General features: G+C 43.5%; 2 protein-coding genes, 1 long non-coding RNA gene and 2 pseudogenes across 9 annotated transcripts in view; all 5 read left to right on the top strand.

The window, feature by feature from the left end:
* The window catches only part of LOC131499362 (uncharacterized), a 2,960-nt gene extending 2,301 nt beyond the window's left edge, over positions 1 to 659 (top strand). Inside the window, exon 2 of the long non-coding RNA XR_009255825.1 lies at positions 439 to 659. This is a non-coding gene — a long non-coding RNA (uncharacterized LOC131499362). The remainder of the gene's footprint in view (positions 1 to 438) is intronic.
* Positions 660 to 75,718: 75,059 nt separating this feature from the next.
* Positions 75,719 to 122,647, top strand: ZNF507 (zinc finger protein 507). 3 transcript variants are annotated; one of them, XM_058707306.1, is made up of 9 exons: positions 75,748 to 75,885; positions 77,316 to 77,409; positions 78,453 to 78,658; positions 78,784 to 78,906; positions 83,324 to 85,455; positions 86,810 to 86,927; positions 90,776 to 90,890; positions 118,559 to 118,693; positions 118,809 to 122,647. In XM_058707306.1, exons 5-9 carry the CDS (start codon positions 83,326 to 83,328, stop codon positions 119,182 to 119,184), a joined length of 2,874 nt encoding a protein of 957 aa, XP_058563289.1. In that variant the 5' UTR covers positions 75,748 to 75,885; positions 77,316 to 77,409; positions 78,453 to 78,658; positions 78,784 to 78,906; positions 83,324 to 83,325; the 3' UTR covers positions 119,185 to 122,647. The 3 variants fall into 3 exon arrangements, with proteins under 3 accessions (XP_058563287.1, XP_058563289.1, XP_058563288.1); XM_058707305.1 differs by lacking the exon at positions 78,453 to 78,658; XM_058707304.1 differs by lacking the exons at positions 77,316 to 77,409; positions 78,453 to 78,658; positions 78,784 to 78,906 and having other exon boundaries at positions 75,719 to 75,885.
* A 3,432-nt stretch (positions 122,648 to 126,079) lies between these two features.
* On the top strand, positions 126,080 to 136,544 carry LOC131499188 (large ribosomal subunit protein uL14-like; annotated as a pseudogene).
* A 394-nt stretch (positions 136,545 to 136,938) lies between these two features.
* On the top strand, positions 136,939 to 216,906 carry DPY19L3 (dpy-19 like C-mannosyltransferase 3). 5 transcript variants are annotated; one of them, XM_058707307.1, is made up of 19 exons: positions 136,939 to 137,075; positions 138,791 to 138,932; positions 141,531 to 141,664; positions 164,099 to 164,189; positions 170,151 to 170,272; positions 171,487 to 171,632; positions 173,103 to 173,226; positions 176,358 to 176,492; positions 187,821 to 187,952; positions 189,349 to 189,450; positions 191,196 to 191,269; positions 191,438 to 191,596; positions 194,450 to 194,572; positions 194,953 to 195,064; positions 196,075 to 196,131; positions 199,997 to 200,079; positions 208,472 to 208,604; positions 211,312 to 211,470; positions 213,099 to 216,906. In XM_058707307.1, the coding sequence occupies exons 2-19, from the start codon at positions 138,830 to 138,832 to the stop codon at positions 213,258 to 213,260; spliced, it is 2,151 nt and encodes a 716-aa protein (XP_058563290.1). In that variant the 5' UTR covers positions 136,939 to 137,075; positions 138,791 to 138,829; the 3' UTR covers positions 213,261 to 216,906. The 5 variants fall into 5 exon arrangements, with proteins under 5 accessions (XP_058563290.1, XP_058563291.1, XP_058563292.1 ...); XM_058707309.1 differs by having other exon boundaries at positions 136,958 to 137,075; positions 138,844 to 138,932; XM_058707308.1 differs by lacking the exon at positions 187,821 to 187,952.
* A 48,188-nt stretch (positions 216,907 to 265,094) lies between these two features.
* LOC131499187 (holocytochrome c-type synthase-like) lies at positions 265,095 to 266,929 on the top strand (annotated as a pseudogene).
* Positions 266,930 to 288,358: the final 21,429 nt, after the last annotated feature.

Raw genomic sequence — 288,358 nt, 5'->3', positions numbered from 1 at the left:
TTAAAGTTCTTGTTTCCATATTTCACTTTCAAAATATTTAGAACTTTGACAGATATGACATTATGTTTTCATTAAAACAGCTGATTTCAAAATGCTGCACTGTGCAGAAACGCCATAAACAGTTTATGATGAACTGCCACACTCTTAATTAAAACAATAAATCCAGCACACAATATTTGCGCAGCCTTCGGTCTGACCTTTGCCTCTTGCTATCCACCACCAAGCCGCGGCTGCGTTCCCAACGCCAGACGTGGAAGGTTTTAAAACATGATCTGAAAGGCACTAAAGATAAAATAAGAGAAAACGTACCATTAGTCTTTGCAGTTATGATTAATTCAGTTCATATTTTACAATCTGGTTATGGAGTAAAACTGCAGACTTTACATCAAGTATTTGCCATTCACTATACCTAATGTATAAAAATGCTTGATATTTTAGAAAATGGCACCGAGCTAATTCACCACAACCCCGTTGAAGGACAGGAATTGAAATCATAAACACGGAGAGCGATGAGCTATCCGTCTGAAGTGACGAACGGAACTCACTCGTTGGACGGTCAGCCTCGGACGATAAATATGCCGGTTGCAGCCCAGTCTACCATGCCACTCTTATCTCCGTGCTGCTAGATTTCAGATTAAAATATTCCCTTAAATCTCTCACATCTGCTGCTGGAGCAGGCAGCAAGGGCGTTAATTACCGAGCAGGAATAAACGGGAAATTTGCTGCACTGGCCCCGGGGGGGGGCCGCAAGTTAACTTCGGGCCCCACCCGCTCCCAGGGTGGAAACCGTTCTGAACTGGGTCTCAGAGCATCCCATACCGAGAGGGCAGCAGGATGACTGGGGGAGCCCATTCTGCAGCTCCGATTCCGCGGGACAGACACCGGGTCTGCAACTTGGCTGCATGAGAAAATAGCGCCACCCACAGGAGGAGCGGGGACTTCCGGCAGGAAGGGGAGGGCGTGTCCAGCTCCTCGGGCGGGGGTGGGGGGGGGGGAGGTTGCGGGGACAAAACCACACTGATGCCTGCAGCGGGCTGGTGCCCAAACACTTCCTCGCCACACCTGACCTGAGCTTACGCGTGCAGCCCTTCCCCCCAGGCCTTCGTCCCCGGACCCCCACCCCACCCTGTGCATATTGATGAGACAAGCACAAGCCCCTGGCACTGGACACGTTCAGAGCTGAACCCTGCAAAGCCTCGGAGGCTGGGGAACCAGAGGGTGACAAAGAACTGGACCCCCACCCCCCTGCAGGTCCTTGTTGGAGCTGCAGGTAGAACCCACCAGAGTTCTAAAAAGACGGAGAGGGAAGCCACGCTGGCCAGAGGAGACCACGCAAGGTCTCAGTCCAGGACCTACATCTATTCCGTCCACGTTGAGACGAGTGGAGTACCAGGTGAGCCACCTCCTGTTGTGAGGGCAAGACCCCACCTTAGCCTAGCGGGCTCTGGCTTGCACCCACCTCCACAGCCTCATCTCGCCTGCCCCCTCCCTTCTCCAGATGCCTGACTTCCCACCAAAGGCCCCTCCCGGCCCATGCTGGAGTGTGGACTCACAGCTCTGGCCTGTGCCCCAGCGCCGGAGGGGACCTAAGCTGTTAGCCCTGCTCATGGAGTCTCCAAAGGTCACCGCCAGGGAGACATGCCTAGCTACTCCCTGGGCCTTCTTCAGCCCTTGTTTGGTTGGGGAATTCTGTCCCAGGTGTCCTAGCAGGTGAAAGGCCCTACAGAAAGGCTGGGCTCTGTTGGGGGAAGGTGGGCGGGGGGGGGGGGGGGGGGGGGGAGTGTCTCTGAGTACCAGGCAGGATTCCTGTGCCCTGTCCCCCAGCCCTGACTCAGGACTAGCCTGGCCCTCTATAGGAGCCATCACTCAGTGCCCTTGTCCTTTGAGTCAAACATCATAGTAGGGGTGGTTCCCATTTACCCCTCCCTTTTTACCAAAGAGGGTTCCCCAACAGGAGTCAACCCCCTGCACACCCCAACCACCCCCCACACCTAGACCCTGGGACTAGGAAGATCCGCCCCAAACACTGGGCACCTATAGGCCCCTCCACCATCCAGGTATGCAGCCCACCCTGGCTGACGAAGGTCACACTACAGGTGTCCTTATGGTCAACTTTGACCCCCCCCCCACCATCTTATAAATACCACCATTTTTCAGAAGACTGAGGTCCAGAGGAATGAAGTCTCTATCTTAAAGTCACCCAGCTAGTGAATAGCACCACAGAATTAAAATCCACCTTCTCTGACTTTGGGGCTAGTGCTCCTTCAGGGAGCACCTCCGTCCTCCTTTGGACAGACTCTGACTCTCAAAACTGAGGCCCATGTATATATCCTCAGGGGGTCCACTGCTTTTGGCAGTTTTTAATTTTTTTTTTTTTTTTTTTTTTTTTTTTTTAGTATTTTTACATTGGTGAAAATCCATCTAAAAGACACAATGAGTATAAACATTCTGGACCGCATAGGTAACCATTCCCATGCTAGGTTTTGTGTTTTCCGTCCTGTAGATGTCAAAGCACACTTTTGTCATCATCAAAGACTAAAGGGGTGGGGACTGAGTGTGCACTGGGGCTGATGGAAGGAGCAATAAAATTCTAGGTGCCTGGAGGCACCTGGGTGGCTCAGTAGGTTGAGCGTCCAACTTTGGCTGAGGTCATGATCTCACAGTTCATGAGTTCGGGCCCCATGTCGGGCTCTGTGCTGACAGCTTGGAGCCTGGAGCCTGCTTCAATTTCTGTGTCTCCCTCTCTCTCTGCCCCTACCCTGCTTGTACGCTCTCTCACTCTCTCTCTCTCTCTCAAAAATAAATACATTTTTTTCTTAATTCCAGAATTCTGTTCATGGCAGTGTGAGCCCTGAGTTACTCCAACCTCGGTGTGGAAAAAGGGGGCATGTACTGTGACAGACTGACCCAGGATCCATCAGGATAATGCAGAGGATAGCATATAACACGCCCCTGCTTTTCTCCTCTGAGTCATCTCTCAGTCCACACAGAGTCCCCCAGGTGGACACCTGGTATCTTCACTCTCTGGTCGCTCTTGTCTCCTCCAGCTCTCTTGGTTTCTTTGCATCCTACGCCTTGCCTCTGGATCCACATCCCACACTGGAGACGCAGGGTCAGATTTTCCAGATGCCGTATTACTTTGAGATTTTAGATAGCTCGGATTCTTCAGACTGTCTCAATGAACCTTTCTTCCTAATCTTGACAGGTCTTAGAGTGTAACTTTCATGTGTTGTTATGCCATTCACGTACCTTCTCTCCATTGGCTCTTTGGCAAGGAATGAGGAAGGTAAGAGAAGAAGGGGTCAAGAAAAGAAGGAATGCCTGTCCTGTCACCAGTGATAGTTCAAACAGAAGAAAAATGGTAGAAAAGTTGAGTCCGCCCTCCTCCCACCCCACCCCACCCCCAACACATGCAATCTTACCAATCTGGAAAGAACCTGGCTTGTCTTTGCCAGTTCCAGATTCATCCTGTGAGTTGTGATTTAGGGTCAGCAAAACAACATCATCCTTTCCGTTAAATGAAAGTTGCTATTTTAAATTTCATTGGTTTTATCATTTTGTCTGTATTTAATTTGTACATGAGGCCTGGTTTTACAGTTGTCTACAAGTTATAAGCATAAGGAGTTTAACCTACTTTTGTAATATTGCAGTCAAGAACATTATTATATTCATTCATTGAGTGGTTATAAGAATTAAAGGAAATCATGGGGCACCTGGATAGCTCAGTCAGTTAAGAATCTGACTCTTGATTTCAGCTCAGGTCATGATCTCGCAGTTCATGGGTTCGAGCCCCCCATCAGGCTCCATGCTGTCAGTGTGGAGCCTGCTTGGGATTCTCTCTCCCTCTCTCTGTGCTCCTCCCCCACTCATGCTGCCTCTGTCTCTCTCAAGATAAATAAATAAACTTAACAAAAAAGAATTAAGTGAAATCATGCAGGGATAGTGGTTAGCACCATGTCTGGCACATGGGAAGTACTCAATAAATGTTACTGAATCTTATATATTTTATAATAATAAATATTGTAGCAAAAAATAATCCAAGTTACTAGTGAGGATCTGCAGTGATTTATTTTTTTCTCAATAAGCTACACCAATCAAACTTGAGGAAATCTGGGCTGAATTAAATGCCCCCAAAATTCAGATGTTGGTGTCCTAGCCCCCAGGACCTCACAGTGTGACCATATTTGGAGATGGGGTCTTTAAAGAGGTAATTAAGTTATAATGAGCTCTTTATGGTGGGTCCTGATCCAATATGACTGTTGTCCTTATAAGAAAAGATTAGGGTGCACCTGGGTGGCTCAGTTGGTTAAGCATCCGCCCCTTGATTTTGACGGTTCGTGAGTTCAAGCCCCGCATTGGGCTCTGAGCTAACAGCTCAGAGCCTACTTGGGATTCTCTCTCTCTCTCCCTCTCTTTCTGCCCCTCCCACGCATGCACACTCACTCACTCTCATAAATACATAAATGAATGTTTTAAAAGAGAAAAGACTACGACACAAAGGGAAGACCATGCGAGGACACAGTGAGAAGGTGTCCACGTACACGCCAGAGAGGGAGAGAGGCCTTGGAAGAAGCCATCCTGCCGACCCCTCGGTCCCGGACTTATGCCTCCAGGACTGCAAAAAAAACAGACTTCTGATGGTGAACCCCCCAGTCTGTGATATTTTGTTATGGCAGCCTGGGTGAACCGGCACACCTCTGAACCCCAAGAGTGGGGAAGCGACTTGCAGTTTCCTGTGTTCTGCCACTCCGTCCCTCCCACAAGGTGCACCCTGCCCACGCGGTCATCATGGAAGAGAAGGTAGAAGAGAAGACCGGCACGAGGGCTTCAGCCCACATCCCAGCCACCATCCCATCCACTGGGCTTGCTCACTGGGCCACGACCCCTGAGCTGAGCCTTGTCTTTTCCACCCGGTCTGCCCCCTGGTGCCCAGTGAACAGCCCCCACACATCTGCACCTCTTGGCAGTTGTGCCTCCTGGGTGAGAGGCGGAGGACACAGAGCGATGCGAGGGGCTGGCCCCTAGGTGGGTGCTCAGCCCGGGCTCTGGAGCCCCAGAGCAGCCTGCGTGCTCCCGACGGCTACACATCCATCCTGGGGACACCGGTGCCCAGGCCAGGTGCCCACTACGGTGCCCGGCCCTCTTCTGGGCGCTAGGGCCAGAGGCAGAAGCAGGCTGACAGGGGATCCCAGGGCTCGGCTCGGCTTTACAAGGGGACAAATGGACCGTTTCATTTCCCAAAACAGCCTTCCAGGAACACTCCCATACGGGGCCATAAAAGAAGGTTTAGAACCAAGAACTTTTACAGGGGTTTTTATCTCTGTGAGTGTCTATTGAATTTTATACCCCTTCAGGGTATCCGTCGGCTGTGGGCAGAGGAAGAAAAGGCCTTTCATTAAATGCAGGAGACAGGAACAGCCAGAAATGAGTCGGACTCTTCACCCTCTGGTTTAAGGTAATGCTTTTAGAACCCCTGAGTTCCCACCTGGGAGTGGCCAGCAGATGGAAGGGTGAGGCTGTCTGGCAGCTGATGGCCGTCTAAGCTCTAGCCTGAGACGCAGCAGAAGTGTTAAGCCCCCTAGCTGGGTGTGCAGGCCTCGAGGGCCAGAGAGGCAGGGACGGTGAGGGACAGCTGATGGCCCATGTCCCATGGGACCTATGTCTCATGTCCAATGGGCTTTGGAGCAGAGGGACCACAAGCTGCACGCTGTGCTGGGGAGGCCCCAGGGCTCCCTGCTTCTCACCGCGTGCCTCAGGACACCTCGCCCTGCCCTTGGACTCTCACACACTATGGGCTCTGGGTTAGGAAGTGAGACAAGGCTTACAGGGGCAAGGGCAGGCCAAGGAGTCACCGGGTCTTCGGGCCATGCACGGGCCCCTGTCAGAGCAAGGCACAGTGGGTAGCGTGTTACCAGCAACATGGGCCTGGGACATCTTACTCCCGCTCTGGCACTGCTGGCTTACTGGATCGAAGCCTGCACAATTGAGATAATCGCAGAACTTGCTGGAAGAGCGAATGACACCCTGCATAAAAGTGCAGAGCACCATGCCTGTCCCTGGCGTGAAATGTAAACCATCTTTCCCACCATCACGGCCATTCCTTTCTTCCTGACGCTGCATCTATCCTACCCAATATAAACAACGGCCCAGAGACCCACAAAGGGCCCAAACTTTCCCCAGAGCCACATTTTGCACCAACAGGCAAAAACACTGGCCCAGGATTGCCTACATTGCCCCCACCCCCAGGACTCAAGCAGCATCTGACGCTGGCCCCGGCTGGCCCCCATCTGCCCGTGAGTCATACCCAGTTCTTTTCCTCACCCTGAAGCCCCTGCTATGCAGCTTCACCGTCAGAGGATTGTGGAGGCCAACAGCCAGAGCTGAGCTCGAGGAATCATTCAGTGGTGACTAGGAAGGACATTGGCATCCCCAAGTCTATTTCCATCTCGAGACTCAAACATTCTGCAGACACCCTTCCCTCTGCTGTGAAGGCGGGTCCCTGCCAGTACTGCACCCACACCTACTGCTCCCCAAACCCTGCATCCAGAGCGCTCAGCAAACACGGGTTGTATCTTGAAAGCAAGAAAAGCAGGAAGCGGAACATTGCTAATTCTCACGGCAGCATTAACTCATTCGCTTGCACATATGGGGTATTTGGACCCCAGTGGGTCTTCTATATATATAACTTATCGTACAGCAGGTGCAACTTGGGAGAATTAATGTTGCTATAGGAACATTCAGATCAAGGCTGGCTTCCAGAGTGAAGAGAGAAAAAATAAGTTTTCCTCCTCAGTGTACTTCTCTGTTTTGAGTCTCAAAGAAGAAGCAATGTAATCGAGTCAAATGAGGCAAGGAGGGGCTTCCCCTAGTGGTTTGGGGAAGGTGAGAATTCCTGGAAGCAGCTTCCTGGGGAGAGAGGAGGGAAGCTCAGAGTCTGAGCCTCATGTCCATGTGGCCAAGAGGGCTGGAGAGAGGGGCCAGGGGTGGCAAACCCCTGTCCGGGCCAGGAGTAGGTCTTGGGTGCCAACGCTGGAGGGTTGCCTTGGGTGTTTCCAGGATGTTCCCTGAGGTCAGCTTGAAGATCCCATGAACTCCAGAATATGCGCTCACCTCCCGCAGCCCCGGAGTGCTGGCCCCCAGCCCCGCATTGCTGTGTCTTATTCTTACAACTTTTCATCCTTCCCAGGAATGGCATCAAGGAAAAGGGGAGATCAAGAGTGAGTTTAGAGGGCTGCCTTGGTCCCTGATAGACCCATGGATCCCTGGGGACCCATCTCTGGCTGAGGGACTAGAGCAGGAGGCATGTTGGAAGTTTGCTTCAACCTCTGGTATTATAACTAACTCAGCTCTCATTGGGAGCAATCGCTGTGCCCATCTGTGAATACCCTATCTAGACTAAACTCTTCTGTCAAAGATCTGAGCATTTGGCTCACCCATCAGAGGTTTTCCTGACTAGTAAACCAGGATACACATTGGATCCCCCATGTGTTTGGAAATGCAGAAGGCTACTGCCTCCTTTCAGGAGAGGCAGGAACCCTAAGTCTCCCTTCCCACCAACCTTCCTACCATATCTGGGGGTCTTAACAGGCCACATCTGCTGAGTGGTCACAGACAGCCAGACATCCTACCCATGGTGAGGATACCCCAAGACACACACCGGGTCCACCACATGACTTAGCCCTAGCATCTGGCAATGTGCTCAGAATGGGTTGGCCAAAGAAGCAGATGTTGAGTCCAAGATGATAGCAGAGCAAAGAGGGAAAGAAGAAAGGTCAGCATTCCTAACACCATTTCCAACTCAGGGTTCTCCAGGCACTCACGTGGTGCTAGGTGCTCTATTTTGCCCAAGGGATACATAGGTAAATAAGACATTTCCTCTGCCCTCAAGATGTTCACAGCCCACCTCGGGGAGGGGAAAGGAGAGGCACGGAAATAAATAAAGGAGAACCGTGTCTTACTTCTGGTCTCCCCAGGAACCCACGCTAGGCAGGTGCAGAAGAGGTACCTACAAATGCCCGTGGAATGAACGTGGATGATAGAGGTGCGGGGACCTGCCCAAGGAGAAACATCAAGCATCCGAAGGAGCACAGAATAGGAAGAAATTTACTACGGACAAGGAGTCATGGCCCCATAGGCCGTGGCCCATGTTCCAGCTCAGCTAATGAAAGGAAACTCTCCAAGTCCACCTGGTGACTCACACCTCCCGTCCCATCGGGTATTTCAGACACGTCACAGATACCATGACAGGGAAAGGGGCTGCCGCTAGCTACCCAGAGCTGCTGTTTTGCATTTCACTTGAGGCTGTGTCTACTTGCAAAAGATATACATAATAGTAAAGTGGCCTAGCTAAATGCTTCCCAGTTCACTCTGCTTGGAGCTGCATGCTGAACATCTAACCACAGGCAGGGGACCAAATCCTAGAGACACTGAGGGAAGAGAAGCACGTCCCTCCTAGGGGAGGGCAGGCAGACAGGGCATCAGCATGCTTCTCTTTCCCACCCTCTCAGATCTTACAGTTGAAATAAAGGTGGATCTGTAGCATCCTTGGGACAACAAGTCACCACATTTCACATGACAGACGAGCAAGGGGAAAGCTGAGTCAGAGAACCCACGGTCACCGGTCATTCTGAGATGGCGGTGGGCAGGTGGCAAAGGGTTACCTGTTTTGTCTGATAGGCTTCCTGAGCATCGCCGAGATAGACCCTCTTCTAGGGCTCCCGGGTCCCTCCTACACATGGCCACTCCGCTCTGTGTCAAAAATTCCTCTCTTTCTTCCTTTGGCTTTACTTTAACTCAAGTGCGGTGTTTTCAATTCTGTCTGTGACGTGGCTTTGAAATTAAGCAGTGTGTGTGCTGACAGCTGGTGTTACAACCGGCCTACTCCCTTCCGCCCCCACAGAGAAGCCAACTTAGTGGGTGGATGGCGTCAGCGGGGCTCGCACATGTTCCAGTAGCCACCTTCTCCTCGGGGAGGGGGCGGGGGCTGCAGAAGCGGGTGAGGATGCTGTGGGGGCCTCGCCCAGCCCTGGAGATGTCCTGGAGCAGCACAGGAACCACCCCTAAAATATTTATCCCCTACTTTCCAGCACACGCCTTTGGGGACACTGTCAGGGTCCAAAACACACTCTATGCCATGAGAATGCCTTCGTCACCTCATAGGTCAGGCCACAGGCCCCAAGGGAAGGGCCAGTGCCACTAAGGAGTAGTCACACAAGACATGTGTGTCCCACTGGCATGACAAATGAGAATTCTGGACACACCGTATGCCTTGAGGGCACTTTTTGTTTTTTAAGATTTTATTTTTAAGTAATCTCTACACCCAACACGGGGCTCAAACGTACAACCCCAAGATCAAGAGTCATTCACTCCACCAACTGAGCCAGCCAGGTGCCCCTTGAGAGCCCTGTATATTCTTTAATCTTGTCCTTTGTCTCCACACAGTCTTAAGACTGTGGGTTAGCCTGGCAACCCCTACATGCGTGAGGGCGATCCATCTCCCAGGGAGTGAGCGTCCCCAGAATTTTGCTGAGTCCACGGTGCTAAGAAATGGTCCCTAAACACAGAAGCAAATGTGAGAAGGTGACCCCACAAAGACCCAACAACATGTGCACTTCCAAGCCTCATCCGTGCCAATCAGTCAGCCACAGCCAGGCCCCACCCCACCTGGTGAGTAGCGAACAGAAGCGGCCCAATCCCCAGGTCGTGCGCCCACCAAACCTCAGGTCTCTGGCAATCCTTAATGTCTTCTAACTTGCCTGAGCATTCCGGAGCTGTTTTCATTCTGCTTTGGGCATGTGTATCTCCCTCATAATTTACAGGCTATTTTCATATCCTAGACGTAACGTGGAAGTTCCTAAGATGATTTTTTTTAACTGCATTGGATTCCAGACCTCAGGATCTGTAAATAGGTTAACAACTAATCTCAGCATCTAACTGCCTATTCACACGAATGCAGCTTTGAGATTTCCGTAGAACAAAGAGTATGACACTGCTCCCCCAAAGTTCAGTAAATGGCTCACAAGGGCCTGCAACCCATGCAACCTCTCCCTGCTCTCATTAGTCTCGGGATCAAGTCCCGACTCCCGCCAGGGCCTATGGGGTGCACCTGCTTGGTCTGCCTCCCAATGGGCATGTCTGCCAGGTCCCCCGCCCCAGGTCTTCCCATGCTCAAACATGCCAATCTCCCTCTGGTTCAAGGCCAGGCCCTGGGTCTGCTCCTCTGTCTCCATTTGGCCAACTTTTCCTCATTCTCTTCGTTCCACACACATGATGCTTCTTCAGGCAAGGGTCTCTGCCATCTATTTCACCCTCTTGGAACACCTCCCCCTTCCCCTGGAGACATTTTTCGCCAGTAAAGTTACATAGTTACTGTATATTAAATAATATATGCTAAAAATATATATTGTATATAATAGTATTGTATTAATACTATAGTATAATTATAATACTATATTATTAATATATAGTATAATAATATACTATATATTAAGTTAGATATACTACTATATATTAAAATTTATATTTTTACTACCTGTCTAGCTCTATATGGGCAAGAATAGTACATTTTTCTCAGCATGGTATCTCCCACCCCAGACAAGTACTTGGGGCTTAGTAGGTCCTTGGGAAATACATAGTTTTAATGGAGCATTGATTCTTATTAGCAAGTCATGCATACAGTTAGGCTTAAAAGAAAAGTACGTGAACTTACAAATTGGCCTCATCAAAATTAAAATGTTGGCCCTGCAAAAGCCATGTGAAGAGCAGAAAATAGTTGCAAACCACACATCCAACAAAGAGCTAGTACCTAGAATATATAAAGGACCTTCAAACTCAACAGCTAACAGAACACAAACAGTCCAATTACAAAGTGGGCAAAAAACATTAAAAGACACTTGACTGACAAGGATGTACAGATGGCAAATAATCACACGAAAAGGAAAAATGGACGTGTCAACACTCTGAAAGGCCCATATTTTTATGTCCAGAGATTCTACTTGTAGGGATTTCTCTGAAGGAAACAGAAATGTGCAAAAAATATGTCAGGATCTAGCATGTTGATTGAAGCATTATTTACTTACAACAACAACAACAACAACAACAACAACAACAACAAAAGGAAGCTTCTATGTCTCCAACCACAAGGGATTGGTTAAGCGATTGCATTCCATCCAAATGTACCTAGAATGTCACTTCCAGGCTGGGGTCTTTGTCTGGGCATCAGTGTATCCCCAAGGCCTAGAAAGAGCTTCAATTAATAGTATCAGATTAATTTGAACTCAGCGATAAAACACTAAGCACCACAGAAAAATTGTGATGCAGGAAAACATTCACAATACCGTAAGTGAAAAGAGAGAAACAGATTGCAAGACTATGTGCATCGTAACCACAGTTCTGTTTAAAGAAGGAAAAATGTATGTATGTTTGCATATTAAGAGACTGAAGGAAAACAAGGCAAGACATTAGCAATGGCTGTCTCTGGTGAATGGGATCTTAGGGGATTATTCCTTTCCTTCTTTTCCCTTCTTTTGTGTCCTCTGTATGTGTGTGGGTTTTCTAGATATTCCAAATTCTCTACAAAGAACATCTATTCCTTTTTAAACAGACAGTAAGACCGTGGTATTTTTAAAGCACTTTGGAATCTGTGCTGAGTTACTGTGATTTCTGGAACAATGATGGAGTCCAGGAGGAGCAGCCTTGCCCTCTTGCTTCCAGGGCCTCACAGCAAAGGGGAGGTCACCTAGACTGCAGCCCTCTCTTCTCAGGGCACCCTCAGAATTTCCCCCCCAAACTGGAACCACTTATACTCTTGTTTACTTAATGTTATCCTTTTTTTAAATGTTTTTAATTTTTTTAATGTTTATTTACTTTTGAAGGAGTGAGAGAGAGAGACAAAGCATGAGCGGGGGAGGGGCAGAGAGAGAGGGAGACACAGAATCCAAAGCGGGGCTCCAGGCTCTGAGCCGTCAGTACAGAGCCTGATGCAGGGGTCTAACCCATGAGCCGTGAGATCATGACCTGAACTGAAGTCAGATGCTCAACCAACTGAACCACTCAGGTGCCCCTTCTTTTTAAATTTTTTTTTTAAAGTTTATTTATTTATTTTGAAATAGAGAGAAAGCATGAGGGGCAGAGAGAGAGGGAGAGAGAGAGAATCCCAAGCAGGCTCCACACTGGCAGCACAGAGCCTGATGCGGGGCTTGAACTCACGACCTAGAGATGAAGACCTAAGCTGAGATCAGGAGTCGGATGCTTGACCAACTTAGCCACCCATACTTCCCTACTTAATATTATTCTTAAATTGACTCTTTTTATTTAAAAAAAAAATGTGTTTAGAGGGAATTGTTATCACTACCATAAAGGAAATCAGTATCATTTGTCACTAATAAAATGTAACTATAAAATAAACACCATGTTTTTAAAGTGGCATTTTTTTTGGTTCTACCTAGACACTGTCTCCTAAAGAAGGTTGTGAGTCCAAGGCCATCTCTCCTGTTTTTAACAAAGGGAGATTTACCAGATGTTAGAGAGGCAAGTGTTAAAGATATATTTGCACCAAATAAGCCCTTCTCTTAGATGTAATGAGAAGGCTTAAAAGTGGATTCAAGGAAGACTGACGTTTGATTCAATGGCGTTCATTGCCATGTCCCTGCAGCACCCACAAGCATTTACAGGCCACGAGCGCTACACGTCCCATGCTCCTGAGGTCACCGGGCTTTGGGGACGAGCCCAAGGGAAACCCCGGATTAGACCGACGCCTGCTGCTCCTTTGAGCTCCAAGCCAGCCCTCCCCGGTGGGGGACAGCACAGAGGGGGGCAGTAGGAGGCCCAGCGAGTGAGGACGGACCCTGACCTTTGTTAGGCCATGGGGGACTCAGCAGGTCACCCTTAGACCTTTGGGGGTTGTCTTCTCCCAGGTACAGAGTCGTGGGGCAGGGAAGGGGAACAGCTGGCCCCTCTCTCTAGCTCAGTAAAGGTGTGGGATGCACTCTTTGGGATGCTGGACAGGAAGAACTGGAGTGAGTGATTTGCAGTCATGTCTGCTAGTTACAGAACGGGGAAAAATGATCCTCTCCTGCCTAGAGCATCATCAAGTGAGCTGCACCAGCTACATTAACGTTGGAAGCACCTATACGAGATTATGGGATGTATGATGGCTTTGTCTCGGAAACTGTTCGTTTCTGATCGGAAGTTCTATTACACATGAATTTAATTCTAAACAGTGTTACCAACAGATCCAAATGATTTACATTTTAAGCAATCTTCTTTCATTATCTCGTACCTTGTCGGGTAGCAAAAGATGGATTTTTATGGCTTCTGTGATGAGAAATGATTAATGCCCCTCAATGGGAGGCTCTCCCTACTCCAGCTGTTCGGGCGTGGGGGTCCCATCCCTCAGTCTTGCTTCAGTGGGCACATCTGAGAGCTGAGATCAGAGAAAGGGCACATGGAAAGAGCATTTCAAACTTTTTTTAAGTTGGATCTAAACAGAGGAAATGTTTCCAGGTAGGACACTGAACACCATTTGGTACCAAACATTCTCATCCATCCAGAGAGACAGAGAAAGAGGGAAAGAGGGTTCCCCACTTATGAAGCCAAAAGCTGTACAAAAGCTTCAAAAACATATAAGAGAAATGACTTGGTTTTCCCCTGCCAAGACACAGCTATGCAAGTGGGGAAACTGGACATTGGTCCCCAAACAGAAATAAATCTGGAATCTTGAACCCCCTTGGTGCTTTAAAGGGTCATCTCAAAGCTAGGAGCAGGGACACCTGGGTGGCTCAGTGAGTTGAACATCCGACTTTGGCTCAGGTCATGATCTCACAGTTTGGGAGTTCGAGCCCCTCATCCGGCTTGCTGATGTCCGCTTTGGATCCTCTGGCCCCCTCTCTGTGCCCCTCCCCCGCTTGCACTCTCTCAAAAATAAATAAAAATAGTTTTTAAAAGCTAGGGGTAAATGAGGCAGGCTGGGTCTCTCACTTGCTTTGCATTTGCCTTCGGTTCATTCTTTCCAAGGGAGGCCAGACAACCAATCCACAGACACCATGAAGACAAGGTGGTTGGTTCCACCGGTAAGAGGATACTTTTCTGGAAATCTCTGCCCACACTCCAGGTTCAGGTGAGACATTCCTTGAAGGGCAGATTCTCCTGCCCAACTTCCTGCAGTTAAGACCTTCCCCTCCTTTGCTCAAAGGAAGGGCGGGGGGGGGGGGGTTGTGCAGGGAGGGTTCTCGGGTTCAGAATGGCTTGAGCCAGCCCTTTGGGTTGAACGGCTGAGTGAGAGGCCGAGGCACCAGAGGCGTGTCCAGGGGCTGTCCCCACAGACACGTGGCAAACTTCACATCTTCCCTAAATCGTAGCACACGTTCCCAACTCAGAAGCTAAGAGAGTAAACAAAATGAAAGGCGAGCAACTCAAGTGTTCTGATATCCAACTTTTTCGAAATATGCAGGTACAGCCTCAGAGAAACCATGTTCACAGCACCGGGACTGCCATGATCTGGACAGCCCTGGAGGCACCCCCCCACCCCCCGAAGAATCAGCCGCAAGCAGAGGAACAGGAAAGTAAATTGTGCCAGAGTATACCAACCGCCCTCCACTCGGGGAAGGGAGGTCATGTCCTTGAAGCAGGGCCCACGGTTACCCTGAGCCCCCTAGAAAGCCTCTCCCTCCCCCTACCGTTCATGGTATCTTTAGAATCAAGGCTACAAACTGCATGAATAGCGAGTAATTCAATTAACTCTATAGTCTGAGATGAAAAAAGGGCCATTTTGCTAGCTCGAGTGGAGCACTAGTTTAACCCTGGTGCTCAGGAAATTCCCAGGCCAGACAGCATATTAAACCAGCTCTTCAACTTAAGAACAATTACTGTCATTTATCAGCCTGAATAGCAATAATGCACAAATCGACAGCTTTCAGGAGGCAAAAAGCTAGCTAGGTGTAATGATATGCAAAGCCCCAGCACTCTACATTCGGAACTGTCTCAATCCCATCAATACATCTCCTACCACCTACAATTTATCAATACAAATGTGGTGCCCAATGAAGGCAAGACCGAGAAGATAAATATGAACGGGGTGAGGGGAAAAAAGGCTCAGGAATGTTTGAATTTTAAAATGATGAAGTGCAGATCACATTCTTAAAGCATTTTACATGCAATGACCCGATCACATCAAGTCCTATTCTGAAAGAGGAAACAGAATAAGGGATTTTTCTACTCCAAGGTTGCAGGTAGATGCAGCTTTCATTTCTTTTTCTGTTCCCAGATCATGTCTTTCACAGAAGTATGTGATCATTCTGAGCCTGAATAAAAGTAATAACCATAATGCTAATCACAGTGATGGATTTGCATAGACCCTTTCTCCTGATTACTTTCACATCCATGATCTCATTTCAACTTCATAAGGTCTGCAAGAGATAAAAAGGTAAAATATTATTGTGCCCATTTTGAAAGAAGGGGAAACTGAGGCATAGTGTGAGTTTGAGATTACTCTCCTTATCAGTCAGGGCTGGAACCCAGGTCTGGATTCTCTCACCGCCCTATCAAAGTCACAGCACACCCAGGACAAGACTGAGCCGCCCAGAAGTGCTGGGGAGGGTTCGAGAACTCCAGTATACAAAAGGAAGAAGTACCAGTGGAAGTAGGAGTTGGGGCAGGATGGAGACAAACAGAACTTCAAATTTCAGAATCAGACAAATGGAATTCTGGGGCTGCAGCGCAGGGTGACTGAGCCCCTCCTGAGCGCCAGGCGCTGGAAGAGGTGAGACAATGCCCCTTGCTGACCCGAGCCCTGCTTGTGGTCCCCGATGCCCACACACCCACCACGCTAAGCAGCATCGCTTAACCGATCAAATGCATTTACTTGCTGTCGAGAGAAGCCTGGGAGGGTGGTATCCAAGGTGGAAAATACTCCTGCAAGGGCAATGGGGACCGTATCCTGGGGAGCTCCTGGTGCAAGTCAGGCACACAAAACCCCCCAGCCCAGTGCCCGGGATTTCGGGGAGCTGTTGCCACAGTAGCCATGTTGGTTCTTCACCCCCCAACTCCTTCTACAGACCCATCCCAGCCCCCGAGAACTGCCATCTCAGGTGCTTGCCCCCTCAGCCCACATTTAGCAATAGCCTCAAGCTCTGGCATGCAAACTCTTGGCCTTCAGGTACCAGTTTTAACCAATTTAAAAGAGAAAATAATGGTTGGCGAGAAGATTTAGGGGATTTGTTTGCTTGGCTGCTTGTTTCTAAGGTTGGGTTGGGTTGTTTTTTTTTTTTTTTATTCTGCTTATCTTTATTTCGTAATACAATGTCTACCTAATTTAAAATCACATATGCACAATAAAAGGATCAGATCTTATAAAACACTGAGATAACCATTTGGTGAAACGACACCCAATGTCTTAATTTTTAAATGGGTAGGGAAAAGGCTTGCACAGTGTCTTATTTTCTGACATCACATAAGAAGGCGGTGTATTTCCCTCCCTTCATAAGAAATTACACCTTGCTCTTACTATTAAATTAGAATATCCTCTCTTCTCTCTGAAATTTGGCTGCTTTACAGTAAATACATAAATCGAAGAGGCATGGGATCCAGACGCCAATTGGCAGACGACACTATGAAATAAGCACCAGGACACTGGCGTGCGGAAGTGTTACAACCTGTTCCCATCTGCTCCCTGTTCTCCCTCATAACAAAAGAGGAAGAGAGTCCAAACCCTCCTACACACACACACACGCGCGCGCGCGCGCGCGCGCGCGCACACACGCCCACACACGCACACGCCCACACATGCACGAGCCCACACACGCATACACACGCCCACACATGCACGTGCCCACGCATGCATGCACCTACACACACACGTGCGTGCGCGCGCGCGCACACACACACACACACACACACACACAGCAAAGTTTGAGAGGCTTCAGCACAGCTAAATCTGCTAAGAAAAGCCACCCAACTGCTCAGGACCTGGGTGTCTCACTGTTACCGCTGAGCTGCAATTATTTGCCACATCTTGCCAACAGAAGATGGTGTGAACTCGCCACACAATGGCTGAGAAGTTTGGAAAAGCCTGGGGTTTTGCCAGTATTGTTATCCTCGTCATCACTGTCATCAGGCCAAAGAAATTTTCCAGGCACGTGTGCTTATGATTTTTCTCAAGAGCCATGAGAGAGTGGTCATTAGAATTACTTCCATCAGAAGAAAGAAAAAAAGAAAGAGAGAGAAAGAGAAAGGATAGAAGGAAGGAAGGAAGGAAGGAAGGAAGGAAGGAAGGAAGGAAAGGAAGGAAGGGAGGGAGGGGAAAAAAGAACTATCTCCATCACTCATGTGGAAAAACAGATCTAGAGACACAAGTGAGGCAGAGAATAAGTAAGTGTAACAATTAGGACACTTTTGGTTGCCAGTGACAGAAAACCCAAGCAAAAAAGCTCAAGGTGAAAGAGTATACGTATTGGCTCACATAAATGAAGGTTCCAAAGGGTGAGCTGGCTTAGGGAAGAAATGAATCAGAGACCTACCGCTGTCAACCACAGCCTCTGCTTCCTGGGGTAACCCTCTTCCACAGCTTGGTGGGGAGACCTGGTAGCCTGGGGTTCGTGTCTATAAATAAACACTTAGGCCAGAGGAAGATGAGTCCAAACTAGAGCTCAGAACTGAAACCGATTGGCCCAAACTGCATTTGACTTGGGTCACGTGCACATGCCTGTGCCAATCGCTGCAGCCAGAGAGATAGAGTGCACTGCTTGGCTGAGACTAGATCTCGTGCATCTCCCTGGGCAAAAGCTTGGCCGAAACATGCAGGCTCAGAGAAGTGAAGTGTAAGCCCCACCCAGTAAAATGAGGAGGAATGGATGGTGGAAGTAAAAATGCAACAAATGCCCACTTCAATGCATCGCAAGACCCAACCTTCGGTTGGACCAAAAATCTCCAATTTCCATTGGCCAAGGTAGCTTGCCCAGAGTTTACTCACAGTCTGAGTAGTGAATATAGCCACTTACTTGTGTGGAATGCCCCGTAGCTGTCAGCATCCAGATTGCACGGGGCCCCTGCCATCTCCAGAATCTGATGGGTTCACAGAAATGATTCCTGGAAGTGAACTTTGCCATCACTAGTGTTCAGAATTTGAATAGCTGCCACTCTCAAGTTATAAAGCTTTACACCAAATGATTAAAAAGTCCCTATTCAATAAGTAGAGCAATAAGGTGAACTGTAGGCCCGAGTCACTTGTGCTTTATATAGTTTCTAAAATTTTAATTAAGATTACAAGTCAGATTAAGTAATTGCTTTCTAGAAGATAGATAAACCTGGAAAGACAGCTACACCAAGATTTTTTTTTAAAGAAACCACTTAGTTTCAACTTTGATAGCTTCTTTTTTTGCACTCATTGAACTTTGCTTGTTGAAATACAACACATGGATGAACAAATGCACAAGTCATATCCCGATTCATTATATTTCGTATAATATTCATAATATCTCAATCCATTATCCCAAAGTAAACACGTTCGAGTGAAAGCCCCAGGAGCCTTTTTTGGATCCCCTACCAATCATTGCCCTAATTCTTCCACACAAAGTTAACAACTATCTGACTCCTAACAACATAGATGAAGCTTGCTTATCTTTTGAACTTCATAAAATGGAATCATACAGTGTATACTCTTTTGTGTGGGGATTCTTTTTTCAAAAGAGATTCACTCAGCTGTCCCATGTAGTGGTAGTTCATTTGTTTTCGTTGCTGCTTAATATTCATATCCTGTACTCTGATGGTGCCTGGGTGGGTGACTCAGTCAGTTAAGTGTCCAACTCTTGGTTTTGGCTCAGGTCATAATCTCGCAGTTTCATGAGATCAGCCCCTGTGCTGGCAGCGTGGAGCCTGCTTGGGATTCTCTCTCTCTCCTTCTCTCTGCTCCTCCCCCACTTGTGCTGTCTCTGTCTCTCTCAAAATAAACTTTTTAAAAATAATTTTAATGTTTTACTTTTATTTTCGAGAGAGAGAAAGACAGAGAGTGAGTTGGGGAGGGGCAGAGAGAGAGGGAGGCACAGAATCTGAAGCAGGCTCCAGGCTCTGAGCTGTCAGCACAGAGCCTGTCACGGGGCTCAAACCCACAAACTATGAGATCATGACCTGAGCCAAAATCAGACACTTAACCAACTGAGTCACCCAGGTGCCCCAAATAAACTTTAAAAAAAAAAGATAGAGGGCGCCTGGGTGGCGCAGTCGGTTAAGCGTCCGACTTCAGCCAGGTCACGATCTCGCGGTCCGTGAGTTCGAGCCCCGCGTCAGGCTCTGGGCTGATGGCTCGGAGCCTGGAGCCTGTTTCCGATTCTGTGTCTCCCTCTCTCTCTGCCCCTCCCCCGTTCATGCTCTGTCTCTCTCTGTCCCAAAAATAAATAAAAAACGTTGGGAAAAAAAAAAGATAGATAGATAGATAGATAGATAGATAGATAGATCCTGTAATCTGTATGCAATGGACTGGATGTTTATGTACCCTCAAAATTCACATGTTGAAATCTTAAACCCCAGTGAGATGGCATTAGGAGGTGAGGCCTCTGGGAGATAATTAGGTCATGGGGATGAAGCCCTCATGCATGAAATTAGTGACCTTATATAAGGACCACAGAGCACTCTCTCATCCTCCTGCATCACTTAAGGATACAGGAAGTCGGCAGTCTGCAACCCAGAAGAGGGCCCACCAGAACCTGCCCATGCTGGCACCCTAATCTCAGACGTCCAGCCTCCACAACCATGAGAGAGAAATTTCTGTTGTTTATAAGCTACCCAATCTATAGCTTGTTATAGTAGCCTCAAAGGACTAAGACACAATGTAAGCAATCTATTGGTGATCATTATTTTTGGTTACCATCATGAATATTTTTATACATATGCAGATATGAGAAACCATTGGGTTTTGGGCTTATCTCTAGTAGATCAAGGCAAACAGTCTTCTCAAGGGGATGTACCAATTTATGCTCCCAGCAGCAGTAATACTACCCTGAACCCCTTCAACCACTAGCTGTCACCTCCTTGAACAGCTCAGCTCTGCTCCTAACCATGACCCAACTAAAGTGACCACGTGTAGAGCCTGCAAGGCAGCCAGAGCTCAGTAGAAAACCTGGCTTCACCACCTGCCTAAGCCGTGAGTGTTTCTTTGGAGAATTTCATGTAACCTCAGACTCTTGATCTGTGAAGAGACCATAATCATAATGTTCTTGTAAGAATCAAATTGGATTTTATACACAAAAGTGCTTTGCAAACTGTAAAACTATATACGTATATTAGGGATTAGAAAGAAACTGTGGGTCTTATTGGCTAATATTACAGTCGCCTGGTATTAAGATAGAAATCTCCCCATATATTAGGAATGCAGCGAATAGCACGTTAGAAAAGCCTGGGTTAAAGTCCTGTCCACAGTACTTACTACGTGGCCTTTGAGGAGTTGCCAAATCTCCTTGATCCTCAAGTTTTTTCATCTTTGAAATAAGAATAGTAAGACTCCTCTGATAGTTGTTGTAAGAAAAAAATGGCATAATGTATCAAAAAAGAGTAAGAGTGACAGCAGAGTTGGGAGAAAGAGAGAATCTCAGTACCTGGAACACACCAGGTACTCAAAAAATGACTACCTTCGTTAGTAAAGGTCTAGAAAAGATGGGACACACCTGGTTCCATGAATCCTTTTCACTGATACTCTTATCTTTCATAATTAAGGCTAGAATATGCAAAATTGCCAATTGATAAAATTTAGTTTTTGTGCCTCAAGATGCCCCTTTTTTGTTTTCTGCCTCTTTCAACCATTCAGGGGCCCAACCTACCCAGCATCTCTGCCAACCACCTGTCTAAGAAAAGTTTGCTGCCAGCAAAGAGTGAAATGTCAAATTCAATATGACAATTCCAGAATGTCAAAGCTAGAAGGGACCTGAGGGCATACAACTCATTCAATTCATTTTACATATAGTGAAGCTGAGGCCAGAAATCTAAGGTAACACCACTGGTTAGTGGCAGACCCAGGGCTAAGGCTCAGTTGTCCTAACAACCAGCCCAAGGTTCATTTTTTAGCAGCTTAGTGTAAATGTTAATCTGTATCTCCAACTGTAAATAAAAGAGTTGGTTCTTTCAAATAGCAGAGAAAAAATTAAATCACATCTAATCCATCCATACATTAAATGGGTCCTGCTAAAATTTAAAGCACTGACATAGACAAAAACCAGCAGCATGTATATTTTAATAACATACTCTCTTTTAAAAAATCGGAGAACTCTGCTTCTAGCCATGACAAAATAACTGATAAGAGGCATGCCCTCCTGCCAGAAACAACTATAAAACTGGATGACTATATGAGGCAACTGTTTCCAGACAGTGAAAAACACGATGCAGGACTGTAATTTTGAAAGAAGGCATACATGTGGTGTGGACCCCATTATTTCTATCCAAATCCAGTAGTTGTACTAAGCTAAAGAGGTAGAGATCAGAGTTTTAGGCTGTTGAAGCGGCTGAATTTGGTGGAGCAGATTAACAACAACAAAAAAAGAACTTCACAAAGAGAGGCCCTGTACATCTAGTTAGGGTTTCACCATGGTACCTTGACCAAGGGCTGGGATGTGCATGCACAGAGTCAGATTCCAGGAAGCCCAGTAGACACCTCCCATGGAGCTGAGAGTGGTATGGTGATACCAGAGGTTATGGCACTGTTAGAAGACCTCAAAGTTTCAGCCAAGTCAAAGTAGAGAAGCTTCACTGAAAGCTCAGTGTCCAGTTGAGATCTCAGAAGGCCATGTCTTCAGATTAAGAACCATAGTCCAAAGTGAAGACAAACTCAAAATTAAAATAGATCTTAACAAATTAAACCAACCCTAACAGGACAGAAAGTCTCCACTAGTAATATCACTGTCTGACAGAACAAAAGTTAAACTCTTTGGAGAAAAATAACATAATCTGGAATCCCCACAGAGCATCATCATTGACAATGTCTATTAGCCACTCAAAAATTACTAGACATGAAAAGAAACATGAAAATCTGATCCATAATGATAATAATAATAATTCAATAAAAACTGACCCTAACATGACCCACATGTTGAAATTATCAGGGAAAGGTCTTTCAAGCAGCTTTATAAATATGTATGCAATCAAGGACTTAAAAGAAAAGGCAATCATGAGTGACAGCAGGGATATCCAAAAAAATGATACACACACACACACACACACACACACATATGCAAAAAGAACCAAATGGAAATTCTGGAAATTAAAAATGCAATGCCTGAAATGAAAGCTCTGTATACATAGCTTTAACAGAAAATTGGGGGCTGAACACAAAAGTTAATGAATTTGAAGACACATCAACAGAAATTATTCAATCTGAAAAACAGAGAGAAAAATATTAGACAAAAAATTAACAGGGCTTCAGAGACTTGTGAGGCAAAAAAATAAGTTGAACATACATGTGATTAGAGTCCAGGATGGAAAGGAAAGAGAGAAAATAGAGAGAAAATTATGTGACAGAATAACAAGCAGCTTTTTTAGAAATTTTGTGGAACACATGAACTTATAGATCCAAGAAGCTCAGTGAATCCCAAAGAACATAAATCTCCTTGTGGAGAACCACACCTAGATCACATCATAGCCAAACTGATGACAGCTAAATGTAAAGAAACAATATTAAAAGGAGCCACTCAATAAAGGCTCACAACATATAGGGGCACCTAGGTGGTTCAGTCAGTTAGCGTCCAACTTCGACTCAGGTCAAGATCTCACGGTTCATGAGTTCAAGCCCCACATCAGGGTCTGTGCTGACAGCTCAGGGCCAGAAGCCTGCTTTGGATTCTGGGTCTCCCTCTTCTTCTGATCCTCCCCCACTCGCTCGCTCTCCCTCTCTCTCTCTCTCTCTCTCTAAAAAAATAAACATTTAAAAAAATTTTTTTAAGACTCACAACATACAGAGGAGCAATAATATGAATGACAGCTGATTTCTCATCAGATTGGAATTCAGATCTACAAAAAAAAATGAAAAACATCAGAACAGAAAATGTGGGTAAAAATGAAAAAATTTTGTTCCTCCCTTAATTTATTTTTAAGACAATTGTGTAAGCAAAAAATAGCAACACAGTGTTGTAGGGCTTATTAAGTACTATTAAAAATATGACACCAATAGCTCAAAGGATGGTAAAGTAAAAGGACGTTACTATTGTAATGCTCTTACTCTTTATGTGAAGTACAATATTAACTAAAATAGATGGTGATGAGTTTAAAATGAACATTGGAATGCCTAGCATGATCAACTTTAAAAAAATACTGATCAGTAGAATTCTTTGTATTAAAAAGAATTAAAATGGAATGCTAAAAAATAGTACAATAATGCAAAAGTCTTCAGGAAAGGAAGGACAAATAAAAATCAAATGGAACAACTAGAAAACATACTGCAGCTGGTAGACTTGTAGACACCAATTATTAAATATATTGGACATTACAAATATAATGCACGAAACTCTCCAATCGAAAAGCATAGATAGTCAGATGGGATTCAACTATATGCTGCCTACAAGAAACATTTTAAATGAAAATAAATAGCTAGTTTAAATTTAAAAGAGTGGAAAAAATACAATAAGTAAATAGGAAAGCTAGCTTGAGTTTATTAATATCAGCCAAACAGACTTTACAACCAAGAGTATGAATATATATAAAGAAGGACATTTCATAGTGATAAATAGGCAATTTATCAGGAAGACATAAAAATCCAAACTATGTGCACAGAGCTTCAAAATACATGAAGCAAAACTCAACCAAACCCAAAAGAGAGTAGGTAAATCAACAACTGTTGAAGATTTTAACATCCATGCCTTGTTAATTGATAAAACAACTAGACAAGAAAATCAATAAATACATAGAATATTTTAAGAACACTTTTCAGTGAACTTAACCTAATTGATATTTTTAGAACACTGCACCCAACAGTAAAAGGCACATTGTTTCCAAGTGCACCTAGAATGTTCACCAAGTTAAGTCTTATACTGGGCCAAATTCAAGTGTCAATAAATTTCAAAATATTGGAAGTTTAAACAATGTGTTTTCTGACCACAATGGAAAAACTGCAAATATTTGGAAATTCACAACACACATGTAAATAACCCATGGGTCAAAGAAGAAAGCCCTGAGGTGCCTTGGTGGCTCGGTCAGTTGAGCATGTGACTCTTGATTTTGGCTCAGGTCATGATCCCAGGGTCATGGGATCGAGCCCCATGTTGGGCTTTGTGCTGAGTGTGGAGCCTGCTTCCGATTCTGTGTCTCCCTCTCTCTCTGCCCCTCCCCCGTTCATGCTCTGTCTCTCTCTGTCTCAAAAATAAATAAAAACGTTAAAAAAAAATTTTTTTTTTTTAAAAAGTCAATGATTCAAGTGTCCATCTTAGCAAACTGGAAAAAAAATCAGATTTAACCTAATGTAAGTATAAGGAAGGCAGTAATAAAGAAGAGAAATTGATAAAATAAAAAGCAAACACATAATCAAGAAAATCAACAAAACCAAAATTTGAATTTATAATATTAACAAAATTGATGTAGAAAGGCTAAGAAAAAAAAAAAAGGAGTAAACCCAAACTATTCATATCAGAAATGAAAAAAGAAACATCATTACAGATTCTATAGACACGAAAAGGGAAAAAAGGCAATACTATGAACAACTTTATTGCCAGTGAATTTAACAGCTTATGTGAAATGGACAAATTCCTTGAAGATTTCAACTTACCAAAACTGGTATTAGAGGAAATAGAAAATCTGAAAAGTCTTAATTCCATTAAAGGAATTGAATTCATAAACAAAAACAAACTTGAGGCCTAAATGGTTCCACTGGTGGATTCTATCAAATATTTAAGAACAATACCAGCATTACATAAACTCTCAAAGAAAACAGAGGATGAGGAAACACTCCTCAGCCAGTTGTATAAAGCCAAGAGAACACTGTTTCCAAACCTGACAAAGAAATTACAACGAAGGATAATTACCAATAAATATACTTCTGTATTAACATAGGCACAAAATGGCTCATAAAATATTAGCAAATAAATCTAACATATAAAAAGAATAATACATCATGATCAAGTAGAGCTTATCACAGAATGCAATTGGTTTAACAATCATAAATTAGTGTAATGAACTATATTAACAGAAAAAGGGAATGAAAATATCATCTGACTACATACCAAAAAAACTTTATTGAGATGTCACACCCATTCATAGAAGAAAAAATGCAAACTAAGAGTAAAAAGAAACTGCACCAATCTGATAAAAGCCTTCTATGATAAATCTACAGATAGCATCACACTTACTGATAAAATGTTAACTTCTTTCCCCTGAGATTGGAAATAAGGCAAAAGAAAGTTCTCTCTCACCATCTCTATTCAACATTGTCCTGAGATCTTAGCCAATGCAATAAGAAAAAATAAAAGACCAGGATTAAAAAAGAAGAAATAAAATTGAATTCATTTACAGAGAATATGATGATTTATCCAGAAAATCCTAAGGTATCTACAGAGAACTTGCAAAAACATAAGTAAATTTAGCATGGTTGCAAATAAGTCAGTATGCAAAAATGAACGGTACTCCTGTACAATGGCAGCAGAAAGAAAGAAAGAAAGAAAGAGGAAAGGAAAGGAAAGGAAAGGAAAGGAAAGGAAAGGAAAGGAAAGGAAAGGAAAGGAAAGGAAATTTTTAAACAATGCCATTTACAACAGCCTCAAAAATATAAAATATTTAGAGGGGTGTCTGGGTGGCTCAATCAGTTGAGTGTCCGACTCTTGACTTGATCAGGTCATGATCTCGCAGTTCGTGAGTTTGAGCCCCAAATTGGGCTCATGCTGGCAGTGCAGAGCCTTCTTGGGATTCTGTCTCTCTCTCCCTCCCTCCCTCTCTCTCTCTCCCTCTCTCTCTTTCTCTGTCCTTCCCTGTTTGCTTTCTCTCTCTCTCAAATAAATAAACTTTAAACAAAAAAATTAATATATATGTATAAAATATTTAGAAATACATTAACAAAGAAAGATCATTCTCTGAAAATATCAGTAGGAGAAATTAAAGAAGACCTAAGTATATGGAAAAAATATATCGTGTTCGTGGTTTGGAAGACATAACATTGGGGCATTTGGTTCAGTAGGTTAAGCATTTGGAAGACACAACATTGATTGATATTCTAATTAGCCTTCTGATACTAGAAGACTTGATATTGAAGAGTCAATAATGATCAAAGCAATCCCAATGGAGTTTGTAAGAATTTATAAATAAGCTCTAAAATTTTTATGGGAATGAAAAGAACTTATAAAAAGACAAAACCATAATGAAAAAGAATAGTAATTTGGGGCTCCTGAGTGGCTCAGTCAGTTAAGCATCCAACTCTTGTTCTCAGCTCAGGTCTTGATCTCAGGTCGTGAGTTCAGGCCCCACGAGGGGCTCCACACTAGGCATGAAGAAAGAAAGAAAGAAAGAAAGAAAGAAAGAAAGAAAGAAAGAAAGAAAGAAAGAAAGAAAGAAAGAAAGAAAGAAAGAAAGAAAGAAAGAAAAGAAAGAGAAAGAAAGAGAAAGAAAGAGAAAGAAAAAGAAAGAAGAAAGAGAGAAAAGAGGGAGGGAGGGACAGAGGGAGGAAGAAAGGAAGGAAGGAAAGAAAGAAAGAGAGGGAGGAAGAACAATTTGATAGACTTATGTTACCTAATTAATCACTAATAGTCATTGAGACAATATGGTATTAGGATTAGAACAGATGAATACATCAATAAAACCAAATAGAGAATCCAGAAACAGACCCACATGTCCTGACTTTCAGCAAAGGTACCAAGGTACCTCCCAATGGGGGAAATAAAAGCCTTTTCAGCAAATGGCATTGGAAGAACTGAATAAACATATGGGGGAAAATGAACCTCAACTCCTACCTCAGGAATACACAAAAAATTAACTTGATAGTTAGATCATAGACTAACTAGAAAATTCAATACTATAAAGTTTCTAGAAGAAAACACAAGAAAATATCTTAATGACCCTTGGTAGGAAAAGTTCTCTTAGAGAAGATACAAAAAGCACCCACTTTAAAAGCAAAATGATTGATAAATTGGACTTCATCAAGGCTAACATTTTCCACTCATCAAAAGTCACTTTAAGAAGACAAAAAAGCAAGCCACAAACGGGGAGAAAATACTCACAATTCAAATACCTGGCAATATAAAGAACGTACACTGATCAATAACAAAAAGCTAAACAATTCAATTTTTGTAATGAACTAAAGACTTGAACAAACTTTTCACAAAAGATACACAAATGGCTGGGGCACCTGGGTGGCATCTGACTCTTGATCATGGTCTTGATCTCTGGTCATGATCTCACAGTTCGTGGGATGGAGCCCTCATCAGGTTCTGCACTAAGAGCACATAGCCTGCTTGGGATTCTCTCTCTCCTCTCTCTCTGCCCGCATGCTCTCTCTCTCTTTCTCTCTCTCTCAAAATAAATAAATAAACATTAAAATATCTATCTATTGTTAGGAAAGAAAGAAAGGTATAGATATATATATATGAATGGCCAATGAGCACATGAGAGGTGTTCAACATCATTAATCCTCTAGGAACTACAATTTTTTTTAATGTTTATTTACTTTTTTTTTTTCCAACGTTTTTTAATTTATTTTTGGGACAGAGAGAGACATAGCATGAACGAGGGAGGGGCAGAGAGAGAGGGAGACACAGAATCGGAAACAGGCTCCAGGCTCCGAGCCACCAGCCCAGAGCCTGACGCAGGGCTCGAACTCACGGACTGCGAGATCGTGACCTGGCTGAAGTCGGACACTTAACCGACTGCGCCACCCAGGCGCCCCAATGTTTATTTACTTTTGAGAGAGAGAGAGAGAGAGAGAGAGAGCACAAGCAGGGGAGGGGCAGAGAGAGAGAGGGAGTCACAGAATCCGAAGCAGGTTCCAGGCTCTGAGCTGTCAGCACAGAGCCCAACATGGGGCTCGAACCCAGGAACCGTGAAATCGTGACCTAAGACGAAGTCGGACACTTAACCAACTGAGCCACCCAGACACCCCTAGGAACTATAAATTAAAATCACAATGAAACACCACTTTGCAACAACTAGAATGGCTAAGATTGAAAAGACTAACACCACCAAATGTGGACAAGGTTAAAAAAACAACTGGAACTCTTATACATTGCTAGTGAGTGTTAAAAAGGTACAATCACTTCTGAAAAGCAGCAGTTTCTTAGAAATTTAAACCTACATGTATTATATGACCCAGCAACTGTACGTTTAGGTATGCACCGGAGAGAAATGAAAATGTATGCACACATAGGACTTGTCCACAGATGTTTATAAGACCTTTTTTTAAACATTTTTGATGTTTATTTTTGAGAGACAGAGACAGAGCATGAGCGGGAGAGGTGCAGACACACACACACACACACACACACACACACACACACACAGAATCTGAAGCAGGCTCCAAGGCTCTGAGCTGTCAGCGCAGAGCCCGACGCGGGGCCCGAACTTGTGAACCACGAGATCATGACCCGAGCCGAAGTCAGACGTCCAACCAACTGAGCCACCCAGGTGCCCCTTAAGAGCTTGCCCCTTAGGCAAAAACTAAGAACCATCCCAAATGTCCACGAAGAGAAGAAGGGACCAAGAAACGGGTATGTGTTCATACAGTGGAGCACAGCTCAGCTGATCCATGCAATAACATGGACGAATCTCTAAAACATGTTGAATGAAAGTGGCCAGACACAGAACAGTACATGCTATGTAATCTTATTTTATTGAAGTTCAGCACAGATCAAACTATCTATAGGGATAGAAATCAGAGCAGCAGTTGCCTATGGGTGGTAAGCATTCACTGGAATGGGAATTTTCTGGGATGATGGACGTTTTCTATATCTGGATCGTGGTGTTGGTTTTAGTTGTATACTGTTGTCAAAACTTATGGAATTGTGGGGCGCCTGGGTGGCTCAGTCGGTTGGGCGACCGACTTCGGCTCAGGTCATGATCTCACAGCTTGTGAGTTTGAGCCCCACGTCAGGCTCCATGCTGACAGCTCGGAGCCTGGAGCTTGCTTCGGATTCTGTGTCTCCCTCTCTCTGTCCTTCCCCTGCTCACATACTGTCTCTCTCTGTCTCTCTCAAAAATAAACATTAAAAAAAAATTTTTTTTTTAATGGAATGGTATGAGGCACCTGGGTGGCTCAGTTGGTTAAGTGTCTGACTGTTGATTTCAGCTCAGGTCACGATCTCACAGTTGGTGAGATTGAGCCCCGTGTCAGGTTCTGTGCCGACAGTGTGGAACCTGCTTAGGATTCTCTCTCTCCTCTCTCTGCCCCTCCCCTGAGCTCTCACGCTCTCTCTCTCTCTCTCTCAAAATAAATAAATAAACTTAAAATAAAAACTAATGAAATCGTACTTTTAAGATGAGAATTTTGCTGTACACAAATGTTACCCGATTTTCAAAAATATAAAGGCATATACTATTTTCACCGAGTCTTGCTAAATGTGGGACGTCTGCCCACCAATATCTGGAGTTCCCACGAAACACTGCTTCATCGCAGCTGCTGACTGTCATTGGGATTCCCGCAGGCTCCAGGGCACCCCCTCCCCCACCGCAAGCATCCCTGCCTTTCCTAGCTTGGCTCTCCTCCCCACCTCTGCAGTCTCCCTCTGTGCTGGGTGCCCACACACTGCCCTGGCCCCTCGAGCTGGGAAGCTGCGTAGTTATCCTACGCAGTAAGGCCTCACTAGAAGGCTCCTAAGCCAGCCCTGCCAGGGACAGCTGCCACAATGTCCTATCGGCCTTCTTTGTTGTTGGGTCCAGACATTTTGCTGTTATGAGTGTTGTTTTTCCGAAAAATCATTCTTTCAGGTTTGGCTTAGATCCACCTTCTTCCCTAGGAAATGTGGGAGCTAGACCAGAATCAGATCTGTGCTGGAGACAAGCTGCTGTCCCTAAGGGGATCGCATTCCCCTCTGGGACGGGGACTACACAGCTTTGTTCTCCCCCTTCCAAGGCCTTTCCTGCACGACGCTCTCCGAGCCCTGTCTCCTCTCAGGAGAAGACGGGCAATCCCAGATCTCCCCCTTCTCCCACATAGGTGCGTGGATACGCGGGGAGAGCCGGTGTGTTCTTCCCTGGTGCTTGCTGCCTTACCCACGGACCACTGCCATCAGTTTCTCTGTTCTTGCCTTAAAAAATCTTATATTCCCTCCCATTAGCCCCAGTTTTGAGTAAAAGTTTCTTAAGTTCAGGTTCATAGGGCTTTGGGAAATGAGGGAGGGCTGGAGCCCTCCCCTTCCGGTCCACCTTGCCCTGTGTGTGAACTTTTAAAAGGAAAAGGAACATTTTACCACTGGATGCCACCAGACCTCTTGATTCCACCACCATGCCCTCCTCCAGGGGTTCCTGGCTCCCAGGCTGATGATGCACTGGACTGCCAGGACTCTCTGGAATCCTCTCTCTCCCTGGACCCATGTAGATCTGCCCGGAGGCATCAGAAAGTGTCAGAACAAAACAGAAGCCAGTTAATGCCGCAATGTCAATCCACCTAACATGACTGCAGCCCCAGAGCCAAAGCAGATTATTGGAGCTAGACTCTCAGTTAGAAACGTGGGGTTTGGTTTCCAGAACTGGGATGGATCCTTGGGTTTCTGCTTACCAGCTGGGTGACCTGGAACAGGTGACCTCTCTATGCCTTGTTTTCCTCATCTGAAAAATAGAGACAATAACAGGACATACCTCTTGGGGTGATGTGAGGATTAAATGAGTTACTACGTGGAAAGGGCTTAAGAGAGTGCCTGGAACAGAGTAAGTGCCGTTTAAACGTTTGTTACATCAATTATAAACATTACATAAAATTGTCCTCATCGACTTCGAAAGGAGGACCTTACCTAGAGGGTGAAAATTAGCTGAAGAAGCCCAAACCTGGGCACTTCCTTGTAATACACCAGTGTGTGAACATTTTTAATACAGTGGAGGGAGAAACTATATACATACATACACAAGGCTGCTTTTAGCTTAGTCAACATGAGCAGGAACTCCAACATGCCAACATAAAATAACATCAGAGGCAATGATGGAGGAAAGGTGAATGGGGAAATTGGGGTCTACTTTCCCATAGAGTAAGAAATACAGCGGAAGGAACACATGGAAGGACATGGGCCCGGGAGCTGCCTGAGTGGTCCGAGCAAAGAGTCACCAAGGCTGGCTTGGGGGCAGCTGCTCTACGCTCTGAACTGGGAAGGGCAGGGGAAGGACCTTCCTGAGCGGCATCCTATGAGGCAGAGGAGACCAGACTATCCATCAGAGCATCATAATGCTTAAGCAGCATGAAGTCGTAAAGCCAGCTGCTGCTGCCAGCATCCTTCTCTCCACTTCCCCCAACCCCTCCCCAGCCTGAGGGCAGAGGCAGGAGGCCCTGACTCTCCCCAGCCTGAGGGCAGAGGCAGGAGGCCCTGACTCTCCCCAGCCTGATGGCGGGGGCAGGAGGCCCTGACTCATCAGCTGTGTCACTGGCAGGAGAAAGCTTCTGAGGATGAACCCTCTGTCCTGCCTGCCTGCCAGGCAAGGTTACAAGGGCCTAGGGAAAGCAGTATTCTCTCCTCTTCTATTCATTCATTTGGTAAATATTTATTGAGTGCCTACCGTGTGCCAGGCCCTACCCTAGGCACTGCAGACATAGAGAATCAAACCAGGAAATTTCTCTGCCTCAGGGATGCTTCTTTTCCAGTGAAGGGAGTCAGACAACAGCAATAGCATAATAAATAATTACACGCGATGGTAGGCTAGCAGAGGCCGAGTGCTTTGGAAAACATAGAGGAGAGGAAGGCGAAGGGGCTTATTGGGTAGGGGAGAGAGTGGGCTGCAGAAATAAAAAGGGTGATGGGAAAGCAGGGCAGGGACCAGGGTGAGGAAAGTGAGCAGGTGCTCAGGGTGCCACGGGTAAGGAGGCCCTCCCTGTCAGGGTCGTGCAAGCACAGGGCCCGCCCTGAATGAGCCCCTCCTGATGTTTCATGCCCCAGGCACCTCTAGAACCTCCCCCTAGCTCAGGCCCTGAGTGCAGGCCTATTCGAGAGAGTGAGATTTGGGCCAACCTGGAAAAAGAAGAACAAAGCTGGAGGTCTCATATTTCCTGATTTCAAAACTTAGTACAAAATCTATAGTAAACAAAAGAGAGTGATAAAGACATCATGACAGTACCATATAGACTGATGGACCTACACACCAACGGAATAGAGAGCCCAGAAATAACATCCCACATAGAGAGTCAAATGATTTTCAACAAAGATGCCAAGACCACTCCACGGGGAAAGGGCAGTCTTTTCCACAAATGGTGCTGGGAAAACTGGAAGACCACATGCAAAAGAATGAAGTTGGACCCTTACCTCACAGCATATACAAAAATTAACTCAAATAGGTCAAATGCTTAAACATAAGACCTAAAACTATAAAAAAAAAAAATCTTAGAAGAAAATAAAGTTTTGTGACATTAGATTTGGCAATGACTTATTGGATATTGAGAAAAAATAGATCAATTAGTGTCAGAATTTAAAACTTCAATTAATCAAGGGACACAATCAATAGAGTGAAAAGGCAACCAACAGAATGGGAGAAAAAATTCGCAAATCATATACCCGATACAGGGTCAATATCTAGAATAAACCAAAAACTCCTGCAACTCAACAACAAAAAAACAATCCAATTTTAAGAGGGGCAAAGGCGCCTGGGTGCCTCAGTCGGTTAGGTTTCTGACTGACTCAGGTCATGATCTCACAGTTCGTGAGTTCGAGCCCAGCATCAGACTTTGCGCTGACAGCTCAGAGCCTGGAGTCTGTATCAGATTCTATGTCTCTCTCTCTCTCCCAAAAATAAATAAGCATTAAAACAAATTTAAAGGGACAGAGGACTTGAACAGGGCATTTTTCCAAAGAAGATATACAAGGAAAACGTACAAATGGCCAATAAGCACGTGAAAAGATGTTCAACAACACTGACCATTAGGGAAATACAAGTCAAAACCACAGTGAGACGCCACCTCATACCCCTTAGGATGACTACGATAAAAAACAAAATAAAATAAATACAGAAAACAACAAGTGTCGGCAAGCATATGGAGAAATGGAAGCCGTGTGTGCTGTCCGTGAGAACGTACAATGGTACAACCATTATAGAAAACAATATGGAGGTTCCTCCAAACGTTAAAAATAAAATTATCGTAGGATCCAGCAATTCCACATGTGTGATTCCCACTTGCGTGAAATACCTAGAGTAGTCAAATGCTTGGTGTGGCTGAATCATAGCCTCTGCCCAGACCTCAAGCCCACGGGCAATGGTGCACGTGGGCGGAGGTCTTAGACCCTCAGTTCCTCACACACAAGCCTCAATCTGCTACCTACTTGCGTAAGCCCCCACCGGTCGGGTTTTGAGGAATAAGCATCTTGTAAAGCACATTCTTCTGGGCAGCACACGTGTCTGCAGATGACATCGTAGATTAACAGGCCCCACTCGAGGTGCCCCAGGAGTGCCGTGCGGGCCCCGGACGGAGGCACCCACAGCTGCTCACTGGTAGCACTGTGCTAGAGACAAGAGCACAAGGAGAGGGAGAGAGAACACACTTCATGCTCCACAAAGGAATAAGGTCCTTGAGATATAAGGCCCTGGAGGCTTAATGGGCTATGTTGACTCACCAGCTTTGGTGATAAATAAATTTCATCATTCCCCAGTCTGCTGATAATGAGCTCTCAGACAAATCAGTGATCAAACTTAAAAAGATGGTCTGTGAACCACTAATCTCACAGAACAATTGCACAAAAGTTTACTGTAGCCATATGAAGGGAATTTTTATGAACCTTTTAAATCTGCTGATATACTTGGGGAGCGAGCGCATCAGTGGTGCATTTAAAAGTCTATGTGGAAGTAAACATTTTACTGCATGTTTGGGAAGCAGGGAAAAGTTAGCCAAGATTCATATTTTTCTAGGGCAAACGAGGTCATGCACTGGTTTGCGGCTGGTTTTCCCTTCCACGGGGTCCTGTAAAGATTCGGGAGGGCCCCCCAAACACTGCTGTTTTGTTATTCCTGGAGATTTATGGGGTTTCAGTGAAAGGCAACAGTAAGCGTTCTCCCCAAGACAGACCAGGAGGCAACAGCTGCAAGATGGCAGCATTGCTCTGCAAGTGGGAACAGCAGCGCCTGCCCACAGCCTCCCACAGCCTGCGGCCCGGGGACCTAGGAAACGCTACAGGCATGTCCAGGCCTCGCAGGAGGGCACTCTTCCTGCTCCCCAGACCTATCTGGAGCTCAGAGCAGGGGCACAGCGGGGTACCAGGGGGACTGTGCTCCCATGACGTCTCAGCGGGGATGGGGCCCTCGTCTGAGGGCAGGTTGGCCACTTGCGGCCACTCGACATCTAGTGCCTCTTTTTCCCAGGTCCCAGTGCTCTTTGAAGGACTTCTCCCCACCCCCCACCCCCCCCTCCAAGCCAAGAGGCGGCCTGCTGTCCTGTTGGCCAATCAGGCTGCTTAACTCGGGCCCTGAATCTTAAGGAAGGAAGCCCTTCACTCTAGCCTTGGTGCCTGGTCTTGCAGAAGCCATCACACCACCTGAGGGTCTTGGGCCACCTCGCTTCCGCCCCTTTTTCTGAGCCCAGTTCTGGAGCCATCTGGGGCCTTCCAGTAAATTCCCAATGTACTGATATTTGCAAGAGTTCATTTCAGCCGCTGATGAGTACAGATGGGCATCGTCCCTGGATGTGCTACCAGAACAACCAAGGAAGTGCTCACATGTCATATCTTGAAGCAAACACTGTGTCACCAGAGACTGTATCTTAGCAGGACAAATGCACCTCTCTGGGGCTCAAATAAAGGCCCAAGGCACTGCTTGCAATTGATAGGCAGTCTTCATGGAGGCAGGCAGAGACTCACCCTCTCAAGGACCCCTTCCTAAACAGGATTCTCAGGTTGGAAGAGTCAGGAGTCATCACAAACCAAGATGCCACAGTGAAGAATCCTGAGTTTACTTGGGTTTATCGCGGTAAAATATACGTAACATGAAATACACCACTTTTGCCATTTTTAAGAGCTCAGTTCTGTGGCATTAAGTACATTCACACCTTTGTGCATCTGCCTCCAGAACCTTTGGGTCCTCTCCATCTCACACTCTGTACCCATTAAATCAGAACTTCCCATTCCCTCCTCCCCCCGCACCCCCGCCCCCAGCCCTTGGAAACCACCCTGCTACGCTAGGCACCTTATGTAAGCGGAATCATACAGCACTTATCTTTTTGTGACTGGCTCTTTCACTTAGCATAAGCATAATGTCCTCGAGGTTTACCCATGTTGTAGCACCTGTCAGAATTTCTGTCCTTCTTAAGGCTGAATAATATTCCACGGTGAGTATATACCACGTTTTGTTTATCCGTGCCTCCATTGACGGACACTTGGGCTGCCTCCACTTTTTGGCTGTTGTGAACAATGCTGCTATGAACACAGGTGTACAAATATCTGTTCAAGTCCCTGCTTTCCACTTTTTTGGCTGAATTTACTTTTGAAGGCTGCCAAATACGGGTTGGTTGCATGGCCTTGTCTTTTTATACAGGTGATTTACATGAATAATGTCTTTCTGAGCACTTGCTACATGCAAGATGTTCTACCAGATTCGAGGGATACAAAGATGGATAAGTTAGGGCCCTCCTCCGGCGCCCACCAGGAGGGGAAGAGGCTCCGGCACAGACATAGCAGGAATAATGGCTGCATCACTCCCACGAGGCCCAGACAGGAGTGCCATCGACTCCTCTAGCGCGCGCTGGTGGGGCACCGGGGGATGGGCGGGTGCCAGGACGTGCAACAGCAGCAGGGATCACTGTTGCCGGGACCACCCATCTTCGGGCCCCATTAGACAAGGTCCAAGACAGGCCTTTCAGGCCCCTCCTCACCTAGGGTGGCAAGACGCCCACCCCACCCCCACACGGCAGGGACTTCCCATGCATTCCCAAAGGACGGCAGTGAGCCTCCCAGTGCATGCGATCTCGTGTGAGTTTTCTATCGCGGCCTAAGTTACCCGAGCCTGTATTACCTCATCTGGAAACGCATCAAGCTCTTGGGAGAGCTAAATGCAATCAGCCAAGTCAACACGCAGCCCAGTCCCTGGCCATGGGAACGCACTCACGGTCTCGGCGACTTCTCCCTGACCCGTCAGCTCCCTCTGAGCGGGAAGTGGGCTTCGCTCATCACTGCGGCTCCAGGGCCCAGCAGAGTGCCTGACACTGACCAGGCGCACAGTGCATATTTGTTGAATTTTCTAATCTTCACATTTTCGGCCACAAAGAGAAAACGAGTCAGGCCTAGGTGAACACAGAGCATAGTAGGTACCGCCTCTCGGCGAAAGTCACCCCCCTAGCACCGGGGCTGGACCCCAGCAAGCCATCGTGTGCACGTTCCTGGGCTAGCTGGCTGGCTCGGGTGAGGTTCCAGGAAGCACTGGAAGAAAAGTGGGAGGCGAGAGGAAGCGAGAAGCCATTTTCCCAGCTTCTGCGTCTCTTCCAACAGAGGTACCAGCAATAGTGGAAGAAGGCCAGCAGGGACGGGGACGGTGGCCTGGCCGGCAGCAGTGGTGGCAGCAGAGGGCCAGAAGGCGCAGGCCCGGCTTCCTGCTCAATCGCTTGTTCCCAGCCCCAGCAGTGGCACCAAACTCTGGGTGCTGGCTGACACCGTTTTCCCGATCGTTCCTCAAGTCCGGAGGTGGTAGCAACTTCCTGCAGCTGTCGATCATGCGCCAACTTTACCTCAGCCCTTTCTCTGCCTCCACTCTTCCTATACCTCTGTGAGCAATTCCCTGTGCTCAATTCCCTGTCTTGAGATCCCCAGGAGTGTTTGAGTGATTGGATACCAACTAACACAGTTAACGTCTTGGAAGCAATGTCTAGGAGGCTTAAGGTGGCCCTTCCACAAGGGCCACTCAAGATGTGGGGCCACCTCTTCATCTCTGCCTAGCAAAAGCTGTTAGGAGGAAGCTCCACGGTCTTCCCAGTACCACCTGGGGCACAGGCCACTTTGTACAGTTGTGCTGGTTGTTCACTGCACAAAAGTGCCCTACTTTTTCTAAATTAAATGTGGGCTGGCAATAGTCCCGCTGAAATACTTCCAGGCCCAAACCCGGGTGGGGGCAAACTCCTTCCCAAAAAGCTCAAAGCCCCCACCTTCCTCCCAAGAAGTCCCCGACACTGTTTTCTAGGCTGACTGGGGCATTTCAGAGGAAAAGCATTTTGGTCAGAATTGATTGTCATTTCTAGTCAGGTAGAGGCGAGGCAAGGCCAGAACAGAACAGATTCAGGACTCAGCAGAAGTTCCCCTGAAGCGGGTCTTCCATTGCTCAACACATCCCCAGGCCTCCATCCCATTTTATGTGGCCCTGAGCGAGGCGCAGAGAGAAAACACGAAGCTGACCCCTCCCCGCCTCCATGGAGCTCCTGGACGCGGAGAGCCTCACAAGCCACAAACCTTTCTCCGTGCCTCCTCTCCCTGCAGGAAGAACCCAGAAGGCTGCTGGGAGTCCTCCCCGAATCACATGTTCCTCGGGCCAGGCCTTGGTGCCACCAATGCTTTCCGGGCATCTGTAACAACACTGCATTTGTGAAGGGTTTCAGGTACTCGGATGAATGCAATTAAATGAGGCGAGCCAGCCTCACTGGGCTCCCTAATGTGTGCAGAGTTCACCACTCCCTTCTCTGTTGTTCAGGAGAAGCAGGGGAGTCCGAGAGACCACACCGCCCACCGAGTTCACAGCAACCGAGGCATCCCTATTCCTGCGTGAGTGTGCGCGTCTACGCTTGAAACCCTTAAACAACCCCTCGCCATATGTGTCGTTTTTAAATGGAAACCAAACGGGACAGGATTCTGACGACAGTCTGTCACTGAAAGCAGTACTTCCCCCGGTTAATTTATGTCTTCCGTAATCAAGCTGATGCTTTTTAAAAGGCTCCACCTGGGATGGCACTTTTTTGCCCATACGCTCACATTCAAAGGTTCCCCAGCCTGTGAGCTAATAGTCATTTTAAGACACTGCACCCTGGTAGCACTTTATCTTCCTCGCTCTTTACCTGTATTAATTAATTAGTGCTATAAATACAACCAGCACATGACTATTCTAGAGCTAATCAGTCACTGACTCAGCTCTGTACCTGGAGGGAAATTAGGAAAATTGAATCTTTCAAGAGTTGGGCCCATACGAGGTAACTTAGTCGATTTTATCCTGAGGGTCAGTGAGGACTAGTTGATTTGGGCTCCAACTGGGTAGAAAAGTAATTTCCTTAACAGCAAGCCAGCAACCCTGGGTAAGGGGATACTGACCTCTTCCAAGTAAACCACAGACGATGTTTTCTTGCAGATTGAGTGTACTGGCATTTACTGAAGGCATGGACTGGATGCCTCATCCTGGGCTATGTGATAAATGTCAGGCCCTTTCTACTAAATCGTTTTGGTGGGGATAAACAAACCCAGCATACAGTCCAGGGTCAGAAACATCAACCCCTAACATCAAGCAAAGGAAATCAGGGGTCTGGGAGTTGATATAAAATATTATGAACTCAGAGTCATTCAAAAAAAAAAAAAATACTAATGGACCTACTACTGTGTTGCATGCCAGAAAAAGACCTGGTCTCCGCCAGGAATACCAGGAGTAAGATTTGGTCTCCACTCTTGAAGGGCTTACTGCCACCGAGGAAGACAGACATGAAAACTACAATTTCATACAGAGGATTCCATGGTGCCCACAATCCAAGTGGGGAAATTACCACAGGGCATTCTAAATCCACTGGGTCCCAGACATGTCCAGAAAGAAGGCTGAGAAAGGAGAGTTCTGCTCATTCAGGCATGGGCCTCAAGGATTGTCCTCACTGCTGATGCAAAGCTACTTCTGTTTCGTTTGGACCTTATCTCTGAGTTTCTAGGTCCAAATTTGCTTCCGATTCCAGGTTTGGCAGCACTGGTCCTGGACCCTGCGCCTCAGCCTCGTCCTGGCCTGCAGGCCTCTGCCCTAGGATTGGCCTCCGTCTGGGTCACAGGTAAATAAGGGCCCCACGGGGTGAGGTGAGGGAGAGGCACACTGAATCCCGATGGCCGGCCCAGATCATCACTCCTCCAGCAGCTCAGTTTTCTTCCATTAACTGCAGACTGAAGACCTTGTCCCCTCCAGGTCTTTCCCTGAGTCAGGAGCTGCCGGCTGGTATCTTTATTTGTGGGTGGAAGCGTTTGTTTCTGTCTCTTGTCCCCATTGCCGATTAATCCTGGTAGTGCCCTTACACAGGGGTTCTGGGCGGGGCGCTGAGGGATTCAGGATGCAAGAAGCCTGACGTAGGGGACTTCGCTGGGAGCTCAGGGCGGGGTGGGGAGGATGTGTGGACAAGCAGCAGTGCTGAGCTCACAAGAAGCCCTGAAGGTGCAGGGCGGAAGCGCTGGACTCTGCGGGTTCCTGCTGGGTGGGGAGTGGAGGAGGTGGGTTGGAGGCCTGCTGGAACAGGGCTCCTCCCTACAGGGAGAGTTAAGCAGCGAGGGGCGTGGCTGGGATGGGGGCGGAGCATTGCAGGGCAGAGAAGATGGTGGGCAAGGCAGGGCGTGCGGGGGAGTGAAGCTTGGGAGCCCTCCTTGAACATTCATGCTGAAAATGCTCTGGGACCGCCACACCTTGTAGATTTCATTTCCTCTTTCAGTGACCCAATCCCTCACTCCCCCACAGCAGGCATCTTCTGACAGCAGCGAAAGCAGGCCTGTGGGGAAATGATCTCCTGTATCTCCCGTGCTCCCCCCACCCCCTTCCACAACACTATAGTCCAGCTCTTTGTTGAGGCAGCCCCTCTACAGGGAAAGAGGTGGTTTTTCTTCTTGCTTCCTTGAAGCAACAAACCACCCCCAGATGTTTTGTTTCTGCTCCTCTTTGCAGAGCCCAAAAGGTCCAAACACAGATGCTTCACCTGCCCACATAGAATGGGAAAGTCCTGTGACTGGACAGGCATTCTGGGCAGCTACAGGTTGAAGACTGTGAAACTGATGGAGAAAAGCACCGATCCCCACTTTCTTAAGGTTTTCACTCAATGGCCACAATGAACTCCAGGGCTGAAGGGGGCTCTGGACACCATCTGGAGCCCATGAGAGACTCATACTGATGCTGTCCAGGAATAGACGCCACTACCTGCCAATGGACACTTCCCCAAATTTTTACCTGCATGCTGGGAGCCATAGTTTTGTGGGCGCTTGGCCAGGGCCACCTCTGCTTTCAGGAAGGTGACTCTCTGTGTCAGGGATCTTCAGGAGCACTAAGCCACTGCCCTACACCAGGCAAGGAACTCCACATCTTCCAACAGACGGAAGTCCTACCACCTCCTAGCCACTTTCCTTTCCTCTCCAGTGGCCTCCAGGGGTGCATCTCAAGGCCACCCACTCATGCCGTCAGTGCCCTTCTCTGAACTCCCCACAACGGAGGGGCTTCCCCAAGATTACCCATGCAGTAGTGTTGGAACCCATCTCTTGAAATGAACAAATGGGTGAATGAATGAATGTACGAGTGAATGAATGAATGAATGAATGAATCATTACACTATACTTCACCCTGTGCTCTCAGAATAGAAAACCTAGAAGAATAATAGAAACACAAGATTTAAGCTCAGGATCCTGTACCACTTCGGTAGCATTCAGATCTTCCAACTTAGGAAAGCTAATTATCTGCACCCACTCTTGCATGAAACAGCAACATTCGAAAAGAACAGAGCAGCTCATCTCCAAAGATGTGTAAGCAGAGGTGCAAGGATTATCTGTTCTGAACCAGAGATATTCTGGCCTTGTGCTACTACAGTGTGGCCCAGGAACCAGCTGCATCAGTCCTGAGACCTGTTGGAAATGCAGTACCTTTTTAGAAACACCCACCCCAGATCTACTAGCTCTGATCCTGTCATTTATTGAGATTTGCAAGTGATTCATGCCCACATTAAAGTTTGGGAAGTGTTGGTCCCCAGCCCCAGCTGCATATTAGAAGCAACAGGGCAAGTTTAGTTTTTAAATACCAACGCCCAGACCCCTCTGTACACAACTGAATCAGAACCTCTGGGGGTGGGGCCCAGACATTTGTTATGTTTTAAAGTTCTGCAAGGGAGTCTCATGTGGCATGAGTGGGAACTGCGGCCCCCAGGGATTCCTGCACTTCATATCCGGCTGAACTTGAGATATTTGCTTTCTCTTCCCTGTTGTTATTTTTGAAATACATTGCTTTTTAAAAGTCCAAGAATACAAGCTAGTATACAGTGAAAAGCAAGTATCTCTCCATCCCTAACCTTCCAGGTTCCAATTTTCCTCTCCAAATGCAATCACTACTACCAGAATTTTAGGTCTTTCCGGAGTTATTCTGTGTATGGCCAAACACATCCGCATCCATACAGCCTTCTTTACATGCAGTGGTTTAAACTACACATGCTGTCCTCTAGCTTGCTCTTTCCACGTAACAATATATCTTAGAGAGTGTTCCATAGCAGTAAACATGATCCTGTCTCTTTCCTTTTGTCAACTACATAGTATTCTATTGCACGAATGTAACATAATTTCTTAACCGGTCTCCAGTTGATGGACACTCAGGTTGTTTCCAATTTTCTGCAACTACAAACTATCTGTAATGAATAACACATACAACCACACCCACTTCTGCTACTCTTGCCTCTTTTTCTCCTTTTTTTTTTTTCCCCCCCCCCCCGGTAGCACTTACCAGCACCACATCAGAATGACCATATAATTTGTTGTGCAGACTGGGACAGTTCTGAGAACAGAAGGGGGCGCTATTAACAGTTCTAACTAGAACATAAATGTGACTGTCCCAGGCAACCGGGCTGCATGGCCACCCTACCTGAACTTGCTATGTATGTATTCATTGTCTGTATTTGTTTCTCGCCTACTTGCCCTCTAGAATACAAGCTCCTGGAAGGGTAAGAACCAGTCTGGTTTGTTCACTACTCTTCCTCCAGTACCTAGAACAGTGCTGGAGTGCATCAGCAGCTCATTAAATATTTGATAAATGAATTAACAACAAATGTCTTTGAATATCCATCATTGGCACATGTATGAGTATAGCTGTAGGATATAAATTCCTAAAAGTTGAATGGCTGCATCAAAGAGTATGTGTATCTTATAACTTCATAGATGTGACTCCATGGAGTACGTACTCCCACTGACAATAAGAGTGGAATTTCTGCCCTCTCTTAGTCCTCTGAATCCTCATGGTTGCACGTGTGTGTGGGCACATAAATATGTCCATGTGCACACATCCAAACTCAATGTGCCCCCCACACAAAGACCCACTGGCACAGCCCTGCCGTGACCAAGTATCGAACCTTCTGACCTCCCAGGGGCACATGTTTCGGTGCAGGCATAGGTGAGGAAAAGACCTTCCTCACATGGCTGACTGGGGAGTTTAGTGTATCCCCTCTTCTCCCCAGTCCCCTTCCCGGGCAGGATCAACACTTGCCTTCCAGGCCCCTGACTGTCAGACACAGCATGCCAGCACCTAGTGTGGGCCTGGCTCAATAAGTGCTTAATTAATTAATCAATCAAGCCAAATCAAAGATTAGGTTGATTATCCAGATCGTTTCATCTATACAACACTAGGCAACTGGTTAATTGCTTTTTCTTTTTTTAAGTTTTGTACCGAAATGACAATGTGTTTTAGAGTTACATAGATACACCCTCAGAGGTCAAAAACCTGATAAGTAGGAACTATTCCCAGGGTGTCCTTAAGAGCAGATTGCTGCAGAAGTAATTGTCATTATCCTAGAAGTCAATGCCTTAATGTTACCATAATGCTGAGGTATATAATACCCTGGCTTATGATAGGATAACTAAAATCCCCAAATATGAGCTACAAAAATAAAAAACCAAACTCAGAGAACCTACATCAGCACTATTTTCCCCACTGTGGATGTCCATACATATGCTGATCATAAGGACAAAGGAATGTGTTATTGTATAAGAGTCTTAATTGTGCCTCTCCCTGTGGGATTCTGTCAGAATCTCAGCATGGCGTAGCTCTGTAAGAAAATATTATGTTAGGTAAAATGTAGAAAAGTGAAAACCTGGTAATCAAATAACCACAGTGAAGAGAAATGCTGTGTGGTTCCTGTGTTTAATAAACTTCCTATGGATAGTGGAGATTTCCAGGAAACCCCATCCAATAGGCTCATGGAGCCCTGTGTTGGGTTCATACATTCACTTAACATTCATCAACTACCTGCCTTATTCTCACTCAAGGATCACAAGATGCTGAGATTTTTGCACTATTTATTTTTAGCCATAAATATTAGACTAGGCCTTTCTGGATATCAGTCTGATAGGAACTGTGGTATGTTTGGGGCAGAATAAGGTCATGGCATCCCGAGGGCCTTCTCTGTGCATGCTACAATCGTGCACCCAGGGCAGACACATCCAGAACCTGCCACTTGTTTGTCACTGGCAGCAGCTTGGCCCAAACAGGCCTAGGACCTCAGCAAGGTGCAGTACACAGACCAAGCCATCTTAGCAGGTTGAATCCAAGTGGAAATTTCGGGTAACTTCCAGGAGCTGAAAACAATGATTCACAAAAGCATCTTCTCCTTCCTTTCTAAAGATTTGCCTTTGATTTTTAAAAAGCTCTTTTGGGTTGAGTTAGAGCACTCACTCACACATCCGTCTGGGAGCCGTGATCTGGCAGCAGCCCATGCCTCAGAGACTGCCAGGAGGACTTCGGGGGCTCGTTGGGGCCTCTGATTCCCAGCAGCCCGAGCCCGAGCTCAGAGACGCGTGATCCCGACCAGAAGCGCTGCCTTCACAGGCTGTCGGAGAGTGTGAACCTGGGACAGCAGAGCTGGCTGTCGGCCCCACAGTAGCCACTTCCTTCTCCACCCGCAGTGATGCAAACACTCAGAAAGATCAATGGCTGTTGCTTCAGAACTTTCCCCTTTGCAACGTTTTTAACACATGTTCAGCCACACACTGCAATTATGTAATTCCATAAACACACACACACACCAACACACACATTTGTCACATGTCGATCTTCATGGTCAACACAGCACCTTTAAATGGCACAAGACACTCCCCAGGAGTGGCAAACTCGGGTCTGGCTGAAGACTGATGCCAACTGGCCCCCAAGGGATCCAAGGTCCAATCGAAGTCTGCCAAGGATTTGGGCACTATGGTCTGGGGACCTTGCAACCACGCACGGACATTTGTGCCTTCCTCAAGCCTGGGTTTCCCGTGAGGGGACCTATGTCCAGGGTCTGAGTAATGGATCAGGTATCAGAAAGCACAAGGGTGCCTGGGTGGCTCAGTCAGTTAACCGTCTGACTCTTGATTCAGTTCAGGCCATGACCTCACCATCGTAGACCGAGCCCCACACAGGGCATTGCGCTGGGCTTGGAGCCTGCTTGAGATTCTCTCTCTTCCTCTCCCTCTGCCCCTCCCCCACTCACGTGTGTGTGTGTGTGTGTGTGTGTGTGCGCGCGCGCTTGCTCTCTCTCTCTGTCTAAAAAAAGAAAGAGGAGGAGCCAAGATGGCGGAACAGCATGGAAGTTTTTTGTGTGTCTCACGTCCATGAAATACAGCCAGACCAACACTAAACCATCCTCCACACCTAGAAAACTGATTGGAGGATTAGCACAACGATCTGCACAACCTGAAACACAGAACTCAGCAGCTACGCAGCGCAGAGAGGTGAACTTGGGGAGAGAGAAGCCGGTGGCAGGCAGGGAGCCCCCTTTGCCGGCGGAGAAAGGATGGAGACTGGGGTGGGGGAGAATACGGGAAAAGCACCCCTCCCCAAAAGCAGCAGGAGAGAAAGTGGAAAATTGGTAACAGCCACTAAAAAAGGGAGAAAGGAGAAAGGAGAGGGTTTAAATTCCATTAAGACTGTAAACAGGGGGAGTGCAGAGTCTGAAACTCCACAGCTCCATACCTGGCGGTGCTCTGGTGAGAAGGCTCTCCCAGGAGCAGAGTGGAGTCCGGGGGTCTTCAGGCCACACGGGGAGAGGCGGTTCCCCTGCTGGGAGGACACCTGGTAGAGGCTGTGTGGGTCCCCCAAAGGCAAGGCCCCAGTGGACCCCAGAGAACGGCCACATTCGCTGGTACTGGAACAAGGTCGTTAAAGGGGAAGCCTGGTGCCAGAGGCATGTTGTGATTTTCCATAATCCCTGAAACGCTGCTGCCCCACTATCTCGCGAACTTTTTCTGGGGCAGGCTGGCACCCGGCTGCAGTCTCTGGGCGTCAGCAGCAGCATGACCCACGATCGTCCCTGGGTGCGGCCGGCACCCGGCCATTGCTCAGCGAGACCCTCTGCAGAGGGGAGGAGCAGGTCAGAGCCGCAGTCCCTCAGAAGTAAGGGGTCGGGGAAAAAAGCCGCATCTGAGACAAAACTCAGGAGGGAGGTGCTGCCTGGGGCTTGGTCACAAACTGTGTAAAAGCAGTGAGCAGATGGAAGCCGAAGACGACGGGTGCACAATTGCTGATCCGGGAGAACAGAGTTCGGATGTTAGAGACTGGGTAGCTGGGTGACGCCATTTTCACCGCTCCCGCGCATGCGCATACGCACCTATAAGCGCCACAGCAATCCACCACAGTAAGCTAAGCAGCACCATCTAGTGGAAACCAGAGCCATTACACTAAGCCCCGCCCAACTGGGCCAACCTCGCTCTTCAGAAACACAAGCAGTCTCTCCGCCTGCTTAGTTTATGGGCTATAAACTTCGTAGTTTGACTTTTAGGGGAAAACGAAGTAATTTCAGTCATATTTCAGTCTGTTCACTGGTCCATCTATTCAATTTTCTTTCTTTTTTTTCTTTTTTTGTTTTTCTCTTTTTTGTTTCTTTTCTTTTTCTTGAATACAGAAAGAGAAAAAAATCATTTTTATTTTCAATTTTTATTAAAAATATTTTCTTTAATTTTTTTCTACTATATTGTTTTACTTTTGTGTAAATTTTTTCAAATTCTATTTACTTCCATCATTTCATTTTAGTCTAGTGTATTCATTTTTTCAAATTTTCAAATGATTTCCTTTTTTTTTCTTTTCCTTCCCCTTTTTTCTCTAATCTATCAAGGCCCTTTCAACACCCAGACCAAAACACACCTAACATCCAGCATCATTTATTCAATTTTGTGTGTGTGTCTGTGTGTGTGTTTGTTTTTTATTTTTTAATTTTAATTTTTAATTTTTTTACCCCATTAATTCCTTTTCTCCCTTCAAAATGACGAAATGAAGGAATTCACCCCAAAAGAAAGAGCACGAAGAAATGACAGCCAGAGACTTAACCAACACAGATACAAGCAATATGTCTGAACCAGAATTTAAAATCACGATAATAAGAATACTCGCTACAGTCGAAAATAGATTAGAATTCCTCTCTGCATAGATAAAAGAAGTAAAAGCTAGTCAGGATGAAATAAAAAATGCTATAACTGAGCTGCAATCTAGAATGGATGCCATGGCAGCAAGAATGCATGAGGCAGAACAGAGAATCAGCGATATAGAGGACAAACTTGTGGAGAATAATGAAACAGAAAAAAAGAGGGAGATTAAGGCCAAAGAGTGCGATTTGAGAATTAGAGAAGTCAATGACTCATTAAAACGAATAACATCAGAATCATAGGGGTCCCAGAAAAGGCAGTGAGAGAAATAGGGGTAGAAGGGTTATATGAGCAAATCATAACGGAAAACTTTCCTAACCTGGGGAAAGACACAGACATCAAAATTCAGGAAGCACAGAGGACTCCCATTAGATTCAACAAAAAACAACCATCAACAAGGAAGATCATAGTCAAATTCACAAAATACTCGGGCAAGGAGAGAATCATGAAAGCAGCAAGGGAAAAACAGTCCTTAGCCTACAAGGGAAGACAGATCAGGTTTGCAGAAGACCTATCCACAGAAACTTGGCAGGCCAGAAAGGAGAGGCAGGATATATTCAATGTGCTGAATCAGATAAATATGCAGCCAAGAATTCTTTATCCAGCAAGGATGTCATTCAAAATAGAAGGAGAGGTAAAAAGTTTCCCAGACAAACAAAAATTAAAGGAGTTTGTGACCACTAAACCATCCCTGCAAGAAATTTTAAGGGGGACTCTCTGAGGGGAGAAAAGATGAAAATAAATAAATAAATAAATAAATAAATAAATACCAAAAGCAACAAAGACTAGAAAGGACCAGAGAACACCACCAGAAACTCCAACTCTACAAGCAACATAATGGCAATAAATTCATATCTTTCAGTGCTCACTCTCAATGTCAATGGACTAAATGCTCCAATCAAAATAGGGTAACAGAATGGATGAGAAAACAAGATCCATCTATATGCTGTTTACAAATATCCACTTTAGACCTAAGGACACCTTCAGATTGAAAGTAAGGAGACGGAGAACTATCTATCATGCTAATGGTCAACAAAAGAAAGCTGGAGTAGCCATAGTTATATTAGACAATCTAGACTTTCAGATAAAGACTGTATCAAATGATGAAGACGGGCATTATACCATAATTAAGGGGTCTATCCACCAAGAAGACCTAACAATTGTAAACACTGATGTGCCAAATGTGGTAGCACCCAAAAATATAAACCAATTAATCACAAAGATAAAGAAACTGATTGATAGTAATACCATAATAGTAGGGGACTTCAACACTCCACTCATAGCAATGAACAGAGCATCTAATCAAAAAATCAATAAAGAAACAATGGCTTTGAGTGACACACTGGACCAGATGGACTTAACAGATATATTCAGAACATTTCATCCTAAAGCAGCAGAATATACATTCTTCTACAGTGCGCATGGAACATTCTCCAGAATAGACCACATACTGGGACACAAATCAGCACTCAACAAGTACAAAAAGATCGAGATCATACCGTACATATTTTCAGACCACAACACTATGAAACTCAAAATCAACCACAAGAAAAAATTTGGAAAGATAACAAATACTTGGAGAATAAAGAACATCCTACTAAAGAATGAATGGGCTAACAAAGAAGTTAAAGATGAAATAAAAAGTTCATGGAAGCCAGTGAAAATGATAACACCACAACCCAAAACCTCTGGGATGCAGGAAAGGCGGTCATACTAAGAAAGTATATAGCAATCCAGGCCTTCCTAAAGAAGGAAGAAAGATCTCAGATACACAACCTAACCTTACACCTTAAAGAACTTGAAAAAGAACAGCAAATAAAACCCAAAACCAGCAGAAGACAGAAAATAATAAAGATTAGAGCAGAAATTAATGCTATCAAAACCAAACAAACAGTAGAACAGATCAATGAAACCAGAAGCTGGTTCTCTGAAAGAATTAACAAAATTGATAAACCACTAGCCAGTTTGATCAAAAAGGAAAAGAAAAGAACCCAAACAAATAAAATCAAGAATGAAAGAAGAGAGATCACAACCAACACAGCAGAAATAAAAACAATAATAAGAGAATATTATGAGCAATTATATGCCAATAAAATGGGCAATCTGGAAGAAATGGACAAATTCCTAGAGACATATACACTACTAAAACTGAAACAGGAAGAAATAGAAAATTTGAACAGACCCATAACCAGTAAAGAAATTGAATTAGTAATCAAAAATATCCCAAAATACAAGAGTCCAGGGCCAGATGGCTTACCAGGGGAATTCTACCAAACATTTAAGGAAGAGTTAACACCTATTCTCTTGAAGCTGTTCCAAAAAATAGAAATGGAAGGAAAACTTCCAAACTCTTTCTATGAGGCCAGCATTACCTTGATTCCAAAACCAGACTGAGACCCCACTAAAAAGGAGAACAACAGACCAATTTCCCTGATGAACATGGATGCAAAAATCCTCAACAAGATATTAGCCAACCGGATCCAACAATACATTAAAAAAATTATTCACCACGACCAACTGGGATTTATACGTGGGATGCAGGGCTGGTTCAGTATCTGCAAAAACAATTAATGTGATTCATCACATCAATAAAAGAAAGGACAAGAACCATATGATCCTCTCAATAGACGCAGAGAAAGCATTTGACAAAATACAACATCCTGGGGCGCCTGGATGGCGCAGTCGGTTAAGCATCCAACTTCAGCCAGGTCACGATCTTGCGGTCTGTGGGTTCGAGCCCCGCGTCAGGCTCTGGGCTGATGGCTCGGAGCCTGGAGCCTGTTTCCGATTCTGTGTCTCCCTCTCTCTCTGCCCCTCCCCCGTTCATGCTCTGTCTCTCTCTATCCCAAAAACAAATAAAAAAAAAAAAACGTTGAAAAAAACCAAAATACAACATCCTTTCTTGATAAAAACCCTCAAGAAAGCAGGGATAGAAGGATCATACCTTGAGATCATAAAAGCCACATATGAATGACCCAAAGCTAATATCATCCTCAATGGGGAAAAACTGAGAACTTTCCCCCTAAGGTCAGGAACAAGACAGGGATGTCCACTCTTGCCACTGTTATTCAACATAGTATGGGAAGTCTTAGCCCCCACAATCAGACAACACAAAGAAATAAAAAGCATCCAAATCAACCAGGACGAGGTCAAACTTTCACTCTTTGCAGATGACATGATACTCTATATGGAAAACCCAAAAGATTCCACCAAAAAACTTCTAGAACTAATTCATGAATTCAGCAAAGTTTCAGGATATAAAAATCAATGCACAGAAATTGGTTGCATTCCTATTCACCAACAGTGAAGCAACAGAAAGAGAAATCAAGGAATCTATCCCATTTACAATTGCACCAAAAACATAAAATACCTAGGAATAAATGTAACCAAAGAGGTGAAAAATCTATATACTGAAAACTATAGAAAGCTTATGAAAGAAACTGAAAAAGACACACAAAAAAGGAAAAATATTCCATACTCCTGGATAGGAAGAACAAATATTGTTAAAATGTTGGTACTACCCAAAGCAATCTACATATTCAATGCAATCCCTATCAAAATAACACCAGCATTCTTCACAGAGCTAGAACAAATAATCCTAAAATTTGTATGGAAGCAGAAAAGACCCTGAATGGCCAAAGCAATCTTGAAAAAGAAAACCAAAGCAGGAGGCATCACAATCCTGGACTTCAAGCTACACTACAAAGCTGTAATCATCAAGACAGTATGGTACTGGCACAAGAACAGACACTCGGATCAATGGAACAGAATAGAGAACCCTGCAATTGACCCACAAACCTATGGCTAACTAATCTTTGACAAAGGAGGAAAGAACATCCAATGGAATAAAAAGACACCCTCTTCAGCAAGTGGTGTTGGGAAAACTGGACAGCGACGTGCAGAAGAATGAACCTGGACCACTTTCTTACACCATACACAAAAATAAACTCAAAATGGATGAAAGACCTCAATGTAAGACAGGAAGCCATCAATATCCTCAAGGAGAAAGCAGGCAAAAACCTCTTTGACCTTGGCCGCAGCAACTTCTTACTCAACATGTCTCCAGAAGTAAGGAAAACAAAAGCAAAAATGAACTACTGGGACCTCATCAAAATAAAAAGCTTCTGCACAGTGAAGGAAACCATCAGCAAACTAAAAGGCAACTGACAGAATGGGAGAAGATATTTGCAAACGACATATCAGATAAAGGGTTAGTATCCAAAATCTACAAAGAACTTATCAAACTCAACACCCAAAAAACAAATAATCCAGTGAAGAAATGGGCAAAAGACATGAACAGACACTTCTCCAAAGAAGACATCCAGATGGCCAACCGACACATGAAGAAATACTCAACATCACTCATCATCAGGGAAATACAAATCAAAACCACAATGAGATACCACCTCACACCTGTCAGAATGGCTAACATTAACAACTCAGGCATTGGTAAGGATGTGGAGAAAGAGCATCTCTTTTGCATTGCTGGTGGGAATGCAAACTGGTGCAGCCACTCTGGAAAACAGTATGGAGGTTCCTCAAAAATTTAAAAATAGAAGTACCCTACGACCCAGCAATTGCACTACTAGGTATTTATCCAAGGGATACAGGTATGCTGTTTCAAAGGGACACATGCACCCCCATGTTTATAGCAGCACTATCAACAATAGCCAAAGTATGGAAAGAGCCCAAATGTCCACTGGTGGATGAATGGATAAAGAAGATGTGGTATAGATATACAATGGAGTATTACTCGGCAATCAAAAAGAATGAAATCTTGCCATTTGCAACTACGTGGATGGAACTATAGAGTATTATGCTAAGCAAAATGAGTCAGTCAGAGAAAGACAAATATCATATGACTTCACTCGTATGAAGACTTCAAGATACAAAACAGATGAACGTAAGGGAAGGGAAGCAAAAATAATATAAAAACAGGGAGGGGGACAAAACATAAGAGATTCTTAAATATGGAGAACAAACTGAGGGTTGCTGGAGGGATTGTGGGAGGGGAGTTGGGCTAAATGTGTAAGAGGCGTTAAGGAATTTACTCCTGAAATCACTGTTGCACTGTATGCTAATTCGGATGTAAATTAAAAAAATAAAATTAAAAAATATATATAAAAAAGAAAGGAAGGAAGGAAGGAAGGAAAAAGAGAAAAAGAAAAAGAAAAAAGAAAAGAAAACACAGACCTGGTCTCTAGAGGGACAGCGCCTTGAGGTGTGAATCCCAGAGCCGACACTGCTTCTCCAGGGGGACCCACATTTTCACCCATTTCATCTTCCATCAAGCGCCACAGCAGGACCTCTACCAGATGGCAGCTCTGGAACTGTTTCAGGTCACCTGTGTCTGTCTGTTTTTAAAAGGAGAGGAAGAGGAGCAGCTGAGTGGCTCAGTCAGTTAACGACTGACTTTGGCTCCAGTCATGATCTCTCAGTTAGTGAGTTCAAGCCCCGCATCAGGCTCTGTGCTGACAGCTCAGAGCCTGGAGCATGCTTCAGATTCCGTGACTCCCTCTCTCTCTGCCCCCTGCCCCGCTCATGCGCTCGCTCTCTCTCTCTCTCTCTCTCATAAATAAACATTAAAAAAAATTTTAATTAAAAAAAAGGAGAAGAAGAGCTGTCTTTCCTGGGGACTCTTACTGAGACCAGGGCAAGGTGTTGTAGAAAAAAATGTAACTTTGGCAACGCACAGGGGTTGGGTTCAACCTCTTCCTCCACCACCTCACTGGGTGACCTCAAGCAGGTTTCAGAACCTCTCAGATTTTGATTTCTTTTTTTTTAAGTTTATTTATTTATTTTTGAAAGAAAGAGCAAAAGTGGGAGAGGGGCAGAGAGAGAGAGAGACAGGGAGAGAGAGGGAGACAGAATCCGAAGCAGACTCCAAGCTCTGAGCTGTCAGCACAGAACCCAACGTGCGGCTCGAACTCACGAACCATGAGGTCATGACCTGAGCCAATGTTGGGTGTCTAACCAACTGAGCTACCCAGATGCCCCGTGATTTCCTAATCTTTACATTGGGGATGATAGCATCTGCTTCGTCCAGTGTGTTGTGAGGATTAAAGACAATGTATATAAAACACTTAGTATCCAATAGGAGTGTAGCACATGGAAGGGGAGGAGAAAACTAATGGTCACCCATTGAGTAAGAAAACAATCTACTTGTGGTCTTTCCTCTGCTGCAGGGTAACCTTCACCAGGACCCTCCAGGAAGCGGAGATCAGACCAGTGTGCTTCTCTAAAGGATCATAGCCTTGGGATTGACTATGGAAAGGAAGAGTCAGGGTCATATGAAGTGGGACCAGGTGATAAAGTTGTGTGGGGCAAGAATCAGAGGCTTGGGTTGAGGGAAAAAGGAGGAAAGCCCTATGCTAAGCATGCCCATCACAAACCCCCAGCTAGAAAAGAGAGAAATTGATGGTGACCACCACGACAGATGGTATTGAGGCACCCAGGAGACTCAGAGGACAGAGTCCTCACTGGCAGGTCTCCACCCCTCAATCTTCACATGGTGGGCCTTCAGCAGCAGAAGTCACCAAGAGGGTGGGGACCAGCCCACACATATGCCCAGTCACCAAGAGGGTGGGAACCAGCCCTTTGCAAGTCTCCAGCAAGCTCCCCCTAAAGAACAAGTTCTTTAGACTTCTATAAGTATCTGTAGTATCTTCTATAAGTATCTTCTAAGACTACTATAAAACCAAAGGGGACCCCTGGACACCTAAATATGGTCATAGGGAGGAGTCCCAACCCTGAGTGGGGACAAGCTTAGAGGACATTGGTGTCCCAAGGTGGAACATTCACATAGGCAGTTGGAAATGTTGACTATCATTATCAATCGTTCTGGTTCAGGAGGTCGGATTGAACACACAATGGGGAAGTTGCCAGTAAGATTTCAGAGCAGAAAAGAGAATTGAAAGTGACCTCTGGAAGCCACTTCAAGAATCTACATGATGTGATGGGAATATAGGACAAGAGGGAAATTTTTCACTTCAGATTTCCTCCTGGAGAAAAATTGTATCTATGTAAAGGAAATACTTGATAAGCTGCCTGTGGTTTGAGGGTAAAACTCCAGGAGCATTCTCAAGTAATAAAAATGGCAAGCAAACTGCCTACTAAAGAGTATCTTGTTAACTGGAGGATGCTTTGTGTCATTGGATTTGGGTTAGGGAGTTTGAGGGTAGGACTGAGAAAAGACCTGAGCAGTTTGGCACAGAGAGGAGGGAGATTTTGCATCCTGGCACTATGAAGAGCCAGGTGGCTGCGCACTGCATAAAGGGAAGTTGCAAATGACCAGTAGTGGTCATTGGTAAGCAGAAATTCCTACTGAGGATGCTAGAAGGTCTTTGTGTTACGATCCTCTCTGCCATCCCAATGCTTATGAGTGCCTTCATGGGTGAAGATTTTGGAGTGTAAAGGCAATGCCTAAGTTGACTTGTAAGCAAAACACATACAGCATGCCTAGACACAGGAGCCAGTGGATGAAGGCAGAGCTGATATCTGGGCTGGAGAAAGAGCACAGAGCAGGAGACAGAATTTTGGGTGCAGGACAAGCTCTGCAACCAATGATTTTTGAGACCATGGAAAAACTCCCCACAGTGCGCTTTATTTACTCAACCTTAAAATGGGCTCATAGCCTTCCAACCCTAACATTCTACGACTCTGATTTTAGTTCCACACTTTCTACAACAAAACGTGGGATAGTGGTGGTTATTAGCAGAGCATTTGTGCATTCATATGGAATGTGTTTGCTGCCACAACAGGATAATGAATTTTCTCACAAATTACATGTGCAAAGAACTGCTTAGATTGAACTGTAAGATCACTGCAGACGCACTATTGATTTTCATTATTTTCGTTTTCTCCATCCCTGAGTTCCTTGCAACCATCCCCCAACTTGATTTTACTCAGCAGAACAATGTGCCTCTTCTTCCTAGCACTCAGTTCATAAAATCTCAGAACTTTGGAGTCAGAAGTAGACTGGTTTGGATAGAATTTTTTTTTCCTTCCAGAGAGATGATGGTTTCTGACCTCCAGGAGCCAACAGAAATTTCTCCAGCTAGAGCATTAGGTGTCCAATGGCAATGTAAAGAACCAATCATGCATGAATACTCACTGCTCTTACATACTAAGGAAAGTAACTTCTTTATGAAAAATTATCTTGCTAAAGCACGAATGTTTTTTGCCTCTACCATGGCTGCCCACTGGGGAGTGCTGAGCAGCCCTTCTCCATGGAGACTCTTCCAGTACCCACTATCTCACCAATTTTGCCCTTTTGACCATGTTTCTTTGCAGTAACTGGGATATGCAGTTTCTAGGCGGTACCAGTTCTCCAGAAGGACAGACAAGGTGGTTTTCCAACAGAGGAGGCTTCTCTTGACTTTGCCAGGGCTGTCCAGGTGACCGAGATCCCTTTTCAGCATTTTGCTTCTGATTCATTATCATCCCTGGGCACATTAGCTCGAAATACAAACACTAGGAAATTAACATTGGACACCACTCTGACTCTGACATTGGGGAACTGTTGCTGTGGCTTTGCATGGAATGACTTCCATGACAGAGCAAACAGGTATACAACTCCAAGGCTATTTTTTTATAGGAACGAAAAGTAAAACTGGAAGGACAGGCTCATCTAAAAACTTTCAAGAGAGCAAGAAATAAGTCCAGGAACCATAGTGGGGGTTCCTTGTGGGGGGGGACACAAAGAAGATTCAACAGCTTGATATATTGGCATAGTGGTTTGGGATGACTCATTCATTGGTGGCACAAAGGACTGGGAGCTGTCCTAGGTGCTGAATCCCCACATAACGGAGAAAGACCAACAAGGTCCCTGCTCCTCTGGCACTTTCTGGTAAGGGGAGACCAACAATTAAGGTGTCAACATATCACAGACATGACGACTCAGAAAACTGTAAATACTATGAAGAAAATAAAACCGGATTGAGAGACATCAGTAGGGTTCGAGAGGCCTCTAGAATAGTCTGGGTGGTCAGAGAAGGCCTCAGGAGACTTATAAATGGAGATATGCAGGCTTAGACAAAGCCAGCCATGCAAAGATCAAGGAAAGAGCATTCCAAGTATCCATCACAGCTCGTGCAAAGGCCCATCGGTGACTTCAAGTGCAGAAAAAATGTCCGTGTGGATAAAGCACAGGGGAGAAGGATACCAGATGAGATTAGTAAGAGGTAGGAGACTTGGCAAAAAGTTTGGATTTTATTCTAAGGGCATCAGGAAGCCCTGAGGTGTTTCAAGCACAACAGTGACATGATCTGACTTTATGCTTTTTAAAGATGGTTCTGGCCACTGTCTGAAGAGTGTTTGCAGGGGGCAGGTGTGGCAGCAGAGACACCAGGGAGGAGGTTTTCATGGGTGCTAGGTAACTGATGATGCTGGCCTGGGATGATGGCAGTGAAGGTGGAAAGAAGTAACTGGACTTGGGTTTGTTTGCTTTTTGTTTTTGTTTTTTGTTTTTTGTTTTTTGTTTTTTGTTTTAGATGGGAGCCAACATGTCCTGTTAATGGGTGAAGTGGGATGTCAAGAAAGAAACTCAGGGTGACTCCTGGAGTTTTTTTGCTTGACCAATTCTTTGATGGAATTTGAGTTATTAGTATGTCAGGATTAATGATAAACCCTTTCCCATATCCTTGGGAGGGAGACTGGGGGTTTGTTAGTTTGTTTGTTTTTGTTGTTTTAGGAAGTTAGGCACTAACTCATAAGAAATATAAGTGTGGTTACATTCAACTCTGCAACATGAGAAATGTTTTAGCTTTTGTTTGCATATGATGATTTTTCCCCTACTTCTTCAGAAAAACAAATGCTGAGCAGAGGTTAGGAACAAATCTTGGCATAAATGTAAACATCCACTCTGTGAAGACTCCACCAAAGGCAGGTCCTTTCTCTGCCAGAAAAGTGTTTGTTTCTAATCTGTAAAGTGCAGGAGAGGCCTCAAGTCAAGTCTTTGGGGGAGGGGAGAATTCAGACTTTACCCTTATCCTAGTGGGTCTGGAAGCCAACTTAATGGAGGATTTTAGTGTGTTCGGGGGAGGTAAGTGGGCAAAATCAAACTGAGGATGCAGGGGAGGGATGAGATTTTAGAAGAGGCAGAATATCAAAGAAGAGAAACTGCAAACAGATTCAAGAGGATCGATTGGCTGCCCAGCAGCAAATATCACTTCTGTGGTTCCTGTGACAGAATCACATGACTATTTCCAAGTGCATTTGCTTGCTGCGTGGATGGCCTCTAATGAGACACAGTTTCTAGCTAGTTGGATTTCACATTGCTCAGTGCCAGCGTGGCGATTTGTTTTGCATTAAGCACTGCAGCCTGTTAACCTGGTGAGTTATGGTTCTGGGTGGACAGCCAGAATCCCTTACAGCACTTCAAACACTTTTTGCCTAAAATTAAAAGAAGGTGAAGGTGATGGTGATGATGATGGTAGCGAAGATGATAAAGAAAGTGAGTTCGATCAGGTTACCGTCTTGAAATCTTGAACTCATCGAACTAAAATGACCCAGATAATAGGCCTTTTTTTTAATCTTTTCTGGATCATTCCAGGCAAGAGCTCAATCTATTTTTCAACCTTTCTCTGCTCTCTGTTCTTGTTGGGAGAAGTAGACCTCTTCATTTCTTTCTTTTCGGGCTCAAGATCATTTAGAGCCCGAGAGTGAGGAGGACATGTGGGAGCCTGGCTTGGGGCACACTGAGCCAGAGACGGTGGCGTAGAGAGTAACGAGTAAAAATTCAGGAACAAAGACATCAGACTGCATTAATCCTGATTATAGAAGAAAAGTCATCCTGTGACTAGTGAAAGCACTAGGAAAGTAGGAATTTTCTTGTGTAGGCGACAGAGAAAGCGCCATCCCCAGCAGTAGTCTGCTCACAGACTCTCTCATGTTAGTCCGAACGAACTTAAAACCAAGCCAAGAGTGAGCCTGAGCGTGCTCCCTGAAGCTCCGTCAGAGCATGCCACTTACCTTAAAAGGTCTGTGGTTTTCCTCCCCACATTCCTCCCACCCCTTTCCAAAAAAGGGAAAAGCGCACATTAGCTTTGATATCAACAAGCGCTCAGTAATGGGCGACCCCACTCCTTTTGCAATGGGAAACTTACTGCATAAAATAGCTCACCTTCGAACCTCCTCGCCACAAGGTCAGGGCAAGGAAACGGGTGATCACAGTCTCTCTGAAAGATGAATCTTGGTGTTCTGAGTGTCAGCCGCAATGCTACTTCAGTGAGAACTGCATAGAGCTAATCAGAACCACTGGACTGCTCAGAGGAGATGATAAAAGCAACACTCCATCCATGGGTGAAATTCAGTGCCCATAATAAAAGGTTTGGGTGGCAATAACAAGTGTTTCTGGCTTATAATGCAAACTAAAGGCCTTCTTAGCTTGGAGAAGACAGGAAAAACGTGTGTGCACCCATACACACGTGTTTGAGAGGGTTATATGCGTAGGTGTACATGGGTGTGTGTGTGTGTGTGTGTGTGTGTGTGTGTGTGTGTGTCACCCGCAAAGTATCAGAGGTCAAACCATCCGTTGACTTTCTGACAAGATGCATGGTCCCTTTCAACTACCAAAAACAGAAAGATGACCACGAGCTAGAAGATGTTGGCAGGAAGCTCAGGAAGTGCACACCGGGCCTCCCCAAGTGCCTGATTAAACTCACATTGGCAATTGATCACAGTGAAATTTCTGATCCCGGAACAGCAAGACAATCCTCCCAATCGCTGTGGCCCCTTAGGCTGAGCCCAGAAGTTGCAGAGCTCATTGGTTTTACACCAACATGTGCATATGGAAAAGTTGTGCCCTGGAGAGCCGTGAATTGTTTTTACGTGTTTTGTGATCTAATATCTCTGGTCTAATATTTCAGGCAAACAAAGTCACTTTCCAAAAGACGATATTTCCCTTTTTCCCCTCTCAAAGAACCCAGTATTAGCAAGCCATTTGGGACTTATCTTTTGTTTGGTGATGTGTTTGTGAGATGGTTCCATAACATATAAAATAAACTTTATCAGGTCAATACGTGGCTTTGTGAAAATTGACAGACAAGGGCTGCCCTGGAGTCCAATACAAATAGGACTGGGTTATGGCCAGACTCCCAGCTCCCAGAGCATCAGGGGGCAGGTCAATCCTGAAATTTATAAATACATACCATTGTCACTGCAATTCAAAGAACTTGTCTTGTTAGACCATTTCACACAAATATTTTCCAACATCTTCAATCAGCCCCCTCAAATTGATGCTGTCACCAAAATCAAATCAATACTTCTTGTGAAAGATGAATAAGTATCTTATCTAATAATCAACTTATTTGAGATTCACGATGCTGGTTGCCATTACCAAAAGGCATTTCTCAATTATTTACATTAACTATACATTACTTTGATCTTTGTCTCAGCTGCATTTGGATAAAATTTGAGCTTCTAATTTAATTTTGGTTTGGATTTCCTCTGACATATCTATTTATGCCAACTGCCCAAGAGGAAAAGACCATCAGTAATAACAATAGTTATGGAAAACACTTATTGAGCACTTCTAACATGCCAGACTCTGGGCTTGAGCCATCGCTAGGATTGTCCACTTTAATTTTCAGACAAGTCTACACGGAAGCCCTGATTGGTATCCCCATTGTAGGGATGATGAACTGGGTCCGAGACATTAAGTGACTTATCCCCAGGATCTGACCCAGCCAGTCTGACTTGCGAGCCCTGTTTCTAACCACTACTTGGCTCCACTTGTAAGCGACACGAGTAGTTCCGAGCAGAGAGGTCTCTAAGCTTCCATTCTGCTCTGAGTTAGCCAATAACCAGAGGGTCATGCTAGAATGGACCTAACAGATGACCCAGTCCCCAGATAAGGCCAAAGTGACTCCTGTTTACTGTTCTCAGTGCTTCAGTTTCCCTCTGTCTAGGATGTTTGCCCCTTCTCTAGGAGTGCTGTATAATACATGAGGCAGCCGTCCATCATATTCTTTAGACAAAGGGCATTTTCTGAGCGAGAATATAAGGGAAGGAACGTGCGCGTGTGTATGGCACGTGGATGAGGAGTGCCTGTGTATAACCCCCAGCTCATCATTTATGCACTTTGTGTCCCTGATAAGGTTCAATCCTCTGTACCTCAGTTTTTTTCACCTGTAATGAGGATGGTCATAATTCCTCTGCAACATGGGTAAGGGAGGGGGTTCTAAGAAATAACACATGTAAAGCACTCACCAAGCACCTGATATAGAGTACGTGCTCAGTTCTGTTATATGAGCCATGATCACCCACTGAGACCCCCATCACCACACCCTGCATGACACCTGCTATGAGGCTTTGTTTATACACTTTGCTCCTCTACCGTCACAGCCTGGGTTGTGTCTCATTCATCTCACGATCCACATCCCCCAACAATTCCCAACCCACCACTGGCACTCATGAATGTCTGTTGAGCGCATGAATAGTTGCATATACGCACTTATTCCAATGCCTGCTCACGATACAAACGAAGTAACTGAAGTTCAGAGAGGCCAAGCTACTAACTAAGGCTATGAAACAGGATGGTGCAGAGCTGGAAGGGGGAATCCAAGCCTCTGGACTTCCAGCCCAGGGTCTGCCCACTGCAGCAGAGGACCTCAACTTTGCCTTTGCTTAAAAAAGGTTTAATCAAAGACCAAGACCAGCATCATTAATGTTATCAACTAGGAACACATTCAGATGTTTCCAACTTCCTATAACTTATATGTCAGTAACCCATGGCATAAAATGCAAAACAAAAAGGTGGGGGGGGGGGGAGAGAAAGAAAGAAAGAAAAAGAAGAAGTTGCAAAAACATAGGCCTAAACATTCTTAGTGCCTTGCATCTTCAGTAATTACACAGTAATACTATGATAATCTAATTGCAATTGACAAGACAAAAATGCATAGCAATCATGTATTGTACCTGATATAAGCAATAGTACATCACCTAATATCCTGCCTTTTACACAACTATTTCATTACTGGGAAGCTCCCTGGTAATGAATATGCTATTAAGCAGCTTTTTTTAATTTGCATGTTTCTCTTATAGTGATTCTTCAATAATTTTTTCTGACTTCCTTCATAAATAAGTTTCATTATTCCTCATTATTTAAAAAAACAACCACATTCTCCTCTCCTGAAAGGATACCATATATTAGATGACCTTCCTATATAAAATCATAAATGAAAAAGGGCCAGACAACCTGCAGGAAAATAAGTAATCAGACAATAGGGCACTAAATACAGCTGGGCAGACATAAGGCATCACGGTATAGTAAAAGCCTGAAAAAGAATATTTTACAATTCAAGGAATCAAGAGAGAATTTAGTTTTACCAGAACAGGAGACAAATTCCAGCTTTTGCAGAATTTATCACCGGTTTCTTCATTTTGTTGTTTTAAACACGCTTTTAAGACATACTGGATGACTAGTAAAAATTGTATACAATGCAAATGACATTTCAGATAAGTTTTATTGACTTAATGCTCCGATAATAAAATTATAACAATCAGTATTATTCTGATTTATTGCCATTTTTACTTTCACTTTGTAATGGACTTGGTGCATCACAGAATGGAATGGAATGTTGCTGCCACCTCAAGGTCACTCACTGAAAACGAGGTGGCTCACTTCGTCTAATGCACTAATGCAAGTAAGTAACTGAGGGCTTTATGGAGGAAAATATCACATTGTGGTCACGTCACAGTAAATCTAAACTTTTATTTGCAATGAAACAATGGGTTTTATATGCAATTTGCAACGGAAACATCCTCCAGCCATGGGAGGATGGCATTGTGAGTATCAGGTCTGCGAGAGGGAAGGCTCTTCTATCACAGTCCAGGGGAAGAAATGTCAATTCATCAAACTGAAGAGCCATCTGTGCATAACTGGCATATTGACAGGGCATAATCTAGACACAGTGGTTTCTTTAGAAAAAAAGTCCTTGAGTTTATTTTTCTTCCAAAAGCTCACGTGGCTCTTTTCCGCTCCTTCTTAAATCTTTCCCAGTTGGTGACCTCTGTGAACCTGAGTCTCTTCCAAGTGGATTTATCAAAACTACCCTTAACATGAACAAACAGTTTACAGAGAAGGAAATGCCAATGAGCCGACTCACTCAGAGAGATACATGTTTTGCCTAACAGATTGTCAAAGATCAACTTTTGATCACACTGGTTTGGCAAGGTGGTATGTAAATTAGAAGAGAGGGAAATGTGGTGACATTTCCCAAATTTTAAAATGCATATACCCTCTGACCAGCAATCCCCTTTCTACAAATTTATTTTTCGTATATATACATACACGGACACAAAGATGTCTGTACGAGGGAATTTATTACAGCAGAAGATTGGAAACAAACTAAATGTCCATCAACAGAAGACTTGTAAAGTAAATTATAGTAAATCCATAAAATAGAATGCTGTGCAGTCTTTGAGATCAACAAGGCGCTCTATACATACCAATATGGCATGATTTCCAACATCATATGGTTGAGTAGGGGAAAAAAACCATGTGCAAAATTGTATGTACCGTATGCTTTGTGTGTGTGTGTGTATTTGCCTAGAATCTCTTTGTAAAAAATACAATAAACCATTAACAATGGCTCCCTCGTGGGAGAATTGGGGGGGGGGGGCTAATAACAGGAGCAGGGGAGACAATTCTCACTTTGTACCCATTTTTGTCTTGAATTTTATACTGTATCTATGTATTAACTACTTGAAATGTGTAAATAGAAATAAAATGTTTTAAAAACTGCTTTAGACTGCACTTCAAAAGGAAAGCCAAAACTAGGAGGAAAAGACAAAGGAGGCCCCCAGGGCGAGGAGAGAGGGAGAAAGGGAACCAGCAGGAAAGGGTGGTTAAGGGAAGGTGTACTGGGGCCAGGGGCTTCCTGGAGGCACTCCTTCCACCTTATTGATCCCTGCTCTGATCCAGCCCAAACCTGCCATCTTCCCTGGTCTCCTCATTCCTTTCATTCTCCTCTGACTCTTCTAGACAATTCTCATTTCAATTGCTCTGTGATTCCTGTCTCTTTCTAGGGATCCTCTCCCCCCCCTTGGTCCCCCATGGTCCCCGACATGAGGAGGATGAGAGCCAGCCCTCTCCTTCCCGGTGCCAGTACATGACTGGGTTTGCCAGGTCCACGCTGTGTGCACTCAAGGTACACAGGGTGAAGAAGCAGCATTGCGGTGAACGGCCCCAGAGGCCATCTGCCTTCTACTGGAACTCAAAGTTCAGCAGAGAATTGTGGGCATTTAGCTCCTTCCCTACGCCCAGGTACCGCAACAATGAACACTCTATCGGCCCATTAAACAGCCCTGGCCAGGATGCAGAGGAAACACATTTGGGACAGAGTCTGGAAACCTGGAGCTATTTCACAGCTTGGAAGAAGGCAATGGGGTGGGGCATCCACCTGCTATCTCGAGGATACGGACTGGGGTTGCCCTGTGCTAACTGGCTGGCCGTGTCAATACCTCGGCTGATTGAGTGTGGAGCCCTCAGCTTAGAGAAAAGAGAGGCAAAGAAAGGAAGTGGGTGCCTCCAACGTTGAGCTTCATGGGTTTATTGGATTTAATTTGCCTTCCCTTTTCCTTCTTTTATGAAAACAAACCTCTTGCTATTTTTACAACTCCTTTCAATGACACATCATTAACAGGGAAGCCAGAATTCTATTTGACATTGTTTAATCACTCAAATTTCATCAAACATCCATCAAAACACTAAGCCACGGAGTGGCAGCATTTTAAAAGCATGCACATTTCCCATCCAGAGCCACTTGTGGGCGGGTTAGCTTTCTTTTGGTAATAATTCGAAATGTTCAGGAGATTAGGGGTGTTCCTGCACGAACGCAGCAAGTCTTGCAAACATCACCCATTTTTAAAAGACACCATCATTTTTATTATATTCGGAGGTTATGGAAAAGCTATAGGCCAAATGATAAGCAGGGGGTATATAAAAAGGGATGCCATATGGAAATCCCTCTCCCTTGTCCTCACAGAGACACACGGAGAGAGTGTGAACACGCTGAGCCTGCCGTGTGAGAGGGAGCCCCCCAGGAAGGAAGGCAGGGCAGGACCTGTGCAGAGCCTCACATCTGCTCTGTGAGCCCCCACGGTGGCCCCACCTCCCTGCCCTTCAGGTCTCTGAGGCCCTTCAGCTCTAAAAGTCTCTAGCATTCACTCTGAGTGAAGGCAGGGGAGGAAGCAAACGTGGAAAGAAATGGAAACAAGAGTTTGGAAAGCTTAAGTCAAGCCTTGGGCCCAGCCAGAGTCAGGAAAGAAGGTTCCATTGTTTTCTCCCCCCTTCCCCCAGGGATTTTACACAGATATAAATGAAGCGAGACCCTTTTACGGAGTGTTTCTGTTTCCAGATCCCTTCTTGCATCTTCTATGTAATTACCTGCAATCAACTCAGATATATAAATAGGCACATTTAAAAATACCCCCCCCCCCCGCATCAGGTGCTCCCAACTTGGTTTCGAGATGGCATTCTAGAAAGCCAAGATCTCCTGAGGACATGAGGTGTGTCATGAGTTGAGGAGGAAAAGGAGCAGATCTGGTTTCTGAAGTAACAGCTGGAGTCTCAGGAATCCGAGCCCTTAACCAATGAGCCAGCCTGGTGGCTGCAGAATAACGGCCCATGGGAGAAGTCAAAGGCTCCTGAAGACAGAACTTGGGGTTGGGGGAAGGAATTCTCTAGAAGGGAAGAAGTGAAGTCAAGGACTCCATGGTGAAGCACTGACCTCGTCAGCCAGGGAATCTGAGGTGAGGCCTGCCACAAATAACACTAGTGATCACAGATCTGTCGTGTGGTCCCCCTGCTGACTACATCCCGTCATTGTACAAAAGTGGATTGGACAGGATTAATTACTACAACTGTTGACGGTATGGGGCTTCGAAGACTTTTATTCAGCATTTAAGAGATTTACAGGAAATCTCCAGGCAGTTAAGGCGAGGGGCTGAGCTTGTCTTTCAGCTGGCTCAAAGCCAATCATTTGGAGGGTAACTTTAATTCCTGGGATATGGAGTCATACAGTCAGGAAGCAGGCCTGACCCCAGTAAGGTCAGTGTCGTGGCCAACTACCCTGGGCTCAATTTAGAGACATAACTATGGCAACGACTGTGCCCAATCGGTTATTAGAGGAGATTTATTGACGGATATGCTTGAATAGCAGAACCATTAATTGCAATTACCAGACAAGACACTTTGTTCATCTCGGGGAACTGGATGCCAAAACCCCCTAACAACTTTAAAATCCCATTTGCTCCTGGGCTCTCGGCTGGCGTCACCGCACCTGCTTCAGCCTCCCACTACTGAGAGGGAGAAGAGCAGGGGTTTAGCTTGACATGGCACTGGCTGCAGAAAATGGCAAGTGCCAGGGCATGAGCAGTAGACACCTTATGCAGTCCCCACCACGCCCTTCACGAAAGGGAGGGTGCACTCAATAAGCAGACCTGCTCCACCTGAAGGCCCCTCCTCTGGGTCCCACCCAGAGGGGGGTGAACGCCTTCCTCCTTCGCTCAGCCAATCCATGCCCTTCATTTTCTTCCAGACTTTCTGGGTTGCCTCTCTGCCTTCCTGAGCTGGATGTAGCTCGGCCTGGGCTCTTTCACCTTGTGGTCCCCCAATTCCTGGATTTTATCCTTCTCGCCTTCCGCCAGGCAGCCTCTCCTAAATACCCCATTTCTCTAAAGCAGTGGACTGACTCCCACCCTCCATACCTTCTGCCCACCGCCCCACCCCCCTCACCGCTCTGGTTCCTTCCTAGCACAGCCATGCTACCTATCGGTCTGCCTGATTACCTGTCTGCTTCCGTCTCCCTCACTCAGTTCTAAGGTCCACAGGGCCAGAGACCTGATCTACCCTTCCCACCGCCATATTCCTGGTGCCTAGCAGAGTAGGTGCCCAAGAAGTATTCGCTGAATGAATGAATCAAGTCGGTACATTCTGCAGTTGTGGTTAGAGGGCCCTCCTCTCCTCAACTAGATCATAACATCCCCAAATGCAGGGATGCTTCCCATGGCATCTTATTCAGCACTGAGTACACCTTAGGTGCTTTAGAACTTGCACAAGTGGATGAGAGAGGTTGCAAGCCACAAATCCAATCCCTGCCTTGGAAAAGGCAAAAGCACATCTCCTACCACTTTTCAAGGAATAATCATAGCTAGCATTGAAATAGTGCTTTCTGCAGGGGCACTATTCAAACGACCCTCCAGGGTATTCATCCATAAAACCCACACGATAGGCCTGTGGGTCTGGAACGTTATTCTTTGCCTGTTAGCGACCAAGAATTAGGACACAGAGAGGTGAAGTGATAAGCCCAAGGTCACACAGCTAAGTAAGTGAGGGAGCCAGGAAAGAGACACAGAGAGTCCAGCCCAGAATCTGTGCTCCATGTTCTGCTATTTCTCTTGACTTTGGAATCTAGGATAAGTACAAAAAATAATTAGAAAAATACCTCGAGAGAGGTCTCTGGGCACTAACACTAGGTCTCCTTGAGTTGATTCCTATTTTTCATTCAAACTAGATTACAAATTACAAACCTCTGCTCCAAATCAAGATGTCACTTGATAATCTTTCCCTTATAGATTAAACATCAAGACTATACTTTACCTGAGGATAGTGAGGCAAATGATTCAGAAAATTCCTTCTGTGGGAGAGTGGAATACAGTTCCTGCCTAGAGCTGAGAAGGGCAACCCCATTCTGGGGCTCTGCCTGGGTTTGGATTATAAGAGCATACAGCTAACAGAGACGAACTCCTCCATCAGTGCAAAATGGGTCACACCAGGGGCCCTTTCATTCTACATCATTTCAGTGTTAATGTGCAGGAGAACCTTTGACTAATGAGACTACTCAAAGAACTGGAACTTTCTATACTCAACACTAGGGCCCAGTAATGTAACTGGAAGTATTCGTCTAAATCAAAATCTCCTCAGTAGGTCCTAGAACCCACAGAAATGTAACCCATGTTGTCTGTCATCTACACAGATGACACAATCAGACACAATGCTACAAACCGAACGTCATGTTACCCCCCAAATTCATATGCTGACACTTAGCCTCGAGATGATGGTATTAAGAGGTAGGATTTGGGGGAGGTCATGAGGTCATCAGGGTGGAGCCCTCGTGAATGAGATTAGTGCCCTTACAGAAGAGACGCCAGGGAGCTCCCTCGCCCCTTCTACCATGCAAAGACACAGCAAGAAGACAACTGTCTATGAACCAGGAAGCAGGCCCTCACCAGACACTGAACCCACCAGCGCCTTATCTGGAACGTCCCAGACTCCAGACACGTGAGAAATAAACGTCTGATGCTTATAAGCCTCCTAGTCTATGGTTTCTGTTACAGCAGCCTGAACCACTAAGTCACAGAGTGATTTGATCTCAGTCGCCTAAGACAAACCCCACTATATTCATCACTCACTCACTCACTCACTCATTCATCCATCCACTGTCTGTTTCCTCATCAGCATCTACCAGCACCAGGCACCTCGCTGACCCCACACATCAGCTGACCTCACAGAATGTGCCATTCATGGAAGGGGGTTGGCGTTGATGCAATAACCACGCAGATACCCTGTAGCCATGGTAGGAGCTGTAGCCAGAGGGCACAAGTCAGCAAAGGGAGGGCAAAGGCATTTCACTTGGTCACGGAGGTCAGGGAAGGCTTGCCTGAGAAAATGGCTCTCTGCGGAGACCAAGAGAGGCCTGGGAAGAGGGAGGAGGACACCAGGCTTGGTGCAACTGGGAAACCGAAAAGTACCCCCAGGAATGGGGGGGGGGGGGAAGGGCTGAGGCTGGGGCTGCGACCAAGAATGCAGGAATGTCAGGCTGGGCCACAGAGGCTGGTGGTCTTTGCTAGAAGACTTTGGACACCACCAGAAAGGGAAAGATCCAAGAACTGTTCAGAAGGTGACACTGACAGCCTGGCGACGCATTACTTCTGTTCAGTCTGCTGGCTAAGGCAGGAAACTGGGCAGACATGCTAAGGAGAGAAAAGGAAAGGACAACAGCAGGGGTGGAAACTAAAAGGATTTCCTGGCTCATCTTAAGATGATCAGAAAGTTAAATGGTGGGGCGTTTGTCCCCAGAGGGGTACCGTTAGGTCTCACTACCCTCAGGCCACTCTGTACAATCCTGCAAACCAGAAATGACCCTTACAGCTTGGTAACATTGAGGGTCACCTGGTACCCATGCAAGGAATAGGTTCTATTTGCATTACTTTCAGTCGAACATAAAAAAAAGAAAAAAAAAACTATAATTCTTGTGCTGACACCAACATTATTATGCATCAGTATAACAGGGTACTAATTTTGATCTGCACAAAAATCACAGAAATTTCATGCTGAAAGGAACTTTAAATATCATCTGAATATTTGTGAATTTTTCCAGTATGTTCATAGATGTTTTCATGTATAATTTATTTCCTATTAACATGTATGTTTGGTGTCCTCTAAATAAATTGCTTTTCATGGGCTTAAACCTATGTATATTGCTTTACAGTTCCCTCTCGTTCCCACCTGAACCCCAGTGGGGCACACACACACACACACACACACACACACAAGACCATACCCAGAAGGTGCTCAATCAACAGCATTAGTTTACTGACTGACTGACTGACTGACTGGCTGACAACAGACAAAAGGCTGCCTCTGAATCTGACAGTCAAAGCCATAGTCAAGAGAATGATGTAGCCCTCATTTAAAAGAATCTGGTAAAAACATAAGGTAGAGATGAGGTGAACTGTCAAAAATTCCTTCCACTGGCTCATCAACGAAAGGAAATGGAAAAAACTGGAAGGAGCTAGAACCTGAGACCCCAGCCCCTCTCCATGCAAGGAAGGCAATTCTGTCATCCACAGAAAGAGTGGAATATGGCATATTTCTGGTGAAAAGGTCGGGGGGGGGGGGAGGGAAATGAATATATAGATGAGTATATTAAGCAAAATGAGAGGTTTTGCAATTTTAGAAGGAAAGTAGCTTTCTTAGATGACAGCAGAAACCACTTCCAGATTTTTCTTTTCTCTGATCCATCAATGTTGCCCTAGCCCTCAACCAAGTTCACACAGTCCAGACATTTTGGATTGAATCAACATGTTAGCACCCTTATTTTTTCAAAATGCAGAGGATAGATATCTAAGATTAAACCTGTAGAAACCAACCCCTAGATGTCATTGTTGCTGCTAAAATATCAAATCTTTGAGTCTTTTGAAATTTTAAATCTGAAGAGATAGCAGTGTTAATCTGAATAAGCCATTTAAATAATGCAAATTCAATTCACTTTCAATTTTTCAAAGCCAAGTCCAAAGTCTTCTGGACTTCTTAACCAAAATGTAACTAAAACTTAGGGTGTTAGCACGCATTCAGTTGCCAAGAAAATCCGCGTTTAGGAAAAATAGGCTTAAAACCCACGTAGTCATATGTGACATGACTAACTGGGCTCACATCAACTTCCACAACTGATGAGCTGATTTTAGAGTAGCTGGATGATTCTGGCCTCATCTTTTCCGTGTGTCCCCTAACTTCTGTGCTTGCCTCTGTCATTGGTATTGGAGCCAAGAGCTGTCTGTGCCTCCCATCGAGGGCACACTGAATGAACAGAGATGCTCGCGGGCCCTCCCCTTCGCACCCTGTTTCCAATTAGCCTCACAAGCTACATGTTCTTAGCTCAGTGTCCCTGTCTACCTCTCTCCCTTCCATTTTGTACCATTCCAATCTGAACCTTTGCGATAATAATATTTCTCACTGGGCGCGTGGATGGCTCAGTCGGTTGAGCATCCAACGTTGGCTCAGGTGATGATCTCACAGTTTGTGAGTTCGAGCCCCACATCAGGCTCTGTGCTGACAGCTCAGAGCCTGCAGCCTGCTTCAGATTCTGTGTGTGTTCTGATTGTGTGTGTATGTGTGTGTGTCTCAAAAGTAAATAAACATAAATAAATAAAAATAAACTTAAAAAATAATAAATAAGCAAATAAATAAACAATATGTATCGTCTGTTAATCATTTACTATGGGTCAAGTGTATCAGTGCTTCATATACATCATGCACCTTAAACTTTTCAACAGCCCTAGGAGATCGGTGTCATTACCCCCATTTTACAGATGAAGTCACAGAGGCACAGAGAGGCTAAGTAACTTGCCTTAACACACACAGCTAGTGAACACTAACGGGTTTTGAAGCTTGGGGTGAAACCCAGGCTACAGCCTGGATTCCTAGGGCTTCTCTGAGGCCAACTCTCAGGTCCTTAACTGGATGCCATCTTTCTTCTATCTCCTAGCCCTCAGTTCTCAATCTGATGTTGGATCTTCCCAAAAGACTGCTTTCAAGCAGCTCCTTAAATAAAGTCCACGCCTAGAAGTGTGTCTGCTGAGTGAAATTGCTTTTTCATCCCATCAATGAATACTTATTCAGTGTACCTATATTCCCAGCCCTATTCTAGGCCGGGGGGAATATCAGTGAACAAGACTAACAAGATCCCTGGGCTCTTGGAACTCATTCTCCACCAACCTAGACAGATGGTAAGGCAGGGATTACATATGTAATTAATGACCAGAGAGCTAAGTCCACAAAGATGTGCGAAATAAGACAAGCAGAGCCCATAACACAGGGCCCTGCACCAAGAGGGCCCTCCAAAGATGCCTGATGCCTGTCTCTGCCTGGGCAAGCCCTAGCCCGGCTCACACTACAGTCCCAGTCCCACCCCCACCACAGTCCCAGTCCCAGCCCCACCCTCACCCCTACCCCAGCCCCACCTCCACCCTAGCCCCAGCCCCACCCCTACTCCAGCCCCAGTCCCAGCCCCACCCCCACCCCAGTCCCACCCTAGCCCCACCCCCACCCCAGCCCCAGCCCCAGTCCCACCCTTACTCCAGCCCCAGTCCCAGCCCCACCCCCACCCCAGCCCCAGCCCAGTCCCACCCCCACCCCAGCCCTAGCCCCAGCCCCAGCCCCAGCCCCAGCCCCAGCCCCAGCCCCAGCCTGCCTTTCTGGCCAAAGCTCTCCCTGCCCCTCAATGGCCAGGCCTCCATGCCAGGCAGGGTTGTCTCCATGACCCAGACAGATGCCTAGTGCCCACTCTCACTCCACACGTCCATCCATGTCGGCCCATCTCCTTCCACATACCAAGCTGATCCATTCATAGACTTAGCTCAAGCTTCCACACCCCCCCCCCCAACCCCATTCAGGCAGCCGTTGGGATCTCCTTCCTTGTGTGGCCCAGACGTGTGAGCTGAGGGAGAGGTGCCTGTGAGAGAGGGATGGAGCTGGCACGTGCACTGAAGCCCCACTCGTGCCTGATTCTGGATGTGTCGCTTCGAACTCACAACAGATTTCCACCGGGCCCTCCCAACCTTATGACTTGCTGGAGGGTCGTGGCCAGAAAGGGCATGAGAACTGCAGTGTAGACCATCCCCGGGTGCCACGTGCACCTTCGGTTTCCCGCTCATGTTTCTTCATCGATGAAAGAAACATCCCAGGAGATCAAAAACTAAACAATGTTTTTTATGCTTGGTTTTCCCCAGCACGTGAGGAGCTCAGAGCTGGAAGGGCCTAGAAGGTAGACTACTCGCTATCTATGGGCGTCCATGTACTGATGACTTAAGGAAGCAAGACGCGGCGCTCCCAGCCAGCTAATGATGATGCCAGTGGCCTCCCCCAGTCTATCACCTCAAGAGGAGCTGTCAAAGTAACAAACGACACATTTTTAGGTCACGGGATTACCCCTTAGCCAGGCCCTCTCGGTTTGATTAGCAGTTGCTTTTCCTCTTAGTGTCTTTCTTCATCTTCTTCCCCTTCTTTTCATTTTCTTCCTCTGCCCCTCTCATCAATAAAGGTCACCGCGTCAAGGAAACCGCTTCTCTGGGAAGAATTTAACAGTATCCTATTATAATCACATCGTCTTGTTCCGAAGCAGGTGGTATTACCTGTCAACAGGGTTTTGGACTTAGCAAATAACTGCCACCCACCTCAGCTGAGGCTCCCGGGCAGATAAAGTGACCAAAGGAGACAGCCCTCTGGAGGCCTCAAAATCTCATTTTCATTCCCCTTGTGGAAAAGAGACTGACTTTATTGACAAAGACGACTGAAAATTGCTTGAGCGTTCCAATACCCAGTCTGCGCTGAAGCAGAAGAGACAGTGTGGCGGAGGCGAGCTCCCTGCTCCGCGGCAGCTCCATCGAGCCCCGCCAGGCCGCCTCACCAGCCTGTGCATATGCGGACCAGACTAGAAGGAGCCTCCCGAAGTCCTCAAACGCAGCCCATCTCCACCTCCACTCCCAGCCGGCTGGGGCCTTTCCTGGATCCCAACCATAAATCACAACATGAATTCAGGCAATCTCTGCCAGAAACCAAACTCACAGACCGATTCAGGGGCCTGGAGGTGGGACCTGGGCTAGCTCGACATTCCCACTGGAGTGCTCTGTGGCTTGACTGCACATCCCAGGTAAGCCACTAGATGTCACCACCGTTGATTCTTGTCCTTCTTCCCAGGTCCTGCATATAAGGCAGTCCCAGGGGCTAAGGGAAGTCTATACAGAATTCCACCACCACCACTGGGACCTCAGGGCTGCCTTAGATGCCGGGGCAGTCTGAAGCTCCTTCAGCGGGCCTCTCCGAAACCAGTTTGCGGCTCAGACCCCAAACAGCCGAGCCGAAAGCGAAGTGTGGACAACGTTAGCCAGAGCCACTCCTCACTCTCATGACAGATGCCCCCCCGCTCTACCTCCAATCCTTCCTAGCCACCATCGGTCACTGGGTACCCATCTGGCTTATTCAGGTCCTCAGGAAGAAATAAATTAATATGTGTGCCTCGTAGCACCAGAGATTTTAGATGTCAATGTGCTGCGGAAATAATGTAGGTCTGTTGGCTTTTAGCAGAGAATGAATGACAGATAGATAATTTATGATGATTCTTGAGATCTGAACTATAATTATGAAGTATTTCTAGGTGTATATTCGGGATGCAAAGTGTAAGGAACCTAGAGCTAATGTTAATTTATTACTGACAGCTGTATATATAATAATCTATCATGTCTTTTAATCTTACATTCCTTCTGACTTACATCAAGCAATCCTTTCATTCATTAATAAAATCAAGCCTTGCCATTATTCTTAATGATGAAGTCCCATTTTGAATCCAGAGGACTCCTATAATTAAACTCCATACTTCCATATACCAGACATCTGAAGCTCAAAAAAAAAAAAAAAAAAAAAAAAAAGATAAATTGAACTTGTTTTACGGGCAGGATGAACACATCAGAAACATGGAGCCCACCTGCCCACGGTCCCAGTGGAGCTAAACAGAAAGTCAGGGGAAATGTTTGTGTTTATCTCAGTTCACGCCACCACTCTGATTTTTCCTCCTCTCAGCCCCCCGCCACACCTCCACAATCTTTCCTTTTTTGAGGCAGTATATTCCAAGAATTTTTTTTAAGGTCATGATAAAAATTACAACTAAAAGAAATACAGGCTAACACGTCTCCTCCAGTTTTCTATGCTGTGCCAAAGACTTACACGATTAATCCTGTCAAAAGGAATCTAATCTAATCTTATTACACCAAAGACGAGGTGTCCTTTGTAAGTATCCTGGCTGGGAACAAGTTGGTCTTCTCAAGATTCTTTTTCTTTTTTTTTTAAGTTTATTTATTTATTGTTGACAGAGACAGAGACAATGCGAGCAGGGGAGGAACGGAAAGAGAAGGGGAGAGAGAGAATCCCAAGCAGGCTCCGCACTGTCAGCACAGAGCCCAACGCGGGGCTCAAACTCACAAAACCGTGAGATCCTGACCTGAGCTGAAACCAAGAGTCAGATGCTTAACCGACTGAGCCACCCAGATGCCCCTGTCTCCTCAAGTTTCAACGGGTTCCGTGTCTCATTCAGTTTACAACCAGTCATCACCTCGGCAACGCACTACTGCGCTGCCCTTAGCTCTCCCAAAGTTTAAATGGTGCTCCAGTGTAAGTTGTCAAGCAGACTCCCTGGTCACTTCCCAAGGCTATTTGTTAGAAGCAAAACCTTTAACCTCATCCATTAATTAACAATCGCAAATAATGAGATATGTAGAGATAAGACCCAGTTATCCGGGTCATCTCTCATCTGGAGACAGAATCCGATTCCAGTGAGTAGGCGCTGGAGAACTGAGTGAGCAAATTTCCTATCTGCAACACCAAATCTTACTAGGACTGGTTAATTAAATCATGATAAATAACATTCCGTGGCAAGTGGAAGGTGCTCAAAAGAGTTGGGTGGGATGACCACAAGTTCAATGCAACCACCTCTGAATGTCTTTGCAGTCCTCTGACTTAAAAACGTCCCCTGTAATTTTCTGGAGAGCTCTCATACAGGAAAGAAAACTACTGAGGTTTTGCTCCACTGGCTTTTTGAAGTTGCCCACGTTTGCCTATTGGATTCTGCGTCCCATACCTTCTCTGTCTTCAGGAATGAAGGTTCTAATTCTTTCATCAGCATTGCCGTCTGACTGTAATGGTGTCTTTCTATCGGTTCTGCCTCTTCCTGCTACTTCGGTGTAGGGAGGAAGAATGCCAGTCAACAGTGTGGCTACATCATGCTGCAGTAACAAACAGCTCCAAACCTCAGTGACCTCCTCGCCCTACATATCCATTGCAGGGCGGAGGGGGGCTCAGCTTGTCATCGCTACTCTAGAATGTACGCTGATAGGGTGGCCACCATTGTGAACATTGCCAGTCATCAAGGCAGCAGGAAAATGGTGCCCTGGATGCGAGTGCACTGGCAACTAAATGCTCCAGGATGGGGGTGACACACCCACACACGCAATTCATTAGCCGGCACCAGTCACTGGCCACACCTCTGAGCCAGGAAGTTCTATTGAACCTTGCCCTGCACGAGGGACATCGGGAAACAGCTGGCGTATACTGGAAAAAAATACCACAGAAACTTCAGACAAACCAATTTATCTTCTTCCCCTTCTTTAGAAGTTCCTCATTTTCCCTAGATTACAATTCCTCCGCTTTGTGTTTAAACTCTTCCCCGATCAAATAATTCCCTGACTTGTGTCCACTTTCAGATCATGGACATTACAGTTATTGCTGAAGAAAACGTCTTCTTCAGATGGTTATAAACTAAGATTATATGTATAGCTCAAGGAAAGGAAAGAAATTTGCACATTAATTGCTTGTTCTTGCTTTCCCCTTTTCATGTATTTCTGGTTTTCCTTGTTTTTTTTTCCTTTCACCCTTCCATGGTAGTCTCCTATTTAATCTCTTTTATTGAAAACAAAAATTGCTCAACACTTTATTTTTTCTTCTCCTTAGCTCTTTGGCCCAACCAGCAAAGGAGTCTGTAGAATAGCAGAATGCTAACTTTGCTGGTTTCCCAACCCCCCAATTCAGGTGAATTTGAATCCTGAGACACAGTAAGGAGAATTACTGACCTGTCTCAACAGTGACTACGTTTTGCTAGATATTTCTCCCACTTGATAAGTGAAAGCCCAGCCTGCTGCAAAAGCCTCTAAATGTACCTGGAAGTCCCCAAGGGCTATCTCAATGAACAATGAAGGGCTATCTCCATTGGGCTTGCTCCCTTCCTACTGCTCCTGGCCCACCTAGTGAGTCCAGACCCAAACTCCCTGCTGTGTAGTTCTTAATGTTCCAAACAGTCCAGTGTTCTCTGTGAAGCTGGACGAAATGCTTCCCTCCCTTTGTATTTTACTCTGTTCACAGTGGAACTCAAACAAGGCTGCTTATAACCCTGGTGTGTATGCCACCCATAAAAACAAGAGCCAAATGACCAACACGATGGTGTCCTCAGAATGACTGAGCTTGTGTCAGGCCACAACCCCTAGGATGCGTTCTTTCCCTGAAAATCTTCTCACTCTCAAGTAAACAGATGACCCAAGGCTAGCCCTGCCCCTCACCAGTCACACCTGAAGTCCAGTCACAAACCTAGCTGGGACCTCTACATTTTAGCCAAGAACACCACAAAACACATGCCCAACAAGCACAGTAACATATTCCTGAGCATAAGGCTGAAAGAATGCCAGTGGTCTAGGTGAAAAGCCAGTTACGGAGGGGATGGGATGAAGAAGCTAGCCCACAGAAGATTTGGGCGACGTGGGGAGAGACACTGACTTCTAGGCCCAGGTGACCATTGAGAGGGCAACGCAGAGGCCTTGGGAGGTCGCCTACCCAGACCCATACCCGCCCAAGACTGGGATAGCCCGGGTCGCTGGGGTACCTTCGCGCCCGCCCAGCCCGAGAGCCCCGGGATGCCCATGGGCGGGGCCTGAGCATCGCCCCGCCCCGCCGCCCGCCACTCGGGTCACCTGACCTGCCCGCGGCTCACGTGATCCGTTCCCAGCGCCGCCATTTTGGAGCTCCGGATGAGGAGGGGAAAAGCGGGGGAAAAGAGGGAAAAGAGCCGGGAGAGAGGTGGGAGAGGACGAGGGCGAGGGCACGGCCGGGCTCCTAGCCGGCCAAAGGAGGCTCGCGGAAGCAGCAGCCGCCGCCCGACCGCAGGTACAGCGCCCCGGGGCCGCCCCTCCGCCCGCAGGTAGCGCCGCCGCCGGCCATGTGCGTCCTCCCCTCAGGCCTCTACCGGCGCCTGCTTCCTCTTCAGCGGGCCGACACCGCCCGGGGCTCGCCACTTGCCCCAAGTTCCGCGTCCCTTTCCAGTGCTCTGCGCAGCCCACGCAGCCCACGGCGAGGCCTGCGGAGACCCCTGGCTTGCCCTGCCGCGGGGGGTGGGGGGAACCTGCCGCTCTCCGCATACTGTCACCAGCCTGGTCTGCAGGCGGGCCTGCCGAGGCGTTGCTTCCTTCTCCTCTGCGGTTGTGAAACCGCTTAGGCCAGCCGCGGTGAAGCTCACGACGGTGTCCTCACCTTATCTGTTGGTTACTTTTCTCAACCCCCGATCGCCCCAGCCCTTTAACCAATTCTTGATGTAGGAAAAGCTAGTACAGAAAATCCTAGCCTTCTGACCCTATTACGAACCTTTTCGATGAACTGGTCTCTCGATCACTGAGATCAGTGGGAAAAACTCCCACTCTTCAGACCTACGGGCATCCGGAGGGAATGGTTTGTGTGGAAGGCTTGGATGATTAATTAGGCGGAGGCCGTCATCCCAACCCGTAGGCGATCTTTTTAGTTACTGTGGTGGGCTGTAATTTACTATCAGTCTGCATCTCTTTTATCAGGCAATTACTGGATTTATCACCTGCTTGAGCTTGTACTTTCTTCAGTACTCCGCTTTGACTCAGTGTTTGGATTGCGTTATTGATTAAAAGAGAGAGAGCCTGGCCCTTCATTCCTTTACCTTACCAACTCGTTTGAAATTAACTCGAAGGGAGGACCAAAGACGTGCTTTCTGCCCTGGCAACGAACTGTTTACTTAACCGTAATCGATAAGATAGCTGCGTTCTAGGTGAAAGGAATAGGCTTTATTTGATCTTTTAGATTCATCCTAGCTAGTATAGGAAACTGCAAAGAAATGTAAGACCAGAGCAGGAAACTGCGTTGGAAGATATATAGGTCAAGCTACTGTGTCCTATCTTTTCATGCCCACTGTGCTTGCAAAATCATCCTTTAGATGGCATTTTGGGTTAAGATTAAAATGGCGATATGCAGTTTATTGTTCCTTATTCATTAGAAAGTGTTATCAGTAAACAGTAGTATTTTGAGTCAATTAAATTCTGAGCTAAAACAAAACACAATTATTGAGAGAAGTTTCCAGAGCAATTTTTTTTTTCTAACTTGTACAAAGTGGTAACGTCTGCTTGCTAGATAAATTATGTAAAATTGCAACACATGATTGGGTTGCATGAACATTCCACTGAATGTCTTTTTGACATAGAATATTGGGGAATTTTTCACTGCCAAAAGAAATCATTACTTTGTTTCACCAAGAAAGAGAAATGTTTGATACTATGTACTTTCATTCTTGGCCACAGCTGAATTCTGAAGATTGGTCCAAGGGACTGTGTTAATTTCAGGAATTGATTTGAAAGACATTGGCTCTGCCTCTTAACAGCCATGTAACCTTGGGTAAGTCACTGAAACCACACTGAGTGTTTCCTTATTTGTAAAATTGTGTAACAACCACCTGGCCTGTTCCAGAGTTATGAAGATCAAACAGGTTAATACGTTTGATACAGCCGGGCTGTAAGGGGCCAATTCTTTTCAGTATTGATTTTATGTATTTGTCCTCATTGAGATATAAGAAAGAAATTGGTGTATTAAGAAAGGGGATTTAGAATCAGATAGTCCTGGATTCTAGTTCTTAAACCAGTTATTGCTTTACATCTGTGATCCTCAGGTTCCTTACCTGCAAAAAAGAGGCTAGTATTACCAGAAATTCATGAATAATACACAAAGTCTACATAGGCACTGCCCTCTGGATGGTGAGCACTCCAAGGACAAGGATTCCTTCTTACTTACTTGTGTAGTCTCCAGCACTGTGCTTGGCACATTATAGGTGCTCAATAAATGTTAAATCTTAATATTGGTTAATGTTAGTTAGACCTTATGTCTTCGTGGTCTGCCAAATTAGCTCCCAAATTAGAATATTCTCCCAGGCTAGATGCCAGCTAAGAAATTTTAGGTTATAAAATTCATGTTCTTGCGATATTTACACTATATTTTTCTTAGTGGCAGTTAATCACATTAAGCTAAGGAGATTTTAATTCAAATGAATCATAGCTGACATTAATAAGATAAACCTATAAATAATGTGTAAGCAATCTCAAGGTGATTTTTTGTAGGCAGTTTACAGTTCAGGGACATAACAGTTCATATCTTTGCCTAGTTGGGAAAGAACAAATTTTTAGTCTGAAAGAAAAGGTTTTTTATAACACTGAACTGCCTTTGCACATGCACAGAAAATTACAGCTTTTCTCCAGCCCTACTCAGGCTCACATGAATTGTTCAACTTGATTTTACTTATGATAACCATACTCTATAACTGAAAGGAACTAATTAGATATACAAAGAAACCTAGTAGTAATTATCAGGAAATAAAGACAACTGAAATAATTTGGTTCTTTTCTTGGGAAAGACATTAATTATAAGCTTTTGCCTTTGGAATACAGGTCTCCCCCACTTTTTACAGTTTGCCTTCTGCCACTTTGTGCTTTTTTGGGGCGGTGGGGGAGAGAGAGCACGAGAGGGGAAGTGGGGAAGAGAGAGAGAATCCATGCTGAACATGGAGCCTGACACAGGACCCAATCTCACAACCCTGGGATCATGACCTGAACCAAAATCAAGAGTCAGACGCTCAACCAACTGAGCCACCCAGGTAGCCCCTGCCACTTTGCTTTTATGAAAGACATACATTAGAACCTGATTTCTCTAACTGAAAGAAATCTAAAGATTTCAGTCTTACACCAAAGGCAAAAATAGTTTCCAATGTTTGTTTTGCAGCGAGCCATTAATAGAGGCAGCACGTATCCCAAGCAGCAAGCGTGGCCCCACCAAGCTCCTTTCCTGCCCAGGAACTGTACTCGGAATCTCTGCACCAAGGCGCCAGAGCTTTGAACTGTGTCTGTGAGCATCTGTGCTTTATCTCATTTTATCGTGTGCGCTCATTAGCAAGATGTGTTCTAAAATATCAGAAAAGCCTAAGAGAGGTCATTTTGGGGGTTTTTTTCTATATAAATAAATGATAATTGCTTTTTCACTTTACATCATTTCAGCTTCTGAAAGATTCCATAGGAAGGATCTACTTTCAGGTGGCCAGAGAAACCTGTCCTGTTGTCTAGGAAAGATTTAAGACTCAGTGGGAAAGATGCTAGAACTTTTCTGTTTTGGGATACAACTTGTATTTATTTATTTGTAATAGTTTGATATATTTTGTGTAATGTGGTTATGTCTAAAGATTCCAAATAGGAAGCTTCCTACTTTGGTAATGCCTCTAGGCTTTACTCTTTCTGTAAACCTTCTTGTTCAGCCATGTTGATCTTTTCACTAACTGCTAGATGGGAGGTTTATTCTCACTTTTGGAAACGTGATAATGTTGTGGCTCTTTTCCTTGTCAGTCTTACCCTTGTGTTGACAGAATTCCAAAAGAGAAAACGGTGCATTCTAATTAAGATAATTCAAGGAGGACGTATTTACAAAAATACTCATAATAAAGACGTTGGACTTGTGTAGACAAACCACAAGGATAATGCAGTTATCTGGAGGTAGCAGCATCAGAAGGAAGAGAGGTATCAGAACCAGGAGAGTTTTGTAGAGCCCCCTGCCTGAAGAGAATGGTCTTCCATTGAGAAACATGGCCAGTCCAAGCTGACCTAGAGGGAGGGAATTAGGGGAATGAATATCCTGATTTCACTATGCTGCCTCCTTCTGATCTCCTCTCATGGCTCCCCATTGGCATAACGCAATCAGAAACCAGAGGGCATAGGAGCCTACTGATGTAATATACCTCCTGGGGCAGAGAGCAGAGTGGAGGAAAGTAGGCAGTGAGCCCAGAGGGACAAATGGTTGACATCTGGCGCGGCCGTCTTTTAGAATACAGTATACGTCTTACCTCTTCAAAAACCTTTTGCTTACTTTCCTAGACCAAAACTAGCTTTTCGGTTTGTTAGGATTTGGTCATTGACTGTTGCCTTCTGACTGTTTTACTTTGTGTACTGTTGTTACAGTATATAAAAGCTGTTACTTCTTTTTAACTTCTAAACATGTTTGTCCTATCCATTCAACTCCGTTTTAAACCATTAGTACTGTGATTTTAAATTTTTTTCCATACTGTTTTTTAAAAAAATGTTTATCTATTTTTGAGAGAGAGACAGAGCACAAGCAGGGGAAGGGCAGAGAGAGAGGGAGACACAGAATCCGAAGCAGACTCCAGGCTCTGAGCTGTCAGCCCAGAGCCCGACTCAGGACTTGAACTCATGAGCTGTGAGATCACATCCTGAACCAAAGTCAGACAGTTAACCGGCTGAGCCACCCAGGCACCCTGACACATAACCATTTTTTCTGTAACTTTTTAGTATGAAAAGTTGTAAATATTTACACAAGTAGAAAGAATAGTGTAAGGAACTCCTAGATACTTATTACTAAACTTTAATTACAAAATTCGCTATTCTTGCTTTATTCCTACCTTCTCCACCCACCCTGACCATGTACTTGTATTGATCACGTGAAGGCCATCGATAGTATGCCGATGATCATAATCTGTGTTGTCGTCATTATTGAGCCACTGGGATTGTGTTTGTACCCTTATTTTCATCTCTCTTTTTTTTTTCCAAATAAATTTTACTTCACTTGACATAGGATCCCGTATATATGCACATTGGTGGCCTAAGAGAAATTTTTGTGAAAATTTAAAGAGTTGGCCTTAAGGTCACAGGCCTTCCTCCCTGTGTATACTTTATTATGAACTGTTCATCTAACCCTTTCTAAGAGAGACTTTTGTTTTAATGAGACTTAACTCATATATCGATTCTGCCATGTGGACCCAAACTGGTTTTTCAGGTGTTTCTTGATGTATTTTATGTTGTCATATCTGTTTTATAGCTGCCATTTCTGTACTTATCCCCAAATGTATGCAGCCTCTAAAATGAGATACTTACATAAATGTTCAGGGAAAATTGGAGCATCTGCTGCAAATTTCCATTAGCTCTTAATGCCTGAGCAGACACAGCTTTTCAAATCTGAATGTTTTGTCAGTTTCTTTTGTATTAGTTTTTTTCTTGAGATAACTTGAACTCCTCCTCCTCTTCATTCCACACTCTTTTTAAGGTGCGCACTGAAATATCCACAGGGAGCAGTTGCACTGCTCTCTTTCCTATTCTGTCATTAGGTAAAAGAGGGACCACGAGTCACCTTTGTAACCCTGTGGGTACGCAAAGTCTGTTGAGCAAATATTCACTCATTAACCTGCAGACTGTCAATCAGCCTGTATGGATGTCATATTTCATGGAGGAGGAGACCTTAGATCTACAGTAGACCACCAAATCTTGGGCAAGAAATTGAATGTTCAAGGATTTCTGTTATTAACAATGATTTAACTAATTCCCATTTAACAATTGAACTGAAAGAAATAAAGCCTTAAGTGAATGGTCCTAAAGTGAAATCATTAGTCACAGAAACAGCCACAGCTCCCCTTGGCCGAAAAATTGTGGAATTCTCAGGCAATAAGGTGACTTAAGACGTCACAAAGGATTTTCCTAAAGAAACAAGTTGTTCCCACACTGGTCCCTCTTTAGTGATTTAAGATTGAGTGTAGAGATTTAAAAATACTGCTTTTTCTGCTTGAGAAAGATGGAGAGGAACTACATAGTCTTTTGAGAGGTAATGACCTCAGGTTGTTTAGAGAAGAGAGCGGCTAAAGGGCCGCAGTCACCCAGACTTCTAGGTCTGTGGGAGCTGGGGTAGTGGTCATCGTTGTAATGGCTATTGGGTGCATTCCCTGCCACGAGCGCAGTTGGACATGGAAAAGAAACGAAAGCTGATCCCATTGGACAGAGTATCAAGAAGGAGGGAAGAAGCAGTACTAAAGCCGAGAGTAACATGTTTGCATTTTTGCCTGATGTGGCCCTAGATATAGAAAGTTTGTGTGCCAGAAAGAGCAGAAAATAAGAGGAAAAGCTCTAACTGCTGCCAAGAGTAGATACGGGAGGGCTGGCACTGCAGCTGGTCAGAGTGCTGGTAGGTCCAGCAGGAGTTCGGTGTGATCTTGGCAGGGGCTCAAGGGCCCTTCCATGTTGCTTCAGCCACCTGGGGGGAGGGAAGCCATGATTCACCTCCTAAAATAAGAATTCAGAGCCTGTGATTGAGGTTTAAGAATAGTATGGTCTTTGGTCTATAGCTGGTGCCACTAGAAATTTTGCTGGCATTTATTGAATGTTGTGAGTAAGACTCCAGAATGCACCTAAAATGTGGAAAAACAAAACTTGTTGCTGGAAAAAAGCCTAAACTGAAAAATGTGATCCAAGTCAACAAATTAATCTCACTTTGAGCCAAAGGAAATGTTTGAAATGAAAGTACTGCCAGGAAATAGAGGATTCAAGATTTAGGGAGAAAGATATTGTGAGTATTTTTTGTTTTGTGACTTCCTTGGCTGTAATGCATTGCTGGAACTTACAGAGAACCCCTTTTAAGGACTCTGAATATTTAGACCTGAAACACAACTAGAATGTCAGGTCTTTTTCCTTCTCTGATGCCCCTTTCCCTTTCAGGAAAATGAAATTACATATATTCGTGCATGAGTAATAGTTGACCACTAATATGGCCTCTAGGAAAAAACCACAGCGTTGTTTGTGGTTTATCTTCAGGGAAATCAATCGAAGGAAGTAAAAGAAGGAACTGGATCATTGCTTTTATGTAGTTTCGTTTGCATCATACTTCTCAAATTTCACTCTGCCATTTACAAGAGGTTACCAGACTATCTTTTCATAACTCCAAAGATTTGGAGTGAAAAAAACAAATTTATGATTTTAATAATAAGACTATTATTATTTTTGATATAAGTAGTTGTCTCCCAAGAATTGTGTCAGTCATGTGTTAGTTTTGTTTGTTGGTTTTGTGGTAACTTGAGGTGGTTCCACATACCCTGGGAATGCTTGTGTCCCTTCAGTCAAGGAATAGCAGTCCTGTTTTTTTGTTTTTGTGTTTTTTTGGCATTGCACAAAAGAGAGGGGATACTAATTGGGTCCAGCTAGATGTCTGGGGGAAAGAAAGTGAAGAAAAAAGGATATGCATATTGTTAAAGTCATTTCCAAAGAAAGAAATAGATGGAAAGATCATCCTCAGTCTTGATAGGGGATGACATTCTCTAGAGAAGTTCCAAGCAGTTTAAGTCTCTGCTGGGGATACAGGTATGCTGATAATGGAGCTCCCAGGTTAGAAAATAACTGAGATTAGCTTAAACTCTGAGAGTAGCTCAGGTTTCCTATAATTGCATTCTTATAATACCTCTAACCCGATATTTCTTTCTGTTGTATATTATTCTTTCTAGATATGGAAGAAAGCAGCAGTGTTGCCATGTTGGTGCCAGATATTGGGGAACAGGAAGCTATATTGACTGCTGAAACTGTCATCAGTTCATCACTGGAAATTGATGAACAAAGAAAAGTTAAAACAGATCCATTGATCCATGTTATCCAGAAGTTAAGCAAGATAGTAGAACATGAAAAGTCACAAAAATGTCTTTTGATTGGGAAAAAACGCTCACGTTCAAGTGCTGCAATGCACTCTCTTGAAACCCAAGAACTTTGTGAGATTCCAGCTAAAGTAACCCAGTCCCCTGCTGGGATCAGAAGGGCAGAGATGTCTCAGATACATTTTACCCCTGGCTCTCTTGCCCAGAACGATGGGAAGACTATGTCTTACCAGTGTAGCCTTTGCAAGTTTCTGTCATCATCGTTTTCTGTGTTAAAAGATCATATTAAGCAGCATGGTCAGCAAAATGAAGTGATATTAATGTGCTCAGAGTGCCACATTACATCTAAAAGCCAAGAGGAACTTGAAGCTCACGTGGTAAATGACCACGAAAACGATGCCAACAGTCACACTCAATCCAAAGCCCAGCAGTGTGTAAGCCCCTCCAACTCTTTGTGTCAGAGGCCCACAGAAAGAAACAGTGAAAGCATTTCTGATGTCCAAGTGAGTGTGGACAGTGCGCAAACGCACGCTGCCCAAAACGCACCCACGGCAGAAATGGGTAAGAGGAAATGGTATGCGTATGAACAGTATGGCATGTACCGATGCTTGTTTTGTAGTTACACCTGTGGCCAGCAGAGAATGTTGAAAACACATGCTTGGAAACATGCTGGGGAGGTTGACTGCTCCTATCCGATCTTTGAAAATGAAAATGAGCCCCTAGGCCTGCTGGATTCTTCAGTGGCTGCTGAACCCGGTGGGGTGGATGCAGTCGTCATTGCTATTGGAGACAACGAACTGAGTATCCACAATGGGCCTTCAGTACAAGTACAGATTTGCAGCTCAGAACCGTTATCCTCTTCGTCTCCTTTAGGACAGAGTGCAGAAGGTGGAGTTCATCTGACTCAGTCAGTTACCCTTGACCCCAGTGAGGAAGAGATGCTAGAGGTGATATCCGATGTGGAGGAGAACCTGATCGCTGATAGTCTGCTTTCATCCGCACAGAAAATCATTAGTAGTAGTCCAAATAAAAAAGGTCACGTTAACGTGATAGTAGAACGTTTGCCAAGTGCTGAAGAAACTCTTTCACAGAAACATTTCCTCATGAATGCTGAAATCGAAGAGGGAAAAAACCTGAGCCCGACAGAATCCCACATTGGGGGTGAAGGAAGAGATGAAGTTTATCATGCTGATAAATGTACTGTTGATATTGGGGGGCTGATCATAGGCTGGAGCAATCCAGAGAAGAAAGACAGTGAGTTAATAGCCAAAGGACTGGCTACTGATGAGAATGCCCCACCAGGCCGAAGAAGGACAAATTCTGAGTCTCTCCGACTACACTCGTTAGCTGCAGAAGCCCTCGTCACAATGCCCATAAGAGCTGCAGAACTGACAAGGGCCAACCTTGGGCACTACGGGAATATAAACCTTTTAGATCCAGATACCGGACAAAGGCAAGTGGACAGTACGTTGGCGGCTTATTCTAAAATGATGTCGCCACTTAAAAACTCTTCAGATGGATTAACTGGTTTTGACCAAAGCAACTCTACGTTGGTAGCACTCCCAGAGGGTAGGCAGGAGTTGTCAGATGGGCAAGTGAAGACGGGTATCAGCATGTCCTTACTGACTGTAATCGAAAAGTTGAGGGAAAGGACAGACCAAAATGCTTCCGACGATGACATTTTGAAAGAGCTGCAGGACAATGCCCAGTGCCAACCCAACAGTGACGCAGGTTTATCGGGAAGCAACGTGGTGGAATACATCCCTAATGCTGATCGACCCTACCGCTGCCGCCTGTGTCACTACGCAAGTGGTAACAAGGGCTACATCAAGCAGCACTTGCGGGTCCATCGACAGAGACAGCCCTATCAGTGTCCTATCTGTGAGCACATAGCTGGTGACAGCAAAGATTTGGAGAACCACATGATCAACCACTGCAAAACAAGAATATACCAGTGCAAGCAGTGTGAAGAATCGTTTCATTATAAGGTAAGCATCGGTTCAGGAAATCATTCGGAGAACCTTAGGCTTTTTAGAGCAAGGAGGGAACTTGGCAGAGAGTCCAGCCGTCTCATTTTATAGATAAGGAATCTGAGGTGAGGCCTAGGAAAGTTTGGCAATTTGCCCAGGGGATCCCAACTAATTAGTATTAAAATTGGGACTGAAATCTAGGTCATCAGGATTGGTGTAGGATTGTTTTCCCGTCTGCTTCCTCCTTAACAGTGTCTGTGTTTATTGCTTTTAGTGTTTTAGCGTGTATATCTTTTTTTAAACGTGTTGATTTTAAATTGCAGGGTAATTTCAAGAGAATGTACAGGGGAAGGACTTAATAGTTGATTTACCCAGATGTAATCCTACATCGATGCAAACAAACTCCATCTTCCGTGTCCCCAAAATGCAGGTTGCTCGCTTCAGCCACACAACCAGCCAACAGTAATCTGTGTCCTCGCAAGAGGGAAAGTAGACTATGTTGGACTTCATGACAGACAGTAAAGTGGAAATAGAGCCACGTGTGTTTAATGGGCAGTTTAAGGGACTGTGAGGATTTTGACCGTGATTTTCATCCTATGTACTACCTTAAAACCAACAACCAGCATGAAATGGCTGTCTTCCTAAAGGAAACAGGATTCATTTAATCATTAGTTTAGAACTTTTCTTCTCCAATGTTGCCAGTTGACTGTCTGGAGGGCAAAAAAAAAGAAAAAAGTATCCTAAAAGGCTAACTGGGATGTAGACTTCTCTCAGCCTTTGAGTCTGAGATATACTGCCTCCTTGGATCGCCCTCATGGTGTTCTGAAGTGGCCTCAGGCTGCTAGACAAGCAGCACATCCAAATGGGCTGTAAAAGCAAGTTCCAGAAGTTTCTTTTGTTCCTGCACTCTTGATTTGTGGGGGTGGTGGTGGTGAAGGAAGAAGGTATTCATCAACACGTTAGCTGGTGTTGAAAGGCAAGAATTAGCAGGAGTCCAGCAGTTACTGGTTGGATTTATTTTTGTGAAAGCATCGGGTTATTCCAAACACTCTGCTCTTCCCTCCTCCGGGCCTGCCAGTGGTTCAGTAAGCACGCACGTGCCGTGCAGAAACCCCTCTGAAGATAGCGGGGGCTTGCTTTTGGAGAATGCAAAAAGAACTGCCTTTTTGATGAGATTGTGATTTCTCCAGTGTATTTCTTTCCGTAAACTGTCAAATAAATCAGATAATCTTTTAGCACATTTGGTTTTAAAATATTGGTAATGTGTTCTAGGTACCAGGCCATGAAAGCAATTAACTGCTTCAGCAGTCTCTTAGTAACAGTGCAAGTGTATTTATTGAAAGTTACGTGGGACTATTTCTCAATTTTTTAGAGTCAACTGAGGAACCATGAGAGAGAGCAACACAGCCTTCCAGATACCTTGTCAGTAGCAGCTTCTAATGAGTCAAGAATTTCCAGTGATACAGCTGATGGAAAAGGTGTTCAAGAAGGTATCTGCATTTTTTTGACTAGCGTATTAGGTTTTTTAAGAAGCCCTTAGTTGTCACGTGGGTTATTTTCAGGACTAAAGCCGCATATGTTCTCGATTTTCATACTGTGGATGTGAATGAATCTTACCTGTGTTCCTGAGGTAATTCTGAGCACTAAATGAAATGCTGTATTAGTAAGTAGTCGACTGTGTAGGTAGATAACACGTTGAAATTTATGCTGCCCTATAAGAGCCAAGTACATCACAAACCCTTGGGTGACACCCCAGCAAGCCAGGGAAGCTGCAGTGTGGAAAGCAAGCCCTCCCCTCTCTCAGTACCAGTTGACCCACTGAGAATATAGCAGCTTTTGCAGATGGCAGGGCCCCCACCTCAAACTGTAAGTGAGGCTTCCTGCTGTGATCTTATTCTTATCCAAGTATGACTGCCAGATTTCATCTGCATTATTTAAGAAAAAAAAAAAAAGCCGAAAAAACAGAAGATCTTTTTGTGTACTAGTTAGGTACCAGTCGGCTGGGTTTCTGCTAATAGGAATATTAGAATCAAAAGATTTAATTAGACTTCCATGAAAAAGCGGATGCCACATCCGGAGAATGAGGGATAAAGTGTAATAAGCTGTGCTTCCTTGCATCAGCTCTCTCAAATTGATATACTTTAAATGTCTCAAGTGCGGTACATAGTGTTTATGGGAAATAAAACATATTGGGGTGACTTTCCTTTTTAGATTTCCTAAGAATTAAAGTTAGAAACGACTGCAGAGTAAAATGTTTTACCATAATGGTTCATTAAATTATACCCCAGAAAGCATAACTGATTCAAGAATGTTTCTGAAAGAACTGATTTTGACACCACTGTAGCACCAAAATTCCCTTGTCAGACAGATGTCATCCCTGTAAAACTATCCAAAACAAAAGGAGTTTATGACATGGCATCTGTTTCTGCAAGAGATGGCTGAGCTAAAACCGTTTTGTTTCCTTTTTACAAAACAGCCCTAAATGCCTCCTTTTATTTTAATTCATTATGTTTCCATATCCCCTTAAAGGAGACATTAAAACATTTGATGTCATTGGACCATAAATCCCTAATGAAGGAATAAAGTAAATACTACTCAGTGGCACCACCTGCGTGCGGTTAACAGTAGCGGCAGAATGTGTCTTTTCTGGCACCGTCTTCAAAAGCAGTAATTTATAAAACTGTCCAAACGGGTTAACAAATTAGAACTCACAACTTTAATAAAAAAGATTAAAATGTCAGCTCAAAAGTAAAGTAACCAGGTTGAGCTTTACCGCGACAGCACCTGTCCACCATATTCCATTTTACGCCATCTTTTCTTGGTGCGTCCTGCTGTTTCTCGTGGTTGAATGTATGGATTTTAAATTGCTGCCATGTCTGTTTTTCTCTCACTTCACTCCATTTGCTTTTCTCTGTCCCAGTGGTCCAACAATTCAGGTGACTGATAACCGCCTGCACGCTTACACCGATACTTGATGAATTCCGTATTAGCACTTTTGAAATCTGGTTGTTGAGCCAAAAAACAAGTGTTTAGCTCACAAAGAAGGTCAGAATAATTCGTGTTTTACTCTAGATTTTTTAGCCTTGTAGTAAACTTGCTGGACAAGTTGGGGGAAGTGTGCCTCAGTGGTCCCCAGCCACTGCCCATTATGATGGCACAGGTAACTTGGGACAGGTTTTTGACTCAGAGACCCAGTGTAACATACTTCAGACATTGTTCTGCCAGAAGGCATGGTGCACCCATTCCGAGCTGGATACCAAGCTAGGTGCAGGGAGTACGGTGAAGGCCTCACTGCCTGTAAGAAACCCAGCCCTGGAGGAAGACAGAACCGTATGACGGCTGTGTCCGTGGAGAGCACACGTGCTGTGTTAGAGCCACGGGCAAAGCATTCTCATATGATGTTCCTTCGCAAACATCATTAATGAAATCATTCGTTATTGCAAACATACGATTCATGAACCCCGGGGGATGCAATGTAAACAAAACGCACAGATCCCTGTCTTCAGGGAGTCTACAGCAAGGGACAGGTCAGAGGCCTGACACAGACCTGCATGTGGCGTACAGACTGCAGTGAAGGAAGAATAGAGTCCTCCTAAAGCTTACTCAATAAACCATGCTGGGAGATTCTACAATTTCCATCCTGTAGATGAGAAAACCGAGTCTTCAGGAGGTGAAATGCTTTGCCCACGATCATCCTGGTACTAGGTAGAAGAGCAAGGACGAAGCCCAAATCGTTGAACTTTAAATCGTGTATTCTTTCCATTGGAAACAGTTGCTGGAAGTAGCACAGGCTCTCGTTCTGTGCTATATTAAGTTTTTCCATCTGTCATTTTTATTAGTTGTCATTGATCTGTAATATTTCTCACACAAAACCATTATCCAATATTTCACACCTCATTTTTTTCAGGGTTTTAAAAAAAAAACTGTATTTGGAACAATGCCACTTATAATCAAGTCCAAGTTTTTAACCTAGCAATTAAGAGCGATACTTACATTATAATTATGATTAGAGTGTATATTAATGTTGTAGACGTATACCAGGAAATTAGGACATTTTGTTCTGTCTGACAAAAGTAGTTACAGGCGAAAGAGAATTTCAATTTTAGAAAGCTTAAATTTAACTTAAGAATTTTCTTTGTTAAAATTTCAGCGTGGGATTCTCTTCTGCCACCAATTTTACGTTTATGCACTGTGCACTAATATTCTACCTAAGCTTCCTTGCTGCTCTGCCTTATTCTTTAGGTTTCCCTGCTTGCTTTGTTTCTGAATGTAAAGCCATCGGCCTGTGAATGGCCCACAGACTTTGTGCTTACAGAAGAGTAAAGAAGGTGTTGAATATCTTTAGGAACAGTTTTACATGATCAAATCATTCAGCTTGTGTTGTCTCAGGCTTACCCTGATTTAAATTACCCAGCCTTGTTGGTGCAGAGTAAGTGTGGTGACATGGCCTATTTCCAATCGGATCCATATATTCTGAATTTCAGAGGGCTGCACATTCATGTTAGTGATAACATTTGTCCTTGTAATGTGTCAGTTTGCTAGGCATATGCTACATCATATAGCACTTAATAATTTGCAGTTGTTTTTCCTTCCATTGTTGCACTGGTACCTGACATTTTTATAAACAAAGGAAACCCATAGGGTGAAAAAGCTTTAGGCTTTTATTTATTTATTTTGAGAGAGAGAGTGTAAGCGGGGCAGGGCAGAGAGAGAGAGAGAGAGAGAGAGAGAATCCCAAGCAGGCTCCAAACTCCATGCTGAGCCCAACACCGGTCTCGATCCCACAAACCATGAGATCATGACCTGAGCGGAAATCAAGAGTTGGTGGCTTAACCAATTGAGCTACCCAGGTGCCCCAAGCTTTAGGCTTTTTATATTGAGTTTGTTATATATGCTATGTAGCCATACTGTGTAATATTGTATTATAGTGTTAGATCACAGCTTGTTGGCAAATCAGTGTTTCCTTAAGACAGTTTATCCAATATCAATTAGACTAACACTTTTCAAATTAACAGTATATCTCTGGTTAATTCAGCTGCTGCAGTCAGCAGGGCAGCTGGCATCAGCTTATTTTATTGTAGCATTTTGTACAAGGTCATGCAGAAACCAAGCCAATGTATCTATATTTGCAGGTGAGATGATGTTCGCTTTGTATCTGCTGATAGTCCAGTTGCAGGAGAAACTGGAAAACCATGTTCAAACTTGTTAACTTTATTAAAAGAGAAGGCCTTGTTGGAAATGTTGGTACAATGTGCTGTAAATATTCATTTACAGTGGAGATGATGTTATTTCTGTCTAATCAAAGTATGTCACTAAAGCTCTCCAATCCCTTGTCTAGGGAGTAAGTCTTCAGTACAGAAACAGTATCGATGTGACGTGTGCGATTATACAAGTACAACCTACGTTGGTGTCAGAAACCACCGGCGAATCCATAACTCTGACAAGCCATACAGGTGAGTGTGACGGTCATAGAGCTTTAATGCTTGTGTTAGAATATCTTATAGTAAAGGAAACAAGTAGAAATAGTTAAAGATTCATAACACTTATTTGAACACAGATTGTGTGCAAAGAAACTCACTACTGGTTTCATGAGTGTTTGTTAAGGAACATGAACTTTAAGCTTGGGTCTTAGGACAATAGGCATTTTGTCTAGTTAAAATGGAGGAAAATGTCTACTTCTGTCAGATATGTTTTCAGTTTCAGTTGGGTATAAATTATAGCAGACTTTCAGTGCTTAGACTTCAGTTCAGTAATTTGGTGGGTTAAGTAGTCAATATTTCAGAAAAGATGCTTAAAACTAAAATTCCCTATGAACCACTCTGTGTTTGAAAATTAAGCTGTCATTTAATAGAATTTTGTTACGTGATTTTTCACAAAAGCCAATTCTAACACATATTTTCAGGAAATACAGGCCTTGTCAGGTGATCGAATAGAAAAGTAGAAATCATTTCTTAAGTAAACTTTGCCTCTTGAGAAGGCACTGCGTGTTGTTTATGTATGGTAAAGGTACAAACGTTTCTGCGGAAGCGTGTCCAGCTGCCACAGAGCAATCTGTTGCGCTTGCAGCCACGATGGAATGTCAGGTTCCTACTCAAAACTGACATAGTCACCATGACTAACCGTGCTAGGCCACGGGCGAGCTGTTTCAACTGCTTATCAAAATCTGCTTCACATTTTAACTTGTGTCCCCAGCCATGGTATGGGTATGACACAAGTAGGTGTGGGGGGTCACAGTATTAGTAGCTAAATGAAGACTTGACGGACTATGCCTGAAAATGCCATTGTTTGACGCTCTAAGTGTGTATCTCTCTCTCTATATATGGCTTTTAATATATAGCATGTGCTTAATTTCCTAAGCAGCAGACTTGTTTATAATCACTCTTCTTCAGACAGTATGTCCATTTGCAAAGACTCGTAATTCTGTGGAAGGTGTTTGGCCTTGCCTCAGTGTGTCTGTGTTTATTTCAAACACTTTTAAAACTAGGATCCCTAGTTTTCCCAGAGTACAATGAAGGCCATTAACCATTATTAACAGTAACTCAGTGCCAGAAAATACATATGAGAGTGGATAGGTGGTATTTGCATGTATCATTTATGATTTGCACTAGAAAGTATTTAGGAGAACATTATGAAAACAGGGGACGCTAGTTCATCTGATAGGAGAAAGCTTTGCCTTTATATTTTGGGTATCTTTATTTTTAAATTCAATGACATACCATGCCAATTCATGTGATCCAGGCAAGAATAAAATTAGATATAGACTCTTCATTCAAATTCATTGAGAAAAATTTATTGAACAGATAATTGTGTTCCAGGAGCTGTGCTAGGCTCTTAGACTGTAGTCATGATAAAAGGGATATCGTCCCTCTATCACGAACCCTGTAGACAAACAATAAACAAGTAAACTCTCAAGAATACAATTAGGATAAAAGAGGTTAATGATTGATTCCAAGTCTGTAGAGGAAAGTCTCACATCTACTTGAGTAGGTTAGTCTTATAGCTTAAAGATTTACCTTGACGGTTTTTGGTGTCCTGGGGTTTGTGTTTTCTTATGTTCTTAAAGTATTCACAGACTCCTAGGATTGGTTGTAATTGTCCTAAAGTCTTCCTGCCAGTGGGCAGTGCACTCTGAGAACCCTTTTCCTCTTAAAGCAGAGAAGTCTCAGCGTGTTATTTTCCAAGTTTATACACACTACACTTTGTCACTGGGTTTGGCTGAGTGTTTATGTCTCAGAAGAAATGTCATACATCCCCCTTCCCTGTAAATACAACCAGCTTTTCTCATAAGTCTTATTTTCCAACTGTCAAATCTTGTGACTCCTTTTTTAAATACTTTAAATCCACATAGGATTTGCAGTCTACAGAGCACTGTGAATTAACACACTGTATTCCAGTATGCTTCTAGGATTTTCTGTTCCTGGTCATAAACTTCGTTTTAGGCTAAGCTAGTAAGCATAGCCTTCTTGAGATCTAATTTGATCTAAGTTATCACAGTAGTTTTTCTGGCTTATTGCACATAGGCTTCATTCAGTTTTGCTGCCTGGTACACTTACTGGTCAGAGTTTGGGCTTATTTTCTCAGAATCCATACTCTACACATTTCTGATTACCTACTTTTTGTTAAGGAACATACTCACCGGGAGCAATGGTGAACTCCTCAGAGTTAGAGTGCCTTCTTGCACAACTTGTAGTCTTTGCACAAAGGCAGAACAGGTGTGGTGTGTGTTTGAATGTGCCTGCTTTGTAATAGATTTTCTGCAATATTTATAACTGTTCTTTGCTCATGCCTTTACTTTTTATGTTGCCATTCCAATCCTTCACGGAACCTATTGTGTGATCTGGGCAGTACATTTTCATGTGTAAGAACCCTGGTTCTGGGGACAGATAGTCTCGGGATTGAATCTGAGCTCTCTGACTTATGGCATTTGTTACCTTGAGCAAACAATTTCACCCTGCTATGCTTGGTCTTGTCTTTTCTAAAATGAGGATAATTAAGACACCTGCTTTACAGGGTAGACGTGAGGACTAAACTAAACAGCATACCGGACGTACTGGCACAAACTAAGCACCCAGTAAGTGGTGGCCATCTAATACTCATTGGCCTGGCTTCTGTCCTCGTCCCCTCCCACTGATTCATTGTCTGACACCACCCCCCACCAACCCCCTAAAAATGCTGTTTACCTCTTATTTTGGAAAACAAAGCATAATCCTGTTCCTGGACAGACAGACATAGCTTATGTATTTTACAAAAGGGATGCTATCCCCAGGTAGAAGTATTGTCACAGCTGAGGTCCCCGTGCCGTGTTGCCTGCCTTGAAGGCAACCTAGTGTCCTGTGTAGCACTTCTGCTTTATAGTCTCAGGCCTGGGCCGCGGACCTCCTTTGCCCAACTGGGTGACCTTGTGGAGGTTATTCCAAGCTAAGCCTCCTTTCCCATACAAAACGGGAGAATACTGCCTAGCTCATGAAGCTCTGTGAGGATTGGATGAGGTTATGTGTATTAAGCACCCAACATATTTCCGGGTGCATCAAAGGGGCTGGTTTTCCCCTGCTGCTCATGCAGGTGTACAGGCATCTCAGAAACTCTGTCCTCATTACAGAAGGAGAGCTATTTTCCGTTCTTGTGTGAGGACAGGGAAAGATGAAAAAGGCATCATCCCGCCTCAGTCCTACCAAATCAGCAAACTTTGTTTTTCAGTGCTTTAGTAAGGAACGTTCTATGTAAAGCACATACCCATTATAGTTATACCTGGTGTTTAGGACATTGGCCCCACAGTTACTAGAAGGTTCCTTTCAGGATTTTCAAACATTAGATCATCCTCAGTTTAGTGTTAATATTGCAGTTCTAGAATTCCCCCTGGTTTACATCCCCCAGTATCACTTTTGTGACTGGCTGGAGATGGAAGATGGGATGACAAAATATTTTCCTCAAGTTACCGGGTTTCCTTCTAACTATATGACATTGAACCATTTTCCCTTAGAAACACAGTTGTGTTGGTACTTCTGTTCTGAAACTCCACCATGGCACAGTGAGGGGTAGGTGCGACAACATGACGAAGAAGGAGATGGGCTTTGGCGTAAAGCACTTGGTATATGACCTGGCATGTATTAGGTGCTCAGGAAATGGTCACTGATAGTTATCTGTATACCTCAGTTCGCCTTATCTAGGAAATAGCTCTGGTTCCGTAAGTTTTTTGTACTTTGAAAAAAAAATGTATAATGGTGTTACTATACTTTTTCTTCTTTAAGTAGAAAAGCTACCCACATAAGTATGTTGAATTTTTTGAGTCCTGTTTTAATACCTAGGCCAAAAATACCCAGTGTCTCCCTAAATGTTTCAAAAATGTACTTTTAGGGGTACCTGGGTGGCTCAGTGCGTTAGGTGTCCAACTTTGCTTCAGATCATGATCTCGTGGTTCATGGGTTCGAGCCCCACATTGGGCTCTGCACTGACAGCTCAGAGCCTGGAGCCTGCTTTGGATTCTGTGTCTCCCTCTTTCTGCCCCTCCCTTGCTTGTGCTCTGTCTCTCTTTCTCTCTCAAAAATAAATAAAAACATTAAAAAACATTTTTTTTTTAATTTTTTTTAACTTTTTTTTTTTTTTTTTTTTTTGAGACAGAGAGACAGAGCATGAACGGGGGAGGGTCAGAGAGAGGGAGACACAGAATCTGAAATAGGCTCCAGGCTCTGAGCTGTCCGCACAGAGCCCGATGCGGGGCTCGAACTCACGGACCGTGAGATCATGACCTGAGCCAAAGTCGGCCACTTAACCGACTGAGCCACCCAGGTGCCCCTAAAAAACATTTTTTTTTTTTTTTAACATTTTTATTTATTTTTGAGACAGGGAGAAACAGAGCATGAACAGGGGAGGGTCAGAGAGAGGGAGACACAGAATCTGAAACAGGCTCCAGGCTCTGAGCCGTCAGCACAGAGCCCGACGCGGGGCTCGAACTCACGGACCGTGAGATCACGACCTGAGCCGAAGTTGGCCGCTTAACCGACTGAGCCACCCAGGCGCCCCTTAAAAAACATTTTTAATATACTTTTAGAGTTAGTTTGTTCATATCAGAAGCTAAACAAGGTCCAAATGTTGCATTTGATTGAAAACTCTCTTAAGCCTTTCTCTCTCTTTAAAATTTTTAATATTTTAGGGGCGCCTGGGTGGCGCAGTCGGTTAAGCGTCTGACTTCGGCCAGGTCACCGTCTCGCGGTCCGTGAGTTTGAGCCCCGCGTCAGGCTCTGGGCTGATGGCTCGGAGCCTGGATCCTGTTTCCGATTCTGTGTCTCCCTCTCTCTCTGCCCCTCCCCCGTTCATGCTCTGTCTCTGTCTGTCCCAAAAATAAATTAAAAAAAAAACAAAACGTTGAAATAAAATTTTTAATACTTTATAATTTAAGGTGGTATATGTCCTGAAAATTGTATAAATTATAAGAGTGCAGCTTGGCCAATGGGTCACATTCACTCCTCCTCTTAACTACTCAGACCATGAAATAAGCCATTGCCAGCCCCTCTGCAGCACTCTTCTCGGGGCCCCCAGGCACCAGCTCCCTTTCTCCTCTGCTCCTCCAACCATCTTGACTTCTAACATCATGATTTTGCCTTTTTTTTGACTTAACAGAAATGATATCATGCAGTACATAGTCTTTTTTTTCTTTTTTTTTTTTTTTTTTTTAAGTTTATTCATTTAAGTAAGCTGTATACCCAGCACAGGGCTGGAACTCACAACCCTGAGACTGAGTCACATGTTCACATGTTCTTCCAACTGAGCCAGCCTGGCGCCCTGGTGCATATTCTTTTATATCAGGCTCATCATCATTGTGTGTAATGTAATGTAGAACTGATACTGTCCTTTTCATTGCCATATAGTATTCCATTGTGAGACTGGCAATTTATTCATTCACTCTACTAGTGATAGGTATTGGGGTTACTGCCAGATCTTCCCGCTATTGTGAATAATGCCTTTTGAACATTCTTTTACGTGTTTTTGGTGCGTATATGAAATTGAGTCTATTTTCATTGGGTTTATACCTAGGAGTGAAATATCTGGGTAATAGGGCCCGCGTATATATTCAGCTTTGGTAGATCTCAACAATTATCCAAAATGGTTATACCAGTTTACAGTGACTATACCAGCTCATAGTCTGACCAACACTTCATATTGTCAGTCTTTAATTTTGATCGTTCTGGTAGGTGTGTAGAGGTATGTTGTTGTGGTTCTGATTTGCATTTTCCTGATGATTTATGAGGTTGAGTATCTTTTTTGCCTGTTTGTGTACTATTGCCCATTCCCTTATTGGTTGTCTGCCTTTTTCTTACTGATTTGCAACAGTCTGTTCTGAATACAAGTTCCTTGTCTATTATGTATATTGCACATATCTGCTAAACTATGGTTTGTCTTTCTACTCTCTCAGTTATGTTTCTGACAAACAGAAATTCTAATATTTAATGTAGTCAGATTTATGAATCTTTTTCTTGTGATTACAGCTTTTGTGTCTTTATACTCTGAAACTGATGTTGATGTGTTTGAAATACCCTTGTAAGATACATGATTCGAAGTAAAAATGTGTGCTTATAAAGTAAGGATTCTGATTTTAGGGATGTACATCAGCTGGGTCAAAAATATTGTGTGCTTATATGTTAATGAGCCTATATTTTGTTCTAACATAGCACAAAAACTAAGAGAAAAATTTTAAAAATCCAGAAAAGTTTTAAGCAGCGTGAATCACATTTTGGAATGACAGGGGTTGCCACTCAGTGTGGTCAGTCATTAAATAAAGTCTAGTCTTTGTTTGATATAAAAAATATTACGAGTAATAATAACCGTTAACATTTTTTAGACATTCTGAATGGACCAGACAGTGTGCTAAGCACTTGATTTGTATCAGCTTACTTAACCGTTACTTAGGAATGTTGCTATCCCAATTTCATAGATGTGGAAAGAGAGACTGGGTAGATGAAACTACTTTCCCCAGGTCTCCCAAATGGCAGAGCCAGGGTTTGAACCTTTGCTTCTACCGGCTGTGTGTCTCTGTTATGCCAGAAAGAACTCTTTGTGAAGCCTACTGCCACTGCATGCCATACTATCCCCAATTTAGTGGTATATTATAATGCAGCAGAAGTTTTATTAAGCTCAGGGTTTCTGTGGATCGGGAATTGAGGAAGGCTACTGTAGGGATGGCTTGTCTCTATTCCATAAGGTCTGGGCCTTTGCAGGGAAGACTTGAAGGCTGAAGGCTCCCTCACCAGCCTGACTGGTGGTTGATGCTGGCTGTTGGCCGGACCCTCAGCTGGGGATCTCAGCTGGAGCACATACACCATTTCTCCACGAGGTCCTTCCAGCTGTGCTAGTGCCCCAAAGTGAATGCTTGGATTAGAAATAGGCAAGCACTGGGGTGCCTGGGTGGCTCAGTCGGTTAGGCGTACAACTTTGTCTCAGGTCATGATCTCATGGTTCGTGAGTTCAAGCCCCACAGCGGGCTCTGTGCTGACAGTGTAGAGCTTGCTTGGATCTTCTGTCTCCCTCTCCTTCTGCCCCTCCCCTGGGCGGGCGTGTGTGTGCACTCACTGTCTCAGAAAAATAAATAAACATTAAAAAATTAAAAAAAAAAAAAGTAGTCAAGAATGTTAAAAAAAAAAAAAATTAAGTAGGCAAGCACTGTATCACCTCTTATGACCTGTTCTGGGAAGCCACATACCATCACTTCCACCATAGTTATAGATTTCTTAAGTCTCTCTCAATCTGGAGGCATGTTGAATTTCAGTTATTTTTCTTGGCTTGGGGGAAAACTCAAGTCTTTGAAAAACTTGAATTTATTTTAAGGAAACAGTTTAGCAGATAGTTTAATTTGGAGGAAAACAATATGTGTTGTTTCTAAGGGATGAACCAAAGGAGTTTGTTTTTCACAGTGGCACAAGATTTCTTGGGTTCTTCACAAAATCTGAAGTGGCCATTTCTCTGGACCTTAGTTATTTACTCCTTTGAAAGCACAGAAAACAAATGAAATGTGGTAAGACAAACCCTACTGCAGAATTTTTATTGAAATCTTTTTATGCACGTTCAAATCCTTCTCAGGTCACTTCAGATCATCCAGGTTCTGCTTTCTTTTACCTCATCCCCCAAGGCAGTCATTCCCAGTTGAAGAGACCTGGAGTAAGGTCCAAGTAAGGTCCCAGGTCAGGGGAATAGGGTGTTTGAGCCACATTCCTATTTTTCTGGGGTTCTGGGACTATAAAGTAACTGACCCATGAGCAGTAGGAGAAAGCCTATAGAAAAATTCAGTCTTGGGGCGCCTGGGTGGCGCAGTCGGTTAAGCGTCCGACTTCAGCCAGGTCACGATCTCGCGGTCCGTGAGTTCGAGCCCCGCGTCGGGCTCTGGGCTGATGGCTCGGAGCCTGGAGCCTGTTTCCGATTCTGTGTCTCCCTCTCTCTCTGCCCCTCCCCCGTTCATGCTCTGTCTCTCTCTGTCCCAAAAATAAATAAAAAACGTTGAAAAAAAAAAAATTTAAAAAAAAAAAAAAAAAGAAAGAAAAATTCAGTCTTAGGGGTTTTTTTTAGCCAAGAAAAACATTGGGTTTTCTTGTTGTTTGTTGGTTTGTTTGTTTCTTTGTTTGAGAAGCACTGGGTTTTCTGATGTTTTTTCTCCACCATCAAGCAGTTGACTCAGTCATCAGCAGACACCAACTGGGGGTCCTGCAAATTTAATCCTATTCTAACACTACCAGGAGATAGCATTGGATCCCACTGGTTAAGGGCTCAGTTCCACAAGACTGTCCCCATTTCTAGGTTGTCACCTGTGCTCCTAACCAACTGACCATAAAGCAGAGGTTTGCTAGACCAGCTCACAAAACTCAGGAAACCAGTGTACTAATATTTACCCGTTTGTCATGAAGGATGTTGTAAAGGATACGGATGAGCAGCCCGATGAGAGGTTCAAAGGGCAAGGCCCTGGAGGAGCAGAACATCCATGCCCTCTCTGGGTCACCACCCTCTCAGCACCTTCACCTGGTCACCAACCCAGAAGCTCTCTGAACATCCTTTGGGTTTTTATGGAGGCTTCATTATGTAGCCGTGATTAATTACATCTCCAGCCCCTCACCTCCCCTAGAGGGTGAGACAGAAAGTTCCAACCCTCTGATCCTGTGATTGGTTCCTCTAGCAACCAGCCCCCATCCTTAGGTTACCCAGAGGGGTTCAAAAGGTCACCTCATTAACATGACAAAAACACATTGTTTGCTCTCCTCACGTACGGAAATTCCAAGGGATTTTGGAGTTTAGTGCCAGGAATGGGGGCAAAAACCAAATATATATTTCTTGTTTAGAAATCATAATATCACAGGTTTCTCCATCGGCTTTCTTTTGGTTGCCAAAATAGTTTTCTTGCATTGGGAAGAAATCTCATTTTTTATACAGATACGGATAGGACTTTATTGGTTGATAGAGGCAGTGTTCATTCTGGCATTCCAAAGCGTCCGTCCAACCTTCTGTAGAGATTACACCAGGAAACCAGCACTTGGTCTGTTAGGATGCTCATGTGTTTCCTCACGTCACGTATACTTTGCCTTGACAGATTTGAATAATTGAAGTACCAAATGGGATTGTCATGGGAAGATGCCAGATGGGGCAGTTCCTTTAAAAAAGCAAAACAGGGGCGCCTGGGTGGCTCAGTCGTGGGGTGTCTGACTTCAACTCAGGTCATGATCTCACAGTTCGTGGGTTCAAGCCCCGCATCAGGCTCTGTGCTGACGGCTCAGAGCCTGGAGCCTGCTTCAGATTCTGTGTCTCCCTCTCTCTCTCTCTGCCCCTTCCCTGCTTGTGCACTCGTTCTCTCTTTCTCTCTCTCTCTCTCTCTCTCTTAGAAAATGAAAAACAAAACAAAATTGTGACGGGTGATGTCCTGTAAATGTGCTGCTGTTATTCTTATGTAACTAGGGTTTGTTTTTGTTTGCTTTTGGGTTTTTATTATCTTTTTTTGCCCAGTGTGCAGGGTATTTGGAAATAGGGATGTTGACGGTCTGCTGGTAACATGGTTAGAAATGATCTGTTAGACATAATCCTCTGTTTCAAAACATTTTTTATGCTTTTTCTAGGTACTACATTACATGTATTTTGGTCAGGTCGGTGTTACCTGTTCATTTTCTGACTCATGGCATATATGCTATGAAGATTAATAAAGGGAATCCTCATTAGAATGCAGTTGGAGGTTCAGCAGGGGGAGCTCTCCTGCCCTGCCACTCATTGTCAGTTGCACACCCCAGCAGGAAGAGGAGGACCTTGCAGGTGGATACTACTTTACGATCCCGGCAGGAGAAAGAAAGGCTTACAGGCCTCCAACAGCTCAGCCAGTCAGAGACTGTTTATAACAGCCCTCTTAACCTCCTGCTTTCCTCTGTAAAAGAACATTCCTATCTTTGTTTGGAACTCTTGCCAGTGGTTTTCCCAAACTTCTTGTCCCAGATTGCAATAAACCCATTTTTTTTTTTTTTGATGATAAAATAACTGGCAGCTTTATTTTTTTTATTTAGGTTAACAATACCTTCACGAAAGAAGATAGACAAACAACAATTTCAGAAAATAAGTGTATACTAAGGTGAATAAAACAAGATGACGGTACAATAATAGTTCACTCTCATGTTTTAAACTAAGAGAATTTGGTTTGCTCCATGGAATTGTAAAGGGAGAATGCAGAGGGAATGGAAAGGGAGAGAATAATGCTTCAGCTAAAGGAAGCTTACTCCGAAAAAGGAAGTAGAAATACATATAAGCCGCCTTTACATAACTCTGAAGTTGAGGTTCTTTTATAGTATCTCTTGTCCTCTACTCAGTTGAAAATCATTTTAATAAGTGCTTAATCTCGTCAATTTTTTTCCACACTCTTCACACTTAGGTCTTTTAATGAATAATTTGCATTGCAAGTGTCTCTTCAGAATAACCTTTCTACCAAGCTAAGTTTGATGCTCCTAGAATTAGGGCTCAGTTGTTCCATATACTGCTCTTGCTTTCTTTATCTTCCTCTGTCAGGAAAGATTTTAAGGAGTTCTTCATATTAAAAGATATTGAGTAACCAAGTCAGCAGAATTTATAGAAGTAAGTTCTTGTCCAATAGGATGGGAGAGAGCAATTTTAAAAGGCTAGATAGAGCAGGAAAGCAAAAAGGCTTCATCTGTGTGTGTTGTTTGCATAGGAGAACTAATGAAAGTGATAGACTCTAGGTGAGCTTCTAGATTACTCTGTTAGGAAAGAGCATTTCTGGGGCACCTGAGTGGCTCAGTTGGTTAAGCTCCGACTTCAGCTCGGGTCATGATCTCTTGGCTTGTGAGTTCGAGCCCTGTGTCAGGCTCTGCGCTGACAGCTTGGAGCCTGGAGCCTGCTTTGAAATCTGTGTCTCCCTCTCTGTCTGCCCCAACTCCACTCACGCTCTCTCTCTCTCTCTCTGTCTCCCCAAAATAAATAAACATTAAAAAAAAAAAGAAAAAAGGAAAGAGCATTTCTGATAGTGAATAATATTTCAGTGTAAATTTTAGCTATTCTCAAACTCTTCAAAGTGGCCTTGTCCAACTCTGTAAACTATTCTAAAAATAATTTTAGCATTTACTTCTGGAATATGTGATTTACTGCTTACATAAATATACATTATTAATTTAAATGTACTTTATCATTCCTCATTTCTACCTCGAGTAGTAAATGATGACAGTTCAAAAGCCTTAAAAATAGCTGTATCCCACAGTTCAGGAATGTTCTTACCTCTGGGAAAGGAAGAAGAGGCAATCGAGAGGCACACAGGGAGTTTCAAAGATGTATTGGTTATATTCTATGTCTTAACTGTGAGTGTTTATTTTTTCTTCTCTCTTAAAAGATTCTGGTGGAGGAAAATAGACTGTATCCTACAGAATAATCAGTGATGCATGTAGATTGTTTAAAATGTTAAAAAGATACAAAAACGTTCTACTTTATTTTTGAATATTCTAATTCTTAATAATAATAGTACAGTGATTAACTTATGATACTTGCATAGGATGGAACATCATGCCCCATTGAAAATACGTAACTTTTAACTTGAGAAAATACTTACAGAGCACTGTCAAAAATACGATGAAAAATCTTTAATAAGATTCCACTTTTGCTTCAGATCTACATACGTACATTAAAAAGAGTGGGAATTTTCTAGATAATTTTTTGGAATTTGTATTTGTACTTATCTGTAAATTCCGTCTTTGTATAAGGAATATAGGTTATTATAGGGGTGCCTGGGTGCTTCAGTCGGTTAAGCGTCCAACCCTTGATCTCGGCTCAGGTCATGATCTCATGGTTTTTGAGACTGAACCCCAAATTAGGCTCCATGCCCAGCCTGGAGCTTGCTTGGGATTCTCTTTCTCTCCCTTTCTCTCTGCCCCTCCCCCACTCATTCCTTCCCTCCTTTTCTCTCTCTCAAAGTAAACAAACATTTTAAAAAAGAGAGAAATAAAGATTATAGGGGCACCTAGGTGGCTCAGTCAGTTGAGCATCCAACTCTTGATTTCAGCTTAGGTCATGATCCCAGAGTCGTGGGATCGAGCCCTGTGTTGGGTTCTGCACTAAGCATGGGGCCTGCTTGAAATTCTCTCTCCCCCTCCTCTGCTCATGCTCTCTTTTTCTTTAAAATAAAATAAAATTAAAAAAAAAAATATATATATATATAGTTTATATAATCAGGAAAAATTTTAAAATAAAAACAGCGTTTGCTCACCAGTTGAGTAAGACAGAAATTGGCGTAGCAGTTTAAACATCTTTAAGCAGGGGGCCCCCGTTTCAGACAGCACAGCGAACTAGATAGCCTGAACAAGTCTCCCAGTGAAGTTAACTAACATGCTGCGTCAGTGTTTAAATGTATAGCTCATCTAGCAGGGAAATCAAGAAACTTTACAGGTAACAATAAATCAGGTACTCTGTGAGGTAATTGAGCTGTACCTGTCAGCATGGATGAATCTCAGAAACACTGAACTAAGGTACAGTAAGTCACACAAGAATACATAAAGTATGATTCTATTTATATGCCCAAAATCATGCAGATAAACAATTATTTAGGAATACACTACAAAATTCAGAAACATGATACTTCTTTTGGGGAGGAAGATGAGATCTTGGAGGAACACACAAAGAGCTCTTAAGATAGAGGGAACGTTCTCAAGCAAGTATGATGTATACATTATTTTTTTAATTCCATGTATACACCTTATTCTCCTTTTATATGATGTTTCATACACACACACAGAAACATTTTTTCAATTGAATGTACAAATTAAACCACATTCTATGAGAGAAGTGATAGTAAGGAAATGAAGTTAAGTGTGTGGATTTTGTAGGTACTTCATTTTTTTATTTGTTGTTTTAATTGGGTAACACATATGAACTTCAGAATCAGCTTATCTAGTTTCCTCTAAAAATAATTCCCTTGGGGCACGTGGGTGGCTCAGTCGGTTAAGTGTCTGACTCTTAATTTCAGCTCAGCTCATGATCTCACAGTTTGTGAGATGAAGCCATACATCAGGCTCTGCCCTGACTGTGTGGAGCCTGCTTGGGATTCTCTCTCCCTCTCCCTCTGTCTTTCTCTCTGTCTCTCTCTCTTTCTCTCCCCCCCCCCCATTTCTCTCTACCCCTCTCTCACTTACACATGCACACTCTCAAATAAACTTTAAAAGTAATAATAATTCTCTTGTGTTGGGATCGTGTTAAGCTTCTAGATTAATTTAGAAAGAATTCACAACTTTCTACAAACAAGGTATGGACTTTATTCATTTGTTCAAATCATCTCTTGTGTTCCTCAGTAGCATTTAAGTTTTGTCCCTGTATATTGTGTACATTTCCTGTTTCGTATGTGTGTAAATCCACGCACACATTTGTGTATATAGAAGTACACAGGTAGTCAATCACAGTTATTCTGTGATCCTTAATTTTTTTTCTTAAAGCATTTAAAAACTCTCTTACTGTTATAAATGTATAGGAAAATGAAAAATACTATAAGATATATAGCACACTGTAACTTAATGCTTAAAAACATTAAGAATTAAAGTGTTTTATTTCTTTTGTGGGAAACTTACCCAGAATAGTCTGCTCAGTGCTCGCTTCTCCTTACAGTATTATAGGTGAGCATGTTTTCGGTGCCTTGGCCATTTGTCATACTCCTTTCTGGGTATGGATCAGCTTTCACCATTTTATCCTTTGCTCTTTCAATTCAGTTTGATTACAGAGAGTTTCTGTACTGATATTTTTCACAGGAATAACTTCTTCCAGGAACCCACTTTCTTCATGCATGTCATCAAGTTCACCTTCATGTAGATCCTCTGGCTGCATATCCAGAGTTTCTTCAGTGGTGGCCGTGTCAACATTCCTGTGGTCCCCTATTTGCTCTATAAATGCATTTACATTTGAGCCTGATTTCACTTACAGGGTTACAGGTTTCTCCTGTATTTCCATTTTGTTGGCCAATTCCTTCTTTTGGAGTCTACATTTTTGTAAAAAGGCACACAGGACATTTTATCAGTGGGAGATTAGGAGGCACCACAACTTAATGCTTTGCTGTCTGTGAGTGACCAATTACTGACTGAATGAAAGAAATGACATGATTGGTCACTGATCCCGAAGCATGTCTTTGCCTAGTGGACTCAAAAGCTACCAGTGAAGTCTGTACTCTACAATTACACAGTTAATATATTTTGATAACTGAAATTTGAACAGTTGTTAGGGGGGAGTGGTGACATTTAACTAAACCATAGTAACCAGGATCCGTGCATGGCAGAACCATACAAAGCAAGGACTGCCTGCTCACCCCACACACACACACACACTGGTTGTGAGGCATATGCTTATGTATTTCATTTTTTCTGTTGCTGCTATAACGTGGGTCTTTTCCTTCCTTTCCTAGTTTTCAATTCAATATTGTTTTTATATAGGAAAGCTGTTGATCTATACAGAACGTTCACTTTATGCCCTTACTTTCTTTTTTTTTTCTCTTACTGAACTTCTTATTACTTTTAACCGTTTTTAATTGGTGTTTGTATAGATATATAATTATATTATCTGCAAATAATTTTCTCAACCTTTCCTATATGATATTTACAACTCTTATTTCTGTCTCTTACCTAACTGTACTGGCTAGTGTTTCTGCCGCATACTAAATAATAGTGGGGATAGTGAAAATCCTTATTTTGTTCTTGGGCTGAATGGATATGCTTCTAATGTTTTCTCATAAAGCTTTAGACTAGTTTTGGGGTTAAGATAGATATGTTTTTTCATGAAGAATTATTCACCTACCCTATTCTGTGGAGAAATTTTATTAAGAATGTATATCGGGTATAGGTATTGTCAGCCTGATGTAAGTGCCTCCTAAAATATGGTGGTAGGGAATACACAGCTGTCCCTAGGAAGTATATTTGCAAAAAAGAAAAAGTGGGGAAAAAAATTTGATCCTGAATCTAATGAAACCTTTATGTCAGTAGTTCTTAACCAGGAAGAAGGCTTTTCTCCCTCATCCCCCCACAAAGGACATCTCACGGTGTCTAGAGACATTATTGGTCGTCACAAGGGGGAGAGAAGGTGCTACTAAGACTTAGTGGGTAGGGGCGCCCGGGTGGCTCAGTCAGTTGGGCGTCCGACTTCGGCTCACGTCGTGATCTCGCAGTCCGTGAGTTCGAGCCCTGCGTCGGGCTCTGTGCTGACAGCTCAGAGCCTGGAGCCTGTTTCGGATTCTGTGTCTCCCTTTCTCTGACCCTCCCCCGTTCATGCTGTGTCTCTCTCTGTCTCAAAAATAAACGTTAAGGGGCACCTGGGTGGCTCAGTCGGTTGAGCGACGACTTCGGCTCAGGTCATGATCTCGCGGTCCGTGAGTTCGAGTCCCGCATCGGGCCCCTGTGCTGACAGCTCAGAGCCCGGAGCCTGTTTCAATTCTGTGTCTCCCTCTCTCTGACTCTCCCCCATTCATGCTCTGTCTCTCTCTGTCTCAAAAATAAATAAAAACGTTAAAAAAAATTTTTTTTTAAATAAAAAAATAAATAATAAAAAAAAATAAACGTTAAAAAAAAATTAAAAAAAAAAAAAAGACTTAGTGGGTAGAGGCTAGTGATGCAGATAAACATCCTACAGTGCCCAGAACAGCTCCCACAATGAAGAATTATCTAGCCCAAAATGTCAGGAGTGCTGAGGTTGAGAAAGCCTTTTCTAGGTCTCACTGTCAGATTATAAGAAATGTGAAAGATACAGGAACATATACTGTAACATCAGAAAGTAATCAGTGCAGCACATGATATGAAAAATTCTACAAGGCAGATGACCTGGTTTCTTTAGTACATAAACACATGAAGGGGATTGGGAAAGAAAGAACTGTTACAGATTAAGAGACTTAAGATATATACCAACCAAATGCAATATATAGATCTTGTTTTGATCCTCATTTGAACAAAACATTCCTGCAGAAATTAGGGAAATTTTAAGTGGGGGTTACGTGAAACAAGACTGGTAAAGTGTCAGTCATAATTGAAGCTGGGTGATGGAATTTCATTATAATTTCCTACTTTGGTCTTTGTTTAAAGATTTCCATAGTAGGGGTGCCTGGGTGCTCAGTCGTTTAAGCATCCAACTCTTGATCTTAGCTCAGGTCATGATCTCACAATTTGTGAGTTCAAGCCCCGGGTCAGGCTCTGTGCTGATGGCACGGAGACCGCTTTGGATTCTGTCTCTCTTTCTCCCTGCCCCTCCCCAACTTCTGCACAGGCACACTCTCTCTCTTAAAAAAAAAAAACAAAAAAACAGATTGCCATAGTAAAAAGTTTTGTTTAAATGGATATTGAATTTTAGATTAAGTTTCAGCAATAACAGTGAAAATATGACTTCTCTGATCCTTTCAAATGGTGAATCATCATGATAAATTTCCTAACACTGAATTCTCTGTATTCCTAGAATAAGCCTCCTTTCGTCATGGTATATTATTCTTTAATATACTTGGGAATCTCTTTGCCAGCATTTTATTCAGGGTAATCTACATTGATATCCGTAACTGAGATTTGGTGTTTAGTTTTCTTTTTTCTGTTGCCTTTGCCAAGTTTCAGTATCAGTGTAATTCTAACTTCATAAAAAGACTTAGAATGACTTTTTTTCTTTTAAACTCCCTGGAACTGGAAGATACAAGCTAATTTGAATACAGAGAAACTGGCTATTTTCTATTCACTTTAAATATTCCACTGATAGTCCTTTGAAAACGTTAATAACTCGTTTCTTTTCCTAATTTCTACTCTAAGTGTCTTCCAAAAGAATGAACATATACTGTTACAAACATTAGAGCTTATGGGCAATATTCTCAATTTCTTTTTTGTATCAAAAGCTTTAAGTGCCTAAAATTCTTATTATATAAGATGACTGTCAACTTTTAATAGTCTTTATTTTTTTAGAGCAGTTTGGGTTCACTGCAGTGTTGGGCAGAAGTACAAAGACTTCCCATATACTCCCTACCCCACTCACTTATGGCCTCTTCCGTTATCAGCATTCTCCATCAGAGTGGCATACTCATTACAGTTGATGAACCTGCACTGACGAATCATTATCACCCAAAGTCCATAGTTTACCTGAGGGTTCGCCCTGGGTACTGTGCATTCTGTGGGTTTGGACAAATTTATAATGGCATGTATCCACCATTGTAGTAATATGGTATCATGCAGAGTAGTTTCACAGCCCTCAACATCCCCTGTGCTCTACCTGTTCATCCCTCCCATACACACATCCAGACTCCCGGTGACCACTCATCGTTTTACTGATTCCATAGCTGTGTATTGTCACTTCTTCAGCTTTGTTCTTCTCCTTCAGTATTGTATTGGCTATTCTAGATCTTTTGCCTATCCATATAAACTTGAGAGGCAAAAACAACAAAATAACTTGCTGGGATTTTTAATGGGATCACACTGAATATATAGATCAAGTTAGAAAGAACTGACATCTTAACAATTTTGAGTCTTCTTAATATAGAATATCTCCATTTATTTGGTTCTTCTTTGACTTCTTTTGTCACAGTTTTGTAGTTTTCCTCATACAGATTTTATATATATATATATATTGTTAAAATTAGGTATTATATATTTGGAGAGTGGTAATGTAAATGGAATTGTGTTTTTAATTTCAAATACCATCTGTTAATTACAGGAATATGGAAAAGTGATTGACTTTTATTTATATTAACCGTGTGTCCTGCAATCTTGCTTTAATTGTTCATTAGTTCCAGGAGTTTTTTTGTCAGTTCTTTTGGATTTTCTATAAAGACAATAATGTCGTCCGCCAAGACAGTTTGTTTTTTTCTTTCCCAATGTGTGTATCTTTTATTTCTTTTTTTTACTACATTAGCTAGGACTTCAAGTACAATGTTGGAAAGGAGTGGTGAGAGGGGATATTCATCTCTTATTCCTAAACTTAGTAGGAAAGCTTCCAGTTTCTCATCAAGTATGATGTTAGCTGTATATTTACTGTGGATATTCTTTATTCATTTGAAGAAGTTCCTAGTTTGCTGAAAATTTTTAACATGAATGAGTATTGGATTTTGTCAAATGCTTTTTCAGCATCTATTGATACGATCATAAGATTTTTCTTTACTTGTTAATACGGTAGATTACATTGATTTTCAGATGCTGAATCAGGCTGGCATGGCTGGGATAAATCTCACTTGGTTGTGGTCTAGAATATTTTTTTTACACATTGTTGAATTCAGTTTGCTAATACTTTGTTGAGGATCGTTGCATCTGTGTTCATGAGAGATACCAGGCTATCGCTTTGTTTGCTTTTTCTTATAACATCTTTGTCTGGTTTGGGTATTAAGAGTAATGCCGACCTCATAGAATGAGGTAGGAAGTATTTGCTCTGCTTCCATCTTCTGAAAGAAATTGTAAAGAATTGGTATAATTTCAGGGCGCCTGGGTGACCCCATCAGTTGGGCATCCAACTTCGGCTCAGTCATCTCGCAATTCGTGAGTTTGAGCCTCGCGTCGGGCTCTGTGCTGACAGCTCAGAGCCTGCTTTGGATTCTGTGTCTCCCTCTCTCTCTGCCCTTCTCCCACTCATGCTGTCTTTCTCAAAAATAAATAAACATTAAAAACCTGTTTTAGGGGTGCCTGGGTGGCTCAGTCGGTTGAGCATCCGACTTCAGCTCCGGTCATGATCTCACAGTTCGTGAGTTCGAGGCCCGCGTCGGGCTCTGTGCTGACAGCTCGGAGCCTGAAGCCTGCTTCAGATTCTGTGTCTCCCTCTCTCTGCCCCTTCCGTGCTCATGCTCTGTCTCTCTCTGTCTCTCAAAAATGAATAAATGTTAAAAAAAAAAAAAAATTTTAAATAAATAAATAAATAATAAAAACCTGTTTTAAAAGAAAAAAAGTTGGTATAATTTCTTCCTAAATGTTTGATAGAATTCACCAGTGATCCCATCTGTACATGGTGCTTTCTGTTTTGGAAGAGTTATTATTAATTATTGATTTAATTTCTTTTCTTTTCTTTTTTTTTTTTTTTTTTAATTTATTTTTAAGTAGGCTCCATGCCCAGTGCAGGGCTTGAACTCATGACCCTGAGATTAAGAGTTGTGTGCTCTACTAACTGAGCCAGCCAGGTGCTCCAAATTATTGATTTAATTTTTTAATAGATACAGAACCTCTTCAGATTGTTCTTGTGTGAGTTTTAACAGATTGTGTCTTTCAAGGAATTGGTCTGTTTTACCTGGGTTATCAAATTTATGGGCATAGCACGGTTCACTTATTCCTTGATTACCCTTCTAATGTCTGTGAGATCTGTAGTGGTGTCCTCTCTTCCTTGTGAAGTAGCCTAGTTACTTACTGGCTTATTGATATCATCCATCTTTTCAAAGAATCAGCTTTTGGTTTTCTTGATATTCTCAATTGATTTCTTGACTTCCTGATTTCAGTTTCATTGATTTCTGCTCTTTTTTATTATTTCTTTCTTTTCCTACTTATTTGGATTTAATATGCTCTTTTTTCCCCCTAGTTTCTTTCCTAAGGTGAAAACTTAGTGACTGATTTTAGATATTCCTTCTTTTCTAATATATGCATTCAGTTCTATAAACTTCCCTTCAAGTACTGCTTTTGCTGCATTCCATACATTTTGATGGGTTGTTTTTTCGTTAGTTCAAAATACAGTAAAATTTTTCTTCGTATTTCTCCTTTGACCCATGTGTTATTTGTAAGTATTTGTTTAATCGCCAAGTATTTTGAGATTTTTCTACTATCTGTGTTGTTCTACCTTAATTCCATTGTGATTTGAGAACAGACATAGCATGGTTTTTCTTCTGTTAAATTTGTTCAGCTGTGTTATAGCCCAAAATACAGTATTTCTTCGTGAACATTCCATGTGTGTTCTGTTGTTGGGTGAAGTAGTCTACAGTTGTCAGTTATACCCAGCTAATTGATGGTGGTCTTGAGTTCAGTGTTGTCTGCTGGATCTATTCATGATAGAGAGGTGTTTAAGTCTCCAACTACAATAATGGATTCATCTGTTTCTCCTTGCAGTTCTGTCAGTTTATTTATGCCTCATATAGTTTTATCCTTTGTTGTTTGACACATTCATGTTAAGTATCATCTATCTTGGAGAATTGACCCATTTATCATTATGTAATGGCCCTCTTTTTCCTTGATCACTTTCCATACTCTGAAGTCTGCCTAGTCTAAAATTAATATAGCTACTCTTGCTTTCTTTTGATTAATATTAGTGTGGTATATGTATCTCCATCCATCTACTTTTCATCTCTATGTGTATTTATATTTAAAATGAGTTTCTTATAGATAGCATGTAGTTCTTGTTTTTAATCCACTTCAACTTCTGTCTTTTAATTGGCGTTGTAAGACTACTGACATTCAGAATTATTATTGATACAGTTGAATTTGTATCTACCATATTTGATACTATTTTCTATTTCTTTCCCTCATTCTTTGCTCCTGTTTTTCTCTTCTGCTCTTTTTCTGCCTTTTGTGGTTTTAATTGAGCGTGTTACATGATTTCATTTTCTTTCCTTTCTCAGCGGATCAGTTACATTTCTTTTCTTGGTGGTTTCCCTAGAGTTTGGAATGTACATTTACAACTAGTTCAGATCCACATTCAAATAACATTATACCAGCTTCATGGGTAGTACAAGTACCTTATATTAAAATAATCCTAATTTTTCTCTACCATCCCTTGTATCATTTCTGCCGTTAATTTCATTTAAACATAAGTGTGTGTGTGTACACATACATGAGCATACGTAATCAGTAATCAGATACATTGTTGCTGTTATTTTAAACAACTTGTATTCCTTAGATCAGTTAAGCATAAGAAGCAAGTTTTTCTTTTTTCATCTTCTCATGCCTTCTCTGATGCTCTTTCTTTATGTATATCCAGGTTTCTGACCTATATCATTTTTCTTTCTAAGGTACTTCTAACATTTCTACTGGCAATAAATTGTTTCAGGTTGTTTGTGTGTCTGAAAAAGTCTTTATTTCTGCTTTACTTTAGAAGAATAGTTTTACTGGCTAGAATCTGCAGATTCTAGGTTGGTTTTTTTTTTTTTTTTTTTCCCTTCATACTTGAAATATTTTACTCTTCCTTGCTTGCCTGGTTTCTGAGAAGTCAGATGTAATTCTTCTCTTTGCTCCATTATCTAAAGTATTTCCCCCTCTGGCTTCTTTCAGGATTTTTTTCTTTTTCTTCTATTTTTTGTAGTTCAAAAATGATATGTCTAGGTGTAGTTTTTCTGCCGTTTATTCTGCTTGGTGTTTTCTGGGCTTCACAGGACCTGTAGTTTGGTATCTGACATTAATTTGGGGAAATTTCCAGTAATTGTTCTTTCAAATATTTCTTCTGTTCCTTCTCTTTTCTTCTTCCTGTTACATATATGTTATGCCCCTTTGGGTTGTAAATTTTGTATTCCAGTCTTTTTTCTGTTTGCTTTCCAGTTTTGGAGATTTCTATGGAGATACCGTCAAGCTCAGAAATTCTTTCTTCAGTCAAGTCCAGTCTACTAATAGGACCATTAAAGGCACTCTTCATTTCTGTTACATATTTTTTATCTCTCGCATTTTTTTTGGTTCTTTGTTAGACTTTCTATCTCTGTTTTCATTACCCATCTGTTATTGTACACTGTGTGTTTTATTCATTAGCACTCTTTGCATATTAATCTTAGTTGTTTTATATCACCAATCTGATCATTCCAATATCCTACCATATGTGAGTCTGTTCTGATGCTTGCTGTCTCTCTTTAAAGTTTGGTTTTTACCTTTTAATGTATCTTGTAATTTTTTCTAGATAGCCAGGCATGATGCATTAGGTAAAAGGCACTGCTGTGAATAGCACTTTAGTAGTGAGTAACCTGTGAGGGGAGAGCAAATAGTCTACTGTCCTGTGATTAGTAGGTCTCAGCGTTTTAGTGAGTCTGTGCCTCTAGACTGAACTTTACGTGTGCTACTGAGTCCCCCATCCCTTTGGTGAGACAAGACAGCTGGAATGGGCTGGAATCGGGCATTTCCTTTTCTTCAGGTCGGTGAGGCTCCAATAAACTCCAGCAGGTTAGGCTCTGGTTAAATGTTTGTCCTAGGGGTAGACCTTGTTAAAGACAGAATCCTGTAGCATATTTCAAAGTGGTAGTTTTATCCCTCTACCTGGATTTTTCTCCAACATTCAGTAAGAATTTGGTAGAACTATAGGAGATAAACTCAGAAAAGTGTGGAGGATCCTGTATGATTGCATCCCTTCACATTTTTTTTATTTTTATTTTTTTAATTTAGAGCAGGGGAGAGTGGCAGAGGGGGAGGGAGAGGGAGGGAGAAAGAGAGACAATGAGAGGGAGAATGAGACTCTAAGGCAGGTTCCATGCTCAGCGTGGAGCCCAACACAGGGCTCGATCCCACAATCCTGGGATCGTGACCTGAGCCAAAATCAAGAGTTGGATGCTCAACCAGCTGAGCCAGCACCCAGGTGCCCCTCCCTTCACATGTTTACTTCCCCTAATTGTCTACACTTAGCTGCCAGCAAATCATCAATTACTGTTCAGGTGGCCCTGTTCCGGCCCTACTTCCTTTAGGAGTAAAAGGTCTTTCCAGTTTGGGGTGCAGGGGTGTGTCCTGTAACCTCAGTTTTCTTACAGATCTAAGATGGGTTGTTGACTTTTCAGTGTGTTCAGTGTTTTACTTGTTAGGATTGAGTGGCAATTTCCAGTTTTATATGCTAAACCGGAAACCAGAAGTTCCTGATTGTCATTTTTAGAATTATATATTTTTTGCATAAAATGATAGGGAATTGTGGATTGAATGTCACCAGTTGCTTCCAGGAATAGAATTGTGGGCAGCTGTAAAATATTTTATCATAGAAAATTTAAGTTACATCGGGGAATGTTAACAAAACAGTCAACTTGCATGATCACAGTTTTATAAATATATGCATTTTAAGACTGGGAAAGGGGCACCTGGTTGGCTCGGTCAGTTAAACGTCCAACTTCTGATTTCGGCTCAGGCCATGATCTTACAGTTCGTGAGATCGAGAACCGTGTCAGGCTCTATGTTGGTAGATAGCATGGAACCTCCTTGGGATTCTCTCCCTTTTCTCTCTGCCCCTCCCCTACGTGTGTGTCCTTCCTCTCTCTCTCCCTCTCTCGCTCTCCCTCTCTCTCAAAATAAGTAAACATTAAAAAAAAAAGACTGGGAAATAAACATCAAAATGATAATATTGGTTACATCTAGTAGGTTATAGGTGATTTTTGTTTTCTTTGTAGATTTCTAATTTCCTACAGTGAATTTTTGAAATCCAGAAACTAAATTATTTATAGAAATAAAGCAATTCATTCAGCACCTAAATCTTGGTTTCTAATACTAATAAAAGTAACAAGAGAAATGGCTTAGAGAAATGATTGATCTCTAGGTAAATAAGTGAACCTGGAACATCTTACGGTGCCAGAAAGTAAGGAAAGTGCTTGACAAACAAAAGATGGGAGTATGTCAGCAGGACATGGGACCTGGAGGAGCCCTCAGTAACCTCAGCAATAAGATAAATAATGTAGTATTAAATTATATCCGAAAGTGTAAAATACATAACCAGGAGTCCATACTGACATTAATGATTGAATAATAAATGGGTGAGAATAGAGGAAATCTCTGTGCAGAATTCCCAGTGATTTATATAGATAACTCTACTGTCGGTAGGTGGTAACTTTCTTCCAAAGTATATACAGTGTGGGAAGAGGGGATAAGAAAGTGTAACTTTCCTGTGGAGAAACTCATCTCAAGGTCAGCATCAATAGTGCTAAGTCATGTTGCAACGGTATTCTGTGCCGAGGCTCGAGGGTGGCACTATACCTCTGGGGTCTTCCTCCCAGGAGCCCATTACCCTAGTCTAAACATGAGAAAAACCTCAGACATACCCAAATTGAGGGACATTCTGCAAAATACCTGGCCAGTATTCTTCAAATCTGTCAAGTCATTAAAAACAAAGAAAGTCAGAGAAACGTTAAAGTCTAGAAGATCCTAAGGTTATGTGATGACTAGAATTGAAGGACAAAACTAAGGAAACCTGAATAAAGTATGGACTTTAGTTAATAATAACGTATCAACTTTGGCTCCTTGCTTATGATAGATATACCTTAGCAATAAAAGATTTTAATAATAGGAGAAACTCAACTTTTTTATAAAACTCTAAAGCTATTCTGAAGTTAGTTTGCTTTAAAAAAAAAAAGATAATTATTTAATTGAACAATTTACTCTTACTTTGAAAAGTTTTGAGTAATAATGCAGATGTTCCGTGGGATAAATTTGCAATTTCTGACATTTGTGTTTTGACCCATTTTTCTCAGAAGTATGAAATTCTCATTGCATAAGCCTGACTTTCCATTCAGAGGACGCTTGATGTGCAGCATTGTGTGGTTCATTCTGGGTACAGAGTTTTCCAGTGAGGTTTCAGGGCAGATCCTGAATGCAAAGTAATCTGAAGAGTCAAGAGTTTATATTTCTCCTTTCTTTAATATAAATATAAAGGTGTTCGTATTATCAGTTACCACGTAGGTGTTTGACATGTGTGAAGGCACTGTACTTGGTGAAAGTACTGAGGGGGAAGGAACGAATGGGCATCTGTTGGCCTTGACTGTTCACTCCTACTCGCTCAGTGTAGACCTGAGTGCCAGGCCACTGTGGTGCAGGGCAGTCTCTACTTTCTTTAAAAAAAAAAAAAAAATTTTTTAACGTTTATTTATTTTTGACAGAGAGAGACAGAGCGTGAGCGGGGGGAGGGGCAAGAGAGAGAGAGGGAGACACGGAATCTGAAGCAGGCTCCAGGCTCTGAGCTGTCCGCACAGAGCCCGACGTGGGGCTCGAACTCACCGCGAGATCGTGACCTGAGCCAAAGTCGGACACTCAACCGACTGCGCCACCCAGGCGCCCCCAGGCTACAAAGTCTTGAAGAGAATGGGATAACGGTCTTAAAAATATTTCCAGTAATAAAACATTTCAAACATTTTACCACATTTTGAAGAAATGAAACAGGGACAGCTAAAACTTGTTCTGCCCTTCCTTCCTGTTGTGCTGATGCTAATATATATCATTTCCTACCGTGTTTTTAAAACTTTATTATGTGTGTGTGTTTACACGTGTGTGTATGTATTAATAATATATACTGGTTTGATGTTTTAACCGTTTATTTAAATGATACACCAAAGAAATCTTTTTTTTAACTTTTTCTTCTCACTGACCATTATCGACATCAATTCATGGTAATAAGTATACATCCAGTTCCTTTATTTTCAGCACAGCATAATTTTCCATTATATGAAAATAAACCATTTTATGTCCGCTGTGCTGTGGAAAAACAGTGGTTGTGAGTTGCATCCTTTTTTGTCTTTGTTTTTTTATTTTTTTCCAACTTTTTTTTTTTTTTTTTTTTTAATTTATTTTTGGGACAGAGAGAGACAGAGCATGAATGGGGGAGGGGCAGAGAGAGAGGGAGACACAGAATCGGAAGCAGGCTCCAGGCTCCGAGCCATCAGCCCAGAGCCTGACGCGGGGCTCGAACTCACGGACCGCGAGATCGTGACCTGGCTGAAGTCGGACGCTTAACCGACTGCGCCACCCAGGCGCCCCAATTTGTCTTTGTTTTTTTAATGTTCATGGCTACAGTGATGCTTCTTGCATACGTGTCCTTGTGAACACATAGCCGCCTAGATCCAGGGTCACAGGTGTGTGCCTCTTCAGCCTTAACAGATGCTACCAGGTTGCTCTCCGGACTTTGTACTCTGCACGCCGTCTGTGCGTTTCCCCTTCTTCACACCGGTACAGAAATGGCATGATCAGACTTACTCATCTTCCAGGCTTATGGGTGTGATGCATTTGCCTGCGTATTAATGAAAATCGTATATCTTCTTTATGTTTGAGCTTATGGAAATTCTTCTAAGAAATGCACATTTATTGCCCTTAAGTAGCTTGGTGTTTGCTGAGGTAAAAGGCCCTTCCCTGGCCTTGGATCTGATGTCTCAGGACCTGTATTAAAAGATAACACTGCTGAACCCACCGTAAAGCGGAAGGTGGGTTAGAGGAAGAATTTAGTTCTTGCCGTATTTAGTTGTCCTATTTATTCCCTATTGTGCTTTTTATTTTCTTTGTGCCTCATCATCAGTGACCGTGTCTCTTACTGTGAAGGGTTCAAGTAAGTTGCCTGATTTGTTAGGCTTCTACTTAGGTATTTACAGGGCACCTGGCTTGCTCATTCATTAGAGCTTGAGACTCTTGATCTCAGAGTCGTGAGTTCAAGCCCCGAGTTGGGTGTAGAGATTACTTAAAAATAAAATCTTTAAAAACATTTGCAGTTGTCCAAAAAGATAAATATAATTTTATCATACAATTCAGCAGTTCTGCTCCTAGGTATTTACCCAAAAGATGAAAACTCCTATCCAGACAAAAACCTGCATGTATATATTTATAGCAACTTTATTCGTAATTGCCAAAATGGGGAAGCAGCCAAGATATCCTTCAGTAGGTGAATGGATAAACAAATTGTGGTACATCTTGACAGTGGGGTTTTACTTGGCGATAAGAAAAGAGCTATTGGGCCATGAAAAGAGATGAGGAACTTTAAATGTGTATGGTTAAATGAGAGAAACCGGTCTAGAAAAACTACATACTGTATGATTCCATCTGTGGGACATTCTGGAAGAGGCAAAGAATCAGTAGTTGCCAGGGATTCAGGGATTGGGAGGAGTGAACACGCAGAGCACCGAGGCTATTTCAAGCAGAGAAATTACTCTTCATGATTTATCATGGTGGATACGTGACATTATGCACTTGTCAGAACACAGAGAACCGTGTAACACAAACAGTGAACCCTAGTGTAAACTGTAGACTTGTTAATGATGGATGATGTTCCCATATTGGTTCACCATTTGTATCAAATACTCCACACTGATGCAAGATGTTACTAAGATGGGGAACTGGGTGCCGGAGAAAGGGGGCATAAACCTACAAGCGTTCTGGAAGAGTCTATTCAGAAAGAGAGTCTGTTCCTTTTTTTACTTGTTTTTAAATGTTTCATTCAGTTCAGATTTTACCAAGTGTAGCCAATTATGTGGGAACAAAATGTTATTTTGAATGGAAAACGTTTTTAAGATGATTAATTATCCATTTTATTTATGAAACTTAAATTGTTGATGCTTTTCAGGACTACTACTTCCATTTTGTGTGGATCTGTAAACAAGCAGAGTTCTTGTTAAAATTATCTAATTCCTTTTTGCTTTCTTGAGAAATAGAGTGGTATAGAGAGTATCGATTTTGTGTATTTTTCTTTCTGTGTGTGGTTAAATAATTTAGAGCAAAGATTTTGTATGTTAGTATATTAGAAATCTTTCCAAATACTGTAATAGCCAAAGTAATCTAGGATGTTTGTCATGATTCTAATAATTTTTTTACAATATAAAATCCCTAATTTTATCAATTCTAGGATATCTGTTCTAGGACACGTTAGCCTCTGAAATCAATCTGTCACTTACAATCAGTAACATCTTAGGTTTAGTGAAATACCATGTCTCATAAGGCTTCAGGGAAGGAATTCCTTAATTGTCTTTAACTGATGCTGGGGATGGTTCTGACTTACTCGTGTCTTTCAGATGTTCTCTGTGTGGGTACGTGTGCAGCCATCCTCCTTCTTTGAAGTCTCACATGTGGAAGCATGCAAGTGACCAGAATTACAACTACGAACAAGTAAACAAGGCTATCAATGATGCCATTTCACAGAGCGGCAGGTATTTATCCTGTCCCTTCCCTTGTTGCTGTATGTAAACCAAAGTGAGGGTTGAATCTGCCAGGCTTACATGATAACCAACTCAAGGTGTGGTGTGTTCTGTTTTTGTTTTTAAGAGTTCTGGGGAGATCCCCTGGAAAGATGCTCTTAAACAGCAGTGAGGACAGAGCCGATCGAGCCGATCCTGTCACTGGAAGTTCTGAAAACTTGGTGTCAGCCTCAGAGCTGATTTCCCAGGCCCCCGGCGAAGTTGTAGGTTCCAACGACAACGAGAAACTGAGCCCTACGAGTAATACCTCATACGGTTTAGAAAAAAACTCCAGTTTGGCCCCTCCTGGCATGGAGTATTGTGTTTTACTCTTCTGTTGTTGTATTTGCGGTTTTGAATCTACCAGCAAAGAAAATCTCTTGGATCATATGAAAGAGCATGAGGGTGAGATTGTAAACATCATCCTAAGTAAGGACCACAACACAACTCTAAACACAAATTAGATTGAATAACTCCTTGAAGAGGGACACGGTAGAAGAGAAACCCTTTAAACCACAGGTTCACCTTTGCGCTATCAAATAACTTACTAGACACAGAAGAAATAGTTGGTGTGGGGGTTTTGTTTGTTTGTTTGTTTGTTTGTTTGTTTTGAAGAAAAGACAGATATGACTTTGGAATCAAATTTGCAGTGTAATAAAAAGAATTCCAAATGGATAAGTGGGAATGCTATTCAAGTATCGTGAGTGAGGGGAGGTAGGTTGAGGAGGAAGCAAAAATGTAACCCTGTGTTTGCCCTGTCACCTCTTCTTAGTGGTGGGTGTATTTATTATTCAAAGCTTAATGTAGTGTAGAAATGCAAACAAAAGAGTTAAGAAACAGCTTTTCCGGAACTTCTAAAACTTCTTGTTCCAAAGGTGTCACATCTTAAGCAGAGCTTAGTTCTCTTTGTTGTGAACTCGGACATGCCAGCTGTGGAGGGCCGGGCCTCTCGTGAGGGGCGGGAGGCAGCTCTCTGAGGGCTTTTCACTGTGACCAGCAGAGTCAACAAGGAAAAGATCACCAGAGGGCTGTGAAATGATCTACCCAAATCTTTTCCCAAATCGATAGGAATGAATCATATACTCAATCTAGGATATATTTCTCCCTAAAACAGAAAGAGACCTCTGAATCCAAATCTAGATTGTAAATAGGCATTTAAGAAGTAAATTGTTGTCTTAAATTTACAGTGAATGTCTTGTGGGCAAAGGAGAAAATAGGTGAATTCCCACCAGCCTCAAACCAAATCGCAAGGTGTGTGAAAACGGGGACTCATTTAGCACAGCACCCTTCCCAGAGGCCCTTTCCAGGTTTGACGGAACACCGCACTTTTCTCCGTAGTTGCACAGGCTGACCCTCTCTTCTGAACTAGACCAAGTGTCTCATCTCAAAGGTCTATTCAAGCAGCCAAGTGTGAAGATTGGCATTTGATCATCAGACCTCGGAAATCTTTGGAACTCTTAAATAAAAATCATTTGAGGGACAAGAGGTGAAATTCAGAGGCCCCTTAAAATGAGTACTGCTATTGAGATTTTACTGCCTGGAGTTTATTAATCTAGTTATACTTAGCATAAAAGGTATAATCAAATGTGGCTAAACTATAGTAAACATTCAGGTTGTTTATAAAACTTTTAATAACAGGCGATTTGGCGCAAGTCTACAGGGTTTCTCCTATCTAGGATGTTCCGTTTTGTTAGTGTGCAATAGGACATATGGACAACCAACTACAAGTGCTTTTGCATTAAAACTCGCCATCAAATACATGTAATCTTCTCATTAATTACACATTTTGTATTATAATGTATTTCAAAGTGAAGAGAACGGGGGTGGTTTTGGTTTTGCTTCTGTAGTACTGATCATTTATCTTTGTGTTGTTTTGTTGAAGTAAATTCTGCGTACAAGTCAAAGGCTGGTGCACCGAGCAGTGCACTATCTTCATGGTGCTCTTTCTGAACTTGATCTCTAACATGTTCTAGAGCTGAGGCTGTGAGTCTGATAAGTTTAGAAGACATTGATTACTCTGTAGACACATTTTAGGAAAGAATTCCCTTCCCCAAGTCCAGGTGTGGACTGAATGAATTAATATTTTCAAGATAGCATCAGGAACTATTACGTGGGGCCAGGCCATCTTGAAACATTGTTCAGTTTTTTCTACATCTTATTTTGATGATGATATTTAAACAAACAGAATCGGTTGTAATTGCCAGCTGTTTGATTTAGGTAGCTTTATTTATGAGAGTTAATCCGTTTCTGATAGGTGGTTTTTAAAAACATAAAATGAATTTATATATACCAATTATATATATTACCCCAATTCACTGCATGTGGATTTATGTTCATTTTCTCCTGTTTTCAGAATTAAAAGACAATTCTATTTCATTTCACGTTTAAGTAAATAAATGGTTCCATTCTTACCGCTCATTCTGAAAATTAACCCTTATTAGCAGAATTTTGTTTTATAAAGGTTCCTTGGTTTTCATTTCATGTAATCATTTGGAAAATACTAATAACCAAAAAAAAAAAAAAAAAAAAAATCCCAAAAGCATTCATAGTGAGTTTTTAAATAACCTTCAGTTCCCTAACCCATTTCCGTTGATTGTTACTTAAATTTTCCATTTGGAATCATGAATTTAAAATTTCCCTAGCTCGTGGGAAAAAATTCACCCAAAAGTTCCAAACCTTTCAACGTTCATCTGACTCTGGCCTAAAATGCCCTCAAAAGCTTTCTGTGGGGCTTTGGGAAGAACCATATGCCATGGGTGTTCTGTACCTTCCTGTGACCATTTTGTGGCGAGCTTGAAGTTAACAGTGTCTCCACCAAGAACAATTGAGTGTTTCTAAAAGTAATAATGAAGGCTGAGTATGCAATGTTAATTGTAAAAGAGATAGGTATTAGAATAATCATCAGGGACTCCCTTCATAGGAACAACTATCTAGTGGTACTAGATCTTTTGCCATATAAAGATCACAGTATTTGTTTCCCACTCTGAACACCTAACAGTTGTAAGATTTGATAGTAAAACTAGTTTTTAAAAGAAACTGACTGGATAAGGCAAAGGCGGGGAGGGCGGAAGACGGTGCATTGCGTTCTGATCATCACAAGTAATACTTTCCAAGGGTCAACGTTTTCTCTCACTCACTACTAGTCCAGAATGTGGTTGGTGTCCCCAGCGTTCTAACAGTCCCATGCCTGTATTCCAGTGGATCCCTAGACGTTAGTTCTGTGTCCAGCCAGTGCGTTGCAACGACGCTGGCAGAAGCTTTTGTTCTAGATCCTCTCATCCTATTCGAGGTAGCTGTTGGTGGCTTCATTATTATTTTCTCTGTCTTTTCTCACAAAGCAGATGGTGGGCACCCATGTTTACATTGTATCTTCCCACAATGTACTTGGCTTGACAAAGACAAGCAGGCTTCTCTATCGAGACTTATTATATTTTTAGTTTTCATAGACACTTATTTAATCTTTTTTTATTGTACAGCAAGGTGCTCTAAGTAATATTCTATAAAATATATTTAATAGAAATTTGAGTTTGATATTCATGGACATGAATACATGTATTTTTTTAAGAAATAAGTATTGTGTAACACTATGGCATTGCTTCTATAGCCAAAGTCTAAAAATTTCTGGAACACTGACATGTAAAGACTACAGTTAATTCTGACACTGTATCTTATTAAAATAGGATGATTTGCATTTTGTAAAATTATCCTGCACATCGAGCTGCATGCCTTAAAGCCTAAAACTCTAGGATCGTGTTCATGGTAGAACAGTTCATCTGTTCAACAAACAGTGAAGCAAGGTCTATAGTGCTTCTTTAACTACCTTTGGAAATACTGTACAATGTTAGAATAATTTATTTTGCTTTACAGGAGTTTGTCATGTATTGACTTTAATATTGTATTTTGGTAATAAATTTTTTGTTAAAAACACTCGCCTCTGAAGTTTTATCACCAAAGGTTTTTATCATTTTTATCTTGGAAATGTTGATTTGGTCACTTGGAAAGTGGGGTTTAAATACCGAAGAGCCTCCCAAGGGTTGAACTTAGGATTATGGCTTCTGATTACCCTTGGGTGACTTCTTCAGCTATTGCTGGCTAGCATGCAGCTCTGTTACACAGAGATGACTGAAAAAGTACTTAGATTGTTTTAATCACTGTAAACATTCACTCTGGTTTTGAAGCTTTTTGCCCTTACTACTCGGTTCTTCATTTTCTCTCCCGAATCGCATTTTTCTGTGCTTTCAGTTCTACTACAGTGCCAGTGCTGGAGACTAGCTGTATTCATGACAGTTAGCATTCTTTATGGAAGGCCCGAAACGACAATAGTGTGTTCACACCTGATCGTTTTGTGGTCTACATCAGATACGTTCTCCAGTTAGCTTTGTTGGCTGCATTGAGAGGTGAAGCTGACATCGTCTCACTGTGTCATTGGTCTGGTTATCCTGGGCCACCTCAGCTTAGAGTCGAGAGGCCAAGTGTTTCTTCCCAACAGCTATAATCCGCTGTCCTGTCTCCCTAGAGGCAACGTAATTATACCCCCTATCTTTTAAGACCCAAATGCCAACACTTTGTCACTAAACTCCAGGTTAGTTGTAGAAATCCCATCATGGAACTTCTAGAACATCGGCTGCAGTTGGTTAGCCGCTGTTTCCAGTGAGCACTTGAAATACGACTGGCATGCGGTGAGTATACGATGCACGACCGTTTTGAAGGCTTAGAACAAAAAGTGAAGTATCTTATTAATAGTTTTATATTAATTACATGTTGAAATGATATTTGGGGTTAAATAAAATGTACTATTAAAATTCACTTTTTTCCCAATGTAGCTACTAGAAGAATTTTAATTACGCAGGTGGCTAATGTAATGTTTCTGCTGGACGGTGCTAGTCTAGAAGAGGGATTAGTAAACTACATCCCTTGCTTGAGTTCAAGCCTGCCACTGGTAAAAACCAGTAAATAAAGTTTTATTGGGGGGCACCTGGGTGGCGCTGTCGGTTAAGCGTCTGACTTCGGCTCAGGTCATGATCTCACGGTTCATGGGTTCGAGCCCCGTGTCAGGCTCTGCGCTGACAGCTCAGAGCCTGGAGCCTGCTTCAGATTCTGTCTCCCTGTCTCTCCGCCCCTCCCCTGCTCACACACTCTCACTCTCTCGCTCTCAAAAATAAACATTAAATTAATGATAATAATAAAGTTTTCTTGGAATATAGCTGTATTTATTGGTTTACATGTTGCATGTGGTTATCTTCAAGGTACAACAGCAGCATTGAGTAGTGGTGACAGAGACCAGATGGCCCACAAAGCCCAGATTACTTACTATTTGTTTGATGGTAAATAGTTCCATAGAAAATTTCTGTCTGCTGACCTCTGACCTGGAGGAATAATGGTGTGATCCGTGCTTTAAAGCTACCAGAAAGAAAAAAGCTTTTTATAAAGAAAGATTTTTATAGCACTGTTTTCTAGCTAAGTTGTATTATTTCTCCCCCCGTAATTTTTATAAAGTCTTCCTGTTTTTCCACAGCCCTTATCCATAATTTATGACTTTAACCTGTTTCATCGTCTCTGCTCTTTAAAGCCAAACACAATTTGTTTAAAATAACAGTGCACGATTAAATAATGCTGCTATAAAAAGTACTGTCTTGTTTTCCTCCTGCCAACCTTGCGGTGTTGCTGGTGCCCTCCCTGCCTCGCCCTTTCGGTGCCGTGGGCACCACCGCCGATAGTGTGGCAGTTCCAGGGACATGTCTCGCTGCGGCGCACGGCAACCATGGCAGCTAATCCACTCAACTGGGGTGACAACTGACTTCAGTAATCCCGGACACACAGAAAAGAGTCTTTGATGTACCGCTTTGTAACGGATAAAAGCCAGATTCATGGAGGTGGTAGTTGGCTTTCGTGTAGATCTATTGACTAAACCGGCCAAGTGAAGAAACAGCAGTACTTTTTGACCTACATGTCCTCCAGATCTGTCAGCAAAGACATAAAATGACCATTTTCAGCCCCATAAATTCTTTGAAAAGTTTTTAACTGGGGCCATATGACAGCCTTACTCAGGTCATGTGTTTTGGTTTATATCTCAGGATCCAAATGACTGTAAGGTGCTTGAGCCATTGCCAGAGTCCTACCTGTGCAGCAGAATCCACTTTGTATATTGTGTTGGGGGACTCGACCCCACTTTTGTGATGGCACATTAATATGCTGTGTCTCGTTTTCTCATCGAACCATGAAGTGTTTGTGAGATGATGACCTACTTGATTTTCTCATTTACGGAGTTATTTCTTCCAGTAATGGGTAATCATGTTCACTTGTTTGCCTTACAAAAGTAGATCATAGTAGATCTTCTCTGGAATTAAAGAGTTTAATTTTAGGCATCTCCTATAAATTCTTAGATGTATATGACAAAATTAGCAAATGCTGGTGTCTTTTTGCTTCCTAACCCAGCCACGTTTACGCCAAGTGTCACTGAATGCAGACAGTAAAGGCACCATCCTGTAAAAGTTGGCAAAACTGGATGTATGACAGAAGCTTCTAGGGTAATACTGAGGTACGTGGGGCCTTGTTTGGGAAGGACATTAATTACATAGGTAGCTGGAGTTTGAGATATACAAATCCGAAAATAATGAATCCTTGACCATAAGCTCAGACTCAACCATTCCATCTTTCCGATTCCTCGGCTTTATCCTTTGTTCAGAAAATAAAAAGGAGGCGTGCCTGGGTGGCTCAGTCGGTTGAACGTCTGACTTTGGTTCACGTCATGATCTCACGGTACATGGGTTTGAGCCCCGTGTCGGTCTCTGTGCTGTCAGCTCAGAACCTGGAGCCTGCTTCAGATTCTGTGTCTATCTGCCTCTCCCGCTTGTTCTCTTTCTCTCTCTCTCTCTCTCTCTGAAGTAAATAAACATAAAAAAAAAATTTCTAAAGACAAAGGATACTTGCCCATGTCATTACCATTGGTATCGAATAATAATGAAATGGCTTTTTAAATTATTAATCTTAAAAAAACTCTGACCTGAAGAGACCCTCAGCAAAATAAAGTTGTTCATTTTTCAGGTCTTTTATTAGTACTGAATCACGTTATTTAAAGGCTCATTGTCGCTACAGTGCACATCTCCAGATTTCTGTATTTTCTACTTGTCATTTTATCAATTCTGGTATCTGTATTTCAGAAACAACGTGGCTGCCTTTTACTGAAATAGGCACATCGATCCCCATCTTGCTTTCTGTTTATATCTCCAGCCCTATTTAAATTCAGTATTTCCAACCACAAAAGGTGTTAGAAAATTCTATTTCAGGCTTATGAGAAAAAGTACAGCAGGACGTGGTTCAAACCTTAAGCTGTATTTATTTCTGATCTTCTGCAGCTAATGTGCAAAAAAAGTTATGCTGGAATAATTAAATAAACCAGTGGTTTCAAGGTTACCTTCATGTTTTTAAGCCCTTCTCCACTGGGAAGCATGAGAACACGGTGAGGTAGTGTCTGTCTACAATGGTGATACTGGGGTCCGTGCGGAGAATCACCGTAGAGGTCAAGAAATCTAGGGCTTTTCGGAATCTGTGCCCAGTTTGTGCTCAGTGTGCAACTGCTGATTCAGAGGCTCCAGCGTACTGCCTGGCAATTTTTAAAACGGAACTTTGTAGCAGCGGGAAGAAAACATAAGTAGGAATCTTCCTAATGGGAAAGCAGTCACCACATCCCATCTGCGACAAGCAGAGGAATGTCTAGGAGACAGCGCCCCAGGGCTGCCCACGAAGTGGGTACTGCTACCTCGGGTGGTTTGGAATACAGTCTGGCTTTACCCTTATGAGTGTCTTTTAAGTTCAGTTATTCCTTTTTTTTTTTTTTTTTCTGACCTGTAAAGCTGACAGTAATACCTACCTCATAGAGTTGCAGGGATTAAATGAGATGGTCTACAAAACACTTCGTCAAGTCCTGGCAGTTCTGGACCATGCTTGGTTCCAAGCCATGCGATCCTGAGTAAGGCATTCAAGCATTTTTGAGACTCCGTTTCTTCTTCGGTAGAACAGATGGGAATACGTAAGCCCTGTAGGGTTGCTGTGAAAGTTCATAACCATGTGTATATAGGGCCTGGCCGTCTAGGGGCTCAGCAGCGGTTGCTTCAGTTGATGCGTTCTGTGACAGCCTTGTTCTTGTTACAACCTTGGAAGGAACCGAAGAACCATGCTGGCTTGTGTCTTGAGGAAGAGCACTCAAAACAAAACATCCTATCCCTCCAAAGACGCCAAAAAAGTCAAAACCTATTTCCCAGTCCCTAGAATATTGTAGACAGGTCACGTCACATCTAAAAGATAGTCCAGCGTTCAAGATGTCAAAACGCGGACGTGGTGGGTGGTCTGGTGGGAAATTCCGAGCTTCCCCGGGTCTTCCAGTAGGAGGCGATATCAACTGTGCTGACAGCACAGGAGCCAAAAATCTGTGCGTCATCTCTGTGATGGGGGATCAAGGGGCGACTGAACAGACTTCCTGCTGCTGCTGTGGGGGACACGGTGATGGCCACAGTGAAGAAAGGCAAGCCAGAGCTCAGGAAGAAGGTACATCCGGTGGTGGTAATTCGACGAGAGTCATACCGGAGAAAAGGTGGCATGTTTCTCTAAGGATATCACAGAGATCATAGTAAACAACAAAGGCAAAATGAAGGGTTCTGCTATCACAGGACCAGCTGCAAAGGACCGTGAAGACTTGTGGGCCAGGATTGCATCCAATGCTGGCAGCATTGCACGATTTTTTGGTGTATCAAAACAAATTTTTTTTAATGGGGCGCATGGGTGGCTCGGTCGGTGAAGCGTCCAACTTCATGTTAGGTCATGATCTCACGGGCCCGATTCAGGTTCTGTGTCTCCCTCTCCCTCTGCCCCTTCCCTGCTCGTGCTCTGTTTCTGTCTCTCAAAAACAAAAAAAAAATTTTTTAATTTGATAAAAATTTTAAATTATTTGCTCCCTCCCCCACCCCACGCCAAAAAAAAAAAAAAATCCATTAAAGGGAAAAGCACAGCGGGGCTCCTGGGTGGCTCAGTCGGTTGAACATCTAATTTTGGTTTCAGCTCGGGTCCTGATCCCAGTGTCATGGGACAGAGCCCTGCATCAGACTCTGAGCGGACAAGGAGCCCGCTTGGGATTCTCTCTACCCCCTCTCTCCCCCTTCCTCGCTCTCTGTCAAAACAAATAAAGAGGGGGGCGCCTGGGTGGCGCAGTCGGTTAAGCGTCCGACTTCAGCCAGGTCACGATCTCGCGGTCCGTGAGTTCGAGCCCCGCGTCAGGCTCTGGGCTGATGGCTCGGAGCCTGGAGCCTGTTTCCGATTCTGTGTCTCCCTTTCTCTCTGCCCCTCCCCCGTTCATGCTCTGTCTCTCTCTGTCCCAAAAATAAATAAAAAACGTTGAAAAAAAAAATTTTAAATGTTTAAAAAAAAAAAAAAACAAAAAACAAATAAAGAGGGGGAAAGTGTATCTCCAGGGTGTGGGTAGCGCTCCAGCCACCAAAACTTAATCCATACTAGTGTTTCAACCTTTTTTTTTTTCATTATCACCACCCTAAGGAGCCCTTTTTATGGTTTTCCTAATCAGCTCTCCAACCCCTGAAATTTGAATACCTTAGATATACTGTATATCTGTGCTTGATACATAAAAAGGGTAGGATTTTTTTTTGAACCCCTCCCCAGACCAATTGCCTCCCCATGGCGGGGGGGGGGGGAGGGGGGGGAGGGGTATTACCACGGAGAATGCATGCTCTTATGTAAACGACCTGGTTGATGATAGTTGTGGGGAGAGTAAGATACTACGACCAACTCAGCTTTCTGGTTTCTGGTCCAGACTAAAACTGCAAAAGGTCGTCAAGAGATTTTGATTAAAAACCCTCTCCAAGATGGCTTTATCTGCTCTTCCATCATGTGGGGATCACAAAAGCACTGAATCCACCCAGTACAGTCTACACAGCTGCTGGGGGTCCAGTGAGTCCTGGCTGACAGGCACACCTGTGAATTCTTATGCATAAGGAGTCCTTCGAGCTGACTTACCAATGTTCATGGGGGGACCCAGGAGGGTCGCAGAAGAACACTTCATGAAAATCCAACCCAGTGCTAGATTAGCCACAATTTAAGGCAGGATAAAATATCTTAGTTTGAGAGTGTTAGAAACATATACATTTCTGGCTCAAACTCCTACTTCTTCCTACAGAAAAAAACAGAACTCCCAAGCCAGACAATACGCTTTGGCATCTGTTGGTAGGAAATGTGTACTTCTAGGAGTTTTAGACACCTGTTGTGTTATGCCTGTTGCAGGGGATGACATTAGAGCAGTCCAAAGGAACAAACTGGGAAGACCAGCCAAGGCCACTGGACTAGAACAGCCAACATCTAGGAATCATCACATTTGGCAAGAAGCTTATGTGATAAAGCATCACCATCTGCTTTAATTGAATAACTTGACTATGCATGTCCTCATTTGAAATATACAAGTACGACATTATTCTAACCATGGAAATTAGAAAAGAAGGTGTAAGGGGATGGGGACCCTGGGCGGCTCAGTCGGTTAAGCGTCCAACTCTTGATTTCGGCTCAGATCATGATCTCACGGTTCGTGGGATTGAGCCCCAGGTCGGGCTATGCACTGACAGCTAGAAGCCTGCTTGGAATTCTCTCTCCCTCTCTCCGCCTTTCCCCTGCTTATAAATGCTCTTTCTCTCTCTCTTTCAAAATAAATAAACTTAAAAAAAAAAGGGGGTGTAGGTAGGAATAACAGACAAGTAGAGCTAAGAGTATCGGGTATTAAGGCAAATGAAACCAAACTGGTAATGCTTAAACACTGTTAAGTTTAGGGACGCCTGGGTGCCTCAGTCGGTTAAACGTCCAACTTCGGCTCAGGTCATGATCTTACAGCTCGTGCATTTGACCCCTGCGTTGGCCTCTGTTGCTGACAGCTCAGAGCCTGAAGCCTGCTTCAGATTCTGTGTCTCCCTCCCTCTCTCTGCTCCCTCCCCTGCTCATGCTCTCTGTCTCAAAAATCAACATAAAAAAAAATACCCTTAACTTTATTTTTTTTTAAATTTTTTTTTCAACGTTTTTTATTTATTTTTGGGACAGAGAGAGACAGAGCATGAACGGGGGAGGGGCAGAGAGAGAGAGGGAGACACAGAATCGGAAACAGGCTCCAGGCTCCGAGCCATCAGCCCAGAGCCTGACGCGGGGCTCGAACTCACGGACCGCGAGATTGTGACCTGGCTGAAGTCGGACGCTCAACCGACTGCGCCACCCAGGCGCCCCTAAAAAAAATACCGTTAACTTTAAAAGTCAGATAATTGTGCACCTAATCTGCCTATGAATTTCACCATTTTTAATTTGATCTAATTTAATTTTAAGTAGGCTCCACACCCAATGCAGGGCTTGAACTCATGACCCTGAGATCAAGTGACATATTTTACCAACTGAGCCAGCCAAGCACCCCTGAATTCCACTATGTAAACCACTACAAATCTAATACAAAGTTGATCAAAGGAAGAAAAAAAATCAACACTAACAATATTTCATAATGCCTTTTTTAAAGAATCTCACAGGGAAGGACTCCAGTGTAACGTCAATGCCTGTGCAACTCTGTAATGATCTGTGTGCACTGAGGAAGTGGACCCTTGACTCGGCCCAGGTTCCCTAAGACGAAGCACACTGAGCCAGGCTCCAAAGGATGATGCAGGCACAGCCTGTCTGCAGCCTCTGGTGTGGGTTGTACATAAGAGGTGTATAGAACAATCCAGTGGAATGCAGGCAGAACATATTAGGACTTCCCTTTGTATTTACCTCAGTTAAATATATGTATGTGTATACACTGACACAGAGAGGACAAACTTTTTTATCTGATAAAGGTATGTGAGCAAAAAGTCTGCTCCTTCATCAAGACACGTGAAAAGCCAACCCTTGTGGACAAGAGGGAAAAACACGAAGTGCATGAGAGCACTGTTAGAAAAACATATGTGGTTGGCCAAACTGTCTCCAAATGCATAGGTGTTCCTATAATAGCATACCCAGTCTTAAAAAGATCTCACTTTGCCCAAACGTTCCTATAAATTTTATACAATTCTAGTAAAAACCTCCATACATTCTTTGTTGGAAACTGATAAATGGCTGGAGTTCATCTGAGCCAACAGATATGTAAAACTTGCCAAAACATGTGACTTTTTAAGAAGTGTTTATTTTTGAGAGAGAAAGAAAGAGCAGAGGAGAGGCAGAGAAAGAGAGGGAGAGATTGAATCCCCAGCAGGCTCTGGGCTGACAAGCACAGAACCCGATGCAGGGCTCGAACCCACGAACCGTGAGATCATGACCTGCATCAAAATCAAGAGTCGGATGCTTACCTAACTGAGCCACCCAGATGCCCTGACATGTGTTTAAAAGAAATATACTGGGGGCGCCTGGGTGACTCAGTAGGTTGAGCGTCCGGCTTTGGCTCAGATCATGATCTCACAGCTCGTGAGTTCAAGCCCCGCATCAGGCTCTGTGCTGACAGCTCAGAGCCTGGAGCCTGCTTCAGATTCTGGGTCTCCCTCTCTCTCTGCTCCTCCCCTGCTCACACTCTGTCTCTCTCTCAAAAAGAAATAAAGATTTTTTTTAAAAAAATTTTTTTAAAAAGAAAAGAAATATAATAAAGGGGGCACTTGTTCTCACAAGTATGAAAGGCTTTCTATAAAGAAACAGTAGTTACAAATATGTGGAACTGTTGCACAGAGTTCCTTTTTAAATTCACTTAAACATAATAGTTAACAAACAGGCCATATACATACAGGAATTAGTAGGTGATACAGGTAATTCGAAGAATAATGGGGAAACAGCTGACCAACCAGCCAGAAAGAAATTATATCAGACCACCATCTCACCCCATATTAAAAAGATGCCATATTTTTAAAAACTGGAAGAAAGTGTTTTTAAAATTTTACAATCTTGCAGTGAGAAAGGTTTTCCTAAGCATGATGGAAAAACCCAGAAGCTATAAAGGGAAAGGTGATAGATTTGACAATATAAAAATGGAAAAATTGCTACATAACAAAAGACACCTGACGAGGCATACAATAAGGAGGAAACCTCTGCAGGGTATGTGACAAAAAGTTCATTTCTATAATCTGTAAATACTCCCTTCACATCAAGATTAAATCCATGACTGGTCAAAGAACACAAAAAGACAAACCATAGGAAAAGAAACACAAACAGCCAATAAACCCGTGATACAACTGTCTCCACCTCACAAATAGCATTTAAATGATACCTCGGGGCACCTGATAGGATACGGGGTGGCTCAGTCAATTAAGTGTTCAACTCGACCTCAGCTCAGTTCTTGATCTCAGAGTCGGGAGTTTGAGCCCCATATGTTGAGCTCTGAGATGGGGGTGAAGCCTACTTAGTAATAATAATAACAAAAGTGAGACCTCACTTGTCACAGAAGATCGGCAATGACTAAAAACATCCGTTGTTGGATTGTTGGCAAAGGCACAAAGAGATAAGCAGTGGAACACGCATTGGTGGACGTGTAGAATCGTTAACCTTTTTGGAAAGTAGTTTGCCAATGTTTATCATAGTATTTTCAAATGTTTATTTTTGAGAGAGAGTGAACACAAGCAGGGGAGGGGAAGAGAGAGGGGGAACAGAGGATCTGAAGCGGGGTCTGTACTGACAGCAACGAGCCCGGCTTGGGGCTCGAACTCACAAACCACGAGATCATGACCTGAGCCAAAGTCGGATGCTCAACCGACTAAGCTACCCAGGTGCCCTATCATAATTTAAAATAGGAATTCTAGCAATTCTACTTCCAGAAATATGTCCTAAAGAATTACATAAATATAAGGATATTCTTGACAGCATTGCTTGTAATAGGATAAAACTAAAAAATAACCTAAATGTCCAATCAGAGGGGAATAGTTAAATAAAATTATGATATATCCATGCAGAGCAATTGTTTTTAGGTTTATTTATTTACTTAGAGAGAGAGCGCACAAACGGGAGGGACAGAGAGAAAGAGAGAGAGAGAGAGAGAGAGAGAGAGAGAGAGAATCCCAAGCAGGTTCCACACCGTCAGCACGGAGCCTAACTCAGGGCTTGATCCTATGCCCATGAGATCGTGACCTGAGCCAAAATCGAGTTGGACACTTTAGCGACTGAGCGACCCAGGCGCCTCCCCCCCGCCCCCCCACAGAAGAATATTACGGGATTGATCACCTATCATTGTGTAACAAAATTACCCCAAAACGGAATGGCTTAAAACAGTAAACATTTCTTTTCCTGTTATTTCCATGTCAGATATTTGGGAGTGGCAGGTGGGCATTTCTGGCTCGGGACCTCTCATGAGGCTGCAGTGTCTGAAGGTTGCCCTGCAGCTGGCAGACCCTTCCTCTAAGGTGGCTCACTCACATGGCTGGCAAGGGGGCGCTGGTTGTTGGCCGGAGGCCAGTTGCTGCCCAAGTGGCCTTCTCCACTGGCTGAATGTCCTCACAACGTGGTGGCTGGGGGCTCCTAAGTGACCGATCCAAGAGGGGCTACGGCTGAAACTGGGAAATTTGAAGACTGACTGGCATGTTAGTCAGGTCAGAGAGAGTGCAAGGAGACACTTGCAAAACCTCCAACAGAAATTTAAGAATGGGAAGTAGAGATGAGGCTGGAGAGATAAATGGAGGCCGATTCATGGCAGTAATTCCAAGCTGTGTTAAGGAGCTTGATTTTTATATGAAGCCAGTAAGATCGCTCTGGTTATTACACGGAGGGTGGAATGAATAGACAAGGACAGGGGGCAGGGATGGAGGTCAGGCCATCAGTTAGGAGGCCATTAAAGTGATCCTGACAAGGAATGGTACCTTGGATTAGGGGGGATGGCAATAGAGGGGGAGAAAAATCAGGGAGCTTCTGAGATATTTAGGAAAAAGTCCAATAGGACTCCATGTTTAGATACGCGGATTACACAACAGGAAGGAACCACGTTTGGCTCCTGGGGTTGTGACTTGACCAATCAGGTGAATGGGGCACACGGGATGAAGAGCAGGTTGGGGATTAGAAAAAGGTTTTAATGAGTTTGAGATGCTTACACACATGGAAACGTTGAATCGTCAGTGGCCACATGGGACCTGGAGGTCAGGGAATATATGCCTGGACATAAAAACGTATGAGCCATCAGGACATTAGTGGACAATGGAGCCATGAACCAGAGAACCGTTGCTTTGAAAAGGAAGAGTTTACAAGAGACTGAAAAGATTAATTAAAAGATTAATTAAAAGGTTAATTAAAAGATTAACCAGAAAGGTTAATAGGAACACCAGGAGTCTATTGTCACAGAAGATACCGCCGTGATCAACAGTGGTCACACCACTAAGCCAAGCAATTTAAAACATAACATTGTGTATCAGATAGGAAAAAGAGCGCTCTCCCTCGGTCCCAAGGCGGAGTACTTTTATAGGAAGGATGTCAACAGCATCGATGACTTCTGGTGTGGTGCTTCTCCAAGTGTGATGTACAAATAACCTGGGGACTATAGTAAAATGCAGATCCTGGCTCAGTAGGTCTCAGTAGGGGAGGGCCTGAGAGCCTGTGTTTCTAAGAAAGTCCCCAGCGATACTGATACCCCTGGCCCACATTTTGAATAGCGAGGTTCTGCTGTGGCTTTCAAACTTTACTGAGCACAGACTCACACAGAGAACATTTTAAAACAGATTATTGGACCCCATCCCTACAGATTATGATTCAGTGGGTCTGGGGCAGGATCTGATAATCTGCATTTCCAACAACCTCCTTGGAGATGGTGACAGTGATGCCACAGGTCTCCAAGACCAGTTTGAATTGCACACTTCTACAAGACCACAGCTTAACTACTGCGGGCCACAACAGGGAGAAATCCATATGGATTTCAAGACATAATGCAAACAAGAAGTATTCCTGAACACCACTGGAGTCAGTCCATGACCAGAGCTCATTGAGGGCATGGCCTGCTAGTTACCCATCACCCCCATGGTTACTGTATCAAAGCTAAGTACTCATCCTTTTTTTTTTTTTTTTAAATATTTTTTAATGTTTATTTTTGACAGCGCAGACGCGTGCACAAGCAGGGGAGGGGCAGAGAGAGGAAGACAGAGGATCCAAAGCAGGCTCTATGCTGTCAATAGAGAGCCCAATGCGGGACTCCAACTCATAAACTTCGAGATCATGACCTGAGCTGAAGTTGGACGCTTACCTGACTAAGCTGCTCAGGCGCCCCAGGACTCATTCTTAACTGATTTATTAATTCTGAAGACTTAACCTTCAGCAGTAGATACTTTTTAAAAGTAAGTCTCAAAGCTTTATCTTGCTGGAAAAACCATTTCATTAATACTAAAACAAAGAGCTGATATTGAGGACTGTTTCCTTTACTCAAGGGACATACATTGCACCACAGACACATTCTTCCCCAGTGCACACAATTTTAGAAATACACAATCTTGGAAAAAACCCTATATACAATAAGAAGGGGGAAAATTCGGGGCGCCTGGGTGGCTCAGTCGGTTGAGCGTCCGACTTCGGCTCAGGTCATGATCTCACGGTCCACGAGTTCGAGCCCCGCGTCGGGCTCTGTGCTGACAGCTCAGAGCCTGGAGCCCGTTTCAGATTCTGTGTCTCCCTCTCTCTCTGCCCCTCCCCCGTTCATGCTCTGTCTCTGTCTCAAAAATAAATAAACGTTAAAAAAAATTTTTTTTTAAAAAAAAGAAGGGGGAAAATTCTATTTAAGGAGGAATCAGGTCACATATGTATTTATTAAGCACCCAAAAGTATTTTATGGAAGACATCTAAACGCGAAAAAGATGGATTACAAATACAAGCTCTGCTCTCAAGTCTGGAACATCAAAGACACCAGCAACCAAGTTAAAACATGACAAATGCCATCTGAAAAAACAGCTGACACTTATTTTTCTTAAAGCCACCCAGCAGATACCTCAATCCATTCGCACAGAATGTGTGTTTGTTATTAATAGCAACAGACGCACAGAGGAGGAGAAAATACCCAACAGGGGTGACTGACTTCCTGGATAAAATAATTTCGTGTTGGAATTAGACAGATGGACAGTCTTTTCACAGGTGGAGGACCCAGACGACCATTCCTTAACTTAAACATGTGGCCTGGGCATCTGCTGACAGAAGGCTTCATCTACCCTTTTATGCAGTGTGATTAAGAAACGTAGCCAGGTAGGGGAGCGTGGGTGGCTCAGTCTGTGAAAGGTCCCACTTCCGCTCAGGTCAAGGTCTCATGCTTCGTGACTTCGAGCCCAGAGTCAGGCTCTAAGCCGACAATACGGGGCCTGCTTGGGATTCTCTCTTTCTCTGCCCCTCCCCTGCTCATGCTCTCTCTCAAAATAAATAAATAACGAAAATTTAAAAAATAAATAAATAATAAAAAAAGAAAAAGAAAAGATACCCAGATAAAAGCACAGTACCTGCCCTCAAAAAAGGCTTCACTCTAGTCCTGGAGACCAAGAGAAGCATATCCTTGAAGGCAAGATTAAGGAAGGGGCGCGCCGCCCCCACCCCAACGGTAGGGGTAGCGGGGAGTCGCCGGAGAGGCCAAAGCGTCTCTGCGGGTGCTCTCTACCGCAGTGGAAGCGCCTTCCAAGCACACACCGGCGGCCACTGGGTCCTGGGGGGCTGCCAAGACCTGCAAACAAGGCGCCACAGGCCTGAGACGCGGGAGGCGGGAGAGGCCCGAGCGGTCAACTGCTTCAGTCCGCCAGACCCTTCACCGAGCCCCCCGCATCCACCAGCACCCGGGAGCAGGAAGCTACGGGAACAAGCAAAAGGTTTCGCGGTCTCTTGCAAGCACACCTGAGGCGACCCTTCCTCGGAGACGGGCCCCTCCTCCCCCGGGTGGCCACCTCTCGCTCTGCCCTGGGGCTGGCGGGCGTCCCCGCGGCTGAGGAGGGCAGCCGCGTACGCTCGCGGGAGCGCCGCGCGGGTCAGGGGTCTGTGTGCTCGGGGCACGCAGGGGCTGGACGCGGGGCGGGCGGGGCGGACGGGGCGAGCGGAAGTGTGCCGCTTCCTTCCGGCCGGCGCCGCACGAGACTGGGCGGGGCGCCCCTGGAGAGGGCGGGGACTTGAGCTGACGGACGGCTCCCGGGACCTATGGGCGCGCCCGCGGCGGCCCGGCCTCCCTGGCGCGCCCCTTCCTCGGGGCCGCGGACGCCCCCCAGTCCCCCATTTCTCTGGTGTCGCGCAAAGCTCTGTCGCTGCACGGTGGCCGCTGCCTGGTCCTCCCTGTCCTCACGGTGCATCGCGGGCAGTTGCGCGGCCCTCGGCACTCCCCGGCCGGCCGGCCTCCTTCCCCGCCCAGAGCTGCGCGCCAGGACGGCTGAGGCCGCAGGTCTGTGACTGCGTGTCGGGCCGCGGGCGGAGCGAGGGGACGCGCGGGTGCGAGGCTTCGGCGCCTGGTCGGGCTGCGCCCTGCGTTGTGATGTTCCGCCGAATCAGCCGCAACGACCGGGTGCCTGCGGGTCGTCCCGCCGCGTCGTGCAATCGGGGGGCGCGGCCCGGGCCCAGCGGCGCCCTGGGGCGCCAGGGTGGGGGACGCGGCGCTCGCGGGTCCGCTCGAACTGCGGGGCGGGGGGCGGCAGGTCGGGAGTGAGGAAGTTTGCCGAGGGCGGGGCGGGGCGGCGCTCGCGGGCTACTTCGGGCTCCTGCCGCGCGGGCGGAGGGAGGGCCTGGTTGGTGCTGGCGTCCGCGGCAGCACGACTCTGCCGAGCTGGAGCAAGTGTCTGAACTTGGGCGGCCGCTGCCGGCCCCTCGGTGTCCGGTGGGGACACTCGGCGCTGTGAGGCTGGGGTGCGGCGGGAAGCTGAGTGTCGTGCCCTGCAGTGCCCGGTCGCTCTGTGCGTGCTTGTCCTTCCGAGTAGAGGACGAGCGTCGCTCTCACTTCCCTTTTCCAACGTCGAAGATGGCATTCCCTTTCATTATGGGGAAACTTTTGTTTCCCCAGTTGGTGCGATTATCACATTGCCCGACACAGAGTTGGCGCGGAAATGTTTGTTGCCCTTCTGTCCTGACTTGTTAGAGTGTATCCGATGTGGGATATTTATAACTCCTTCCCGAGCCCTTAGGAGGACGTGATTCTTGGCTAAGAATCCAAGTTATCCAGTTGGGGGATAAGTCCATCTAATGAATGCAGTACGGCTTTGCCTAACACTCCCTTTTTCCTGCCTCGCTGGTCCAGACTCATTTTCGGTGCTTGTACTTAACTGTTTTTGCGTCTCACATTTTTTTTTTTTTTATGAATGAATGAATAAATTGCATAATGTTGCTTGGTTGGATTGTTCTTTCTCTAGAGCAAGGTGGTTATTAATAAACTGCCCAAACAATCGTGTCCGGTAACTGGTCATATTTAATAGTAATTAGTAAAACGCTGTTCATTATTCAGAGAAGTGAAGCAAGATGTTCCTGGGGACCGTCGCCAGCTTACTCACTGCCACCACTCCCTCGCCTCCCACTCACTGCTTCCAAACCAGGCTCCTGCACCCTGCCTTTACTCCCACTGTTGCTCCCTGGGATAGCAGCTGCCCTGATTGGCACACCCCCGCTGCCATCACCACTCAGGCATATTCCTAAAGTTTCCAGTGTGAATTGTTTTAAAGAACGTCGGTATTAAAATTCAGATACCTAAGACGAAACAATGTTTCACTTCTTCAGAATCAGGCTATCAACAGATTTACTACCGAATAGTATGGAACTGTGGTACATAATATAAAACTGCATAATTATGTGACCAATTGCGTGGTAACTGCAGTGGCTCAGGATGGAGAAAGATCAGCAGTGGCTGGCACAACCGAGAGAGGAAGGTTTCTTGGAGGAAGGGCAGGGGCTTGTCTGGGATGCTTACCTGTATTCTTAACTCTTAATAATAGGTATTAAGTAAATATTTGTGTTGTGCCTTGACAGTAGCTTTGAAGGCTGGTAAAGATTTGATGGGAAAGTGGGAGGGCATGCTAAGCCAGGGACAAGGCTCCAAGTCACAGAGGAGCAAAGCGTGTGTTGGGGAGACGGTACTGGCGTATGGATGGCAGTTTACTTGTATGTTGTTTGTAGGAGTGGTTGGAAGAACAATGCACGTAAGTCTTTGACACCATGATATCCATCAGGCAAAGAAAAGGAGTAAAAACCACGGAAGTTCCTGAGGATTATGCAGCGCAAGAAGCAAATGTGAAGTTGGAAAATAAATTGCCATCTGGTAGGTGACTTAAATTAAAGCAGCATTTTGGATTGCTATTATTTCTTCAATATTAAAATATCACTCTCCAATAGGGTACAGATTTGGTGAGCCCTAACATTTGAGGAAACTTGTTCTAATACCCTGATGTTTTAGTTTGACAGATGATTTGACTGCAGTTTGATGATCCTGGTTTCACAGTTTTGACCAGATAAAAGGTCACAGAGCTCTGATTGGAACCCCTTGTTTGTCAGCTGTCTGTGCAGTGGGTTCTGGTTTTGCCAATCTTTGACTTTCTAAAATAATGCTTTCCCCCATGCTTCAGATTTTAGTCTGTTTCTAGTTTTTCTGGTTTGTGTATGCTGTTCACTCTAGACAGCATTAGCTTGGGTGACTTTCTCATTTCGTTAAGGTATTGAAAGATGAATCAAACATTTTTTTATTCCTTATTTGAATTCCTGACATTTTCTCCTTTGGTTTGTGAGGGAGTGGTGGTCAGAACTTGGTTAAGTTGTTTACGTAATGCTGAAGATTCTTGCTAAGTGTACATCAAATGACCTTAATTATGAACTTCCCCAGTGCGGAGTTGCTTTCTTAACTAAGCATGGTCAAGGATTTTTAAAAATAAGCATGAGGGGCGCCTGGGTGGCTCAGTCGGTTGAGGGTCCGACTTCGGCTCGGGTCATGATCTCGTGGTCCGTGAGTTCGAGCCCCGCGTCGGGCTGTGGGCTGATGGCTCAGAGCCTGGAGCCTGCTTCCGATTCTGTGTCTCCCTCTTTCTCTGTCCCTCCCCCGTTCATACTCTGTCTCTCTCTGTCTCAAAAATAAATAAACGTTAAAAAAATTAAAAAAAAAATAAGCGTGAAAAATTCCTTGTCTCTTCACCATTTTGGATATCTGACAGAATTCATATTAACTCAGCCATGTTAATTCTTATCAGCCAGAGCTAGTAATTTGGGGGGAGCAGTTTTATAAAATAAATCTGTACTGAGAAGTCACACCATTCAACCATCCAATAAATAAGCAGTTTTGGACAAGATAGAGTACTTTCTGAAGACTTACACAATGTAACTTCACGTTTGCCTTTTTATTTTTCTACGCTTATTTATTTTGAAAGAGAGAATCTCAAGCATTCTCTGCACTGTCAGCGTAGAGCCCGACATGGGGCTCGGTCCCATGAACCGTGAGATCATGACCTGAGCCGAAATCAAGAGTCAGACACTTAACCAACTGTGCCACCCAGGTGCTCCCAAGTTTGCTTTTTTTTTTAAACTAAAACATAACTTGAGGATTCTTCATTTTACTGAGGCAATATTTATTCATGTCAGGAAAAAAAAAAAAACCCTGAAAACTAAAGAAAAGCAAAAAAAAAAAAGGAAAGAAAGAAAGAAAGTATTCCCACAAACAAACCCATCCTGAGACTGTCATCCATGAAACTTGATGTTGCTGTGGAAACTGTTCTTGCCTAGGCACACCTTCAGGCAGTCACGTGGTTTTACCGCGTTGGGATCCTGGCTGTTTTGTCATTTGCTACATTTCTTTTATTATGTTCCAATCATGTCACAAGTCAGTCAATGTGTTTTAAAAATGTTACTGGTGTAGTCACTGTGTGGCTATAGCGTAACTGATTTAAGAATTCCTGGTTGAATAAGTGGTTTTAAACCTTTCACCTATGCGAACAGAACTAGAGTAAATGTTCTTGTGGCCAAATGTTTGTTTAAAACTTTATTTGGGGTTATAGGCCAAGATTTGGAATTGCTGGTCAAATGGTATGCTCGTTTTGGTAGCTTTTCCAACTTCCTGCCCTCTCGTGTTCCAGCGAGCTGCCACGTTATTCTCCTACTAGAAGTGTTTGAAAACTACTCATTTTGTACCCTTGTTAAAACAGCGTTAACGTTTTTAAGCTGTCAAATTGACCAGCATCTAAAAAATTGTAGCCCATTGTTTTGATTTGCATTTCTTTAATACTAATGAATGTGAGTATTTTTGTCTGTCCGTGGCCCTTTTTTTTCCCGTGCATTGCCTGTTTGTCTCTGTAATCTCTTTCCAACTGAAATATTTAGTTTTTTAATCCTGAAAGTGTTCATCCCATATTGAGGATACTTAAGCTTTCTTATACGTGCCGTGAATATTTTTTTCCTAGTTTATGTCCTTTAACTTGGATGTTTTTCTCCCGATGGGTTGTTGAATTTTAAGCAGTCAAGCTTTTTGGTAGCCTTTAATGAATAAATCACAAATTATACATAGATCATCTGAAAGATTTTCTATATCCTAGACCTGTACCCCACTTAACTCCTCCATTTGACAAACTTCACAGTTGAACTACAGTTATTCATCTATGCCAAACACAGACCGTAGGTACTAAGATAACTAAGGTAATGAATAAGCTCACGATTTCTGCCAAAATGGACAAGTGAGCAATTAGATACCATCGGGTAAAAACCATAATGAGGTATGAAAACAGGTCTCCGGAGTCACAGAAAGGAGTTCCTAACTGTCTCCTGGGAATAGAAGCGTCGCCAGTGACAGGCAGTTGGAACTTAGCATACTTGGTAGTCTGAAGTGGCACTATTAAATTCTACGTTGTTTACTGACTTAGTTATTTATTTTTTCTAAAAGGTGGTACCAGTAGAAGATTATGGAAGCTTCTGTCACTTATGGTTGGTGGAACCATTGCCCTTTGCATTGGACTTCTTACATCTGTCTACCTGGCCACTTTACATGAAAACGACTTATGGTTTTCTAATATTAAGGTATGGCATCCTATTACTGTTGTATGATTTCCTCATCAGTATCTCCAGTAGTTAAGTGTGTAGATGAAGGACCAAGATAATGCTGCTTTGCTGTAAAGAATCTAACCTCTTAAAAGGTTTGCCTATAGCGTAGAAAGACCTTGTTATTTAAAATAACATCAGAATGTTTGTCATCAGTGAGTTTTCTCATTTCATGAACTTGCTCTAGTTATGGGACAGTAACTCTAAACCAGTATTTTCCCACTGTACGTTGTGAAATTGGTGCAGTAAATCATGAGTAACGTTCGTAATTAAAATAAGATACAAGAGGATATTATCATATATACTAGGGTTGAGAATTGTTTGTGTAACTGTTAATTATATGTATGTATGTACAAGCTGGGTCACAGTATATATATATTTTTTTCTGTTGGGCACAATAAAAAAATCAAAAGCCAGTCCTCTAAACCGTGGAGTGTTAATCTGGCTCCATAGACGACCTCAGTGTGTTCCTTCCTTTCTAATTGTACATGCAGTGGTTAGAGGGTCGGGGAACCATTATTTTCATCACATTCTCAGGAGGGTCTGTGACTTCTTAAACACCAATTTCCTTGTTCTCTTTTTTTCTCTTTTTAAACGTTTCTAGATGTCTTTTAATTTGCCATTGTTTTCAAAACAAGCATATCACTTAAGCAAGGAGACTTTTATATCACCAGGGGTTTTCAATCCAAATATACTTTGTTTTTTTATCCCAAGTGTCATCATCTTTGACCCTGTTTACTATTGTGGCTTCTAATGACTAGTTGTTATAAAGGTAAAATTCACTATCAAAGGTCAAATATTTATAGGTGAATATTCAAAAGAATCCATGCAGAATCTAAAACAGTTCTCGGGGTACCTGGGTGGCTCAGTCAGTTAAGCATCTGACTCTTGATTTCGGCTCAGGTCACGATCTCATAGTTCATGAAATCGTTTTCTGTCTCAGGCTTTGCACTGACAGCATAGAGTCTACTTGGGATTCTCTCTCTCTACCCCTCCCCTGCTCATACACGTGAGCACACGCGCTCTCTCTCGCTCTCTCTCTCTCTCTCAAAATAAATAAACGTTACAAAAAATTTTAATAAAAAAAGTAAAACGGTTCTCAAAGAGAGTTTTCCAAAATATTTTGAACTTTGGTTCCATTACTGAAATGAGTCTCCAAAGGGGACTACTTTAGGGGCGCCTGGGTGGCTCAGTCACTTGAGCATCTGACTTCGGTTCAGGTCATGATCTCACTCATGGGTTCGGGCCCCATGTCAGGCTCTGTGCTGATGGCTCGGATCCTGGAACCTGCTTCGGATCCTGTGTCTCCCTCTCTCTCTGCCCCTCCCCTGCTCATGCTCTGTCTCTCTCTCGCTCAAAATAAATACTAAAAAATTTAAAAAAAAGAACAAAAACAAAGAGAACTACTTTGAATGGCAAATTTAATTTATACAGATAACTTATGTTTATTTTAAAAACCTGTTCTTCTTACTCTATAGGTGTAGCATGTATCTATGTATATATTTTTATACAAAAATATCATGGTACAAAGAATAATCCTTATCTTTCAGGAACAGTGGGTAGTTTTTCTTGTCAAGAAAAATTTCACTCACCTATATCTCTTTATTTTTTTTGTTTCTTTTTACTGTTTATTTATTTATTTTAAGAGAGAGAGCATGCGCTAGCCAGGGAGAGGCAGAGGGGGAGAGAGAGAGAGAGAGAGAGAGAGAGAGAGAGAGAGAGAGAGAATCTCAAGCACATTCGATGCTCAAAGCCTAAGCCGAAATCAAGAGTTAGACTCAACCAACTGAGCCACCCAGGCGTCCCTCGCCTATATCTCTTTAATAGCGTGCTTATAAACAGATTCCCTATAACTGAACAATCTTATACTTATTTATCAACACCAACATTTTGAATAAAGACTGAAATATCCCTGTGTGGGCATATAGCTAAAATTAAATGTTAGTAACTGTGTAGTAAGTAAGGAGAAGATGCTAAAAGAGGTCACGTGACTTAATTTCAAATTGTAATTTTAGCTCTTTAAAGTTTTAGGTGGCCTTGCTAGTAACCTTAAATAAATACACCCCATCATCAAGAAACCTGAGCACCCTTGATTTTCCTTTTTATTCTCACCAGGTTAAAGAAGTCATTATACTTTTACCTAGTGTTTATGGAGCACCCCTTCTGTGGGTAGCATTTATTTAAACACCGTGGAGAACATGGAAAGAATAACAGAGACTAACGAATTTGCCAGCAGGTTTTCCAGTGTAATAAATTGATCCAGTAAATACATATTAAGCACCTATAGTATACCTGCAGGGACTGCGTTCAGTTGTAGCAATACCTCCAACTGCAACAAGGCCCTTGCCTTCAGGGAGTTCACACCCTTGAGGGTATAGGCAAGTTGGCAGACATTACAGCCCATCCAAAATCAATACCTTGCTGGGGAAAGACATTGGGAGCACAGAGGAGGGGTAACCTAACCCAATTTTGGACGCTCAGGGAAGGTTTTCTGGAAGAAGTGATGGTTAAGGAGACCTGAAGGATGAGAAAGGTTAGCCAGTCAAATTGGGGAGGAGAAGTGAATGTCATAGGGAAGGGACATGTGCAGGAACTTTGAGAGGCAAGACCGTTGAGAGCGTTGAAGGTGTTGGCAGTAGTCAGCCTGACTGGAGAACAGATGGGAAGAGAGAATGTACAGGGATGGTAAACAGAGGTCATGAAGGTACAGCAGTGTCATTGTCTTGGCGTGCTAGAAAGATGGCTCAGGCTGCAGCGTGGAGAGTGGACCTGAGGAGGACAGCACTGCGGGAAGAGGCAACCACCAAGAAAATCCAATTCAGTGGATTCGGTAATACCTGGATGTCAGTAAATGCACGTCATCTGTGCACCAGACACAGGTCTAGGCCCCGAGAAAACAGCCTTTGAATTCTGTTCAAAGAGGAGGGAAGAAACAGGAACCAACAAGAAATAAGTCCTATGGTAGAAACCAAACAGGGTGGTGACATAGTTATGGGGAGGGAAAGCAGACCATTTTGAAGACCAGACATACATCAACACTTAAATCCTAAGAAGAACAGCCAAGCTAAGATCTGTGAAAACGTCCTAAGCAGAGGGAACAACAACTGGAAAAGCCACAAGGTAGGACAGAACTCGTCCAGCCCGAGTATCAGAGAGAAGGCACGTGTGGCCAGAACTCTAGGAGCACAAGAACAGGACCAGAGAGGAAAAGACCAGATCATGCTGGAGAGAAGTGGATGAACTCAGAGTTTATTAGAAGGTGGATTTAGAAGGATCTATCGATTCATCATTTGTGTGGATGGTGATTGGGAGGAAGGAATCATCAGTGGTGATCTACTTTCTCCCATTAGCAGCTGAATAGTTGGATGGACATACCATTCACTGTGATGATGAACCCTGTTGGGAGGAACAGGTCTGGGCAGTGGAGTAACTTCTGACACCAGCTACCCAGAGTTAAGCCAGACTTGACAGGCTAAGGGCACTACAACGCCACCCTCACTTCAGATACCAGTCACAAGTTTGGGGATCCTCAGGCCACCTGACTTCTGACCATAAGTAGGCTATAAATTTTGGGATACCCACTATCCCCTCAGGTTCAGTAATTCACTAGAATGACTCACAGAACTCAGGAAAGCGTTACACTTACGATGATAGCTTTAATACAACAATGGGATACAAATCACAATCAGTGAAAGGCAGAGACTCATTGAAAGTCGGCGGTGGGGGGAGGTCCCCAAATTCAGACTTTCCATTGTCCTTTCCTTGTGGAGTCAGGACATGTTGTTCTGGCACGTCAGTGTATGACAGTGTGTTGACTATTGTCAACCAAGAAAGCTCACCTGGGCTCTGGTGTCCAGAGTTTTTACTGGAGTTTTATTATGTAGGTGTGACTGATTGAACCATTTGGCCACAAGGTTGAATTCAATCTCCAGCTCCCTCTCCTCCCCAGAGGTTGGGTCGGTGTCAGCTGGCTCCAAGCCCCAACCCTCTGATCACACATTTCTGGTCTTTCTGGCTTGGCCAGCCCCCATCCTGAGTCATCTCCTTAGAACACACTATCAGAGGTGGTCCCGAGGAACCAACTGTGAATGACAAAGATGCTGTTATCACTTGGGAAATTCGAGGATTTGTTGGCTACCTCCCAGGAACCAGGGACAAAGGGCAGCCAAATTCTTTAGAGGGGACGGTGAGACAGCAAATGATAATCCGTGTTTGGATACGTGATGAGTCACTTTCGAAACAGTCCAAGGAGGGAGATATGGAGTAAAGGGAGCTGGATCCACGGATGTGGAGGCAGGAGTTCCATCTGTGTTGGAAATGGACATTTTCATATTACCAGCTTATAGACGTGTGGGCAAGATTGTTGGAGGAGTGTGCAGAGTGAGAAAGAGACCCTGGGCTGGTTTCTTGTCTCTGCCTCAGATACCATCTGGAAGAAGCTATAAAACAGGAACGTACTCGAATCTAACAGGTTTCTTCCCTCCGACACCTCCATCCCCTGAAATGTACAGTTGAGCTCAGTCTTACTGCATCTTCTTCTCTTTATTCAAGCAATGGCTTATAGCACAGACTTGTTTTCTCTGCATCACAAGAGGAATCCTCAGATGTTTCGACTGTTTCGCAAACCTGATGGTACCTCTGCGTGGGCATTTGGCTTGTTTTTCATCTTAGATCACGTAGACCCAGTGCTGTCCAGTGGAACTCTGTGCAGTGAAGGAAATGATCTTTTTCCACACTGTTCAGTACAGTGGCCACGAGCCAAATGGAGCTGCTAAACACTTGATCCGTGGCTGTTGCAACTGAGGAGCTGAATTTTACATTTTACTGAATTTTAAAATGTGTAAACATTTTCTGTGAATAAACCATGAAGCTGGTAGCCATTAATGATCAAAGACATTGCTCAGTCAGAGGAAAGCTCATTTTCCGAGTTTATATATGCCTTCGTAATTTTACTCCTGTAATTTACACCATTTTCATATTGGGGGATTATGGGAATACTTGAGAAGTGTAAATCTGTTTTCCTTTTGTACTTGTGGGTTATAACTTAAAATTGCTAGGCTACTTTTTTTTTTTTTAAGTTTACTTATTTGTTTTGAGAGATAATCCCAAGCACTGACAGTGCAGAGCCTAACGTGGGACTCGAACCCAATGAACCAACCGCGAGATCATGACCTGAGCTGAAATCAAAAGTCAAATGCCTAACTGACTGGGCCACCCAAGTGCCCTGGCTAGGCTAATTTTCATGAAAGTACTTTGATCTCTGAATACTTTGAATTCATTGTAATTATTCAGAGAGTAAAAACATTGCTTATAATATAGACAGGGGCACCGGGGTGGCTTAGTTAAGCATCCGGCTCTTGATTTAGGCTGAGGTCATGATCTCACAGTTGTGAGATCGAGCCCCTACGTCAAGCTTTGCACTGAGCAAGCATGAACCAGCTCTGTCCCCAAAATAAATAAATAAATATTTAAAAACATATCGAAACAGGCAAATCATAGAGTTTTATTTGTGTGTTCAGAATGATTTTTTTTAAGTTTATTTATTTTGAGAGAGAAAGTGTGATGGGAGAGGGGCAGAGAGAGAGGTAGAGAATGAGAATCCCAAGCAGGCTTTCCATTGTCGGCACCAAGCCTGACGCAGGGCTCGAACCCAAGAATCACGAGATCATGACCTGAGCCAAAGTCAGATGCTTAACTGGCTCAGCCACCCAGGCGCCCCCAGAATGATATTTTAAATGCTAGTTGCTGATCATAACAGCATTAGTATTTGAATGAAGAAGATGTTGGTTTTAAGTGGTCATAGGAAATGTGTATATACTATCCTTTCGTGGCATATTTTTAAATTTTATTTTTAGTTTTTATTTAAATTCCAGTTAGTTAACATACAGTGTAATATTAGTTTCAGGTGTATGGTATAGTGATTCATCACTTTCATACCAACACCCGGTGCTCATCACAACAAATGTGCTCCTTAATCCCCATCACCTATTTCATTCATCCCCTCCCCTCCCCTCTGGTAACCATCAGTTTCTTCTCCATAGTTAAGAGTCTGTTTCTTGGTTTGCTTCTCTCTTTTTTAACCCCTATGATCATTTGTTTTGTTTCTTAAATTCCACATAGGACTGAAATTATAGGGTATTTATCTTTCTCTGACTTACTTCACTTAGCATAATACCCTCCACCTCCATTCATGTCACTGGAAATGGCAAGACTTGGGTCTCGTTTATGGTTGAGTGATATTCTGTTGTATGTACGCACCACCTCTTCTTATCCATTCCTCAGTCAGTGGACATTTGGGCTCTTTCCATAATCTGGCCATTGTCAGTAATGCTGCTGTAAACAACGGAGTGCATGCGTCCCTTTGAGTTCGTAGTTTTGTATTATTTGGGGGAAACCCTAATAGTGCAATTGCTAGATCATAGGGTAGTTCTGTTCTTAATTTTTTGAGGAACGTCCATACTGTTTTCCAGAGTGGCAGTTTGCACTCCCACCAGCAGTGCACCGGGGTTCTCCTTTCTCCACATCCTCGCCAGAGCATGTTGTTTCTTGTGTTACTGATTTTAGCCATTCTGACAGGTGTGAGGTGACAGCTCATTGTAGTTTTGGTTTTCTTTGCATTTTTTTAAATTAAAAGTTCTTCTCCTACTGTGTTAACAACTGTGTTCTATTTTCCTTGCTGGGAAATTGAAAGTATAGTTTTTAAAAATAGCTTTTATTGAATGTCTGCTATGTGCTTAGCCCTGTTTCAGGTGCATTTTGAGCATATTTAATCTGGCTGTCTCCAAGGACCAAACATTCTAACTCTAAATTGTCCTTTATTTAAAAAAAATTTTTTTTTGTTAATGTCTATTTATTTTTGAGAGAGAGAGAGAGACAGAGCATGAGTGGGGGAAGGGCAGACAGAGAGGGAGGCACAGAATCTGAAGCAGGCTCCAGGCCCCGAGCTGTCAGCACAGAGCCTGATGCGTGACTCGAACTCATGAACCATGAGATCATGACTTGAGCCGAAGCCGGACACTTAACTGACTGAGCCACCCAGGTGCCCTTCTAAATTGTCCCTTAAATGCAACCTGCTTTTTTGTTGCCCTTTATTATAAACAAAACAAACTAAAAGGGTTCAACGCCCATGCCTTACTTGCTGTGCTACCCTATGGTGCCCAGCACATCATCAGTGCTGAGTGATAGTGGTCTGTTTGGAGTAGTTCACCTCTACAGGTGAGGGAAGCGGTCTAGGCAGGGGGAGGGGGGGATGGGGACAACGGCTGTTGTAAAAGATCTGGGCCAGCACTAGAGCGAGCAGGGGGATGCAGCTTTGGGAGCTGCCTTCAGGCAGAGGACACAGAAGTGCTGGCAAGTGGGGAGCCCATCAGTGTGTTTGTCATGATTTGTGTTTAGTAGACGCTGGAGTGAAAATACACATAACACTGATTCCTTTTAGTTTTTGAACATGTATTGTGTTACTTATTGCAAAAACTATATTGTGACAACAACAAAAAACTTTTAAGTAAAAGACATTACTCAGTTTTCATTACCTCATCAAAAACCAGTTTTCAGTTTTCCCTTCCATTCTGCATCCTACATGTGTATATATTTTACTTATTTATGACTCCAACATAGTTTTCAAAATCAAGACTTCTCTGATGTTACATCATATGCTTTTTCCATATGTACATAGGTATACCAACTTCCACAATTATTATGGACATGATTGTATATGTAACTCAAAATTAAAAAAAAATTATACTCTTAGTTATTTCACTGTTTCTAAGCTCCCCAATTTTGGGATAGATTGTTCCTGTGTGGGTAAAACCCCTAAAATTGTTTGTTAATCAACTTCTTGTTTTAAAGTGGCCATGTAAAGATGTCAGTTCCTTCTTTCTTTAGAATTACCTCAAAGCAGTAAGGAAAATGAAAAAGAGACGGTTGTTTTCCAGCTTTGACAGAACTAAGAGTGGTCTCTGATCTGGAACCATAGTGTATGAGGAAGGGCCGCCTAACCACGTGAAACTCAGAGAAGCATGGAAAGGTAGGGAGAGAGGATTTTGGAGGAAGCCTCCAAAGCCGAGTTCTCCAAGGTTACTGGCATATCCTGAGGGGTGAAACCGAGGTCCTCTGTGGAGAACCACGGGGCCAGATGTGAGCAGTAATGATGGAAGCTTTCCTGGAGACGCCCTGGTATGAAAGAGAAGTAAGCTAGGCAGGCTGAAAGGAGTAATCACAGAGACAAGCCATTTTTGTACAAGTGGAATTTCAGAAGACCCGGATAAAGAGAGAGAACTTGCGTGTTGCACAGTTCTGAGGCTGCCAATCTTGGTTGGCTAAAATGAGGAAAAGACTAAAGAGCTCACTGTTGTAAACCACGCGGAATCACAAGGAAGATTCTCGCTGGCCTGACTTGTGGCCCTGGCCTGTCCCCCATATGAAATTCCTGCAAGAAGTTGGTTTGGTAAGAACTTGCCACATACAGAAAGGGAACTAGCACAGGATCTGTACAATGAACCTGGAAGAAAAAAAGGAAGAGAAGAACCAAGAACAAGTGTTGGTGAAGAGCAGTCACCAGAAAAAATTTATAGCAGGGACATGAAAATTGTGACCAAACAGGTCCCATTAAAAACCAGACACAATAGGGGCGCCTGGGTGGCTCAGTCGGTTGAGCATCCGACTTCGGCTCAGGTCATGATCTCACAGCTCGTGAGTTCGAGCCCCACGTCGGGCTCTGTGCTGACAGCTCGGAGCCTGGAGCCTGCTTCAGGTTCTGTGTCTCCCTCTCTCTCTGCCCCAACCCACTCGCATTCTGTAAATTGCATTAAGTACTCGCATTAAGTAAACATTAAAAAAAAAAAACCAGACACAATAAAAAACAAAACAGACACACCTGGGTAGTTCTGTCAGTCAAGCTCCTGATTCTTGATTTTAGTTCAGGACGTGATCTCGCCTTCGTGAGATGGAGCCCGTCTGTCAGTGCAGAGCCTGCTTGGGATTCAGTCTCTCTTCCTCTCTTCCTGCCTCTCCCCTGCTGATGCTGTCTCTCTGTCTCTGTCTCTCAAAAATAAACAAATAAAAAATAATAATAAGCATTTGCCACCATAGAAGATGGATTCAAAGGAGGGATGTAAGAAAGTCTATACCGTCTAGGAAGACAACAGAAAGAACTGAAACGTGAACTGGCAGAACTTAGGCAGAAGTAGAATCAAAAGATAAAACCGTAACAATGACAACGGTGTTGGAAGCAACACACAGAAGACTAGACTCTGCAGAAGGCACAGAAAGAGAAATGTTGGACTGATTAAACAAAATGAAATGGAATTCGTACAGTTACAGTAGTAGGGAGAAGCTGACAGCTGAGGAAGACAGCAGCAAACACACATAATTTGTGTCCCAAAAGAAAAGAACCAAAACAATGAAACAAGGGAGAATCATGTTTAAAGATATAATTCAAGAAAACTTGAAAAATGAAAGGTGAATTGAATCTACGAGTTGAGGGGCGTCAGGAAAACTTGGCCTTGACAGATCATCAGCGGGGTATAGTTCTGTGAAATTGGTGGCCTTCAACAGTAAGAAATCCCCAGACATCCAAACAGAAGGGAGACAAGTCAGTCTGGCTTCCAACTTTTCCATGGTGACATTTAATGCTTAAAAGATCTTGAATGATGTCTGCAGAAGACAAGAGAATGTGATTTATATGTTTTAATGCAGTCATTCCATCCTGCATAAAGCACCCAACAAACTGTTTTGATTCTGAGAAATCTATTTTCTTTAACACCTGAAGAAATTGTCAGAGGGAAAACTTTATCTGGCCAAGAGATAAAAGGCAAAACAATGGCAGAAGGCCTATCGGTGAAGTACAAACGTATTTAACTGTAGGACTAGCACCAAATATTTATAGACAAAATATATATGATGTAACAATGTAGTAATACTCAGCGATGTTATAACTATGAAATAGTAGCAATAACAATGTAGTAAAAAGAAGAGGAAGGAAAAGAGAAGGTAGAAGGTGGTGGAGGTATCCATTTCTTTATTTTTGATAGCTAGAAGTCAAGTTTCATTTAAAAAGGATAAGAAACAGATGTATATAAAAGAAAATGCCAAGAAAATATCAAGTAAAATTGGGCAGGGGAGAAATACAAATTTCATGAGATTGTAATCACTCGTTATAGGAACTCAGTAGATACTATCCATAGAAATAAAGAATTAAGTCATCCTTGAAAGTTACAGTTCTAGAGGTAACTCCTACAATAAAAACATAAACCTTCGAAATTAAAAGACACACACAAGCAGACACATGCAATATAGTAGAGGATTTGTTCTAAAAACTGCGACAGAAAACGTGTTAACACAAAAATGTCAAAATATTTTTGTATAAATAAATATACGTCTGCTTTACTCACCTGATGAAAACTCTGTGTCACAGAGCAAAATCAGATCACTTACTATATGGATAAGATTCTCCCAGAACAGTTTCTTGGATTAGATCTAAGGTGTAGATAAGAACTTATTGAAATACTGCAAAAAAAGGGAAAGAAAGTCTCAGAAAAATGAGGCAAAGAAAGGCAATTTTTCAGTGATAAAGATGCCGACCACAGATAGGACTATCTATGTGTCAAATAACTTAACAAAATTTATAAAGCAAAAACTACAGGAAATACAAGAAGTAATAGAGAAACCCATTACTATTGAGTTTTAATTCTTAGTCCATAAAAAAAGCAGGTGGTCAAAAATGAGAATATAGAAGACCTAGAGAAAATAGTAAGATCTAATTTATAAATATCTAATGACAGAATGTATGTTCTTTTTAAATATCCACAGAACATTAACTAAAATATTCATATGTTCAGCCCTAGAGAAAAATCTCAGACCCAGAAATAGTATTTCCTTATCACGTTGTGGTAGTGCATAGAGTTGTCTTGTTCTCGGCTTTGGGGATCATGGTCATAGACTCACAGGATGCTCTTTTAATTTATTCATTCATTTAAATGAAAACTGGAGATAACTAAGAAGAAAAAGCTCACTTTCTGGAAATGTAAAAATAACTTTATAAATAATTTTTTGTTCACATTAAAACTGAACTTATAGTGGGGCGCCTGGGTGGCTCAGTCGGTTGAGCGCCAACTTCGGCTCAGGTCACGATCTCGCGGTCCGTGAGTTCGAGCCCCGCATCGGGCCCCTGTGCTGACAGCTCAGAGCCCAGAGCCTGTTTCAATTCTGTGTCTCCCTCTCTCTGACCCTCCCCCATTCATGCTCTGTCTCTCTCTGTCTCAAAAATAAATAAACGTTAAAAAAAAAAAAAAAACTGAACTTATAGAAATTATAAACAAAATCTAGAAAATGATGAAAACCATGTTTCTGGATTATGGAATACAGCTAAAGCAGTATTCAGAAGAATTTGTAGCTTTAAATATTGTATTATGAAATAAGAATGAGTAAACAAATGAATTCATTATTCCACTTACGTAGTTGGAAAGTAAACAAAATCTAGCAACAGAAGGAAGGATAAAAATAAGAAATTGATGAGTTAGAAAGTAGGAAAATAATAAATGAGTGATTATTTGGGGAGTAAAAAATAAGAAGGATGAAGATAGGGTAGGGAGTACAAATACCCAAAATAAATACCAGAAATAATTGCAGAGATGATGACCAAGAAATAGAAAGGAGCCACGTGGTCTGTTCTGTTTGATTCTGTGCAAATTAGATGAATGGGTGAAATGGATGCTTTTCTAGGATATAAATTGGCAAAACTAGCCCCAGAAAATATAATTATTTCTGCAGATGTGATAGAGAAGACTTAATAAAGAACTACCCATCCTGCACTCCCCAAAACAGCAGACCCTGTTGATTTTATGGAGGAATTTTACCAAACTCTTAGTGAAGAACCAAAATATTCCAGTACTATTTCAGCCATTCTAGAACACCAAAGAGAAAGAAAACTTCTAGATTATTTTTATGAGTCAGGCATAACACACCAAAACTGAGGATCAGAATATAACTACAGTCAATTTTTCTTACTCCCAGCAGTTATATTCTAAAAGTCACCGAGAACACCGAATTAGAGAATACTAGTCATTGCTCCTGGGGAAATCGCGCGCGCGCGCGTGTGTGTGTGTGTGTGTGCATGCGTGTACGCGTGCATGTGTGTCACACATAGGTCTTAAATTCTAAGAACTCCCGGTAGATTCTGTTTTCTTCATTTTATAAAAGAGAAAATGAGGTTCAGAATTGTTAAGTGACTTGCCTAAGGTCGTCCCACTAACAGGTACCAGAGTTGGATAGAAACCCCATCCACCTGGGCGCAGAGCTTCTGGCACTGTGCTGCACTGCCCCTTAGCGCAGTCACCTTCGGATCACTTCTGTATGACAGCTGGAACAAGAGGCAGAGCGCAGTTGGGAACCGTGCGCATGAGGCAACTCAAAGTGTCACCGGTCTGCACATGACTGCAAAAGCACAGCGAGTACTTTTTGTCAATCTTGTTGTTACAGATTTTAGTTAGTAGGCAGGTTTGCAAATCAGAAATGTGTGAATGATGAGAATCAACTGTATGTAATGTAAGTAATATAAAAAAACAAAGCTCAGGGACTAATCCCACTTATATATATGTTGAACCAAATATTCTAATTAATACTAATAAAGAGAATCTGGTTGTATGTTCAAAGTAAAACGCTCCTGGGGCGCCTGGGTGGCTCAGTCGGTTGAGCGTCCAACTTTAGCTCAGGTCACGATCTCATGGTTCGTGAGTTCGAGCCCTGCGTCGGGCTCTGGGCTGATGCCTCAGAGCCTGGAGTCTGCTTCCGATCCTGTGTCTCCCTCTCTCTCTGCCCCTCCCCCATTCATGCTCTGTCTCTCTCTGTCTCAAAAATAAATAAACATTAAAAAAAAATTAAAAACAAAAACAAAAACCCCAAAGTAAAACGCTCCATGAAAAAGTCATTTTTCTACCAGGAAACTAAAGGCAATTGCTGAGAAATCTAGTAATACACTTGTTTGTTCTGTTAGTACTTCAAAAGATGCAAGAAATGGTATTTGGAAAAAATATAGTATCATTTTCTTGTAACACACGTAACAAAATAAGAATTGGCCAGATGAGCCCATGACATCAATGGAATAAAACACAAAAACAATATGATTATCTTAAAAGACATTAAAAAAGTATTTAACAGAATTCAACAACTCTTCATTTTTTTTTTTAATGTTTATTTTTGAAAGAGAGAGAGAGTGAGATGGGGAGGGACAGACAGAGAGGGTGATAGAGAATCCGAAGCAGGCTCCACACTGTCAGCTCAAAGCCCAGTGCAGGGCTTGAACCCATGAACCGCAAGATCATGACCTGAGCCAAAGTCAGATGCTCAACCAACTAAGCCACCCAGGAACCCCTCACCAACTCTTCATAATAAAAAACACTCAACAGACTAGAAATAGAAGGGATCTTTAGCTTCAGAAAGGGCGTCTGCCAAAAATCCAACAGCTAACATCATATTTAATGGTGATAAATCAAAAGTTTTCCCCCTAAGATTAGGAACAAGACAAGAATGTCTGCTCTAGCCATTTCTTTTCAGCACTATACTAGAGGCCCTAATCAGGGAAATCGGGCAAGAAAATGAAACAAAAGACCTCCAAATTGGAAAGGAAGAAGTAAAACTGGCTCTGTAGAAAACATGATCTTCTATATAGAACCCACTAAAAAAAAACTATTAGAACTAATAAATGAGTTTATCCAGGTTGCAGGATACAAGATCAATACACAAAAGCTAATTGTATTTTTATACAGTAGCAATGAGCAAACCAAAATTAAATTAACAAGAGTTTCTTTTACAATAGCAACAAGATAATAAGATACTTAGGAATAAATTGAACAAAAGAAGTATAAAATTTAAACCATGTTCATGAATTGGAAGACAAGATTGTTAAGATAGCAATACGCCCCAAGTTGGTGTACAGATTTGACGGATCCCTCTCAAAATGGGATCTTTTTGCAGAAATTGACAAGCTGACCCTAACATTTATATGGAAACTGAAATGACCCAGAATAGCCAAAGCAGTTTTGAAAAAAAATAAAGTTAGAAGACTCACAACAATAATCAAGAAAGTGTGGGACTGGCATTAGGGTAGATGAAATAGCATTGAGAGTCCAGAAATAAACCATTACATTTATGACCAATTGATTTTCAACAAAGATTGCAAGACAAATGAAGAAAGAATAGTCTTTGCAACAAGTGATCTGAGGACAAACGGATATTCATGTGTAAAATAAGGAAATTGGGCCCCTTCCTCGTACACACACACACAGATGAACTCAAAGTGGGTCAGAGACCTAAATGTAACTCTGAAGCTTCTAAGAGCACACTGTACACCCTGTATGTTGGCCAATTTGACAGTAAATTATATTTAAAAAAGTAAAATGCAAAGAAAACATGAGTAAGTCATCATGGCTTTGGGTTGGGCTCAGCCATCCTAGATACACCAAAAGCACAAGTGACTAAAGGAAAGGAAAAATAGTTACATTGGACTTCTTCAGCATTAGAAAGTTTTGTGCCCCAAAGCATACAATCAAAACGAAAAGACACCACTCAGGGAGAAAATATTTACAGATCATATGCCTGATAAGGGATCTGAATCTGGAATATAGAGAGAACTATAACAATTCACTAATAAAAACACAGCCCAATTTTTTTTTTATGAAAAAAGGACTTGAATAGACATTTTTCAAAAGATGATATACAAATGGCTAAAAAAGCACATGCAAAAAAGATGCTCAACATCATTAGCCTGTCAGGAAGTTCTACTGAAACCCACAATGGGATAACACTTCACATCCACTGGCAGGGCTGTAATAAGAAGACATGTAATAACAAATGTTGACAAGGATGTGGAGAAATTGGAATGTTTTACAGTGCTGATTGGAATGTAAAATAATGCAACCACTTTGGTAAGCAGTCTAGCAACCCTCAAACAGGGAAACATAGTTCTCAAATGATCTTAGCCGTCCCATTCCTAAGGAAATACCCAAGAAAAAGGAAAACATACCCACACAAAAACTTGTACATGAATACTCATAGCAGCGTTTTTCATAATGGCCCAAAGAGGAAACAACCTCAGTGTCCACTAAGGGAGGAATGGGTAAGTAAAATGTGGTACATCCATCAAGTGGAATTTTATTTGGCGATTTTGCAATGAGTGATACATGCCGCAGCATTAGAGGAGCCTCGAAAACATGCCGAACGAATGAAATCAGGCCCAAAGGACCACATATTGTATCATTTCATTTTACGGACTGTCCCGGAGAAGCCAACCTAAAGAGATAGAAAGTAGATTAGTGTTGCCCAGTGCTACAAAGCATGGGGGATTTGTAGGGTGATGACTCCGAGTGGTGATTCTTTTTAGGGGTAATGAAATGGTCTAAAATTGATTGTAGTGATGCACGTATAACTTTGTGAGTACAGTAAAAGCCATTGAATTGTACACTTTAAATGGGTGAATGATATGGTATGTGAATTCTGTCTCGGTAAAACTTAAAAAATAGATGCATCCTTTTTTTTTTTAATATAGCATGAATACATTTCAGACCAGATGCTAAGACCTTCCCCATTAGGGAAACACTAGAACAGTGCTAGCTATCTAACAGAACTTTCTGTGATGATGAAAAGTTCTTCATGCTGTATTACTAATACTCTAGCCGTTAGCCATTTGTGTTCAAAAACTGAGAAACTGAATTTTTAGTTTTAATTAAATTTAAGTAGGCACATGTGGCTAGAGGCGTATCCCAAGCCAAAGCTGTCTGTTAGTACTATTGTTTAACATTGCTTTGGAGGTACCAGCAATATAAACAGGAGAAGTAAAAAGTATAAAAATTGGGAAGGAGGAGGTAAAATTACTTGCAGGTCATGTCATTATATACCTGGAAACCACAAGAGAATCTGAAAAATTATTACAAGCAATAAGAAAACTCAGTAGCAGGGACTAAATACACATTTAAATATACAGAAACCAAAATATTTTATTTTAAAACTTGTCAGATTTTTTTAAAAAAAATTTTAATGCTTTTATTTATTTTTGAGACAGAGACAGAGCATGAGCAGGGAAGGGGCAGAGAGAGAGGGAGACAGAATCGAAAGCAGGCTGTGGGCTCTGAGCTGTGCGCATAGAGCCTGACGTGGGGCTCGAACTCATGGACTGTGAGATCATGACCTGAGCTGAAGTCGGATGCTCAACCGACTGAGCCACCCAGGCGCCCCCAAATTTGTCAGTTTTTAAAAGTGCTGCCTGGCAGTCCTGTTACACTTCCTTTGTCCATTAACCCCCCAGCTCTCCTAGACGACCGTTCTAACCTGTTGTTCCCTGCTTTTCCCCCCAGACCTTCCCCAGGGTTACATTGCTTCCTGTTTCACTGTGGAGGGGAACCCACTGCCCTCCTGCGTCCTCTGGCTGGGGTTCTGTCAGGTGAACTGACAAAAGACAGATTAACAAGAGAAAAGCGTACAAATTTACTTAAGACAAGTTTTACGTGACACTAGAACCTTCATAAGGAAATGAAGACGTGAAGAAATGGTTAAACCTGAGCGTTTTAATACTAGATTTGACAAAGAGTAGAACGTGGAAAATATCATAGGAAGAAAAGGGGCTGAACTTAGTTAGCAAAGCCTGTTTGTTCAGATTCCTCTCCATGCCCCTCCACCTTCGGAGATAAGGATTTGTTTTCCTCCGGGTAGAGGGAGTGCACCTTTCACAAGACAGTCTTAGGACCTGCTTCAGGGGACCAGGGAGAGGCAGAGAGCCTTCCTGCACCTGCCATTTGTCACATTCCTTCAGCTTAAGATACTCAGTGAGTCAAGGTGCCATATTTGGAGGTAGCATTTCGGGAACCCTGTCGACTGAGGAAGGAGAAGCAAGCTGAAGAGACCTCCCACGTGCTTCAGCCCCACATCTGCCTGGATCTGTGCCCGTGTGCACCGACTTGTCACCCTGTGGGTGGCATCTGCTCCCCTGCCTTCGGCCAAGTTACATCCCTCTGGCAGTTGAGTCTCCCCTGCCTTCTCCCGTCCTGGGGTCGGGAAGGCTCTCCTGTCCCCATCTTCTCTTTCAGCTACTGTCTGTTGCTCTGCTCACCTTAACACCCAAACACACCCAGAAAGTGTGCAGTCCCACAGTCTCTATTCCTCTCTTCTTAATCTCTATCTTGAGCCCACCCCAGGCAGGCTTCAGCCATGGCACTGCTCTCTAAAAGTTCCTGTTGTTCAGTTTAGTGGTCATGTCTCAGTCCTCATTTTTCCTGGACTCCAGGACGCATGTTCTCCTGGATTTACTCCTCCCTCTCCGGGTGGTTCTTTGGCTCCTTCACAGGCTACCCCTCAGCCTCCTGACCTCTTGTTGGCAGAGAATCCAGGACTCAGCTCTGTACTTTTCTGTCCATTTGTCATTTCTAAGAACAATCTTACCTATAGCTTTAAATACCATCTCTACGCTCATGGCCCCCGAATGTCTGTCCCCTGCTCATACCTTCCCCTGAACTCCAGACTTGTATATACAGCCGCCTGCTTGACCACCTGAGCTGGGATGTCCAACAGGCATTTCGAACTTAACAAGTCCACATCAAACGCCTGACTGTACCTGCCCTCAGGTGTTTCTCCTGATCCCTCCTCTCTGTAGTTGCAGCTTCCTCCGGTGGCTCGGGGCTCCTGCCCTTGAACAGTCCTGGTTCTCTCAAGTGAAGCCCTGCCTGTTTCCCTTTAACAATGTGTAGAATGTGATCACCTCTCACAACCCATATCCCCACCGGGATTATTACAGCAGCTCAGAGCCCTTCACAGTCCAGCTCAGCAGGTCTGAAACCACACTCCTGACCTCCCTCACCTCCCCACACACACACCTAGCTCAGAGTACAAGCCTGGAGTCCTAGTTAGCTAGCAGGACTGGGTGTCCAACCCCATGTTATTTCACACCACTCTACCCTACCGCCCCCGACCTTCCTTGCTCCCTCCACCTCAAACCACGCTGCCTTCCTCATTGTTCTTCAAGGTGTACATGAGCTGTCCTGTGCGACCCACAGGCTCTCCTCCACATGGCTCACTGCCCCGCCTCTTCAGATCTCTGTTCAGTAGTCACTTCATCGGTGCGGCCTTCCCCACCCAACTGCAAGATCACAACACCCCGACCCCTCGCCATCCCCCTACTCTGCTTTTTATATTTTACACATTTATTTGTTCTCCCTCTGTTCTAGATTATAAATTCCATGAAGACAAAGATTTGCATCTCCTTTGTTTCCTGCTGAATCTCAGCAAGAGAACGCTTGTCACTTTTTGGTCAGTAGCTATTTGTTGAATGAATGAATGAATGAATGAGGAAGATAGAGGAAAAAGAGACCAATTAGAAACCCAGAATCCAGTGGGAGCTGGTTTAATAGTTCAGGCAGGGGCACGTGGGTGGCCCTGTCAGTTGGGCGTTCGACTCTTGATTTCAGCTCAGGTCATGATCTCATTGTTCGTGGGAAGGAACCCCACATCAGGCTCTGCGCTGACAGCACAGAGCCTGCTTGGGATTCTCTCCCTCTTTCTCTGACTCTTCCCTCGTGTGCGTGCTCGCTCTTTCTCTCTTAAAATAAACATTTAAAAAAAATAGTGCAGGCCAAAGGCTCTTCATCCCTTCTAATTGATACCTTTCCTTCAATAGTCATTTTCTTTACAAAAATGCATTATTCTTTCTCATTGAAACCTAAACCCCTTGGGGTTGAGGACTAAAGTTTTATACCTTTGTTTCCCCAGCAAAGAAATGTTCAGTGATAAGGAAAAATAATTCTCATTTAGCTAAAAAAACACTCATGTCACTCAATTTTTACCAGTTTTTTTCAGTCTCTTCTTATGCTAATATTTTCCACTGTTATTCTCATATTCGTTTGATGTTACGGAATTTGCATATCTTCCCACTGAATACTCTCACTCAGCAAGGACTCTCTAGAATACTAGAGTTAACTAGCCAAGTGGTAAGTCCAGGGGTACCAAGAGTGGTGGATGCTTCTGTGTGAGCCCGGTGGGTGCCGGGGGTGCGGGGGGTGTGCTGTCAGCAGTAGCCCAGCCTGTCCCCAGCCTGCCCCCACACGAAGCTCTCAGCCCTAGGGCAAGATCATTCCATTCTGACAGATGGACAGGGGGCTCACCAGACAATGAACAGAGTACATGCCTTAAGAATGTCTGCTAAGGGCACGCACGGTTCCCAGTATGAAACTTCAAGAACAGCTGTCTTATCGTGAGCTACTGTTTCTTGGTGAGATGATTTGTTACCTGCTCCTGAAACAGACTGCATTTGTAAAGTTAGTCTTTCCGTGGCTTCCCCACCACCAGCAGCCTACTCAGTTTGGACACAGTTTTTGTAAACAAAAGTTATTTACATGAAGAGTCTTAAAAACTAACGCGAGGTTTCCTTTGGCAGATGTGGTGTCATTTGCCTAAAAGGCCCTGTTACATTTTGTGTGTTTCTAGGGGACCCAAATCACTCCCTGTGAGCAGTCATTGTTTTAATACTTTTTCCTTTTAGTATTTTTGTCAAATTACTATATAAACTACTATTAAATGGTTTTCGTTGTACAGCTCCTTAAAAATAACACCGCTTTTGTCTGTTTCTTTCTGTCATTATCTCCAGAAGAAATGTTTTCATTCTCCCGACATCACGTTCCCTGTGGAACTGATGGAAATGAACATATGAAGTATTTGTTCATGTTGCATTCTTTAGAGGGTAACTTGTATTGGTGTACATTTTCATTGGCACAATCCACCAGGCAAAGTGTAAATTGCTGTAAAACTGGAAAAGTGTTTGAATGAGTAAAGCAGATGTTCTCTTAGCATGAAGCAGATGTAAAGCTTGCAAGTGTCTGTCTCATGAAGTATAGCATTTGGTTCCATACAGCTGGTGCCAAGATTACCAATTAATCATGTGTGAATGCTTTTTTACTAATAAGGCCCCCCTCTGTTCCTTATGCTTTCTGGGTATATTAAAGAGAGGGGTGGGGCACAAAAGCTTTCTACCTTTGTACCTGGAGTGGTGGGTTTTTTCTGTTTTTCCATCTTTATGAAGTCACTCTTCCTGTATTCTTGAGCCATGTTGGATATGAAGCCCCCTTCGTGTGAGTGATTGATCTGGCTCTCCAGTTTGATTTGGGGATGTAGGTTTGACGTTAAGAGTATTCCATTGAAGACAGCCGTGCTTTGAACACTGAAAGGCAGCTGGAGAGAAGAAACCGAATGTAATTAAACTTTGTGGGTTTTTTCCCTGATATGCATGAACAAAAGCTAACATTTGCTCAGTTAACATCAGTTCACAGCCTCTATGGTACTTGACCTTGTAGGAGTGTGAACATTGTAGAAACAGGCGATACCAGTTTAGTTTTATGTTATGAAAAGCAATAGAGCAGTTTTTCTCAAAAATTAAAAATGAACAGATTAACATGACTGCTAAGAATCGCCTTTACTGCTATGAAAGATAACAACACAAATCAGTGGCAAATGCAGAAGCTAAAAGAGCTCCATCACATATTGTCCTTTTTATAAAGCGAGGGTGCCAATGAAAGTGAATTTCAGAACCCGCCTGGTCCTTGTTTTCCATGTTTGATTTCCCCAAGATAAATTTGTTTTCTACAGAAGGAAGCCCAGTAAATAAGGTTTGCTACTCCACCTTCCTCTTGTTTTTTAATTTTTTATTTTTTTTTTAATGTTTATTTATTTTTGAGAGAGAGAGACAGCATGAGTGGGGGGAGGGGTGGGAAGAGAGGGAGACACAGAATTCGAAGCAGGCTCCAGGCTCTGAGCTGTCAGCACACAGCCTGACGTGGGGCTCAAACTACCGCGAGATCGTGACCTGAGCCGAAGTCGGACGCTCAACCGACTGAGCCACCCAGGAGCCCCTCCTCTTGTTTTTTTAAAGAAGGGTTAACAATGATAAAACATAAGTTTGTTTCTGAAGGTCAATAATTGGACACTTATACTCGGATAACATTTATACTCGGATAATTGATTCATTTATTCATGAATCAGTTTGTATATTTTTTTAAGGATAGGAGAAATATTTAAAGGGTAGAAGGAGTACATTAAATAATTTCAGGTCTGAAGATAAATAGCTTGGGTGGCTCTTTTCATGAGATGTTTATTATGATTTGAAAAATAGTTAGAGATAGGGGAAAACAAAGATGTATTAGAAGCAGCTTATCCTCTAGAACACACCATGTTTCGTGTTTATCATCCTCCCCCAATAAAATTGGGTTTGTGGAATAGGGAGCTGTTGCGGTAGGAAGCACATAGATGGAAATACATTTCAGACAGTGTGTGCCAGATTCCAGGACATGGCTCTTTGAACATTGGTGTAAGAGAATCTATAATGACATAAGTTATAATTTTCATTCACTTACACTGTTTTTTACATATATGAACTACAGTATCTAAGAATAGTAATATGACTAGTCCAATGTCTTCCCCATCCTCCTTACCAGTTGCCTCCGTATTTTGTTAATTTAAATTTTAAATTTCTTGATGGCACCTTACAACCAAATTGACTAATAGGTATCACTTTAAATTTTCAGTTTTACAAAACTGAATATTTCTTGTATCTGTTTCCCTACAAGAGTGTCTTTCCACCAAGGTTATATTTGTCAAACTGAAATTCACATGTAAAAGGTCTGCCTCATTTCACTAAGAGTACCTTATGTTCTTAGAATAAAAAGAAAATTATTAATCTTATGTAATACTGTTAGCTTTTAGGTAGGTGTGTAACGCAATTATAGTTCTTTTCACTTGGGAGATTTTTTTATACTGTCCCTATTTTGATTCTAATATTACATAAGAATTGGTGGTATGGTTTTGTCTTGTTTTGTTTAAGTTTTAATTTGTGTGAAATAAAAGAAAAACCTTAACTCTGAAACATCAATGCAGATGGAATCCGTTGTCTCCATGTTTTAAAATGGTTTGCTATGGGGGTGCCTGGGTGGCTCCGTCGGTTAGGCATCTGACTTCAGCTCAGGTCGTGGTCTCACGGTTTGTGAGTTCAAGCCCCGCGTGGGGCTCTGTGCTAACAGCTCAGAGCCTGGAGCCTGCTTCAGATTCTGAGTCTCCCTCTCTCTCTGCCCCTCCGCCACTTGTGCTCTGTCTCTGAAAAATAAATAAATGTTAAAAAAAAAATTTTAATGGTTTGTTATGGAAAATTTAACATCCACAAAGGCAGAGAGAATTGTATAATAAACTCCTGTAATACATACCCAGCTTCAACAATCATCAGCCTTCTATTGTTCTTGTTTGCCAAAATTTCTTAAGATTATATTTTGAGAGGTTTTGTGTGTTTGTTTTCCTTTTAAGTTGTAGTTCTGGATCCCGTTTCTACATTGACGATAGATTTAAAAAAACAAACTAGGTCATGTAAACCCAGTAGACCTCACTTTATTTCAGGAAGTGGAGCGAGAGATCTCATTCAGAACAGAATGTGGACTGTATTACTCCTACTACAAGCAAATGCTGCAGGCTCCGACCCTCATGCAAGGTAATTATAGCTGATGACTTTAGTGGGATCTGCTTCACCCCTTCCGCTATTTCCGCCAAACATACTTTTGCACTAAAGCATTTAGAATGCTTTATAGGACTTGGGTAGCTTTTCTGTGAACTTGTGTAGTTTTTCCCTGCCAACATCATCAGTGTTTGGCTCTGGAAGCAGTTATATGATACTTAATGTAACTCTCCTCTCCTCAGCTCTACTCCATCTCAGAATTCATCTGTTTCTGATTTCCTGGTTTTGCTGCTGGTTTTTCTCCTGATCATTTTGGAAAAAGTCTTCGCAGGTGAAGGAGTAGTGTCTAAAAACAGGAAGCGTTTTGGTAATACAAACAAAAATTACAGTTGTCCTTGTCCCCAATGTTCCCATTCAGTCCCTTACCTTGCAGTTGCCATTTTCCCACATTTTCACTGTTTGTAAGTGGTTTAGAGCCCGTACCCGTTACCTTTACTCCATCTAATAGGACCCCAAAAAGGATCTCTCCTGCTTAATCTATGTTTGATATGCTCCACCTGACAGATATGCTCCAAATGACAGAGACATTTGCTAGGTTTTACTTGGATTCAGATACATTTTTGGCAAGAATTCTTCACAGGTGATGTTTTGTACTTCTCCTAATTTTATTACAGTGGGAGACATGAAATGTTATCTTTCTTTTTGTGCCATAAATATAACCAGTTGGTTCCTATGCAATAAGGCTAATTACCCATCAGCCTTTCACTGAGTGGTTTTAGCAGCCACTGATGCTCACTGCCTATACCCACATTTCAGTAGTTAACAAAAGTGACATTCTGCATTCCTCTTGTATTTGTTAGCTGGAACTCTGTCACTTAAGAAACCTCTTCCTCATCAACTATTTGGTGACCCTGAGGTACGGTTTATACAAAAAGGCAGGCTAAGTGCTGATTTTCTTTCCCCATACAGTTGATCTTCGTTATTCATAGAGTCCATATTTCCATACTCACTCACTAACATGTATTTGTGACCCCAGAATCAGTATTTGTGACCCCAGAATCAGTATTTGTGGTGCTTTTGCAGTCATTCGCAGGCTTGTGCAGAGCAGCCAAAAATTTTCATCACCTGACGGGCACGTTCCCAGCTGAGGTCCAACAAGGCGGAGCCCTGCTGTTGTGTTCAGCTCTCATACTACAGCGTCCTGTTCACAGTCCACCTGGGGCCTTGTTTTTTGCATTTTTGTGCTTTTTGTTGGTGATTTTGTGGTTTAAAACGGCCCCCAGCGTAGTGCTAAATCACTGTCTGGAGTTCCTGAGTGCAAGCAGGCTGTGAAGAAGGCACACCGAGAAAACACGTTTGTCAGATAAGCTTTGTTCAGTTATGAGTTAGATACTGTTGGCCATGTGTTCAATGTTAATGAATTGCTAGTATACGTTAAAGAAGACGTCTTTAAACAGAAACCCGTAAATCAAGGTGATATGTCGATCACTTGATGACCAGAGGCTCATAAGAACATAACCCTGTATTTCCTGCAGGGCTCAGTATTGCTAATTCAGTTTTCACTGCAACTTAATAGAATGTGACTACTGAGAAAAATGAGTCAGTGAGTTCTCAAAGTTGTGATTTGCTTCTCTAGCATCCTCTAAAGTGGTGGTTCTTATGGAGGGTCAGTTGTGTCCCTAGGAGACATCTGAAACATGCAGATACATTTTTGGTTGTGACAGCTGGGGTAGATTGAGATCGTGCTACTGGAATGGACGGAACTGCGACAGATATTGCTAAACATCCTACAATGTCCCTAGAACAAAGAATTATCAGGCCCCAACTGTCAAAATACCAATAGTGTTAAAGTTCAGAGTTGCTCTTAAAGGTAAATATGAGTATTTTCTATCACCACAAACTCATTGGTTCCTCTGTTTCATTTCGTCTAAGTCATTTGTTAAGATCTTCCTTCTAGAAAATTTCAAACATATAAAAGGGTAGAGAGACTCCTCTGATGGATTTCCACCTGTCTGTCATCAGCTAACACAGTTACCAACTCATGACCAATCTTGTCTCCTCTCTACCCGCCATCTTCAGGCTGGATTATTTTGGAGAAACCCCAAGACGTCATATTCCGCATTTGTAAATATATCAGTATATTTCTTTAAAGGGTGGCAACCCCTTTCATAAGTATTACCATGTTACCATTATCACACTTAAACAATTGGGAAATTTCTTACTATCAAATACCCAGTCAGTGTTCTCATTTTCCTGATTGTCTTGCAGATTTTTAATACAGTTTTTGAGATCCAAATAAAGTCCACACATTGCAGTCATTTGCTGTCTCCTTGTTTCCTTTAATCTGTAGGTTTCTTTCCATCTTTTTTTCTTGTAATTTTTTGTTGAAACCCCAGATTCATTTGTCTGATAGTTTTTCACTTTCTGGATATTGCAGGAGCCCCGTGGTGTCATTTCATGATTCTCTGTTGCCTGTATCTCCTATGAATTGGTAGTTGGGTCTGGAGGCGTGCTCAGGTCCAGGTTCTGTCAAACACGTGGTGCCCACTTCCACATCGGGGGCATAATGTGCACCATCTCTTTTAGGGTTTAGACTGATCCAATACTAAGTTCTCATTTAGCCTTTCCTCTGATGGGTTAGCACCATTCGTGACCATTACCTAAAGCCGTTAACTTCATAAGGAGAGTAATATTTGAATTCTATAATTCCTTCCATCATTATCAGATGGAATTCATCTCTAGAGAACAATGAATTCTCATCAACTGTTTGGTAACTCAGAATTTCAGTTCCTAAAGAAAAGGTTGGATTGCTCCTTTCCCTGTGTTTTAGCATGAGTTGCCCTCTTGCATCCGCTAAAGGTTTTGCTTTTTATATATCATCAGAAAGCATGGGTTTTTAACATCTTGATGTGTTTCGATCTTTTGCATTATTCTTCTTATTGAAATTGTCCAATCTTTGGTCAGCGGGATGCCCTTCAGATTGGCTGCTGTCTTTTTGACAACATTCCAGGAGTCGTTGAAAACTCCCTCGCTTTTTGGCATGACAAGATATTTCTTATCCACTCGTGTATCTCCACCCTGACCTAGGATCCACCATTTCTCCAAGGAACTCAGTTCTCTTTAGTGGCTATTTAGAGCCCACAGTTTGGATCGATGGTAGGGATACTTTTTACTGCTAGATTGGTCCTTGTTTCCAGTCCTTTTTAGTGAGAAGAGGCAGGAGATGTGAATTTTTTTTCCTAGAAGAAAATAGGAATATAGTTATTTTCAGTTCAAAGTTAGTATAACAGGGTTTTTACTTTTTTTGATTTTATATTTGTATCTCTTTCTCCTTAAGTTGAAAATTTTGGTTTCTTACAATATTAACATTATCATTTAGCTGTTGTGTACAACTATGCATATACACGCAGTGTGTATACACACACACACACACACACACACAACAATACTTTCAGTGCAGCAGTAATTATGTTGCTTCTAATATGATTACCTGAAAACAATTCAGGCTGTCTTTGTAGTTCTTTTTGTCCTTAAGATAAAACCAACTACGTGTGTATGTCTATGTGTGTATATATATATATAATTTTTTTTTCACATTCCTCTGTCATTGGAAAGAGTTCTTTCTGTGTCACCAAGCCACCAACTTAATAGGTTTGTTTTATATTTCTTTTGTTTTTTTCCAGGATTGTTTTGTAAAAAAATTTTATTTTGGTTTTTTATACTTCTAAAAAAAGTTTATTTTACATGGTTCCAAAGTCAAACAGTAAAACAGGGAGCATTCAGGGAGGTGTCCTTCCCCCCCTGCCCCTTCCATCTTATTTCCTTCTACACTCTTTAAGTAACCATTTTTTTTTAGATTTTGTTTTATTCTCCTACTATCAGTATTTTTCCCCTAGTCTCAGTATTTTTAATATAAACAAATACTTTATATATTCATATATCTCCTTTATTGCTGTATACACTGTTCTCCTTTTTTTGCTTTTTCATTTGTCAAAAATCTTGGTCACGCTATAATATAACATGAAGATACTCCTAATTCTTTTTGTAATTGCATAGTACTCCGTTTGTGTGGATAACCATAGTTTATTCAGGTAGCTTTCTTGTCTTCATCTGCTCAGGCTGCCATAACAAAATACCATGGACTGGGTGGCTTAAAAAAACTAATTTAGCTTCCTAGAGTTCTGGAAGCAGGAAGTCTGAGGTTAGAGTTCCAATCCTGGTTCTGGTGAAGAGTCTCTTCTTCGCTTGCAGCTAGCCACCTGTCGCTGCACCCTCACGTGGAAGACAGAGAGCCAGCTCTGGTGTCTCTTCCCACAAGGTCACTAGTCCCGTCACGAGGGCCCCACTGTCATGACCTTGTCTAACCCTAATTACCTCCCAAAGGCCACACCTCCAAATACCATCACGTTAGGGGTTAGGGCTTCAGCTTATGAGTTCTGGTGGGACACAGACAGTCGGTAGCACGCCTCTGTTAGTCTGGCAAGACTGCCGCAACAGACCAGGTGGCTTAAACAACACAAATTGATTTTCTCTCAGGTCTGAAGGCTGAAGTCCAAGATCAAGGTACTGCCAGGGTTGGTTTCTGGTAAAGCCTCTCTTCCTGGCTTGGAGATGGCCACCTTCTTGCCGTGTCCTCACTTGGCCTTTCCCCTGTATGTGTGCACAGAGAAAGCAAAAGAGCTCTCTCTTGTCTGTTCCTCTTCTGAGGACACCAGTCCTATCATATTATGGCCCTATCTTTATGACGTCTCTTAACCTTCATTACCTCCTTATAGACCCTATCCAAATACGCATTGGGTTTGGGCCTTAATACAGAAATTTGGAGGGATACAGTTCAGTCCAGAACACCTCCTGCTGATGGACATCTGGTTGCAGGGCACTGCAGGAATGATCTGAGGCCTGTGTTCTTTTGTGTTTTTGCCAGTCTGTCTTTAGGACTGATTGCTAGGCCAGATCAAAAGGTAAATGCACATGTAATTTTGCTTGGTGGTGCTAAAATTGTTTTCCCGACTGTAGTGTATGAGAGACCTTACTTCCTTAGAACCACACTGAGTATGTCGTCAGACTTCTTTTTTTAAGTTTTTTTTTTTTTTTTTGAGAAGGAGCGTGCCGGGGAGGGGGAGAGAGAGCCGGAGAGAGAGAATCCCAAACAGGACCCAGTGCAGGGCTCCATCTTACGAATCATGAGATCAGGACCTGAGCCGAGATCAAGAGTCAGACGCTTAAAACGACTGAGCCACCCAGGTGCCCCTGTTGTCAGACTGAATTTTTTTTCCAAGCTGATAGGTGAGAAATGGTATCTCAGTGTAGTGTTAATTTGCACTTACGGTAGGAGCAAGGTTGAGCGTCTTTTCATATGTGTAAGGACTATATGCATATTTTCTTCTATGAACTATCTCTTCATGCCTTCTATTAATTACTCAGCTTGGTTGCAGTGGTATATGACCTCGATATAGCCATAGAATTCTGCAACAACAGGTTTATCTCTTGCTTTTATTATCCAGCCCCCGTTTGGAACCTGCTGTTGTCATGACAGAGGGAAATAGCCACACTGCTGGTGGAAACATGCATCATCTTTTATTAAAAGATGTCACATCCTCTCACATGCCATTGGTCAGAGCAAGTCAAATGGCCAAACCTATCCCAGGGAAGCGGGGGAGGCTACTTACACCCCCAAAAGAGGTATTGTAGGCCTCATGGCAGGAGGACAGAGCAGGGATATAAAATCCTCTTGCCTACATTATTATAAAAGAACATAGGAGCTTTTCTTTTTCATTGTATGCACGAGAATTATAATTTACCTATGTTTGTGTAAACACGTAAACGTCCATCTAATATACAGTAAGCTCTTTGAGGGTGGGACTGTGTTTTTTGCTTACTATTATATCCCCAATGCCTAGCACGTTCTCTGGCACACACTAAAGAATCTATGGATGGTTTTAAATGAATGAATAATTTATAATTATCTTTTCCTGATCTTTCAAATATCAACCTTAGGTTTTCATGGCTTAATATATGATAACAAAACTGAGTCTATGAGGACAATTAACCTTCTTCAACGAATGAATATTTACCAAGAAGTTTTTCTCAGTATTTTATATAGAGTTCTACCCATACAGGTATGTTATGTTCTGTGACACTGAATTGTTAATATCACATGAAAGTCAAAATCTGCTATCTTAAGTTGAAACGTTCACATATGTTATTCTGATCTTCAGCTGGCTTGGTAAAAAAGCAACAGTATCCCAGTGTTCTCCAGATATGTTGTGAACTTTGCTTTTTACTTGTTTTTATAAGGTATTTTTTACATAGATACTTCCTGGCTTATCATATATGTGTGCAGTCTAGAGACTGGTACATATTTTCATTTAGAAACATGTAATCAGTCACTCCTCAGTTATCCTTGAAATTTAAAAACTGGAAATTAGCAAATCACAATGACTGCTTCGTGTGAATAAGGCAATCCTGGGCAAAGGTAGACGTACAGTTTGTCTAAAGAAAGAAGCCAGAGGGGCGCCTGGGTGGCTCAGTCGGTTAAGTGGCCAACTTCGGCTCAGGTCATGATCTCACGGTCCATGAGTTCAAGCCCCGCATCGGGCTCTGTGCTGAAAGCTCAGAGCCTGGAGCCCGTTTCGGATTGTGTGTCTCCCTCTCTCTCTGACCCTCCCCTGCTCATGCTCTATCTCTCTCTGTCTCAAAAATAAATAAACGTTAAAAAAAAAAAGAAAGAAAAAAAAAAAAGAATGAAGCCAGAGCCCTCAAGGGCTCCTTTCCCTCTTCTACTCTGCTGGGGGGAAGAAAGTCTGCCTGCCAACACTTGCACAAAAAGGACTGATGATGTATGTTTATTGCTTGTAATTAACAGCAAGATTCCAAATATTACATTTCCAGTGTCATATATTTTTTCAATTTTTTTTTTAAGTAGGCTCCACGTCCAATTTAGGGCTTAAATTTGTGACCCTGAGATTAAGAGTCAACATGCTCTGGGGCATCTGGGCGGCTCAGTCGGTTAAGTGGCCAGCTCTTGCTTTTGGCTCAGGTCATGATCTCATGGTTCATGAGATTGAGCCCCACGTCAGGCTCCAATACTGACATCACAGAGCCTGCTTGGGATATTTTCTCTCTCTCTCTCTCTCTCTCTCTCTCTCTCTCTTTCTCTCTTCTCTCAAATAAATAAATAAATAAACATCAAAAAAATAAATTAAAAAAAAAAGAGTCGCATTGCTCTGTTGACCGAGCCAGCCAGGCACCCCTCTAGTATCATATTTTTTAAGTGACAGTGAAAAGGATTAGGGCTTCCGTAACAAATATTTTTTCTTGTTCCTTTCTTCAGAAATATTTAGAGCCAGTTTATTTTTATATTTACACCTTGTTTGGACTGCAGGCGATCTATGTCACAGCCCTTTACATAACCAGCTGGCTCCTTAGTGGCACGTGGCTGTCAGGACTGCTGGCAGCTTTCTGGTATGTCACGAATAGGTGAGTTGGAATCCGTTTTCCCATCTCCCTTTTGAAGACGTAAGTTAAAACACAGTTACCTCATTTCCAGTTCAAAGGAAGTTGTTCTGGCACATTTGTTTACGTAGGAGTATTTTCTCTTTGGTTTACGTAGTGCTGTGTACTTGTCTTCTTTAGCAAGGTAGAAAGTTCTTCTTATGTATATTTCCAGCTGAGAAACAGAACGTTGAATTATAGGTCAGGAGAATCACCATGATAATTCCAGTCCTATTACAGTTTGATGTGTGATCAATATTTCTCCGGCCACATATCTCATCTCTTAAAGACGTTTAATGATATCTTTACTGTTAACCTTAATAGGGCTGTGTGTCGCTCATAATTAACAAAGCATAAAGGACTGTTCAGATGCAGGAAGTTCTTATGTTACGTAGTTAATATCTATCATTCTAAATACAAGAACACTAAATAGCACTTTTTAAAAAACATAGTCAAGATGTATTGATTAATTTCCTGATCTACAGTAGCAACACCAATGCTCAGTACGAGTGTTAAAAGCACAAGTTCTAATATTGATTTACTTTATAATCCTAAGCAAATTACTTTTTAATATAACCTTATTGAGTGCTTACTGTATGCCAACCACTTTACAAAATGCTTTATTTATAGTCTTTTAACAACCCTATAGGGTAGATACTATTAACATTTTAGAGATGAGAAAATTAAAGCTTAAAAGGTTAAGCTTACACACACACACACACACACACACACACACACAAACACACATATTACTTACAAAGTTAAGATGTGCGTATTTATATACTGATAAAGTCATACACACATACACCCAGCTAAGTCTCGGTCAGAATTCAAATGCAGGGTATGAAACACCCAAGAGTATACCGCCTCTTAACATTTTAACATATTATTCCTGCTACGAGTAAATGAAAGGCAAATTTGTTGTTCTCTTAAAGTAAATAAAAGACATGTATTGAGTGCCCAGTATGTGTGGGGATGCTTTTGGTACTGGGTAACCAAAAGTGAAAGCTCAACTGTACTTGCCCTCTGGCGGTTTCCGTTCCAGAGGGACAAGAGGCTCTTTCAAAAATTATTACCAGTGACAAATTTAAGATTCAGATTTAAGCACTAGAGAAACACGGAGAGGGAGAATGCAAAACAATGCCAGTTTGCACTAATGAAGTTGGAAGGAAATAAACGTGCGAGGCAGTTAGGCATGGGGTTTGGAATCACCACCGTGGATTGGACCCCAGTTCCACCACTTAGCTAGCTGCATACCTGGGGACAGGTTCCTTACATTTTCCCAGTGCAACTTGGTATTACAGGGATGATAATGATGAGGACATACCATTACTGTCGAGAACTGACAACCAGAATCTAAGTATAGTTAATGTCCCATATCTTTCCCTTTAGGAAACCTTTCAGCTAATTATAGTAAAAATGATTCCTTTGGCCATTTGTGTTTTCTCTGTGCAGGATAGATACTACGAGAGTTGAGTTTACCATCCCCTTGAGAGAGAATTGGGCTCTGCCATTCTTTGCAATTCAGATAGCGGCAATTACATATTTCCTGAGACCAAACTTACAGCCTCTTTCTGAGGTAAGTTTTTATAATACTTTATATATATTTTTAATTCTCCAGTTTTGTCTCAGAAACTTCGAAAGATGTGACCTGCATAGTGTCACACTGCACAGGAATAGTTCCGATTGCGTGACCAGTTTTTAACTTGAGTTAAACGAAGTTTCCTCTTCCTAAGCCCTCTCCTACTTTGCAAAGAAAATGTTTTCCTTTTTGATGTTAAAAATGTACTCTACATAATCTGCCCTTAAATAGCTGCAGCAAACCCACACACAATGTCTGCGAAACTGTCAGAGTCCTGAAGCCGGTGCTCTTAAGATGTGAGTTGGAGCATTAGCGCCTCCATAAGACTGTGGGGTACACGTTCCCTATGTGGATGTTTCTATGCACAGTGTACACATTCCTTATGTAACTCTTTCCGTGCACAGTGTACACGTTCCTTACGTGGATGTTTCCGTGCACAGTGTACACATTCCTTATGTGGATATTTCCATGCACAGTGTACACGTTCTTTATGTAACTATTTCCGTGCACAGTGTACACGTTCCTTACGTGGATGTTTCTATGCACAGTGTACACGTTCCTTATATGAATGTTTCTGTGCACAGTGTACATATTCCTTATGTGGATATTTCCGTGCACAGTGTACACGTTCCTTACGTGGATGTTTCTATGCACAGTGTACACGTTCCTTACGTGGATGTTTCTATGCACAGTGTACACATTCCTTACGTGGATGTTTCCGTGCACAGTGTACACGTTCCTTATATGAATGTTTCTATGCACAGTGTACATATTCCTTATGTGGATATTTCCATGCACAGTGTACACGTTCCTTATGTAACTCTTTCCGTGCACAGTGTACACGTTCCTTGCGTGGATGTTTCCATGCACAGTGTACACGTTCCTTATGTAACTATTTCCGTGCACAGTGTACACGTTCCTTATGTAACTCTTTCCGTGCACAGTGTACACGTTCCTTACGTGGATGTTTCCGTGCACAGTGTACACATTCCTTATGTAACTATTTCCGTGCACAGTGGACACGTTCCTTACGTGGATGTTTCTGTGCACAGTGTACACGTTCCTTATATGAATGTTTCTATGCACAGTGTACATATTCCTTATGTGGATGTTTCCGTGCACAGTGTACACGTTCCTTATGTCACTATTTCCGTGCACAGTGGACACGTTCCTTACGTGGATGTTTCTGTGCACAGTGTACACGTTCCTTATATGAATGTTTCTATGCACAGTGTACATATTCCTTATGTGGATGTTTCCGTGCACAGTGTACACGTTCCTTATGTAACTATTTCCGTGCACAGTGGACACGTTCCTTACGTGGATGTTTCTGTGCACAGTGTACACGTTCCTTATGTAACTATTTCCATGCACAGTGTACACATTCCTTACGTGGATGTTTCCGTGCACAGTATACACATTCCTTATGTAACTATTTTCGTGCACAGTATACACGTTCCTTGCATGGATGTTTCCGTGCACAGTGTACACGTTCCTTATGTAACTATTTCCGTGCACAGTGTACACATTCCTTATGTAACTCTTTCCGTGCACAGTGTACACATTCCTTACGTGGATGTTTCTATGCACAGTGTACACATTCCTTACGTGGATGTTTCCGTGCACAGTGTACACATTCCTTGCGTGGATGTTTCCGTGCACAGTGTACACGTTCCTTATATGAATGTTTCTATGCACAGTGTACATATTCCTTATGTGGATGTTTCCGTGCACAGTGTACACGTTCCTTATGTAACTATTTCCGTGCACAGTGGACACGTTCCTTACGTGGATGTTTCTGTGCACAGTGTACACGTTCCTTATGTAACTATTTCCGTGCACAGTGTACACGTTCCTTACGTGGATGTTTCCGTGCACAGTGTACACATTCCTTATGTAACTATTTCCGTGCACAGTATACACATTCCTTGCGTGGATGTTTCCGTGCACAGTGTACACGTTCCTTATATGAATGTTTCTATGCACAGTGTACATATTCCTTATGTGGATGTTTCCATGCACAGTGTACACGTTCTTTATGTAACTATTTCCGTGCACAGTGTACACGTTCCTTACGTGGATGTTTCTATGCACAGTGTACACTTTCCTTATATGAATGTTTCTATGCACAGTGTACACATTCCTTATGTGGATATTTCCATGCACAGTGTACACGTTCTTTATGTAACTATTTCCGTGCACAGTGTACACGTTCCTTACGTGGATGTTTCTGTGCACAGTGTACACGTTCCTTATGTAACTATTTCCGTGCACAGTGTACACGTTCCTTACGTGGATGTTTCTGTGCACAGTGTACACGTTCCTTATGTAACTATTTCCGTGCACAGTGTACACGTTCCTTACGTGGATGTTTCTGTGCACAGTGTACACATTCCTTATGTAACTCTTTCCGTGCACAGTATACACGTTCCTTGCGTGGATGTTTCTGTGCACAGTGTACATGTTCCTTATATGAATGTTTCTGTGCACAGTGTACATATTCCTTATGTGGATGTTTCCGTGCACAGTGTACACGTTCCTTACGTGGATATTTCTATGCACAGTGTACATGTTCCTTATATGAATGTTTCTGTGCACAGTGTACATATTCCTTATGTGGATATTTCCGTGCACAGTGTACACATTCCTTACGTGGATGTTTCTATGCACAGTGTACACATTCCTTACGTGGATGTTTCCGTGCACAGTGTACACGTTCCTTGCGTGGATGTTTCCGTGCACAGTGTACACGTTCCTTATATGAATGTTTCTATGCACAGTGTACATATTCCTTATGTGGATGTTTCCGTGCACAGTATACACGTTCCTTATGTAACTATTTCCGTGCACAGTGGACACGTTCCTTACGTGGATGTTTCTATGCATAGTATATACGTTCCTTGCGTGGATGTTTCCGTGCACAGTGTACACGTTCCTTATGTGAATGTTTCCGTGCACAGTGTCACTTTAGGACAGAGCTCAAATAACAAGTGCAAGGGTTTTCAGAGCAACAGTTTATGGTTTTTCTATTTGGTTTACATAGACATTGGCTGCTTTTGAGAAAACTTATCTGCAAGGCTTTTTCTTCCTAGAGACATGTAAATTATACTCAGGTTTTCCTTTTACAGAGGCTGACACTTCTTGCCATTTTCGTATCAACTTTTCTCTTTAGTCTGACATGGCAATTTAATCAGTTTATGATGCTGATGCAAGCATTAGTGCTGTTCACACTGGACTCCCTGGACATGCTGCCGGCAGCGAAGGTGAGCCGCGCTTTCTCCTCTCGGTGGGGACAGTCGTCATTTAGCGCCGTAGGTCATAGCGCGAGCTCCAGAGGTGCACATGCTTAGCAGTGAACTTGAGGCTGCTTCTTCGCTACAGTATAAATCTGCTGTGCCAACTGAAGTTGAGTAATCTGTGCAGCCTTGTTTGACCAGCTTAACTTTTATTCTGTCTCGATCAATTGTCCTTTGCAGAGATGACTTAAATTTTAAAATAGAAGCTAGCTCTTGTAAAATGTCTTATGATATACTGCCTTTTCCCCCCAAGGAAATCAGTGGGTAGGCAACACCTTTCTGTGGTACTTCGTAAAATTCTCATAGTCACGTTTAACAAGCGTGGGAATCCCTGCTGCCTGGCCAGAGGTCACATAGGAAACAGCAATTTTAAGGAAGCCGTTGTTTGTCTCACCATGCGTGACGGCGGGTATGTGCCGCTATTATTTCATTGCAAGGTGTTTTTCACGTGCAGAAATGTGCTTTAATGTATTGTGTATGTTTTAAAATTTGTTCATCATTAGTAAAGTAACAGTAACTAAGTATTCTCCCAGTGTAATAAAATATTCTCTCCAAGTCTAAGGCAGCAGTAGAGTTGAATACAGAAGAGTCGTGTTCATTTATTCCATGTCCAGAGAGATGCAGCGGTCTTTAGAGACTGACTGAATCTGAATTAGGAAACATTAAAGCCAGCCAGCAAGTGGACATTGTCCTTGGCAGCTAGGACAGGATAGGCACGACTAGGCGTCACCACCCACGTAAGACATTGTCCCATCCGCAAGGGTGTTGCTACAGCCTGGGAGATACAGAGACAGCTAGACCAACTAGATGTCTGTATGTCTGCAATGTTAATTTGTAGTAATAGGGAGTGCTGAAGTCTAGAAGAAGGTTCTTTTCAGGCCAGAAAGTTTCCACAGAAATGGGAGGCTAGGGCCAGGCCACAAATGAGAAGAGTAGAATTTGGATGGAGTGTGAGGGGGCAGGTTATGAAGGTAAAATACAGGAGGGAAAGCAAGTCGGTGGAGCGAAGGTAAAGCAGTGTTTGTGTGTGGAAAGTACGTGTACGTGATACTAAATCATGGTTACAGAGCTCCACGTGCCTCAAAAAGCCTCGTGTACAAGTGAAGTGAGTCTGTTTATATTTGCTTTTCCTGTTTTGTAACCTGTGTACTTTGGTCATGGTGACCTGTAGGCTCCGGGGAAGGGGTGCCTGGTGCCTCTGTTCCTCCAGGGCCGCATTCCTAGGCCAGCTGGTCTGCCTTTCTCTCTTTGTATGTAATACCACGTTTCCTCCCTTTCCAGCAAGTACTTTTCAAAAGAACTCTGTACATTTTCATATAAAAAATAAATACGTTGAGCTATTTTGAAAACAAATACATAAAATTTTCTGTAGTGTAATTTCACAGAAAAGCCTAAAAATGTGCTTTCCCTTTCACTGACACTTTCACTTCTAGAGATTTATCCTTAGGAAATAATCAACCATGTCCATTTAAGTTGTGCCGTAATAAGAAAACCCTAGCTGGAAACAGTCTAAGTCAATGGCAATAGAATATTGTTAAATAAATATGGTATATTAGTGCAACAGAGTATTACATAACCTTTATTTTCCCTGTCTTGTTTTTAAAAGTAAAATACATATAGGGAAAGTGAGAAAAGTTCCTGGAAAGATATACATCCAAGTATTAGCAATCAGCTGTGTGATTGATGTTCTTAAATTCCTTTTGTCCTTTAAATCTTTTTAATTTTTCTGTAAAGAACACGTGTTTCTTTTTCTGTTTTCTTTTAAACTAGAAAACAGAATAAAAGATACAGTTTTGACACAGTTTTGACGTGTGCATGTGTGCACACACACACAAAACCAAAGAATAACAGTTAATTTATGTCTTATTTGGTTCTAAACTTTTGTCATTGAAACTGTGTCAATGTTAGTGGTGGTCATTGTAAGTATGAAAATTTAAGGAGGGGCAGCTTAGTAAGGAAAGAATCCTGAGTTGCAAAACCAAGCTGCTTTTATCAAGTATGAAAATAACTAGCTCTTTAAATTTCGGCAAGTGGTTTAACTTCTTGCAGCCTCAGTGTCTTTATAAATTGGAATCACTGATCTCTAATCATGCCAAATGGGAGAGTCAGAATAGTTGGGAGAGAAAAAGGTAATGCAGATTCAGAGCCTGATGTGGTGACAAGAAAGAGTAGCCTCTTCAGTGTGTGTCATCTTTTCATGGTCGATGGAAAGAAAGAAACTCTCTAACCATCAAAAGCTCAAGTTTCACTTAGGTATGTGTATAGGCTTTGAAACTATAGAGCAGAACAGTAGATGGTATTATAAAGCATATACTTTTATTATATTAAAGCCCAAGAATACGGAGGCTGATAAAGTTTTATTAACCCATTGTGAAAACAACAAGACGCATTAATGATCACTACCTAAGAAGAAATTTTAAAGGACTCCATGTGGTTCCAGACAAGATGGAGTAAATGCACTCCCCTCTATTCCTCCCACTAAGTACAACTGGACAGTATGTATAAAAGAAACATGAGAAGATTTTAAGGGGTGAAGAAAAGAAAGCAGGCTGCTTAGAGCCCCGGCGACTGGAAGAAGAACGTGGCAATGGGGTCCTTGGATTTTCCTTTTGCCTCATGTATCCCAGAGTAGGTGCTGGAAAAGTCAGCAACCAGGAAACCCCAATGGACTCAATCAGAAGTCCCAAGATAAGCCAAAGGACCAGAAAAGGGGAGGCGGGATATCTCTAGCAAGATAGAAAACCTTTAGACATTGATTGTGTACTTAGCCAAACACCACGGAAAAAGCTTCACTCCCACCTCCATCGGCAGAAGTTCAGTGGGGAAACTGGACTTCCGCCCTCGCCCAGCTGTAACAAGATAGTCCTCACTTCCTGCTGGGGCTATGTCAGAAGAAATCTATTGGGCAGGCAGCGCTTTCACTGTCTCCCAGAAGCGTCAGTGAGGGCCACATCCAGTGGTTAGTGAGATATCCCTTCCCCTCATCCAGTAGTAGTGACATATCCCTTCCTCTCCCTGACAGGATGGTGTCGGAAAAGACCAACAGGGAAGCCAGAGTTTTAACCACCATAAGCCTTGGGGCACCTGGGTGGCTCGGTCAGTTGGACGTCTATGACTCTTGATTTCTGTTCAGGTCATGATCTCACCGTTTGTGAGTTTAAGCTCCACATCAAGCTCTGTGCTGACAGTGCAGAGACTGCTTGGGATTCTCTCTCTCTCCTTCTATCTCTGTTCCTCCCCAACTTGTGCTCCCTCTCTCTCTCTCTCTCAAATATATAAACGTGAAAAAAACATTTTTTTTAAAAGTAACAAACCTCCTTCGCTCCCTTCACCCTCCCCCGACCCCCAACAGTGTCAGCGAAGGGCCATGTGAGGAGCAGTGTGGAGGCGTCCCTTCCCTTCCCAGCCAGGATGGTATCAGCAGAAGCCTTGTAGGGAGCCTAAAGTTTCATCATCTCCCAGCCATGAGACACCCCTCTCCCCTGTCTCCCAAAAGTCAACAGAGGCCAAATGGAAAACCTAGATCTAACCCCATCTGGAAATAATGAGACTGCATCCTTCTTCCCCCACTGGCATGGCACAGAGGACACCTCCTGATACAGAAACTTAAGTAAGATCCAGAGTCCAGTAACATAATACAGTGCAATTGAAGATCGCTTCTTATACTAAGAACTGGGAAAATCTCTCTTGAGTGAAAAGAAACAATCACCAGATCTCAACACCAACACACAGAAGTTGAATTATCTCACAAGGAATTTAAAGCAGCCATTATAAAAAATTTTCATTGAGCACATACAAACACTTGAAACAAATTAAAAATATAAACTCGCAACATACAGAAGATACAAATAAGGAGCATATAAGAAATTTTTTTGCTGAAAAACTCCAGTAATGAAAATTTAAAAACTCGGTAGATGGGCCCAACAGCAAAATGGAGTGGTCAGAAGAAAGAACCAATGAGGGGCACTTGGGTGGCTCAGTTGGTTAAGCGCCCGACTTCGGCTCAGTTCATGATCTCATAGCTCGTGGATTCGAGCCCCACATCAGGTTCTGTGTTGACAGCTCAGAGCCTAAAGCCTACTTCAGATTCTGTGTGTGTCTCTCTCTCTGCCCCTCCCCTGCTCATGCTCTGTCTATCTCTGTCTCTTAAAAATAAATAAACATTAAAAAAAAATTTTTTTAAGAAGAAAGAACCAGTGAACTTGAAGATAGAACAGGTTAGAAATTACCTAATTTGAACAAGAGAAAATAGAGTGGGAAAACAAAAAAAAAAAGAGCAGCCTCAGGTTCCTGTGGGACTATAACAAAAACTCTAATATTCTTCTAATCAAAATCCCCAAAGGAGAGATTGAGTGTAAGACTGAAAAAAAGTATTTGAAAAAGTACTTTTTGAAGGTGTTTGAGAATTTCCCAAATTTCACAAAAGATGGAAACTTACAGAATCAAGAAGCTGAGCTAATGTCAAATAGGATAAACCCAAACAAATACATGCCAAGACACATAACAATCAAACTTCTGAAGACTAAAGATAAAGAGGGGTGCCTGAGTGGCAGAGTCAGTTAAGCATCCAACTCTTGGTCTCAGCTCAGGTCTTGATCTCAGAGTCATTAGTTCGAGCCCGGCATTGGGTTCCACACTGGGCATGAAGCTTACTTTAAAAAAATAAAAATAAATAAATAAGATAAAATAACATTAAATAATAAATAAATAAATAAATAAATAAGAAATCTTAAAAGCAGAGAAAAACAATACTTATCCAAAGGGGAAAACTAAGTCGAGTGACAGCAGGTTTCTCATCAGAAACAATGGTGCTGAAAGAAAAGAATGGTTAACCCAGAATCCTATGCCCAGCAAAAATATCCTTCACAGAAGGAGGAGAAATGAAAACATTCTCAGATGAAGGAAAAGAGTTTGTTGCTCATGGAACTACCCTAAAAAATGGCTAAAAGAAGTTCTTGAAACAGGAAACGATAAAGAAGAAATGTTGGGACATCAGGAACAAAGAAAAGGCAAAAGAGTAAAACTATTAATAAATGAAACAGACTTGCCATCTCCTCTTGAGTTTTCTAATGTATGTTTGATGGCTGAAGCAAAAATTACAATGTTGAATGTGGTTCTCATTGTATGCAGAGGAAATATCTAAGATAATTGTGTTATAAATGGGAAGAAAAAAGGGATTTAAGTAAAGTTTCTAAACTTGATTCAAACTGGTAAAATAGCCACACCAGTAGACTGTGGTAAGTTATGAATGTATAATGTAATAACCCAGAACGACCATTAAAAAATCTGTACAAAAAGATAAATTCAAAAATACTATAAATAAATAAAAAATGGAATTCTAAGAATGTTCAAGTAACCAACAGGAAGGTAAGAAAAAGAAAACAGATGAAAAACAGTGAGCAAACAGAAAACAAAATGACAGGTACGACCTAACAAATCAATAATTACATTAAAGATAAATGATCTAACTACAACTACTTAAAGACAGAGATCGGTAGAGTGGGTTAAAGAAGCACAAGAACTTATTTCAAACACAGCATTAAGAAGATTGAAAGTAAAAGAAATTCGGAAAGATAACACTATGCAAACATTAATCAAAGTAGTAGTAGCTATGTTAATATGAGATAAAGTAGGTGTCAGAGCAGAGAAAATTACCAGGACAAAAGGGTTATTGTAACAAAAGGGTTAATCTACCAAGAAGACATAGCAATCCTAAATATGTGTGCACCGAACAGTAGAGCTACAAAATATGTGAAGCAAAAACTGGCAGCCGAAAGGAGAACTAGACAAATCCACAAATAAGTTGAGGACCTCAACACCCCTCTTTCAACAACTGATAAAACAGAAAATCATTAAGGATATAGTACTTAACACCATCAAGGAACAGGATGTAATCAACATTTATAGAACACCACACCCAATAACAGCAGAAGAGCCAATGGATTGAATCAATAGAGTCAAACTAGAAATCAGTACAGAAAGGTTAAAAAAAAATTCTAATACTTGGAAACTAAACAACACACTTCTAAATAACCTATGGGTCAAAGAACGTCAATATCTGTGGTCTCAAAGCCTTGAGATGACACTGAACTCAGTGACAAAAGGCAACCTTGTCGTATCAAACCTTGTAGGATACAGCTAAAGCAGCAATAAAGAGAAATGTATCACATTAGAAAAGAGAAAACATCTGAAATCAGTAATCTAAGCTCCCACCTTAAGAAATTAGAAAAAGAAGAGCAAAATAAACCCGAGACAAGCAAAAGGAAGAAAATAATAAAAGCAGAAATCAGTGAAACTGAAACATAAAAGCAATAGAGAAAATCAGTGAAATAAAAAGCTAGTTCTTGGGGTGCCTGGCTGGCTCAGTTGGTGTAGTATGCAACTCTGAATCTTGGGGTTGTGGGTTCAGGCCCCACGCTAGGTGTAGAGATTATTTTTAAAAAATAAAATCTTAAAAGCTAGTTCTTTCAAAAGCAAAATTACAAACCTCTAGCCAGACCTCATAATGGCCTGGAGCATTAGAAACTCAATCTCAACTCATTTTGATACCAAAGTTTGAGTCTCTGTTCTAGCCTCTATTATAGCATAGTTAGTTAAGAGCACAGATTCTGGAACCGGACTACCTAGAATTGAGCGAGTTGATATATTTGAGTCATTTAGAACAAAACTGCCTGGTATTTTATGAATGTTACACAAATGTTAACCATGGCTAATTCAAAATGATTATGGAGAGGGGCACCTGGGTGGCTCAGTCAGTTAAGTGTCTGACTTCAACTCAGGTCACGATCTCGCAGTTCGTGAGTTCTAGTCCTGCGTCAGGCTCTGTGCTTACAGCTCAGAGCCTGGAGCCTGCTTCGAATTCTGTGTGTGTGTCTCTCTCTGCCTCTCCCCCACTCATGCTCTGTCTGTCTCAAAAGTAAACATTAAAAAAAATTTTTTTTAAATGATTATAGAGAGCAGGAGCAAGACCCACTGAAGAAAATTCCAGTTACTCTACATAGAAAGAATATATTACTGCTACCTCGTTTCTAAACTCTACTGGACTAATAAAATCTGAGAACAAACATCAGATCTACCACTGATAATTTAGGATTTTCTAATATGCAATACTACTCAACATTACATTCCGGCGGTTCACTAGCAATGTTTCTTACGAACCTTGAATATCATTACATTTATAAAACCATACAACCTTGTTGTAACACAAACTGTTCTTTTTTCTAGAAGTATGCCTATTTGACCCAAAAACTGGCAACACCAGAAAACACCATAACTCAAAAAGGCAAACAAAAAATTGGTTTTTTTTAAATGTATTCGTGAGTGATTTGTTATCCTTAAAGAGGATAATGAGAAAAATATTTGCACTCCAGTAGGAAAGAGAGCAAAAAATACAAATACTTCCTAGAAGGAAAAGCAGCAAAAAGAATAAAATACTTTGATATAACTTGAACAAAAGAATTGCAAACTTTCTTCTACACTGCAAACTACAAAACATTGAAAGTTTTAAAGACCAACATAAGTTAGAAGGATACCCATGTTTATGGATTGGAAGGCTTACTATTTTTAAAATGACAGTACTCCTAAATTGATGTACACATTCAACACAATTTGTCTCAGAATCCCAGGTGATTTTTTTTTTTTTGGCAGAAATTGACAAGCCAATCTTAAAATTCATGGGAAAACCCAAGGGACCCAGAATAGTTGAAGCAGCCATGAAAAAGAGGAATAGAGTTGGGAGACTCACACTTTCCAATTTCAGAACTTATTTTCAAGCTACAGCAATTGAGACAGTGTGATACTGGTAGGAGGACAGACATAAATCAGTGGAATAAAATTGAAAGACCAGAAATAAGTCCACCAAAAATAAACAGTCAATTGATTTTCAACAAGGGAGCCAAGATAATTATGGAGAAAGAATAATCTTTTCAGCAAATGGTGCTGGAATAACTGGATATCCACATGTGAAAGAATTAAGTCAGACCCCTCCCCCCAACCCCCGCCCCCCATACAATAATTAACTCAAAGTACAGCAAAGACCTACTTTAAGAGCTAAAGCTATAAAACATAGAGAAGACAGGAAAAATTCTTCATGACTTTGGAGTAGGCCAAGCCTTCTTACAAGGATCAGCACCAAAAGCATGAGTGACTAAAGAAAAACATGGGTGAATTGGACTTCATCAAACTTAAAAACTTTTGTGTTTCAAAACAACTCATCAAAGTGAAAAGACAGCTCACAAAATGGGAGAGAATATTTGCAAATCCTCTATCTGATAATGCACTTCCAGGATATATAAAGAACTCTTTCAGCTCTTTCAGTAATAAATACGGGCAAAAGATTGGATAGACAATCTGAGAAGATGTGTAAATGCCCAGTAAGCACATGAAAAGATGCTCAGCATCATTACTCACTAGGGAAATAAGTCAAAACCAAAATAAGATACACTTTCACCCCCACTCAGATGGCTAAAATCTAAAAACAACAACAAAGACAGATGATAAGCGTTGGCAAGGATGTGAAGATGTTAGAACTCTCATTGCTGGAGGGATATATAGAAGGGTGCAGCCTCTTTGGAAAACAGTTTAGCACTGGCTCACGTGTTAAACATAGAGTTGCCATGCGATCAGCAATTCCATTGCTAGGTAACATACCCAAGAGCAATGAAAACCTATATCCGCATAAAAATTTGTACATGAATGTTCATAGCAGCGTGATTCAGAATGGCCAGAAAGTGGAAACTACCAAAATGCCCATCACTTGATGAATGGGGTAAACAAAATGTGGTACAACAGAATATTATTCAACCGTCAAAATTTAGAATGAAGCACTGATACATGCTACAACATGAAGGAACCTTGAAAAAACAAAAAAAAAAAAAAAGGAGTTACAGCTAATGGCTATGGAATTTGGGGGGACTGGGGAGATGGTGAGGATATCTTAAAATTAGATTTTGGTGATGTTTGCACAACTGTTAATACTAAAAGTCAGGAATTGTGCACTTTAAAAAGGTGAATTTTATGGCATGTGAATTATATCTCAATAAAGCTATTAAAAAAGAGTATTCCTTCGCTATCTAGTAATTGTACTTTTAGGAATCTGTCCTAAGGAAATGGATTCATTCATTTGTCCCTCCAATATTTATTGAGTGTCACTGTCCTAGTGGGTGTTGTTTTAGATGCTAGCTATACAACAATGAACAAATTAAGGAGCTACGGAAGCCTCCCCACCCCCACACCTTATCCATGTTTTCAGCTATGTGAGGTCAGCCACGGTGAGAAGCAGATAATCCACCTCCGACCTATAGCCAGAATGACAGTAGTAGCCTGATTCAATGTCACATGCCTGCATCACTCACCTTACTTCATTCATCTCATCACGTAGGCATTTTATCATATCACAAGAAAAAGGGTGAGTGCAGTATAAGAAGATATTTTGAGAGAGACTACATTCCCATAAATCTTGTACGGTATATTGTTACAATGGTTCTATTTATTTTATTATTAGTTACTGTTGTTAATCTCTTACTGTGCCTAATTCATAAGTTAAACTTTATCATCATGTACAGGAGAAAACATACTATGTATCCATCCATTCGGCGCATTCATGGTTTCAGGCGCGACTAGGCAGGAGCCCACTGGGATCTTGGAACAGATCCCTCGCAGATAAGGGTGGAGGAGTGTAATCAGATACAATCATTTGAGGACTTTTTCAAAAGGATGTTCGTAATAACATTAACTTCAACAATAATAAAAAGCTGGGAACAAATGATCCACTGGCAGACAAATTACGGCATATGGTAGAATGTTATGTAACCATTTAAAATTAAGTTTTCACAGAACAGTCATTGATGTGAGAAAATGATACAATATAATAATGTGAAATAAGGAAAATGCCACATGAAATATCCTACCACCACTATGAAATCAATATTATTTCTGTAGGTAATGATGTTGGATTTTGATTTTAGAGCCCACTTTTCTATCCATTATTGTTTCTTTTTTTATGTTTTCCTAAATCTCCTAAAATGAAATATTGTGCCTTTATAATCCTAAAATCCACATTTCTGTGAACAACCAAGCAAAAGCACTGAACCGTTGCAGGTGTTGCCTTCTAAATGCTTGTTATAGGTTTGTTTCCTTTGAAGTTAAGAAAACAAAGCTATGAGGGAAATCTGGTTTGCTGCTGAATGAAAGTGGGATTTTTCATATGCCGATATGAATATGGAATTGTCCAATCTCAAAGAGGAGAGAAAGTATCAACTCGTTATTAGAGGCTGTCAGTTTTTCTTTGTGGCACATTTTCTGTGTTCAAGTTGGTGGAGTTTTGCTTCTTTCAGTATCCACCTGTCAACAATTCTTATACACTGAGAGCTGTCGTCAGCGAGTGCTCATCATGTGCTAGGCATTTTAAAACAGTACCACATCCGGTCCTTCCGCCAGGCCTCACAGCAACTCTGAGGAAGGTGTAAACAACCCTCTTTTGCACATGAACCAGTTCTAGCACATGAAGGTCACACAGCTGGTTTATGTCAGAATCCGCAAGCTAGCACAGGTGCTATTGACCCCAGTTGTGGGTTTTGTTGTTTTTTTTTTTAATGTTTATTTATTTTTGAGAGGGAGACAGAGCATGAGCGAGAGGGAGAGACCCAGAATCCAAAGCAGGCTCCAGGCTCTGAGCTGTCAGGACAGAGCCCAACGTGGGGCTCGAACCTGCCGACTGCGAAATCACAACCTGAGTGCAAGTCAGACGCTTAACTCACTGAGCCACCCAGGCGCCCCGACCCCAGTCGTGTTCTTGACTGCTGCGCTGTGCCACCTGCTAGAGACCCCCCGAAGTGGAAAGTCGAAGGCCTTGCTCCAGGAGGGCTTTTCAGCCTGATGGAATCAGGTGCACACACAGAGAAAAGGAAGCAATAGGATAGTCTGGAGTGTGGAAAATTCGGAAATAACAGAACACCAGAAGATTCTGTACATAGTAACTGTAAGAGAATTTAGAAGGAAATTGCAGACTGCATTTGCCCATTTCCAGAATATGTTTATGCCATTGTCTGCTTCCTCTACTTCATATTATGTTTGTTTCCTCTTTAACTAATGTTACAAGGTTTAAAATGCAGTATATTAAAAGGTAAATAAGCAGTATGTGTATGATTTTGGTTTTTAGATGGAATTGCTTGAAGCTAGGTGTGCTTTCTGCTTTATTTGTAACTTGAAATGTATCCAGCCGGCTAGTTGCCCACGTGCCAGCATGCGGTAGGCTTCTGATAAAGTCTTTAACCACCTAATCTTTGCTTGTTGCAGGCGACATGGCTGTATGGCATACAAATGACAGGCTTGCTCTTGGTGTGCATTCTTCAGTTTTTTAATTCTATGATTCTTGGATCATTGCTGATCAGTTTTAATCTTTCAGTATTAATTGCAAGAAAACTTCAGGTAGGACATTATTTTTGTCCTTTAAGCAAACTCTTTTTTAACTTGTGTGGTTGCTTGGGCCTTATTTTTTATACAGCACACAAAGGAAAATTTATGACCAGATTCCCACTGAAAAGCACCGGACCCATTACTTACGGGGTTTTTTGTTTTGGTTTGGTTTTTGGTTTTGTTTGTTTGTCTGTTTGTTTCTATGTGCACGGAGTAGCATCTCTGTTTTCAAGCTTTCTGATGTGCCACCCCTTGTTTTGACATTTACTTTTGTCTTAGAGAATGGGAATCTCAATTCAGGGATTAGCCAGAGATGCTTATTTGAATGCATGCCATTGATTTAAACCTGAAACAAAGAAGAAAAACTTTTTTACTTCTGGTGTGTGTGAATTCAAGAGTAAGAAGAACCTGTTGCTTGGGGACATATGTTCATCCCAGTGTCTTTCGAGGTGCTGGATACCTTATTATTGGTGACACAGTAGCACTACTCCCTACCGCATCGTTCCGTATCGTGGTATTGATTTTTAAGTGAATTTAGATTAACTCTGAGAATTTTGAGAATCCAGATACATACATTCAGAAATAAGGGGACATTCCTGGAGTGTCACATTTGAAAACATTGACCTGATATTTTGGTTTTATTAAAGAATTCAAATCTCTTAAAGTTACATGAAATTTAATTTGTTTTTCTTCACATAATGTCACAAGGCCTGTTTTCTTTTTCATAAGCATATGAGAAACATTTCTCATAAGTACTTTTATATCAAGAAGCTGTTTTACTTTCTGCTTTAGGAAGAAAATATCCTGTCATGGACAAGCTGTCACAAAGATTTTTTTTAAAAAGGCTTCAGTTGATGATCTAAAACAATAGTTCTCATTCATCCTTCTAACTTTAGTTATAAATAAACATCATGCCTATTTAATTCTTCAAAATTACTAGTTATTATTATATTTGATGATCTGTAAAGTTAATCTGACAGTTATAAGAAAACTATTATAAAGAGCACAATTTATCTTTTATTATACTGGTAGGTCTTTAATTTGCTGTGTCGTCTGTGATACATGAATTAATGGTTAAATGACCACAAGATTTGTTCAGTCAGTGTATCCTGAGTACCTTCTGGCACACTCCATACTCTAGTTGCAAAGGTCTAAAAAAAAAAAAAAAAAAAAAAAGACTAGGACAGTTTTCTGATATTATGAAGCTTTATATTAAGGGATTCATTTACATTTATATTAGACATTTACAAGCATTAAGACAGTATATAACCTCGTGAAAAGTAGGTGATATTTTCCACATATTTTCCCAGTATGTTGCATGATCTCATGTTTTAAATCCTTAAGTAATCTCATCTTAAATGTCTCTGAAGTAATTTAAGAATTAAGACTCAGCTGTTTTCATTTCTAGAAAAATCTGAAAACTGGAAGCTTCCTTAATAGGCTGGGGAAACTATTATTACATTTATTTGCAGTTTTATGCTTGACACTTTTTCTCAACAACATTATTAAGGTAGGTTAATAAAATGACATTTAATTTATGAATTAAAGTTACCTAAAGAATGACCAGTTCTCCTTTTAACAAGCTCAGTTTTCACTTTGTTTCTGAAACAGTTATTCTCTATCTCAGTCATTGATTTCTGCTCATTTTTTAAATATGTTCTAACTTGAACTCACTTTTTGAGTCACTACACTTTTTAAAAGCTCAACTTTAAAGGCATTAAACGAGTGTCTCTCTAATTTTAAAAAATTCTACTTTTTAGAGAGCGTTTTCTTGCACTATGGTACAAAGAAAAAGATGACATGATTTTCACTGGGTTAAGTTGATAGATGAACAGGCAGGGCGCCTGGCTGTCTCAGTTGGTGAAGCGTGCAACTCTTGGTCTCGGGGTCGTCAGTTCGAGCCCCACGGTAGGTATAGAAGATTACTTAAAACAAAAGAAAAGAAGACAGAGAAACTAGCTTTACTGTTGGAACCACAGTGATTTATTGAAACGATTTTGCCCCTCCTGGCAGGCTGGTTTCAGGGCAGGAGACATCCGCATGTACGTTGGCAGTCCCTCTTCCTGTCTGTTGACTCTCAGAGACTCTCACTCATCCGGCCACATTAAACACTTCCACTCCAGGTCCTTGTCGCTAGTTCTTAAACCCCACACAGTTCAGTACTTATCAAAAGCTTACTCGAGCTGAGCAATCAGCGTTCCCGAAAGATTGGCTGAAAGATACGCAGTTCACCCATTCCCCCACTCGAGACATTTAGTCATCCGTGCCTGAGTGAAGCCAGTAGAGCGCTGCATGCCTGGACCATTGATTCTTGACTTCCCAAAGAATACCATCTATTGAGTCATACTTGATGTCTTGCCAGCTACATACAATGAGAGGAATTAGAAAAAATTTGTCTTTGAGACTCCTGCTGTTTTTACCGTACCCATGGGGAAAATTTCTCTTGAGTCTCAGTTTTAGGAGTGTTAGGATCTGTTTTGAGCAACTAGTTTGTTTTAATCTTATGACCTGTGCTTTTATCTCCCTCTGCATTTGCTAGTAGAATGTATAAGCCCAGATTTGCAGCTCATCTCTAGCAAATGTATTTTATGTACTAACCTCACTTCTGGATTCATCTTACTTTCTTTTCTATCTTCATTTTCGTTTTGATAGAATTTCTTGACTGATTTATGTTATATGGATTTTTGTAAAGCGTATGTTAAAAATAAAATGATGTGAATTAAAATCCTAATCACTAATGATATGCGCTGGTATTTGTTCACTCTGGGGGCCACCACTGAGCCTTCAGTTGTCATTGTGTGAATGAGTCTTCTATCAATTGTGTCTCCAGACAGAGACCCCAAAGCCAGAGAGGCCCTGTGGGCTCTATACCTGTTTGAGGTCTCAGATCATCAAATTATTGGTTTTCTGATAAAAAAAAAAAAAATTGTACTCACCTGGCTTCAGCCATCTCCTCCCTGAGACCAAAGAAGCTCATCTTTTATCTATTTTACGTGTTGAACTTCTTTAGAAGGTTGAAAAAAGTGATTCTGCTTATAAAAAGTGGGGGGGGGGGGAATGAAGGAGTGTAAAAGTCACTGTGTTAGAATTCCTCATTTCTGACAACTATTGAGAACATTTGCTATAAACACACACACGCACACACACACGCAGTCCTGTGAAACTGGACACCAGATGTATGTATTCATTGGGAAATTATCAGGAAATCATGCATAAGGCACTAATAGTAATTTTCATTTTCTCCCTCCCTGATAGAAAATTCTTAATCTGAAGTCAGATGAACACATATTTAAATTTCTGAAGGCAAAATTTGGGTTTGGAGCAACAAGGTATGGCTGAATTTAAAATTTATGTTTGCTTTTTTATATTAAATCAGCAGGGACTTTCAAACTTCATAGTGCCTTGAACTATTAATTCCAGGCTCATTTTGAGGAAAAATGTGTGGTTTACTTCTCTTGTTTTGAATTTAATATTTTGCCTTTTCATTTGTTCCCTAGAGATTTCGATGCAAATCTGTATCTCTGTGAAGAAGCATTTGGCCTCTTACCTTTTAATACATTTGGAAGGCTCTCAGATACTCTCCTTTTTTACGCTTACATATTTGTTCTGTCCATCACAGTGATGGCAGCGTTAGCAGTCGCCTTCCATAATCTCAGGTATGGCGTGTTTCGGAAGCCTATGCTGTGCTTTAACAAACTTGCTCTCTGTTGCCGAAAAAGTGCTCAGTTGAAAATCAGTCTATCAGACACAGATGCGGTATTGTGCAGCTGAAAGGGGGGACGTAGCCAGTTTAGATTGGACTCCACTCAGTCATTAACGATGGACCAGCTAAGAGATAGCAAAAAGCAGGCAACACCGAGCAGACTGTCCCCTTTGAGCCCTTCCCATATATCCCTTTCTATAGACACAGGATACTCAGAGGACTTACTCTACAGGGTTTGTGGGAAGTAAATAAGTTAAAATGACATACAGTGCTTAGAATGGTGCCTCACGCCTGGAACATTCTGTACATTTTATATGTCATTAGTTCGTATTACTATTAGTGACTCATAGTCTCTCTTTGGTTCTCATTGTTAGTTTTCCTGTTGTTTTTTTGCCTTTCTTGGTCTAGCTGCCTTTTTTCTCATGAAGTATCAAGAGTTAACTGTTGTTTGTTTTGTTGCATGTTGTTAAAGGGCTTGTAAAGTTGGAGTCCACCGAAGTCTTCAGCAATAATTGGCTGTTTCTAAAAACTTAACATGTCTACTAATCTGCTAAAAGAAAGAGCCAGGGAGTATAAAGACTTTTTAAAAACGTGTGGAATACCTACCTACAAGGCTGATGGAGGGCTTTTGCATTTACTGTCCGTGTTAAATTGAAAGAAAATTAAGTGTAAGAAATTGAAGCTGCTGTCATTTGTGAAAACTTAATGAAGCTCAGAAGGAAGCCCTTTTTCTCCATAGTTATCTTGCCAATTAAGGTGCTGGTGGGCTGTGATTCGCAGCCACCGGAGAGCTGTGCTGGAGAAGGGCATTAAAATGAGTCCAGATCAGTTGAGATGTTTTATGATTATTAAGAGAGTGAAGCAACATTGAACCATGAAAATACTTCATTGACTATAAACTATTTTAGTATCTTTCAGAAGTGTTCTTAGCCTGATCTCTAGCCCAAGATAAAATCCAGCCCTGTGAAAATAGATGGAAATTATTCTAGACAGTGTAATTTAATATTATTCCAGACACGCCAAGTGTCGGCAGGACTCTAGACTGCATGCAAAGCAGGAAGTTGAGTTGGCCTGCAGTATTTTGTGAAAATGTCTGCCATGCTCAGTGTGAATCTAGGAGCCGTCTCTGCAGGCTGACTTGGTGTATGATTGTGGGTAAGGTTTTAGAACATCCTCATCTACCACGTAGGGGTATTAGAACCTTATTAGAGGAAAAGTACTACATTAATTAAAGTAATTTAAGAATAATGGTATCTTAAGATGAACTTCTAAGTAATTTGAAGGATATTTTATCAATGCCAAGTATTTAAAATATTTCCACCATCTCAATACTAGGAAGGATGATACTATTCTGTTCACGCAACACATCTGTGTTGGTGTAAAGGCTACGACTGAAAAGGAATTAACTCATGGGCTCTATATTCATGGGATTAATATGAGCTTTCCAGCTTGGCCAGGGAGATGGGGAGAGGTGTTGCAGAATTCTCTCAGGTATGAGGGGAAAATGAGAACATATGTTCTTGTCTGGAGCAACCTTTTAGTAGCAACATAGAAGCCAGGGTTTGGGTTGTAATATATGACACCTAAGTAAAGATTACTACCAGTGGTGAAAATTACCTTAGAATACCAGTTTAATTTTCATACGTATCTAGGGTGGTTGAAAGGATTTCTAGGGAAGAATAGTTTTCTAGTTACATGGAAGCCTCCTACGTATCCAGGTGTGTTGGATTTTATGAAGGCTAAGTGGGGCCTTTACAAGGTATTGCTTTTATCTGAAACTGATGGCACTTCCTGTTGTTTCCTTATGCCCTTGACAACACACTGGACGACATCCGAACCCACTCGTCCATCTCAGCGTCTCTAAAGTGGGGACCACCAGAGACGACAGTATGTGCCTCCCCGGTGTGACCCAGTTTAGAGTACAGCAGGTCCCCCATGGAGTATTCTTGCCAAAATAAAACTGACTCTAATAATTAACCTCTAGATCTAATTATAAGTTTATAAGCAGGGTGGGCATAGAGAAACGTATTAAACACCACCACAAGGAGAAAATCAGCCAAATCCAGAAGGTGGAAGTAGTTACAGGACAAATGACATTTCTTTCAGCCAGTAAACAGCCTCAAAGCAGAGGATCCTTGTTTTGACTGAGAGATAACTTAAAGAGACGTTGATGAAATGCAGTGTGAAAGTTTAGGGTCCTGATTCAAAGAAACCACCTGAAAAAAGCAATGGCAGTACGTGGGAAATAGAATACAAAGTGGGTGTTACGTGATAAGGAATTATTGTTAATATTATGGGTGTAATTATTTTAACATAGCCATGTTTGATTTAAAAAAAATCACGTCAGACATCTGTAATGAGGTATTGATAGGTTAAAATGTGATCATTTGTGCATAAAGGAACTGAATTCCAAGTTTATGGACACATTTTTATTTTTTCTTATTTATGAAAACTTACAAAATACTAGCAACTCATGAAATATCTTTAAAGATATCTTTATCTTTTTGACTCCAGAAGACTATTTTTTCTATTTTCTTATAAAGGGTTGAAGTACTCTAAATTTTTCCTTACAATGTAATTTGTTAAATTTTGGCTAGTGATGCATTTTAACACTTTTTAGCTTCATAAATTCAAAATTGATTAATGCTGACTCATTTTGTCTTAGAGCAATAATTTCTAAATATATGAAGAGATAAGTTTCTAAATACATTTGTATATATATGAAGGCGTAAATCTTTTAAAAAGATTTACCTAACTTACAGTTATGTATCCAGTTTCAATTTTGTACGTGTGCTGTTTTATTCAGTGATTCTGCAAATCAACAATCCATGGGTCAAATGGGAAAGTGCACGATCATCCTGAAACCAGAAACTGCCTACAACTTAATACATACCATTCTGTTTGGATTCTTGGCATTGAGTACGATGAGGTATTTTGTCTTATCTGTTTGCTTGATTAATGTTTTTATTTGACCATTCTTTACCTGACATATTTTAGCAATGTAACTTGGAAACTGACGGGCATCTTCATTGATAATTATGGTTGCCATAAAATTTTTCTTGTTTGCTACCTTTTCCAGTACAAAATATTATTAATAACCACTTTTTTCCTAATTACCCAGATTCATCTATTTTTACCTATATGATGGTTCTCAAAAGGCAGTGAAACTCGTAACTGATCCTTTGGCAGACGGTTCCTGCACAGTCTTAGTTAGATTTTCCTGTCCCAGACGGTACAACTGTCTCACACCGCGGGTCTCTCCACGGCTGGCTGGCACTTGTTGACCTTTGCCTGTTTCTTTTCCTACAGAATGAAGTACCTCTGGACGTCACACATGTGTGTGTTTGCATCGTTTGGCTTATGCAGCCCTGAAATATGGGAGTTACTCCTGAAGTTGATCCATCTTTATAACCCAAAGAGGGTCAGTGCTATTATCCCTTTTAGTTTTATGACTTTCAGGATTTCTTTCCTACCAATTATTGTTGTTTTCAGTAGTTGCCCCTACATCAGTCCAGTGAAACAGATACTAAAATTTGAGGCAGAAAATAGATAACTGGCACCTTATGGTTTTCTCCCGTCTAAGTACTAACCAGGCCCAACCCTGCTTAGCTTCTAAGATCGGACGAGATCGGTCGCATTCAGGCTGGTGTGGCCGTAGACCTTAGGATTTTCTAAGGAGTTATTTCTAAAATAGTTTTATTCTTAATTTTATTTTTTAAATTATTTATTTTTTCCCAAACCATTGGTTAGATTTGCTTATTATACTGAATTTGGAAATACTGTAAAGCACACAAGGAAAAATTACAAATCATCAAGAACTCCATTATCCAGTTATCACTATTATTATAATAAATTATCCTTAAAACAAATATTAATAACGGGGGATAGGAAAACACAAATATGAATAAGCATATGGTTATGGTTAATAGCCTGTAACTGCAGTTTTGAATTGTTCTCCCGTGTGAACTCACAAGGTGGCAATAGAGTAGAAGCTACAAGTATCTCATGAGTGATTGGGACCCTTACGTTGACCCCGTTGTCTGGCATAGTGGAGACTCATGCTCCGTGAAATCACATTTTTGTTGCTTTAAAAAGAATGGGTCCTGGGGCGCCTGGGTGGCGCAGTCGGTTAAGCGGCCGACTTCAGCCAGGTCACGATCTCGCGGTCCGTGAGTTCGAGCCCCGCGTCAGGCTCTGGGCCGATGGCTCGGAGCCTGGAGCCTGTTTCCGATTCTGTGTCTCCCTCTCTCTCTGCCCCTCCCCCGTTCATGCTCTGTCTCTCTCTGTCCCCAAAATAAATAAAAAACGTTGAAAAAAAAAAATTAAAAAAAAAAAAAAAAAAAAAAGAATGGGTCCTGTGTTTACAGAACAAAACTGTAAGGCCAAAGTGTTCAAAATACCTGTGATCTAAATAATGTCTTTCTTATATAGATATGTATAATGCGATATTCAGTACCGATATTAATACTGCTGTATCTGGGCTATAAGGTAAGACTGATTTTCCTCATTGTTGCCATTAATCAGTTTAGCAGAATAATTGCTTTGACTCTGTACTCTGTATGTTACTGGCAAATAGAATGGTTTGTGGAGGTTACAGACCTCTCCTTGGCTTCTTATGAAGCCACCTGGCATTGATAGGAAAACCCATCTATTTCTCAAATAGTATTTAACAAGTAAAAACAGTGTAGCAAAAACGACTACAGGTTAATTTTTCTGATTAACTTTGGTTTTGACTTACTATTCCGCTGATCCAAATTCCGAAAGATGTTTTCAGACCTATGTTGAGGTAAATTAAGTAGAAAAATAATTCCCTGTTACCTGCTTTAGAGAGAGTAAGAGATCCTAAAATGCATCTTACTTTAACCTACATATTTTATTAGATGCTTAAAATCACTTTGTAAGAGGCTGGGCATATGTAAGTAAGTACAGTCCCAGACTAGCCTCGTTATCTGTCCTTCAGTTTCAATAGGAAATAAGGAAATTCCTCATATTCTCAGTTGAGTAACTCCTGAAATAGCTTTAACTGTGCTTCAGTTCTGAGAATCCTTCGTAAGAGACAGGGAGTCGCCAGTCAGACGGACGATTTGGTGACTCTTGACGCATCTTTAAGATTTAGAGGCTTGAATCAGTACCTGGGCAGGGAGCCCAGACTACGCCATCCAACTGAGCTTTTACCCTCTCTTTTTAAACAATCTTACACATATTCTTAAGTTTAGATTTTTTCCTTCAAATTTGGTTTTATGTCAGAACGAACAGTAGATCTCATCCTCTACTGTGTATCGCCCCTCATTTGGGAGGGAGTCTCAAGGGAGGAGGGGGCTCAGCCACGGGGAGGATTAGCGATTGCAGCTCAGCTTCGGGTTTGGCTTATACTTTCATGTAAGATTTTACTCAAAGCCAGAGGTTTCAGGCTAAACATAGTATGTGATAATCACACTCGTGGATGATTCTACTGTAAATATTTCAAAAAATCATGCTCTATCATGTTCCTATCCATCAAGACATTTATTGTCATAGGCAGAGCGCTGTGCTAACTCAGATACTGGAAAACCTAGAAATAGGTTATTTCTACCACCCTGCCCCTGGGAATTTTCTTGCTCTGATGTAAATAAATGAAACTTCTTTAAAACATCTGGAAAGCAAAAACGGAAGATTAAGTAGAATTTATGTTTAATAAGGAATGAGGTAACTTCCCCTCTGCACGTTGGTTCTGGGTGATAAACCCCCTCCTCCCAGAGAAGACAGAGCTCACCACGTTTCTGGTCTCACGCTAAAGACGTATGCACACAGTAGCAGTCTTTTTTCCACAGCCTCTCTGTGTAGGCTGAGTTCTTCCATGTCTCAGCTATGTATTTGGAATTGTGTTCATTTTTTACAGCTATTTGAGGACTTCAGTCTCTTGTTCTTGGTAAAACAGGAAGGGCATTCTAGAAGAAACAAACTATGCTATATGGCATTGGGTCTCAAAGTGTGGTCCCCAGACAAGCAACGTCAGCATCACCTGGGAACTTGTTAGAAATACAGATGTTTGGGTCCCACTCCAGACCAGACCTACCGAATCAGAACCTCTAGAGTGGAGTCCAGAAATGTGTTTCCCTGGCCCTCCAGGTGGCACTTACACACAGGACAGGGCTTCCCTGGACTATTGACATTTTGGCTAGGTAACTCCTTGTCATAGGGGGCTGTCCTGTGTGTTGTAGGATGTTTAGCAACATCCCTAATTTCGACCCCCTAGATGCCAATGGCACTTCTCTCCTGTTGGGACAATCAAAAACCTCCAGACATTGCAAAACATCCCTCTGGGGGTGGGGCAAAATCCCTCTCCCCACCTCTCTTGAAAACCATTACTATAGAAAAACCAGTGAGAGCACCAAAAAAGCCATCATTTCCAGGAAGTCTATGTTGATATTCTTTGAGTGAGAGAGTTAGTAACTCGGAAGAATCCTTCCGAAGACTTGCCTAGAACCAGCGTAGCCCTTCTCAGTATCGGGACTTCAGGAGAAATCTTCATGCGTCCAGCTTCCACGGTACAAAACCGTTGAGATATTCCAACCTCTCCACATTTAAAATCACAAAGAAAATAAAGGTGTTACGTATATTAAGAATTACCCCGAAACTGAATCTGTTTTCCAACTATTGAACAGATTTACTGATAAGCAAAATGAACTCCTCTACTTCAAAGCCTCATTTGAGTTTCACAGAACAATTGTAATGAGGATTTCAGATTTCCTTGTCCATAGTAGCAATCTTGCTATATGTCTCTTTAGGACAATCCTATTTAAAAGGGAAAAGCATGCACTTCACTCTAAAATCAGGAGTTATTATTATGCTCACGTTGATTAATTTATTTGCATCGCTGCATTCTCACAGTATTGCTAGTCATTTAGAAACAGCATTTAGTTAATTTGACACTTTCACACTGTTTAAGAAGTCTGCCACAAGACAGTGTTACTAGATTTTAACATTTTCAGAATTAACAACAGCAACTTTCAAGCTAGAAAAATATCTACTATCCATTGAATTGATAGACTTTAAAATATGTTTTATACCCACATAATTTGGACCTGTCATTAAAAAGTTGGTATTCTATTGATTATCCAAATTAATAGGGGTAATTGAAATATTACAAAGGTATCATTGAATCACTATGATTACATCTCTTCTAAAACTTTGAGACAGTAGTGCTGTCTTGGTTTTCCATCACCAACAGTTTTCCGGGTTCACCCACCCACAACACTAGATGAGAATGAGCAGTAAAAATGGCCAAAGATGAGATGATAAGAAAGTGACAGGGCTGACAACACAGCCTCCAAGCAGTCAGGTTTCACTCGGGTTCTAGTCAGTGGTTCCTAAATAAAATTTCTGTATTTTCAAAATTAATGAAGCACGGGCACTTTGTCATTGGCCTTCTTCCAACATGGGAGTTCTGCTGTTCACCTTAGGACGTATGTAGATTATCGAGGCTTCTTAGCCGATTATCATTCGATACGGCAGTGAACATTTAATTAATTGTTGGATTAAATAGGGAATTATGGTAGAAAAGCAGTAAGCTCAGAGTGTGATGTTCGCACTCTGCTTCCCCTTCACTACCTTGAGTTGAGTAGGAGGCACCAGTGGCATAAAATGTTCCTGATTTCCTGGAGAGTCCTACTTTCAAATATTCTTCTCTCCCATTGTACCTGTAATTATATTAAAATATGCCAGGCTATCCTGGATTTGGATTTGGAGTCAGGTTTCAGGCCATAGCTCTGCCAGTCCGTGAGCTGGTCAAGTCGGGCTACCTCTCCAGCCAGCGTCTCCACACCAACAAAATGAACCGTGAACAGCAGTAGGGATGGTGCCCGCTTGCGTCCACTTCCTCCCTGGGTGACTGTGGGGATGAGAGGAGATTCTGTCCCAGAGCGTTTCTGTAGCTCTAACGTGGCGCTGTCTTGTAAGGGCACCTTCGGCATCGAAGGGTAGATTGCATGATGGAAGATCTATTTTTCTAACATACCGGAACCTTCTCGCGGTTGCCATTTCCTGTCCTATCCAAATGAATGTTTCACTAGATACTAACACCACATACAACAGGTTTTTTATTAGAGTAAAATAAAAGCTCATTGTAAAAAGTTGACAACCCCTCTAGCCCTGATTAGCTTTGGCTCAGAATAACTCGGGGAACCTTTTTCGGACTTTGGCTGGCTTCTGCTAGGAGGGTCCACTGCCGCAGTGAAGTCGTTCAGATGCTGCGGTTGCGTGTTTATTTAGTTCACAGGCTATATGCCGTTTGCCCCCTTTCGTTTTAATCTTAGTGACAGTTGTGGGTGTGGGGGTGGATTTTGTTTTTGTTTTGTTTTGTTTTTAATTTCAGTTCTGGCCAGGAATGATGGATGAACTCTCCGAGTTGAGAGAATTCTATGATCCAGATACAGTGGAGCTGATGAACTGGATTAAGTAAGAGGATTTTTTTTTAACCTTTAAAATTTAAAGTGCCTTTTAAGAGTCACCATAGACCTCATTTGGTGTTTTCTTTTTTTCTGAAATCTAACTGTGAAGATACATTCATTTCCGAGTTTTTCTTTAAAGCTCTATATTTGGAAATAATTTCTCCCCATTCAAGAAATATTCCCTGTAACCACAAACTCCGGAAGAAGAGAAAATACCTGTAAGGAGAGGAAGTCAGAGCTGGAGGATGCTCCCCAGGCCACTGGCAGCAGTGGAAAGGAAGCTTCGTAGTCTAGGCCAATTTTACCTTTGGCGTGTCTTCCATTTTGGTACCATTCAGATTTTCTGTTACTGCTGACACATGAAAGTATTCTTTCCTTGTTAATCATTGAAAAGTTATACCGTAAACGACGGAGTCCTACTAGCTGCGTGCACATTTGATTTCAACGAAGCACACTGCCCGAGACCAGGCCTAAAGAAAACTAAAAATCCAGACTCTCTCTTGAACATCGTCCCGTTTAGCATTCTCTTGGTGCCTACTGTTGCCTGCGTTCTGTTGCTTTGCCCCAGCACTCAGTGTCAGCGTGAAAGTCATGTGTTCGAAAGCTTTGTTAATGGAACCTGCCTCCCACCGGAAATAAACTTTGTTACCCAGAGTAGCATTCCTGTGCCCTGTAGTACTGCATTTCCCTACTTTGTAACCAAAAAGCAGCAGTGTGATTATTCACATGTAAATAGACGTCGCAAATCTTGTGTGACATATTCTGAAGGCATCGGCGGTATCGTCTCCATCACTTAGGGTTTTAGTAGCCATATTGGCACTTGCTCATGACTAATGTTTACTAACCAGTACAGTTTAGCACCGCTTGTGTATTAAGAGATGGGAAACGTTTGATAGCTTCGGTCTCTTGAGTGCAATACATGGGTTTTATAGAGATTTATGTCTAAAATATATATGTGGCTTTGGTCCCAATGTCGGACTGGCTTTGACTAGATGCAGTGAGTATAATTTTTCAAGTACTTCCAGTGCTGAGATTACTAAGCAGTGCTTTGTCTTTATTTATTTATTTAACTTTAAATCACGGCAGACAATTATAGAGTAAATAATTCCTTCTGTATTTATTGTGTATGGGAAAAGAGGGTTATTCGTGTAAAGAAAAGCCAATTACTTTTGCATTAACTGTAGTCACCCGGAAATTTATGGCGTGTACCTGTGAAGGTGAGGCTGGTGGTGTTCTGGTTTCAAAGTCACACTATTGATCGGAAGAGCGCAGGGCGCCCCCTCCTGGTAGAGCCCTGAAGCTGGCGGGCCTGCCTCGGTCATTCCTGTGAGCAGCCCGCCTCCGCTCCCTGGTCCCTGGGGAATGAATGGAGCCTCGGTAAGAACGTGTCCTGGCGGAGGCCAGGCGGTCCGTGGCAGTGTCGGGCTGCTGCGCTTACTACAGTGCCTGTGTCTCCGTGCTTGTCCTCAGGCAAGATTACTTACAGTGACATTTCTGGTTCTGAGAGATGGCAGACGAGAGGTTATATTCCAAGTGCAAAGAAGACAGTCTGTTAGTCTGTTACTTCTCTCCTTTGCGAAAGCGATCTTTGTTCCTTACTTTATCATCCTCCTACTAACATGGTCCTCTCCCTGTATGGAAACACGTTCTTTCTACTTTTTAAAAAATCCTCAGCAACTGGAAAGCTTTGTATTGTTCCAAAATATTGGCCCCATTGTGATCTAATCTTGCTCGTTTTCCCTTAAAATTCTTCAAATCTTAATTATCGTTTTTGTAAAAATAGCTGCTGGGCATGTTTGTGAAATAAGCTTAAGTGATGATGAATATATGCCAAAATTGGGTCTAGTTAGACGCAAAATGTATTTGTTGAAATCAACATTGAAATCAGCTCTGGTCTGTAGCCTTCGGTTCCAAACACAAGGGAAAACACACTTCATATTCTTTGAACTCGCCTTGATTTCTTCTGTTTCTGAAACGTAACATATGACCTTCCGCTTCCATTTTACTACTCTGATGAGTCACCTGTGCCCGGGACACTAGCAGGTCTGAGCTGTGCTGGAAGCAGGCTGTGGCCGAAGGATGGCATGGACTGTACCTGGGAGTCGGTCTGAAGTTGTCTGAGGGCAGCCGGCAAAGCTCCGGCGGGGACTCGGCCCCCTTCTTCCCACGTCGTCTGCTGCTGTTCTCGGACAGCCGGCACAGGGGCACCATGTCTGTCTTTCGTCAGGGAGGTCATGGCAGCGCGTACGGGGCGGGATGTAGCTTCCGTCACAGGACGGCTGCGAGACGAGTCGGGATGAGAAGCCGTGACCTACAGGAACCCTCGGGGACACCTCAAGTGACCCTCCGTGATGCCACAGGGCCCCTCCTCTGTGAAGTGTTGAGAAGAAGCCTACCCAGCACGTCCCGGTCTCTGTTCTGTATACTTATTGCTGGGGCAAACCACACGCCTGCCTTACGCATCACCGTTGTGCTCCGGGACACTGGGCCTCCGTTTGGAGATCAGGGCTGGCCGAGTATTCACTTGGGCTTCTCGGGCTTGGAGGATGAATCGAAAGATTCCATCTCAGCAGGAGTTAGTTATTTCCTCCTCTTCTGGAGGGGCTCGGTTTTGACGCTTTATTGGCTAACCAGACAGCCTCCGGGGAAGATAAAGGGCATGGCTTTAGGACACCACATATTAATAGGAGAGGGGCCGTTCTGAAGGGATTCGGTCTCTGAGAGACTGTCTAACACCTTAATGTGCAAAGTTATATCTGAACTTGAACTTACTGATACGATTTAACAGATACTTACTGAGCACCAACGACACATAGGACATCACGTGGCCGCCCACTCTCACCACCTCTCCGCTAGAGTTGAGTCTCATCTCAGCACTGCTGTCTTCATGCCTGTTTTCCATATTCTTACTGTTGACTCCAGTTTAAGGTTTTTAGAGCCTTATCAGGTTTCAACTGAAAACTTTTTTATATTAGTAATAGAAATGTCCTCTCTTTAGTTCCTTCGAGATTTCACTGTAAGTAGAAAACTAATAGAACTTTGAGAGTCGATCCCTCGTTAATCAGTGAGGACATTGTGTTGAAGTCAGCCCCAGAATCTTCCCTGGAAGAACCAGGAGGCCGCTTATACCCCGATCCTTCCTCGGGGCCGGCCTGTGTGCTCCCCTGGCTGCCTGCCCTCCGCACGGCACTCACTGCCGCATGCTCGCTTCCCAGCAGATTGAGGGTCTCCCAAACGCAGAGATTAAAAACACGATTGATTGATTGATTGATTGATTGATTTTAGTTTCTGGCAGCTCTTTCGGCAAGACCCAGGTGGTACTTGCTGTGCCGTGTGTGTGACTAGGAAGCACTTTTACTTCCACGAGGCCAAACGCCACGGCCGTGGTGCTTCAGACCTCGTTCCTTTGTGACCTGTAAGTGTTTCATTCTTGTTCCTGAAATTCTTCTTTGACGTTGTGCAATGAAGACACGCCCGCAGATTTGAATATTCTGAGATGTGACATTTTAACCATGGGGCTTTAGAAGATTTTTCACTAACGGTAGTCCCTTTTCAGTGATGAAGCCTGCATGTGCAATATATTCTCAATGGGACTGAGAAAATGGACCACACTTCCTTAGCATTTTATCAAAGCAGAAAGAATTACTGTGTATCTTAAGTATGATGAAGGTTAAGTTGAGACCTTAAATGCCTATAAGCCTCTTTTATATTTAATGAATCATTTTGTGGTATTTGCATAATTCTATAAATTTTTGAGGGGTAGATAAAGCAAATGTTCGCACATTATATTCTAATGCTCAGTTTACCCATTAGTTCAACAGTAATTAACTTGTTGAAGCTTAGAGCTTCAAAAGTAAATGAGATTATTTGTTCAAAATGCCATCAGGTCTTCCCGGAATGACATTTAAATTATGTAATGTAAATCCATTTGACCTGTGAGTCCTTGTCATTATTTAGTGACATTTCTTGCAGAATAAATTGTTTGCAGGTTGGGCAGCCCGCTATAGAGCTTGGCAGAGGGCTATAAAAACAAATTATCCTTTCATTTTATACATCATTTGTTCAAACATTGGTAAAAATTGCTTTGTTTTTCTATAATAGAGAAGTGTCATTCAATGGTTAAAAGCACATTAGCTGTTTTAGACACAGACCACAGACTGTGTCAGCAGAAGTATCTGTGAAGGCAGAATACCCAGCATTACACCTGTCATACTGCATATTTTAAGTTAAGGACAAAAAAATGCCTTTTCCCTTTGCCTGCTGAGTTCACCACAGAAAATATAAACCATGGTGAAGCTAGCTAGGTTTTTAAAGTTCAGAAAACGTGTGATTGTTTTTCCTTTTGTTCCACTTTGCTTGTTTGTTTTGCTTTGCATTGGCTTTATGGGTAAACTTGAATCTTTAAAATGTGAAATGTCCCAGGTTTGCAATGGGGCTAGCTTATGAAACCAAGTCACTAGAAGAGAGTGAATACACCGTTTCTGCTATGCTCGGAAGTCCCTGGTTTTCAAGGAAGTATTACTTCTAGTTCATTTTATAGGCATTGGGGTACTTGTATTTGCTGCTTTAAAGTAAAACCAAGGGGGTGCCTGAGTGGCTCAGTCGGTTGAGCGCCCGACTTTGGTTCAGGTGGTGATCTTGCAGTTTGTGAGTTCGAGCCCCGCGTCGGGGTCTGTGCTGACGGCTCAGAGCCTAGAGCTTGCTTCAGATTCTGTCTCCCCTTCTCTTTGCCCCTCCCATGTTCATGCTCTGTCTCTCTCTGTTTCTCAATAATAAACAAATTTTTAAAGTTTAAAAAAAATAAATAAAACCAAGGAAAGACTGCTAACAGGCCACAGGATTGTTGTGCCAGAGGCTGAGACAGATTCCTTTACTTTTAAACTTCCTGACTCTTTGCTAACGAGGCCAAACATTAAAACACATCACAGAAGGGGCGCCTGGGTGGCTCGGTCAGTTAAGCATCCGACTTCGGCTCAGGTCATGATCTCGTGGTTCGTGAGTTCAAGCCCCGCATCGGGCTCTGTGCTGACAGCTCGGAGCCTGAAGCCTGTTTCCGATTCTGTGTCTCCCTCTCTCTCTCCGACCCTCCCCCGTTCATGCTCTGTCTCTCTCTCTCTCAAAAATAAATAAACGTTTAAAAAAACACACACACATCACAGAAGAATGTGGTTTAGTTCATTTTTCTCTCCGTGCCTCTGAGCAGTCCTGCGGCACGTGGCTGCACCGCTGTGGGGGCGGGGTGCTCCAGTGCTCCCTGAGCACCCAGTGGGGAGAGGCGGGATTTGCCAGGGTGAGCCAAGTCTGTTGTGTTTCGTTCCCAGGATCGCCCAAGGCCCACAGAGAGCACTAGTAAATATGTGCTAGACTAATGACTGGTTTATATGGAAGTGTCTGCCTGTAGTGGGAGCTGAGTCTGGCTCTATTAGCTTATTAGCTAGAAGGCTTCTTGAAGCCAGGTTACCATCATACCACGTTTGCCAGCCCAGCACACAGTAGGCCCGCAGCAATAGATTTTGACTGAATAAAGAATAGCTTTGTAGCTTCCCAGCAAGCAGTTCAGGACTTTGGACATTTTAAACCTTTGAGAACTATGTAATTCATCCAAGTAGTACGATTATAGTCTAGGAAGGGAGATGAAACCTGGGTCATTAGCCATGAATAGATAAGAGATCAGTCCTAGATCACTCATCTGTGTCTGCCACAGTTATAAAATATATACTAGAAACAGCTCTGTGCATCTCCCTGACGCCGGCTCCTGTTCTAATTCGAAACGGGGATGTTAAGACAGTCTCGAGATCTGGATGGATGTTATCAGCTCAGCGGCCAGATTTGTCATCTGTGTACAAAGACCAGTTGGGCACTCTTTAGGCAGTAAGACTGTAAGCCAGGACAGCTCACCCACAGCTCGCCCTCGCCTCTACCCTGTGCTCTGCCAGACGTGGAGACCAGACTTCGTATCTTCAGTTCAGAGGCCCCAGAGACAGCCACTTTTGGGCATTATTTAATATGGGATATGATTATATTATTTATTGTGGTGGAATGGTTTAAGCCAGTTAAGAGTACACAAAAGAAAAGAAGACTGGCTTGGGAAAATGATGACACTTTTCTTTAATTAATATTTGTCCATACTTTAGCAATTCTTTTTTTTTTTTTTAAGTTTTCCATTATTTTTTCTTTTTTTTTTTCTTGTTTTTTTTTTAGTTTATTTATTTATTTTGAGGGAGAAAAAGAGAGAGAGAGAATCCCAAGCAGGCTTTGTGCTGTTAGCACAGAGCCTGATGTGGGGCTTGAACTCACAAACTGAGAGCATGGCCTGAGCCGAAACCAAGAGTTGGACATTTAACCCACTGAGCCATCCAGATGCCCTTTTTCTTTTTAAATTTTCATTTAAATCCGTATCGGTATTGGTTTCAGTATTGCTATTGGTTTCAGGAGTAGAATTCAGTGATTCATCACTCACAACACCCAGTGCTCATCACAAGTGCCCTCCTTGATGTCCATCACCCATCTAGCCCGTCCCCCAGCCACCTCCCTCGGTTTGTTCTCGAGCACCCCTCGGTTTGTTCCCCATTGTTAGGAGTCTCTTATGGTTTGTTTCCATTAGGGACTCTTTTGCAAGTCTGGCGCGCGGTGATGAGGGTGGCTCAGGGTAGGCGGCCCAGACTAAGTGCTTAGTAAGTGTCAGTTGAATTAAACTAAATATTTGTAGAATCTCCCACTAAGGAATGCTACACCTTCACATGTTGTCATTGAAACCCGCCTGTCCCACCCACCACATGGGACAGAAGTCCAGAGTTCCCTGTAAATCGCCAGCTCAAGGGGACAGGGCAAACGTTCGTTTGTTCTTGCACTCTTGGGTCTGCTTGTTGGAACGATGACCACCCACCCAGCAGTCAGGCTCACTGAAAACCTGGTTCTGTGCTAGTCCACACTCTAGCCTCTGGCGTCCAGAAGGGAGGACACAGGTAACACGTCGTTCCTGTTGCCCATCGTCCTTCTGTCCATGTCTTGTCACTTGAGAAAGCCCATTGAAATCCAAGTGAGAGGGTCATTGGTAGAAAATCTGAGTTCTTCAAGTAAGTTGTGAGCGTTACAACTTGAACTGTAGGATGTACCGTAAGGCCTTTGTCAGATGGCGTTCACACTCTGGTCTTAGCATTGCACTGAAGGAAATAGAACACCCGCACGTGATGCGGGAATATGATGGTGGCTTCTCTTAGAAACTTAGCACCAGGGTAAGTTTCTGCCCTGATCTCCCAAAACACAAGGAGAACAGCCTGCTCTGTCTTTCTCTAGAGTATTTCGAGTTTTAATAATTTCAGTGAGACTTCTTCTTGAAATTATCTGCGTCCTTTACCTCCCCCTGGCAAGCTCAGGCTGCTCTTTTCTTAGCACGGGCAGGGCTCGCGGGGCCCCCAGTGGCCCCCGCAGGAAGCAGTGTGCTGAGCAGTCTGCACAAAGGCGCTCGGGGTCGTCCCGGGGAACTGACACCTCGTTGATTTGCAAGGCACTCCAAAAAATGGAAGGGAATTAAAATCAACCACTAAGATTCTTTTCTTTCAGGGGGAAAAGGAAAAATGAGTTCACTGGAATCAGGGACTCTTTCCTTGATCCTCCGTCAGTGTCCATCACACCCCACAGGGAGGCAGGGAATCGCAGCTTGGTGGCACTTAGCAGGGTCATGATTTAATGATACGAGAGTGCCCGTATTCCTCCAGATTCCTCAGACTTTCATAATCAGGGCCAAGGAGAGGAGTATGGGAAATGCTTGTGTTTCCACATCAGAAACAGTGTACGTCCCCATACTGAGTAATAAATTATTTGCCTTTTCAAAATCTTCTGTGTTCTTTTGTTTCTACTGATTCTGGGTTGTGTTTTTTTTTTTTTTTTTCTGGAAAGCTATTTATCATAATATCTGTGATCTTTTTTCTTGTTTCAAATGAAAACGGTTGGAATTGACTCGTGATTAGCTGCAGTTTCTGGCTTTATAATTTGTTTTACTCTAGGCGGCCCTTTAGTTAAGTTTAATACAGAACAGGATGACAGTCTTGTAAGTTCTTTTTTGTCAGAATCTGACCCTCTGGAGCAAGAGAGGGAGAGGATTATGGGATTTAGCCCAGAAGGCTTAGAGCCAGGAGATGCCCACATCCTAAGCCCATTCATTATGAGGGTAAACCCATCAAAACAGTAAATTAGAAGTTTCCCAACCATTGTCAAAAACAGACAGGAGAAGCTTCATGAAACAGTTTGAAGGCAAATGTCAAGCAGCCTCCTGTGTTTTTCCCAAAGTCTCAGCCCTTCCTGACACAGCTGGGTGATTCTGGGAACATGATGTTATTTTCTTGTTATCTTTGAGGAAATCTTAGCGGTGGAGTTAATTCAGACTCTGAATCTTCTAGCTCCAACACCCCAAGAAAGGCCGTGTTTGCCGGGAGCATGCAGTTGCTGGCCGGAGTTAAGCTGTGCACAGGAAGGACCTTAACCAACCACCCGCACTACGAAGACAACAGCCTGAGAGAGCGGACCAAAGCGGTGAGGGCTCATGGCTTCTGGGGGGCCAGCAGTGGCTTGCCGTCGTGTGTATGTTGTCAGGGGCAGTCGGACCTGAAGGCCACAGGCCTTTATCTCCTGAGTCTGCCCTGCCCCCCACATCCATTAAAGGCAACATATATATTCCTCTGGATTAAAATAACAAGAGAAACGGCTTGAGATGTACAGAAAAGACCATTTAAGAACAGAACCCTCAGAGCTTTTGAATTAGGGAAAGAAAAGGAGTAGAGACACGCTAGTAACTTGTTTTATGGACCATTGTGTGTGTGTGTGTGTGTGTGTGTGTGTGTGTGTATTAGTTGGTAATATAGCTACATAGTTCAAATTTCAAAATAAAAGGGAACTTAGTGAAAAGTCTACATCCCACCCTCTCCCAGCTACTGTCTCCCCTCACAGGAGACAAATGCTTTGTTGTGTATCTTTCCACAGGCATTTTGTGCATATACAAATGTACACACACTGTATTCACATTCTTTCCCCCTCTTTTACAAAAGAACATACTAAATCTTGGTTTCTTTGGCATTTCATATACTTCGCAGCTCATTCCACAGCAGTTATTTTTTTTTTTTTTAATTTTTTTTTTCAACGTTTTTTATTTATTTTTGGGACAGAGAGAGACAGAGCATGAACGGGGGAGGGGCAGAGAGAGAGGGAGACACAGAATCGGAAACAGGCTCCAGGCTCCGAGCCATCAGCCCAGAGCCTGACGCGGGGCTCGAACTCACGGACCGCGAGATCGTGACCTGGCTGAAGTCGGACGCTTAACCGACTGTGCCACCCAGGCGCCCCCAGCAGTTATTTTTTTTAACTAGTCCTTCCTTTTTTTAAAATTTTGTATTTTAGAGAGTGAGCGTGAGTGGGAGAGAGGGGCAGAGGGAGAGACAGAATCTTAAGTGCAGAACCCAGCACAGAGCTTGATCTCACGACCACGAGATCATAACCTGAGCCGAAATTGAGAGTTGGATGCTCAACTGACTGAGCCACCAGGCGCCCCCCCCCATATCTGCTATTGACAGCATTGTATTTCTGAATCTACAAAAATTTTGTTATGCAGACATAGCATATTTTATTTAACCATTTAGGTTGTTTCCCTGTCTTTTGTAATGATGTAAACAATGTTCCAAATGGTAAACTTGTATGCGTATCACTGTGCACAAATACAAGTGTTTGTCTGTACATCAGATTCTTAGAGATGAACTTGTGGGACAGAAAGTACGGGCATTTGTAATTGAGCTGGACAGACAGTCCTAAGTTGCCCTCTGTACAGATTATACCACATACATTCCAGTCAGCAGTGCAGAGAGGTACCCCTTTCCCCCAGTCCTCTCCAGCAGTGGGCTCAAACTTTTTAATGTTTTATGTCAGTCACTTCATAATCTTAGCGGCTGAAAAGTTGCTGAAAAGTCTTGTTTTGGCAGGAGATTTAACTAGCCTAAAAGCAAATGATTTTTTACTAAGTCCCCTGTTTTTTATGAGAATCATCTGAACCTAGATTCCTACTAAAATGGGGATTTTTCAGTTGGTGCAAGTACCTGAGATCGCCCCAGGTTAGCTGGAGGAAGCAGGGAGGGCACCGGCTCCACAGAACCGGAGTCCAGGCGGGAGGTGGCTGGTGCGGCTCAGACTTGGCAGAAGGTGCAGAAGGGACACGTCAGGCACACGGGGGCTCCTCCTCGCCCCCCCCTCTCCGATATCCAGCCCTTGTCTAGGGACTGAGTTTTGTGCTCTAACCAAATACATCCTTAAGGTCCTGGTGCCCTTCTTCAGTCATGACCTTCAAATCCTGGGAATGGCTTTGGTGTGAGGCCGCTGCTAAACTACAGCGAGGATGGCCTCTGGCTTCAAGTCACAGAAGGAGACCACCTCCTGGCATTTCACCTATCAGTACAGGCACGCTGGCCCTCAGGGCCCAGTCTCTTTGGTCAGAAACGCGTCATTAGACATCAGTGTGCAGGGAAGGAGTCGGCACCCCTGTCCATCCCCCCGCCCACATGCACACACGTGCACACACACACACACACACACACACGCTCTGCAGTCAAAGGTATGTGACGCTGGTGATGAACAGGGAGGAGGCGCCTCCCACTGAACTGCCACTGGTGCTGCAGGTTGTTCGTGCTCCAGGAAGCGTGAGAGCGAAGCACGGGGTCTCCTGGTCAAGCCGGGGGCAGCCTAGCACCGAGGACCCTATGGCGGTGCTCTTCTCCAACCGCCATTGTCAGAAGCTGAGGATCCTTACAAGTAGAGGTGCCCCCAAGCTGTACCGTCATGCCTGATGGACCTTTTCGTGCAAAGAACCCCTTTTTAAACGTAGAGATTGTGTCTTCTTTACTCCACTGTTTATTTACCTCAGGGAAGCATCCTTAGAACAGGCATCTACGGATACATAGCTCCCAACAATACATTCTAAATCCAGATCTGTTTGGTGTCTAAAGCCCAATGTATTCAGCATGACTCACTCTCTTCTTCCCAAAGCTGAGTGATTGTGACTTGCATTCTTTTGGGAATTTCCCCCACACAACCCAGGACTGCGGATGAGGGAGTGGCCTGCACGGGAAGAGGTCGGGGAGCTGGGTGTCGGGTCTTAGCCATAACCCCTGTGGGACGTCACCTTATTAGATACTCGTCCACTGACTTCCTGGCAGTTGGGTGCTATTTTTCGCTATTCCACTCTCATCTCGTTTCGCAGGTTTATCAGATCTACGCAAAGAGGTCTCCGGAGGACGTGCACGCCCTCCTGAGGTCCTTCGGCGCTGACTATGTCATCCTGGAAGACAGCATCTGCTACGAGCGAAGACACCAGAGGGGCTGCCGGCTGCGGGACCTGCTGGACATCGCCAACGGGCACGTAAGCGTGTCCCCTCGCCCCGTGCGGGGCTCCCGGAGTGTTGGGGGGGGGGTCCAGTCTCACTCTCTGTACTGTTAGAGAATGATGTCGGGAATCAGCTCACCATCTTCACAGCATCCCATACAATTCCCGGCTCTGGCGCATCAGTGACAGCCGTGCGGGCCGGGCCAGGGGACAGATAGGGGGGTTCAGACCCCAACTTCACGTTAAATAGAACAACTCTGTCTTTAGCTGATTCGTATCATGAGGCTATGTATAAAACTCATTTTTAAAGGTTTTGCCGTTAAAAGCAGAACCCTCTTAACACCACTGCCCCAGAGCATTGTTTTGGCTGGCACGTGAGTATGACCGTGACAGCAGGGCCCCCATCTCCCCTTCCAGGCACCGCTCCCGCCAGTGTCCCCTTTGCCCACTGGCACCATGCCACCAAGATGGCTTTCTGCGGCCAAGTCTTCCAGAGCAGAAGAACAAGCTATTGCTCCCTCCAGCCTTCTGAGAAAAATGTTCTCGGACCTATGCCAGGCCTCAGATTAGCACAAGCAGAAGCTTTTCACCCTGTAGAGGTGCTGTAATTATTTGGTATAAAAGCTGATAGATATTTAAGAAACAAGTGAGGGAAGAAAAACTTGACTGTGCAGATTTTGAGATTCAGGACACTTAAGATCTCCTCTCTCAGCAAATCTCAAGTCTGTGGTATTATTGACTGTTCTCCCCATGCTGTACAGTCAGGCCTCAGAACTCATTCACCTTGTAACTGCAGGTTTGTTCCTTTAAGGAACATGAATTTTTTTTTAAATTTTTTTTTTTTTTAAACGCTTATTTATTTTTGAGACAGAGAGAGACAGAGCATGAACAGGGGAGGGGCAGAGAGAGAGAGAGACACAGAATCTGAAACAGGCTCCAGGCTCCGAGCTGTCAGCACAGAGCCCAATGCGGGGCTCGAACTCACGGCCCATGAGATCATGACCTGAGCCGAAGTCAGACGCTTAACCGACCAAGCCACCCAGGCGCCCCGGAACATGGATGTTTTAATTAACTTGATGGTGGTGATCATTTGACCATGTCCATGTGTATCAGATCATCATGAATATGTACAGTTTTGTCTGTCAGCTATGCCTCGGTAAAGCTTGGCGGGGGGTGGCAGGGACAAACATGAGATTCAGATTTTTGCCGGAGGAAAGTAACTGTCCCTAACCATCTTGAATTCACAGGAGGTAAAGACCAAAGACGCGCATTTAAATCTTGATTTGTGTGTAACTTTTTCTAACGAGGCCACCTACTGAATTGGAGGATTTCCTCTGGTCATAGTCATTCTTCTCAGTTTTTTATTCTTGTGAGAGCCACAGCGTGTTACATTCCTAAGAACAAGGGGACCCAAGTTCTGCTTCTGGCTTTGCCATTAGAGGGGATGCTCCTGTGGCAGAACTCCCCTCTCCAGCTGTGGTTTACACTTCCGCAGGGGAAAGAGGTGGGCCAGATCGTCTCGAAGCAGCCACTGACATTGAAATTGGACGATTTACGCTCACCTAACGTACCACTCTCAGAGGAGCCCCGTCACCTGTTCCTTCTTCTCTTGTCAATATAATTATTTTTTTCCCAAATTGTATTCGGTTTTGTTTTGGCTTTAGATGATGGATGGCCCAGGAGAGAACGATCCTGATTTGAAACTCGCAGGCCACCCTCGCTTCTGCGAAGAGATAAAGAGAAACCTGCCGCCCTACACGGCATACTTCACCAGAGTGTTCCAGAACAAAACGTTCCATGTTTACAAGCTCTCTAGAAACAAGTAGCCGAGCTCTTCGGTCAATCTCTATTTTTGATACGTGAAACTCCATCCTAATGAAACTCAACAGGTAACATTTCATCTGTCGTTAGGTAGCCTGTACCACAAAGCTGTGATATAAGTAAGTTGTAGGGATGTTTACACAAGCGTTACCGTCCTGGGAAGTATCTCACACAAGCTTCAGTCTTTTTTATCTTGTTTCATTAATGTTCTGTAGCCTAAACATTCTCCACTTTCTAAGAGTGGTCTGGAAGTTTTGCTGGTGGGGAGAACAGGAAGTGTTCCACGGGAGCCTGGACAGACACCCCTCTTGTTGGAAATCAAGAGGCTCTTCAGGATTTGACTGAGCTGATTGACTTCAGACAGCTACGATTGAATTGAATCAAGGGGATGCATAACACAATTCTTTAATGTCGTTTCCCTAGCAAAGAACACCTGGTGGGTTTTTAAAAGCCCTCGATCGCCCTGTTTCACCTAAAAACTTTTATAATGTTTTCCGACTGTCATGCTTTTAATATTTTTTTTTAATCACGTTGGGTCTTTGTACATATACCTAAAACCTTGTGTTGTGCCGTGTCTGAAATGTAATGTTTCGCACTTCAGCGTATGCATCCTGTCTGTGTGTGTCTGTCTGTGTCTGTATGCGCATGTGGGTGCATGTTTTAATGCCGGATACAGAAAAGTGTGGCAAATTCCTTATTGTAAGTCCTTAAAGGAGCAAAAATGTTACGTAGCCAAGCAGAATTTGTTACTGTTTAGTGTTATTTTAAAACCTATTGATACTACTTAACCTATCCTGCAAGTAAGAAAATTTTTCTTCATTTCTTACTCATTTAAATTTACTGGGTTTGCAAAATTTTGTAAACTTTTTGTTTTTAGCCTTTGTATTTTTTACAGCATAGAACCTTGCAAAGTCTGAATATTTTTAAAAGGTTATATCTTAACTAATTCACTAATACAATATTTTTGGCAGAGAGCATTTTCATACCAAATTTGATTTGTGGTCTCCAATCTTGCTGTGAGGGCCCAGGTAGTGTGATTCTTTTTCTTACTCAAAGGTAACCAAGTGCCTCTAAGTCATGCTTATTTGTAAACAACAAAGAGATTATGTATACCTGTTCAAAAATTTTTTGATAATTGCTTTTATAATTAATTTCTAATGATGGGGACATGTAAAAGTTGCTGATAAAAGCATATTGCGTGTTTAATTAAATCAAGATGGCTAATGAAATTAACTTTCTCCCCTGTACTTGCCAGTTGGAAATGATTTAAAGGTTTCTCCTTGCAGTTGTATTGAAGTAAATTACCCTCGGCATCAAGATAGATCTATCGCATGTTTAAATGATGTTCTATTGAGTTACTATTATTAAACAGTATTCAAAAAGAAATTTTACACTGTCATGTTGGACTCAAGGATACTCAGCTTTTTTAATCAAAACTTATTTAAATAAAAAAAATGACACTGGCTGGGTTACTAAATTATGCAGCTGAAACTCCTGAATTATGTCTTTCCTGTATCCCTTAATAAGGTTGGAGACCACTGCAGTTTAGGATAATACAATAATAAAACACTTTAATCAGTACTAAAACTTTAATTAAGCCAGTAATGATGCATGCCCGGTGTGGCTGACAGCATGGGTCAGTACATCCTTCAGCGAGTGCCTTACTCTTAATTGAAACGAAGCACATGTAAGGTACATGTTAGACTACGTAGTTTTGTTTTTAAAGTCTTCTGTTACCTTCCAGATATGTTTCAGTTTTATTTTAAATGTTTCTATATGCGTTCATCTAAGCATTTGGGTATGTGCAGTTTCAGTATAAGAAACATGTACTTCAATTTTTATGCTTCTCCTCACCGCCGTGATGGCACACAGTAATCTTTTTCTCACAGTCTACGTGCCATTGTTGCCAAAACATAGTGTTCAGTCTTCTGTGAAAAAAATAAAGTGCCAAAAAAAAAAAAAAAAAAAGGTCTTGCAAGACAGAATCCATACATATGCTCTTTCCAAGACACTGTGACCTTGTAGAGTTGACATTTTTATGTCCTGATGACCAAATCTGCCAACAAGTCGTGTTAAATCTTCTTAGTGCTCATCAGTTGTCTCTTTTATGACCTTCTCGTTGGAGTCCACGGGAGGAAAGAGGAAAAGTGACTGACTCCTGGCTCTCTACCAGGCCAAAGCACGTCACCTGGGGCCGTCCTCGCTCCCCGCCGTGCAGATCTCAGTGGCTCTGTTAATATTTGGTAATAGCCTCATACTGTGGCTGGTTTTCATGGGTAGAATAACCACTTGATCTTGCTTCGGAGTTAGCATTCGGAAGAACGTCTACGTACAATAAGTGCTCTTAATCATCCTCTACTTAACGTGACTCACCGGACTCCCCGACGGACTCCATCCCTCCTGTAAGCTGACTGCCCAGGCTGCTGCCCAGTGTCCGCCCACGGCATGTGCTCCGTCCCGTGAGCTCTGTGCCCGTACGCAGCTTCTCTGCAAGTTCTACTTCCTACTGTGAGTACACAGTTCAACACAAACCTAGGAGATACGGGTGTGGAAAAGAAAGGGTTATTTCTGTGAAATTTAACTTGAATGCTTTGGTAAGATTTGATAAAGGTTGAGTTGCTAGTCAAAATTGCTTTTAAATACATTAGGCATGGTTGGAAAAATTATAAAATATTGGGAAAACGTAAAATTCAAGGACATTTCTAAGCTTAGGTTGCTTTATCGATTTAAGTACTTATTCCACCTTTAAAAATATCTAGACTGATCAGAAGGTGTTAAAATGTACCCAAATCATATTATTGGTGTGATTTATTCAAGAATAGAGCTGCAGTCATTGAACCCCTATTGCAAAGGAAAGGCCTTGGCTTCCCAGCAGAAGGTTAGTAAATGAGTGGACAATTACACATTTAAAATGATGATTCCCTGCATAAATCTACTTACTTCATTAAATGACTGATCCTGATCACAGTGGCTAACAGAGATTCTACTATAGTTGAAAGGTTACAGTCACTTTTATTACAGACTTAAAAAATAGGGATTAATTTCAGATATATTAGCCAGAAGCATAATTAGGTGTTTATCTAGGCCATTTGTTGTCCACTTAAAGATGATTTTCTTGAACTTTGTGAGGTCAACCAGATGTGCGTGTGTGTGTGTGTGTGTGTGTGTGTGTGTTTGGGGCAGGTGCCGCCAGATGGCAAAGACATGCGTAATATTTCATCCAGTCTGCATCTTTACTTCATGATTAACTAAAAATGTTTATTCTGATTCCATATGAACTTAGTTTAAGATGTACCAGTTTTAGCTCATCTTTGGCCAAAACCTCCCTGAGTTAACATAGAAATATTCCATTTTTTTAAAATTTCATTCAAACCTTGGGATTGTTAGGAAGATATTAAAATGTTCTCAGATCACGTATGTTGGTTAGTATTCTCCCAAAGGCTTTATATATGACAACCTTTTGGCCTAGAAGAGAGTGCTTATCTGCTGATGGAAAAAAGCTTTTAAGATGAGAGTGTCTTGCTGTGTTGTGGCAATTGATTTTCTGTATTTAACATCCTAAGGGTAAAATCTTACAAAGAGCCTTTATAATTTGTTGTACTGAGTTGTACGGAGATTATATACTAAATAAAGCTCTTTTAAAATACACAAGATGAGTGTTTTTCCTTTCTTTGAAGGTCAGAAACCAAGGAACCAGCTTATTGAAGTGTATTAAATATATGCTAAATGGAGTCTAGTCACTGGAGGATGTGGCAAGGTCTCGACTGGACTTGCTAATGTGGAAGGAGTTTATTTTTTCATGGAATTTGGTTTCATAGCTGCTTACTTGTTTTACTTGAACCTCAGGGTTATAGTTTAGATTTCTAAAGAGAAGGCTGCTGTCAGCAGAATTTACCCTCAAAGAGATAAATGCTGTTTGTTTTCATTTTTGAATCACGTATACCTCTTGATTAAATTGTCAATCTTTAGTAATTCGGGAAGATTGGTGGTAGTCCATTTTGGTCAGAGTTTATAGACAACAAATGTGCTTGACTGTTACATTGTCCAGAGCGGATACTGAAATTCCAAACAAATAGAGAGGCCAGTACACTTCCAAATAGAAGAAACTGTCAGTGGGGCCTCAAATACTCTGTGCTGACTCTTAGAAAGCTCTTAAGCTATTGAGTACACCCCGTGGGAATGGCCTCTAGCACCGGAAGTGCTACCAACGGTATAGATAAGTGAGAGACTCAGGATCCGAGTGAACGGAGCAAGTGTAATGTTGGCACGTGACACCAGGCACGCAGCAGTCAAAATGCTGTTTCTCTTGCCTCTTCTTTCAAAAGCGGTATCTGAAACTCATCTCAAACCTTTTCATCTAATTTAATACTTAGCCATTTGCTTTATAGGATTGTTTTTCAAAGTGCAGATAGAACTATAGTGTAATGTGAAATCAGCTTAGTGGGTTGCAACCAGCATCAGAAGCTTGAGAGAAAGAAAAGAAAGGGAGAGGAGAAGGGGAAGGCACAGTCCATGTGGGAAGTGTAAGGATTGCTTTGTGAAGTAGTTGTTTGTTTTTTTAATTTTCTTAATGTTTATATATTTTTGAGAGAGAGACAAAGTGCGAGCGGGGGAGGAGCAGAGAGAGAGGGAGACACAGACTACAAAGCAGGCTCCAGGCTCTGAGCTGTCAGCACAGAGCCCAATCTGGGGCTTGAACCCATGAACCGCGAGGTCATGACCCGAGCTGAAGTCGGACGCTTAACCGACTGAGCCACCCAGGAGCCCCAGTAGTTGTTATATGTGAAAGCATTATTGTACTGAGGTGCCATACAAAATGTATTTCTTACTGATTGAAAGCCACACCCTTACAGCACAGAGTAATCTGAGAGGATTGCATCTTGAATTTGGCTCTGTCCTTGTCCCCCCAACTCTAGTAAACCCTTCGAACAGTGATGATATTGAAGAAGTATTATATATTTTTAGGTGTGAAATGGACATTGTTATTTTCTTAAAGTCCTTATCTTTTAGAATATATGCAGCCATACCTTGGAGATACTCTGGGTTGGGGTCCAGACCACCACAATAAAGTGAACATTGCAATAAAGCAAGTCAAATAAATTTTTTGGTTTCCTACTGCATATAAATGTTAAGTTTACATCACACTGTAGTCTACTAAATGTGCAACAGTATTATGTCTAAGAAGGCAGTGCGATCTGAACTTTCGTCAAGTCCTACTCATTGATCACAGATCATTATAAAAAATACAATGAAAAGTTTTTAATATTGCAAGAATTATCAACGTGACACAGAGACACAAAGTGAGCAAATGCTGTTGGAAAAATGGTGCCAATAGAATTGCCCAAAGCAGGGTTGCCACAAACCTTCAATTTGTTAAAAAAAAAAAAAAAAAAAAAAAAAGTATCTGCAAAGTGCAATAAAGCAAGCTCAATAAAACGAGGTGGGCCTATACTCAAATATTCACAGATTGAAAAGACTAATAAACACCTGGTAAATCTGATTAAGAAAGATAAAAAATATATGATTTAAGAATGTGAAAGGAGGGGCACCTGGGTGGCTCAGTTAAGTGACTCTTGGGTTCCAGCTCAGGTCATGATCTCAAGGTTCATACAGTCCATGAGATCGAACCCCACATCAGGCCCTGTGCTGACAGCGCAGAGCCTGCTTGAGATTCTCTCCCTCCCTCTCTCCCTGCCCCTCCCCGGCTCTTGCTCTCTCAAAAGTAAATACACATTAAAAAAAAAAAAAAATGTGTAAGAAGATACAATCCCAGAATCAGAACTGTAAAAGAATTATATGAAATAATGTCTGCAATTCTGTGGCAAAAAATGAATCGGTAGCAGAATTACTTGAATTACTGTAGTGGCAGGAGGCCAGGAGCTCCTGGAGGCCACATCTCTTCATTCAGTTTACACATGGCTGGTTTCCTCTGAGGCCTTTCACTTGAGTAAATCACACCCCCCAGGATAATCCCCACTTTTATTAAAATCAACGGACTTGGGACCTGAATTACATCATCAGCAAACTCCCTTCATTTTTGCCATACAGTGTAACATAATCATGAGAATGACATCCATCATATTCACAGGACCCACTCCTCTTCAAGGGGAGGAGATTATATAGAGCATGTTACCGGGGGGAGCGGGGGGAATGTTGGGGGCCATCTTAGGATGCTGCCTACCAGAAAGTTAAAAAGAAAACTAGGGTCTAGCCAAAACAGAGCATTTGATAGCACCTAACCCAGGACTACAAACTTTAAGAGAAGGGAGGCACACAGGAGAGTGCCAATCTCACCCTGGCTTTCTTCCTTGGAGTCTTTCAAGCCATGGCACAAGGAAATGGAGCTCAAGCAGAGAGTGGCAAATGGATTGGAGTTCACAGCTAAGATGGCTGGGATTTGGTGGGATTTGGTAGGAGCTGGAGGAGCAGGGCACCAGGGAGGAGGGAGTTGGAGGAAAAAAAAAAAAATCTGAGAAGTTCCCTTCAGGTCCTCCTGTAATTCCTAACCTTCACATGTGTGGCTTAGCAGAGAAGCTGAACAGAGGTTTCAGAGGTTCCACGGTGCTGAGGAGACATTAGAATTGTGGTCCAACCAGTGTGTAGAGATTATGGTGAACCTCTCTAGCCAGTGAACTGACACACCAGAAAGGCTATACCTTACCCTAGGAATAGAAGCTGTTATCCTGCCTGTCAAAAGCAAATGTAAGACAGCCTTGAAGGGTGATAAGCTAATCACCTCAAGTTATCTCTACGTTTCTAAATATATAATATATAGCACTCAATCAAAAACAAGGAATATGTGCTTTGCAGATACCGTCTGATTTCGGCTCAGGTCATGATCTCATGGTTTATGAATTCGAGCCCCACATCAGGCTCCCTGTTGTCAGCACAGAGACTGCTCTGGTCATCTGTCCCCCTTTCTCTCTGCCCCTCCCCCACTAGCACTCTCTCTCCCAAAAATAAACATTAAAAAACATTATAAAAAAACAGGAATAAAAAAAACAAGACAAACAATTGAAATAGAAACAGCCACAGTCTAATCAGATATTGGAAATTAAAGCACAGACTGTAAAATAACTACACTTACTATATTTAAGAAATTAAATGACAAAGAGAATTGAGGTGAACTGAAAACCATGAAAAAATAACAAAATGGAAATACTAAAACTGAAAAGCGTAATAAATTGGGGCATCTGGGTGGCTCAGTCAGTGAAGCATCTGACTTTGGCTCAGGTCATGAGCTGGTTCATGAGTTCAAGTCCCGCATGGGACCCTGCACTGACAGAGCTGAGCCTGCTTGGGATTCTCTCTCTCTCCCTCTCTCTCTCTCTGCCCCTCCCACACTTTTGCATGTGCACTCTCTCTCAAATAAACTTTGAAAAAACTAATAAGTTAATCAGTAATAGCAAATTAGATGCAGCCGAAGAGAGAATTGATCAACTGGACAATAGGTTAGAAGAAAATATGCAGACCAAAGCCTGGGAGGAAAAGATGAAAATGGAAAGAGCATGAGTTGTATTAGAGCATGTCACTTTATCCTGGAAGTGTAACCGAAGTCCCACAAGGGAAGGAAAGAGAATGGATCTATATGACTTTGGGCAAGCTACTTATACTCAGCTCCAGTTTCTTTTTTTTTGCAAATGCAAGTGCAGTAATAATCTACAGATGGGGTTCAATGAGTGGATTGAATGAGCTAACACTTAAAACACTAGGCCCAATACTTTGCCCGTGGTAAGTACAGTAGTGGGAGCCACAGGATATCATCATTGTCCTCCTTACCATCAAAATTAGAACGTCAAGGAAAACTGAAGAGCAAACTTATATGAGTCATACAGATACTAAAGGGCCCTTAGTAATTTTATGTGAACTGTTCTTGCTGTAGAAAAGATATTAAAAAATAAATAAAACCCTTTACAGGCTTAGAAGATTAACAAGAACAGTTTGTCAGGAAACCAACTTCTTAGTAATCTTTCAGGTATTCATTTACATCACAAAGAGAGATGTGTCTGTGTCTGCGTGTGTATATGGGGGGGTGGGCGGGGAAGCCATGGACAAAGACTAAGGCTGTTGACTGAATGGTTTTGGAAGCGACGTTATCATTGTTGAAGATAAATGTCAAAGCCCTGCCAAGATACACATATAAAGAACGTAGAAGCATCTGATCTGCTTTAGGGAAGAGAAAGAATAAAATAACGTGATTTCAGGGCTGGCACAGTAATTAGAGCAGCAGTGTGCTAATTAGGGCTCATACATTTAATGAAACTATTAGCATTTCCTCCTGTGAGAAAAGGCGGATTTTCTTCCCCAGGAAATGACACCTGTAAACAATTATCTCTCTTATCATTGCTATTAAGATTATTTACATAAGTTGTGCTCATTTAGCATTCACTGCTGTTAATTATTTTTTTTACAACACCTGATCTCACAGTAGATTCCCTCTGGCTAGAGAAGTACTTTGGGATTATTGATAATTAATGGTGTAGGACAAATAGTTAAGACCATTATCAGGGGACCTACCGTCCAATTATTTTGCTCTTTGTGGGCAGCATTTTTGTTTCTTTAATACAATATGTTTCAGAATCTGAGTATCTGTAAGAGCCTGGTGAATGACAGACATCACAAACACAACCCTCCCTGTGTCATTCAGCTCAGCGACTCCTTCCAGGAGAACTTACAGAGCACCTACTCTACAGAAGGGTGAGACCGGAGAATAGGAAAGGCCCTGGCTATAAACACAAATTTTAAAATTTCTGTCATTATATTGAATACAAATGTTGTGGTGACGTGTTTTGACAGAGTTCTAAAAACTCCTCTAAGAGAGAAAGGATGTGCCAATTAGGAATTTTCACGTTGGGAGTTCCAGAATACCTAACTCAAATTGGTTAAAATCATAAAAGGATTTATTAGCATGTTTCACTATTTTTTTAGGCCTTCAGGTGAGACTTAATCTAATGTCCGACTGACTGAATTCATTCACGTGATATTTATTGAGACCTCTAGGCCCCTGGGAACACATCAGTGTACAAGACAGACAAGGTCCATAGGCTCATTGAACTCACGTTTTAGCGGAGGATACAGACAACAAACACATAAGAAAACGCCAAATGTTTGAAGGGAATTAAAATAAGGCACTGTGACAGAGTGTAACTCAGTGGTTACTTGGTTCTAAGTGCTCAGAAAGCCTTCCCGACCTTTGGGCTCTAAGCTGACTGGCAAGAAGGACGTCGCCATGCTAAAACCCGAGGGGAGAAGGGTTGCAAGAAAGTGGGAGGAGCTTGGTGCAATTAAGGGTCAGAAATAAGAATATGGGGAAGGGAGAGAGGAGTCGAAGTATGCAGAAGTCAGACCACATGTGCCTCAGTAAACAGGTTGAATTTTACTCCAAATGTGATAGAACAACACATCTCGGAGGATTTTGAGCAGAGTAGTGGCATTATTTATGTTTCATAAAACATGGCGGTGGATGCTGTATTCATTCATTTTCTATTGCTGCCATATCAAATACCAAAAGCTCCTGTGCTAAGACATTACAGATACATTGTCTCTCCATCTTGTAGCCAGAAGTCAGCATGGCTCAGCCGTGTCTCTGCCCGGAGTCTCATGAGGAGGAAAACTAGCCCCGCTCTGAGGACTGGGGGGATGAGTCTACTTCCAGCCTCATTCAGGTCACTGGCAGAACTCAGTTCTAGGTGTTTGTGGAACCAAGGTTCTCGTTTCTTTGCTGTCTCTCAGCTGGGGACCATCCTTAGTTCCTAGAAGCCTTCCCGGGGTCCTGGCACACAGCCCTCGACCTCTCAGACCAGCAACAGGGATCCGGTACCCACCTGCTGCACCTCTTCTTACCACCCCACCCCACCACCACCACCACCACCCCGCTGTATCTTTTTAAGTACAGCTGGGAGAAGTTCTCCACTTTTAAGGGCATGTAGCATTAGATTGGACCCACCAACAAAGACGGGGTGATCTCCTCATCTCAAGGTTTGTAACCTTTGTCACATCTGCAAAGACCCTTCTCCCAAGTAACATGACAGAGTCACAGGTTCTGGAGATTCGGAAGTGGAGATTGGGGACGGGGACAGATTCAGCCTCCCACAGATGCTGTGTGGAAATTAGACTTGGGTGGGCAGAGGTAAGATTGCATTAAGGGTCTCTCAGTCATCCAAGTAAAAGGTTATGGTTTGGGGAGCAGAATGGTAGGAGTGGAGAAGGAAGAGAACCAGGGTTGATAGAACTTGCTAGAGGGTTATACACTGGGAATAAGGGAAAGTGAGATCAAGGGTAACACCTCGATGTGTTTTAACTTGGGTAACTGGGTATATGATGGTAGCGCCTTTTCTTGAGATGGAGAGGATTGGCCTGGGAGTCATTATTGGTGTTCAACAAGTATTTCTGGTTCTCTCTTCCTTCCTCTTTCTGGTTGAATGTGAACTTATGACTAGTTCTGGCCAATGAGATGTGTCACTTCTGGTCAGAATGGCTCAAAATCCTCAAGATCCTTTCTCTCCCAGATGGTGGCTGCTTCTCCATCAGCCTGGGTCCTGGAGGAAGGGTGACGTGGAACAGAGAACTTCCTGCTGACTTGCATTCAACATGCAATTTAAACATTAACCTCTGTTTTAAGTAACTGAGATTCAAGACTGTTTGTTATTGTACCTCAACCTTGCTTATCCTGACCTAACATACGGAGGAGGAGCAGGCCTTTTTACAGGAACAGGAATCGGGTGTTATGAATTTGCATGTTAAACTTGAGATGTTGGGGCGCTGGGTGGCTTAGTCAGTTGGTTCCATCAAGTACCCCCGTTACCCTTCCGATAAATTGCTTCTTTGACTCTTGATTTTGACTCACGTCGTGATCCCAGGTTCATGGGATCGAGCCCCACATCGGGCCCTGCACTGAGCGTGGCATCAGCTTAGAATTCTCTCTCCCCCTCTCTCTCTCCCCCTGCCCTTTTTCCCTTCTCTCTCACTCTCTCAAAATTAAAAGAAGAAGAAAGGTGAGATGCTTAATCAATAGTGTGTCCAGGACGTGTGTGTGTGTCTCTGCCCAGTTCACAGCTCTGCTTCAGTGAGTATTAACATACTCCCTCCATTCTCATAGACTTGTTCCTGTTTCTAGAATAGCTGCCAGCTGCTCTCAAGGTCTATATGCTCCATGGTCCAGGTTCAGAGGGGAGAGAGCGTACTTCCCAGATAACTCAAAGGTCTCAGAGAATCTTTCTGACGTGACCTCCTTCATGTGTCCACCTTACGGCCAATCACTAAGACCACGGGGATGAGTTATGTTGACAATTTAGGCCAATTTCTCCCTCTGGAGTTGAATGTGAGGCCAACCCCACGTAAACCACATGGCTAGGAAAACCAGAGTATTATTGGGAAGAGAGAAGGTGGGAATTGATGCTGGAAATGCACGTCCCATTTTCAAGTTCTTGTTACAGGTCTGGCACCATCCTTGGTACTTTGCATGTATCATTTTGTTGGTAATCCCATCCTTCATGGAATCCATGTGAACACTGGTAATCTCAGCCAAAATTGACAGAGATGCCATGCATGTAGCCTTTATTCGCCCACAGATTTATCTTGACAAGCTCAAGGTAGAAGCTGTGAAAATAAGTAATTTTTCTCCCACTGTCATGACTGTAACAGCCCTATGGAGACCCTGCAAACCCAGGGTCTGCCCGTCTGTAGCAAGTGTGTGTTGCCTGCATGGCCCATATCTCCTTCCCAAAGCATTTGTCCCCTCAGCCTCTGCCTAATAGGCAAGAGACCACATTCGTGATCCCTGCCCACAGCTGTCTTCCCCAAAGAATCTTAGCCAGATTCTTCTTTTGGCCTTTGGCATAAGACTTAAGGACCCTGATCACTCTCTGGTGGCGACGTGCATTACCAAATCACAAGACTGGAGCAGCTGTGTGCATGCCAAAGCAAACAAAGCCAGCCTGCTGAATGCGAGAAGCAGACACAAAGAAGTAGTGAGAAGAAGCCATGTGTCGTTCCCTACCCCCCCCCCCCGCCCCCCCGCAGAGGAAAGAGAACTCCAAAGTTGCACACTCCCAGCACCTACTCACATCCCCTTCTGAGGCTGGCCTCCCTCACTGTTCCTGGGTTCCGTGAAGCACCCGTTACCTTTCCAATACACTATTTCTTTGACTTGACCTTATGTGGGTGTCCATTCTTTATAACCAAATGATCCCTGATGAAGACACTAATGAAGGCCAAGAGGTCTCACGAGTCTGGTTTTCTTGAGGCAGACATCTTTTTTTCATGTTCTTTATTCTCATAACACCCTTTCCACCTGTTTCTCATGGCACTTACCACCCTGAATGCTGGTCAATTACACACGTTTCTACCCTTCTCCCTGTGCTGTCAACTTCCTGAGGACAGGGCTATTTCTTTTTCATCTTCAAGTTCCCAATGGACGCTTAGAACGAGTGTGTCATAAAGGTTTGTTGCATTGGATTCTGCGGTGGAGGTAAGGGTCATCTGATTAAATAATATTCAGTGAGCTATAGTCAGCCGACTCCTCCCAGGGAGAGAAACGGAATGAGAGCATGAGCCATGATGCCTGGCAAGCTAACTTTCCTTTTTCGCTACCACCTGAAGAAACTGATCCACCATACGTTCCAAGAGGATTGTACGACGTGGAAGTTCCACTCAAAAATTATCCAGGCATTCAAGCCAACAGTCGGCAAAAATAACCAACCCTGCTGGTGACAGCCTATCTATCCACTTAAATAGGAGATCTATTATGTCATGATTGGGTGCACTGCTCTAATATTTATTAATTAGGCCAAATTTAATTTTTCTATTTTATATACTTATATATACTTATATAATTACTTATTTCTTTATTATTTCTTATTTGTGGTCAGTTGTTGAGAAAGGTGTTAGAACCTCCCATTGTGATTATGGATTTGCATATTTCTTGGCTTAGTCCCATTAATTTGCTTTATATGTCTTGAAGCAAAGCTATTGGATACGTTAAGATTTAGAATTGGGGCGCCTGGGTGGCGCAGTCGGTTAAGCGTCCGGCTTCAGCCAGGTCACGATCTCGCGGTCCGTGAGTTCGAGCCCCGCGTCGGGCTCTGGGCTGATGGCTCGGAGCCTGGAGCCTGTTTCCGATTCTGTGTCTCCCTCTCTCTCTGCCCCTCCCCCGTTCATGCTCTGTCTCTCTCTGTCCCAAAAATAAAAAAATTAAAAAAAAAAAAAAAAAAAAAAAGATTTAGAATTGCTATTACTTAATGGTGGACAAACCTCTTTAACATTGTGAAATGCTCCACTTAATGTCTAAGGAGTGCTTACTGCCTTAGCTCACTTGGTCTGACATTAGCAGAGCCATACCAGTAGTCTGCATGTAGAAATATATATATTTCTACCCTTCTTCCTGGAACTCTTCTGTATTCCTATATTTGTGGTATGTCTCATAAACATGTAGCTGGAGGGGATCTCCATTCTGATTATTTTTTCCCTTTAATAGGAGTGGTGGGTCTGTTTAGATTTTAATGTAATCATGGATTGATACATTGGGGGTACCGACTTTGATCACTTAATTAAGGTTGCCCAATTACTTACTATATAGTTATTAATTACAAGAGGGTCAGTAGTTAAGTGGTGTGTGGAGACAGATTTTGAGATCAAAACCCCTGTGCTTCGCCAAGCCCAGCTCCTGCTACTAGATTTGAACAGTGGGAGTCCTTCAAGCTGGCTCTCGTGTCTTTTTTACATCATTTATCTTAGCCTTTCCTCTCTTTCCGGTACAAGACCTCCCACGCTTATTTCGTATATTCCTTTCTCTAGCCCTGTAATCAACCATTTCTCCAAGAAGCCCTCACCATTTTAGTGGGAAATAATATTTAGAAATCGAAATCTGAATGCTAGATGGCTCACTGCTATGAAGTGTCCTGGGGTTCTAGGCATCTTGGTGGACGATGTGAGGAAATTGACAGAGACATACATGCAAGCACAAGAACATTTGTATATGTGTATGCATCCACGTGGATACATACATGCATATACACACACATATGCACACACCTAAGTCTGCGTTGATGCAACTCCACAAGATTCTTCCTTGACTTCTCTAAATAAAAAGTCTCTATTTGTATCTCCCTATTTCCACGTCGGGAACCCTGGCTCCCAATACTATCAATTCAAAATCACACAAAATAGGGGCACCTGGCTGGCTCAGCACAGCAGATGACTCTTGATCTCAGGGTCATGAGTTCGAGCCCCATGTTGGGTGTAGAGACTACTTTAAAAAATTTTTGGTGGTGGGGGGCTCAGTTGGGTGTCTGACTCTTCATTTTGACTGAGGTCATAATCCCAGGATCGTGGGATCAAGCCCCGCATCAGGCTCTGTGCTCAGCAGCGTGGAGCCCACTTGAGATTCTCTCTCTTTCCCTCTGCCCCTCTCTCCCACTCGTGCTCTCTCTCTCTCTCTAAAATAGAAAAAAATATTTTTTAATGTCTTTTTTAAAAAGTCACAAAATAGTTTCATAATTGCTATCCTTATAAATCATTATGAAAATCACACCTACTAGGGGCACCTGGGTGGCTCAGTCAGTTGAGCGTCCGACTTCGGCTCAGGTCGTGATCTCACAGTTTGTGGGTTCGAGCCCTACATCAGGCTCTGTGCTGACCGCTTGCTAGGCGCCTGGAGCCTGCTTCAGATTCTGTGTCTCCTTCTCTCTCCGCCCCTCCCCCGCTCACGCTTTGTCTCACTCTGTTTCTCAAAAATAAATAAATGTAAAAAAAAAAAAAAAGATCACACCTACTCAAAAGAGTTCAATATTTTGCTTTTTTTTTTTTAAGTTTACTTATTTATTTTTCAGAGAGAGAGAGAGAGAGAGAGAACACAGCAGGGGAGGGGCAGAGAGAGAGGGAGACACAGAATCGGAAGCAGGCTCCAGGCTCCGAGCTGTCAGCACAGAGCCCGACACGGGCTCAAACTCATGAACCGTGAGATCATGACCTGAGCTGAAGTCGGACACTTAACCGACTGAGCCACCAGGGCACCCCTGCATTTCTTTTATTATTTCTTCTTCTCCTTTTTTTTTTTTTGAAGTGAGGGTGTATAGTCAAAGTACTATGTTTAAATGTAACTTGAATTAATTCTACTCCCCCCACTTCATCTAATTATTTAATATTGAGAACATTAAAAGCCAAAAACAATCAAAACAGTATACTCAGAAAAGCGTCAGTCCCTCCATTACCCCTTCCGTTCCACTCTGCCCTCCTTGTACACAATCCATTTTACAAATTTCTGGTTTATCCTTTGTTTCTTTTTGCAAAAACAAGTAGATGCATGTATATTTTCTTATTTTCCATTTTTCTTTCCACAATGTAAGTATGTATTCTTTTGCACTTTTCTTTTTGTGTACCCAGTATATCCTAGAAATCATCCCGTATCTTCTCAGATTTTACTCACTCTTTTTAATAGCTGTTTAGTCAAATTAAACTCATTAACATTTACTGATATGTTTTGTCTAATGCTCTCATGTTGTTTTGTTATTACTGTGTGGATCGTATTTACTGTGTTTCATTATGTGGTGTGTCAGCTTCTCTCTAAGATTATTTTCGATATTTAGGAAAACTTGCGTTTGGGTCCACTGGTTACCTTGGTGTTTGTACCTTTGGTGCTGTTTATTAGGCATAAGTGAGAAAAACTCATTGAACTTTTGCTATCCAGTACCTCAGTTTTAAAGATTTGTGTCGGGGCCCCTGGGTGGCTCAGTCAGTTGAGCGTCTGACTCTGGATCTCAGCTCAGGTCATGATCCCAGGGGTCATGGGATCGAGCCCCATGTCAGGCTCCACACTGGGCATGGAACCTGCCTAGATTCTCTCTCTCTGCCCCTCTACCCTGCTCACGCGCGCTCTCTCTCTCTCTCCCTAAAAAATAAAAAAATAAAGATACATGTTGATTCTCACCCATTATCTACTCGCCAATCAGTGATCACATCCTACTTTTCCCTTTCTTCTTTCTCTTCCAATATTTAGCTGTTGGTCTTTCTACTTTGCCATAACATATTCCATTTACTGCTCTTTCTCCGCCCATGTCTCCACCTGTTGTAAGGTTCTTATAATCCACCTGAAGTGATACAGTATTATTTGAAGGTGTAAAGATGCATAGCGTAAACCTTAGAGCAATTTCTCTCTCCCTCTCGATAGACAGATGATATAGATAGATGATAGATGGATGGATGCAGACGTAGCTATGCACCGTACTTTGAGAATTAGTGTTCTTCATAAAATTGCATTTGTTATTAACAACCTCTCCAGAGGGTTCTAATCCCACAGAGGCAGCAGGAGGAATCTGCGAACCTGCTGCTCATTGACACGGGCATAACTGGGAACATTATTTTTAAAAACCAACCTTTTAAAGTCTTACCTGTATCTTTTTCCAACTTTTTTTTTTTTTTTAATTTATTTTTGGGACAGAGAGAGACAGAGCATGAACGGGGGAGGGGCAGAGAGAGAGGGAGACACAGAATCGGAAACAGGCTCCAGGCTCCGAGCCATCAGCCCAGAGCCTGACGTGGGGCTCGAACTCACGGACCGCGAGATCGTGACCTGGCTGAAGTCGGACGCTTAACCGACTGTGCCAGCCAGGTGCCCCAAGTCTTACCTGTATCTTAAGGAGATTATCTTAAGGGCCTACAGAAAACAAAGATTCATTCGAGAAAATCTATTGAAACTTGGCGTTTGAGCCACAGCCGGTTCCCCCTCCTCCCTCCCAGTTCAGAGTGACAGAAGCCGCTCCAGGCAGGTGCCGCCAAGACCGCGGGGCCCCTTGTCCTCCGGCTCCCTTCCTGCCGCGTGTCTTTCCAGGAGGGGCAGCTCACCAGGATTTCTCACCTGCAGCCCCAGTGACAGGTTGCAGAGTTGAAGTTCTAGGCAAGCATGGCCAAGAGGGTGGAGGCTCAGGACGGCACACAAAACGCCAGGCCCTGTTTATAGGCAGAGGTTCCATACCAGGAAGGGCAGGCTGGGAAGACCAGAAGCTACTCCCCTTACCCGGTGTCCTGCTCCTAACGCAGGGGTGTCACTCAGAAGTGGGCCGCTCTCTCTCTGCCTCCCAGTCTGCACCACCCAGCGCACACACGCCTCGGTGTTTACCCAGATGTGTCGGCAACTTATGTCCATGCACAAACCTGTGCGTGGAAGTTTCCAGCAGCTATATTCGTAGTTGCCAAAACCCGGAAGCAACCGACACCAAGTGTGGCACATCCAGCCAATGGAAGACTATTCAGCGCTAAGAAGTGAACTGTTGGGGTGCCTGGCTGGCTGCATCAGTAGAGCACGTGACTTGTAATCTCAGGGTGGCGATTTCAAGTCCCACGTTGCTCGTGGAGGGAGGCTTCTTAAAAAAGAGAGGCACCTGGGGGCGCCTGGGTGGCGCAGTCGGTTAAGCGTCCGACTTCAGCCAGGTCACGATCTCACGGTCCGTGAGTTCGAGCCCCACGTCAGGCTCTGGGCCGATGGCTCGGAGCCTGGAGCCTGTTTCCGATTCTGTGTCTCCCTCTCTCTCTGCCCCTCCCCTGTTCATGCTCTGTCTCTCTCTGTCCCAAAAATAAATAAAAAACGTTGAAAAAAAAAAAAAAGAGGGGCACCTGGGTGCCTCGGTCAGTTCAGCATTTGACTCTTGGTTTTGGCTCAGGTCATGATCTCACAGTTCATGAGTTGGAGACCCATATTAGGCTCCATGCTGACAGTGGATTGAGATCTCTCTCTTTCTCTCCCTCTCTCTTTGCCCTTCTCCTGCTCGTGCTCTCTCTCTCTGTCTAAAAATAAAATAAAATTGGGACACCTGGATGGCTCAGTCAGTTAAGCATTCGACTTCAGCTCAGGGCATGATCTCGTGGTTCATGGGTTCAAGCCCCACGTTGGGCTCTGTGCTGACAGCTCAGAGCCTAGAGCCTGGAGCCTGCTTCGGATTCAGTGTCTCCCTCTCTTTCTGCCCCTCCCCAGCTCGTGCTCTGTCTCTCTCTCAAAAATAGATAAACATTAAAAAATTAAAGAAAATGAAAAAAAAAAAAAGAAATGAGTTATCAAGCCATAAAAAACATGGAGGAACTTTAATGCACGTTACTAAGAAAAAGAAGCCAGTCTTAAAAGGTTACATACTGTATGATTCCAACTATATGACATTCTGGAAAAGGCAAAACTATGGAAACAGCAAAAGGGATCCGTGTTTGCCAGAAAGCAGGTGGGGAGGAAGGATGAATAGGAAGAACACAGGGAATGTTTAGGGCAGTGAGACTCCTGCATGATGCCGTAATGGTGGATACTTGTCATTACACATTTGTCCAAACCCACAAATGCACAACACCAAGACTGAACCCCAACGTAAACTATGGACTCAGGGTGATCCCTGGGTGGTGGTGATGTGTCGGTATAGGTTCACCTTGTGTAACAAGCGCACCTCTCTGGTGGGGGATGTTGACGGCTGACGAAGCCGGGGGGGGGGGGGGGGGGGGGGAGGGGGGGGAGGGGACGGTGTTAGGGGGAGGGGGTGCTGGCCAGGGGAGGCGCATATGGGAAATCTGTACTTTCTGTTCACTTTCACCATGAACCTCAAACGGCTCGAAAAAAGTGAACTCTATTTTTTTTTTCAAGTTAAATGAAAATCAGTCATTAACAGACTGAGCTCAAAACTAACAAAGAAAATAAAATGCACGGTACTGGAACCTGATAGGTAACAGCAAAAACTATAAAACATTAAGAATTACTGCCATCCATGCTCAGTTTGAGTTCTTCCAGATTGGCAGTATTTTATTTATTTTTTTTTTAATTTTTTTTTAACGTTTTTATTTCTTTTTGAGACAGAGAGAGACAGAGCATGAAGGGGGGAGGGGCAGAGAGAGAGGGAGACACAGAATCGGAAGCAGGCTCCAGGCCCTGAGCCATCAGCCCAGAGCCCGACGCGGGGCTCGAACTCACGGACCGCGAGATCGTGACCTGAGCCGAAGTCGGACGCTTAACCGACTGTGCCACCCAGGCGCCCCTGGATTGGCAGTATTTTAAAGGATTCAGCATATTAGCTGAGATTTCGACATAAATCATTAGCCCATTAATAACCTAATCTTTTAGGGTAATACGGAAACTCAGCGTGTGATATTTTAAGAATTCTAACACAAAACAAGTAGTGAGTCGTCTGGAAAATCTAAGCTGCCTTCTGACTACCAAGAATCTAACAGTACTTGTTACATTAAGATATTTGAAATTAGGTTTCCCTTCACATATACAATGCACTCCCTCAAAGTTATAATGCACATTATTTGCTAATATTTTCTAATATTATCCCAAGAGATTTGGAGGAAGACAACGCAATGGTGAAGGATTCTGCCCTGCGTGGTCTCTTGCCAGCAAGGTCCCGGTGACCTTGGGCACACTATCTGTGTCTCAGTTTCCTGAATTGTAAATAGATTAGATCAATAGTCTCATCCCATAAGGTTTTTGAAAGGATTAAATTAGTTAATAATTTAAAGCTCCTAGAACAGTGCCAGGCACGGACTAAGCACCTAATAAATATTTATTGCTGTTATTAATGCAATTTTGACACTTCTTAAAAGGCAGCCTGGCTCGTGTGATTATTCTTTTCACACTATGGTATAAAACGTTTACCCCTCATGTGGCTGAACCGTCCATTCATAGACACTTCTGCCCCCCTCTTCCTACTCCACGACCACTCTGAAGCGCCTCGTGCCATTAGTGCAGAGCAAATCTGACTTCCCAGAGCACTGGCCACCACGGGAACCCTCTGAGCCTGGCCCCATCCGAGAGCACTTCCACGGGCCAACCCCTCCACCTGTGATTACCTTCCCTCTCACTTGCCGGCTCCTTCCCCTGCTGCACTCACCTCTGCTCAGACACCGCCTTCTGGGAGAGGCCCGCCCTGCTCAGCCCAAGTCGGCCCCCTGCCATGGCTCAGCGCCTATGAGTCCGCTTGGCTTGTTCTATTTTCTGTTTCCTCTTTTAGAATGTAAGTTTCAGCAGGCCAAGGACTTTGTCTTGTTCACTGCTCTTTTGTCTGTTTCCGGATCCCACTGTGGGCTGTCCTGACCCCCGAGGACACAAGACCGCCCCCCCTCACTTTATCCCTTATTCTCCTTTTCTTTTTAGCATGCATTACCATCTTGCTTCCTGAGCTATTTTCCATGCCCCATGCTAGAATGGTGTCCAGAATGCCTGGCACCGGTTAGTCACTCCATAGTACTTCTTGATGCATAAAGAGGGTCTGGTACATAATAGGTCCTCAGCGAATGTGCTGAATGAATAGATGTCCCTAAAGAGGTCACGGAAGGACTAAGGGGGCTGTATTTCCCGTGGCCCACCAAGGCATAGCAGAAGTTCCCGTTAGAAAAAACTTAATAGCAACCCATGATATCTGACATGGCAAGCTGGTTCGACCCGAAAGCCACGATGGCTAAGCGCATATGGAATCTCCTTACAGCCGAGAAATCCGATTGTGTTACACTTTGTCTCACTTTGCACAACCACTTCAAGTCTCCCCTCTTTTTTTTTAAACTTAATTTTATTTTAAGTAAACTCTACCCCCAACATGGGGCTCAAACTCACGACCCTGAGATCAAGAGACGCAAGGCCTATCGACTGAGCCAGCCAGGCACCCTTCAAGTCTCCCCTCTTTAAACTTCTAGCCACTACCGCCGCCCCCCTGCCCCCACTCCATCCTACACTCCCAGGAGATAAAACTGTGTAGCAGTTATCTATTGCTGTGTAAAAAATGACCCTAAAACCTAGTGGCTTAACGCATAAAAATCACCTTGTCGTCTCATAGTTTCTGTCCTTCACGAGCCCAGGCCTGGATTAGCTGGACGCCCCCGCCCAAGGGCTCACGAGGTTTCAGCCAAGCTGTTGGGGTCCGTGGTCTCCGCCGAAGGTCTCTTCTGGGGCAGGATCCTCTTCTGCACTCGATCCCATGGTGTTTGGCAGTCTTGCGCTCCTTGGAGGCTGCTGGCGAGAAGTCACCCTCAGTTCCTCGCCGTGTGAGCCTTTCCACAGGGCAGCTTACGACATGGTGGCTGGCCTTCCTCAAGCGCACATGCATGTGACAGAGTCGGAGACAGAAGCCCCCGCCTTGTAGGTTACCTGCCGTCGGAAGTGGCAGCCATTACCCTCCCACACCGTATTTGGTGGGAGCAAGTCACTAGGTGCAGCCCACACTCCAGGGAGGGATCAGACGGGCCCACAGCGCCCGGAGGCCTCGCTGGGGGCCTCCCACGCCTCACTTCCTATTTCACAGAGAAGACAGGAGCCTCGCCCGAGAACGTTCTCCTCTCCTCCTTGCTCCTCTGCACCACCAACCTACTGTGCTTTCCTCCTGCGGCAGGAGCTGCCCTTCCTTCCACCTGTGGTGCGGTTCCCGTTTGGATCCTTCCTCTCAGGACTCCGGCATAATCGATTATCCCTCTTTTGTTACACAGTCAGCCCCTCAAGTCAGCTGGGATCTTCTCCGTCAGCTTTTCCACGTGCTCATGACTCTTCCCGCGGAAACAAACAAACAGAAAACGCAAACCAATCTAAACCCTCACTTATCCTCTGTCTCCAACATCTATCTCTTTCGAACCTTTATTTAATGGTCCGAATGTCCTCTCTCTCCCCCCAGAGGGCCTGCCTGTTGTCACTTTCAAACCGCTGCAAGATGGCAGCATTACTTGACCAGCAGAGATCTTGCTGGTGTCACCAACGACTTTATGAGATCTAGTGACCATTTTAAGTCTTTGTGTTCTCTTGTGGTTTTGTTTTTTTTTTGAGAGAGAGATAGAGTGCGAGTGGGGGAGGGGCAGAAAGAGGGAGACACAGAATCCGAAGCAGGCTCCAGGCTCTGAGCTGTCAGCACAGAGCCCAGGCTCGAACCCACCAACGGTGAGTTCGTGACCTGAGCCGAAGTCGCACGTGTAACCAACTGGGCCACCCAGGTGCCCCGTGTTCTCTTCATTTAAAACGCTGGCACCACTCCATCCTTTCTGAAACACCCCTTCCCTTCTATTTCTAAGACCATGCTATTCTGCGTCTTCTTACCTCTCTGGCCTCCCCTTCTCCAGCTCTTGCGCAGGTGCATTTTCTACTACTCACCCCTTCACATGTTGGAGTCCTTCAGGCCGTGGTCCTAGGACCTCCCTTCTCACTCTGCGTTTCCTCTCCCTTGGTGCCCTTCCACATCCTGGCTCACAGACTGGCTGCTCCAGCCCAGACTTGCATCTGTACTGGCCCATTTGACGTCTCTTCCCTGATGTCTCAACATTTCAAGTTCGACATTTCCAAAACCAAGCTCATTATTTCTTCCACCAACCTGTTTCTTTTTCAGTGTTCTCTAGTGTATAGTGTATTGTTTCCTGGGGCCGTTGTAACAAAGCTACGAATTTGGTGGCTTAAAACAATAGGAGTTTATTCCCTGATGGCTTCAGAGGACAGAAGTCTGAAATCAAGCCTCCTTCCACAGGCTAGATCGGGGCGGGGGGGCGGGGGGGACAATCCTTCCTTGCCTCCTCCCACTGCAGGTGGCTCCAGTGTGCTCTCAGCCTACAGCTGCTCCTTCCATCGTCACATGACTTTCTCCTCTCCTCCTTACATGTCTCAAATCTCCTTCTTCCTTCCTCATAGAAGGACCTGGGAAAACCCAGGAGGATCTCATCTTAAGATCCTAACTTGGGGCACCTGGGTGGCTCAGTCGGTTGAGTGTGCGACTTCGGCTCAGGTCATGATCTCACGGCTGGTGGGTTCGAGCCCCATGTCAGGCTCTGTGCTGACAGCTCAGAGCCTGGAGCCTGCTTCAGATTCTGGGTCTCCCTCTCTCTCTGCCCCTCTCCCACTCGTGCTCTGTCTCTGTCTCTCTCTCAAAAATAAACATTCAAAAAAAAAATTAAGATCCTAACTTAATTACACCTGCAAAGACCTTTTATCCAAATGAGATCCCATTCACGGGTCACATGCAACCCACCGCATCCAGCTCTGTGAATGGTGCCTTCTTCATCCATCCTTTTGTCCAAGCCAGAAACCATATGACCATCCTTGTTCCCAGGATCCAATGTACCCATAAGTCATTTTCCTTCCTCTGCATCTCTGGTATCCATCCACTTCTCCCTCTTCCCCACAACTTACAATCCTCTTTACCAGACTAGTATCCCCTCTTGCCTGGAGTTCCTACAGCAGCCTTCTGTCTGTCTGCACCTACTCCTGAGTCCACCATCCAGCCTCCACACTGCAGAGCTGTTTCTAAATGCAAATCTGATCACGCTGCCTCTCCAGCTTCTTCTCCAACCTTTCACTGCTCTTAGGAACATGGTCTTTTTTTTTTTTTTTAATTTTTTTTTTCAACGTTTTTTTTTTTTTTATTTATTTTTGGGACAGAGAGAGACAGAGCATGAACGGGGGAGGGGCAGAGAGAGAGGGAGACACAGAATCGGAAACAGGCTCCAGGCTCCGAGCTGTCAGCACAGAGCCCGACGCGGGGCTCGAACTCACGGACCGCGAGATCGTGACCTGGCTGAAGTCGGCCGCTTAACCGACTGCGCCACCCAGGCGCCCCAGGAACATGGTCTTTATTAAAAACCACATGCAGGGGCACCTGGCTGGCTCAGTCAGTTGGGTGTCCAACTTGGGCTCAGGTCATGATCTCCAGGCTCGTGAGTTCCAGGCCCGCGTCAGCCTCTGCTGACAGCTCAGAGCCTGGAGCCCACTTCGTATTCTGTGTCTCCTTCTCTCTCTGCCCCTCCGTCGATTGTGCTCTGTCTCTCTCACTTTCAAAAATAAATAAACACTAAAAAAATTTTTTAAACCACATGCAGTAAGAGCATCGACCTTACAGAGTGAAGCCTTTAAGAAGAGGGTGCGTAGCAGGCAAAGAAACATTTTGTAGGGCAGCTGAGTCACTACAAAAATTGATGACTTTGAACTTGGCCGGCTCCACACCCAACAATGGACTACACCATGACCTTACTCAGCCCCTTCTGTAGTCTACAAGAAAACCATCCCTGGACACTGATGTGCTAAAAAGCATTTGCCTTCCTTCAACACTCATCATGTAGTAAATGATGGCTGGGGTCCCCTCAGGGTGACGCCAGCAGAATTTAAACTCGTCACGTGTGCTTTCCGCCCCCTCCTCCCCATCACTTCTTATAACTCTTCTGCTGTAACACCTGAATGGGAGCTGTCCGAATGGCTTCAAAATGAAGTGCCTCTAAGTTACCAATTTTTATATTCCTTGTCACCGCAAAGCAGCCTATTCCAATTTATGTTCTAAGAATAGCTAAGTGGAGACCTTACAGGTCCAACGGAAGCAAATCTCAAGCATAAAATATATGACGTCCACCAATCATACACCAGCTTCTGGGTATCCACAGTGTGTTCACCACTGTGCGAATTCCACTCTGGCGAGGGTCTGGGCCCCAAAACGGGGAAATGGAGAGCAAGGTAATCTTATACAAGTGGAATGTTCCCTTCACAATTTCTACGTCTTCAGGATAGAGTTGATTCTGCTGCAGAAGCAAACAACCCTCAACTCTCAGTGACTTAAAGCGACGAATGGTTATTTCCCATTCTTGCTACATATCCAGCAGGTTGACTACTTTCCGTCATGCTGTCCCTCCTCCTAGACCAGCCGATGAAAGGGTCCTGTGGGGATGTGGTTGGTCACTTTGGTAGAGGGAGAGGGGCTTCGGGGGGGGGGGGGCTTACACTAGGAATAAATGCTCTGCCCATGTTTCTTCTGCTCACAACTCATTGGCCAGAATAGTGCCACGGCCCCATTCAACCACCAGGGGGCCCCAAAGTGCACCTTACAGTGTGCCTGGAAAGGGGGAGATGTGGAATCCAAAAGTTCCATCCAATCAAGTCCAGAACCTACGCGTGGTGCGCAGGAATTTCTAAGTTGGGTCAAAAGAGGCACTGTCTCCATCCAGAGAATTAGGAACTAAACACCAGGTTCTCCATCTCATCTCCAAAGTTATTCCTTCACTCTCGGTACATAAAGACAGAACAGCCACAGGCTGACGGAAATCAACACACCCTCCGGGGGGAGAAAAATGGAGGGCACTCGGGCACTAATTCTATTTCCTCTTCTCTGTTGTATTTACTGCATTTAACATTCACATGGCATCATTTATCTGCCAGGGATCCCTCGAAGCACCGTACATATATTAACTGATTTAATCCTCACCACAACTCTATGACAAAGGTGCTATTATAAATCCCATTTTCAGATGAGAAAACTCAACCACTTCCTTTGTTCAAGGGCCCGCAGCTAGTCCGGGCTGGAGCTGGGGTTCCCACTCAAGCGGCCTGACTCCAGAGTCCGCCGTTAACCATTTCGCTGCAGTGCCTTTGCAGGACATCTGCATCTTTCGAGATTCCTTTACAAGTACAAATTCTGAATTAAACTTGCAACCTCTGAGCGGGGAGATGTTTGTTATAAGAAGAACGTCTTAGCCTTGAAGGGAACAGATTTGTCACTGGAATCACCATTCCCTACTACTCCTTCCTGCCGTTGTCTCCACCCAGGACGAGCTGGTCGGACGCTCGGACCTCTCACAGAGGGGTCTCGCTGTCGGCTGGAACACAGATGGAACATTCCTGCTCTTTGCGGTCGGAGAGCCCCCACGTAGGGAGCACAGGCTGCACTGGTGTGCTGCCGGCAGAGGAAAATGACCGCAAAGGCGCGCGCACTGGCATGAGTAGAAACGGAAATGGAAATTCTGGATCCAAACCAGGAAGTCGGTTTTGAAGACGGACCTCATACGTAGCCCTTGGTTGCTGGCTTCGAAGGCACGAGCCCAGTGCTGCCTGAGCCCACGCTGTCGTCCAAGGGAAGGAAGCCGGGGAGAAGTCAGAGCCAGCATGCAGAGAGGAGGTGGAGTGAGAGAATCCTAGCTGCATTTGTGACCCAGGTTCCAGTCCCACCTGGGGACCCCCACAGGGTGGTGAACCCTTTCCTTCTAAAGTTCCTTCAAGCTGGAATTCTTCCCCTTGCCATCAAAATGGTAGCTATACCACAATTCAGTTAACCGATCTTTCAATTTTTCTAATGTTTTTGCTCATGCAAATAATGCTTGAAAAACTTTCTTGTTCTTTGAGCATGACTGACTACGTCAAGAGCATGATCCCAAAAGTAGAATTGCTCTCTACTTTTTTTTAATGTTTGTTTGTTTGTTTGTTTGTTTGTTTGTTTGTTTTGAGAGTGAGCAAGCAGGGAAGGGGCAGAGAGAGAAAGAGAATCCCAAGCAGGCTCCGTACCGTCAGCGGAGAGCCTGATACAGAGCTAGATCTTACAGACCACGAGATCATGATCTGAGCCCATATTAAGTGCTGGACACCTAACTGACTGAGCCACCCAGGCGCCCCCACCATCATGTACTTTCGGGCACCAAATAACAGCATTGGAATGTATGAAGAAAATCCACAAGGGATCCTGAGAAACGTAACAGAAACCCATGGGGGAGGGGAAGGAAAGAAAAAAAAAAAAAAAAAAGAGGTTAGAGTGGGAGAGAGCCAAAGCATAAGAGACTGTTAAAAACTGAGAACAAACTGAGGGTTGACGGGGGGTGGGAGGGAGGGCAGGGTGGGTGATGGGTATTGAGGAGGGCACCTTTTGGGATGAGCACTGGGTGTTGTATGGAAACCAATTTGACAGTAAATTTCATATATTAAAAAAAAAAAAACTAAAATCACACAAATGTACCACTCAGAGTTGACATATTAGCATAATACTTTATATTTTTTATATGTGTATTTAGAGATTATACTGATGATTTAAATTTAACACATTCTTTGGTCTTCATAGGAATACAGCATGGAAAAGGTCTTGATAAAAAAGAGTATTTGTCTGGGAAAGTTTAATTCAGTCATGTGTTGATGTAACTTTGATTCCAGTTACTTGGAATCTCCATCCTTATTAATTTGAAAATTTCGTGTCTGACCTCCAGATTACCAATGACAGTTTTGTCTTCATGGGGGAATTTTCAAGTTAAAAAAAAAAAAACTACTTAAAGCTACTTGGGTCTTAAATTAATATTTACTAAAGTAAAAATTTAGAGACCTAGTTTTCTTTGAGCCTTTATATTATTTGCCAATCTTGTAAATCTATCAACTGAGTACATGTTATATAAAATATGAACTGTTATTTCTGGGAGAGGCTTTGATTAATGTGTGATACCTCAATTCAAACATATTAAGCTATTCACAAACTTAATAATATTAGATCATTAAAATAGTTTAAATGTAAAAAAAACAAAAAAAAGAAAAGAAAATCCACAAGGAGACAGTGGAGAGCGATGAGGATAGCAGCAGACAGGGACAATTTATCTCTCTCAAAACCAGTCAGGCCGAGTACATAAATGCATATGAAGATGGAGAAGTGATTTTCTTCTACTATTTCTACATATGTGGAAGGAACTTCTTAAAGTTTATGATTGTCTAAAATTAGGGTTTGACGGGAGCCTGGCTGGCTCAGTCGGTAGAGCCTGTGACTCTTGATCTCGGGGTTGTGAGTTCGAGCCCCACGTTGGGTGCAGAGATTATTTAAAAATAAAATCTTTAAAAAATTTTTGTTTTAATAAAATAAAATTAGGGGTAGGTATGAAAAAGTCAACGCATATTTATTAGCTTTCAAAACCAACTACTAGCTTTGGATTCCCTGCTCTGGCATGAATGTTTGTGTCCTCCCAGATTCCTGTGCTGCAATCCTAGCCCCCCGAGATTAAGGTATTAGTAGATGAGAACTTTGGGAGGTGATTAAGTCATCAGGGTGGAGCCCCCATGAGTGGGATTCGGGTTCTTATCAAAGGGACATCCGAGAGCTCCCCAGCCCCTCCAACCATGTGGGGACACAGGGAGAAGAGAGCCTTCACCCAGCCATGCTGGTGCGCTCACCTCAGATTTCCAGCCTCCAGAACTGTGACCAAAAACATGTCTGTTGTTTATAAACTACCCAGTATGTGGTACTTTGCTATGACAGCCTAAACAGACAAGACATTCCCCTCCTAGAAAAAGCAAAGAGGCTAAGCTCTTCCCATTCTCTCTCCTTCCACTACTCCTGACGGCACCAGCAGGGAATTTTGTGATCTCTTCTGCTTCTTGGATTAAGTGACAGAATGTCAAACTGGTAACATTTTCATAGGAGACGCCGGTTTATGGCCATGACCGCCAGTCATGTTAACCTAATCATTTTGTTTACTTCTATTCAAGCCTCACCACAAACTTCATTCTCCAAATTCATAAGTTCTTTATTTTGATTCCTCTTCTAATATGTATTCCATCAACGCAAGCATGTCGTTTAAGGAGCATTTGCGAGTTGCCAGCTCGAAGGCCTTCCCCCGCCGCAGTCTGCAGACGACGGTTCCATCCTCTTCCGGCATCTTGAGTTTCGGAGGGAAGTCTGAAGCCCGCCGGAAATTCCCCACGACGAGCTGACCTTATCCTGCCCTGATGCTTACAGAATTTGCGCTGGGCCCGATGGCTTTATGCTGATTTGTCTCATTACAGGAAGAGAATCCTTTCTAGTGTGCAAACTACGTTCCTTCCTTCCGTCTTATCTGTACGTTTGGTTTTGCTACACGTGTCCTGCTCTGTCCAGGAAAACCTAGGGCTGTTGTCTCATCACATCAGCTTCTAGGCCGGCCACCCACACGCCGGCCCCGCCTTGGCCCCTTGCCCTTCCTGGGTTTTCCCCCCCATCCCCGTGGCAGCCGCACAGATGTGATTCCGAGGCGCTCCCGAGGCAGTTTTCACCTCATAAAGCTACCCCCCCCCCCAACTCATTCTCCAAGATGGCTTTCCTTCTCTCTCTGCTGTTTGATGCTCTTGTATTGTTCCCTCTCTTGTCTGAACTCCTGCTACACAAACGCGTGTGCCTTGCTTAATTTCTTGGAGGGTTTGGGGAGGTTTCATCTCAGTGTCTCTTCAGTCGTGTGATCTAATTCCTGTTCGAGGGTGCGTCCTCGATCTGCACTCCCCGCCCCCATTTTCGTAACATGCATGCCTACGTCCCACGCGGGGTCCTTTCTGGTCCTCGCCGAACAGGAGGCTCTATCTGCACCTGCCCCAGAACCGCATGACGTCGTCACCCTTCTTTCCCCGATAACCACAGCACTGTTTTCCCTCTTCCGGAAGAAAGAGAGGTGAAGAATTAGCTACGGGCCACTGACAATGAAATAGCTGTTCATTCCTTCCGCTGCCGGAGCACCGGCGCGGGGGACGAGGAGTGGCCTGGAGCAACGGTCGGCGGTGACCTGCGAGTGCCGCCTGCAGATGTTTCCACTGTTCTCTGATATTTCAGGCATTTCTCTCTTTGGGGGAAGCAGAGCAACTCTGCAGGTGTCCCCAGAACGCGGTAAAGGCTGAGAGCCCTGGCCTGGTTATCTGATGCGGCCTTACAGATCCCCCCAGTACTGAAGTGCACTGAACAACTATTTATTTCTATGTCTCGCAGTCTGTGGGCTGACTGAGCTCAGCTGCCTGGTCCTCCAGCCCCACGCTGCTGCATGAGGTGATGTCTCGGGCCGGCATCTTGTGAGGACTTCTCCACTCGCGTGTCTGGCAAACCTGGGCCAGGATGGCTACGGCAGCAAGGCGCTGGTGGGGCACTTCTCTCTCCAAGTGGCCGAGAGGCTCCACGTGGCTCATGGGCTTTCTGGCCGTTCGGTGGTCTCCGAGTAGTTGGACTAACATGCAAACCGGCTTCCCGCCTGAGCAAGATCTCTAAAAAGCACAGGTTGGCTTTTGGACTGATCACCTGAAGGGTTCCTGTCCTTGATGTGCCAGTGACCCAAACTGGGGTGACAGGGATTGGAGGGATGTGACAGTTGATGGTTGGACAGGACCCTTCTCCCTCTGTCCTGGGGCTGCCAAAGAGGGGCAGGGCACTCTGGGGATGTGGGTCATGGTGAACCTGCACTTTTCAAACTTAAAAGTGGACAGAAACCACCTGGTGGTTTTTGACAAATGCAGAGTGTCATATATCCACCCACTACCATTACAGTGTCACACGGAAGAGTGTCACGCCCTAAAAATCCCCTGTGCTTCACCCGTCCCACCCCCGACTCGAACCCCTGGCAACCACCGATCTGCTCACCATTTCCATAGCTTTGCTTCTTTCAGAACGTCACGCAATTGGGCTCATTCAGTATGTAGCCTTTGCAAACTGTCTTCTCTCAGCGATAAGCCTTTAAGATTCAGCCATAGCTTGGGGCGCCTGGGTGGCGCAGTCGGTTAAGCGTCCGACTTCAGCCAGGTCATGATCTCGCGGTCCGTGAGTTCGAGCCCCGCGTCAGGCTCTGGGCTGATGGCTCGGAGCCTGGAGCCTGTTTCCGATTCTGTGTCTCCCTCTCTCTCTGCCCCTCCCCCGTTCATGCTCTCTCTCTCTGTCCCAAAAATAAATTAAAAACGTTGAAAAAAAAATTTAAAAAAAAGATTCAGCCATAGCTTTGTCCGCTGGATAGTACGTTCCCTTTTACTGGTGAACAGAAAGGATTCCAAGTGGGTTGCTTCCAGTTTTGAGTGATTATGATTACAGTGTGCTATAAACATCAGTGTGCCAGCCTCTGTGTGGGCATCCATTCTCAAGTCATTGGGGAAACACCTAGCAGCACGATTACTGGATCGTATGGTCCATGTTGCTTTGTTTTTGTTTTTTGTAAATTCTGTAGGATTTTCTTTTCTTTTTTTTAATGTTTATTTATTTTTGAGACAGAGACAGAGCATGAACAGGGGAAGGTCAGAGAGACAGGGAGACACAGAATCTGAAGCAGGCTCCAGGCTCTGAGCTGTCAGCACAGAGCCCGACGCGGGGCTCGAACTCACGGACTCAGAGATCATGACCTGAGCTGAAGTCAGACGCTTAACCGACTGAGCCATCCAGGCGCCCCTGTAGGGTTTTCTACATAGACAACCATATCATGTGTGAATAAAGATCATCTCATATCTTCCTTTCCAATCTGTATCCTTTTTTCCATTTGGGTCTTACTGCACTAGCTAGGACTTCCAATATGCTGTAGAACAGGAGTGATGAATGAGGTACCCTTGCCCTGTTCCCCATTTTAAGGGGGCAGGTGTCCAGTTTCTCCAGCGTCATAAGTATCATGTCATCTGTAGGTTTTTTGGTAGATGTCTTTCATCAGGGGGAGGGAGTTACCCTCTACTAATTTGCTGAGAATTTTCATCATGAAAGGGTGTTAGATTTTGTGAAATGCTTTTTCTGCATCTGTGGATATGATCACATGATTTTGTTTTCTTTAGACTCTCGATATGGCAAATACCGTTGATTTACTGTCAAATGTGGAACCAGCCTTGCATACCTGGAGTAAGCCCCCCTTCGTTGTGCCGTATAACTTTTTTTATTTATCGCTGAATTTGACTTGCTAATATTTGGTTAAGGATTTTTAAGTCCATAAGCATGAGAAATATTGGCCTACAGTTTTCCTGTTTTGTAATGTTTCACCTGCTTTATTTTGTTTTGTTTTCGAATGAGCTCAAGCGGGGGAGGGGCAGAAGGAGGGGGAGAGAGAGAATCTTACGCAGACTCCATGCCTAGTGCAAAGCCCAACTTGGGGCTCAGTTTCACAACTGTAAGATCATGATCTGAGCCAAAATCAAGAGTCAGACACTTAAGCAACTAAGCCACCCAGGCTCCGCAGACCTGGTTTTGATATTAAGTTAATGCTGGCCTCGTAGAATGAATTACAGTGTTTCCACTACTTCTGTATTCTGGAAGAGATTGTTGAAAACTGGTATCATTTCTTCCTTAAATGTTTGGTAGAATTCACTAGTGAAATTTTAGACCAGCTGAAATTAGTGAACACATCAGTGAAGAAAGATACTAACACACAATACTCATACGCTAACACACGTAAAGTCTCAATTAAATTAATGTTCCCTATGACCTTAACAGGACAGGAAGGAGGAAGTAAAAGCTTCCAAGAGTCGTAGCTTGAAAGAGGGAACAATATGGATACTGGTGAATTTAATAATTCTCTTGGATCATGGATCCCAAGGAAGCCCAGATCACCAAGGGAGAGGTTGTCTGCACAGTCTTCTGTTGAATGAGACAGTCATACTGAAAGCCTAAAGCGCTACGGAGACATCAGCCCCTGGCACAAAATCTTCTTAAAGTTAAACCAAGAATATGCACATGAATGTGCCCAGTCAGGTGAGCTCTGCAGCATTGGGAGTTAATCAGTATGAGCCCCATCTGTCATGCCCTCTGTTTCTAGACCAGGTTCATGCTCTAAATCTTGAACTGAGCACGGGACAGAGCCCAGCCCTGTCCTACCTCAGCCACCTCCCATACTGCACATAGAAATAGCCAAGCAACCCGGAAAAAAACCTTCCACAAGGTTTTTTCCTAATTCTTAGTGACATGGGGCCATCTTCTTCCTATCAAATCATGATTTAAAAACATATGAAAAAAATGTTTTAAACATAGGTCAGTAAAACCTGATACGTTGCTAAACATAGAATTTCTGGATCTGATGTATCATAAAACCTTAGCACAGCCATAAAGTAGTACAGAAAAGGGTAGTGTGATGGTAATTTTATCTGTCAACTTTGAATTTCCAGTTTATAAAAGGATTTATAGCTTCATAATCACCAAACAGGTGAAGCACTTGTAAGACAAAAAAAGTTGACCTGGTTAAGATTTTAAAATTAAGTCCTTTTCTTTTGGCCAACATTCCAACATGGAACAATAAATGGAAAAGACTTTGATTGTAAGATTTCTTTTTTTTTTTCTTTTTGGCACAAAATTCTCTTAAGTTCTTAGTCTCTGTATAAGATGGACCTGAATTGGCTCTATAGAGTTTTAGCTGAATAATCAACATAGAATTCAGTTTCCTATTTGTAATAAGATTGAAAAAGATAAGTAAATCAGGCCTGTGACCATTTTACCCCAAAATGCAATTTCTTCATTATAAGGAACCAAACACAAAGGAAGTTAAAGAACTTCTTTAATAAAAGCACTGAACTGCCACCAGTCTAATAGACTATTAGAGTCTAGATGAAGATGGAAAATTGCCTAATAAAAATTGCAATTTGCATAGATTTGCCCCATAATTACAAAACTTATTAAGCTCCATTTTGCAGATACTATAATGGAGTTCACCTTTCATTTAATGCGATTTGTGATCACTGACTACTGCAGGCAGCAAACGTGGGTAAAATCAAATCCATAATTACATTTTTGGTTCATATGTGAAAGACTGAAATATTCATTAGCTGAGATATATACTATTTGTTAAAATTAAGTAGAATGAAAAATTCTGGAAAGGGTTTTACCCAGTCCTTTAAATACCTTTTCCAGGGCTTGTGGTCCATCGAGGGTGCAAGGTAAGGTTCTGGAGGTTAGAAAACAAGAAGAAACACTCGGTTTGGGTCTAAATTCATTCAGTCTGGTTCAGTACAGTAAACGTTTATTAAAATCCTCCCATATCTGTGGCCCTGACTGAATTAAGCAGTAGCCTAAGTGCCTAATGCCTGGTTCATGGTCAACCCCATAACCACCAACTGGCGAGGATGAGACCCCCGCCCAACCCCGAGAACCGGGTCTTCCTCCCTGGGGCCACGCCCCCTCTCCATGCGACTTCGTGGCTCCTCCCATCAAGCGGTGGGGTTTATTTTTCCACCACTGAGACGTAGGCTGGTTTTGCAAGCTTGGTTGATGGAATGCAGCAGCTGTAGGGGGAGGGGGCAGTGGGGGAGATGCCTTGCAGCTTCCTCTTCAATTCTTGGGACGCTCCTGCTGCCACGTGAGCAAGTCTGCAAGAGACTCCCAAGTGACGCGGGACCCAGTGGAGCGAGACCCCCGCTGACAGCCAACACCGAGGCCCCAGCCGCTGAGGAGGCCATCTGGGACCCTCCAGCTGCCAGAGAACTATAGCACGTGGGAAAGCCCCGGTGACACCTGGAGAAGAATCCCCCCTCTGAACGCAGCCGACCCCTGGAACTATGAGAAATAGTAAGTCATCGTGTTGGGGGCTGGTTTGTGAAGCCGCCCTGGTAACTGACACCATCCCATAATGCCCGGTTTCCAGGAGAGAGTCTCTGTGGTAGGAGAAACCACCACACTGGGTGTGACTATCAAGAATAATTTATGGGGGCGCATGGGTGGCTCAGTCCGTTAAACATCTGACTTCGGCTCAGGTCATGATCGCATGGTTCCTGAGTCTGAGCCCCATAGCGGGCTCTCTTCTGTCAGCATAGAGCCCACTTCGGATCCTCTGTCCCCCTCTCTGCCCCAACCCCGCTCACTCTGTCTCTCAAAATAAATAAATAAACTTAAAAAAAAAAAAAAAAGAATAGGGGCGCCTGGGTGGCTCAGTGGTTGAGCGCCCCGCTTCGACTCAGCTCACGATCTCATGGTTGGTGCTGTGCTGACGGCTCAGAGCCTGGAGCCTGCTTCAGATTCTGTCTCCCTCTCTCTCTGCCCCTCCCCTGCTCACGCTCTGCCTCTCTGTCTCAAAAATAAACATTAAAACAAATTTAAAATAAGTAAATAAAATTTTAAAAAGAATAATCTCTGAAAGCACAAATGTGCCTCTTTCTCTTTTTATTTTTGCCCTAGTAATTATTGCTGCTAGTTCTCATAAAGTATCTCATTCTCTCCCTAAGTTACAATAACCTCTATGATTATAAAGATTTCTAGGACAAAGCAACACACTTTTTTTCTCTTTTTTTATGTTTATGAGGTGTCACATGTTTATTGCTGTTCGCAGATGGGGTCATACACCGAGCGCGCGCTCCTGGGGCCCCTCTACTGAGGACTCTGTAGAAGAAGCCTCTCTTTGGTTTGGGAACTGGGTGACACAGTTTCTCTTCTAGCTCTAAGGCCACATACTCTTCAGTGTCACTTTCGTTGATGTCCTTACAGCAACCCGGTTCGATCATCTCGTTCTGCCAGGGGATGGAGACAGAGCCTGTAGCTAATTGGCCACAGAAAGTATCATCCGCGGAGTCCAGGTGGACTCCTCTGACCGTGGAGGTCTGGTCCATTTCCACAACATCCTTGCCATTCGGGCAGAATGAATTTCAGGGTGTTTGTTTACCCTGGTGAAGTCCTGCAGAGCCGTCTTAGAGAACTTCCACACGGGTACACAGTTGACCCTTAATGCAGATTTGAACAGCATGGGTCCGTCCTACTAGGATTTTTTTCTTTTCTTTCTTTTTTTTTTTTCCATTCAGTTTTGAGAGACAGCGAAAGACAGAGGACAAGCGGGGGAGGGACAGGGAGAGAGGGAGACACAGAATCCAAAGCAGGCTCCGGGCTCTGAGCTGTCGGCACAGAGCCCGACGCGGGGCTGGAACCCATGAACTGCGAGATCACGACCTGAGCTGAAGTCGGCCACTTAACCGACTGAACCACCCAGGCGCCCCCGGATTTTTTTAAATAAATGCGGTACAGTCCTGTAAATGCATTTTCTTTCTGTTCTTTATGATCTTCTTAACAACATTTTCTTCAGCTCACCTTATTGTCATAATACAGTATATAACATACGCAATATGTGTACATGGACTGTTCATGCCTCATCGGTAAGGCTTCCAGTCAACAGTAGGCGATTAGCAGTTACGTGCGGGGGAGCCACAAGTCCTACGTGGATTTGCAACCGTATGAGGGTCAGAGCCCCTGCCCCCGTGTTGTTCAAGGACCAACTGCACTTCCAACCTGGCTGTAAACACGAGGCGCATTCTCAAATACACCAGTTGCTTGATACTTTGATGGGTTAATTTATAATGACCTAAAAACCACTGATATTTGTCTGAATGTTCTCTTGGGGCTGGTGCTGGGTCAGCTGAGAATCCCTCTCCCTTCAGAAAGTCTTTGGTGCCTGGCTGCCTTGGCTGCTGGCTCCCCTTCCGTCCCACCAGTCCTGTAGGCTCTGAGCACCCAAAGTCCTCTCAGGTAAGATTAAAGGGGGGATTTATTTTTAAGCACTATGAAAGCTACTCAAAACTTGAAAATAGATGAAAGAGATTTGCTAGATGTCCTTCTATTGCCTTTCTATTGAACTTGACTCTATTTTACAGCTCTGCTCGGGCAGATGTGAACTCAGAGACTTTTCTCAGTTAGATACGCAAATAATTGCTGACCAGTGGAAAAATCATCCCAGGTGATATGGCTATGGCCCAGTAAGAAATTAACCAGATAACTATCTAAACCAGCAATCCTACCCTAATTCCGTTATTAAAATCGCCCAGGGGAGCCTGGGTGGCTCAATCAGTTAAGAGTCGGTCCGACTCTTGATCAGCTCAGGTCTCGATTCCAGGGTCGTGAGTTCAAGCCCTATGTTGGGCTCCATGCCCAACATGGAGCCCTACCTTAAAAGAAAGAAAAGAAAAGGAAAGAGGAAGGAAGGAAGGAAGGAAGGAAGGAAGGAAGGAAGGAAGGAAGGAAGGAAGGAAGGAAGGAAGGAAGGAAGGAAGGAAGGAAGGGAAAATGCCTAAAGTACCTGGTTCCTCAAATGCACTTTGAGTCACTTTTAGCATCTTCTGGTCCCTACACTAACTAAGGTGTTAAAGAAAATCTTTGACACTGTTCTTTTTACTGTTATTCTATTATTTGATCTTTCATAAATGATATGTTAACATATGGTGAAAATGGGTATCAGACAACCCAAGGATGGGAGCAACCACTCTGCCTCCAGAAGCAGCCTCTGTCTGGGTCGCTCTGGGACATCATGTCTGTCTGTCTGTCTCTCCCTGTGGTCCCCACACCTGCTGCCGTCTCCCCTGGGAAGAATGGCTCCCTCCACGGCCATCCACGGCTCTCCAGTTTGCATGTTCTCGATTTCCAGGAAGAGCCCAGACTGACCCGAGCCACAGAATCTTAAATTCACTTCCAGGAGGGAGGCTGTGTCCTCTCCAGTTCTACTCCAGCCTGTGGCCTGTGACGACTGGAAGATGAGGACACTGCTGTCCCTGCCTGTGCATTGCGACATATGGGAGTGGACCTCCCCCCAGAGCAGCAGAGGCACCCCAGAGCTCTCTCTCTCTGCCCATGCCCCAGAGCCAGGCCCGAGTACAGAATGGGGACAGGGACCAAGACTGTGTTGAAATGCCATTCATTCCCCTTTATTGCTGTGGTTCATGCCCCTTCACCAATCACAGTGCTTTTTCTCTTTCTTTTTCTTGATTAGCATTGCCAAAATTTGAGTCCCTTTTATCTTTTCCAGAGAACCATTCCCTGTATTAAAAATTCTACTCTTGGGCACCTGGCTAGCTCCGTCACTGAAGCATGCGACTCTTGATTTCGGGGTTGTAGGTTCAAGCTCCATGTTGGGTGTGGAGACTGCTTTAAAAAAATAAAATCTTAGGGGCGCCTGGGTGGCTCAGTCAGTTCTAAGTGTCCGACTCTTGATTTCAATGCAGGTCATGATCTCACGGTTCATGTGTTTGAGCCCCACGTCGGGCAGAGCCTGCCTGGGCTTCCCTCTCTCCCTCTCTCTGCCCTTCCCCACTCACGCTGTCTCTGTCTCTCTCAAAGTAAATAAAAAAAAAAAACTTTAAAATTAAAAAGTAAAGAAAAAATAAAGAAAATCTTAAAAAAAAAATTCTACTCTAGTTCTTTGATCTCTCCTTCTCTCGGCTTTGTCTCCAGTAGTTACCTTTGTATTCTTCTTGGCTTTAGTGCTTTCCTAGGCTTTTGTTGAATCGTTCATTGATTTTCACCCTTTCTTGCCTGATAATGGAGACCTTTCATTCTCTTACTCACAGCTAAGTGTTGGCCGCACTTTTCCTAGGTCTGGGGGCTCCGTGCTTTCCATGTTCCTAACTTCTCTACAGGAGCCCCTAACTGCTTGTTGGCAGAGGTTAACCCTTGTTTGTTTAACTTCCAGGTCTTGAATTTTTTTAATAAACTTTTTGTAATTGATTGCTAGTTTTATTACATCGTTGTGAGAACATGTGCCCTGTCCTGCTCCCGCTGTGCGGAACTGGGGAGTTTCATGGGTTCTGAGGCAAGAAGGTGATTATGCACAGGGCACAAAGTCTGTGGCTCTGTAAGTCAGACTATTATGAAGCCTCGGACTCTGGTTTTTTGTTTTTTGTTTTTGTTTTGTTTTGTTTTGAGAGAGAGAGAGAGAGAGAGTGTGTGAGCGGGGGAGAGGGACAGAGACAGAGAAAGAGAGAATCTCAAGCAGACTCCACGCTTAGCATGGGATCACAGGATCCTGGGATCATGACCTGAGCCAAAATCAAGTCAGATGCTCAACCGACTGAGCCACTTGGGTGCCCGTCTGACTCTTCTGTCTTCCCTGTTTGACCTGTCAAAGACTGAGAACAGTGTGTTCTAGAGTCTCACTCTGATTTTCCTTATGACAATTTATTCTTGAATTTCTTGCACTTTTGCTTTATGTATTTCAACTTCAGTACTTTGCTACATCTGTGGGAGGGGTATGATCATCATCATGAATCATACCTTCTGTATCATTCGGACATTGATCCAAATCCGTATCACATATTAATAACACAATCCCAGCTATTTTTAGTTGCATCTGTCTGAGTGTCATTCACTCAAATATCTGAGCACCTACCATTTGCCAGGCACCAAACCTAGTGCTGGGGACAAAGGGCTGAACGCCACCAACAGGGTCCCTGCTTCTAGTAGAGGAGAGAGACTCGTGAGCAAATTTACCAATGATGTTAGATTCACACTTGCACGCACACACTCACTCACACATCCTCACACACTCCAATCTGTAAGAGGATTCCTGTATTATTAGGAAGGGAATTTGGGAGTTGACAGTCAGGGGCATTTTAAATGGATACAACCTGCCACATTTACCATCCCCAAAGATGGGAAATTCTCTAGATTTTGACATTTAAGCTGGCCCAAGAGGTGACAATCATATTTTTGCTAGTTTATTCATATTTGATTCATAAATGTAAGTACCTTTTACCACATATTTGTCTCATCTATATTCAGAAGCCCTTCAGGGGTGCCTGGGTGGCTCAGTCGGTCAAGCGTCCAGCTTCGGCTGAGGTCACGATCTCACAGTTCACGAGTTCGAGCCCCACGTCAGGCTCTGTGCCAAGAGCTCAGAGCCTGGAGCCTGCTTCGGATTCTGTGTCTCCCTCTCTCTGCCCTTCCCCCGCTCACACTCTTTGTCTCAAAAATAAATAAATATTTTTAAAAATTTTTAATAAAAAAAAAGAAGCCCTTCAGACATTATGGATACTACTACGTTGCCAAGTATCACAAGCATGTTTTCAGTTTTGTTATTTATTAACTGTATAACGTGGTTGTGTACACAAGTTTTAAAATATGGGATTCCCCTCTTTTTTTCTTCTGTTGACTTCTAGATTTTCTTTCCAACTCTCAGATTATGAAAACATCCTTCTAGATCTTCTTTGGCTACTTTAGTTCTTTTATGTTTAAGTGTTTATTTATTGGGGGGGGGAGGGCAGAGAGGGAGAGAGAATCCCAAGCAGGCTCCGTGCTGTCAGCACAGCACGGATGCAGGGCTCAAACCCACAAACCATGAGATCATGACCTGAGCCCAAACCAACAGTCAGATACTTAACCGACTGAGCCACCCAGGTGCCCCTAGTTCTTTTATGTTTGGATTTTTAACCCAGACAGACTTTTGTGAATAACATGAAAGCAGAGAAATGACTTCTCCCCAATGGGGAACTAGCTGTCCCAAGAAAATTGCTGAATAACCAATGGACCAGTCCACCAAGAGAAGTGAAATACTATTCCCAGAGAAAGGGGGAGAGGAGAAGGAAGAGAGGAAAAAACAACTGTTTGTCCCAGTGCATTATATTTTCTTTCCACTCAAAGAGCATATAGTCCAAGGGGAAGTGGTAACGACATAATGAGCCATACCCAGCCAACAGACAGAAAGCTTTATTTAGGGAAGACAGCTCTTGTTTCATGGAAGACACCAGGCTTCTGGCCTGAGTCAAACATGCAAGGAGGTGGCCACCCAGTCATGAGCTGAGCCAGCAGATCTTGGGAAAAATATACCCCAGGAGCAAAGGCGGCTGATAAAGCATGCATGCTGTGATGAACACTGCCATGGGGACCAATTTAACACAAAGCCAAGTCCTTCGTTTTGATAAAGCTCAAATGCTTACCTTGAAGAGGGAGGTTGTCATGGTAACTCTTTCAAAGACAATGTCCTCACCATGGACCAGCTGTCTAAACTCTGGAGAATAAGCATTCTCCTCTGTGATGACAATTAAAAACCCAATGGGGAGGCTGAAGCTGGCAGCCCCCGGGGGGAACCACAGAGAGCCTCGCTGGTTTTCAAAACACTTCAACAGTGGTACAACAAGAACTTAAAGTTATATGACACCGTTTGAAAAAGATAGTTGCTTAGATCAACTATTTTACTACACTGATATGAAGTGGTAATAGATAAAATGGCACAATGAATAGTGTGATAATTATAACAATGTTAGAACAACTTTTTTTCTTTTTTAAAACAAAGGGATATTCAATAGTAAATTAAAATACACCCAACTAGGGGCACCTGGGTGGCTCAGTCAGCTAAGTGTCCGACTCTGGATTTTGACTCAGGTCATGATCTCACAGTTCATGAGTTCAAGCCCCACATTGGGCTCTGCACTGTTAGTGCAGAGCTTGCTTGAGAGTCTCTCTCTCTCTCTCTCTCTCTCTCCCTCTCTCTCTCTCTCTCCCTCCCTCCCTCCCTTTCTCCACCCCTCCCCTGCCCATGCACTCTCTCCCCCCCCAATAAATAAGCTTTATTTTATTTTAATTTTTTAAATTTTTATTTCTGCACTGTCAGCACAGAGCCCGATGCAGGGCTCGAACTCATGAACTGTAAGATCATGACCTGAGCCAAAGTCAGACACAACAGACTGAGCCACTCAGGCTCCCCTAAATAACTAAACTTAAAAAAAAAAATACACCATCCTAAACTTTCTCAATCCTCATCTTCTATGGCTTCTCAACTATTGTCTTCTTATGTCTTTAATCTATTTCTGGGTAACAGGCAGGCAGAGCCTGCCAGAAACAAACTAAATCCAAGCCCTGGCCCTCCCCAGACGTGACAGCATTGGTCACAATCCCTGCTGGGTGCTCAGAGTTTAAGGAAAGCAGTTTAATGAACTCTTTACAGAGGTGTGAGCTGGGTTGTGCGGAGAAAGCAGGGTGGGGGGGGGGCGGGGGGGGATGGGGTGGTGGTGGTGAAAGTATGGGGAACCAGCAACACTAGCAAGCTGTTATTCCGGGGCCGAAGAGGGCAGGGGAGGGAGTGGTCTTTCTGGAACCCTGTGAGAATCGGGCTGTAGGTGAGGGGTCCTCGGCAGGAGCTGTCGCCTTGAGTAAAAGGTTGCCTTCAGAATGCATGTCCAGGGGCTCAGATCCTGCCTGGATGAGCAACACAGCTCTGTACCATGTGGATAATAATAATCACACACTTCACAGGACAAAGGATTAAATCTGATACTCATTAAAACACTTGGAACCGTGGTTAGCACTGTTCCGATCGGAAGTACTCAAATGTGAGCTCCAACGCATGGACCTTATCTGGAAACCAGTTACGACAGATGAACTAAAAAAAGCACTTGAATCATCTGAGCATGTGCTAATTAGATATTTGATCTTAAGAAATGGCAGAAGGGGATTAATGGAATGATGGTTCTGTGAATTTTTGTTTACAAGTCCTTCTTTTTTAGAATTACATATTGAAATACATACAGATGAAATTACATATGTCTGAGATTGCTCCCAAATCATCCAGGGAGAAGAGGGTACAGATGAAACCAAACCGGCTGAAAGCTAATAGTTACTGAAATGTGGGGCTCATCCTATTTTCTTAACTTGTGTGTTATGTGTGAAATCTCCCATGTTAAAGACAGACACAGAATAGGCATATGTACACTGAGCATCAGACACATCTTCACATTTTATACTTCTTATTAAAAAATATAGGGGCACTTGGGTGGCTCAGTCGGTTAAGCGGCCAACTTCGGCTCAGGTCATGATCTCGCGGTTCTTGGGTTCAAGCCCCGTGTCGAGCTCTGTGCTGACAGCTCAGAGCCTAGAGCCTGCTTTGGACTCTGTATTCCCTCTCTCTCTCTCAAAAATAAATAAACATTAAAAAAATAATAATGCTTGGAGGGGGCACCTCAATGGCTCAGTCAGTTAAGTGTCCTACTCTTGATTTCTGTTCAGGTCATGATCTCACGGTTTGTGGGTTCGAGTCCAAACAGCGGGCAGCTGTCAGTGCAGAGCCTGCTTGGGATTCTCTCTCTTCTTCTCTCTCTGCCCCTTAGCTGCTCATGTTCTGTCTCTCCCTGTCTCAAAATAAATTAATAAACATGAAAAAAGTTTTTTTAAATATAATGCTCGAGGGGCTCCTGGGTGGTTCAGTCCGTTAAGCATCTGAGTCTTGATTTCCATTTTGGCTCAGGTCATGATCCCAGGGTCATGGGATTGAGCCCTGTGTTGGGCTCTGCACTGAATGTGGAGCTTGCTTAAGATTCTTTCTCTCTCCCTCTGCCCCCGTCTCTCACTTGCACTATCTCCAAAATTTAAAAAAAATAATAATAATAATAATAATAATAATAGGGGCACCTGGGTGCCTCAGTTGGTTGAATGTCCAAGTCTTGATTTTGGCTCAGATTCTTGGGATCAAGCCCCACGTCAGGCTCTGCACTGTCACACGTCAGGCTCTGCACTGACAGTGCAGAGCCTGCTTGGGATTCTCTCTCTCCCTCTCTCTCTCTCTGCCTCTCCCCTGCTTGCAGGCATGCTCTCTCTCTCTTTCACACATGTGTATATATATACACACACATATGTGTATATATACACACATACATACATCTGGGTCTTAAGATAAAGCCCTAATTGGGGCAGATTCTCCCCTTCTGAGGGATTTGCACATAAATTTCTGAACTGAAGGCTTGAAGTGTGGGCTTCACTGGCAGTACTCTGGCTCTTGGATAATGTGGAACAGAGACCAAAGCTCCAAGGAGCCTCCTGAAATAGCCCAAGTGCCCCCACCTCACCCCTACCCCTAGGGTCCAGCTCGATTCACTTGTCTGCCTGGCTGGCTGTGTAGGGCCAGTATGCCTCTCTGGGTGAGGAGAGGAAAAAGAAGAAATAGGAGAGGGTGAGGGGCAAAATTTGGGAGCAAGAACCAGGGTGCAACAGTGCATCCAGTGGGCACTTAATAAATGTTTTGCCAGAGGGGATGGGAACCCAAAGCGCAGATACTGAAGAAAGGCAGTAACATTCTCCCAGAGGTGAAAGAAGAGGTCTGTCGAGAAAAGCCATAAAAAAAATCTACATCATTTCTAGCAAAAAGCCAAGGGTTCCCTGGCAGGAGTGAGTGTCAGTAATCCAAATACACTGTCACTCCTCTGAGTGAATTTTCCTTAAAGGAATTTCTGGGGCTCTTGTCTAAACTCATTTCTCATTGTTTACCTTTCAAATTTTCCATATTATTTTTCTCCCGCATTTATTTGTTGACTTGCACGGTGTGGCCACAGCAAACTACCCAATGTCATAAATATGCACAAGGCAGCCACAATCATATTGAAGGAATTTAAGAAACGAAATAAAAAATAAAAAATGTGACTTCTTAGACATCAATGCATCGCAGACACGGCACAATTCCGAACGAATTGCTTCAGCTGAATTTAGACACTCAATTGGGCACTCAATTATCCTGAAGCTTTATTGACGCCCTATTAGAAGTGGCCCCACCCCTTAGAATCAAATGGAAGGGAGGCAGGTATCATTCCACCCACCGTGCACGGCCCCTCCCCTCCTGTGTACAAGCACGTTCCCCTTGACAGCCTCCCAAATCTGAATTTTAAATGTGCATTTTCCTCCAGGACTCCAAGCACACAACCACTCTGTGGCCCTGCTCTAAGGATGTCAACCTTCAGCGGCCTCGAACTCTCAGACCTTGCAGGGGTCACCCTTGAGCTGCTCTGTTAAGTGGCTGCAGGTGGGGTCCGACTGATGGGAGTCAGGAGGCATCCACGCCCCCTCCTCGTTAATAACTCCAGATCTCAGGCAGCCGGCAGCAGGTCCCTGCCCAGGTACCACATTATATGATAATTATGCTCAGATTAGTTTTTCATACCCTTTGGACAGAGACATGCTAATTTGGATTCTCAGACATTAAAATCGTATAAAGTTCACTAGTGATTTTAAGTCCCATTTCCTAATTCCAGCTCACTGATGGAGAGAAAAAGATGTGGCTATTGGCTTCCTATCAAGAGCTGATTCCTCAAGTGAGTTTAATCAGAAGTTCCTTGGAGGGGTGAGGATGTCGTGTCTCACAGCGGATTGAACACCTTATTTTAAAATGTCTGTAACCTACTTACTGTCTGGCCACCTGCTCAACAGGCTTCACCTTCACAGCCCCACGTACAACATAAGCAGCAAGGACTGGAGAGCAATCAGCCGCCTCCGTGAATCATTTTTTTTTCCAAACTCATCACCATCAGAAACTGAACAGGACTGTCAAAAGTACCCCTGAATAACCTGCACAACTAGGGAAACATCAGCCACTGCTCTTTGTCCAGAGGAGCTGTAAACATCTCAGCCCCTAGAGGCAATACCAGCTTCTCCTATCGCCAGCTGCTCAGCCTCTCTGGACTCCACTTCCTCATCTGTAAAATGGGACTGTGATAGGATTAAGGAAATAAAGGCTCCAGAAGCACACCACACAGTGCCTGGCCCACAGAGCCTTCAGTAAACGTTAGGTATCTTCTGTGAATATACAAATAGGAAAAAAAATGTGTATTGAATCATTCTAGACTGGTAAAGTATATATATGTATATATACGCGCATATATATATATGTACATATACATATACATATATACATGTGTATATATACATATATATGTGTATATATGTATATGTAAAGTATATATGTATATATATACACATATATGTATGTATACATATATATACATACATATGTATAAATATGTATACATACATATATATGTATGTATGTATATATGTATATATACATATATATGTATACATGTATATATATACATATGTATACATATACACATATAAGTACATATACACATATATATAAGTATATATACACACATATATATATAATATGTATGAATATATTATGTAATACTATATATTATAAATGTATGGAATATGCTTCTTTTTTTTAAGTTTATTTATGTTTATTTTCAGTTAGAGAGAGAGGGTAAGGGGCAGACAGGAAGAGAGAATTCCAAGCAGGCTCCACACTGTCAGAGCAGAGCCCGATGTGGGGCTCGAACCCACGAACCGTGAGATCATGACCTTGGCCAAAATCGAGAGTCAGATACTCAACCCACTAACCCACCCAGGTGCTCCTCTGAACAGATTTTTTAAAGACACTTGAGGAAAACAAAGAAGTTAGGAATGCAGGAAGGGAGTGGAGAGGGCATGGAGGATGCTGTCAGGGGCGTCCCAACACAGATGACCAGGACTAAGAAGCTGGAAGGAACAGATCACAAGAAGGTAGAATCTTCAGGACTTGTTTCGTGACCAGGAAAAAGGAAGGAGGGAAAGGAACCTAGGATACACCGGCCCCCCACATCATGTCTGGGGATACTGTGATTTGTAATAAGGAAAACATACTGGTCTTCTTCCCTTTTCTGCCTCAGAGCTCCTAAAACTCTTAGAATTTCCTAAGTGCTGAGAGAAATAAAGGTGTCTTTTGTTATGCTAATGAGGCAATTTGGGGGAACCGCCTGAGGCTGGAAGCTGGTTGCCAAGGGAACCACTCTGGTGAGAGGGTTGGAACTTTCAGCCCCACCCTCTGACCTTCCAGGAGAGGAAGGGGCGGGGCTGGGTGTTGAATCAATACCCAATGGTCAATGATTTCACCAATCTTGCCTATGTAATGAAGCCTCCATAAAAACCCTAAAAGGATAGGGTTCAGGAAGCTTCTGGGTTGGTGAACAAGTGGAGATTTGGGGAGAGCGGCACACCCATCCCCATACCTTGCCCTATGCGTCTCCTCCATCTGGCTGTTCCTGAGTTCTGTCCTTTTATAATAAACTGGTAATCCGTTAAGTAAAATGCTTCTCTGCATTCTGTGAGCCACTCTGGTAAGTTATTCAAACCCAAGGAGGGGGGGCGTGGGACCTCTGATCTACAGCCAGTCAGAAGCACAGGTGACACCCTGAACGCTTGATTGCGTCTGAAGGAGTCAGGAGGCAGTCTTGTGGGACTGACCCCTTAACCTGTGGGGTCTGATGCTGTGTCCAGGTAGACAGTGTCTGAATGGAGTTGAGTTTTAGGACACTCAGCTGGTGTCGAAGAATTGCTTGGTGGTGTGGACAAAAACGCACATCAGAACCAGTGCAAGACTCGGAGCAGGTAAGGAATGTGGTTTTAGACTTGAAGGCTTTGAGACACCTGCAGAAGATCCATGTAGAGAGAAGTCCCATAGGCAAGTGGATCTTCGGCTGGGAACCAGGAGCAAGACAGAGCTACCGGCACAGGTGTGGAAGCCATCAGCATCACAAGTGGCACATCATAGGCGATACCCTGTGTTAGAGATGAGACTTTCCAAGTCTGTTCAGGGAGAGAAGGCAGCCAAGAACAGAGCCAAGGTGGGGGTTTCCACCTGGGCATCCAGGTGAAAGCAGGTCGAGAAGAGCCCACCAAGAGACAGAGAAGAAACAGTGAAGCAAGAGGCCCTAAGGTTGCAGAACAGAAAGTGGAGACAGTGGTCAGTGGACTCACAGATCTCAGGTGTCGGGCAAGGTGAGAAAGGTGGGGACCTCAGCCTGAGCCATTTCTCAAGAACAAACCCAGGAATCATCCTTAGTTCCTCCTTATCCTTCACACCCCACATTGTCACACTGAATCCATCATTGGTTTTATTTCCAAAATGTAACTCAAAGTCATCTATTTCTCCTATTATCCTGATCCTGGACACCCTGGACTTAGCTCCCTAGAAGATACTCTATAGCCAATATCAAATGGGAAATTGATTTGAATTCCGTGAATAGATTTCTGACTATGTGAATTGTTTTCATGTCATTGAACCTAAGGAGAAATTATGATTGTTTCCTAAATGCTCAAAAGATACATTCATTGGGGCGCGGTGGCGCAGTCGGTTAAGCGTCTGACTTCAGCCAGGTCACGATCTCGCGGTCCGCGAGTTCGAGCCCTGCGTCAGGCTCTGGGCTGATGGCTCGGAGCCTGGAGCCTGTTTCCGATTCTGTGTCTCCCTCTCTCTCTGCCCCTCACCCGTTCATGCTCTGTCTCTCTCTGTCCCAAAAATAAAATAAAATACATTAAAAAAAAAAAAAAAAGAGGGGCGCCTGGGTGGCGCAGTCGGTTAAGCGTCCAACTTCAGCCAGGTCACGATCTCGCGGTCCGTGAGTTCAAGCCCCGCGTCAGGCTCTGGGCTGATGGCTCGGAGCCTGGAGCCTGTTTCTGATTCTGTGTCTCCCTCTCTCTCTGCCCCTCCCCCGTTCATGCTCTGTCTCTCTCTGTCCCAAAAATAAATAAAAAACGTTGAAAAAAAAAAATTAAAAAAAAAAAAAAAAAAAGATACATTCATTGAATGCCATTCTTAATAAACACTGAAACAAGGGGATATCCATCTACTTCCAAAGTGATTTTTTTAAAATCTCAACCCAAAGCCAACCCAAGTATCAACATAGTGCGGATGCACTGAGAACATTCCCACTAGAATCATGAAGAATATACCATCACTGCTGTCACATAGCATTGTCTTGGCAGTACTAGCCAATGAAATTAGTTAAGAGAAAGAAATCTGAAGTATAAAAGTTAGAAAGGAAGATGTATACTATCACTATTTGTAGATGGTATAATTGGAAATTTCAAGGGAATTCACTGAAAACTATAAGAACTCAATAAGCACCTACCAGCTATGCGAGAACGAGGTCATCTTAGACCATCCAGCCTCAGTGGAACACCAGATAACTACAACCACTTGAGTGACCCACAGAAGAACCACACAGGAGAGGCCAGCCCAGTTGCTAATCCACAGAATCATGAGCAAATAAAAGGTTGTTGTTCTAAGCCACCACGTTTGGGGGTGGTTCATTATAACTGATTCGCTGGGGAAGCCTGATATGATGGTCTGTTAACTATGCTTCTAGGCAACATTACTTACGATAAGAATGATCCCTGGTGGGTAAACTGCATCTGGACTAGAAAGAACTATAAATGAACTACAGATTCCCAAAAGAAAGCCAGACCTTTAGACTTTTCAGAGTGGGTCCCACCAAAATTCTTATGCTGAAACTCCATGCCCAGTGTGACAGTATTTGGAGGTGGAGACTTTGCGAGGCTCCACCCTCATGAATAGGATTATGTAAGAAGAGACACCAAGCTCTCCCAGGCTCCCTCTCCCTCCCTCTCCCCTTCCCCTCCCCTCCCTTTTCTCCTTCTCCCTCCTCCTCTCCCTCCTATCCCCCTCCCACTCTGGTTCTCTGTCCCTTTCTCTCCACCACTTGAGGACACAGCATGAAGGCAGTCATCTATAAACCAGGAAGAGGGGCCTCACCAGGCACCAGATCTGCCAGTGCCTTGATCCTGGCCTTCCAGCCTCCAGAATATGGAAAATAAACGTGTGTTGTTTAAGCCACCCCATCTATGAATATTCCATTAGAGCAGCAGGAACTGACTACAATAAGCAGTGAACCTTGTATCTCAGTACCTCAGTTACAGGGCACCAAAGGTGGATTGTGACTCAGAGAAGAGGAACGAACATCACCTAAAGATGGGTACGTGAGGGATAGTTGCTGGGTGACCGTGGTTCTGTTCCTCTTTGAGACTTAAGTGTAGGGAAAGGAAGTGCGGATGGATGCCAAGATGACAAAGGGGCGGGACGTGCTGGATATTCTCAACTTGAAACCACCAGTCTGGTCTAAGGCTGGGAAACCAGTTTCCTGCATGGCCCAGGGTTAAAGGTGGCCCAGAGAGGTTCGAAAGGACGGAAGTGAAGCAGACGCCATTTCCCTTGAAAGGTGTCGTTGGTGAAACACTTGCCGGTTTCGGGCACCATCAGCCAAGGGCCAGCCCGTCACAGAGTGCTGGGCTACAGTGCCCGCACAGCCTGGCTCTCTCAGACCTCCTCCTTCACACACCCAGCTTCAAGCACTTTCCCGCAGGCTCTGATCCCCCGGCTGCACCAGCGTTTCCGCCTGTCGCCATTAGAGGCTTTCAACACCTCTGGTCCAGGCCTTTATCTTCCCACACATTTGAGGAAGTTCTGATTCCTCTACTAAACTCCTCGTTCCCATAAAATATAATCAGATAACAAAGAGGCAAAAGATGCGAGCAAACAGCTCACAGAAAAGGTACTGCAAGTGCTTCTTCCACACAGGACACGATGCTCAACCTTACAGCAAAGGCAAATGAACGTTTCCCTGAGATACATTTTTCTTCCATCCAACTGGCCAAAGTCCACAGCTTTGGCAGCACATGCTGTTGACAAGGCTACGGGGAAGGCAATTTTCCGCACTGGGGGGTGAAACCGTATGTGAAGGAGCGCCGTGTCTCCGTTAGCGATAGCCACCGAAGTTGTAACAGCACATCCTTTGCCAGTTCCCATCTGATTGCTTCCCTCTGCGGATATTCGTGCCAGCAAGTGTGTGCGAAAAGGTGTCCGTGCACCGGTGCTGACTGTAGTATTGTTTGAAATGGCACAAGACAAGAAGCCATCTAGAGTCGGTCAAGAGCGAAACAGATGACGGCATGTTCGTACAGTAGATGCTACGCAGCTACGGGAAAAGATGCAAATGACAAAGCCCTCTGTATTTACACGGAATGATAGCTAAGGTCTAAACAAAATTTCTTTAATGTTTATTTATTCTTGAGAGCGAGAGACAGAGACAGAGCGCAAGTGGGGGAGGGGCAGAGAGAGGGGGAGACACAGGATCGGAAGCAGGCTCCAGGCTCTGAGCAGTCGGCACAGAGCCCCACGTGGGGCTGGAACTCACAAACCCCGTGAGATCATGGCCTGAGCCGAAGTTGGACGTTTAACTGACTGAGCCACTCAGGTGCCCCAATATCTAAGATACTGTTAGGTGAGGGGTAAGATCCAGAACTATACGTAGAGCGAGCTATCCTGAACAGCAAAGGAAGAAAAGCAAAATTTATGTTTTGTATTTATGTATACCTAATCTCTAAAAGGGTCCATAAGAAACCAAAGGCAGAGGGGCAACTGAGGCAGAAACAGAGGAGTTGGGGGTAAGGATGGAAGGAAATTTCTCTACGTACCTTTTTGTAAATCAGGTGAGCATATTTTTGCCCTAAAATTTAATATGCCTAGAGACGCCTGAGTGGCTCAGTCAGGTAAGCATCCAGCTATGGCTCAGGTCATGATTTGCAGGGTTCGTGGGTTTGAGCCCTGTGTTGGGCTCTCTGACAGTGTAGACCCTGCGTCGGATCCTGTCTCCTGCTCTCTCTGCTGCCCTCTCTCTCTCTCTCTCTCTCTCAAAAATAAAGTTACAAAAAAATTTTTTTTAATTTAACATGCCTAAAAATTTGTTCATTTAAGAAAAATAAGAATGAATTGCAATCCTATTGACATTAGTTTAAAAATGTGATTGCACCTAAATTCATTCTTTTTTAATTTTTTACATTTACTTATTTTTGAGAGACAGAGCACAAGTGGGGGAGGGGCAGAGAGAGAGAAGAAGACACAGAATCTGAAGCAGCACAGAGCCCGACGCAGGGCTCAAACTCACAAATTGTGAGATCATGACCCGAGCTGACGTCGGTCGCTTAACCGACTGAGTCACCCAGGTGCCACGAAATTCATTCTTTTTTACTTAAAACTCATCTAACGTAGAATCCCACTGATTCGGCTCACTTTTCTCCCTCAATCTTTACTTTTAACCATCTTCAAACCTTCAGAAAATTGAAATAATAGTATCATGATCAGCCACATATCCTTCGCTTAGGTTCACCACTCGTTAATGTTTTACTTTTGCTTCATCACTCTCTCATCTTGTGAGAACAAAATGAGCCCTGTGCCTGCTCGCCAGGGCAGGATCGCGTGTGTGAGTCCATGGGATGTCCTGTTTTGGGTGCTGTGGCCGAGAATAAGGAGCACCTAGATACTTTAGGTAGGCTAAAGTATCCAATATGAGTTGCAGACATCCACGACCCTTTACTCCTAAAGACTTCAGCCTGTGAATCCTAAGAACGAAGGACAGTTGACTATCTGACTTTTGATTTCGGCTCCGGTCATGATCCCAGGCTCATAGGATCAAGCCCTGCTTCAGGCCTCACGCTGGCTCTGGCTGTGGAGCCTCCTTGGGATTCTCTCTCTCCCTTTCTCTCTCTCTCTCTCTCTCTCTCCCCCTCTAAACTCAGTGGTTTAGCATCCACCAGTATAAGTTTTCTATGAATCCATTATGACAAAAACTTGTTGCAAAAGAGTGATTTTCTAGTTTTACCATTTCTTCTACATTTATTCATTGTCATTCATTTTAGGGGCATGAGGATCAGGATTAGTATGACTCAAACTCTTTTTCGTCCAATGTGTTACAACCCCCAGATCTGCCCAGTGGGGATGTCTCCAAAGCTAGTTCCTGTGTCCTTTTGCCATGTTCCCATCAATCCTGGGGCATGTCCTTGCCTTTGGGAACAAGGCATTCCAGGTTTTGTTTGTACCTTTTCTGCTCCAGACCTGGAATCCACTATTTTCCAAGTAGCCTTGTTTCCTTTAGGTAGGGAATGGTATTTAGAGACCACAATCTGGGTGCTAGGGTTTTCACTGCTTCCGGGCCCCTCTTACTTACTCTGGTGAAGAACTGGTCTTTGCTGTTTTACCTCCCTACCCCTTCTCTACCCCACCCTCGTTTTCTTTTCCCCTTTCTCTGGCATCAATTCCTTGACGAAATGTCGGAAGCTCGAAAAACTAGCAGCTGCGAACATAAATGGTACAATATTTGAAGGGAGACAACCTCTTCATTTTTTTTCCCCAGTGTGTCCCCATCAAACTGAGTGGGTTACAGCTGAGCTATTTTAAGGACTACCTGTAAGATAAGCAGCCTCTGGCAGCCATTTCCCATTCAGATCTTTTTCTGCGTGGGGGTAAAGAAGTGGAGAAATTTCATCTAATACAAATATGATTTGAATTTTAAAAGTCTATGTCTAATTACTACTTATGACTATAATAAAAATTGATTTTATACACTGTAATTTTGTGGTTTGAATATGTAATCAGAAATGTGAAGCTCGATGCCTTTGATTTTAATTTCCATAACCGATGCCTCTCAGTTCGCATATTTCAATGGTTTCTGGGCTGAAACACCTTTTTCCAATTAGCAATCAAGATGTGCACAGTAGTTCAAGACCTTCTCAGGGTTTGGACCACCCTGCATAATGCATTTTATTCTACGTCATGATTATGCTTGGCCCTTTACTGAACTGGTCATTACCTTGACCACAGAAAGACATCCCCCAGGGAATTCATTCTTGAATTCTTAAGCGGCCTAAGATTTGCATCTCTCTGGCAAGTAAACGGGTCACATTGAACCATCAATGAGCCAACATTTTCAGAAGACAAAAAAAGCTAATTACGGTTTGCCACAACTGGAGCAGTGCTCCAGTGTTTCCATAAAAGGTTCTTCACTCATTAAGAGTCCAGGGACACCACAGAAATCATGACACAGGACCAAGGACAAGCCATGCGGTCCCTCTCCTGTGAAAACTAAACTCTGGAGAGGTGTACTCGAGCGCCAGCAGTGACTGCGACAATGGTGACCGAGAGAGAAGGCGGTTAGAGGCTCCCGACAGCAGCCCAGGACAGGAGTCAGAATTGTTTGGATTCAGCGCCACGGTTCCAATCGTGGATTTGTCTGCATCTACCCCCACTGTTACAGTTCAGACCTCACATGCTTCAGATCATCGGATGGCGTCCCCGCCATCAGGATGTCCCATGCATGAAGGGAAAATGAAAGGCTGTCCAGTCCAGAGCATGTGACCCATCTTGTGAGAACAAAATGAGCCCTGTGCCTGCTCGCCTGGGCAGGATCGCGTGTGTGAGTCCATGGGATGTCCTGTTACGGGCGCTGTGGCCGAGAATAAGGAGCACCTAGATTCTCATCTGATGCCACCACCTGATCGGACACTGCCCTCCCCCACCCCCCCCCACCCCCCCACCCCCCCACCGATGAGCCATTTGCACTGTTTACTGTGAGAGAGGACTCATCCATTCCGAGAGCAGATTCGGAGAATAAGTGGGTTTATCCTTCAGAACAGATGCTCTGGAATGCAATGGTACGGGAAGGGTGTAAATGGAAGGATGAGGATATTAGTCAGAAAGACAGCATAATATCATCAGAATTCACAATCAGAATAACGAGCAAGCCCGGAAGGAGATCCGGAAGTAGGAAGCCATTCATGCCGCTGAACATCCTTCGTGCTCCATCACTCATCGGGTTCGGAAGTATTCACCAAGGGCAAGAATTCATTCCTGGGTGGGGTACAAGTTGCCTTTTGACAGGCACGATTGGATCATCCACCCTTGTGGGCCAGAAGTCAGATAGGTCATCGGCTACTGCGATGGCGGTGAGGTCAAACGGGACTACCAGTTCACCACCCTGGACGCCCGGCCCGCTCCGGACCCTCTCTCGTGAGTGTGGGACAGAATGGAGGCTGCATGGCGGCGCTGGACCTCAGAGCCACCGCCTTGTTGGAGATGGGAAGACAGAAACAACTTTTGTTTCTGAGCAATACATTAAACTATTTTCCCCAAACTTGAATTGCTCTCATGACGTAGTGGGAATGTCAAGTGGGTAATGACACCTTACACTTCACTTAGTGAGGGTACCGTGCACGGCGCTCTTTGGTTTTTTGCCTTGCAGTTCGTAGCAGATCGTTATAGGTTTTCGTCCCACTCGGCTTACGTGGGAAGCAATCCCTTGGTTTCTCCTGCAGCTGCAGTATTGCCTCTGTATTTAATCTAGAAAAGCGAGCAACCTCTGAAAAAGAATTTTTCTTATAATGTGAAGAAATCTAAGAAATAATAATAAGAAAGAATTAGAAATGATTCCTCACTCTTTCTTATGAATACTTGAGATATAGACCTGAAGGCCCATGTGATGCTGAAGAGGTATTATCTGGCCAAATATTTGAACTAATACTATTCATTATAAATAAGTGGTTCTGCTTTTGAAAAAGTCACCAGCATTCCATTGTCCACACAACATAGTAGCTCACCCTTCAGAATCCCTACTATTCTGATACGTAACTGTGCTCCCAACAAGGTCTCGTTGCCTGTAGCATTTGCCAAGTTATCCCACCTCTAAGTCCCATTCCTTCTCCTGCCTGAAGCCCTCCCTCCAGTCAACCTAACCCGAACCTTGGCACAAGTCACAGCACAGGATGGTCCCTCTCAAAAGCACAATTTTATTTTGTTGAGTGTTAGAAGTCACAAGAAGAGTATTTTTCCCGGATACAGAATGTTTGCATCAACTCACTGTCTCAATGCGGATTTTTTTAAGGCAGCTCTAAGTTTGACATTGAAATTCTTTCTACCAGTCATCCATAAACTGTTTTTTCTACTTAGAGCAGTATGTTACAAATGACTGTTGGGTCCGTTCCTTCCTTCCTTCTGTCCTTCCTTCCTTCGTTCCTTCCTCCTTCCCTCCCTCCCTCCCTCCTTTTCTTTCTTTTCAAAGAGTGTGTGCATGAGCAGGGGGGAAGCAGAGAGAGGGAGACAGAGAATCCCAAGCAGGCTCCTCAATGTCAGCATGGAGCCCAATGTGGGGCTTGATCCCATGAACCAGGAGATCATGACCTGGGCTAAAACCAAGGGTCGGATGCCCAACCGAGCCACCCAGCTTATCTCTTTGGAAATAAGCCCTCCTATTACACTGGTTGTGATCACTGTTTTTAAAAAAAAATTTTTTTTTAATGTTTATTTATTTTTGAGACAGAGAGAGACAGAGTGTGAGTGGGGGAGGGGCAGAGAGAGAGGGAGACACAGAATCTGACACAGGCTTCAGGCTCTGAGCTGTCAGCACAGAACCCGACACGGGGCTCGAACCCACGAACCGTGAGATCATGACCTGAGCCAAAGTAGGACGCTTAACCGACTGAGCCACCCAGGCGCCCCGGTTGTGATCATTGTTAAGAGTATAAAACACACGTACCTCCCCCCTACTCCAGAGATCCTCCTCCATCCCCAAATGGAAACCATTTCTTGATTTCTTTTAGCTCCTCCTCACCTACCCAACATAATGCATCCCAAGCCTGCCTGCCACAAGAGTCCTGTAGGAAAGTGCCAGGATACACTAGACAAATGGATATAGGATATCTGAAAAATATAAAGTGATAAATCTATCAATTTCCTTATCTCTTCAACAACAACAAAAGACCCACAATCTTTTCAAAAGTCCATGGTAATAGACAAAAAATAACCATATACTATGCTACCAAAAACAAAAACAAAAACACCTAAATTAATTCCCCCAAATAACAGGGCTCATGCTCTTACCACTATGGAAAAAAAAATAGCAAAATGATTAGTTAAACCAACAAAAATACCAGTAACCTGTAAACATACAGTCACTTCCCTGGTCCAACTGGAAATCAACAAAAGTCACCAGCTCTAAACAGAGGACAGTAAGAGCATTATATGTCAAAATTGGGGAACATAGCTATACTTCGAAAAAATAGCTGTCTGGACTAAAAGCAAAGCCACAATATTTTATGCCTCCTTCCATAAAGAGGTAGTGTTCATTTGCTCAGCTCTTCATACCTGGGCTGTCCTCTAACTTACTTTGGCTAATAGAATGTGTGGGAGGGACATTGTGTGATTCTTGAGCACAGCAATTTCAATATTTGTTCTCCTGGAAGGTAGCTTCAACACTGCCACTTAAGAAAGACAAGCCACTGGATGGGGCCACTGGAAAAGAACCGAGGGGCCAGCGCTAACTGCCTGACACCCGCTGGCCATCAGCACACCTGACTCACCAGCTGAATACAGCCCCATAAATGGTCTCAAGTGAAATCAGCGAAAGTACCAAGTAGTCAACCTAAAAAATTATAAGACATAATAAACTATTGAAAGTTTAGGGGCGCCTGGGTGGCACAGTCGGTTAAGCGTCCGACTTCAGCCAGGTCACGATCTCGCGGTCCGTGAGTTCGAGCCCCGCGTCAGGCTCTGGGCTGATGGCTCGGAGCCTGGAGCCTGTTTCCGATTCTGTGTCTCCCTCTCTCTCTGCCCCTCCCCCGTTCATGCTCTGTCTCTCTCTGTCCCAAAAATAAATAAAAAACGTTGAAAAAAAAATTAAAAAAAAAAAAAAAGAAAGTTTAAGCCGTAAGTTTTACAGCAATAGTTAAACAAGTGAGAACTCTGTTTCTATTATAAATTATGGAGATTCCAAGAATTACGGTGGACATCTGCTGCTTTGGCCAATAACCCAAGTTGGTCCAACCAGTGAATCCTGAAACTTTTCTGGACACTTCCTAGCATCTGGCTTCACCTCAGGGCAGGAGGGCTGCAGCAGGTGCAGCCCTCCCAAGTTCAGGAAAGCCTCACCTTTCCTCCTTGGCCCCAGGAGGGTCCCTGTGGCCTGGACACCTGCAGGCTAGCTCGGTCCTAGGCTCTGTGCACTCCTGGAGTTGAGGGTGGAGTTCTTAGCTCACAGCCCATCAAGTAGTTGACCTTAATAGTGAAATAGTCAGGCTAAATAAATAAATAAGAACAGTTATTTTACTAGCAAAAAAAAAAAGTGGGTTTATTTGGGAATAACAGAATCTGTAAGAGATGCCATGTACGTCTTTCCCTGATGGGACCTGTAATTGATCATTCTTTCCCGTTGAGGATTTTTCCGTAGGGCTCTGTAATTGACAATTCTCCCTGTAATTGATGTTGAGTGGTAAGGCTCCCCCTCCCAGCCTCGCTGCTCCATTTTACTGAGTTTTAGGTCTATACATTTTCACCACGTATTATTATCTATATGATCTTACTACCTGGAAAACACTTCGTTGGTTTTCCAGGCAACAAGGAGGTCCCTTTCAACGCGTCCCTGACTTTTACCTCTCTGGGGGCTGGGACACGGGACTTACATGGTGGGTGGCATCACTCCACTTCTGGTAAAACAATTCCTAGACAAATATCTGCTATCTCTAAAATGCAGACGTACCGGGAAAAATACTTTTGTCTTTTTCTTTTCTTTTTCCTTCCGAAAAGGATGTTTATGTAGCTACCAAGCAGCCAAATAATACTGCCTCTCTCTGGGTTTCCTCCCTGAGTCTCCTTACAGACAAGCCTGTGCCCCATATGGCTGAAGGCTCCTCAAAGAGCAAGAAGATGGTCCCCCTGTGTGCGGCAGGGCTGTGGGAGGGGGGCACCCACTCACCTGCCCAGCCTCTGCTTCCCCGACCACAGCAGAAGCCTGGAGAAGAAGAAAGACTGGAAGGAGCCATAATTCTGAGGGCAACTCAGAAACAAGAGTTCAGCCAGAGAAGGTTAGCCCCGATGTTAAAGAGAGACCTTTGGGGGCACCAGGGTGGCTCAGTCAGTTAAGCGTCCAACTTTGGCTCAGGCCACGATCTCTTGGTTTGTGGGTTCCAGTCCTGCGTTGGGCTCTGTGCTGACAGCTCAGAGCCTGGAGCCGTTTAGGATTCTGTGTCTCCCTCTTCTCTGCCCCTCCCCAGCTTGTTCTCCCTCTCTCTCTCTCAATAACAAATAAATTTTTAAAAATTATTTAAACAAAGACAGACCTTTGGACATTTCTGTGTGTTAAGGTCTCTAGCCTCTCCTGCCCGTTCCTGCAGAGAACTGCGGATGCTGAGCCCAGGACAGAATCAGGGTGGCACCCACAGAGCGTGGCTCCCCAACTTGGTGAGCTGGGGTTCCCACTGGAGGGAGGGGGGATTGTGCAAAACCTCTGACCCCCACTTGGCGGAGGGAGGGCTGAACACGGAAAACTGAGCACCACCCACATTCTGGAGATTCTGTCCGCAGAGCGTTTGTTAACCCCAGTTCATTTGAGAGGTCTGGATTAACCACTGGACATTTTGGATCTTATGACTTGGGAGAGTAACAGGTGCTACATAAAACTTAATGTGCTTTCTCCCCCCCCCCCCCCCCCCCCGCCCCAACGTTTGTTTGTTTGTTTGTTTGTTTGTTTGTTTGGAGAACAAGCGGGGGAGGGGCAGAGAGAGAGGGAGAGAGAGAGAGTCCCAAGCAGGTTTCAGGCTTCAGTGCAGAGCCCGAGGCAGGGCTCAAACCCACGAACCTTGAGATCATGACCTGAGCCGAAATCAAAAGTCAGACACTTAACTGCCTGAGCCACCCAGGTGCCCCCCAACGTGCTGTCTACTGTGCCAATGCCTCTGTTACAAAATTAATCCCATAAATGGCTGGTAAAGAGAAGTGCTGAGCGTGTCTTCCAGGTAAGTGACACCAGCGCTTTATGTCACTGTGCAACTTGGGGGGTGTCTGCTTGTTCCCAGTCCCCTCAGTCCACATCCCACCACTTCCAGCACCTGGCCAAGGGTCCCGGCCCCTTCCCTCTTCCAGGCCTTGCCAAGGTCCTAGACCACACACCTACGTGCCCTGGGCAGAGTCCAGGGAACCACTAGGCACCGCCCCTGCCTAATACCATGTGACCCCTGGGGGAAAGAGTCCTTACCACAGAGGAAACTAACTCCCAGTGGGGTCTCTGGCCTGGCATGCACTGAGCTCTCCTGTCCAGTAGCCAGAAAGCAGGAGAGCCAAGGATCTGAGACCTTTTGTCCCTCATTCAGCACTTGCTTCCCTGTCCTCAGTGGGTGGGAGGTGAAGGGAAGACAAGAGGGGGCCTCCAGGCAGAGGTGGACAGTGAGAAAGACTGTGGTGACTCCTCAGGCCCCACCCCTTTGGCCGTGTAACCTACCGCTTCCCTTTTCGGGGACCTGAAGACTAGGGCAGGCAGGAGACCCACACCAGACGTCACCTTTCTTGAGCACCTGGGCGTGGTGGATAAATAGGTAGCTTTCCAAACTGATACTCTTTTATTTTTATTATTTTTTATTTTTAGAGAGCATGGGAGCAGGGCAGAGGGGCAGTGGAGGAGGGAGGGAGGGAGAGGGAGGGGGAGGGAGGGAGGGAGGGAGGGAGGGAGAGAGAGAGAGAGAGAGAGAGAGAGAGAGAGAGAGAGGATCTTAAGCAGGCTCCACACTCAGCACAGAACCCCACACGGGGCTCGATCCCATGACCCTGGGATCATGCCCTGAGCCGAAATCAAGAGTCGGATGCTCAACTGACTGAGCCGCCCAGGAGCCCTCTCTGATTTTTAAATAAAAAATACGAAATTTCTGTAGAAACAGAAATAAGTTCATGTCTATTTCCAAACCACACAACTTCTTTGGAGGCTTATTATACCAATTAAAATGTGGATCATAAATAACTCATTTGTTTCCAGCGAAAGGGGCCCCATCTGGCATGATCCCAGATGAGTGCAGGCACCGTCCAGCTGGCCTCAGGGGGCTCTGCACCGACAGCTGCAAAATGGGAGGCTGCCCCTGCATCAGGCGGATTCCCTCCATGACAGAAGCAATTTACATGTTGCCAGTAATGTGAAGAATTAAGTTCGCTGGCAGCACATTTCTGATGTGTTTCAGTGATATCTTCCCATTGCTTTTGGACTGGTACCTGGGAAGCTTCCTGGGCTATCTCCAACCCTTAATCAAGTTCTTATCCTGGGATGACTCTCCAATGTCTTCCAGATGGGTGTTCTGAGAACACCAGCCCAGCATTCCAGGCACACAGAGCACTGACCTCCCTGCATATTGGAAACCATAACAAAGGGTAAACACATCCTGGAGCCTCCACTAAGGCGGACAGAAAGGGTTCCAGGTGATAGATGTGAACTATCGCTCCTGAAAGATTTTATCACATAATATGTTCAAACGGTAGGATATCCAATGACCTCAGGCAAGGGCCAGAGAAAGCCCTCTGAAAGCTGGCTGTCCTGCTAGGCTGAGTTCCTGGAATAAGACTCGGAGCCTATCAGAAAAACACAGGATAAAGAAAAGTCTGTGCATATTTCCAGTGCTCTGGTTCAACTGAGAATATCCCGGTTTTTCTTTGTAATACTCCATTCACATTCATTTTGCCCAGAAATAGATAAAGGGACAGAAGAACTGGATCCATCCAAGCATCTCTTGCCTTCAGGAAAGAAGAGAATGAAAAGAGAGAGGATCCACTGTCTTGGAAAGTCACTCTTTATAAGCAGTCTTACCGAACAAAATTCTTGAAATCAGAGAACGTATCTGACACATGCATACACACAGGAGCAGAATTTAACTCACTTTACAGACATTATTGCCATCCACTATAGACGCCGTGCTTAATGGAAACCCACAAAGGTGAATATGACTCTCTGTTTTCTTACCATCACCATGTCCCATTCTAGGACCTAACAACAAATAACTGGGAAACGATGTTTTAAAATAGCATCAAAAATAATCTATAGTGACAGGAATCATATCAAGATAACATAAAATACTTAGGAATGAAATTTGTGCTGGACACCTACATTGAAAACTGCAACATTTAAAGAAGATTGGAATACATGCAGAAATCCCTACCTCTAATGGATGGGGAGACCCAATATTTGTTAAGATGTCCATTCTGCCCAAATTGATTTACAGACTCACGCAATTCAAGTCAAAACCCCAATAGGGCCTTTATGTAGAAATTTATAAGCTGATTCAAAAATTTATGTGGATATTCAAAGGATCTAGAAGAGCCAAAATAATTTTGAAAAAGAACAAAGTTGGAGGATTTATGGAGGCATAAAGATAGATGTATAGATAAATGGAACATAACAGAAATCCAGACATAGACCCACATGATGTTGATAAAACTGGGTATCTGAAGCTCTATCCTTACCTCACATTGTCCATAAAAACTGACTTGAAACGCATCAGAGACCTGCATGTAAAAGCTGAAACTAGAAAGTTTCTAGAAGAAAATACAGGAAGAACCTTTGGGACCATGGAGTAGGCAAAGATTTCTGATACACAGAAATCTCTCTGCCTGGAAACGGGCAAGCTTTACAAATCATGCCTTGATTTAATTTTTAAAATTGTCTAGACCAAACAAAGCGTTGGGGAAAATGCTAACCATGCCATTTGAACTGAAAAGTGAGTAGTGTGTATAGCTGTTACATTGTGACTTGCACCACAAAATTGAGAAAATAGTCTTCCAACATTCAGAACTTATAATCTGATTCGGCAAAGAAGTTGCTAATGTCATTGACAGACAAGCGATTTTTCCAACAAACGTTGTGTTTCCCTTTTGTCTTACTCCTCCTCAAAGTAAACGAAAGTAGCAACTACACCAGTTCCCTGCAACCACTGGCTGGCTAGAGATACAAGACTCTGGCAAAACTCAGCGAAAACAGTTTGTGATAATCAACTGAATACGTACAATTTACAATGAAGAATATCATACAGTTTATTACTATTTATCAATTATGTAACAAACATCCTCTACATCAGTAAAGTTTATACTTTTAGTATGTTCAATTATTTACGTTAAAGAAATAGATGTTAAAATAAAACATTTTTTCCCGGAGCCTGCTGTTAAATATTTACCAGTATACCACTGGACACAAGGCATATTTTAGGCGATGGGAGTGATCTATATATTGATTAGAGTGATGGTTTCATGGTAGATGCATTTGCCAAAACTCACCGAACCATGTATTTTAAATGTGTGCATTTTCAAACTGGTGCAGCCACTCTGGAAAACAGTATACAGTTTCCTCAAAAAGTTAAAGATGAAACTACCTTACGACCCAGCAATTGCACCTCTAGGTATTTACCCAAAGAATACAAAAACACTAATATGAAGGGATACATGTATCCCAATGTTTATACCAGCAGTGTCTACAATAGCGAAACTATGGAAACAGCTCAAGTGTTCACCGATAGATGAATGGATAAAGATGTGGTGTGTGTACAACGGAATATTATTCAGCCATAAAAGAGAATGAAATCTTGCCATTTGCAACGACATGGATGGAGCTAGATGGTATAACGGCAAGTGAAATAAGTCACGGAAAGACAAATAACCATACGATTTATTTCAGTCATAGGTGGAATTTTTTTTGAGAGAGCGTGCAACTAAGTGAGGGACAGAGAAAGAGGGAGGGAGAGAGAGAGAGAAGCGGGGCTTGTGCTCACCCAAAGTGGGGCTCCAGCTCACCCCAAGTGGGGCATGAGCTCACCCGATGTGGGACTCGAACTCATGAACCATGAGATCATGACCTGAGCCAAAGTCAGATGCTTAATGACTGAGCCACCCAGGCGCCCACTCATATGTGAAATTTAAGAAACAAAACAAACAATCATGGGGAGGGTGGAAGCAAGAGAGAGGCAAACCAAGAAAGGGACTCTTTTTTTTTTTTTTTTTTTTTTTTTAAATTTTTTTTTTCAACGTTTTTTATTTATTTTTGGGACAGAGAGAGACAGAGCATGAACGGGAGTGGGGCAGAGAGAGAGGGAGACACAGAATCGGAAGCAGGCTCCAGGCTCCGAGCCATCGGCCCAGAGCCTGACGCGGGGCTCGAACTCACGGACCGCGAGATCGTGACCTGGCTGAAGTCGGACGCTTAACCGACTGCGCCACCCAGGCGCCCCAAAAAGGGACTCTTAACTATACAGGACTGATGGTTCCAACCAGAGAGGAGGTGGGTTGGGGGATGGGTAAATTAGGTGATGGGGATTAAGGAGTGCACTTCTGTGATGAGCACCGGAGGGAAGTGTTGAATCACTGTATCGTACACCTGAAACTAATATCACACTCTGTTAAATAACTGCAACTTAAAAACTAAAAAAAAAAAAAAAAAAAAAAAAAGTGTCCATTTTATTGTATGTAAATTGTACCTCAATAAATTTGATTCTTGAAAAGTAACACAAAATGAGGACTACCGACTGATAAACTCATGAACCTCAGCGAATTCCATAGTAGCTGGTCCTTGAGAAAACATTTCAGGGTTCATAACACACTTTATTTCTTAACTTGATGCCTAGAAGAGACAAAAGTCAAGGGGTGCCTGGGTGGCTCAGTCGGTTTAGCATCTGACTGCAGCTCAGGTCACGATCTCCTGGTTTGTGAGTTCGAACCCAGTAGCTGGCTCTCTGCTATCAGCACAGAGCCTGCTTCCGATCCTCTGTCCCCCTCTTTCTCCGCCCCTCCTCTGCTGGCACTCTCTTTCAAAAATAAACAAACATTTAGAAAAAAAAAAAAAAAAAAGAAGAGACAAGAGTCGAAACTGCTCCTCCCACCACCTACTGGTCCCAAGGCCTACACATTGCTGGGACCCTGGGTCGTTTGGTCCGGCCCAGCACACCTTTGCCTCATCCTCTGGAAATATCCAGGAACTCACTCATCTATTAAAAGAATACCGGAATAAAAAATAAAAAATAAAATAATACCTGAGAGGAATGCCTTTGCAGGAGATGGGAGTAAAGGAAATGTGTGTGTTGCACTTTCCAAAGCCTCTTTTATCTGGGTCTTTATGAATCACCCACAGAGCGGCCCTTTGGTCCCAGCACACGGTGCAGGGGGTGAACAGGCACGAGCCCGTTCACCATGGAGGTGCCGTGGCCACCGCACGGACAGGAAAGCTGAGTCTGAAAGTCAAAGCCACAGATCTGGATGCTCTGTCTTCACGAAGTGAAACGTTCACAGTGTGTTTGTCAAGAGTCGGCTCACTGAAGCTTTCCTTTTTTCAACCAGATATTTCACTGCCCGCAACCCTCTGTCCTACATGTTTGTACATATGTGACCTATACGTCATATACATATGCATGTAAGCATACATATGATCCATATCATACGTGTAAGCATACGTATCAAGATAAATGCTTGTTGGGAAAGAAGACAAATTGGTTTGCCCACGGTCCCTGTGAATTAAAATCCTACACTTGTCCCCAGCAGCCCAAGCTGAGAGGCTTGAGGTTTAGTATCAGTTAATCAATGAGCAGGCATTTACAGAATACAGGCTACATGTTTATGATGCCTTCCTGGAAAGATGGGCATTTATGGCTTTGTGTTTCTTTAATTGACGCAGGTAATCCCAGCCTATTGTTTCCATCATATTTCTTTTCTAGACCGAGCAGAAGTACGGGCCTTGAAATTGTGGCTTTATTGCTATTAATACATACTGGCTAAGACTGGTTTATATATACATATATATACATTTTAATTACGGGCTGCTCTTTGGATTTTCACTGTGACACAATTCTATCACAAAGGGAATCTTTATATTTTTAATTAATAGCAATGATTTAATATACAATTATGAATTTGGTGAATTTACAATAGCCAATTTTAGTAAACGCTCTGTTATGTAAGGAATAAGGGACAGATTTATCCTGAATAAAGCATTTTAATGCAAGCCCGGGAAGAAGCAGATGGGTGGACTGCTGGGAGACAAGTCAGTCCGGAAGTGACCCTGCTCTGTGGCATCACACAGGAGAGTGGGAGAGCCCAGCACAGAGCGTTGCTGCTCCTTATGGTTCAAAACCAGTCCTGCACAGTGTCCCATGTGTTCCCTGGGCCCGTAAACCCACACAGGCCCCGGACAAAGCCCAGGCTGTCCTATGGCCACGTGGATAGAGATGTGCACCCGGGGAGTCCACCTAGAACTACGCAGAAAAACACACCATCAGGGCATGGTGACAGGGCTTACAGCTGTCTAGGTATCAGGCTGTGGCCATAGGGCTCGTTCAAAACAGCCACTGTTGGGGTGCCTGAGTGGCTCAGTCGGTGAAGCGTCGGACTTAGCTCGGTTCGTGATCTCGTGGTTCGTGAGTTTGAGCCCTTCATCCGGCTCTGTGCTGACAGCTTAGAGCCTGGAGCCTGCTTTGGATTCTGTGTCTCCCTCTCTCTGTCCCTCCCCCACTCGTGCTCTGTCTCTGTCTCTCTTTCTCTCTTACAAAAATAAACATTAAAAAAAATAATAATAATAATAATAATAATAATAATAAACAACAACCCAGCAACTGTTTCATGGCCCTGGCACTGTCTCCTCACTCTGTCCCACTGGAAGCTTCCAGATGGTTCGTTTGTTTATTCACAACGCACAGTCTTACAGACCAGGGTCATTTGCTCACCATGCCCGCCCCTTCTGCTGCATCCACATACCGTTCTATTCACCCAGAGGGCTGTTCCCCTAGCTGAGTGCTGGACCCAGCCCCTACTGGCTTGGAAGAGTCAACTGTTAAATTTTTGGAAAGTTTACGAGCTGGTTGTTAAACACGGTCATTATTAACAATTAATACGCTCATATGAGCGTACAGTTAAATTGTATTAAAATACAAAGGTAAGAAAGACCCCAAACATCATCCCTAGTTACCATGTTTCACGAAGTCCTTTCCTCTTGAGGCCACTTATGACTGTTGTTGCAGCTACTAGACATCTCTTCCCAATTCAGCTCCCCGTTCAGTGACCTCACATTGGCCACGATGGGTGTATTTACACCATGAAAAGTGCCAAAGGAGACAACTTGGGGTTTTATTTTGCTTGGTTTTTTGAAGAGCCTTTGTCACACATCCACCAGCCTGTTGGGCCTTAGGCGTATCCCTCGTGGGACAGGCGCTGACTGAGCAGCTGATAGGCTGGTGAACGCCAGAAGATACTCACAGCAGAGGGGACGGTCTGAACAGACCCTCGGAGCAGCAAGAGGCAGCAAAGGGCAGGAGCCAGCCTGAGAGCTTTACAGGACCCGAGCACTGCCTGGGGGGTCAAGGAAAATGAGAAGTGATAGTTCCCCCCAGCCTCAGCTGCAGGGGAGGGCAGCCCCCTCTCCTCAAGGAATAACAAAGAGGAAGCTCTAGAGAGAACCATGACTGTCGCCAAGGAAAGGGTACCTGGACCCAAACCAGTATCCTCAGCAAAATCCCCCAGGCACTACTAATCTGTCTGTCTACACCTGCAGGAAGCAGACCGAGAAGGAATGAGGCTGAAGAAGGTGTGGGAAAGGGCACCATGGGGTTGCCTTCCGGCAGAAGCTCTTGCCAGATGGAGGGGGAGCTGGCTGAGCATCCTCCTCCTTCTCTTGAGAAACACCCCAGTGTCTTCTGGGCCTCCGAGTGGGCCGGTGTGTGAGGCAACTCACTGTTGTGAGCACCACAGACCGAGTGGTTTCAATAACAGAAATTTACTTCTCACGATTCTGAAGTCTACAAATCTAAGATCAACGTGTCCACAGGATGGCTTCCTTCTGAGGTCTCTCTCTTTGGTTTGTAGATGGGTCTGTCCTAATTTCTCCTCCTAAGGACACCACTTTTGTTAGATTAGGGGCCACGTGATGACGTCATTTAACCTTAATTATCTTTTTAAAAATTTTTTTTAACGTTTATTTTTGAGACAGAGAGAGACAGAGCATGAACGGGGGGAGGGCCAGAGAGAGAGGGAGACACAGAATCCGAAGCAGGCTCTGGGCTCTGAGCTGTCAGCACAGAACCCGACGCAGGGCTAGAACTCATGGAGCGCAAGATCATGACCTGAGCCGAAGTCGGGAGCTTAACCGACTGAGCCACCCAGGCGCCCCACCATAATTATCCCTTTAAAGGCCCTATTTCCAAATACAGTCACATTCTGAGATACTGGGAGTTAGGACTCAAACATATGAATTTCTGGAGGATACAAATCAGCCAATAGCTAAGGGTGTCCGAGAAGGCTCTGGAGGCATAGGTGGGATCCTGAGGGCTGACTGAGAGCAGCCAGCTCTGGGAGAGAGGGACTGAGGGACTCTGGGCTCCTCAGGGGAGGCACTCTGTCCTATCTGCCTTTGTTTCTTGAATGCCCAGCACTATAACTAGCACTTGGTAGTTTTTCAATGAAATGTTTCTTGAATGAGTCAGTGAGTGAGTGAGCTTGCTGACAGAGAAAGAAAAGGAATCTCCTTCTCAGTAGTTTTTGCACACAGGTGAGAGTCCTTCCGGTTTACTAAAGGGCAGGTAAGGGTTTTCTTCATTTCCTCTAAGGTTGGTTCCTTCTGGATCAGAGAGGTGAGGACTAGGGCCTCCGACCATTCAGGCCCCACCGTCTGCGTCAAATCCCCAAGTAGTAGGACCCAGAACCCAGAGCTCTCCAAAGACAAAGCCTGGGAGGAAATAATGTACTGGGGCAGAACCACAGAGAAAAGAATTCAACGTCAAGACGAAGGCACTTGATGACACATAATATTGTCAACTAGTTTCCACACCCATGTATTGTCACCTATTATTCACTCATATATCACCATCTTGCTGTGGGATGGCAGTGCATTTCTACATTTTTGACATTTTATGTCCCAAAGTAAAAGCCCCTGGGGCCCAGGAGGCTCTTAGATTGGTCCTGTGCCTTTTAGCTTTCCAGCTATGAAGAGCGTCCTAGATAGGGTGACACAGCCGAGGCCTCCAGCACAGAGGTTTCCTGCTAAGAAGGAAGCTGCCATTCAGCAAGTGGTCACAAAAGCCTGAGGGGGACCCACTCCTGCAGGAAAGGGCTCTACAACAGGCTTTAGATGAGAAATGCTTTTCTAAACATTTCCTGTTGCCCACCCCCACCCCCCCGTCCCCACCAGGTATGGCCACAGCTGCTCGGTGGCTCAGGATACAGGAGCTGAGGGTTGTTTTTTTTTTCCCTCCTAAGAGTGCTTTCAGAACTTGGCCCGTCATTCTGGGAAGGAGATGAAGCGGCAGGAGTGTTTCATTAAAAAAGCGAACGTTTGGGGCGCCTGGGTGGCGCAGTCGGTTAAGCGTCCGACTTCAGCCAGGTCACGATCTCGCGGTCCGTGAGTTCGAGCCCCGCGTCAGGCTCTGGGCCGATGGCTCAGAGCCTGGAGCCTGTTTCCGATTCTGTGTCTCCCTCTCTCTGTGCCCCTCCCCCGTTCATGCTCTGTCTCTGTCTGTCCCAAAAATAAAAAAAAAAAAAAAAAGCGAACGTTTTCCTTTGCCCAGGAAGAGCACAGTGTGAGGAACACCCGCGGTGCGGCTTGGCCACAGCAATAACCCCGAATCCTGATTTCTGACATCAAGCCTAGCTGTAACAGTTCCCCCGAAAGGGGTCTGCAAAAAATGCCATTCCATGTACCACATGCAACTGTATGTAAAATAGGCCTGCGCTGAGCAAAGAAGCATCAATATCTATTACTTAGAAACAGATGAGAAGGCAAATCGGCAGCTGCTAGGCAATGAGACGAAACCCCACTCTGTTGTGTTTCGTGCCTTTAGATTTTTTTTAATGGGCCCCACTTTCCTTCTGCCTCTGGCATCTTGTAATTGTCAGTGAGTCTGGTGGTACCGTCCCATGATATAACTAATCAACTGTAGGATCGTGGCTAATACACTGGTATAAAAGAACTTATTAAGACATAACCCTTAAGTGTGTGAGTAACAATGTGTAATCCAACATGAGGCGTAAACAGCTCTGGAGCCCAAGCTTGCCGTCAAGCTCGCTGTGGCTTTCTCCAAGCGAATCCGGGCATATGGTGCCATAATGGAGCATGAATTTACAGCAACAGAGATGTACGAGGGAGATTAAAGCATCATCTGTAAGGACATACTGCGTGGCAAAAAAACAACAATTATTGTATTTTCTGCTTTGTATTATGATGAGGAACTCAATCCCTTTCCGTAGAGTGTGGGCTCCCTCTGCTGCTGACAGGAGACACCAGGACTCCAGGCACACGGGGAATCCTTGGGGACTGCAGCAGAGCAGGTGGCCTGTCCTGGCAGGAGAAAGGAGGGGGCTGAACACTGCGGAGGGACAGACTCCATTCGATGGTGCAGCTCCCGCAAGGAGGAGCAAGAAGCAGGCACAACAGAAAAACACAAAGGAGCCATCAGCTGTACTGACCACATCACCTGTGACCCTAGTGAAATGTGGCACAGAAGTGATGACGTGGCACCCACCCAGGGTGGCCGCTCTATCCCGTTCTCTCTCTCTCTTCTTGTCTCTCCACACGGCCTTACCAGGAGCCCCTCCGGTTCCGTTTCAGACTGCTGCCGATACTTTTGCTAGTTCCCTGCGTTCTGCTTTGTCCGAGGAGGACTGCCTCACTGCACCAAGGAGACTGCACCACCCAGGTTTATCGCCTTCCACGCAGCAGCAGGGGATGTGTCCCAGAGAGCCTGGCCCGCTCCCTCCCAGCCCCCACCATGGTTCCACTTCAATGGTCGCTTCTCAGCAACACGACTCTTATTTGTTTTGATGTCTTATTTAAACACTAAAGCCCCAATGTGGGGCTCGAACTGATGACCCCGAGATTAAGAGTCGTGTGTTCCTCCGACGGAGCCAGCCAGGCGCCCCTCGGCAACAGGACACTTTAATGCATCAGTAACCCCAGGAGAGCAGAAACGTGTTATTTTTTTTAATTAATTAATTAATTTCAAGTAATCCATCCACCCAACATGGGGCTCCAACTCACGACCCGGGGATCAAGAGTTGCATGCTCCAAAGACTAAGCCAGCCAGGCGCCCCTGTGGGTCAGAAACATTTTAATGCCACACCTTTGATGTGTCCGTTTTGGCCAAACCAAAAATAAACGCTTAAACTCCAGCTGTTCCTATCAGCACGAGGTAAGTGACAGATCATAAAGCCTGACCCCAGGAGATGGACTGGCGTGGGGTAAGTGGATGCGCTCAGGGGTGGGGGCAGACATACCCTTTGAAACAGGACCTCGCCCGCTCCTCCGAGAACTGTCAACCATCCTAAGCAAAACGGCTCCTTCTCTGATAGTTTGGTTATTTGCATGGTCGGTATCTCGAATTCTCTGATTTCCCTCTTAAAATGGCCATGCTAATTTCCTTTCAGTTAGTCAGTAGAGATGCCATGTGTGTTTGCAGACTTCCTGGTGACACCAGCACTATTTTACTGGGCATAATTAGATGCTGGGTGACAGGGGAGCAGAGATACTGGCTAGTTCTCTGGGGTACATATGCTGACATATATAACCTGTGCATATATATATATACATACATATATATATATACACATATACGTAAATATATGTATACATACACATACATATTTGCATGTGTGTGTATATATATATACATCATATTTGTGTGTGTGTGTGTGTGTGTATATATATACACATATATATGCTGACACATGACACCTGTTCTCACCTGCAACCTGCATAGAAAAATGTTCAATTACATTGTTGATGGTGTCCTCAGGAATGTACATTTATATCTTGTATCATTAATTCCAACACCTATAGCATTTATTCATTTGTTTATTTAGGAAGGAAGCCACCACAATCATCCAGAAGAGAGAAGAAGGTGGTTTGGCCAAGGCAGGTAATGCAGGAGGAGGTGAGGAGGGGTAGGATTCTGGAGAGATTTTTAAAGAGAGAGAACACAGGATATTCAAGTGAGTTGGATGTGGGGTGAGATGGGAAGAGGGGAGTCAGGTGTGCAATGATGGGGGTGCCTACTTTTTGACCTGGCTGCAAGGTGGTGCCATTTACTGAGAGAGCGAACAATGGACGTGGCAGATTCTAAAGAAGTCAAGGGTTTACTTTGGGCATGCTAACTTTTGGATGCCGGTTAGACATCCTCATGACAATGTTGAGTGGGCAGGTGGCTGTCCCAGCGTTAAGTTCCAAAGGCGGGTGGGGCTGGAGATGGGACTTGAAACTCACCAGGGTACAGCCGGCGCTGGGTGAGGTTGCCACAGAGTGAGTGTGCAAAGTCCGAGGCAGAGGCCTGGGGTATCTCACAGACAGAATCAGGAGGAAGAGCAAACCACAACCAACAAGGCAGAAGCAAGAGGAAAATCAAGAAGCCAAGGGGCAAGTATTTCGAGAAGCGAGGGATCCAAAAAAGTGCTGATGGGTTGGAGTTTCGGCAATGACTCACAACATAGCAGTTTCAGAAAATCCTGACTGGAATGGATTCAAGGAAAAAATGAGAAGTGAAGAAGTAGAGACAGCAAACAAACTACTCCTTCCAGGAGTTTTGCTCTCAAGCAGGGCGGAAGAATAGTGCCACGGTAGGAGGGGTGTGTCGCATCAAGGGCGGTGTTCTAACTGTGGTAAAACATACATAAAATGTACAATCTTAACCATTTTTAAATGTACAGTTCTATAGTGTTAAGTACATTTGCATGGTTGGGCAAAACCAATGTCCAGAACTCTTTTCGTCTTGCAAAACTTAAATACCCCCTAAACAGCTCCCATTCCTTTCTCCCCTCAGCCCCTGAAAACCAGCATTCTACTTCCTGTCTCTAGAAATTCGACTACTCTAGTGTATGAGTCTGCTCATGCTGCCATAACAAATTACCACAGGCTGGGGGGGGGGGGCTCTTAAACAATAGAAATTCATTATCTAATAATTCTGAAGGCAACAAGTCCACAATCAAGGTGTTTGCAGTGTTGGGTTCTCCCGAGGTCTCTCCCTTGGCTGCCTTCTCGCTGTGGCCTCACACGGTCTTCCCTCTGTGTGTATGCCTCTTCAGTGTCTCTTCTTATTAGAAGGACGTTCATCATACTGGATTAGGTCCCCACCAATAAGACCTCGGTTAATCTTAATTACCTCTTTAAAGAACCTATCTCCACATACGGTCATATTGAGGATTGCACTTCCACATATGAATTCAAGGGGGACACAATTCAGTCCATAACATCTAAGTATCTTTTATAAGCGGTATCATCCTGTATTTGTCTTTTTGTGACTAATTTATTTCACTCCGCATAATGTCCTCAAGGTTCATCCATATTGTAGCATGTGTCAGAATTCCTTTTTACAACTAAATATACTCCATTGCATGTACATAGCACATTTTGTTTACCCATTCGTTCATCAATGGACACTTGCATTGCTTCCATTTTTGGCTATTATGAATAATGTTCCTATTAACATGGGCGTACAGATACCTTTTTGAGACCCTGCTTTCAATTCTTTTGGGTATATACGCAAAAGTGAGTTGCTGGATCATATGCTAATCCTGTGTTTAATTTTGTCCATAGCTGCTTTCCATAGCAGCAGCAGCATTTTACGTTCCCACCAACAGTACACAAGGGTTCCAATTTTTCCACATTCTCACCAACACTTGTTATCTTCTGGGTTTTGTTATTTGTTTGTTTTCATAGCAGCCATCCCAATGGGTGTGAGATGGTATCTTATTACAGTTTTGATTTGCATTTCCCTAAGGATTAGTGATACTGAGCATCTTCCCATGTGTTTGTTGGCTATTTGCATATCTTTGTAGAAATGCCTATTCAAGTACTTTGCCCATTTTGGAACTGGGTTGTTTGGGGTTTTTTTTTGCTGTTGAGTTACAGTTCTTTCTGAAGTCTAGATATCAACCTTTCATCTGACATATGATTTGCAAACATTTTCTCCCATTCTGCAGGCTGTCTTTTCATTCTGTTGATAGTGTCCCTTGATGCACAGATTTTTAAAAAAAATTTTTTTTAATGTTCATTTATTTTTGAGAGAGAGACAGACAGAGCATGAGCAGGGTAGGAGCAGACAGAGAGGGAGACACAGAATCTGAAACAGGCTCCACTCTGAGCTGTCAGCACAGAGCCCGACACAGGGCTTGAACCCACAAACCATGAGATCATGACCCGAGCCGAAGCCGGACGCCCAACCAACTGAGCCACCCAGGCGCCCCTTGATGCACAGATTTTAATTTTGATGAAGTCCAGTGTATCTATTTTTACTTTTGTTGGTTATGCTTTTGGTGTCAGATCTAAGAAGTCATTATCAAATCCAATATCCTGCAGCTTTCCCCCTAAGTTTTCTTCTAAAAGTTCTATAGTTTTAACTCTTATGTTTGGTTCTTGGATGAATTTTGAGTTAGTTTTTGTTATCTGGAGTAAGTAAAGATAGGTTTTGGTTTGGGGGGGTGGGGAGAGAGAGAGAAGTGGGGAGGGGCAGAGAGAGAGGGAGACAGAGGATATGAACTGGGCTCTACACTGACAGCCGAGAGCCCAATGCGGGTCTCAAACTCATGAACCATGAGATCATGACCTGAGCCAAAGTCAGATGCTTAACTAACTGGGCCACCCAGGCACCCTTTTGCTTTTTTTTTTTTTTTTTAACTTTTTTAATGTTTATTTTTGAAAGGGGCGGGGAGGGGCGGAGGGGTGGAGGGGCAGAGAGAGAGAGGGGGAGACACAGAATCCGAAGCAGGCTCCAGGCTCCAAGCTGTCAGCACAGAGCCCGATGGAGGGCTCAAACTCACGAACTGTGAGATCATGACCTGAGCCGAAGTTGGACACTTAACCAACTGGGCCACCCAGGCGCCCCTGTTTTTGTTTTTTTAAAGAAGGAACGTATTATAGAATGTCTCTGTGCTGATGGAAGTGACCAAGTAGAGAGAAAAACTATATGCAGGAGAAAGGGGAGTGTTTGTAGAAGAAAAGTTCTGGAGTGGGTGAGAGAGGATGCAATGCAGCGTTTAACAAAGACTCTCTCAAAAAAAAAAAAAAAAAAAGACTCTCCCTGAGCACCTGTTAGTCAGGCTCCTCTGAGCCCTCTTTTTGACTAGGTCTTGAGCTTGGCCCCCTTCCTGTCTTTGACCTGCCCAGCCCAGTCTTAGCAAAGAATCCTGCTAAGTCATCACTTACCTATCTTATCAAATTCTTCATCTCCCATCCTTGCTGTCTAAGCCCTTGACCTGCACTTGGCCAGAATCCTGTCAGGCCAGTTTAATAAAAATCCCCCACCCTCATTGTTTCCTCTTAAGAATTCCCATCCATTGACCTCCTCACACTGCTCCTTGGCTATAAATCCCCACTAGTCTTTGTTGTATTCAGGGTTGAGCTCGAATTTGCAATAATAAAGTCCTTACCATTTTAACAAGTATCAGAATTATTTTTTCTTTAACACATTCAAGTCAGGGGGAGGGGTTGGTCTAAGTAGGAGTATCAACAGTTAGTTCATCCATTGCTCTGAAAATTAGCTGCTGCAGAATCCAGAAAAATAATTAAGAAGCAGTTGGAGATGCTAATAGAGTACGGAAGGCACGTAGTCAATGGAACAAAAATTTTTTAAGTCCTATTAATTGGGACAAAGAAGGTTATTTAAACAAAATAGAAAATGTACATCTACTATGAACTGTTACAAAGTAAAAAAGGTGTAAAACTATTTATAAAAACAAGGAGAGGGGTGCCTGAGTGGCTCAGTCGCTTAAGTGTCTGTCTGACTTCCGCTCAGGTCATGATCTCACGGTCCGTGAGTTCAAGCCCGGCATTGCGCTCTGTGCTGACAGCACAGAGCCTGGAGCCTGCTTCAGATTCTGTGTCTCCCTCTCTCTGCCCCTCCCCCTGCTCACATTGTCTCTCTCTCTTAAAAATAAACATTAAAGGGGCGCCTGGGTGGCGCAGTCGGTTAAGCGTCCGACTTCAGCCAGGTCACGATCTCGCGGTCCGTGAGTTCGAGCCCCACGTCAGGCTCTGGGCCAATGGCTCGGAGCCTGGAGCCTGTTTCCGATTCTGTGTCTCCCTCTCTCTCTGCCCCTCCCCCGTTCATGCTCTGTCTCTCTCTGTCCCAAAAATAAATTTAAAAAAAAAAAAAAAGTTGAAAAAAAAAATTAAAAAAATTAATAAAAAAAACAAGGAGAAATCTATAGAAACACAACTCTATCGTAAGAACTTTCAGTACTTCCTACTTCTTTAGTCTTTGATAGATCTAGTAATTAAAAATTAATAGATATATAGAAGATATAAATAGCTTCCTATTTTGTATCAAACCTGTCCACAACCAATAAAAGAATCCTTCTTGTTTTCCAATCCCATAAAACATTCAATCCCATAAAACATTCATCAAAATTAATCATAAATAAGATAGTGGGAAAAAAACACCCTCAGGATTTTATACAAGCTTACATTCTCTGACTCCAATGCCATTTAAAAAAAAACAACCCAAGAGTTAAAAGAATTCAGTCCCTTGAAATCTTCTGGTGGGCCATAGTATTTTTCAACAAACATTCCCAGCTTTCCATTTTCCAGGCACAGAGTAGGACTGCATGTTACCCCCCTTTCATGGGCACCATCTAATGATTTGGTCAATGAAACGTGGAGTGAAAAAAATCATGGACATCATTTGGGGCGGAGTCTGAAGGGGACAGTGAGCAGTTCCCCAGGCTGTCTCCACCACAGCAACTGGTATCACCACGATACAGCCGCTCGGTTGGCCAGGGCCTC

Source organism: Neofelis nebulosa, chromosome 17, assembly GCF_028018385.1.
Source record: "Neofelis nebulosa isolate mNeoNeb1 chromosome 17, mNeoNeb1.pri, whole genome shotgun sequence".
Lineage (NCBI taxonomy): Eukaryota > Metazoa > Chordata > Mammalia > Carnivora > Felidae > Neofelis > Neofelis nebulosa.
Note: the sequence above shows the minus strand (reverse complement) of the source record. Positions and strands in the feature narration are given on the sequence as shown.

What these genes read in the sequence shown, in the direction of transcription:
- DPY19L3 (XM_058707307.1), top strand. Translation starts at nt 138,830, where the DNA reads ATGATATCCATCAGGCAAAGAAAAGGAGTAAAAACCACGGAAGTTCCT. An exon ending in GGAAAATAAATTGCCATCTG is followed by an intron (nt 138,933 to 141,530) that starts GTAGGTGACTTA and finishes TTTTTCTAAAAG; the next exon opens with GTGGTACCAGTAGAAGATTA. An exon ending in GAGCTGATGAACTGGATTAA is followed by an intron (nt 200,080 to 208,471) that starts GTAAGAGGATTT and finishes TGAATCTTCTAG; the next exon opens with CTCCAACACCCCAAGAAAGG.
- ZNF507 (XM_058707304.1), top strand. Translation starts at nt 75,750, where the DNA reads ATGAGGAGGGGAAAAGCGGGGGAAAAGAGGGAAAAGAGCCGGGAGAGA. An exon ending in AAGAATCGTTTCATTATAAG is followed by an intron (nt 85,456 to 86,809) that starts GTAAGCATCGGT and finishes TCAATTTTTTAG; the next exon opens with AGTCAACTGAGGAACCATGA. An exon ending in GCCATTTCACAGAGCGGCAG is followed by an intron (nt 118,694 to 118,808) that starts GTATTTATCCTG and finishes TTTGTTTTTAAG; the next exon opens with AGTTCTGGGGAGATCCCCTG.